The 288,358-nt window shown below is 42.7% G+C and overlaps 1 protein-coding gene across 2 annotated transcripts; it reads right to left on the bottom strand.

The window, feature by feature from the left end:
• Nucleotides 1-157,484: 157,484 nt before the first annotated feature.
• waca (WW domain containing adaptor with coiled-coil a) lies at nt 157,485-285,519 on the bottom strand. 2 transcript variants are annotated; one of them, XM_060825041.1, is made up of 15 exons: nt 285,301-285,519; nt 284,986-285,019; nt 284,073-284,262; nt 280,579-280,685; nt 277,392-277,507; nt 277,194-277,309; nt 275,841-276,149; nt 226,498-226,743; nt 201,600-201,722; nt 194,971-195,119; nt 188,558-188,673; nt 177,643-177,820; nt 172,952-173,035; nt 159,241-159,368; nt 157,485-158,457 (listed from the first exon to the last, which is right to left on the bottom strand). In XM_060825041.1, exons 1-15 carry the CDS (start codon nt 285,339-285,341, stop codon nt 158,388-158,390), a joined length of 2,007 nt encoding a protein of 668 aa, XP_060681024.1. In that variant the 5' UTR covers nt 285,342-285,519; the 3' UTR covers nt 157,485-158,387. The 2 variants fall into 2 exon arrangements, with proteins under 2 accessions (XP_060681024.1, XP_060681026.1); XM_060825043.1 differs by lacking the exon at nt 172,952-173,035.
• Between the last annotated feature and the right edge of the window lie 2,839 nt (nt 285,520-288,358).

Here is a 288,358-nt window from a genome sequence, read left to right as displayed (position 1 = left end):
GCCAGGTGAATTGGCTATGCTAAATTGCCCGTAGTGTTAGGTAAGGGGTAAATGTAGGGGTATGGGTGGGTTGCGCTTCGGCGGGTCGGTGTGGACTTGTTGGGCCGAAGGGCCTGTTTCCACACTGTAAGTAATCTAAAAAAAATCAATGCCCACCACAATGCAGCTGGGAGTGACTTCCTTGACGGACGCTGAGATGCTGCAATGTGCTGGCTCCTGACATCTGTGAGAACTTTGCCATACCAGCCATTTATACCACGTGATGAAACCACTGGGGAAACATCCTGTGCAAATGGTAGCCTTGGGCATGGCGGTGTAAATGGCATGTGCCTAATGGTATTACCACTGGACTGCTAATTCAAAGGCCCAGGGGACCTGGATTCAAATCCCACTGCAGCAGATGGTGCAATTTGAATGCAATAAATATCTAGAAGTAAAAGTTTAATGATTACTATGAATCCATGCTCCAGATCAGGAAAAACACATTGATTTATCAATGCCCTTTAGGGAAGGAAACTGCTAGCCTTACCTAGTCTGGCTTGCATGTGACTCCAGACCCACAGCAATGTGGTTGACTCTTAATCGGTGGCACAGTGGTTAGCACTGCTGCCTCACAGCGCCTGTAGACCCGGGTTCAATTCCCGACTCAGGCGACTGACTGTGTGGAGTTTGCACGTTCTCCCCGTGTCTGCGTGGGTTTCCTCCGGGTGCTCCGGTTTCCTCCCACAGTCACAAGATGTGCGGGTCAGGTGAATTGGCTAAGCTAAATTGCCCGTAGTGTTAGGTAAGGGGTAAATGTAGGGGTATGGGTGGGTTGCGCTTCGGCGGGTCGGTGTGGACTTGTTGGGCCGAAGGGCCTGTTTCCACACTGTAAGTCTAATCTAATCTAATCTAATCTAATGAGGAATGGTCAGTAAATGCTGTGAATGAATGAAAAAGAATTTGGTGATTAGATGGAAGCAATATTATGTGCTTCTATCATTTGATGGTGCTGTCTGTAGGATGTTTCTGTCAAACTGGAGACACAGCAGTGCCCAGGAGCACCTATCTTCACCCAGCAGTGGGAATAGGCCTGTAAATTAAACACTGTCAGTGTACTGCTAGCATGTTCCTGTATAAAAATACCCGTTACATTTGACCCCAGGTAGATCCAAACAATAAATCTTGTGGGACTGAAGTTAAAGTGGCTGCATCTCTTAGGATCCTGTTTATACACCACCACGTTTGTAATGCTTTCAACTCAGTCCTGAATTTGCTGGATCTGATGACAGGGACCAATTTGCTATTTAATCATGAGGCCCATGGTTGCTGAAAAACACCGCTCAGGACATATTAATGATTGTGGCAGGTTTTTTGTTGTTCACATGGTGTTGACAAATCATGAAAATTTACCATTAAAATAATTGGCACATTGTTTAGGGGAGACATTCATCATTACCTCTTTTGCAGGAAATTCCACACCGTCATTATTTCTGAATTTGACGACAAGTGTTAACAGGAGGTCTGACACCACAAATCTAATTAACAAAACGTAAACCAGCGAGAATGCTAGTTTAGCAGGAGAGGGAGAAGGGACTGAGCAAGTTGCTACAGTCAGTTACACAGCTTGCAGCTGCCTCGGAGACATTCCCCTTCCAGCAATGAGACATCAAGCTGAAGAGGAAGAACAGGGATAAAAAAAACTATTTTGAAAAGTAAAATCAGGAATAATAATTCAAGCCCAAAACCAGAAATTGCTGGAAAAACCTAGCAGGTCAGCAGTTTGCGGCTTGCTGCACTTTTCCAGGGATTTCTGTTTTTGCTTCTGATTTCCAGCATCTGCTGTTCTTTCAGTTTTTATATATTAACCCAACCCCTTGAATGTTCTGTACATTCTCAGTCACTCATGATCATCTATCACAGAACCATCTTCTCATGCTATTCCAAGAATTCCTGGAGCAGATTCTCCACTTCCCAGGCAGTCACAGCTCGGAGTTGTGCACGGGGACCCATGGAATCCCCGTGACAGCACTCTGCGAAGGAACTAACCAGGAAATGGATTTTTTCACTGGGCCATTCCTGAACACATGGAACTGCAGAATGTTTCCATAAAGGTTGGGGGTGACTTCACAGGGTTCCAATCAATTGAGTAAAATAGTTACCCAGGAGAAGCTAGATTGTTAAACAAATCGCCTCCTACTTGAGTAATGATTAAACAGACTCCACGTTGACTGCATTCTCAAACTTGACCCGACCTGCTCCCACCCAGATCCCAGAGACTCTCTGACCAGACGCCTCACCCATCCTGACACTCAACACGTTGCCCGTGCGAACAGCCAACACTTCGCCCATGCTAACACCCAACACTTCGCCCATGTGTACACCCAACACCTTGCCCATGCTTACACCCAACACCTCACCCATGCTAACAGCCAACACCTCACCCATGCTAACAGCCAACACTTCGCCCATGCTAACACAAAACACCTCACCCATGCTAACACCCAACACTTCGCCCATGCTAACACCCAACACTTCGCCCATGTGTACACCCAACACCTTGCCCATGCTAACACCCAACACCTTGCCCATGCTAACACCCACTACCTCGCCCATGCTAACACCCAACACCTCGCCCATGCTAACACCCTACACCTCGCCCATGCTAACACCCACTACCTCGCCCATGCTAACACCCAACACCTCGCCCATGCTAACACCCAACACCTCGCCCATGCTAACACCCAACACCTCGCCCATGCTAACAGCCATTACCTCGCCCATGCTAACACAAAACACCTCACCCATGCTAACACCCAACACTTCGCCCATGCTAACACCCAACACTTCGCCCATGTGTACACCCAACACCTTGCCCATGCTAACAGCCAACACTTCGCCCATGCTAACAGCCAACACCTTGCCCATGCTAACACCCAACACCTTGCCCATGCTAACACCCACTACCTCGCCCATGCTAACACCCAACACCTCGCCCATGCTAACACCCTACACCTCGCCCATGCTAACACCCACTACCTCGCCCATGCTAACACCCAACACCTCGCCCATGCTAACACCCAACACCTCGCCCATGCTAACACCCAACACCTCGCCCATGCTAACAGCCATTACCTCGCCCATGCTAACACAAAACACCTCACCCATGCTAACACCCAACACTTCGCCCATGCTAACACCCAACACTTCGCCCATGTGTACACCCAACACCTTGCCCATGCTAACAGCCAACACTTCGCCCATGCTAACAGCCAACACCTTGCCCATGCTAACACCCAACACCTTGCCCATGCTAACACCCACTACCTCGCCCATGCTAACACCCAACACCTCGCCCATGCTAACAGCCAACACCTCGCCCATGCTAACACCCACTACCTCGCCCATGCTAACACCCAACACCTCGCCCATGCTAACACCCAACACCTCGCCCATGCTAACAGCCATTACCTCGCCCATGCGAACACCCACTACCTCGCCCATGCGAACACCCAACACCTCGCCCATGCTAACACCCAACACTTCGCCCATGCTAACACCCAACACTTCGCCCATGTGTACACCCAACACCTTGCCCATGCTAACAGCCAACACTTCGCCCATGCTAACAGCCAACACCTTGCCCATACTAACACCCAACACCTTGCCCATGCTAACACCCACTACCTCGCCCATGCTAACACCCAACACCTCGCCCATGCTAACACCCAACACCTCGCCCATGCTAACACCCACTACCTCGCCCATGCTAACACCCAACACCTCGCCCATGCTAACACCCTACACCTCGCCCATGCTAACACCCACTACCTCGCCCATGCTAACAGCCAACACCTCGCCCATGCTAACACCCAACACCTCGCCCATGCTAACAGCCATTACTTCGCCCATGCGAACACCCACTACCTCGCCCATGCGAACACCCAACACCTCGCCCATGCTAACACCCAACACCTCGCCCATGCGAACACCCATCACTTCGCCCATGCTAACTGCCAACACCTCGCCCATGCTAACAGCCAACACCTCGCCCATGCTAACACCCAACACCTCGCCCATGCTAACAGCCAACACCTCACCCATGCTAACACCCAACACCTCACCACTGCTAACAGCCAACACCTCGCCCATGCTAACACCCAACACCTCACCCATGCTAACAGCCAACACCTCACCACTGCTAACAGCCAACACCTCGCCCATGCTAACACCCAACACCTCGCCCATGCTAAAACCCAACACCTCGCCCATGCTAACAGCCAACACTTTGCCCGTGCAAACACCCGTTACCTCACCCATGCTAACACCCAACACCTCACCCATGCTAACAGCCAACACTTCGCCCATGCTAACAGCCAACACCTCGCCCATGCTAACGCTCAACACCACGCCCATGCTAACACCCTACACCTCGCCCATGCTAACACCCACTACCTCGCCCATGCTAACACCCACTACCTCGCCCATGCTAACACCCACTACCTCGCCCATGCTAACACCCAACACCTCGCCCATGCTAACACCCACTACCTCGCCCATGCTAACACCCAACACCTCGCCCATGCGAACACCCACTACCTCGCCCATGCTAACACCCAACACCTCGCCCATGCTAACAGCCATTACCTCGCCCATGCTAACACAAAACACCTCACCCATGCTAACACCCAACACTTCGCCCATGCTAACAACCAACACTTCGCCCATGTGTACACCCAACACCTTGCCCATGCTAACAGCCAACACTTCGCCCATGCTAACAGCCAACACCTTGCCCATGCTAACACCCAACACCTTGCCCATGCTAACACCCACTACCTCGCCCATGCTAACACCCAACACCTCGCCCATGCTAACACCCTACACCTCGCCCATGCTAACACCCACTACCTCGCCCATGCGAACACCCAACACCTCGCCCATGCTAACACCCAACACCTCGCCCATGCGAACACCCATCACTTCGCCCATGCTAACTGCCAACACCTCGCCCATGCTAACAGCCAACACCTCGCCCATGCTAACACCCATCACCTCGCCCATGCTAACAGCCAACACCTCACCCATGCTAACACCCAACACCTCACCACTGCTAACAGCCAACACCTCGCCCATGCTAACACCCAACACCTCACCCATGCTAACAGCCAACACCTCACCACTGCTAACAGCCAACACCTCGCCCATGCTAACACCCAACACCTCGCCCATGCTAAAACCCAACACCTCGCCCATGCTAACAGCCAACACTTTGCCCGTGCAAACACCCGTTACCTCACCCATGCTAACACCCAACACCTCACCCATGCTAACAGCCAACACTTCGCCCATGCTAACAGCCAACACCTCGCCCATGCTAACGCTCAACACCTCGCCCATGCTAACACCCTACACCTCGCCCATGCGAACACCCATCACTTCGCCCATGCTAACTGCCAACACCTCGCCCATGCTAACAGCCAACACCTCGCCCATGCTAACACCCATCACCTCGCCCATGCTAACAGCCAACACCTCACCCATGCTAACACCCAACACCTCACCACTGCTAACAGCCAACACCTCGCCCATGCTAACACCCAACACCTCACCCATGCTAACAGCCAACACCTCACCACTGCTAACAGCCAACACCTCGCCCATGCTAACACCCAACACCTCGCCCATGCTAAAACCCAACACCTCGCCCATGCTAACAGCCAACACTTTGCCCGTGCAAACACCCGTTACCTCACCCATGCTAACACCCAACACCTCACCCATGCTAACAGCCAACACTTCGCCCATGCTAACAGCCAACACCTCGCCCATGCTAACGCTCAACACCTCGCCCATGCTAACACCCTACACCTCGCCCATGCTAACACCCACTACCTCGCCCATGCTAACACCCACTACCTCGCCCATGCTAACACCCACTACCTCGCCCATGCTAACACCCAACACCTCGCCCATGCGAACACCCACTACCTCGCCCATGCTAACACCCAACACCTCGCCCATGCTAACACCCAACACCTCGCCCATGCGAACACCCATCACTTCGCCCATGCTAACTGCCAACACCTCGCCCATGCTAACAGCCAACACCTCGCCCATGCTAACACCCAACACCTCGCCCATGCTAACAGCCAACACCTCACCCATGCTAACACCCAACACCTCACCACTGCTAACAGCCAACACCTTGCCCATCCTGACACCCAACACCTTGCCCATGCTAATACCCAACACCTTGCCCATGCTAACACCCAACACCTTGCCCATGCTAACACCCAACACTTCGCCCATGCTAACTGCCAACATTTCGCCCATGCTAACAGCCAACACCTCGCCCATCCTGACACCCAACACTTCTCCCCATGCTAACAGCCAACACCTCGCCTATCCTGACACCCAACACCTCGCCCATGCTAACAGCCAACACCTCGCCCATGCTAACACCCAACATTCTTCGCCCATGCTAACAGCCAACACCTCAACCATCCTGACTTCCAAAACCTCGCCCATCCTGACACCAGACACTTTGCTCATGCTAACACCCGACACTTCCCCCATGCTAACATCCAACACTTCGCCCAGCCAAAACAATACCCCACCCACCCCTCAGGAGTGGAAACTCCAGCCTGATCCACACTTGCCTCCCATTAGCTGGGATTCCCCCATCCCACCAGCCCATAACCCCACTCCTCCTCGCCAATCCCACCACTGGAACTGACCTCCTATCCTTCTCTGACCACTGAACCAGTGACTCTTCCCCCACTGATGCTGGGCATCCCCCACCACCTCAACCCTACTCCGAGTCTCCCTTGAGCTCAATGTCTCCAGTTCATATTGACCTACCTAGAACATTTATCTGCCTCTTTGTCACCTTTCAACCCTGTGATCTAACCCTTGCCCAGCTGGCACCCACTAACTCCCCAGTTGGCATGCATGTTCCTTGGAGCCGTACACACCTGGCTTCCTGCCAACTGGTATCCTACCTCTTCCAAGCTGGCATCCTATTCTGCCAATCCTAACCTTGTTCCCTAACCCATCAGGCACCCAACTCACGGCACTCTCACACCAGACTTACTTTATATACTTAGCCTTCGACAGAAGCTGTCAAAGTGGCTGTGAAAACAGGCTCGGTTTGGCTTTCTTCTGACAGTTCCACACGATGAGAGACTTACTGGAATGGAAGGTCAGATCAGTATTCACAAGGGAGACCTGAGTGGAACCTCCACTCAAAAAATGCCAAACTCCTTTCTGTTCTAAACAAATAGAACCAGACTGGCAATCCTTTTGAGATTGGTACTGCCTGGAAAATCTCATCTTTGATGTCATTGGTACCTAATAGTATACCCAAATAACTCATAATATATATTAGCTCAGGTGCCAATGAGGAGCATCCTTCAGTGACAGTAAGATCATTAGACATTGGAGGAGGCCATTCAGCCCATTGAATCTCTTCCATCTTTCAATGAGATCATGGCTAATCTGATAACCCTCAACTTCAGTTTCTTGTCTTTTCCACATAACCCTTCAGTCACTTACTGACTACAAATCTGTCTGTATCACCTTTAATATACTTAATAAACCAACCTCAACTGTCCTCTGTGTTAAAGGATTCAGCAGATTCACTACCCTCTTAGAAAAGAAATTCCTTCTCATCTCTGTTTTAAATGTGCAGTCCCTTATTCTGAGTTTATGCCCTCTGGTCCTAGACCCTCTTGTAAAAGAAACCAATCAATCATTCTATCTCTACTTGATAAGCCCCCTAAGAATTCTGTCTGTTTCAATAATGTTGCTCCTCATCCTTCATTATTCCAATGAGTACACACCCAAATTACTCGGCTTCTATTCATAAGATAGTCCTGCCATGCCTGATATCAGCCTAGTGAACCTTTATTGAAATCCACCTGTGACAACATTCCTTAGACAAGAAAGCAAAAGACACTCCATTCCAGCTGTGGTCTGGTATAGCTTTTGCAAAACTGCCCTCCATTTAAACTCCATTCCTTTTGAAATAAAGACAAACATTCCAGTTGCCTTCCTGATTACTGCCAAGATGCTCAAATCTTGAGAGTCATTGACAAGGATCCCTGTGCTTCCTTCAGCGTTTCTACATTTCAATAATATTCAGCTTCTCACTTCTCCCTGACAATATGCAGAACCTCACATTATATCCCAGGTGCCCAGTTTTTGTCTCCTTGGTTAACCTATCTTTATCCCTCTGCAGAGTTTCATCTTATCTTCATCATCTACTTTCTCATCTATTTTTGTGTCATCCACAAACTTATCTTTAGTGCATTCACTTTTCTTGTCCAAGAAAAGGGCGGCACAGTGGCACAGTGGTTAGCACTGCTGCCTCACAGCGCCAGGGACCTGGGTTCAATTCCCGACTCAGGCGACTGACTGTGTGGAGTTTGCACGTTCTCCCCGTGTCTGCGTGGGTTTTCTCCGGGTGCTCCGGTTTCCTCCCACAGTCCAAAGATGTGCGGGTCAGGTGAATTGGCCATGCTAAATTGCCCATAGTGTTAGGTAAGGGGTATTTGTAGGGGTATGGGTGGGTTGTCGCTTCGGCGGGTCGGTGTGGACTTGTTGGGCCGAAGGGCCTGTTTCCACACTGTAAGTAATCTAATCTAAATATATTTTGTAAATAATTTCGTCCCAGAACAGATCCCAATGAATTCCACTAGTTACAGGTTGCCATTGAAAAAATATCCGCCTTATTCCAAGGAATGGTGGGCTTTGTTGGGTCCCATGCATGGAGGGAGGTGATGTCAGGTGCAGTAACAGGAGGTATTAGGTACTGCGAATGGAGGGGCTGTAAGGTTAGGGGTCTGGAGGGTATATTGGATCTGTTGGAGGCATAGTTGGGGATGCGTGAGGTAATTTGTTGGGGGTGTGCAGTATTTAATAATGAGACTAAGTATTTAATTGTCTAACTTTTACAGAGTAACAGCTTATTTATTTTCAGTGCAACACTCCAAATTCTCTGATGTAAATGGACTGTTCCAGGTGAATCCTCAATTTCCCTGGCAATTCCTTCAGACGCTGCTACAATAAGGATTCCGCAGGGTCCCCATGTAAACCCCATTGGAAAAATGACTGGCTATCCAAAAATCCGGGCATTGTTTTCCTTTTCTGATGTTAAATTTCAGTTTTTTATAATTCCCACGCCAACAAATCTGAACTGGAAATTTCTCCCTTCACTCATTGTTCCACCCTCATTTCCTGAATGTACTGGGAGGTTTCTGGTAATTCATTCCATTTGTCGTGTACAAGCCATTGTGCGAGTGTAACTGGACTACTTGAAATATTATAATTAGCCTGTTCAGACATGCTGTAAGTGGGACTTGAACCCAGAGCTTGTTCAGAGATAGAGACATTACCACTGCACCACAACAGCTCTGTATGGTTGGGCTACTGGAGAAGATATTTCAAGTCAACCTGTTCAGTGATGCTATGACACACCTCTGGAGCAGATGGACACGAACCCAGGCCTTCTTGTGCAAAATTGGGACACTACCACTGCACCACAAGATCTCCATCTGGACCACTAGACTTTTATTGAATTCAAATTAGCCAGTTGTGCAGATATTATTTGTCATGGCACTACCATCACACTTCCTAAATGCAGGAAACTTGGAAAAATTCAGTTTTAACAATAGAGCCACCTTAATTGTAGCGCTTAGTTTATCAGCTGAGCCATATGAAGGTTCGCACAGGACATCCCAAACCATTTTACAGCTGCCACTTTTAGTAGTGTCACTGTTGAAGTGTACAAAGCAGTCCATTTGCACAAACATTAATACAATAATGACCAGTTACTCCATTTCCATGATACAATTGAGGGATATATATTAATCAGGCCACCAGTGATAATTCCTCTACCTTTCTTTGGAACATTGCCATGAGATCTTTTTCAACTATGTTAGATGGAAGAGACATTTCATCAAAAGGTTGGCAGCTTCAATAGCTCAGAGCATCAGCTTTAACTTTTGTATGGAAATCCTGGAACAGGACCTGAACCTACAAATGACTGACTGAGCCAGGAAGTGTACTACTGTCTGACCTCAGGCTGATGATTCTCTTTCCTGATAACAACCAAGTCTCCAAGGTATCTCTCATATGGCATAGGGTGTACATTTCTTTGGTGAGTAATGATGCATGCAATACAACTCATGTTACAGACTCTAATATAGGTATTCAAACAAAAAAAAATTTATATACACACACACGCGCAATCACATATTTACACATGCTGAGTGCTCTGAAAGTTATAGAAACTGGTGTCTCAGCGTATGTGAAGTGTTTGCTTACTTTTCAAATTGTTTTGGAACACATAGCCTTCTGCTGAAGACAAATATCTCTGCCATCAACTTCCAGGAATTTCATAAACTGCTACTTCTTCCTCCTTCTCTTGTGCTATCCATCATCACATTCCTCCTAGCTTGCAGATCCTGTTACATGATTGATCTGAATGAGTTATGGCTTAGTTGAGTACTTTTTATGATGGTCTGGTGGGTATTGAGCCCAACGTAAGTTGGACAAAATGCCAACAGCTGGAATTTATCATTGAAATTCAGCTGTCACTGTTTGTTTTTCCTGCCCTTCCACCCTTTAATTGGGAGATTAATTGGCTCTTAATGATTCTGGAAGAAACCATTACAGGTCATTAATGCTGAGCAGAGTCTCTTAACTAGCAGAAAATCTGACAGAAAAGAAATATGGTTCCCAACTGTATTAAATCTATTTAAGCATCAGACAACAACAAAATGCTTTAACATTTCAGTTTTTTAGATAGCCCCTGCCCCAAGTAATTTTTTTAGGACTATTGATTATAACAATAAAGGCATATATAACTGGAGATTTAAAAGTCGTGACATTACAAATAGGATGTTTTCTGAGCATCTCCCCGCGTTTCAAATCATCTTTCTCACTCCATCACAGTAAGTTTGAAGATCTTGTTAGTTATTACCTAGATTGATATTTTCTGTGTTGGAGCACACTGCGTGTACAGTAGAAAATCAACATACGAAAAGCCCAGGTAACATCTCACCTCAATCTGATCTTGCAGCAGTGTGTGCATTGCCTCCATTTTTCAAACAAGTTGCAGATAGTTCTACAACGCCAGAGCAGGGCAAGGGTGGCACTGCTAATGACCGTGAACATGGCCGTGGACATTATTCTTTAGCTTCAGATCCTTTCAGGCAGGAGCAGCTCTCATTTCTCAGTTCCCAAGGAAGGTGAATTGTGATCTTCGTGTCAGGAGAGGAGAACAGTGCGCTATTTGATCAGGGAGAAGCAGGTGGAGTTGTGAACAGTTTTCTAAATGGATGAGCTTGCCAAAAATGGAGGATGCTATCAATTGCACATACATGGGTTTGCAGACACCACGTCTGAATGCCAAGATTTATGCAACTCCTTGAGTGTCCAGTTGGTGTGTGAATATGCAAAGTAAATCATTCAAATGAATGTCTTCCATCTTTGCAGGAACCACAATGTAGTTATTTGCACCAGTTCATTGATCACTCAATACTTGAACTGCCACATAGATCTTAGAAATCCTTTGCAAAATATGCATATTGAAAGCCATTCTGCCACACCATGCACCACAGAACAAACTATTGGCAATCTGAAGCATCAGTTCTACCATCTGGATAAATTTGGAGGAGCTCTTAGGCATTTGTTAAATAACATGGGCTAATTGATTGTGGTCTTCCCTGCACAACCTTGCCATTGTGACTGCGCAGCCCCTGTCAGACAGATGGTGAGCATTTGAGGGGAAAAGGAGAAGGATTAGGAGGGATACGAGCACAGGGAAGAAACATATCCCTTTTCCTATTTACTTGTATATCCCCTTTCTTGCTGGTTATCCTTGTACATCTCAACTGATTGTGGTTTCCATGTCTGTGGAATTCTCTTCCCCTGCAAACACTGCTAGCAGGGTAGTTGAATGTATTCAAGACAAAGTTGATAAACAACAGAGTGGAGGTTTATCAGGGGAGGTAGAGGGGAAGGGAGACAGAAAAGTGAAGCTGAGAGCACAACCAGATAGACCACAGTTTTATTGAATCCTGGAGCAGACTTGAAGAGTTGATATGGTCTCCACTACACTGGGGAGACAGGACACCTACTTGTGGAATGCTTCAGAGAACATCTCCAGGACACACACACACGAACCAATTCCACCACCCTGTGGCCAAACACTGTAACTCCCCCTCTCACACTCCCAAAGACAAGCAGGTCCTGGAACTCCTCCATCACCAAACCCTTACCACCTGAGGCCTGGAGGAAGAACACCTCATCTTCCGCCTTGGGATTCTCCAATCACACAGCATCAATGTGGATTTCACCAGTTTCCTCATTTCCCTCCCCCACCTTATCCCAGATCCAACCTTCCAACTTGGCACTGCCTTCTTGACCTGTCCTATCTGTCCATCTTCATTCCTGCCTATCTGGTCCACCCTCCTCTCTGACCTATCACCTTCACCCCCACCTCCATCAACCTATTGCATTCTCAGCTACCTTTCCCCCAGCCCCACCCAGCTCTGATTTATCTCTCAGCCCCCTTGGCCCACAAGCCTCATTCCTTATGCTCGAAATGTCAATTCTCCTGCTCCTTGGTTGCTGCCTGACTGGCTGTGCTTTGCCAGCACCACACTCTCGACTTTGAAGAGCGGGTGATCTACTCCTGCCTTGAAGTCCAAATTTCCCATGAACACAAATCCAGTCCCTCACTTTATATCAAGTCCATCCCTCACCATTCCTTCTCTCACTAACCAAATCTCACCATTCTTTTATCCACAATCCTAAAAAAACCATAACTAAATATTCCAAACCAGACAAATCGTTCAATATTCCATATAAAAACCAACCTATTACCTTTTTGCAGGCTGTACGTTCTTGCCTTGTGGGTAACTTTGCCTGGACTCGTGCTCCTACGCAGTATTACCTCAGTTACTGCAGAATGTCTGCTAGATGGCTACTGACTTTCAGTGTGAAGGATTACGGATGATCTTGGAAGACCTGGCATATCTCTTGGGGTTAGTTTTGCGACCTGTTTTCCATATCTTTAACTCAACCCTTTGCTCCTCCCTTGATGTATGCCAGCTGATCAACAGGCCTCTCTATACTTTAGAAGGGGGTCAGAAGAAACATCGGAAATGGAAGCAGGAGTAGGCCATTCAGCCTTTCGAGCCTGCTGCACCATTCATTATTATCATGGCTGCTCATCCAACACAATAGCACATTCTTACTTTTCCCTCATATCCTCTGATCTTTTTAACCTGAAATGCTATACCAAACTCCTCCTTGAAATCATACAATGTTCTCCTTTACTTCAGTCCAGGCTTATGGCTTTCTTTTAAACAAGATTTATTAACGGTGTGTATGTGATGATAAAGTGCAGAATTCCCTGCTCTGAGCTGCATTAGTTCCAGCAACATGTGGCTACAAGGTCACGATTGTATCACAACGAACTTCAGGGGCACATCTGCATCTTCATTAAACCCTATGTTGACATTACCTTTCCCTCAGATCTCCAGACTTGGTCTTTAATTTCCATTCCCTACACACCCAACCTGTACAGTGGCAGCAAGCCCTTTATCATCAAGCCACAACTTGGTCTCTCAATATTCGACTCACACCATTGCCTTCAAGTACTTCACTATGATCCAACTTCCTTATCTCTCTTTTACAAATTTTGTTAGTCAGCTAACGCAGTATTTGCCAGACTTAACATGTGTGCACACACATAAACAGACACACATAGACACACATACGCACACAAACACACACACGTGCACAAACACATACACACACATTCACTCACTCTCTCTCTCACACACACACACCCACACATACACATGCATATGAACACAAACACACATGCACACATAAAATATGTGTGTGTGTGTATGCTAAGGAAATAAGGGAAACAAATGGGGATGCTTTAGACCACACACATATTACCAGAGAGGAGGTGTTTGCAGGTTAAAGCGCATTAAGGAGGATAAATCCCCTGGGCCTTGTCAAGTCCATCCTCGGACATTGTGGGAGGTGAGGGAAGAAACTGCAGAGACCCTTGCAGAGATTTTTGCTTCATGTTTAGCCATTGGAGAAGTTTTGGATGCCTAGCGGGTAGCTAATGTTGTTCCATTGTTTAAGAAAGGCAGCAAAGACGAAGCAGGGAACTACAGGCCAGTCAGCCTGACATCAGTGGTAGGCAAGTTGTTGGAGAGGATACAGAGGAACAGCATCAATCCAACATTTGGATAGTCAAGGTCTGATTAGGGACAGTCAGCATAGATTTATGCGCGGGAAGTCATGTCTGACAAATCTTTTAGAGTTGTTCAAAAATTTAACAAAGAGGATAGATGAGATTAGCAGTGGATGTTGTCTATGTGGACTTTAGTAAGGCCTTTGACAAGATCCCGTATGACAAGCTAGTCACGAAGGTTAGGATCAGATCCAGGGAGAGCTAGCTGACCGGATTCAAAATTGGTTCAATGGTGGAAGCAGAGGGTAATGGCTGAAAGTTGTTTCTTGGACTGGAGGCCTGTAACCCATGGTGGGCCGCAGGGGTCAGGGCTGAGACCTTTGTTATTTGTTATTTACATAAATCATCTGGATGTGAATGTACAAGACATGATTAGTAGATTGCAGATGATACAAAATTAGAAAGTTTCATTCATAGAGAGGAAGCTTATCAAAAATTACAGAGAGATCTTGATCAGATGGGGAAGTGGGCTGAGGATTGGCAAATGCAATTCAATACAGATAAGTGTGAGGTGTTGCACTTTGGAAAGTCAAACCAAGGTAGGACTTATACAGTAAATGGCAAGGTCCTGAGGAATGCTCTGGAACAGATGGACCTAGGAGTACAAGTACATAGTTCCTTGAAAGCAACATCGCAGGTAGACAGGGTGGTGAAGAAGGCATTTCATCGGTCAAAACATTGAGTGTAGGAGTTGGGACATTAAGTTGCAGCTATATAAGTCATTGGTGAGGCAACACAAAGTGTTTTGTACAAGTTTGGTCACCCTGTTATAGGAAGCCATGTTGTGGAAGTGCCAGTGTTGGACTGGGGTTTGTCAAGTAGATGATGAAGAAGCAGAACTCCGAAAACTAGTACTTTCACAAAACCTGGTGTTGCATGATTTTTAATTTTGTTATAGGAAAGATATAGTTAAACTGGAAAGATTTATGAGGATATTGCCAGCGCTAGTAAGGCCTGAGTTATAGGGAGAGGTTGGCCAGGATAGGACTTTGTTCCTTGGAATGTAGAAGAATGAAGAGTGACCTTTTTGAGATGTAAAAAATCTTGAGGGGCTTAGATATGATGAATGCATATAGACTTTTTTCACAGAGTGGTGAACTGAAAACTAGAGGGCATAGGTTTAAGGTGAGAGGGAGAAGATTCAAGAAGGACCTGAGGGGCCACTTCTTTGCACAGAGAGTGGTGCCTTTATGGAATAGGCTGCCAGAGAAAGTGGTTGAAGCAGATAAAATAGCAACATTTAAAAAACATTCGGATAGGTGCATGAAGGGGGTGGGTTTAGAGGGATATGGAGCAGGGCCAAATGTGGGCAATTGGAACTAGCTGAGTGGGCACCATGGTCAGCACGGACCAGTTTGGGCCAAAATGCCTGTTTCCATGACTCTATATACACACACATTATGTAGGCTGGAAATTTGCAAAACATAAAGCATTTGTTACAAAAATGTAGAGGCTTCTTCAGAACGACTGCAGCTATTTCATGTGAAGCATAGAAAGAGTTAGAGTCACAGTCATACAGCACAGAAACAGGCCCTTTGGCCCAAATCAAACATGCTGAGCAGGTTTCCTAAACTGAACTAGTCCATTTGTCTGCATTTGTCCCGTATCCCTCTAAACCTTCTCCACCTGTGTACCTGTCCAAATATCTGTTAAATGTTGTAGTTACACTCACTTCTATCACTTCCTCCAGCATACATGCACTACTCTCCGTGTGAAAAAGTTGGGCCTCAGGTTCCTTTTGAATCTTTCCCCTCTCACCATAAACCTATGCCCTCTAGTTTTGGACTCCCCTACACTGGGGAAAACACCTTGCTATTCATCTTATCCACATCTCTCATTATTTTATAAACCTCTATAAGGTCACCCCTCAGCCCCCTGCACCCCAGGGAAAAATATCACGGTCTATCCAGACTCTCCTTATAATTCAAACCCTCCAATCCCAGTTACATCCTGGTAAATGCACGGTGGCACAGTGGTTAGCACTGCTGCCTCACAGCACTTGAGACCCAGGTTCAATTCCCACCTCAGGCGACTGACTGTGTGGAGTTTGCACGTTCTCCCCATGTCTGCGTGGGTTTCCTCCGGGTGCTCTGGTTTACTCCCACCAGTCCAAAGATGTGCGGGTCAGGTGAATTGGCCATGTCAAATTGTCCGTAGTGTTAGTTGAAGGGATAAATGTGGGGGAATGGATCTGGGTGGGTTGGTGTGGACTTGTTGGGCCGAAGGGCCTGTTTCCACACTGTAGGTAATCTAATCTAAAAAAAAATCTTTTCTGCACCCTTTCCAGTTTAATAATTTATTTTCTATAACAGGATGACTAAAATTGTAATTAGTTCTCGTGGAAATTTAACTGCATAATCCATCTCTTTTAACTCAGCGTTATTTTAAGACGCCTCATATTCCACCTTAGGACCCTGCAACTACTTGGGTACAATGTTGATTTTGCCAGTTTCTTCATTTCCCCTCCCCCCACATTATCCCAGTCCCAAGCCTCCAAATCAGCACAGTCCTCCTGACCTGTCCATCACCTTTCCCATCTATCCACTCCACCCTCCTCTCTGATCTATCACCTTCCCCCCTCACCTTCATCTACCTATCATATTCTCAGCTACATTCCCCCTCCAACCACACCCCCCTCCCATTTACCTCTCAGCCCCCCGGCCCACAAGCCTCAGTCCTGATGAAGGGCTTTTGCCCAAAACATCAATTCTCCTGCTCTTCGGATACTGCCTGACCTGCTGTGCTTTTCCAGCAACACACTCTCAACTCTGATCTCCAGCATCTGCAGTCCTCACTTTCACCTAGCATCATTTTATGCACCAACTAAGTTAAATTATTCATTTTAAAAAATAGGCCAGTGAGAATTTGGTGCTCAGAAAGATTTATTTTGAATTATTTAATCATTTGAATTTCTTAAAAAGATGCATAAAATATTCAAAGAATAAATTGAAAATTCAACAATTTACCATCATGTGTCACTGTAAATGAAAACTGAATGCATTGCTCCAGATTGGATTTGACAAGACATTGTGCAACACAAACATATGATTTTTTTCACATTTCTCTTCCAACCCCTTTGAGATAAAGATCAATATTCCATTAGGCTTTTTGATTACTTTTGTACATCTTCACTGGCCTTCATTGATTTGTGTACCTGGACACCTCAATCACTTTCTTCCACAGTTTTTAGACTCTCCCCATTAAGCCTGTATTATGATTTATCTTGCTTGGAGACATTCTAGATGACCTCACACTTCCCATCATTGAACTTCATAATTTTGTTCACTTATTTAATCTGCCCATGTCCCTTTGAAACATTCTCTTCCATTTACAAAACATGCCATATGGTATAATGGAATCTCAAGATTGTAACTTACCAAATTTGCTTTTCTGCATATGTAACAGGATTGTTACAATAACATTTCTTTTAATTAACCTTTACTGTAAGGTATTTAATTCACTCAAATGTTGTTAAAACCTCCTACTTTACATCAAACAATAAACATGGCATTAACAACATGCAGTTTTTACTGGTAAGGGCCATCGCAAACACCCATCTTTCTTTGAACAGTAATGGATCACCGCTCCAACCAATCAATTAAACAAAAATTGCAGCATTGCAACTGCAGCTTGACAATAAGTCATTATTTTGTCTGTGAATTTGTGTTCAGTAAACTAATAATTATAGGTTTTAAAAGGGCTTTTGTTTCAGAAGTATCTACTTTCAAAGCCTAAAATTACAAGCCAAACGTCTCTGTGTGCAAACAGTAACCAGTTTACAACAAATGTCAGCCACACTGATAACAATACAAATCCTACGATGAAAACCTTTTATGATAATTTAAATAAGTCCCAAAATGAAATCTCTGGAAAAGTTTTAGCTCAGAAAAGCATATATAGCTACTCAGAAAGCCAATTATTCTAAAAATGCAATTAAGACGTAACTGGCCATTGTGCTCACTTAATAAACAGTTGGATGCTGCAATGGGAATCCAAAATGGTTGATAGTTCTGCAACAATAAGACCAAGATAGCGTGTTCCTATTTGTATGACTTCATTTCATAGTTTTGTGGATAAATAGCTAATTTGGGAGGGAGCCATATCAGCTTAGTTCCTGATCTGCACTGTGTAGTGCTGCTTTTGTATTGTCCTTAGTTGGCCATTCATGTCAGATGTTGCCCATGAACAAGCCTTGCTCACCCAGCAGCAGCAACCTCTCTGTAAAGCAGTGGCAGGGTGGTGATGGGGCCTCATGCCTATGTCCCAGGCCCATGGCACATGGCACATGGTGGAATATTTAACAAAAAGGAATGTAAAGTTGGACACTTACTTTATTTCTTCATTTTTCTGCCTTTCTCTGGCTTATTTCTCTGTGTTTTGAGATATACAAGATTTTCACTGTATTTTGTAACATCATACATGTGACATTAAATAAATCAAATCAAACTGACTCTGCTAAAGTTGGTGCTGGCGGTAAATCCCATTCCTTTCTCAGCTGACAGAACGCATGTTTGAAACATGTTCCATGTTCCAAAGCCAGGGAGAGAAAAATCAACCAGGGTTTCTCCTTCCAACGTGCAGGAAAATGTTTGTCCAACAATGCTGGATGCCAAGTGGGTTGGCTGAGGAATGATGGGCATTTGGTGAGGTGATTGTTCTTCCCCTCACGACCCCTCAACTGACTGTACCACACAGAGTCTGCCAGCCTTGAAAGACAGTTCACTCCAGACCTCACTCCCAGTCTGCTGACTCCAACCTCAACCCACCTTCTCCAATTATCCCAGCTGCCACTCCATCCAGTTGCTACCCTACCACCTAACCATTTAGTTAGGTGGTAGATAAGGACAAGGGGAACCCTATTGCTGTTACAGGAGGGAAGAAAGGGGTGAGGGCTGAAATGCAGGGGATGGGTTAGACCCAGTGAGGGCCCTATCAACAATGGTGCTGGAGAATCCTCAGTTGATGAAGAGGGTGGACATTTTGAAGACTCCCTTGAAGAAGTTGGCCTCATCAGAATATATGCAATGGAGATGGAGGACATTCTCCCAGTTCCTTTAAACAATGTCCTTTGGGGAAAGAAATCTGCCATGTTTACCTGGTCTGGCCTACATGTGTCTCCAGACATATAGCAACATGATTGACTTTTAACTGCTGTCTGAAATGGCCAAGCAAGCCATTCAGTTGTACCAAATTGCTAAAGGTTTTCGAAGGAATGAAACCAAATGGACCATCTGGCATTGATCTAAGTACTGGAGACAACTCAAGCAAACTCTATCTCTGGCAAGACTGAAAAGTCCTCCTTGCTAATATCTGGGGATTACTGCCATAGGTAGCAATTTACATATCACTCCCAGTACCAAGAAAACTCATCCAACTGAGCTGACCGGCAATGGTGGGTGAGTGTCTTGGTAAATCACAAGTCTTGATACTGGCAGGGAGTCCAGGACCAGTGGTCACAATCTAAGAATATGAGGTAGGCCATTTAGGACTGAGATGAGGAGAACTTTCATCATCCAGACAGTGGTGGGCCTGTGGAATTCACTACCACAGAAAGCAGTTGAGGCCAAAACATTGTGTGATTTTAACAAGAAGTCAGATATAGCACCTGAGGCTAAAGGGATCAAAGGATATGGGCAAAAAGTGGGAACAGACTTTTGAGTTGGATGATCAGCCATGATCATAATGAATGGTGGGGCAAGTTCGAAGGGCTGAATGGCCAATTGCTGCACCTATCTTCACCGTTTTTAATTTTTTTTATATTCTTGTCACAGAATGAGCGTTTCTGGAGGGTTAAGATCAGGGAGTCGAGGCAAGCAGAGGCCTCTCACAAGCTAGCAGGAAGGTTATTATGAGAGGTTTCCCAGTTGGAGAACTAGCCACCTTTCCCACTGCCTGGGGCGGGAAGTGGGGAGGCGGGGGACAGTGGTGGTGGGGGTTGGGGGATGGGGGTGATCAGTAAGCTGGTAAATTAAGACCCTTAAATAGTCATGAACTGACCACTACAGGGTTTTAACTGGAGGTAGAGTAGTGTAGCCATGTACCTTCTCAAACAAAGCTAAATTAGTGAAGTAACAAGATGTAAGTGAATTCTCTCCAAGGCCAACTCACTGAATTCTCTCCCCTACTTACCATTCCAGTTTGGAAAGAGTCACTGTTAGCATTTTCCTGTTTATAATAAATACCTTGAGTTGATTTTTTAAATTCCACTGTACAGCCAGAATTGTGTTCTCCTGCTCCCTGCGAAAAGGCATGAAAATTGTATAAAGACACCTGTATTCATTATAGAATTCCTACAGTATGGAAACAGGCCCTTCAGCCCAACAAGTACACACCGACCATCCAAATAGTAACCTACCCAGATCCATTCCCCCACCCTATATATAATTGCTCCTGACAAATGCACCTAACTTACACATCCCTGAACACTATGGGCAATTTAGCACAGCCGATTCCTCTAATCCGCACATCTTTGGACTGCGAGAGGAAACCAGGGCACTCCGAGGAGACCTGAACAGACATGAGGAGAATGTGCAAACTCCACACAGTCGCCTGGGGTGGGAATCAAATCCAGATTGCTGGTGCTGTGAGGCAGCAGTGCCAACCACTGACCCCGTGTGCCAACCTCTGTCCTCTGTCTTTGTTTCTGTCTTTAATGGTCCCTTTGCTGCCCTCATGCTCATACATTTATAAAATGTCTTGCTATCAGCTTTGATATCCCTCACAAATTTTTCATTCATATCCCTTATTTACCTTACTTTATTATTTTGTGCTTTAATCATTCCCCTTGTGTCCCTCTGTTCCGCTGAATACCTCTTCCTCTCTGGAGTTTCCACTTCTCTTTACATTTGTATGAGGTTTTTCTTTTGATTGAATATTGTCTCTGAGCTCATTAGCTGGCTGTGATTCCTTGGTCCACAACTGGCCTCTCCGATCAGACAAATCGGTCAAAATCTTGGCAGAAATTTGAAAGCAGCAAACTGTTAAAATGAATAATGAGGTTAAGTGAGAGACAAATTCCTACCTCCAGCAAATAAGAAGGCAGCCTTAATGTGGGAACCCTGTTAGGGATTAACCCATTCAAATCATGCCTTCCTTTGTTGGTCAGCGTATTGAGTACAGGAATTGAGAGGTCACGTTGTGGCTGTACAGGACATTGGTTAGGCCACTTTTGGAATGTTGCGTGCTTATCGGAAGGACACTGTGAAACTTGAAAGGATTCAGAAAAGATTTACAAGGCTGTTTCCACGGTTGGAGGATTTGAGCGATAGGGGGAGGTTAAATAGGCTGGGGCTGTTTTCCCTGGAGCATCAGAGGCTGAGGGGTGACATTATAAAGGTTTATATAATCATGAGGGGCATTAATAGGGTAAATAGACAAGGTATTTTCCCTAGGGTGGGGTCAGCACTGGAGGACATAGGTTTAGGGTGAGAGGGGAAAGATATGAGAGACCTAAGGGACAACTTTTTCATGCAGAGGGTGGTACGTGTATGGAATGAAATGCCAGAGGATGTGGTGGAGACTGGTACAATTGCAACATTTAAGAGTCATTTGGATGGGTATATGAATAGGAAGGGTTTGGAGGGATATGGGCCGGGTGCTGGCAGGTGGGATGAGATTGGGTTGGGATATTTGGTCGGCATGGATGAGTTCCATCAAAGGGTCTGTTTCCATACTGTACATCTCTATGACTCTATGACTTGAGTTTGGGTTGGTCATTCTGCAGCTCGGCTGGGATGGAAACACCTGAATTTGAGGTAAGATTGGGTGAGGTGTCATGTGGATGTTGCAATTGTTTGTCTTCTTGCCAAATTTTGCCAGACTCTCTGGAAGCCTCCCAGGAAGCTCTGAAATGGTGAGTCCTCCTGATGAAATATCTGGTAGCCCATTGAGGACAACCAGGCCTTTCCACAAGGAGACCCCCACTTCTGGCGTCACCATTGATCCCCCTGCTGACCCCAATCCCAATTTAATGTACTCCAGGCCTGCTCTCATCTAAGTTTGCAGATGACACCAAAATTAGGGGTATAGGGGACACTGAAGAAGTCTATCTGGGAATACAGCGAGATCACGATCAACTGGGCCAGTGGGCTGAGGAATAGCAGATGGAGCTTAATTTAGATAAATGTAAGGTGTTGCCTTTTAGTGGAGGAAAAAGTGAGGACTGCAGATGCTGGAGATCAGAGTCGAAGAGCGTGGTGCTGGAAAGGCACAGCAGGTCAGGCAGCATCTGAGGAGCTGGAGAGTCAACATTTTGGGCAAAAGCTCTTCATCAGCCATGAGGCTTGTGGGTCGGGGCTGAGGGATAAATGGGAGGAGGGTGGGGCTGGAAGGAAGGTAGCGGGGGATGCGACAGGTAGATGAAGGTGAGAGAGAAGGTGATAGATTGCAGAGGAGGGTGGAACGGATAGGTGGGAAGGAGGATGGACAGGTAGGACAATTCAAGATGACGGTACTGCGTTGGAAGGTTGGATCTGTGATAAGGTGGGGGAAGGGGAAAATGAGGAAACTGGTGAAATCCACACTGATCCCAATTGGATGGTTAGAGTTTTGCAATGGAGGAGGCCCAGGACTTGCATTTCCTTGGCGGAGGGGGAGGGGGTGTTGAAGTGCTCGGTCACAGAGCCGAGGGGTTGTTTAGTGCGTGGCCTCCAGAGGTGTTCTCTGAAATGTTTCACAAGTAGGCATCCTGAATCCCCAATGTAGAGGAGACCACACTGAGAGCAATGGAGACAGTAAATGACGTGGGTGGAGATACAAGCAAATCTCTGACAGATGTGGAAGGATCCTTTTGAGCCTTGGATGGTGGTGAGGAAGGAGGTGTGGGCGCAGGTTTTGTACTCCTTGCGGTGGCAAGGGAAGGTGCAGGGAGTGGTGGGTGGGCTGCTGGGGGGCATGGACCTAACGAGGGAGTCGTAGAGGGAATGGCTTCTATGGAACACAGACGGAGTGGAGAGGGAAATATATCCCTAGTGGTGTGGTCAGTTTGTAAGTGGCGGAAATGGTGGAGTATGATGCAATGGATATAGAGGTTGGTGGGGTGGAAGGTGAGGACCGGGGGAGAATGTCCTTGTTGCTGTTGGAGGGGTGGGATTCAAGAGTGGAGGTGTGAGAAGGGGAGGAGATGCATTGAATGGCATCGTTGACCAGATGGAAGGTGAAATTGCAGTCTTTGTAGAAGGAAGCCATCTGGGATGTTTTGTAGGGGAATTGGTCATCCTGGGAACAGATGCGGTGGAGGCGGAGGGATTGGGAATTGACATTTTTACAGGAGATAGAGTGGGAGAAGGTGTAACTGTGGCAGTCGATGGGCTTCTAGTAGATGTCTGTGTTGAGTTGGTCGCTGGAAATGAAGGTGGAGAGGTCCAGAAAAGGGAGGGACATGTCCGAGATGGCCCAAGTGAACTTGAGGTCGGGGTGGAAGGTATTCATGAAGTTGATGAACTGTTCAACCTCCTCTTGGGAGCATGAAGTAGCGCCGATACAGTCATCAATGTAGCAGAAGGAAAGGTGGGGAATGGTGCTCGTGTAACTGTGGAAGATGGACTGTTCCACGTAACCGACAAAGAGGCAGGCATAACTGGGGCCCATGTGGGTGCCCATGGCTACCCCTTTGATCTGTAGGAAGTAGGAGGCTTCAAAGGAGACATTGTTGAGGGTGAGGACCAGTTCAGCCAATTGAATGAGTGTGTCACTGGGTGGGTCAGCAGGAGGGGAAGAAATGGAGCGCTTGGAGGCCTACATCATGACAGAGGCCTTTTGGTGGGTCAAACCAGGATAGGACTTACACAGTCAATGTAGGGCTTTGGGGAGTGTTAGAGATCAAAGAGATCTAGTGGTACAGGTTCATAGCTCCTCAAAAATGGAGTTACAGGTAGACAGGGTAGTGAAGAAAGCTTTCAACATGCTTGCTTTCATCAGTCAGAGCACAGAATATACAAGTTGGAGCATCTCATTGCAGCTGAACAAGACATTGGTGAGGCCACATTTGGAGTACTGCATGCTGTTCTGGTCACCCTACTGTAGAAAGGATATTATTAAATTGGAAAGAGAGCAGAAAAGATTTCCTAGGATGCCACCTGGATTGGAAGGTTTGAGTTGTAAGTCGAACCTGGCTAGGCTGCTACTTCTTTTCCCTGCAGCACAGATACTGAGGGTTGACTTAACAGAAGTCTGTAAAATCATGACAGGCATGGATAAGGTAGATAGCCAACACTGTTTCCCTGTGGGAGGGGAGTCTAAAACTAGAAGGCATAGGTTTAAGGTGAAAGAGGAGAAATACAAAAGGGTCCAGAGAGTGGGGAGGGTCTGGAACGGGTTACTGGAGGAAGCAATGGGGGCGAATATAATTTTGTCTTTTAAGAAACATTTGGACAGATACATAGATGGGATCGGTATGGAGGGATATGGACCAAACACAAGCAGTAGAGTCACAGAGTCTTGGAGATGTACAGCATGGAAACAGACCCCTCAGTCCAACATGTCCACACCGACCAGATATCCTAAATTAATCTAGTCCCATTTGCCACCACTTGTCCCATATCCCTCTTCACCCTTCCAATTCATATACCTATCCAGATGGCATTTAAATGTTGCAATTGTACTAGCCTCCACCACTTCCTCTGGCAGCTCATTCCATACACACACCACCCTCTGTGTGAAAAAGTTGCTTCTTAGGTATCTTTTATGTGTTTCCCCTCTCAACCGAAACCTATGCCCTCCAGTTCTGGACTTCCGCACCCCACTGAAAAGACTATGTCTATTTATTCTATCCATGTCCCTTATAATTTTATAAATCTCTATAAGGTCACCCCTCAGCCTTCGACGCTCCAGGAAATACAATCCCATCCTATTCAGCCTCTCCCTATAGCTCAAACCGTCCAACCCTGGCAACATCCTTGCACATCTTATCTTGAAACCTTTTAAGATTTACAGCATCCTTCCGATAGATCAGAATTGCACACAATATTCCAACAGTGACCTAGCCAATGTCCTGTACAGCTGCAACATGACCTTCCAACTCCTATACTCAACACTCTGTCCAGTAAAGGAAAGCATGCCAAACACCTTCTTCACTATCCTGTTTACCTGAGACTAGTTTAATTGTGAAAACAGGGTGGCATGGACACGTTAGGCCAAAGGGCTTGTTTCCACACTGTAAACCTCTATTGACTGTATGACTGCTGCTAATCCCAGCACTGGCTGCTGTTCCCAGCTGAATGATCTGCAGCTCTTGCCTGTGAGGGGTGGGAGCCAGGACAACAGGCCAAGTAAATTCCTGGACAATGTAAAATCAGCTCATAGCTTCCAGAGCTAGCAGAGGCCACCTCTCCTTGACTTACCGACTGCCTCTATGGGAAATGCCAACCTTTGTCTTCTTGGACAGAGAACTTTAATACACATTTGAATCAGAATTTCTTTTATTGTCATGTGCACTCAAATACAGGTCATTCTGATATAATTCATGTTTTGTTAATACAAATTCACTGTAACATGATTGATGAATAAGGGACACTATTTCTAAAGCATAAACTTTTAAAACGTGTGTTGGCCGTAACACATTTACATCACCAACACTTCAAGCACTGCTTCAAAAGCGCAATTTTTCTGTAACAAGAATGCAACCATTGTGTTATGTAGGAATGACCGGTACAGGAGTACAGTGAGAAGTTTACAATGTCGCCCGACATGGTACAAATTTAGATACAAAGTAGAGAAAAAAAGGTGACATTACCTCACAATCATTCACAGTAGAAGTTAGAAAAATAAGAAATGAAATTAAAAAGATAAACATTTACAGCTTTTCTATAAAGGGTCTGCAGAGAATTAGCGCCGGGGGCTTCCACACATGGTCTAACTGGGCTTGCAGGTTGCTGACTGCAAAACACTGCACCCCAGTCCAACAACCATCCCCGTTCTGGGTACACTGACCATCCCCACTCCCCGTGAGCCTCCAACCTACTGACCGTCCCCACTCCTCATGAGCCTCCAGCCCATGACCATCCCCACTCCCCATGAGCCTCCAGCTGACTGACCAACCCACTCCCCCTGAGCCTCCAGCCCACTTACCGTACCCACTCCCCATGATCCTCCAGCCCACTGACCATCCCCATTCCCAACGAGACTTCAGCCCGTTCTACATCTTGCCCCAAGGTAAGTTTTTCAAACACTAAAAGAGAGTGGAAGAACAAGGAAAGAAAAAAGAAAAACCTAATGGAATGAGCGAGACGCAGACTGAGGAGAGGAGTCACTGACTAATCCGTCGCCCCTGTTTGTTTCCAACCACACTGCCACATTTACCGAACAGTAGAGAACTAAAAATAAATCAGATGAAACCCCAACTTTAATTGACCAGGAAGTCATAGCTACCTTCGTGAGTTCCTGTAAAATAGTGAACATCAGTGAAATTATAAACCAGCATGGCATCGCCTTCTGAAAAGGACAATAATCAAGAGAAAACTCACAAAAACTCAAACATACTCTTATTTCCTCCACTGTTTCATTTAAAAGTTAAAATTTAGCTCACAAGCCAGGAATTCCTGATTACAATAGTGTCCCTTTAAAAAATAAATGACATTCCTGAACTGTTTGAAACGTTTGGACTGATTGTGGTCATAAACGTGCCTGACCCATAACCAGCAGAAGCACTTAATCATTTTAGCCAGAAGGAAGGCAGGGTGTGATTTTGTTTACTCAAAGTCCCATTGATCAAGCTAAGCCTTCTTCATTGTCTCCAAGAAAGACTGACATGAAGCCATTCCTAATTTTTTTCATCATTGCCCCCACCATTGGCTCTCACACTCTCTGCTGTTCAGCATCATGTATTCTTTCTTTGATGTGCTTCTGTGAAGTGCATCCATTAGCTCGTGGGCAATGTCCCATCAGGTTTTGTGAGTCTTGGTCCCAGTTTTTACACTTTACTTTTCCTTTCAGTGAAATTCTCTTTTAGATGTTGAGCAGAAACAACATTGCTAAACCACAGCTAGAAATAAAGATCGTGGAATTGAATTTGTGGGCAGTTTTGATCTCTTGTTTTGGAGGAAAGATGTTCTTGCTATGGGGGAGTGCAATGAAGATTTTGAGATTAGATCAGATTCCCTACAGTCTGGAAACAGGCTCTTCAGCCCAACCAGTCCATATCGACCCTCGTAAGAGTAATTCACCCAGACCCAATTTGCTCTGACTAATGCACCTAACACTATGGGCAATTTAGCATGGCCAATTCACCTGACCGACACATCTTTGGACTGTGGGAGGAAACCAGAGCACCCAGAGGGAACCCACGCAAACATGAGGAGAATGTGCAAACTCCACCCAAACAGTCGCCTGAGGCTGGAATCAAACCTGGGACCCTAGTGCTGTGCGGCTGCAGTGCTAACCACTGAACCACCGTGCCTTTTACTGAACTGAATTCCAGGTATGACCTGACTGGTGTATGTAGAGGGATTGGATCACTTCGGAGTATGCTTACTGGATTTACCACATAGAAATCGAGAAAGTTTTCATGGGATTAGGCAGGGTAGATGCAGGACAGATGGTCCCAATGGCTGACGACTCCAAACCAGGAACTGCAGTCTAAAGATATCTAAAGCTACAGAGTACATCATTTAGGTCTGAGATGAGGAGTAACTTCTCCACACACAGTGTGATGAGCCTGTGGAATTCTCTGCCACAGAAAGCAGCTGAGGGCAAAACATTCAATGTTTTTAGAAAGGAGTCAGAAATAGTTGTTAGGGCAAAAGGATCAAAGGGGAGAAAGCTAAACAGGATACTGAGTTGGATGATTAGCCATGATCTGAAAATGTGTTGCTGGAAAAGCGCAGCAGGTCAGGCAGCATCCAAGGAGCAGGAGAATCGACGTTTCGGGCATGAGCCCTTCTTCAGGAATTCACGATTAGCCATGATCCCATTGAATGGCAGACCAGATCTGCAGGGTCAAATGGCCTACTCCTGTTCTGATTATCTATGTTTCTAAGTTCATGGCTTTAGAAGGAATTATTGACTTGTTAAACAGATTAGTTAGGTTAGAAGATAGTATACACATGAATTGGAAGGAAACAATTACTGGTGCCTCACAAGGATTTGTGCTGGATCTGTCTTGCTAGAGGATGAAAACAGTATAAGACCAGTAAAACTGGGAAATGAACACTGGGAAAATGGGGGTTCTATTTTCAAGTATAATGGGCAATTTGGACCTGTACACATCATTTCAAAGTTTTATGTTCCTTCCATTTTAAAGTATTGAAAGACAAGACTAGTAGAGGCTCAAAAAATTTAGAAGTCTATGTATACGGATTACTGAAATGTGGTAGTCTGGCACAAGAATTTAATCAAAAAGATTAATGGGTACGTTAATATTTATAACTGAAGTCTTAGATAATAAAGGCGAACAAGTATTGCCACAAAGAACTAGTTAAACCCGAAATGGAGCAGCATTTTTGTGTGTATTTTTGGGAAGCACTTTGGAAATCATTTATTGACTTAGAAGGAGAACTGCCTTCCCAGGAATTTACGATTGCAACATCAAAGCTCAGGAACTCCCACTCTAAGAACACTATGGATGTACTTACACCACATGCATTGTAGCTGTTCAAGAAGCTGACTCATGGGGGCCCTCTTGTGGTGCAGTTGTAGTGTCCCTACCCCTAGGCCAGGAGGCCTGAGTTCAAGTCCCACCTGCTGAAGAGGTGTGTAATAACATTTCTAAACAGGTTAATTTTTTAAAAAAGGATTACTTAATTCGGTATTGATCATTGATCGAATTTGGAGATTGATTTTCATCTCCTCTCCAGTGTACAGAATTAAAATACATTTTAATCTATGTGTTTTCAGTATAGAAAGCAGCTGCCATGCTATTGGACGTCTCAGTACCTGTGCCTAGGTATCCTGGCCAGAAGGTGCTTATGTGTAGGTATTAGTTGGATTCAGCTAAATTGCTCCCTATGTCTAGTACCCAGTTAAGGCTCACTACCTAACTCTTACATGTTGGAAATTTCATTAAGCTTACCATTGGAGAGTAAAAGAGGAAGAGGATGAAGAAGAATAAGTAATAAAACAATGCCTAAAGAATATCTTTGTTGCTTCAGGGTCACATGGTATATCTGTGTATGTGTTCTCAAGGCTACTTATTTCATTCAGTTTGAAGTTAGAGATTAAAAGTACAATTAATCCAAAATGTTTTCACTACTGAAAGTCTCAAACAGTAAGAACAGTAACTCTACACACATATAATGCAGATATTACAAGAAGTCGTTTTTTGCTAAGACGGCAAGTATTGAGATATGATGGTGTTATGACCAGTCCCTGGCTGAAGTTCCCTTATGGGATACCCCAAACTGCCAAGCTTCTGGGTGAGGAAGGATTAACTGGTTCCCCTTCTTTATTCACCCACCAGCTTTAGTTGGTCACAATAAAGTCAATTTAAACAGATTCCTTTCCTTGTAGACGTTTTTCCTCCCAGGCCCAAATGAATTCCTTTATTTTTATTAAACACAAGAAGAAAAAAAAGCACAACATATACATACACAGGTTAGAAATAAAAGATGAGTCCAAAAGATGACAAAACTTGAAAGACATACTGATCAGTTTCTGGACTGTTCGTGATGAATAGACAATACAACATTGTGGCCATTACATTGAATGGCACTGGTAGCAGTAATGTTGGTGTGTGAGTGGTTGATTTTGAGATGCTTAGCTTCGGAAGCTTTGTAAAGCTTTTGTCCAGTTTTATTTGGGTTGCAGTTTCACTTCAGTTCTGGCTTCAGCAAGGAGCAAAAGCCTTTCTTTCCTTTATTACCTGCACTGAAGAGGTGTTTAATGACTGTCCGCAAATAGTGACCTTTACAGCACACTAGTTCACTAACACATAGCAAGCAGAGTTGAAAATGGCTTTTGACACTTTTTTTGTGTACTCTCAAAACATAAATGTGTCTGCATCTTATTGATGTCAGGGTCATTCATCAGTTACATAAACATGATGTTCATGAACCTCATTATACAACGGTTATTGGTTTGGAGGGGCAGAGCAGATTAGTCATCTTTAACAGGCCCCTGAACACGGAAGTAAAGAGCTTTTGACAAGTAGCTGAGTGAGATACTCACTAAGCAGCAGCAAGTTGCTAATTTAGGGATATTATTACTCGTTAAGCAACTTGTTGCTGGCTCACTCACCTCATTAATACATAGCCTCCTATCTTAACAAACTTATCAGACTAGCTAGATGTCGAAAACTCTTCAACATGGGAATCAGAGCAGATACCTAGTGATTTCTGCTCACTATTTGCTCAGAAGGACATGTTGGACATTGGGCATAAAAACTTCTCTAATTTCAAATTCAATGTTGATCTTGCCTTTGAGCACCTCCGGTGCAACTGTAACTTTGTATGCCTCACTCTGTCTAAGCATCCTTTGATCTTTATGTCCTTTATATCATGATTTGTCTGTATTGCACATAAAATAGAATTTTTCACTGTACTTAGGTACCTGTGACTCCAATAAATCAAATCAAAAACATCTGAGGACATAGACAATGGGCACCAACCACACGTACCCCATGTCAGCTGACATTGGCATCTGATTTGCACCAGTCTTAAAAAACCTTCAGTTCACATCTCCAATCCATTTGCAAGATGATTTGCACTTCAATGCTGCACCAGCAACTCTCATTGTAATGCTGCAGTAAGAACACTGTGTGCTCAGGAACACACCCTAAGCACATGGACCAGGCCAGGCTGCATCTCTGGGCTCTTCACTCACTGTCGAGCCCTCACTCCCTCTGAGCACGCTCACACCATCCCTGTAATGTTTAGCCCTACCTTGCCTGTTTTCACTTTGCCCCCTTGCTCAGAGCATTGAGGCTCACATTGCTTCAGTCTTGCCTTGCCATTAAGGACAGACACAAAGGCCAGTAACCTCTCCTGGTTAACAGCAAGGCTCTATCAAGTCAAGGGGAATAGCCTTTGGTCAGGGGATCCCTTACAGTAAGTCAAGGGCAGCCTCTGATACCAGACCAGTGGCTTGGATAAGGTTAGTCAGCCACTCAAGGTGACAGAGTCAGGATGTACTTCACATAAGGGGTAAGGAGTCACTTATTGGACAGCCACCTCCCAGCTTGTGACTTTCTGCTTTATAATGGATTATTTTCTTAATGGGTGGTCCAGCTGTTTTTTTGTTGTAGATGGTAGATGTCCTGAGCAAGTGAATAGGTCACGTGGCAGATAGATAGCGATTGTGGGGTCAGAGTATGGGTGGCAATGGTGAATGGAGAAGGTGTTGCAGCCAATAGTGAGAATGGTACACGATGAGTCTTGCTGGATACAGTCGCAGAGATAGAGCGGGTGTGAGATATCAGAGGTCTCAGACTTATGCCATTTACGCTGGCAGAGTAGAAAAGAATATTGACCTTCTTCCTACATTGCTGGGCATTCCTCCAGATGGCTGAGACTGTTCTCACCCAGGTGGCAACATCGGACCAGACTTGCATCGTCAGGTTTCATAGCCTGCACTGCTGGGTCGGGGGAAGAATAAGTCCTGTGTTTGCACCACCACACCCCATCCAGCAGAACCTCCAAGTCCCTCTCTCCAAAACAGGACCCAAACTTGCCCTGCCTGCCACCTCTGGAACTGTGCAGGGCAGCTCCGGGCTGACCGTGCTGTGTCCACGAGTACAACAGGCTTTTAAAGATGGCAATGGTGCCAGGGATGCTGGTGAATTCTGGGATTTCTTGCCAGTAATGAGTCTTTCCAGGAATGAGCCTGACATTGGAAATATGGGACACACTTGGGGGGAGGTGATGTGGATAATGAGGTGAGTTTTGTTAGAAACAATTGGAGAACTCACTCGGCTTCACAGTGAAAACAGAGTCACAGAGTCATAGAGATGTACAGCACGGGAACAGACCCTTTGGTCCAATTCGTCCATAGAGTCATAGAGTCATAGAAACAGACCCTTCAGTCCAACTCGTGCATGCCGACCAGATGAGATTTATTCCTTTATTGAGCACAGCCTACTCTGCATACCAATATCCCCATGATGGTCTTGCATTTTGTTACTACATTAAATAGCTTTCGTGAATCAGTTTGTTCTATCACTGCTCCCTAACTGACCCGACAGTGCTACTTATAAATTTACAAAAAAGATGGAAAACCAGAAAAGGCAGCTAACAATAAAGGACAGACCTCTCAGGTGATTCCCTACATGACAGTAAGATGCTGCTCATAGGCAGCAAACCCTGTATCCTCACCCCCTCACTTACTACCATTGCCATGGTGATAATCAGCTTGTTCACCCCACACGCCACAAATCGAGAATTGCACTCCCCCATTATGCAGGTTTGAATACCAGACCAGTTCAATCTTCTATCATTGACTCATTAGAAAGACCTTCCTAAAAATTAACAGAAAAGGCTAAGTGGTAGAGCTTAACACACCTAAATCATAGCTGGGAATTTTGTTTTTTCATTCATTAATGGGATGTGGGCATCTCTGGCTAAGCCAGCAACTATTTCCCATCCCTAACTGTTAACAATCAACCACATTGCTGTGGGTCTGGAGTCCCATGTTGGCCACACCACGTAAGGGTTGCAGTTTCCTTCCCTAATGGACATTAGTGAACCAGATTTTTTTTTCCCAACATTAATTTCATGCTCATTAATAGACTCTGAATTGCAATTTTCTTTTCAAATTGGATTAAAATTCCACCATCTGCCAAAGCACATTTGATCCCCGTTCCCCAGGGAATAATAGTCTAGCAACAATACCTCCCCTCACCCTTTGAGGACATGGTTCATTGGCTACACTGTGCTTCCTGCTAAGGTCAATCAGTTTGCCATGTCTTTCATCCCTATGTGCATCCCCAGTTCATGAAGCTGTGTCTTTTATTCCTTTATAATTATAATCAGCAGTGGCTAGATCAGCATTTATCCCCAATTGCCCTTGAATAGGTGGCAGGGAGCTTCTTTCTTGAACTGCCATGATTCTTTGAACACAGGGACACCTAGTGCAGTTAGGAAGTGATTTCCAGGATTTTGGCGTAGTGACTGTTCAGGATGGTGAGTGACTCAGAGGGGCAATTATAGGTGGGAGTATTCCCAAGTATCTGCTGCTCTTGTCTTTCTAAGTGGCAGAGATTATAGGTTTGGATAAGCATCAGTGAATTTTTGCTGTATATCTTGTGGATATTGCACAATGCTACTATTGTGCATCAGTGATGAAGGGACTAAACATTCAATGTGGTGGTTGGCTGTCAATCAAACAGGCTGCTTTGTCCTGAACAGTGTTGAGCTCTTTGAGTGTTGCTGAGGCGACTCTCATCCATGCCAGTAGGGAACATTCCATCACACTCCTGACTTGTGCCTTATAGATGGTGTTCAGGCACTGGGAAGATTTGAGCTGCTACTTCTAACAAGTTAGTGGATGTCTATAATTCTCTACACCAGAAGGTTGTGGAGGCTAGATCACTGAAATTATTTAACAGGAGGTCAATAGATTTTTGAAATTTCAGGTGTGCAAGGTCTATGAGGCGTTGACATGAAAGAGGAGTTGAGGCCTGGGGCAGTTAGCCATGATGTTGTTGAATGACAACGCAAGCGTTAGAGATCTAGTGGCCTACTCCTGTTCCAATTTCTTATGTTCTTATGAACTCCCAGCCTCCGACCTGCTCTTGTAGCTTCAGAATTTATATGACTAGTCCAGTTGAGTTTCTTTTCAATGGTAACCCCCAAGATGTTGACAGTGTGGGATTTAGTGATGGTAACACCATTGAATGTCGATGGTCAATACCTGACATATGTGTGACATGAATGTTACTTCACACCTGTCAGTCTATTGTCCAGGTCTGGCTTCATTTGCAATTAGACCGCTTCTGTTTCTGAGGAGTCATGAACGGTGCTGAACATTTTGCAGACATCAACAAATATCTCATCTTCTGATCTTATGATGCAGGAAAGGTCATTGGTGAAGTTGCTGAAGATGATTGGACCAAGAGGACTACCCTGAAAAACTCCTCCAGAGATGTCCTGGTGCTGAGATGTCTGACCTCTTCCTGATGAACGGCTTTTGCCCGAAATGTCGATTTTCCTGCTCCTCGAATGCTGCCTGACCTGCTGTGCTTTTCCAGCACCACTCTAATCTACTCTCCAACAACCACAACCAACTTTCTTTTTGACTCCAACCAGCAGCATTCTCCCTTACCACTCACATCCTCCACCCCAATTCCCCCTGATTCCCCCCCTCCCCCTGATTCCCATTGATTCCAGTTTTCTCTGGCTCCTTGATGCCATACTCAGTCAAATATTGCCTTGATGTCAAAGGCAATCACTCTCACCTAATTTTATTAAATGTAACTGCTAAAATATTTTCCACAAAAAGTAAAGGACAGAATAAAGTTGAAAGAAATGCAGTCATTAGCCCAAGTATGCACTATCACACCGACATTATGTCAATGATGCTGTTGTCCAACATTTGGCATGCTTATATCAAACTCCTTTGTCTGATATTATAACAGTTCCTTTTACTCACTAAATAGAGTGGAAATCCAATATGTGTTCAATATTCACATGATAACATCATTTTAACTTCCCAAAGAGAGTTTATGAATAAATACAACAAAACCATTGAAAAAGTATGAGATATTTGCTCATCAACCTGTTCACAGATGTTATTACACATCTCTGGAACAGGTGGGAATTGAACCAGGCCTCCTGATTAAAAAGATTAAACTGTGTGAAATTTCTCCTTGACTCTTTCCCCTTCCCATCCCCCGTTTCTCAATGCTCCCATTCCCCCCTGTTTTCAATATTCCTGCGACACTGCAGGGTGGCAAATTATTAAAATCAACATTGCTCAGAGCTGGCAAGTTGCATTCCAGTCGTGACAATTCCATGGTTGCAGCAACGCAGGAACGCTGTTGTTCTAAGAGGTCTTCGATCATCTCTGTCTAAAATGATCCTTAAAACTTTCAGCCCTTTTGTTAATCAGATATTCATACCACTGCCATTTGAAAGAGTTAAGCTGCAAAGCAGTAACTTCTGTCGACATTTGACTCCACGTATCTACCATTACGGGAAAGAAGCCGTTTAATCTCTCTGGAGGCTTGTTCATTCTAATTCATAGTTCTGAGCTTCACACTCATAATTCAGGTTCAGTAGTTTGTATACACCATCATTGTCAGATCTCACTTGTGTCTTTAACTTAATATTCTTTGGTCAAAACTCACATGACACCAGGTGTGTGTGTGTGTGTGTGTGTGTGTGTGTGTGTGTGTGTGTGTGTGTGTGTGTGTGTGTGTGTGTGTGTGTGTGTGTGTGTGTGTGTGTGTGTGTGTGAATGAGGGGGAGAGAGAAAGAGAGAATGTGTGTGTGTGAGAGAGTGAGTGTGTGTGTGTGTTTGAGAGAATGTGTGTGCATGAGGGAGTCTGTGCATCTGAGAGAGTGCATATGTGAGTATGTATCTGAGAGAGAGTATGTGAATAAAAGAAGGTCTATGTGAGTGCGTTTTTGAGAGAGTGTATGTCTTTTTGTGTGAGAGAGAGTGTATAGTATGGTGGGGTCACCTGTTGTGCGACATGAACCCAGGATCTTGGTTGAGGCTGTCCTCATGGGTACCAGACTGAGCTATCAGCCTCTGTTCAGTGAGTCCACATTGTTAAGTATCCCAAAGTCTACCTTGGAGGACGGTCACCTGAAGATCCAAAGCCAAATGTCCTTGAGCACCGAAGTGTTCCTCTCACTGGGATGGAACATTCCCATTTGGCGATTGTTGTGCAGTGTCTATTCATCTGTTGTTGGAACATGAATGGACACCTCATAACAGTCACCAGATGAGAATGTTCTCTCCAGTGGGGGGCCACTTCAACGGTCAAGGACACACACACGCACACTTTCTCAGATGCATATACTCCCTCACACTTGCACACACTCCCTCTCAAAACGCAAACATACACACGCACACGCATGCACACATACACGCACCACATGCATGCACACACACATGCATACTTTTTCACACGCACACACTGTCTCACACACACATGCACATACACACATGCAAGCGCACACACGGACACTTTTTCACACGCATGCGTGCACACACACACATATAAATCTGTGGGGTGAATGTGCATTTGCAGAAATGTATTTGCAGATACATTCTACTTTGTTCAAAAGGCACACAATTTGTAGGCAGTCAGTCAATATGGCATTTTATAAATTCCTACTTTGGAAATAAAAGACACAGACTGACTCCAAACAAGACCTCACGACTAAAATAGATTGTCTCACCAGAGGGGTCACATCCTTTATATTGATGACACCTTAAGGTATCTCATGGCATAGACATGAAAGAAATTCTGGGACTTACACATTAATCAATCAAAACCTGTATCTCCATTCTAACCGATTAAAGATTTAAGAGTCATTTTAGGTGTATTCAATTCATTTGCATGAGTTGTATGACCCTTTGATCTTTTCCTTATAAATTCTGTGTTTAATGTCCTTCTCTCTCACTACACCTGCTGAAGGAGCAGCGCTCCGAAAGTTTGTGTTTTCAAATAAACTTGTTGGAATATAACCTGGTGTCATGTGATTTTTGGCCTTGTCCAACCAAGTCCAACACTGGCACCCCAACATCATTAATATTCTTTATTCCTGTGAAAATAAGCTCAATATTATCAACAATTTATCATGTCGTAAACTTTTGTATTGCTAGAATCATCCTTGGTATTGACATCTCTCCAACATGGCAAGATATTTTGTTAAACAGTTCCTCAAAACTGTCAACTTCCAAATATTTAGAGTTAAGTTTTGAAGTATTAATAATTTTCAAATGGACAAACATATGAAATAAGAGCAGTAGACCATTCAATTCTTGGCTGATGTGTTTGTGCTTCAAATCCATATTTCCATCTGTACCTGTCAACCCTTCCTTCCCCTGCCTAACCAGAATTTATCTCCCTCTGCCTTTAAAATGATTAATGACCCCTGACATCGCCACTTTCTGAAGCAGACTTCCAAAGTTGCGCAACCTTCTGAGAGAAAATTATTTTCCTTATCTATGGCATAAGAGGGTGACCCCTAACTTTAAAGCAGTGACAAGATTAGAGTGGTGCTGGAAAAGCACAGCAGGTCAGGCAGCATCTGAGAAGCAGGAAAATAGATGTTTCAGGCAGGAGCCCTTCATCAGTAATCTCTCAGATGGATCAAAGGGTCATCAGATACCTGATGAAAGGCTCCTGCCTGAAAAGTCGATTTTCCTGTTCCTTGGATGCTGCCTGACCTGCTGTGCTGTTCCAGCAGCACACTAACCTTGACTCTGATCTCCAGCATCTGCAGCGCTCAATTTCACCTTTAAAGTAGTGGCCTCCAGTCCTGGATTCACCTAGAGGGCGAAATGTCTTTTCCACATCCATCTTGCCAAGACCATCCCGAATCTTCCACACTTGAGTCACGTCATCCCTCACTCTTTGAAACTCAAATGGAAACAAGCCCAGTGTGTCAAACCTTTCCTCATAGGACAACACATTCATTTCAGGTATGAATCCAGTAAACGTCATTCCATTCACATCCTTCCTTAAATACGGAAAACTAAACTACACACAGTATCAAGGTGTGATCTCACCAATGTATCACTGATGCATAATATCATTATTTTGAAATTCAAATCCCACTATGATAAAGAATAGAGGGGAGATAGTAGTGTGGTGGCAGTTTAATTCAGAACCCCTGTTTAGATTAGATTACTTACAGTGTGGAAACAGGCCCTTCGGCCCAACTTTTTATGTCCACACCGACCAGCCGAAGCACAACCCACCCAGACCCATTCCCCTATATTTACCTCTTCACCTAACACTCCATGGCCAATTCACCTAATATGCATATTTTTAGATCATGGGAGGAAAGCAGAGCATCCAGAGGAAACCCATACAGACATGGGGAGAACGTGCAAACTCCACACAGAGAGTCACCTGAGGCGGGAACTGAACCCGGGTCCCTGGAGCTGTGAGGCAGCAGTGCTAACCACTGTGCCACCGTGCCACTCACGAATTTAATTTGGTGAGGACACATCAGAGGGTGAATTGTGAGTTCAATCGTAAATCTGGAATAAAAAACTAGCTTAATTACAAACATGTAACTATTGCCAATTGTTGAAAATCTCATTTGGTTCACTAATGTCCAGTCAGAAAGGATGTAGTGATTGTAACGGGCTCAGCCGGGTGGACCTCATAGAATATGAGTTCCCTGCTTGTGGCTGTTAATCGGGTCCAATCAGGGAGCCCTGGCCAACACACACAAACATCAATGTCAGAGGTTCTATTCATTCTGAGAGCTGGCTCGAAGGAAGTCGGACCAATGTCAAGTATTATGCACATGTAAATAACGAGTGACTTGGTGATGGGATACTGGCCTCTGTGGAGCTATTTCTGTGGGATTAATGAATGTAACCATGCAAAAGCACCTACTAGCTGAAGCCTAACAGGACAACTACAACTGACGAGAGTGGGATTAATGAATGTAACCATGCAAAAGCACCTACTAGCTGAAGCCTAACAGGACAACTACAACTGACTTTGTCATTAGAAAATGCAGCAAGTGGAGCATATGAATTACAGGGTGTCCTGACAGAAGTGGACAACCTCGCCAGGCCAACTGAACTTGGGAAACACCATTTGAGTGAAGGCAATTACATAGCCTCACTCAGGACAAATCCTGAACCGAGGGACTCTAGATCAGCCCATAGCAAAACCCCAACACAAAGCTAAGCCTTGACCAAATGGTTAACATTTTATTCAGGATCATGGCCAACAAACTATTGTTGCTGCTGATGTGAGAACTAGCAACAGTAAAAGAGTCCCACTCAACCTAAACTGAGTAAGAGAACTCATAGGCTCATATCCAGGAGAGTGCACACCCTGGAAAGTCCATCTACGTCTAGGTTGGAACAGTTAAAGTACTTAGCAACATCCAAATCTGAACTAATCAAAATAAACGTCTGGTTAAATGGTCACCCATTTCTAATGGAGGCTGATACTGTGTAGCCTTTCAGGGATCACACAACCAGTCTTTAGCAAAAATCACTCTGGACTCCATTGCTTAAGTTTCAGTAAGGCCTCGACTAGATGGAGAACCTATAGCAGGGAACCTTTACTGATTAAGGTTCAACTTCAGTTCTAGCCTCTTACAAGAAGTAGTTGAAAATGTGTTGCTGGTTAAAGCACAGCAGGTTAGGCAGCATCCAAGGAATAGGAAATTCGACTTTTCGGGCATAAGCCCTTCATCAGGAATGAGGAGAGGGTGCCAGGCAGGCTAAGATAAAAGGTAGGGAGGAGGGACTTGGGAGAGGGGTGATGGAGATGTGATAGGTGGAAGGAGGTCAAGGTGAGGGTGATAGGCCAGAGTGGGGTGGGGGCGGAGAGGTTAGGAAGAAGATTGCAGGTTAGGAGGGCGGTGCTGAGTTGAGGGAACCGACTGAGACAAGGTGGGGGGAGGGAAAATGAGGAAACTGGAGAAATCTGAGTTCATCCCTTGTGGTTGGAGGGTTCCCAGGCGGAAGATGAGGTGGTCTTCCTCCAAACGTCGTGTTGCTATGTTTTGCCGGTGGAGGAGTCCAAGGACCTGCATGTCCTTGGTGGAGTGGGAGGGAGAGTTAAAGTGTTGAGCCACGGGGTGGTTGGGTTGGTTGGTCCGGGCGTCCCTGAGGTGTTCTCTGAAGCATTCCGCAAGTAAGCGGCCCGTCTCCCCAATATAGAGGAGGCCACATCAGGTGCAGCGGATGCAATAGATGATGTGTGTGGAGGTGCAGGTGAACTTGTGGCGGATATGGAAGGATCCCTTGGGGCCTTGGAGGGAAGTGAGGGAGGAGGTGTGGGCGCAAGTTTTACATTTCCTGCGGTTGCAGGGGAAGGTGCCGGGAGTGGAAGTTGGGTTGGTGGGGGGTGTGGACCTGACGAGGGAGTCACGAAGGGAATGGTCTTTGCGGAACGCTGATAGGGGAGGGGAGGGAAATATATCCCTGGTGGTGGGGTCCGTTTGGAGGTGGCGGAAATGACGGCGGATGATACGTTGTATACAGAGGTTGGTGGGGTGGTAGGTGAGAACCAGTGGGGTTCGTCTTGGTGGCGGTTGGAGGAGCGGGGCTCAAGGGCGGAGGAGCGGGAAGTGGAGGAGATGCGGTGGAGGGCATCGTCGATCACGTTTGGGGGGAATCTGCGGTCCTTGAAGAAGGAGGCCATCTGGGCTGTGCGGTGTTGGAACTGGTCCTCCTGGGACCAGATGCGGCGGAGATGAAGGAATTGGAAATATGGGATGGAGTTTTTACAGGGGGCACGCCCACACCTCCTCCCTCACTTCCCTCCAAGGCCCCAAGGGATCCTTCCATATCCGCCACAAGTTCACCTGTACCTCCACACACATCATCTATTGCATCCGCTGCACCCGATGTGGCCTCCTCTATATTGGGGAGACGGGCCGCTTACTTGCGGAACGCTTCAGAGAACACCTCAGGGACGCCCGGATCAACCAACCCAACCACCCCGTGGCTCAACACTTTAACTCTCCCTCCCACTCCACCAAGGACATGCAGGTCCTTGGACTCCTCCACCGGCAAAACATAGCAACACGACAGTTGGAGGAAGAACACCTCATCTTACGCCTGGGAACCCACCAACCACAAGGGATGAACTCAGATTTCTCCAGTTTCCTCATTTCCCCTCCCCCCACCTTGTCTCAGTCGGTTCCCTCAACTCAGCACCGCCCTCCTAACCTGCAATCTTCTTCCTAACCTCTCCGCCCCCACCCCACTCTGGCCTATCACCCTCACCTTGACCTCCTTCCACCTATCACATCTCCATCACCCCTCTCCCAAGTCCCTCCTCCCTACCTTTTATCTTAGCCTGCCTGGCACCTTCTCCTCATTCCTGATGAAGGGCTTATGCCCGAAAAGTCGAATTTCCTGTTCCTTGGATGCTGCCTAACCTGCTGTGCTTTAACCAGCAACACATTTTCAACTGTGATCTCCAGCATCTGCAGACCTCATTTTTTACTCTTACAAGAAGTAGCTGGTTCAGTTACCAATTGTAGTCAATGGCTCGGGCTCAAGCCTGATGGGGCGAAATTGGTTGAGAAAGATTCACCTTGATTGGCTCCACATTTTTTGATTAAAAAATGGCTGCCTGAATAAAGTCCTAATAAGATTTTTAGGAAGGTCTAGGGACAATGAAAGGAGTCGAGGCCACCTTACATGCTGACCAGAAAGCAATTCCATGATTCTGCAAGGCACGTCCAGTGCCATTTGCCTTATGGGCAAAAATAGGGGTAGAAATTAGAAATCTGGAAAATGAAGGAATTATCAAACCAGTCCCATTACAGAATAGGCAGCACCAGTCACACTGATCTGATTGTGAAGCCTGATGGGTCAGTTCAACTTTGTGGGTATTTTAAACAAATGTTGAACTGCTTTTCATAGTTGGATAAATACCCAATCCCTCATACAGAGGATTTATACAAAGTTGGGTGGGTGGGGACATTGTCCTTCACAAATCTGGACATGAGGTAAAAACAATGACTGCGGATGCTGGAAACCAGATTCTGGATCAGTGGTGCTGGAAGAGCACAGCAGTCAGGCAGCATCCAAAGTGCAGCGAAATTGACATTTCGGGCAAAAGCCCTTCATCATTCCTGAAACGTCCGAAACATCAATTTCGCTGCACTTTGGATGCTGCCTGAACTGCTGTGCTCTTCCAGCACCACTGATCCAAAACCTGGACATGAGTCATGCCAACCTGCAATTACACTTAGATGAGGATTCCCAGATGTAGACTACAATTAATGCCCATAAGGATTTGTACCAGTGTATAAGATTGTCATATGGAGTATCATCAAGTCTGTGCCATTTCTCAGTAGATAATGGAGAACATTTTACATGGTTTACCTGAGGTCGCCATTTATCTGGATGACGTGCTAATAAACAAGAAGACCAATAAAGAGCACTTGGAGAACTTGAACATAGTACATACACATTTCTCCAAGGCGGGGGTATGCCTTAGAAGGGAAAATAGGTGTGTTCCAGTCACCCTAATTTATCTACTTGGGTTACAAAATCGACAAGACCGGGATACACCCATTAGAAGATAAAAGGGCAATCATAGGTGCCCAACCTTCCACATCTGTACCGGAGCTTAGGTATTTCCTTGGACTTGTGAATTATTACGGAAAGTTCATATGTCACCTACCTTCATCCTGGCACCCTTACATCTGCCATTGAATAAGGGACTGCCTTGGAAATGGTCTCGTAGCCAAGACATGGCCTTTAGGAAAGTGAAGAAGCAGCTCTCATTGTCTGAGGTGCTGGCACCTGATCCCAAGTGAGATTTGTGCTGACATAACGATGCCTCCCTGTATGGTATCAGTACCACTGGCTCACAGATGTCCCAATGAAGAGGAACGCCCAGTAGCATACGCTTCCCAGAATTTGGCTGCTGGAGAGTGCAAATACAGCCAGATAGAGAAGGAAGATTTGGCAATCATGTTTGCTGTGATAAAGTTCCGCTAATACCTTTACAGATTTACATTTATCACAGTAATGGACCACAAGCCCCTACTAGGGCCACTGAAAGACAACAAGGCCATGCTGCCCATAGTTTCAGGTCAAATTCAGAAGTGGGCTCTCATGCTAAGTGCATACAACTACAAATTGGAATACCGTCAAGGCCAGGTAGCAAATGTGAATGTATTAAGCCATCTTCCGCTAGCAGGTACATCACTGGTGGTACTGCCACTGGAGGAATCCATTCAGGTTTTAAATTTTCTGGACACCTTTCCAGTCACCACTGACAGTATCAGACTGTGGGTGCAAAAATATCCTGTCCTGAGATAAAAAATGTTTCGGGTATAATCCTGAAGAGAAGAACGGTTAAACCCAAAATGTTGACTTCTCCATCTCCTGATATGGCCTGGATTGCTGTGCTCTTCCAGTCTTCTGCTTGTCTACCACAAAAAATCCGGTCCTGGCAAAACTAAAACAGCTGGTGGTGATGAGGGATACCAAAGGGCCATCCCAACCAGAATGGAAAACATTCATACTCCTGTAGCTGAGAGAGACAGTTTACTTCAGGGGATACATTTTGGTATGGCCCTGTATGAGTAAGAGACATTGTTGATGCGCAGTCAGGTCCCATGACTTACAAAGGTCAGGAAGGTGAGGTGGTACTGAACAAGTATGTGGACCACATGATGGCTGCAACTTTGTAAACAGGGCAGGTGCAAAATATATCCTGCTCCTCAGAACATTCAGAAAGGCTGTCAGAACTCATGGATTAATCCTTTCCTTCTAGCATCAAACAAATCTCAGAGTCCGAGATCAGTATGGCAGATGTCACAGCCTTGATGTCTTTAATGCCTGAAAAAGAGAATGAATTTATTCTGAGATGCTCTGGGCACAAGAGGTGGGCTATAGTCCAGTTCACGCTGCCTGTATCTGAGGCGGCATTGGAGAAAACAAGACCTGGTGCAAAATCACCCCAGGAGAGGCTACAAGAAAAAACACAGGCCCATGTTCCCATACTTAGGGAGGAAGGTTGTAGCAATTATATTGAGGTCAGCCAGGTGGACCTCATAGAATATGAGTTCCCTGATTGGGGCTGTTAATCTGGTCCAATCAGGGAGCCCTGGCTGACAGATTTAACAGGAGTGTCAGACGTTCTGCTCACTCTGAGAGCTGACTCTGAGGAAGTCAGACCAGTGTCAGGTACTATGCATGTGTAAATAAAAGGTGACCTGGTGCTGGGATATCAGCCTCTGTGGAGGTATTTCAAAAGAAATCTGCTATCTTTACCTGGTCTGGCCGAAATGTCACTCTAGTGGCAAAGCAATTTGGTTTACTTTTTAACCATCCTCAGGACACTTAGGGATGGGTGATAAATGCTGGCCTAGCCAGTGATGCTCATTACTCAAGAACAAATTTAGAAAAGATTTCTTCGTTAAATACTGTGCCTACGTACTAACTTTTTCTGATTCATGCATATAATCACCTAAATGTCTCTAAGCTCAAATTCTGCATCATTCTCCATTTCAATGATACTTTTTTTTGTTCCTCTTGCCAATCCGAACACCTACACATTTCTAATATTAGACTTCACGTGATGTATTGGTTAGTTAGGTTAGATCACACGGGATCCCGGGAAGCTAGCCAATTTGGCTTGAAAGTAGGAGGCAGAGGCTAATGATAGAGGGTTGTTTTTCAGACTGGAAGCCTGTGACCAATGGTGTGCCGTATGGATCAGTGCTGAGTCCATTGCCTTTTCTCATTTGTACAAAGGATTAAATGTGAATAAAGCAGATATGGTTAATACATTTGCAGATGACGCCAAAATTGTTCTTATAGTGGACAATGAGACAGGTGAAAGTGAGGACTGCAGATGCTGGAGATCAGAGTCGAGAGTGTGGTGCTGAAAAGCACAGCAGGTCAGGCAGCACCCGAGGAGCAGGAGAATCGATGTTTCGGGCATAAGCCCTTCATCAGGAATGAGGGGGATGAGAGATAAATGGGACGGGGGTGAGGCTGGGGAAGGTAGCTGGAAATGCGATAGGGAGATGAAGGTGGGGGAGAAGGTGATAGGTCGGACAGGAGGGTGGAGCGGATAAGGGGAAAGGTGATGGAGAGGTCAGGAGATTGGTGCTGAGATGGAGGCTTGGGACTGGGATAAGGTGGGGGGAGGGGAAATGAGGAAATGGTGAGGTCCACGTTTACCCCATGTGGTTGCAGGGTCTCAAGGCGGAAGATGAGGCGTTCCTCCTTCAGGCGTCAGGTGGCGGTGGAGGAGGCCTAGGACCTGCATGTCCTTGACGGAATGGGAGGGGGAGTTGAAGTATTCATCCATGGGGCAGTGGGTGCGGGTGTTCCAGAAATGTTCTCTGAAACGATTCACAAGTTGGTGTTCTGTCTCCCCAATGTAGAGGAAACCACACTGGGTGCAACGGATACCGTAGATGACATTGGTGGAGTACAGGTAAATTTATTTTGATGTGCCAGGATCCTTTGGGGCCTTGGATGGAGGTGAGGGGAGTGGTGTTACGGAGGTTGGTGGGGTGGAAGGTGAGGACCGGGGGCTTCTGTCCTTGTTGCTTTGGAAGGGGTAGGGTTCAAGGGCAGAGGTACAGGAAGTGGAGGAGATTTGCTGGAGGGCATTGTCGACTCAGAGGACAATGGGATCTTAGTCAGATGGTTCAATGGGCCAAGGAATAGCAGTTGGAGTTTGATTTAGATAAATGTGAGTTGTTACATTTTGATTAGACAAACCAGGGCAGGACTTATACAGTTAATGATAGAGCCCCGGTGAGTTTTGCCAAACAAAGACTACTAGGGGTGCAGGTGCATCATTCCTTGAAAGTGGAGTTGCAAGTAGACAAGGTAGTGAAGAAGGCATTTGGCCTAGTTGTCTTCATTGGTCAGTGCATTGAGTGTAGGAGTTCTGCAGTCATGTTGAGGCTGTACAGGACATTGGTGAGGCCTCTTTTGGAATGTGTTCAATTTTGGTCTTCCTGCTATAGGAAACATGTTATTAAACTTGAAAGGGTTCAGAAAAGATTTACCAGGTTGTTGCCAGGATTGGAGGGTTTGAGCTACAGGGAGAGGCTGTTTTCCCTGGAGCATCTGAGGCTGACCGTACAGAGGTTCATAAAGTCATGAGAGACATGGATAGGTGATTAGCCAAGGTCTTTTTCCTAGTTTGGGGGAGTTTAGAACTAGAGGGCATAGGTTGAGGGTGAGAGGGGAAAGATTTAAAAAGGACCTAAGGGGCAGCTTTTTAACACAGAAGGTGGCACATATATGAAACAAGCTGTCAGGGGAAGTGGTGGAGGTGGGTACAATTTCAATATATAAAAGAGATCTGCATGGGTACATGAAGAGAAAGCATTTAGAGGAATGCTGGCAAAAGAGACTAGATCAGTTTACGATTGCTGGTCAGCATAGATGTGTTGTACTGAAGGGTCTATATAACTCTATGTCTCTATGACTCTATGAGAGCATGTTGCTCATTATCTGGGGGATCTACTCTACTAATATCCAACAATAATGGCAATTCTAAAATGCAACATCAATGTGATGGGTAATGTGGTTTCAGTATTGTGCTTCCAGACATCTTCTGTCTTCAGGTTAAGGTGTTTGTAGCTGGAGGAAAGCCATTGCCTTAGACCTCACGGCGGGAACTAGCTATGTCTGTGGCAGCTGAAGAAGTTGCAGCATGTTTTTAACATATAACTATCTGTCCTTACATTCAAATGAAGGAATATAGGAAACAGGTGAGCAGAGAAAGAAAATCTCGCATGTCCCATTCAGCTGTAGTGTGTGTCAATTACTGGGTGTCTAGGAAAGACAAACAGATTTTATATATGAAAATCCTAGCCAATATAATTCTGGTAAATTTCTCTGTACCTCCAAGTGATAACAACAACTGTCTGAGCTAATTCCCCAAATACCCACTCTACACCTACATGGACCTCTTTCAAACTCAGCCAGTATGCTTTTTTATTCAAAATTTGGAAAGAGCAGGCTGATTTAATAGTCAACTGACCTGCGCCTAACACCTATTCCACACTTTAGTGTCACCAGATAGCAATGAGGTTCCTATCCAGCACAATTGCTATAATATGTGGTGAATCCTTTTGATTTACAAATAATGTCATGTGTATTCACAGGTCTCATCTTCTACAGAGGAAAAACCTACATCGAGACTGCAGGAGAGTTAGTAAGACTACCCCTCAGCTCATTTCCTATCCCCACCTGACTCTACGACAAACACAAATCATGGACGCCTTGTCTTAAAATCCACTGGATGGCCTCATTCACCAGTTTAGTTAAGGAATTCCAGTAAGTTTGTGAGGCGTGACTTGTTACTGACCGCTCCTTATAAGTCCTTGCAAACTTTAGATCAACATTCAGAGCATCCTGTTACCAACTCTCAAAGCAATGTCTCCACCAATCCTACATTTCCTTCGAACTTTTATGTTAAAACATCAAGATAACGTTCACCTTTCCTGACCTTAGGTACTGTTAATATATTTATGGAAATTCCACTTTTTTAACCATGACTTTGCTGATTATTGCTATATTTTGCTGTTTATTATAAAAAGAATTACAAAAATATTTTATCTGTCCCTTTTCTATATTTGAACTTCTTTGGTGATTTGGTAATATCACGCAAGGGATGATTGTCCTCCTCAGGGCAAAGAACGTTTGGTTATTCTGTGATTATGAGAGCAGTTAATAGGGACATTCAAAATTATATCGCTTTTTATTTATTCATGGGATTCAGGTTTTCTCTGGCTGGGCCATCATTTTTGCCCATTTTTGCTTCTACATCTGAGTAGTCAGGAAAATTGCAATTATCAGTGACTAGCCACACTTCTAATTTAATAATGGAGGGAAGATCATTGATGAAGCAACATAGGAAAGATGTTGTGAAACCTGAAAGGGTTCAATAAAGATTTGCAAGGATGTTGCCAGCGTTAAAGGATTTGAGCTATAGGGAGAGGCTGAACAGGCTGGGGCTGTTTTCCCTGGAGCGTCGGAGGCTGAGGGGCGACTTTATAGAGGTTTATAAAATCATGAAGGGCATGGATAGGGTTGGCATGGACATGTTGGACTGAAGGGTCTGTTTCCCTGCTGTACAGCTCCAAGACTCTGACTATGTTTAGGTCTAGGAGAAAGTGAGGACTGCAGATGCTGGAGATCAGAGCTGAAAATGTGTTGCTGGAAAAGCGCAGCAGGTCAGGCAGCATCCAAGGAACAGGAGAATCGACGTTTCGGGCATGAGCCCTTCTTCAGGAATGAGGAGAGTGTGCCAAGCAGGCTAAGATAAAAGATAGGGAGGAGGGACTTGGGGGAGGGGCGTTGGGAATGCGATAGGTGGAAGGAGGTCAAGGTGAGGGTGATAGGCAGGAGAGGGGGTGGGGGCAGAGAGGTCAGGAAGAAGATTGCAGGTTAGGAGGGCGGTGCTGAGTCCGAGGGTTGGGACTGAGACAAGGTGGGGGGAGGGAAAATGAGAAAGCTGGAGAAATCTGAGTTCATCCCTTGTGGTTGGAGAGATCCTAGGCGGAAGATGAGGCGCTCTTCCTCCAGGCGTTGTGTTGTCATGGTCTGGCGATGGAGAAGGCCAAGGACCTGCATGTCCTTAGTGGAATGGGAGAGGGAGTTAAAGTGTTCAGCCACGGGGCGTGTGGGTTGGTTGGTGTGGGTGTCCCACAGGTATTCTCTAAAATGTTCTGCAAGTAGGCGGCCTGTCTCCCCAATATAGAGGAGGCCACATCGGGTGCAGCGGATGCAGTAAACGAAGTGTGTGGAGGTGCCGGTGAATTTGTGACGGATATGGAAGGATCCCTTGGAGACCTTGGAGGGAAGTGAGGGGGGAGGTGTAGGTGCAAGTTTTGCATTTCTTACGGTTGCAGGGGAAGGTGCCGGTAGTGGAGGTTGGGTTGGTGGGGGCTGTGGACCTGACGAGGGAATCGCGGAGGGAGTGGTCTTTCATAACGCTGATAGGGGATGGTAGGGAAATATATCCTTGGTGGTGCGGTCTGTTTGGAGGTGTCGGAAATGACGAAGGATGATACATGGATCTGAAGGTTGGTGGGGTGGTAGGTAAGGACCAGTGAGGTTCTGTCCTGGTGGCGATTGGAGGGGCAGGGTTTTCTCAGAGTAAATTTGTATACAGACAGCACATGGAGTCCTCGTCCTTCACTTCCTGTTTGATTTGTTACAATATGCCATCATTGATGACATACATTCCTGAAAAGGACCATCTCATGAATGATTTGCAGCTTTTCGTTGGATGTGCTGTGCATCTCCAGCTGTTTCTTCAGGATCTGTTATTTTCTCCAGTATCGCCCTGAGGTCAAGCTAATGTTCCTATAGCTGCTCCTGTTCAGCTACTCTGTTTTACATGTTCGTTGCTCCAATTCTTCCTTGAAACTAGTGATCTTTTCATTAGGTTAATGGAATAGAGTGCCTGCATCCTTTCTTTTCTTTTCAGTTCCTAATTCATCCTTGTGAGCTGAGCACAGTTGTACACTAAGACTCAGCAAGATGTTGTGAAACTTGAAAGGGTTCAGAAAAGATTTACAAGGATGTTGCCAGGGTCGGAGGATTTGAGCTACAGGGAGAGGCTGAACATGCTGGGGCTGTTTTCCTTGGAGCGTCAGAGGCTGAGGGGTGACCTTATAGAGGTTTACAAAATTATGAGGGGCATGGATAGGATAAATAGACAAAGTCCTTTCCCTGGGGTCGGGGAATCCAGAACTAGAGGGCATAGGTTTAGGGTGAGAAGGGTAAGATATAAAAGAGACCTCCGGGGAAACCGTTTCATTCAGAGGGTGGTACACGTGTGAAATGAGCTGCCAGAGGATGTGGTGGAGCTTGGTACAATTGTGACATTTAAAGGGCATTTGGATGGGTATATGAATAGGAAGGGTTTGGAGGGATATGGGCCAAGTGCTGGCTGGTAGGATTAGATTGGGTTGGGATATCTGATCGGCCTGGATGAGTTGGACCAAATGGTCTGTTTCTGTGCTGTACATCTGTATGACTATGACTCTAATAGTATTCTCACATTTGGATTTATCCTAAACTAGCTGTTAAGCCTTTTTCTCTTGAACTTGCAGTTTTCTCTCCAAATCAGAAGGCGTTCAGAGGGAAATAAAGGGCTTCATTCTTCATGTTGATTTTTGTCAGTGTTCTTTAAGTTGCATGCTGCAGTTTATCTTGTGTTCCTTATGTTCAACTGATACAGTGGATTGTGATGAGTGTGAGGTCACAACATTCTATTATATACACAATGGTTGGTCTAGCAGTATCTGTATTGTAGAATATCAACAATGTCTAAATGGTTTCACTGCACTTGTATTGCACTGCGATTGACCTTGCCCATGCTGGACTGCTGATTGCTGAAAGTTTTGCATTTGTAGATATTCTGGACTTCTGACCTCTCAAAACATGTCCACCATTTACAAGGCATAAGTCAAGACTGGGGAAAATTACTCCCATGTTCCTAGACAAACGTAGCTCTGACAACATTCAAGAATCTTGATGCCATCCAGCACAAAGCCACCCACTTGATTGACACCACATCCACATCCACAAACACTCACTCCATCATCATTGACACTCAGTAACAGCAGTGTATGCTACTTACAAGATGCACTGCAGAAATTTGTCAATCTCCTCAGATAGCACCTTCCAAACACACAAACACTTCCATCTAGAAGGACAAGGACCCACTACCTGCTAAGTTCCTGCTCCAAGTCACTCATCATCCTAACTCAGAAATATATCGTTTTTCTTTCACTGCCACTGGGTCAAAATTCTGGAATTCCCTCCCTAAGGATGCTACGGGTCAACCTACAGCATGTGGGCTGCAGCAGTTGAAGAAGCCAACTCAACTCCACCTTCTCAAGAGCAACTAGGGACAGGCAATCAATGCAGACCCACAAGTAACTTTTGAAAAACAGACTACATGTGACACAACTGAATCTACTGAAGTAGAAGAAATTCAAAGGTTGATCCTTGGTCAGAACCAGTGAATTGTTGCAATCTGCAACTGCTGATTTCAGCGACAATAAGAGTTGCAGAAGGTCATTATCCAGGAATGACCTGACATATTAAAGGAGTACCTGAGAGGAATTATTCATTTTGTCCATGCAGAGACAGATTTGGTATATCATGATAAGTCAAAAACATTATGCTAAAATACCATGTCCATTTTACACCAGTTGACATATGGGTAGTGAACGCAAAAGACAGCTAGCGCATGAATCTGTGTACTGGCCAGGAACGGTTCTGGATAATTAATGACTCATGAATGCCAGTGAGACCTGCCAAACGTATTAACCCTAGCAGCAGAGAGAGTCTCCACATTGGCACCATGTTCCATCCACTCTTTGGACATAAGTAACAGCGAGCTATTCAGAGTGCACGGAAAAGATTACATCCTTATGACGGGTACTTCTCCAAAATTTGCATTGTTTGATTACTTAGCAACACAACATGTACCACTGTCATGAATATGATGACAACTGATTTCAGTTTATTCAGTATCCTGGAATGGGTAGTGTCTGACAACAGCTCACAATTTACTGGCAGTCCATTTCACAACAAGTGTACTCAGTGGGGAGTGACCAATATCTCATTATTAGCCAAGTATTCATGCCCAAAACAGTCTAACAGAATGAATGGTATGTTCCATCATATCGATGATCACCCAGTATACAGCAAGAAAACAGGATTTTCGTATTGCATTGCTGCATTTTTTGAGAAATACTAATGGAGAAGGGGTCACTATCCCCAGCAGAGTGAATGCATGGAAGACAAATGTGAATGAACTTGCCAAGCCGCTAATTATCTCACCGCTCAAATAACAACGAGTACCTCAGATGGTGGAAATCTGAACTAAAATAATGAATTGGCTAGTGTGGTGCCATTATTTTTAAAAGGCTTTAAGGAAAGGCCAGGGAAATATAGACCAGTGAGATTTGCATCAGCAGTAGGTACGTTGTTGGAATGGATTCTTCAGGGACAAGATTTACATGTATTTGGAAAGGCAAGGACTGGTTAGGGAGAGTCAACATGGCCTTATGTGTAGGAAATCGGTCTCACTAACTTGATTGAGTTTTTTTTTAAAAGTTACAAAGAAGATTGATGAAAGCAGTGAAGTAGATGTTGTCTATATGGACTGCGGCAAAACATTCAACAAGATTCCACATCGTAGATTGGTTAGTTAGCCTAGATCACATGGGACACAAAATTGGCTTGAAGGTATTAGATGTATACTGGAAGGTTGTTGTTTGGACTGAAGGCCTGAGATCAGCAGTGTACCCTAAAGATCAGTGTTAGGTCCACTGCTTTTTGTCATTTATATGAATGATTTGGACATGAATGTAGGAGAGGTAGTTAAAAAGTTTGCAGATGACAGCAAGATTGAAGGTGTAGTGGACAGTGAAGATTATCTCAGAACATAATCTTGATCAGATGGGCCAATGGGCCGAGGAGTGGCAGATAGAGTTTAAATTAGATAAAAGTGAGGTGTTATATTTTGGAAAGGCAAACCAGGGTAGGACTTACACACTTAATGGTAAGGTCCTGGGGAGTGTTGCTGAACAAAGAGATCTGGGGTGCAGGTTCATAGTTCCTTGAAAGTCAAGTCACAGGTAGACGGGGTGGTGAAGAAGGCATTTGGCACACTTGCCTTCATTGGTTATAGCATTGAGTATAGGAGTTGGAAGGTCATGTTGCAGCTATACAGGACATTGGTACGGCCACATTTGGTGTACTGCATGCAGTTCTGGTCGACCTACTGTAGAAAGGATACTATTAAACTGGAAAGAGAGCAGAAAAGATTTACTAGGATGCCACCTGGATTGGAAGGTTTGAATTGTAAGTAGAACTTGGCTAGGCTGCTCCTTGTTTTCCTTGGAGCACAGACACTGAGGGTCGACTTAACAGAAGTCTATAAAATCATGAGGCATAGATAAGGTAGATAGCCAACCCTGTTTCCCTGTGGGAACGGAGTCTAAAACTAGAAGGCATAGGTTTAAGGTGAGAGGGGAGAGATACAAAAGAGTCCAGAGGGACAAATGTTTTCACCAGTTGCCCCACGTCTTTCTAATATCTACAATTACTCTGCTCATATTTGCTAAATTGCCAAATTCGGCATCATCTGCAAACATTGAAATTGTACTAAAAGCAGAAAATGCTGGAGAAACTAGACAGATCAGACAGCATCTGTGGAAAGAGAACCCGGGTCAACCCTTCCAGTCCAATGTGATTATTAATTTTCCTGCTCCTCAGATGCTGTCTGAACTGCTGTGCTCTTCCAGCATCACGAATCCAGAATCTGGTTTCCAGCATCTGCAGTCATTGTTCTTACCTATTCCCCAGAACGGTTAGCCATGCAGCAGTGTACAATAAACCACACAGCAAAATCAACAAATCTCAGCCAGCCAAGGCTCCATTTGACATATGCACAAGTGGCACTGTGCTGTGGTCTTTAAGGGATGACACCGTGCAACAGGAAAGGTCTGCAAAGCAAAGTGAGAAGGATTTGCTGTAAGGATAGGCAGGCAAGAACTGAAATCTCAATGCAGTAGGCCAGTGCTAATCATTGATAACAGTGCATTGATTGGCATAAGCTAGCAGATAGCCACCTCCTTATTTACATCTATATTGACTTCTGGGATATAGATTCTAAACCAAGACCCAGACAACATTCATATGACTGCGTCTTTACATTCATACATAGACAGAAACTTACTTTGTGAATTTCAGTTCTGAAAAGATGAGTTGTGTGATGGCAGTACACTGTTTACATTACCAATACCACTTTGGATTTCAATGCATACCAGAATCACTCCAGCACTACACTGCAAGTGTAAATAGGGCTTTATTCTCCATGGCATCCTGCTTCTGTCGGAAAGGAAATAGATTATTTTGAGCCAACCGAAGTTGGCAAAGAGTACAAAAGGGCAGACTGAGCCTAGCCAAGAGTATTCAGCAAAGAGCTGCTTTGGACCAGAGCAGAGAAAAATACAAGTCCTTCCCTGTGATTTTACCAAGGCTGAGTGAGAGGAAACCACAGTCTCTACTGTACTGATGTGATGTCACTACATCTAGTGTGGTAAGCACTGCAGGAGGGAGGAACTGTCTCCAATGTGAATGTCTGCCCTTTTGAACTGGGCACTTTAGACAGGCTTAAATGCACAAGAATGATTCTTTGAAGTTGCTGGTATATATAACAAGGCGATTTTTAGAAGAAGGTATATTCTTAAAGGCAATTATTTTCTCGTTTGTTTAAGATGAATGCAGAAATCCAGACAATGCATGAGCTAAAAAAACAAAAGAGCCAAACTCACAAAAATGCTTATATCAAAGTTATTATAAAATATGAAAATTGAAGATGCTGGAATCTCATCAGATCAAGTAGCAGCTGGAATGATAGTATTGGTTAGTGTGCAGAAGGAGGCCATTCAGCCAATCATGTCCATGCCTGCTGTCTGAAAGAGAAAGAAACAGAGTTCGCATTTCTGGTCAATGCCTTCTCATTGAAACAATCAATTTGATGGAAAGATCCCGCGATGAAGTGTAGGGCATTTTGTTCCAGCACTGAGACTCCAACATAAGATGTTCCATCAGGGTCTGGTCTTGTTGAGGCTTTGATGAGTGAACGGCTGAGAGCCCAGAGATATGCTCACCATGCAATTAGTGAGAGTTTCTCCAAGGTGGGACACCAACAGCAGGTTCTCCAACACTGAGAGGGCAGCAGTCTCACTGTCAGAGCTGAATATTGGTGATGTAGGAGACAGAAGTGCCTCAAGAGGGACAAGACTTTCAGACAGTTTCTGCCATAAATTTTTAAAAGTTCCAACAGGCCACAGTCGCCAAGCTACCAGCCTGAGAGGGCCTTATGGCAGGTAGTCATCAGCTGTGGTACTGTGGGACTGTGGTAGTGTGGTACTGTGAGACTGTGGTACTGTGGTACTGTGGTACTTTGGGACTGTGGCACTGTGGCACTGTGGTACTGTGGGACTGTGGGACTGTGGTACTGTGGGACTGTGGTACTGTGGTACTGTGGTACTGTGGGACTTTGGCACTATGGGACTATCGGACAATGGTACTGTGGCACTCTGGTACTGTGGTCCTGAGGTACTGTGGTACTATGGGTCTGTGGGACTGTGGTACTGTGGCACTGTGGCACTGTGGCACTGTGGGACTGTGGGGCTGTGCGACTGTTGGACTTGGGACCGTGGCATTGTGGCACTGTGGTACAGTGGTACTGTGGCACTGTGGCATTGTGGCACTGTGGTATAGTGGTACTGTGGTACTGTGGTACTGTGGTACTGTGGTACTGTGGGACTTTGGCACTATGGGACTATCGGACAATGGTACTGTGGCACTCTGGTACTGTGGTCCTGAGGTACTGTGGTACTATGGGTCAGTGGGACTGTGGTACTGTGGCACTGTGGCACTGTGGCACTGTGGGACTGTGGGGCTGTGCGACTGTTGGACTTGGGACCGTGGCATTGTGGCACTGTGGTACAGTGGTACTGTGGCACTGTGGCATTGTGGCACTGTGGTATAGTGGTACTGTGGTACTGTGGTACTGTGGGACTGTGGTACTGTGGTACTGTGGGACTGTGGGACTTTGGCACTATGGGACTATCGGACAATGGTACTGTGGCACTCTGGTACTGTGGTCCTGAGGTACTGTGGTACTATGGGTCTGTGGGACTGTGGTACTGTGTCACTGTGGCACTGTGGGACTGTGGGGCTGTGCGACTTTTGGACTTGGGACCGTGGCATTGTGGCACTGTGGTACAGTGGTACTGTGGCACTGTGGCACTGTGGTATAGTGGTACTGTGGCACTGTGGTACTGTGGTACTGTGGGACTGTGGTACGGTGGGACTGTGGTACTGTGGCACAGTGGGAGTGTGGTGCTGCGTCACTGTGCCACTCTGGAACTGTGGTACTGTGCGACTGTGGTACTGCGGCACTGTGATACTATGATACTGTGGCATTGTGGTAATATGGCACTGTGGGACTGTGGGACTGTGGTACTGTGGCACTGTGGTATTGTTGCACTGTGGTACTGTGGCACTGTGTTGCTGTAGTACTGTGGTACTGTGGGACTGTCATAATGTGGCACTGTGGTACTGTGGGATTGTGGTTCTGTGGGACTGTGGGACTGTGATACTGTGGCACTGTGGTACTGTGGTACTGTGGGACTGTGGGACTGTGGGACTGTGGTACTGTGGGACTGTGGTACTGTGGTACTGTGGCACTGTGGCACTTTGGGACTGTGGGACTGTGGTACTGTGGGACTATGGGACTGTGGGACAGTGGCACTGTGGTACTGTGGGACTGTGGCACTGTGGGACTGTGGTACTGTGGGACTGTGGGACAGTGGCACTGTGGTACTGTGGCACCGTGGTAATGTGGGACTGTGGTACTGTGGTCCTGTGATACTGTGGTACTATGGGTCTGTGGGAGTGTTGGACTGTGCGACTGTGCGAATGTGGGGGTGTGGGTCTGTGATACTGTGGGACTGTGGTACTGTGGCACTGTGGGACTGTGGAACCGTGGCACTGTGGTACTGTGGGACTGTGGCACTGTGGCACTGTGGTACTGTGGCACTGTGGCACTGTGGCACTGTGGGACTGTGGCACTGTGGTACAGTGGGACTGTGTGACTGTGGCACTGTGGTACTGTGGTACTATGGGACTGTGGACAGTGGCACTGTGGGACTGTGGCATCGTGGTACTGTGGGACTGCGGTACTGTGGTCCTGTGGTACTATGGGTCTGTGGGACTGTGGGAGCGTGGGACTGTGATACTGTGGGACTGTGGCACTGTGGGACTGTAGTACTGTGGGACTTTGGGACAGTGGCACTGTGGGACTGTGGCACTGTGGGACTGTGGGACTGTGGGACTGTGGTACTGTGGTCCTGTGGTACTGTGGTACTGTGGTACTATGGGTCTGTGGGACTGTGCGACTGTGGGAGTGTTGGACTGTGATGCTGTGGGACTGTGGGACTGTGGCACTGTGGAACCGTGGCACTGTGGTCCTGTGGTACTGTGGTACTATGGGTCTGTGGGACTGTGGGACAGTGCGACTGTGCGACTGTGGGAGTGTGGGACTGTGGGACTGTGGCGCTGTGGTACTGTGGGTCTGTGGGACTGTAGTACTGTGGGACTGTGGCACTGTGGCACTGTGGTACTGTGGGACTGTGGTACTGTGGGACTGTGGGACAGTGACACTGTGGTACTGTGGCACCGTGGTAATGTGGGACTGTGGTACTGTGGTCCTGTGATACTGTGGTACTATGGGTCTGTGGGAGTGTTGGACTGTGCGACTGTGCGAATGTGGGGGTGTGGGTCTGTGATACTGTGGGACTGTGGTACTGTGGCACTGTGGGACTGTGGAACCGTGGCACTGTGGTACTGTGGGACTGTGGCACTGTGGCACTGTGGTACTGTGGCACTGTGGCACTGTGGCACTGTGGGACTGTGGCACTGTGGTACAGTGGGACTGTGTGACTGTGGCACTGTGGTACTGTGGTACTATGGGACTGTGGACAGTGGCACTGTGGGACTGTGGCATCGTGGTACTGTGGGACTGCGGTACTGTGGTCCTGTGGTACTATGGGTCTGTGGGACTGTGGGAGCGTGGGACTGTGATACTGTGGGACTGTGGCACTGTGGGACTGTAGTACTGTGGGACTTTGGGACAGTGGCACTGTGGGACTGTGGCACTGTGGGACTGTGGGACTGTGGGACTGTGGTACTGTGGTCCTGTGGTACTGTGGTACTGTGGTACTATGGGTCTGTGGGACTGTGCGACTGTGGGAGTGTTGGACTGTGATGCTGTGGGACTGTGGGACTGTGGCACTGTGGAACCGTGGCACTGTGGTCCTGTGGTACTGTGGTACTATGGGTCTGTGGGACTGTGGGACAGTGCGACTGTGCGACTGTGGGAGTGTGGGACTGTGGGACTGTGGCGCTGTGGTACTGTGGGTCTGTGGGACTGTAGTACTGTGGGACTGTGGCACTGTGGGACTGTGGCACTGTGGTACTGTGGGACTGTGGGACTGTGTCACTGTGGCACTGTGGGACTGTGGGTCTGTGGGACTGTAGTACTGTGGTACTGTGGCACTGTGGCACTGTGGTACTGTGGTACTGTGGGACTGTGGCACTGTGGGACTGTGGCACTGTGGTACTGTGGCACTGTGGGACTGTGGGACTGTGTCACTGTGGCACTGTGGGACTGTGGGTCTGTGGGACTGTAGTACTGTGGTACTGTGGCACTGTGGTACATTGGTACTGTGGGACTGTGGCACTGTGGTACTGTGGTACTGTGGTACTGTAGCACTGTGGTACTGTGGTACTGTGGCACTGTGGCACTGTGGTACTGTGGGTCTGTGGTACTGTGGGACTGTGGTACTGTGGTCCTGTGGTACTATGGGTCTGTGGGACTGTGAGAGTGTGGGACTGTGATACTGTGGGACTGTGGTACTGTGGTCCTGTGGTACTGTGGTACTATGGGTCTAGTGGGACTGTGGGACAGTGTGACTGTGCAACTGTGGGAATGTGGGACTGTGGTACTGTGGAACTGTGGCACTGTGAGACTGTGGCGCTGTGGTACTGTGGGTCTGTGGGACTGTGGTACTATGGGACTTTGGACCGTGGCACTGTGGGACTGTGGCATCGTGGTACTATGGGACTGCGGTACTGTGGTCCTGTGGTACTATGGGTCTGTGGGACTGTGGGAGTGTGGGACTGTGATACTGTGGGAGTGTGGGACTGTGGTACTGTGGTCCTGTGGTACTGTGAGACTGTGGCGCTGTGGTACTGTGGGTCTGTGGGACTGTAGTACTGTGGGACTGTGGCATTGTGGCACTCTGGTACTGTGGTACTGTGGTACTGTGGGACTGTGGCACTGTGGGACTGTGGCACTGTGGCACTGTGGGTCTGTGGGACTGTAGTACTGTGGTACTGTGGCACTGTGGTACATTGGTACTGTGGGACTGTGGCGCTGTGGTAGTGTGGCACTGTAGGACTGTGGTACTGTGGCACTGCAGTACTGTGACACTGTGATACTGTGATACTGTGGCACTGTGGAAATATGGCCCTGTGGCACTGTTGGACTGTGGGACTGAGGTACTGTGGCACTGTGGCACTGTGGTACTGTGGCACTATGGGATTGTGGGACTGTGGCACTGTGGCACTGTGGGACTGTGGCACTGTGGCACTGTGGGACTGTTGCGCTGTGGTACTGTGGTACTGTGGCACTGTGGTACAGTGGTACTGTTGCACTGTGACACTATGGGATTGTGGGACTGTGACACTGTGGGACTGTGGCACTGTGGTACTGTGGGACTGTGGGACTGTGTCACTGTGGCACTGTGGGACTGTGGGACTGTGGGACTGCGGCACTGTGGTACTGTGGCACTGTGGGACTGTGGGACTGTGTCACTGTGGCACTGTGGGACTGTGGGTCTGTGGGACTGTAGTACTGTGGTACTGTGGCACTGTGGTACATTGGTACTGTGGGACTGTGGCACTGTGGTACTGTGGTACTGTGGTACTGTGGCACTGTGGTACTGTGGCACTGTGGCACTGTGGTACAGTGGTACTGTGGCACTGTGGCACTGTGGGACTGTGGGACTGTAGTACTGTGGGACTGTGGTACTGTGGTCCTGTGGTACTATGGGTCTGTGGGACTGTGGGAGTGTGGGACTGTGATACTGTGGTACTATGGGTCTAGTGGGACTGTGGGACAGTGTGACTGTGCGACTGTGGGAATGTGGGAATGTGGGACTGTGGGACTGTGGAACTGTGGCACTGTGAGACTGTAGTGCTGTGGTACTGTGGGTCTGTGGGACTGTGGTACTATGGGACTGTGGACAGTGGCACTGTGGGACTGTTGCATCATGGTACTATGGGACTGCGGTACTGTGGTCCTGTGGTACTATGGGTCTGTGGGACTGTGGGAGTGTGGGACTGTGATACTGTGGGACTGTGGTACTGTGGGACTGTGGTCCTGTGGTACTGTGAGATTGTGGCGCTGTGGTACTGTGGGTCTGTGGGGCTGTAGTACTGTGGGACTGTGGCACTGTGGCACTCTGGTACTGTGGTACTGTGGTACTGTGGGACTGTAGCACTGTGGGACTGTAGGACTGTGGCACTGTGGCACTATTGCACTGTGGGTCTGTGGGACTGTAGTACTGTGGTACTGTGGCACTGTGGTACATTGGTACTGTGGGACTGTGGTGCTGTGGTAGTGTGGCACTGTAGGACTGTGGTACTGTGGCACTGTAGTACTGTGACACTGTGATACTGTGGCACTGTGGGTCTGTGGGACTGTAGTACTGTGGTACTGTGGCACTGTGGTACCTTGGTACTGTGGGACTGTGGCGCTGTGGTAGTGTGGCACTGTAGGACTGTGGTACTGTGGCACTGTAGTACTGTGACACTGTGATACTGTGATACTGTGGCACTGTGGAAATATGGCCCTGTGGCACTGTTGGACTGTGGGACTGAGGTACTGTGGCACTGTGGCACTGTGGTACTGTGGCACAATGGGATTGTGGGACTGTGGCACTGTGGCACTGTGGGACTGTGGCACTATGGGATTGTGGGACTGTGGCACTGTGGCACTGTGGGACTGTTGCACTGTGGTACTGTGGTACTGTGGCACTGTGGTACAGTGGTACTGTTGCACTGTGGCACTATGGGATTGTGGGACTATGGCACTGTGGGACTGTGGTACTGTGGTACTATGGCTCTGTTGGACTGTGGGACAGTGCGACTGTGCGACTGTGGGAATGTGCGACTGTGGGAATGTGGGACTGTGGTATTGTGGGACGGTGTCACTGTGGCACTGTGGCACCATGGGACTGTGGCGCTGTGGTACTGTGGGTCTGTGGGACTGTAGTACCGTGTGTCTGTGGCACTGTGGTACTGTAGTACTGTGGGACTGTGGCACTGTGGCACTGTGGCACTGTAGTACTGTGGTACTGTGGCACTGTGGTACATTGGAACTGTGGGACTGTGGCACTGTGGTAGTGTGGCACTGTGGGACTGTGGTACTGTGGCACTGTAGTACTGTGACACTGTGATACTGTGATACTGTGGCACTGTGGTGTTGTTGTACTGTGGTACTGTGGTACTCTGGCACTGTGGTAATGTGGTACTGTGGCACTGTGGTGTTGTTGTACTGTTGTACTGTGGGACTGTGGCACTGTGGGACTGTGGGACTGTGGCACTGTGGCACTGTGGGTCTGTGGGACTGTAGTACTGTGGTACTGTGGCACTGTGGTACCTTGGTACTGTGGGACTGTGGCGCTGTGGTAGTGTGGCACTGTAGGACTGTGTTACTGTGGCACTGTAGTACTGTGACACTGTGATACTGTGATACTGTGGCACTGTGGAAATATGGCCCTGTGGCACTGTTGGACTGTGGGACTGAGGTACTGTGGCACTGTGGCACTGTGGTACTGTGGTGCTATGGGATTGTGGGACTGTGGCACTGTGGCACTGTGGGGCTGTGGCACTGTGGTAGTGTGGCACTGTAGGACTGTGTTACTGTGGCACTGTAGTACTGTGACACTGTGATACTGTGATACTGTGGCACTGTGGAAATATGGCCCTGTGGCACTGTTGGACTGTGGGACTGAGGTACTGTGGCACTGTAGCACTGTGGTACTGTGGTGCTATGGGATTGTGGGACTGTGGCACTGTGGCACTGTGGGGCTGTGGCACTGTGGCACTGTGGGACTGTTGCACTGTTGTACTGTGGTACTGTGGCACTGTGGTACAGTGGTACTGTTGCACTGTGGCAGTATGGGATTGTGGGACTGTGGCACTGTGGGACTGTGGCACTGTGGTAATGTGGTACTATGGCTCTGTGGGACTGTGGGACAGTGCGACTGTGGGAATGTGCGACTATGGGAATGTGGGACTGTGGTACTGTGGCACGGTGTCACTGTGGCAGTGTTGCACTGTGGCACCGTGGGACTGTGGCGCTGTGGTACTGTGGGTCTGTGGGACTGTAGTACCGTGTGTCTGTGGCACTGTGGTACTGTGGTACTGTGGGACTGTGACACTGTGGCACTATGGCACTGTAGTACTGTGGTACTGTGGCACTATGGTACATTGGAACTGTGGGACTGTGGCACTGTGGTAGTGTGGCACTGTGGGACTGTGGCACTGTAGTACTGTGACACTGTGATACTGTGGCACTGTGGTGTTGTTGTACTGTGGTACTGTGGTACTGTGGTACTCTGGCACTGTGGTACTGTGGGACTATGGGACTGTGGGACTGTTGGTCTGTGACACTGTGGTACTGTGGTACTGTGTACTGTGGCACTGTGGTACTTTGGCACTGTGGTACTGTGATGCAGTAATACTGTGGTACTGTAGCTCTGTGGTACTGTGATGCAGTAATACTGTGGGACTGTGGCACTGTGATGCTGTAGTACTGTGGCACTTCAGTACTGTGGAACAGTACTGTGATGCTGTAGCACTGTGGGACAGTGGTACTGTGGGACTGTAGTACTGTGACACTGTAGTACCGTCGCACTGTAATGCAGTGGGACTATGATACTGTGACACTGTAGCTTTGTGGTGCTGTGGTACTGTGAAGCTGTAGTACTATGATATTGTGGCATTGTGACACTAGCACTATGGGACTGTGGTACTATGGTACTGTGATGCTGACGTACTGTACTACTGTGAAACTGTGACGCTGTAGTACTGAGGTACTGTGGAACTGTGAAGCTGTAGCAATGTGGTCCTGTGACAATGTAGTACTGTGGGAATGTAGTACAGTAGGACTTTGGTACTGTGATGCTGTAGTAATGTGGGACTGTGGGACTGTGACACTGTAGTAATGTGGTACTGTGATGCTATAGAACAGTGATACTGTTGCACAGTGACACTGTATTACCGCAGGACTTTGGTACTGTGGCACTGTGACGCTGTAGTACTGTGGTACTGTGAAGCTGTAGTACTGTGGCACTGAGGTACTGTGATGCTGTAGTACTGTGGGACTATGGTACTGCGGTACTGTGATGCTGTAATGCTGTGGTGTTGTGGTACTGTGATGCTGTGTTACTGTGGTGCTGTGTCACTGTGGTACTGTGGTGCTGTTGTGCTGCAGCACTGTACTGCTGTGGCACTATGGTACTGTGGAACTGTGGTGCTGCGGCACAATGGCACTGTGGTGTTGTGGCATTGTGGCATGTGGCATTGTGGAGCTGCGGCGTTCTGACACTGGCACTGAGGTAATGTGGCATCGACATACTGTGGCCATGTGGTACTGTGGTACTATGGTGCTGTGGTACTATGGTACTGTGGCACTAATATTAGTGTGGCAATTTGATACTCTGGTGGTGTGGCACTGTGATACTGTGGCACTATGATGCAGTGGCACTGAGGTACTGTGGCACTGTGGTACTGTAGTAGTGTGGCACTGCGGTACTGCGGCACTGAGGTACTGTGGCAATTTGGTACTCTGGTGCTGTGACACTGTGGCACTGTGGTATGGTGGTAATGTGGCACTTTGGTACTCTGGCCATGTGATACAGTGGCACTCTGGCACTATGGCTCTATGGAATTGTGGCATTGTGATGCTGTGGCCTTATGGCACTGTGGCATTTTGGAGCTGTGACATTGTGGTGCTGCGGTGCTCTGGCCCTGTGGTGTTGTCGCTATGGTGGATGCAGGGGATTTCTTCCCAGAGGATGGAGGACAACCTCACCCACCCACCAGGAGACCTCTCGAGACCATACTGCAGCAACTTTGGTCCCACGCAGTATCTGTAAAATTCCAGTCTACGTCTACAAAATAGCCTGAATAGTCCCTTTAATTGGCTTAAAGAGCTATCTGGTGATAGCTGCCACCCCGCAGTCCAACCTGAACAAAAACCAGCCCCCAACTGAGGGTCCTGGCAAGAGGGCAGTGAGCAGTTGTGGACCTGTCTGTCTCTTATCCTGCTTCCTAAAGCAAGCAAAGTTCCTGGGCATTAATTCTATTTCTCTCTCCACAGCAGCTGCCTGCGCTGGTTTTTGGAGCATTTTCTGGTTTTTCTTTGAACTTTCCAGTATTCACTTGCATTTTTTTTTGCTGTGTAAGTGCAGTTTGGCACCTGATTAATTTTAATCATCATTCCCTCGCAGGAATATTTTGTTGAAATACTGGAAACATTTTTCGAAACATCATCGACAAAGTTAGTTTCAGATTTCTGTCCGGAATTTGTGTGTGACTCTGAGAAAGCACTGTTTATGCTCAGTTCATAAAAACAAACCCCTACAGACACATATCCTTCCAATAAGAAATTTTGATTTAATACAATTATGGAGGCAAGTTTTTTTTATCTTTCTGCGATGTTTTCCCAATTTTTTTTCCCTTTAACACTTCAGTTCTGCAGGTATAGGTTCACTCCAGTCAGAAGAATCAGAGAGTTCCTACATTACAGAAGCAGGCTTTTTGGCCCACCATGTCCACATTAACCCTCTGAAGAGCTTCCCACCCAAACCCAACTCCATAAGCCCACATTCACCATAGTCAACCCACACATCTCTGGACACTACAGACAGTTTAGCATGGCCAATCCACCTCACCTGCACATCTTCAGACTGTGGGAGGAAACCCACATAGACACGAGGAGAATGTGTCAACTCAACACGGACAGTTGCCGAGGATGGAATTGAACCAGGTCTATGGTGCTGTGAAGCAGCAGTGCTAACCACCGAGCCACCGTGCCGCCCCAAACTGATTGACTGACATGCAGAGTATCATGTACACAACAGGTTCTCGATATCAGGCAGACCCATGAACCATAGCTGATCTTCAATGCATTTTATGCCCTTAGCCTAAGGATACAGATGTTTTATTTTGATCATGAAGAAGGAGCAATGATCAGAACAAATTATACCCTGATTTACACACACTGATAACTACCATTACTCTGGAATTGTCACCGACAATATGCGACCTTGGCTGACAGTAATTGTGCTGTAATATCTTTTAAGTATTTACATTGTGACATGTAATATGTCACTTAAAACAAGGAGAATCAAAAATTTGTCACCACATGGGGACTTCCCCCGTCCTATTTGGAATAAAGAAAAAGTGCTTGACCACTCATCCCCTTGATCTCATCCGTTATGAGATCATAGTTGATCTGTGTCTTAACTCCATCTACCTGCCTTGCTTCTGTATTCTTTCAAACCCTTGGCTGACAAAAAAATCTAATGATCTCAGAATTAAAATTGACTATTGAGCTGGAAAGTACTGCTTTTGTGGGAGAGGTTTATTTTGATAACTTTGTTGGTTAACTTCAGTCATGAATGACCTGACTTAATTTTAATGTTATGTCTACCTTTAGAATGCCCCACCTACTTGATGAGCCCATAAAACCTCATGCTGGTTCCCCTGTTAGGCAGTGACTAGTCCTTATACCACATTGAGATACTGGTCTCTGAAATCTGAAGGACAGTGATTAATATCCTAACATCAATTCATTCCAATTTGCCTACTGTCACTGGATTCATTTTGCTGATTCTCTGTTGGACCAAGTTAAGGAAACCAGTTATATTTAATTAGTGTTACTCTGTTATAATCCTTTTGATCTCATTTTAATGATCATTTCTGAAAATTACGCATTTAGTTTTTGTCATTTTCAATGGGCGGTTGTGTCCACCTGTGGGATGACAGATCATTTGAATCTTCATCGAAAATTGAAGGAAAAGCTTAATTAACCAGTTGACCCAAACATTCTTTGTGTGGCTTTCCTTCTGTGCTGAAGTTGAGATGAATGTGAAATGTTACATTGTGTGCTATCTATGACTTTAGATTATTGAGAAATTGTTTTACTTGTACTGAGTTTGCTTAAACTTTGGCTGCAGTGGCCTAGGTGAGAGACCTGGTTATCTTTCAAGAATGCACAAGGAGAGAGTTTGTAATCCAGTTCAAACCTGGTCTGGATGTGCTAGTGAACCAAGCTACTCATGTTCACCAGCCTGGGTTAGGGTAGTCAAAAGGTAGGCAAAAGGAAAGAAGGTGAAAGAGTACTGTCAACCAACCGCAGCTGAAATAGAACATAGAACATAGAAAAACACAGCGCAGTACAGGCCCTTCGCCCCTCGATGTTGCGCCGATCCAAGCCCACCTAACCTACACTAGCCCACTATCCTCCATATGCCTATCCAATGCCCGTTTAGATGCCCATAAAGAGGGAGAGTCCACCACTGTTACTGGCAGGGCATTTCATGAACTCACGACTCACTGAGTAAAGAATCTACCCCTAACATCTGTCCTGTACCTACCACCTCTTAATTTAAAGCTATGCCCCCTCGTAATAGCTGACTCCATATGTGGAAAAAGGTTCTCATGGTCAACCCTATCTAAACCCCTAATCATCTTGTACACCTCTATCAAGTCACCCCTAAACCTTCTTTTCTCCAATGAAAACAGCCCCAAGTGCCTCAGTCTTTCCTCATACGATCTTCCTACCATACCAGGCAACATCCTGGTAAACCTCCTCTGCACCCGTTCCAGTGCCTCCACATCCTTCCTATAGTATGGCGACCAAAACTGCACATAATACTCCAGATGCGGCCGCACCAGAGTCTTATACAACTGCAACATGAAAACCGGGATAAAAAATATCTATCAGCCTATAAAGCAAAGAACCGCAAAATGAATTGCTTAACTAACAACATGCCACTATCTTCACTTCATGAATGTCCCAGAGACTGACCAGTGTGTCTCTTAATTGTACTTTTTATATTTGCGTTCACTCATTTCTAACCTGTGTGTATGTGTGCCATATGGGGAACCTCATCAAGCATCTGTCATAACAGATATAATTGGTGGAACTGATGCAGAGTTCTATTCCTGCAAAAACAGCAACAAGAAAGAAATATAGAAATTAGGAACAGGAATAAGTCATTTGAGTCTGCTCAGCCAAAGCTTTCCAAGTGTAATAAACATAGAGATAGTGTTTGGGAGACTGAATGCCAGCAAACATCCATCACTCGTGAGACGTTGCACTGTCAAAGAAAGTCACTGCCTTTTGGGCTGAAGATTTGACTGCACCATTTTCAGACATGGACGATGGGCATGATCCATGATTTGCCTGTGCCCAACACCGACTTGGTGCTGCCACTTCCTGTCCCTGATTGTAGTGGGATGGAATTTATTACGATATAATAGTTTTGAAGCTTGTTTGTTTTTTGTTTCAGACAGCTAGACCCTTTTGGAAAAAGGTCACTGAGAAAATTGGTGCTCTACTTTGGGGATAAGGAGATCCTGCTAGGAAGGGTGGTATATTGATGGGTCATTTGCCAGGGCCACTTCGAGAATATGACACCACACTATGCCAGCCTGATGTAAGATTGCTGCCTGAGTCAGTGCAGCCTCAGCCATGTGAATAAATGCTCACTAATGTAAGAAGAAAGTCAATGTCCTTCTCCACTCTGCCAGTGTGGCTGCCGTCACCTCACCTCTGCTATCTCACACTCATTCTATCTCTGTTCCTGCACCCACATCCCACCAAGGTTCATGCTCTATCACTCTCACTGTTACCTGTAGTATCTTCCCTCACTCAATGTCTCACATTCCACCTCCCGAAATCACCCACCTTGCATACCGTCTGTGCTGCCTATTCACTCACTCACTTGCCCAGGACAGCTGCACCAAATATGTTTCCCATTATTATCTCACATCAAACATTGCACGAGCCCACAACAAGTTAGAAAGAGTCAAGATGGGTGGTGGACTGCCTGACATTTAGCTCCCCAACCCTGATGTGGAGAGAATTCTGATTGTGAATGTCCCAAGTAGCTAATTGTGTCCAAGCTGGTATCAGAAGCTTCCCTTGATATTAGCACCACAAAGGCTATGCTCTTTGACTTGACTGAGGCCTGCTGCCAACCATGACAAGCTCCCTGCCTTTGTATCTGTGCTGAATGCAAAAGGGGGGGCAGGAGTAGTATAAGCCTGATATCTCTGCTTGAGGGGACAAAAAGGCAAGGGATGCTGTGACCATCCAGGTCAACTCAGAATGGGTGAACAATGAGCCTGGAGATGCAGCCTGCTCAGTCCATGAGCTGATACAATTAACACAATGTCCCTGCTGCAGCATTACAGTGATAGTACCTCAAATATGCAGAAGTAGGGTATCAAAGATGGGCTGTGAGGGTTCTTCGAGGCTTACACATTTCAGATACCAATGTCTAGATGTAGGGTGCTTTGTGGCTGATGCCCATGAGGTGTGGCCTGAGATATTGGTGCCTGGTATCCAACATAAAGTGTTTTTAGACCAAATGGAGAGCTGAATTAGGCCATACTTCACCTCATTAATGATCAGTTTCTTATCAAATTCACCAAACAAGCTAGAAATCAAGAATTCTCAACAGAAATCAGTGCAGGTAGCTGACAAATTCTACCTTTCCCTGATTTCTGTTGAGAATTCTTGATGTCTAGCTTGTTTAGTGAATTTGATAAGAGGCTGAATATTAATGAGATGTTATCATGCCAGTCTTTATTGCTTAATCCTATTTTCCCGGAGAATTTGGGGATGGCCTGTCATCATGAACTACTGTTGTATAACCAGTGGAGAGTTCAAAAAGTACAATGCCCTAAGGCTTTTGAAGTATATTTGCATTGCAGTTGAACAAAACTTTATTTTAAATCTGTTTGACTATTTTCTCAATCCATTGGTAATTACTGGCCTATTTTGTCCAAGTGACTATTCTTCAGAATTAGCTCAGAGTAAGATTAGATTCCCTACAGTATGGAAACAGGCCTTTCGGCTCAACAACTGACCCGCCAAAGAGTAACCCACCCAGACCCATTCCCCCACCCTATATTTACCCCTGACTAACACTACAGGTAATTTAGCACAGCCAATTCACCTAACCGGCACATCTTTGGATTGTAGGAGGAAACCCATACAGACACAGGGACAATTTGCAAACTCCGCACAGACAGTCAGTCAAGGCGGGAATCAAACCCAGGACCCTGGCGCTGTGAGGCAGCAGTACTAACCACTGAGCCACCATACCACCCTAGTGAGTTCCACCAAATCAGCTACAGCCAACATCTCAGCCAAACCTGACTCTGCTCTCAGCCCACATATATGTAAGTCATTAGTTAGCAATTCGCATCTGCAGTAATTACTGAATTTATACTCCTTTCTAGTCAAAGGGCACCTAACAAAAGCAGCAAGACAAAGTTTCAATCTGTAAAGTGCTCTTACAGCATAGTGGTAGTGTCCCTGACTTTATTTTATATTAAAAATTAGTTTCCTTGTCAAAAGACAGCAAGGCTAATGAAAGCACTCGCTGGATCAGTGACCACAGAAAAAGAGTGAAATCTGTCGCATGATCTCCTTTCAATAAGGATCAATTCCAAAATGGGTAGTCTCTGTTTGAACCATCAAGGAAATTAGTTTCAGTTTTAAATAAACTTCATTTAGGTTCCACGATATATTCCAATGTTCAATTTCAATTGTGAAGAGTTTAGAAAAGAATTGCACAGTGATTTTTACCCAATTCTTTAATGATTTGAAACAACATCAAAATTTGTTCTGACAGAACTAATGCATTTTTCCAAATTAGATAGTGGGTTAAGGAAACCATCTGAGGTGTACTTTGATTATTTCTTCTCTAAAATAATTCTAATAAGGCTAGGGAGCAGAAAATACATGCTGATGTGTTAATGTACCGTATATACTCGTGTTAAAGTTGAATTTTTAGAATATTTTTTAAGTGTAAATTTATGGGGGTTGACTATTACATGGATATGACCTTTGAGGGCTGAAACTCAGACTACAGTACAAAATACTGTATTATTAGCAGATGCCCAGTTGATAAACAAACAAAGGAAAAACACACAAAAGGAGGTTGTTACCTGATTCTGACCTGATGCATCTTAAACATTCACACCTAGTTCTTCTATTTCCCTCCATTTTCTGTCATCTATTGTTGTGCTATTTTTTCAAACTAGCAAACTAACTAAAAAAAATGATTTTCTCATCGTAACATTTATGTAAAGGAGAATACTTTGACTCACGAATGTTGATCTGTGAAGAACTAGAGTTGACTTTCACATGTGATACATGGAAAGTTCCAGATTTTTTGGCCAAAAATAGGGGTTCAACTTATAAATGAGATCAACTATTACTCAACTACATATGGTAAATGGAAAAAGTTTCTTGTGGCATTATAATGGCCAAATGTTGTTAAAATGACTTAAAGGAATGAGTTTAATAATAAAGTGATTAGATTAATTAGCATTACAGGTTGAGTATAAACCTTTTGGAACTTATATCCTTTCGAATGTATTGAGCCTGCTGGAGAAGTGAATGTGTGATTTAAGAATGAGAAGGATTGTGATAAGCTGAGGAAGGACAGTCTGTTTACTTTGGGGAACTGGAGGTGAAGAATTATCAGGAGAAGTGTGTAGTTTGAGTGGAAAAGTCTATTGCCCTTCCTCTCCCACTGCAACAATTGAGAGACTTCAGTCTCTGACTGATTACAGCTGTTGGTTTGACTGATATTTTCAGCTTTAATCTGTTCATGGCTATATTTTACAAAAGCATCTGCATATGATCAAACATAGAATCTGCTAATGCCTCACAGTGGTGTCTGGACTCCAAATGCCTTGAAAGCACTTTGCCATTGGACCTTGCCTCTTCTGTCAGACTATGCAGGAGTTAGCATGCAACAATCACTGCATCTCGCGCAGACATTGCGCGCTCTTCAAAGACATTTCGGTTCTGGGACACCAGTATCCACATGACCAACCCCCAAAATCCAAATCTAGCCAAATCTACAAGGCCAATGTGTAAGAGTCTGCAGATCACTATGACTTTTGTCATCCCATCAAATAGCGGTGGAAACAAGTCATCTTCGAGTCAGAGGGACAGCCTAAGAAATGTCACAATGTGTCAATGAAAAGAATTGTAGAATCACAGAAGAAGAGGCCTTTCAGCCCATTGAGTCTGTGCTGCCAAAAATCACACTAGCACCATTTTCCTGCTCTAAGAGCCGTACTCCTTTCTATTGAAGTCATGATACAAAATAAAGGAAAATCAGCCATCACCATCCACACCAGCATTTCAGAACAAATGTACTGCGATTCAAGAGCAATACTATACATGCCAAAAGCCAACTGAACACCAAATGCAAATGGATGCTAGATCACTTCAAGATAATTCTAATATCTAGCGCAGAATCTAGTCCTGTTTCAATTCTCCCCCATTAGTTGAGATTCACATTTTCTGATGGGTAAATGAGAGAATAATTCTTTCCCTTACCTATCCTATCCCCACGTCATGGAGCTGTGCCTGGAGGAATTTCTGGGTGACCCTAACCCTGCCACCCATCCTGTTCAAATCAGACCTCAAAGTCATTCGCACCAGCTGGTATTGATTATGCTTCAGATCTTTCGAAAAGGCCCAGACTTTAACCACACTGGATCATTAATCCTTAGGATGGATCAATTTTGCCTAATGGCAGAACAGCTGCCTTTTGAACTGAAGATATTTACAACCTGACCATTGTTAAGCTCTCAAGGATCTTTCATGAAGTAGTTATAAGTCTTGAAGCTACTGGCAGCCCACCATCAGCCTAAAAATAACCTGCAGCTTTGGACTCGGATCAGTCTTCTCTGTGACTGAGATTATAGGGTTCTGAACCAGTGCATTAAATGCCAACAGAGCAGGATCATCAGAATTTCAAGCCCATAAAATCTTCAACTTATTAAAGTAAGAGGAATATTTTCCAAATTAGATTAAGTCCAGATAATCATCTCACTAAAGCTTCATTCTGTTGCGCCTGTGGAACTGGAATTATTTAACTTTCTTCACTCCTGAGCTAATGTTAACATTTCACTTTACACAGTGGGATGCTTTCAATCACTTCCTTATGGGTCAAATATTAATTCATGCAGCCTAGCATGGGGTGCTCACCATACACTTCACTTTCCAATTTAATCAGGACGGGAAGTTTTGTCTGCTTTGTGATGAAATGCTCACTAGCTACATTCTGAGCATTTAGTTACTATTGACAGTATCACACTGTAAAAGCAAGTTATATCCTGTTGTGGAAGGCTTCCATCTATGTTTTATTTTCTTAATAACATGAACCCATCAGAAGTTCATTTTGTCTGTTTTGAAGCTGCCCATTATCGTGCCTGAAACTGCTGCTTCAGCCATTTAATCAACAGTTGGAATTCGAAAGGTCAGAGCCTCCTTGTGAGAAGGTTGTTATGCATGTAATAAAACAAGGAATAAAATGAGGCTTGTTATGCCCTCAGGAACAGACAACAAGATAAGTCATATCTTTGGGAAGAGTCCTCTAGCCAGATGTGTGTGTGTGTGTGTGTGTGTGTGTGTTGTGTATGTGCGTATGTGTGTGCATGTGCATGTGGGGGGGTGTGTGCGCATGTGCGTGTGTGCATGTGTATGTGCATGTGTGTGTGTGTGCGCGCATCTGTGTGTGTTGTGTATGTGCGTATGTGTGCGCATGTGTGTGTGGGGATGTGTGTGTGTGCGCGTGTGTGTGTGTGTGTGTGTGTGCGCATGTGTGTGTGTGTGTGTGTGTGTAAGTTTACTTATGCACCATCACTCAATGCCAGAGTTTGAGGTGGTCTTGGTTCTAGACTGGAGGTGATGGAGGTTGAACAGTTTGCCTCTCATCCTGTTGAGAAGGTCTTCTCGCACAGGAGGCTCCATTGATTTGGGGCGAAGTGTTGTGCCAAGGAAGCTGGAGAAGAGCATTGGCACAATGGCACAGCCTTACACTAACCAGTTTGTAAATGTACTGAATCTGTGGTGGACATCACAGTTTGCATGTTGCCATGAAGCAGGCAGGACACGGTGATGAATTCAGCTATCTCTGAGGAGGACACTCCATCATACCGTCTTGTTGACAGAGGTGAAGGTTCAAGGTTAGTGTAAAGATTTGTAGCTGGGGTGACGCTTGCAGTTGTTGTGGGTATGTTCACCGAGCTGGGAAGTTGGTTTGCAGACATTTCGTCCCTTTTCTGGCTGACATCTTCAGTGCTGTGGAGTCTCCTGTGAAGTGCTTCAGTACTGTGTTGGCTGGAATTTACACGGTTTCATCCTTTTGCTTTTGGTTGCTGGTTCACGCTGTAAATCGGAGTGCTCTCTATATTGGGTGTAAGTCAATGTGTTTATTGATGGAGTCCATCAAGAGTTGAAGGTCTTTGAGAGTTCAAAGAAGGCCATGTGTAAATGATCCTGCTGCCTTCTACATTTCCCATGTTTTTGTCTTGCTGTGAAGATCATGATCACGGAGCCACTTGTTGGACAGGATCTGAATGTGCCTCCAGTAGCAGCTATTCCTAAGGTGGAGAGGTGGCATCTGTGAGATTGTGACCCATCTCAAGCATCTCCAAAAGGTCCAGAGAGAGGCCAAACACAACCAGTGGAAGGTGTGTGTGAAAGCTGACAATGCTATTCACTCACCTAGTCATAGAGTCATAGAGATCCAACATGGAAACAGACCCTTCGTCCAACCCGTCCATGCCAACCAGATATTCCAACCCGATCTAGTCCCACCTGCCAGCACCCGGTCCATATCCCTCCAAACCCTTCCCATTCACATACGCATCCAAGTGACTTCTAAATGTTGCAATTGTACCAGCCTCCACCACTTCCTCTGGCAGCTCATTCCATACACTTACCACCCACTGTGTGAAAACGTTGCCCTGTAGGTCTCTTTTATATATTTCCCCTCTCATCCTAAACCTATGTCCTCTAGTTCAGGACTCCTCTGACCCAGAGAAAAGACTTAGTCTATTTATCCTATCCACGCCCCTCATAATTTTGTAAACCTCTATAAGATCACCCCTCAGCCTCCAATGCTCCAGGGAAAACAATTCCAGCCTGTTCAGCCTCTCCTTATAGCTCAAATCCTCCAACCCTGGCAACATCCTTGTAAGTCTTTTCTGAACCCTTTCAAGTTTCACAACATCTTTCCGATGAGAAGGAGACCAGAATTGCACGCAATATTCCAACAGTGGCCTAATCAATGTCCTGTACAGCCTCAACATGACCTCCCAACTCCTGTACTCAATACTCTGACCAATAAAGAAAAGCAAACCAAACGCCTTTTTCACTATCTTATCAATGTGCGACTCCACTTTCAAGGAGTTATGAACCTGCACTCCAAGGTCTCTCTATTCAGCAACGCTCTCTTGGACTTTACCATTAAGTGTGTAAGACCTGCTAAGATTTGCTTTCCCAAAGTGCAGGGTCTCGCATTTACCTGAATTAAACTCCATCTGCCACTTCTTGGCCCATTGGCCCATCTGATCAAGATTCTATTGCAATCTGTGATAACCCTCTTCGCTGTCCACTATATCTCCAATTTTGGTGTTATCTGCAAATTTACTAACTGTACTCTCTTACGCTTGCATCCAAATCATTTATGTGAATGACAAAAAGTTGTGGACCCAGCACCGATCCTCGTGGCACTCCACTGGTCACAGGCCTCCACTCTGAAAAAAAACCCTCCACCACCACCCTCTGTCTTCTACCTTTGAGCCAGTTCTGTATCCAAATGTATTCCATGTATCCATATCTTCCTGTATTCCATGACATCTAACCTTACTAACCAGTCTCCCATAGGCAATCTTGTTGAACGCCTTACTGAAGTCCATATAGATCACATCTACAGCTCTGCCCTCATCAATCCTCCTTGTTACTTCCTCAAAAAACTCAATTAAGTTTGTGAGACATGATTTTCCATGCACAAAGCCCATGTTGACTATCCCGAATCAGTTCTTGCCTTTCCAAATACATGTACATCCTGTCCCTCAGGATTCCCTCCAACAACTTGCCCACTACCAACGTTGGGCTCACTGGTCTATAGTTCCCTGGCTTGTCCTTATCACCCATCTTAAACAATAGCACCACGTTTGCCAACCTCCAGTCTTCCGGCACCTCGCCTATGACTATTGATGATACAAGTATCTCAGCAAGAGGCCCAGCAATCACTTCTCTAGCTTCCCACAGAGTGTTAGGGTGCATCTGATCAGATCCTTGTGATTTATCCACCATTAACCGTTTCAAGACATCCAGCACTTCCTCCTCTGTATTAAGGACATTTTGCAAGATGTCACCATTTATTTCCCTACAGTCTATATCTTCCATATCCTTTTCCACAGTAAATACTAATGCAAAATATTCATTCAGTATCTCCCCCATTTTCTGTGGCTCCACACAAAGGCCGCCTTGCTGATCTTTGAGGGGCCCTATTCTCTCCCTAGTTACACTTTTGTCCTTAATGTATTTGTAAAAACCCTTTAGATTCTCCTTAATTCTATTTGCCAAAGCTATCTCGTCCTCTTTTTGCCCTCCTGATTTCCCTCTCAGGTATTCTCTTGCTGCCTTTATACTCTTCTAAGGATTCACTCGATCTATCCTGTCTATACCTGACATATGCTTCCTTCTTTTTCTTAACCAAACCCTCAATTTCTTTAGTCATCCAGCATTCCCGGTACTAACCAGCCTTGCCTTTCAGGAATATACTTTCTCTGGATTCTTGTTATCTCATTTCTGAAGGCTTCCCATTTTCCAGCCGTCCCTTTACCTGTGAACATCTGCCTCCAATCAGCTTTCGAAAGTTCTTGCCGAATACCATCAAAATTGGCCTTTCTCCAATTTAGAACTGCAACTTTTACATCTGATCTATCCTTTTCCATCACTATTTTAAATTGAATAAAATTTTGGTCGCTGGCCCCAAAGTGCTCCCCCATTGACACTTCAGTCACCTGCCCTGCCTTATTTCCCAAGAGTAGGTCAAGTTTTGCACCTTCTCTAGTAGGTACATCCACATAGTGAATCAGAAAATTGTCTTGTACGCACTGAACAAATTCCTCTACATCTAAGCCCTTAACACCATGGCAGTCCCAGGCTATGTTTGGAAAGTTAAAATCCCCTAACATAACCACCCTCTTATTCTTACAGATAGCTGAGATCTCCTTACAAGTTTGTTTCTCAATTTCCCAACAATATAATACAATCCCAATAAGGTGATCATCCCTTTCTTATTTCTCAGTTCCACCCAAATAACTTCCCTGGATGTACTTCCAGGAATATCCTCCCTCAGAAACGCCAATCCCCCTCCTCTCTTGCTTCCCTTCCTGTAACATTTATTAGATTAAATTCACTACAGTGTGGAAACAGGCCCTTCAGCCCAACAAGTCCACACTGACCCTCCGAAGAGCAACCACCCAGATCCATTCCCCTCTGACTAATGCGCCTAACACTATGGGCAATTTAGCTTGGCCAATTCATCTGGCCTGCACATCTTTGGACTGTGGGGGGAAAGCGGAGCACCCGGAGGAAACCCATGCAGACACAGGGAGAATGTACAAACTCCACACAGACAGTTGCCCGAGGTGGGAATTGAACCCGGGTCCCTGACGCTGTGAGGCAGCAGTGCTCACCACCGAGCCACCATGCCACCTATTTGCATCCTGAAACATTAGGCTGCCAGTCCTGTCCATCCCTGAGCCATGTTTCTGTAATTGCTATGATATCCCAGTTCCTTGTTCCTAACCATGTCCTGAGTTCACCTGTCTTCCCCTCTTCAGACACCTTCCAGAAAGAGTTCAGATCCACTTTCGACTGTTTTGTCACTTCAGAATCCACAACCCTGGAGTGGAAGGAAGTCATCCTTTGCCCTGAGGAAGTGCCTGAGAAGAAGGAAATATTTGTGCAGCCGCTGCTCTGTTACTGCATCGGTTTCACAACCATACTGCCTCTGTCCTGTTTAGTTCATGACCTCTAACTTTGTTCACATATCTACTGTGACACATTGCCAAATTTGAAAGTCCACGTGTACCAAATCTACACAACTCTCTGTGCTATCTCATGAAAAACTGAGGTATATCCATAACAGTGTTTGGCAGATGCCAGTTTTCCTGGAACAACTAGGGGAGTGGCTAGTCTGAGGCACAATGCCTCAGTATTATTGCCATCCTGTTGTCACAGCCCCAACCTTTCCAATACCCAGTGCCCTCTATATTGTGTGGATTGAGTCAAATTGGCATTTATGATTCCGGGGATCTCATTAGTCACAGTTTAAGGATATAGGAGAGGCCAATTAGATCTGACAAAAGGAGAAATATCTTTACCTAGAGAGTGGTGAGTGTATAGAATTCTCGGCCACAGAAAGTGATTGAAGCCAAACATTGATTGTTTTCAATAAGGAGTCAGATACAGTTCTTAAGGCCAAAGGGAATGGGGAGACCGTGGAACAGGGTACTGGGTTGAATGATCAGCCATGATTGTAATGATTGGTGAAGAAGTCTCAAAAGGCCCACTCCTGTTCCCATGCTTTTATCTGTACAGTTCTCTGAGAGTTCCCTACATTTCAAACCCCTCCAAAATTTTACAGGCCTCACAGACGGGGGCATTAGTACACAGGTCAGCACATACATGATTGAGTTTTTTGAGGAGGTGATGAAAACGATTGACAAGGGAAAGGCAGTGAATGGTATTGACATGGACTTTAGCAAAGCCTTTGAGAATGTCCTTCGTGGTCGGCTGGTCCAGAAGATCAAATCACATGGAATCCATGGTGAGTCTGCCAGCTACAGAGTCATAGAGATGTACAGCATAGAAACAGACCCTTTAGTCTAACTCGTCTATGTCGAGCAGATATCCTAAATTAATTTAGTCCCATTTGCCAGCACTTGGCCCATATCCCTCTAAACCCTTCCTATTCATATACCCATCCAGAAGCCTTTTAAATGTTGTAGTTGTACCACCTTCCTTCACTTCCTCTGGCAGCTCATTCCACACACACACACACACCACCCAGATGCTGCTTGACCTGCTGTGCTTTTCCAGTGCCACACTTTTCCACACTGACTCTCCAGCATCTCCAGTCCTCACTTTCACTGTTAAAAGATGGCAAGTCATGTTGCAGCCGTATAAGACGATAGTTAGGCCACATTCAGCATATTGTGTGCTGTGCTGGTCATTGCACTATAGGAAGGATGTGGAGGTTTTGGAGAAAGTGGAAAAGTGGCTCACAAGGATGTTGTCTGGATTGGAGTGTGTTAGCTATAAAGAGAGATTGGACAAACTTGCCTTGTTTTCAATAGAATGTTGGAGAGTGAGGGCAACCTGATAGAAGTATATAAAATTATGAGAGAGATGGACAGGGTGGATGGTCAGAGTCTCGTTCTCAGGGTGTAAATACCAAATACTAGGGGGCATAGGTTTAAAGTGAGAGGGAAAAAGTTTAAAGGAGATGTGTGTGAAAAGTTCTTTTTTATGCAGAGGGTGGTAGGTGCCTAAACCGTGCTGTCAGGAAGGTGGGAGAAGCAGATACAATAGCAATAGAGGGATATGGCCCATCTGCAGGCAGATGGGATTAGTTTAGAATAGCATGATGGGCTGATGCTTGAATAGTACTTCCTGTGCTGTACTATTCAATGTTCCATACTCCTGTATCCACTCTGTAGTTTACTGCATCTGTTCCTCTATAAGAATAGTCATTCTCTCAAGAGAAGAGATCATTAGCTGAGGAGCCAGGGACTTTTCTGAATTGTCTGCACATGGGAGCAAACTTCCTCTGGGATTTCTGACAGATTTTCATCTATTTTATACTTTTTCTCCAGCACCTGCCATTTTTGATGATAGTTCCCAAAGTTCACCCTCAATGTGAAACTCTCTGCCCCAAATGTTGCTGTGGCCACAGTTGTAACTAGTTCTGTTAGCTGCATGGCTGGGGTGTATAGAATAATGTGGCAATGTCTCCTCCAATAGTTGTTCTTCTGAATTTCAATTGCTTGCTTTGCCCTTGTTGTCTCCCATTTGTTATTTCACCTGTGGGGCGACCATATTAATATGAGACCCCTCCACCTTCAACAGCTCACTCACTGTGCATCACACTATCGCCTTGTTCACCATTGGCCACTGGTATGAAGTGTCATGAACAATTCTATGAAGCAGCTCACACTCCATGACCTCCACACCCACCTTGGCCCCAGCAATCAATCACCTTGCTGAACCCTCCCAGCTCCAATACATCCATCTCCAAGAGCACCAATACTCCCCCCAGTGGCAAAGTCCCCTCCACTCCCTGCAATTGATAGCCCATTTCTCCTGCGAGGTCAGCATCTGAGCTCAATGTCTGTATTTGCAACGGGTGCTGCTAAATACGGCATCTGTGTTTGAACTGCCAGCACTTCCTCTGCACCTCGCACTTGCCTCTCCCTGTCACTGGGAGAAAGTGAGGACTGCCGATGCTGGAGATTAGAGTCAAGAGTGTGGTGCTGGAAAAGCACAGCAGATCAGGCAGCATTGAGGTTTCGATTCCTGATGAAGAACTTATGCTCGAAACGTCAATCCTCCTGCTCCTCGGATGCTGCCTGAGCAGCTGTGCTTTTCCAGCACCACCCTCTCCCAGTTACTGTTTGGTTTTTCTCTGTTTACCAGCTGTTAATTGGACACGACCAACCAAATCCCGTTTCCCACCCAGGGGGACTGGTTTTAACCAAAACGCTGAGACTCCCACCATCCCAGGAACATTCAGTGTACTATCACTGGTGTGTTGGGAATAAAGTACAGAAACAGAACTGTAACAAGAGGAACTTTCTCCAAGGGAAGAGCTACGCTGTAACAGGTGTCAGACAAACAGAATACTGTATCACTTGAACTGGTTACATTTTTACAAAGAGCTTCTTCAATTAATGGTTCATCTCCTCACTGAAACTCTTTGTACAGAATCACACAGTTCCTGCCAAGAAAAAACATTAACTGTAATTGTTAGATTGCATGAGCGATTTGTTTTCAGTTCCAGTTAATTTTCTTTTCCAAATGAATAGGAAGCTTTGTGTCTGTTTTCCATAATTTAGCACATCAGTGTGACTGTCTTTCCACATCTCCTCAAGCTGAAATTTATAACCAAAGCAAATCAAGCAATGGATCTTCACATGTGATTACAATTTGAACCAAATTATTTTATGTCAAGTTTGAGAGAAGCCTGCAATTGTGTCCATTTTGGCTACCTCATCACAGAACGCTATCCAAGTGAACGACCTGAATTTATAGATTTGTTGGTCCAATCTTTGAAATAACAATTGTGTAAAACAGAGTTAAGCAACCGAATTGCATCGACAATCCTTAAAATATTTGTTCTGTAGCCAGCACTTGTCAGCCACAGGCAGATAAAGGAATGGTAGCTTGGATCTTTCACCACTTTTGAATAATTGCACTTCACAATTCTCTACTCGAGGAAGGTCTGAACCCAGTGAGCAGGAACTGAAAATGTGTTGCTGGAAATGCGCAGCAGGGCAGGCAGCATCCAAGGAACAAGAAATTCAACGTTTCGGGCATGAACCCTTCATCAGGAATCAGTGAGCAGGAGGCCAGGGCTGCTGCCAGAGGACATACAGCTTCACTGCTACTGATTTCTTCATCTCGAGGAGACTGACAGCAGTAGGTGTGAAACCATGAGCAAAGCAACTCAGATGCAAAGGATTTGATATTAACAGGCAAACCCACTAACAGATAGTGTGATCAACTGCTACATGCTCAGATATCACATGGACAAATGTCACATTGTCAGACCTCATGTTATGAAACTTTCAGGTATACCTTCAATCAGAACTAGCAACCAAGAACCATCCCAAAAACTGTCTGCATTTCTCAATGCCACAGAAGCTGCATTTTTTTAAGGTTCATTTATATCACATGGGTGTCATGAACTGGGCATTGAGAAGGTGGTGATGAGCTGCCTTTTTGAATTGCTACAGTCCATGTGCTGTAGATTGATCCACAATGCCATTAGGCAAAGATTTCCATGATTTTGACTCAGTGACCCTGAAGGAACAATGCTATATTTCCAAGTCAGGATGGGTGTTCTCATGGATCTGTTATCTTTGTCCTTCTAGATGGAAGTAGTTGTTGGCTTGGAAGGGGCTGTCATAGGCACCTTGGTGAGCTACAGCAGTACATTGTGTAGGTAGCACACACTGCTGCTACTGCTTAGTTGGTGGAGAAGGGAGTGAATGTTTAAGTTGATGTGTGCAGTCCAATCAAGTGTTTGCACATTCCAAGATGATGTTGAAATAAAGTATTATTGGAGCTACACCATAACACAAGCAGAGAGTATTCCTGATTTCTGCCTTGTGGAGGCTAGACAGTTACTTGGGAGAAAGGAGATGAGTTATGCACCACAGAACTATTAGACTCTGGCCTGCTTCTGTATCCATGCCTGTATACCTAGTCCAGTTCAGTTTCTGATCAATGCTTAACCCCCCAGAATGTAGACAGTGAGGGATTCACTGATGGTAATGCCAATGAGTGACAAGGAATAATGGTTAGATTCTCTCCTATTAGAGATGATATAGCATTTGTCTGGTGTGAATATTACTTATCTCTTGTAGCCCAAACCTGGAAGTTGTCCAGTACTTGGTGCGTGTGGACACAAAGTGGATCAGTATCTGAGGAAGCACAAATGGTGCTAATCGTTATGCAATAATTGGCGAGCACCCCCATTTCTGACCTTATGATAGAGGGAAGATCATTGATAATGCAGTTGAAGATGGTTTGGCCTAAGACACTATCCTGAGGAACGCCAAGATGATTGACCCCCAACAATCAACAATCCTTTGGGTTACAAAGTTAAAATTCGCACAACACCAGGTTATAGTCCAACAGGTTTAATTGGAAGCACACTAGCTATCGGAGTGACGTTCCTTCATCAGATGACAGTGGAGGGCTCCTTTGGGTTAGGTATGAATCCAGCGAGCTGGAGAGTTTTCTGCTGATTCCAATTAGCACCAATTTCGCTAAGGCTCTTCAATGCTGTACTTGGTCAAATACTGCAATGTCAAGGGCAGTCACTCTCATCTCTCCTCGAGAGTCCAGTTCTTTTGTCCATGTTTAGACCAAAGCTGCAATGAGGACTGGATCTAAGTGATCCGGGCAGAACTGAAGCTTGACATCACTGAGTAGGTTATTCTTTGGCAAATTTTGTGTGAGAACACACTGTCAACAATCCTTTCTGTTATTTTTGCTGACATTCAAATTGAATTGACAGAGCGGGAACAGGTCAAATTGGATATTTTCTTAAAAACAAAGAACTGCAGATACCGAAAGTCTAAAACAAAAACAAAAATTGCAGGAGATCCTCAGGGTTCCCTTCTTTAAGTAGACAAGACGGCACAAGTATCAAATGGAATGACTGTACACTATATAGCAACTAATCCAATCTCCAGCCAAGAATTAATCAGATCAAGCCAACATGGTAACCATATGTCCATGCTAGATTTAAAAGTTTATTTTGCTAAGTAACATATTTATTTAGCAACTCATGGCTTGTGCTTTTGTGGTTCAAAACCAGAACATAAAACATATGGAAAGTGAGGAACAGCAGTTTTGATTGAAATGACAGTTTCCATTCAGACTACAAGTATCATATAGTTATCTGTAATGCCTATATATTTTATTTTTTTACTTTCTATGAAAAGAATCATGCCTATTCATTCTGGTCTCAGGAGAATCAGAGACACGACATATCTGAAAGTTGCACAAAATTCAAAATAGGTGCAGAAGTAGACCATTCAGCCCCTCAAGCCTGCTTCACCATTCAATGAGATCATGGCTGACCACTTTGTGTTTTGAATTTTCCATTCTCATCTACCCCATGTATACTTTGGGACCCTCCAACCACACAGGATCAATTGTTAATTTCACCAGTTTCCTCATTCCCCCTAGCCCCATCTTATCCAAGATCCAACCCTCCAACTGCCCTCTTGAACTGTCCTACCCATCCATCTTCCTACCCACTTATCCGCTGCAGCCTCCTCTCCAACTTATCACCTTCACCCCCTTCATCAACCTGTCGCTTCCCAACTACCTTACCCCTCTGCCCCACCCCCGTCCCTTGTATCTCTCAGCCCCCTTGGACCACCCTCTTAATCCTGATGAAGAGCTTATGCTCAAAATGTCGACCTTCCTGCTCCTCGGATGTTGCCTGACTGGCTCTGCATTTCCAGCACCACACTTTTCAACACTGATATCTCCAGCTGTTTAGGTTCAGTGGCCCATTACATCTCTGTTGTTCCCAGTTTGCTGGATATTTGGAAATAATTGAGTGAGTTGTGTCAGTAAACACTTCAAACTCTGCAACAACCAGAATGTCCCTGAACCTCTAGGAAATAGCCCACCTCAAAGCTAACAGTTCCCGTTTCAATGTTTAATTAGTTCATGGAATGTGGGTGTCACTGGCTGGGCCAGCATTTGTTACCTGTCCCTAGTTGCCCTGGAGAAGGTGATGGTGAGCTGCCTTCTTGAACATGTTGCAGGTAAACATATAATGTCCTTAGGGAGGGAATTCCAGGATTTTCACCCAGTGACTGAAAGAATGGCGATATATTTCCAAGTCAAAATGGTGCGTGTCTTGGAGGGGAACTTGAATGTAGTGGTGTTCCTGTGTATCTGCTGCCCTTGACTTTCTAGCAGTGGTCTTGGGTTTGGAATTTGTTGCTCAAGGAGACTTGATGAATTTCTGCAATGCATCTTAAATAAAAGTGTTTCCTCAGATAATGGCAAAAGTCTACTGGCAAGGACACGTGCAAGTTCTTTGACACTGGTTGACAGAAGAGAGATGCCTCTGTAATTCCCACAGTCAGCCTTGTCTCCCTTTTTGAATATGGCCATCATCAGAGCATCCCTGAGCTTCTTTGAGCCAAATCTTCAAGAGCAAAGCATGTATGCGATCACGGAGCTGTGGGCCACCCTCCCATAGGATCTCTGCAGGAATCCCATCAGACCCAGCAATCTTGTTGTTTCTTGGGCTCCTTATGATTCTCCTATGTCACCTTGCATGGATCTCTGAAGGATTCGGTCGATGATTTCCAAATTGACATTGGCATTATGGTTGGGGAGTTCTTGAAAATGGTCTCTCTAGCAGGATTGCCTTGCTGTCCTTGAGCAGTTTTTGTCCATCTTTAGAGCACAAGGTATTTAGACCACTGTAGCTTAGACCATACACTGCCTTGGGCAGCGCTGAAGATGCCTCTTGTGTCACGGGCATCTACAAGCTGCTGGATTTCCAAGGCTTTATCAATCAACCATTTGTTTTTGAGCTCCTTTGCCCTCTTCTGGACATCAGCCCTAGCATTTGGCCTGACAGATGATGACATTCTGCCAGTCACAGAAAACTGCCCTCTTCTTGGCAGTAAGCTGTTCACTTTCTGTGTCAATCTCATCGAATCAGTCCTGATGGTTTCTGGACTTGTATCTGAGGGTGTGTTTGCAGGTACTGAGAATGGGTGATTTAAGCAGACTCTAGTGTTCTCCTATGTCCTTTTGGGCATTGCTGAGGTAGGGTTTTAGCTAGTGAGGCCTGTAGGTGTTGCATAATGACTGTGTCATCCTGGCTCTCAATGTTGAATCTTGTCTGGGTCTGCTTTATTTGAACCATTTTCTCTCTGTGTAGTCTGATGGACACTAGGGAATGGATAATGCAGTGATCAGTCCAGCATAATCCAACCATAGTCCAGGTGATATTCACTTCTAGATGGTCCCCGGAGGAAACAATGACATAATCAATGAGATGCCATTATTTCAAGTATGGCTCCCTCCAAGCTCCTTCGAGTTTGTTTTGCTAACAGGAGAATGTGTTTGTGATAGTGAGGGTGTACTGCATTTTGTGAGAATAAGGACTCCATTGGAGTTGATATTACCAACATCTTCCCTTCCTATGGTGCCATTCCAAAGGTTGCAGTCTCGACCAACCCTGGCATTGAAAAAGAAGAAATATTGTGACCTCCTTGGGGATGCTTGACAACAGGGCATCAAGATTGTCCTTTACTTTGACCTCCAAAGTAAAGGACAAAGTGGGGTTTGAGTTATAGGGAGAGCTGGATAGGTGGGGCTTTTTTTGTCAGGAGCATTGGAGGCTGAGGGGTGACCTGATAAAGCTTTATATAAAATCATAAGGGGCATGGATAGGGTGAATAACCGAGATCTTTTTCCGAGGGTAACGGAGTTCAAAACTAGATGGCATAGGTTTACATTGACAAGGGAAAGATTTTAAAAGGGATCTGAGAGGCAATGTTTTCACGCAGGGGGTGGTGCATGTATGGAATGAGCTGCCAGACATGTTGGTAGTGGCTGGTACAATTACGACATTTAAAAGGCATCTGGGTGGGTACATAAATAGGAAGGGTTCAAAGGGATATGGGCCAAATGCATGTGTGAGTTGGACTGAAGGGTCTGTTTCCGTGTTGTATGACTCTGAGGATCCTGGGATTGTATTCATTAGAGTTTAGAAGATTGAGGGGAGATCTAATAGAAACCTACAAGATAATTCATGGCTTAGAAAGGTAATTCATGGATGATTGGAAATTGTTTCTGTCAGGCAGGGACACTAGGACCTGTGGGCACAGCCTTAGAATTAGAGGGGATCAATTTAGAACAGAAATGAGGAGACATTTCTTCAGTCAGAGAGCGGTGGGCCTGTGGAATTCATTGTCACGGAGCGCAGTAGAGGCCGGGATGTTAAATGTCTTCAAGGCAGAGATTAATAAATTCTTAATCTTGCAAGGAATTAAGGGATTCGGGAGATGCAGGTAAGTGGCGTTCAAATGTCCATCAGCCATGATTGAATGGCAGAGTGGACTTGATGGGCTGAATGGCCTTACTTCCACTTCTATTTTTTATGGTCTTATGACCACAGGCATCTGCAGTTTGCTCCCCTCCACTGGAGTATCAGTCAGGTCAGAAAGGACCAGAAACTCCAGGTTATGAAAATGCGACTGAGGGCAGATAGAGCTCAATGTAGGTGTGATAGGGGATATCTGCCCACAGTGATGCAGAGATCTAGAAGATCCTCACAGACATACGTGTTCTTGTGTCAGATGTCTGCCAGACAAGTTTCAATAGATTGACCTCCCTCTGACCTCATAAACCCCTGTTAAAGAGAAGCTCACATTGGGGTACATCCATAACCTGTGCCAAGATGACAGACCTGCCTGTTCACAGCCACACCATATGGCTGTGAGTTCCCAGAAATATTATAATAGAGTCAAGTAAGTGTCGCCTATAGAAAGAAACTGCTTTCCAGCAGCGTGACTGTGCCTTTCTGCAATCTACTGATCTCCGACAAGATTGTGCTGTTGCTGGAGGCCTCAGGAAATTCACCCTTGGAATTTCAAACTACACAGCGAGGCTGAGGACTGGTTTCATGTCCTGTCTCCTTTAATTGTCACGCTTGATTGAGAATCATCTGATAATTACCAGGATGTTCTTAACTAAACCACAAGAAGGCAACACCATACTTCAGCTGCAAGGAGCTCTTCTTTTCAAAGCTGAACAGATAAGACTGCAGACACAAGATAAAAATCACAACAACATTTCTCAGAGATCTTCGGCAAAATTTAGGTGGCACGGCGTTTAAAAAGATAAGAAAGGACATGTTCAGAGATGTTCTAAGTTCCAGATACTGGGACAAAGCTATCTCAGCTCTACGGACAGTGACTCATACAATGCTGAACAAAGATAGAAGCCTGGAAGAGACGGAGTTGCTTCTGTGGTTAAGCGTGCTTTCCCCTGAACTCAGGGAAGGCAGGAAGGGATTAAAAAAAAGCTCTCTGACTTAAAAGGGATAAATGAATGCAGCATGTTGACATGCCAGGCTTTCTAAGAAGTGCAAAAGCAAACTTAAATACTGTGGTGCAAAGGGCCACGGTTGCTCCAGCAGATTCCTAGCAGGAGTTCACCTGGATAACTGGAAGGGAAGCCAGGAACCAGATGCTAATTCCTAGATTTCCAGGAAGGACTTGGAGGAGTCCTCACAAGACCACTGTCATAAAGCAAGCTGTCGCTTGTAACTAAGGACCCAAGGGTAAAGTTCCAACATTGACACTCACTTGTGCCGGGACTACAGAGCAGAAAGCCGCAAGCCTTTACAATAGGATTTTAACACAGCCAGAGCAACACTCCACCTTGAGGATTTCCGGACTAACTAGAATGAAGAAATGTGATGCGAATCTGCACTCACCTATTGAAGCCTCTCAATTTAAATGGAGACCATTTGGGGTGAGAGGCACTCTGATCTTGTGAAACTTTTCAAGTTTCACAAAATCTTTCTGATAGGAGGGAGACCAGAATTGCACACAATATTCCAACTGTGGCCTAACCAATGTCCTGTACAGCCGGAACATGACCTCCCAAATCCAGTGCTCAATACTCTGACCAATAAAGGAAAGCATACCAAATGCCTGAAAACTTGAAAGGGTTCAGGAAAGATTTACAAGGATGTTGCCAGGTTTGGAGGATTTGAGTAATGGGGAGAGGCTGAACAGGCTGGGGCTATTTTCCCTGGAGTGTTGGAAGCTAAGGGGTGACATTATAGAGGTTTACAAAAGTATGAGGGGCATGGATAGGATAAATTGACAAATAGATAAATAGGACAAAAAGACATCAGAGCAGACATTAAGTCATTCAGTCCATTAAGTCTGTTCCACCATTCAAGCGTGGTTGATAAATTTCTTAACCACATCCTCCCACTTTCTCCCCATAACCCCTTAATCCCCTTGATACTCAAGAACCTATCTATCTCAGTCTTATATACACTCAATGACCTGGCCTCCACAGCCTTCTGTGGTGATGAATTCCATAGATTCACCACTCTCTGGCTGAAGCATTTTCTCATTAACTCCATTCTAAAGGGTCTTCTCTTTACTCTAAAGCTGTTCCCTCGGATGCCAGTCTCAATGGGCAACCTTGGGAAGCAATGGCACCCATCACCCATGAGATGCACTTATAGGCGGCAACCTGCTCTATTCCCCTCTTCAGTCCAGCATAATCCAACCATAGTCCAGGTGACATTCACTTCTAGATGGTCCCTGGAGTAAACAATGACATAATCAATGAGATGCCATTATTTCAAGTATGGCTCCATTCCCCCCACTCCACTCCCCCGCTCCATCACCCCTTCCATGTCTCCAGCTCCAACCCCCCACTCCAACCCCCTTCCCCACTCCATACAACCCCGCTCCACTACCACTCCACACACCCTCCCACTCTACCACCCCCAATCCACCACCACTGATCCCGCTCCACCTGCTCCACCCCATCACTCCATCCGTCTGTTCCACACACACCCCCCGCCACCCCTCCATTCCACACACACCCCCGCTTCACAAACCCTCCTCTGCTCAACCTCCTGACTCCAACCTGTGCGCTCCACCATCCCTCCCTTCTCCAGTGCAAGCCCCTTTGCTCCAACCCTCCTGCTCCAACCCCTGCCGCTCCACATACCTCCTTGCTCCATCTCCCCGCTCCACCTCCTCACTCAACCTCCCTGCTCTAACCTGTGTGCTCCCCCCCAGTGCAACCCCCTTGCTCCAACCCTCCTGCTCCAACCCTCCCTGCTGCACGCCCTCACTCCATCCCCCTGCTGTAAACCCCCCCATGCTCAACCTCTCTGCTCCATCCCCACCCCAGTGCAACCTTCATGCTCCTAACACCCTGCTCCTACCCCTCCTGCTCCACACCCCCAGCCCACCCTCTGCCCACTCCACCCCCTCCACTCTGTGTCCCTGCTCCACAGCCCCTTCACTCTCTCTGCACCTTCTGTGTAACAGTGTATTCTGTACTCTGTTCTGCTGCCCTGATGCATGTTGTATTACACAATCTGCCTGTGTAACACACAAAACAACACTTTCCATTGTACCTCAGTACATGTGGCAACATTAAATCAAACTCAAACTCAGGCACAGATTTAAAGTAACAGGCAAAATAAAAGATGGAGCAGGGGAAAATAATTTAGCTTTTACAACATGACCTCAGCTGAATAATGATGTTCAAGTCTGGGCAATGCATTTTAGGAAAGATGTCAAGTATTAGAGAGAATGCAGAAGACATTAACTAGAACGATGTTGGGGAAGTCAGACTTCAGTTGGCTGGATAGAACTAAGTAACTGGAGCATAGTGGCAATGTCACTCAGCTAGTAATCCAAGAGACAATGTTCTAAGGGTGTGGTTTTGGAAACCACTCTGGCTGATAGTGAAATTTGTATTCAATAGAAAGTTAGTCCAATTGATAGTATTTAAAAATCTCAGTCACTAATTACCTTTAAGAAAGGACATCAGGCATCTTTACTTGGTTTAGCTTACATGTGACTCCAGGCCCATAGAAATCTGGTTGACTTAGGCCTGCCCTCTTCACATTTAGGGCTGGGCAATAAATGCTGGCCAATAAATCCCATGAATAAGAACGTAGCTGCCTGTTCTCCTTCAAATAGCGAAGGTAGAGATGAGATTTGGCAGCGCTGTTCAAACTCATGAAAAGTTTTAATTGTGTCAATAAAGATACTGACTCCTTTGGCAAAAGATTCAATAAGCAGAGTTCACTGATTTAAGATACTTGGGGAAAGAACCAGCATAAATATTATTGTATCCAGTAAGTGGTTGTGATCTGAAACTAGTTCCTCAATGAGGTGATAGAAGCAGATTCAACATCAATTTTCAAAAGGAAACTAGATAAATACCTAATTCCAGAGCAGTGGAAAGTTGTTTTACTCTGACTGCTGTGTTAAACAAATGAACTATGGATGGAGGCTGTTCCATTAACCTTGTCCATCCAATCATTGAAATAATATTTTGTAATATGGCAACATTGAAACAGTTCTGGATGGTATGACACAATAGTGTCATTGATGCCATGAACAACCTGGGATAGATTTTCACATACCACCCCCCCCACCCCCCCCCCCCAACACACCCTCAATCTGTGCATGCATGTGGTTAGATAATAAAAGGCCTGCATCTATTCACTGGTGCTAACGGATGACTTATTATTTTTGCTAAACCCGTCAGCTTGTCAGGAAAAGATTAAAGATTGTCCTTTAGAGGAGTCTGCCATGGTGGTGAAGTTCTCCCATGGTATGGCAATACCACATTCAGTTTGGACGCAGATCACTTACCCCCAGGACAGTTCTAATCGAGTTTTAGAAAGACTCTAGTGAGTTGGATGCAGACAAATCATCTGTGGAGACGTGAAGGAATATTTTCATCGATAGACTTTTTGAGTTTCCAAAAACAATAGATTTTTACAATAAAACTGTTTACTTACAAATGAAGTGGAGCAAATTATCTTGGCCACACAATTAATTATGAGGACTGACAAAATACAATCAACACTTATCATCTATAAAATATGGCCTGGTGACATCATTTTTTTTATTTAGGAGTAATTTTAGAAACACTGCATACCAAAGAAACCAATAAAAGTCAAAGCATTTTGTCTTGCATTCACGATATTTCACAAGAAATACCAATGTAAGGAGAAACCAGCATTATTCTTTGCAGACAAAAATGAAACTATGTTACAGTTGTTTCAACTCAACGTAGTAACTGGCAGCCATTCTTGATCCATTTCTCAGGACAAAGCCCTGACCAATCAGAATCAACTTATCTGACTTACAATATAAAGAAAACTTGGCAGTTAACTGTCAGTCATTAGCTAACTTTCTATGGAGACATCTCTACCAATCAGAGCCCACTTGTCAACCAATCAGCACTCTCCTTTCACACTCAATAAATATTGTTTTCCCTTTCTATTAGTAGTTCTTGCAATTTGTCCTGAAGCATGTAAGATGAAAAGCTTCAACAAAATGTGTATATTTTCAATAATATTCAAATGCTGAACTACCAAATAATTATAAATATTGCAATTTCCTCAATTAGAAAGCTGTCTCACCTTGAAGATTGAATAATTTACCAATCAACTTTCTTAACTAGTTTTTTTCAGGGACACGGGAAAGTAATCATTATTGATAATTTATAATTATCCACCATCCAAAATAAAATTTAAGTTAGCAAAGCATGCTTCACTCTTTTCAACGTTTAAGAAACATTTGGAGATTTCACGATTTAACAAGTGCTGGACACTTATAGGTTTCTTACAGGATTTACTACTTTTCTTCAATTGAATGTATGCTTTATTTAATGTTCGACCTAATTAACACAACAAAATGAACTTGAAGAGAGGTTTATGGTGTTAGAAACGAAAATGGACTTGGATGGGAGGATTTTAGATGACTGATATGTTTTGTTAAATTCAATGAGAGTCTCAGAAAGGGGAATAATTACCCTGGTTTGTGCTGGACCTCAAAACCAAACTTTCTTCTGCCCAGCCTCCCACCTTGCACCCCCTGTACATTCAGCTCCTTTAAATTTGAGTTGATCCAAAATTCTGCTGCCCATATTTTGATTCTCAGCAAGTCCTGTTCACATCTTACTCCTGTCCTGACTGAACCACATTGGCCCAGATATTCTGATGGCTAGTTAATTATTCTGACAGTGTAGACTGGAGTTGTGCATCAGGACCAGGTTGGAACCCAGCTGGAACCAACCTGAAGGTCGGTTCCCCAACTGTAGAACCTTCTAAAAATGCCCTGTAATGTCAGAGAATTCAGAGAGCTTTACTCACTCATGCCCATCCCTAGTTATAATACACTTAGGCCTAATACACTTAATCCTAGAGGATTAAAAACCTATTATAAAGCTTGGGTAACTATTAAACCAAAACCTTGACACACCACTGAAGAGGTGCTATGTCACTTTTAAAATAAAAATCCAGTTAATAGCTGAAAGAGTGACAATGTTTATGCTTTAAAATGTTTACTGTAACAAATGCCGAAAAGCCCTATTGACTAAATGCTATTTTCTTTTTGTAGGCAATTTATACTCCAAACTATGAAGAGGAACTCAATAACAATCACTCCACCATTTAATATGCTGGCTCCCTCCATCATGTGAGGCTTTTAGTTGGACATTAATTGCCTTTTGAAGGACTTCAATTAGAGGCGGGACAGGAAAGTAACTGGGATGGAGGTGTGAAGGTGGAGGAACCCATACCTGCTCTGTTAGCCACCCACCTGACTAAGTATTTTCATGCCACTAAACCCACCAGGGGAATAACATTAGATTCATTGAGAATTCACTCACTTGGAAATTTATCACCATTTCTTCACAGGCATTGAATCAAAATCCTGGAATTCCTTCATGAACAGCATTGTAGATCAATCAAAAGCCATGAACTACAGAAGTTCAAGAAGGCAGCTCACCACCACCGAGGCCTATTACATACAGGCAGTAAATGCTGGCCCAGCCAGTGACAACCACATCCTACAAGTGAATATATCTGTTGTTGTAAACAAGGATGGAGACAGATCAAACTCCTTTATTCCCTTCATCTTCTGTCCGAAACACAGTGGTTTACTTTTGAAAAAGCTGTAGTCTGTTTTTTAAACATCTTTATTGTGAAGTCAGGTTAAAGTGTGACAGCACAATCCTTTTGAGTTAAACCAAGAGCTATTCATTCTCACAATCACATCTGGAACAGTCTTGATGATTTCACACATACAAGCACATAAGACACACCCAGGAAAGAAAATTATTTACATCTATGAATATTAAAACCAGAGTGTAACTATAAATTCACATGGATATCAAAGTCCAGTGTTAATTCCTTTACTCAGGAGGCCATGTGCATGTGAGCTGAAAATGTGTTGCTGGAAAAGCGCAGCAGGTCAGGCAGCATCCAAGGCACAGGAGACTCGACGTTTCGGGCATAAGCCCTTCTTCAGGAATGAAGCCCTTCCTGAAGAAGGGCTTATGCCCAAAACGTCAAGTCTCCTGTTCCTTGGATGCTGCCTGACCTGCTGCGCTTTTCCAGCAACACATTTTCAGCTCTGATCTCCAGCATCTGCAGACCTCACTTTCTCCATATGCATGTGAGTCCAGATGACTGAAGACAGGAATTATAAAATGTGTTTGAAGTTGGAGATGACACAGGACAGTGATGTTTGTAGATTGGGAACTAGTTTACTTTTCAGGTGATTGCAGGAGTCTTTCCAGAAATCCAGGTGCAATGAGGATTCAACTTTCGAGAGGCCTCATTCTGAATCTGGAGACTGTTGTTTTCTTAGCTGTTGATTTCAGAGTGATTCAAGAGATCCAGCAAACATTTGCATCTGCTAAGGGATGGTTTGTGTGTGTGTGCTGGCAGGACCTCCCGCAAGAAGCTAATATCCAAATATACTCATACATCGTGACAAGAGGCTGACTGACCCTGAAGAACATCAAAGTTGAATCTGATAGCTCTCTATGCAACATTCTTTCACACATATTAATGATAGCAGTCAAGAGCAGAAACTCTGGCTGATATTCCCAATCCCCCTCCCCATAAGAGATTGAGGTTAACAGTAGAACCTTAACTGCTGTTTGGGTATAACTTGGAGATGGCATTAAGATTTTCTAGTCAGGCTGTATTAATTCCATGCATAAGAAGTTACATTTGAGACTTATTTTCTCTAAATTTTATTTTTCTCAGTCATATTTTCTAACCTCCTCCCCAGTAGGCCTGGATACTGTGAACATGTGACACTCTCCAGTATCCATTGCAAATCCAGTCAAGTTTAAAAGTCAAATCTCACACATTACTGGAAATCTGAGATAAAAGCAGAAAACACTAGAAACTTTCAGCAAGTCAGGCACCACCTGACATTAACATTGTTTCTCTACATACCTGCTGCCTGACCTGCTGAGCATTTCCAGCATTCTTCTGTTAAACCAGGCTGGGACTGTACTCATTGGAATTCAGGAGAATGAGAGGTGATTTCATTGAGACATTTAGTATCCTAAAGGGGCATGACTGGGTAAATACTGAAAGGACATTTCTCTTCATTGGACAGTCTTGGACCAGAAGGCACAGTCTCAGAATAAAGGGATAACAAATTAAGACTGAGATAAGGAGGAATATCTTCCCTCTGAGAGTTAGGAGTCTTTGCCACATAGAGTTTTTGGGCAGTGTTCTTGTGTATAGGCTAAGATAGATAAGTACAGTAAGGGAATCAAGGGTTATAGAGAAATTGCAGGAAGATGGACATGAGGAATGTCAAATCAGCCATTGTCCTATTGAATGGTGAAGCTCGAGGGGTTGAATGGCCTACTCCAATTCCTATTTCTCATGGTCTTACATCTTATTTGCTGTTCCTTTAGAGTCAAATCCAATTTCTTCTTCTTCCATTGGCTATGCACATGCATATTTCATCAGCAAGAGGCAGTGGATTGAGATCGGGAAATGGAACTGAAGCTTATTTTCCACCTTAGATATCCAGAGAAAGGTTCCCTCTAATTATTTTAGTGAGCTCAGAGGCAATTTCTTTAAGTGTTGGCCCATTTAAAGTTCCAGTGTTTTGTGTGTATAATCTGTGCAGAACCTTCTCCTGAACATTGCAGCTCAGTCACTTACAGCAGTTGGACTGCTTCAACTTTGGCCCAGTTTATCTCACTCAAAAGATCACAGTGACCAATCTACCATGGCTCCACACGCTGTCAAGGCAGGAATTGAGACGTCTTTTGGACGTTTATCCTTCTGGAAAGATTGCAACCATAGTATTCAGCTCTGTGGAGGATGTATTTTACAGCTACCTCTGTGGAGGCTGTTAAATTGGGCCCCAGCCGGGTAGGCTTGTCGTTTGTAAGGACATCGTGAAACAGGCTGATATGCTCAAACAGATTGATGTTAAAAAGGAGGATGTGGTGGAAACTTTGAAAAACAGAAGGATAGATAAGTTCCCTGGGCCAGACAGGATATATCCAAGGTTACTACAGGAGGTGAGGGAAGAGATTGCTGCACCTTTGGTAATGATCTTTGTGTCTTCACTGTCCACTGTCATACCAGATGATTGGACAGTAGCAAATCTTATTCCCTTGTTCAAGAAAGGGAATAGGGATAAACCTGGGAATTACAGACCAGTCAGTCTTATGTGTGTAGTGGGCAAATTATTGGAGAGGATTCTGAGAGACAGGATTTATGATTATTTGGAAAAGCATAATTTGATTAGAGATAGTCAGCATGGCTTTGTGAGGGGCAGGTCATGCCTCACAAGCCTTATTGAATTCTTTGAGGATGTGACAAAACACATTGATGAAGGTGTAGCAATGGATGTGGTGTACATGGATTTTAGCAGGTGTTTGATAAGGGTCCCCATGGTAGGCTCATTCAGAGTGTAAGGAGGCATGGGATACAGGGAAATGTGGCTGTCTAAAAACAGAATTGGCTGGTAGAAGATGGAAAGTATTCAGCGTAGAGCTCAGTGACCAGTGATATTCCATAGGGATTGGTTCTGGATCTCTACTCTTCATGATTTTTATAAATGACTTGGATGAGGAAGTGGAAGGGTGGATTAGTAAGTTTGCCGATGACATGAAGGTTGGTGGAGTTGTGGAGAGCTTTTGTGGATTGCAACAAGACATTGACAGGATGTAGAACAGGGTGAGAAGTGGCAGATGGCGTTCAACCTGGAAAAGAGTGAAGTGATTCATTTTGGAAGGTCAAATTTGAATGCAGATTACAGGGTTAAAAGCAGGATTCTTGGCAGTGAGAAGGAACAGAGGGATTTTGGTACCCACATCCATAGATTCCTCAAAGTTGTCACCCAAGTTGAGAGGGTTGCTAAGAAGGTGTATGGTGTGTTGGCTTTCATTAGCAGGGGAATTAAGTTTAAGAGCCGCAAAGTTATGCTGCAGCTTGATAGAGCCCTGGTTAGACCACACTTGGAACCTCAATTACTCGGTGTTGGATTGGGTTGTGGGCAGGCAGGGGACAGTATTGGACAGGGTTGGGGGCAGGGAGGGGATGGGGTTGGACAGGGTTGGGGGCAGGCAGGTGACAGTGTTGAACTGGGTTGGGGGCAGGCAGGGGACAGTGTTGGACAGGGTAGTGGGCAGGCAGGGGATGGTGTTGGATGGGGTTGTAGGCAGGTAGGGGACAGTGTTGGACAGGGTTGTGGGCAGGCGGGGGACGGTGTTGGATGGGGTTGGGGGCAGGCTGGGGACGGTGTTGGACGGGGTTGAGGGCAGGCAGAGGACGGTATTGGACGGGGTTGGGGGCAGGCAGGGACGGTGTTGGACAGGGTTGGGGGCAGGCAGGGGACAGTATTGGACGGAGTTGGGGGCATGCAGGGGACGGGGTTGGACAGGGTTAGGGGCAGGCAGGGGACAGTGTTGAACTGGGTTGGGGGCAGGCAGGGGACAGTGTTGGACGGGGTTGGGGGAAGGCAGGGGACAGTTTTGGATGGATTTTTGGGCAGGCAGGGGACGGTGTTGGATGGGGTTGGGGGCAGGCTGGGGACGGTGTTGGACGGGGTTGAGGGCAGGCAGAGGACGGTATTGGACGGGGTTGGGGGCAGGCAGGGACGGTGTTGGACAGGGTTGGGGCCAGGCAGGGGACAGTATTGGACGGGGTTGGGGGCATGCAGGGGACGGGGTTGGACAGGGTTAGGGGCAGGCAGGGGACAGTGTTGGACGGGATTGGGGGCAGGCAGGGGACAGTGTTGGACGGGATTGGGGGCAGGCAGGGGACAGTGTTGGACAAGATTGGGGGCAGGCAGGAGAAGGTGTTGGACAGGGTTGGGGGCAGGCAGGGGATGGTGTTAGATGGGGTTGGGGGCAAGCTGGGGACGATGTTGGATGGGGTTGAGAGCAGGCAGAGGACGGTGTTGGACCCGGCTGGGGGAGGGAGCTAGGGGTTTTCTCATTGGTGCGAAGAAGGATGAGAGGTGACTTGATAGAGGTGTACAAGATGATGAGAGGCATAGATAGAGTGAATTATCAGAGACTTTTTCCTAGGGTAAAAATGGCTATCACAAGGGGCATTATTTTAAGGTGATTGGAGGAAGGTTTACGGGAGATGTCAGAGGTAGGTTCTTTACCCAGAGAGTGATGGATGTGTGGAATGCACAGCCAGCAATGGCAGTACTGTTAGATACATTAGGAGTATTTAAGCGACTCTTGGATAGGCACATGGATGTTAGTAAAATGAAGGGTATGTAGGTTAGTTTGATCTTAGAGTAGGATTAAAGGTCAGCACAAAGGGCGTGTACTGTAATGTTCTGTGTTCAATGACTTCTCCAAAACTGTCCTTTCTCGGGGCTTCCAAACTGTAGACTTTCTTACCTCCTTCAGAGAGAGAAACCAGGGATAAATCAGGAAGTGTACTCGAGTTCCAGTTTGAAGATTCAAAATGGGTCAGGTCAATGTGTGTTATTCATACACTTTACTGGTTTTCGTTCAGTCTGTCTCCAATATGTAATTGTCTAAGTTTTAAAATATAACTTTAAAAGTCCTGCTCCAAATCCACATCCTCATTGATCTCATTGTCTTCCCTTTCCTCATTATGCCTTTGCCTTAGCCCTTTGCCCAACTTTTCAAACATGTGGTGATCATTTCCAAGATTAAATCCCATGAATGCTTGGTGAGATTGTGACCATTCTGCATCGACCTATCAATACCAATTCTACATTAAGCTTTCAAAGTCTTTGAAGTAAAAGCAAAAAGTATGTTTTTGAAAGACGGGAGTTCCTTCCTGCTGCCTGAAGCAGTAATGTTTTTTTTACCGTTGAAATTCTCTTTCCTGTTGGCTTTGCTGAAGTGTCATAGGACTAAATTAAACAAACTGACTACAGAGGCTTCATTATCTTGTGGCAATATAACAGGAAGCCTGTGTAGATCATGACCCTGAAGAGGAACAGTCTGAACTATATCTTTAACGTGAAAATATCTTGCATTAACAAAGCTTGAATTTCACTTGATGCAAGGATTGATTTTAAAAGCCTACATGAGTTCATTTAGTAGAATACTATAAATACATGCAAAAAAATGGAAGTGTGCTAAATTAATTCACCCCAAATAGGAATGCTTACACAACAGTCTAGGTAGAGTTTCAAATGGATGTGCCATTCACTTAACATACAAATGCTCCTTTACAGCTTCAGTTTCAGTGGATAGTATGTCAGGTCTTGTGGGGAATACACCCCTCCTCCTTTCTCATGCTTATGCAAAGCCAAAGGTTCATAGATGCAACACAGTGGAAATATATTCTTCCCCCAGCAAATGCTCATCTACAGGCTGCAGGAATACATTCTGCTGAAGTGTATTTGCACATCATGATACAGAAAATTAGAACCATGCAAGTGAATAGAAAAACAATGCTGTTAGTGTAAATCAATTTTCTTTGAAAGCTTTAGAATTACAGAAGGGTTACAATGCAGAAGGTGGCCAATCAGCCAGTCCGTGCTAGCTTTTTGAAGGAGCAATTCACTAAGTGCTATTTATGTATCCTTTTCTCATGGCCCCTCAGGACAAAAATGTTGTCTTTTTCAGATAATAATCCAATTCTCTTTTGAAAGCTTTCATTGACCCTGCCTTCACCATGTTCTCAGACAGTGCCTTCCAGATCCTAATCACTAACTGTGGGAAACTCACATTACCATTGTTTCCTTTGTGAACTATCTTATATCTATGGCCTCTGCTTCTCAAGTTATCCATCAGTTTCTCCCTATCTACTCTATCCCGATCCTTCATGATTTTGAATACCTTGATCCAATCTCCTCTCAACCCCCTCTTCCCAATATCCCAAACTGAGAGTCCTCATTGCTGGAAGAATTCTTCTAGCTCATTTCTGCACCATCTCTACTGCCTTCACAACATTCCTAAATTGTAATGCCCAGAACCATTTGATTACAGTTTTTGATTACAGTTCAAATTCTATACGTTCAACTAACTGCTCTCTCTACCTGTCCTACCACCTTCAATAATTTTTGTATATATACCAAGGTCTCCCTGCTCTTGTGTTCCGTTTAGAATTGCACCTGAAATTTTATATCCCCTCCCCGCATTCGTCCAAAATTAATCATTTCACACTTCTCTGCATTAAATTTCATTTACGACTTGCAGCCCCCACCCTTGCCCCACATTCCACCAACCAATCGATCGTCTTTTTTCTATCTTTACTCTGTAAAACAGAAGTCTGGCCCACGATAAAATAGTACCTCTCAGCTTTTGGATATCATTAACTGTGAGATTAATTAATGAAGACACTTGGCAGAGCTTACATTGCAATTTAAATACACTGTATTTAACAAAGCATATCTGAGCCTAACCGTCAGATCGCAGAGATAGATAGGACTACATATCTACAAGACAGAATCTTGCAACTTAAACACCACAGTTCACAAAATGCTGAAAGTCACTCAAAACTCTGGCGTGTCTTTCAAACTCCCTTAGGTTTGAGTAGGTTTCTGCTGATGGGATTTTTCAATCTGAAGAATGCACTCACTTCCATAGATCAGACTCAAAATAAATAATTACCCATTATTTGCTTTACTTGTTATAGCTTTTGCTTAATATTGAACTTGATGTAAATGCATCATTTTGCACCATACATTTGCATGCAATTTGAAATCAATATGCATTCGTTTTTTTAGTGCATGTTCGGGCCTGAGCCTAATGTTTTGCATTAAGGAATATATATAGAATTAAGGAATATATATAAAATAATATATAGAATATATAGAAAGCACAGTGGTGCATTCAGCCCCTCAAGCCTACCCCACTATTCTAGAGCGTGGGTAATTATTTATCTCAACACCATTTTCCTAGACTATCTCCTTATCCTTTATTCTGATGTTGACTCCTGGTTATAGGCCCCATCAGCCAGCAGAACATCCCTTCTGCATCTATCCTGTCTTGTCCTTTAAGAAATTTGCAAATTCCAAGAGATCACCTCTCGCTCATCCAAATTCAAGAGAATACAGGCCCAGTTTGTTCAATTTCTCCTCATAACACCATCCCAGAAAGAAGCCTAGTAGTGACTTGCTGCTATACTCTATACATATACCTAATAAATGTATCTTTCCTCAGGAAGGACACCAACATCCTGGATACAATACTCCAGTTGTGGTCTCATCCATGTTCTAAATACGTAAGTAAGACATTATTACTCTGATACTCAAATCCTCTTCCAAAAAAGGCTAATATACCATTTAACTTTCCAAGTGCTTGCTACACCTGTGTGTTACCAATTGATGACTAATGAACATGCACACTGTTGGGACGGACCCGTAGGGCCTCGTCTCCACGTGTTCTTTGGAAGGAGAGATCACACCGGCTAGAGTTTGGAGCAAAAACACCGTTTATTACAGAATCAAGACTGGCAAGCTATACAACGAATTCAAGAGCATGCAATTCGTTGGAGAAGGCGTTCTGTCTTCCTCTACGGACCTGGAGCAGTTATACTTCGCGCTTCCTCGAGTTCCCGGTCAGGTTCCCCTCGTTCGGTTCTCTCATTGGTCGGTTCACCTGTCTGTGAAGGGATTAGTGTCTCTATTGGCTGCCCCGAGATACCTGTCCAGCTCCTGCTGTGCTGAACAATGGGTAGACATCCTGGGTTCAGCAGTTTCCAATCTTGTAATTTAAAAGTTTATTGTTTGGAAGGGTTTCCTCATTGCTATGCGTCTGGCTGTCTGGGCGTTCACAATAGTTCTCCATAGTTGAATATACAGGTATTATCATTTAACCCAGGACCTGAATGAGTTTGACGTCAGCGGAGGCATTAGCAAGTACTTTATTAATCAAGTGTAGTATCGGTGCGATTTACACTATCCGATAGTTACCGGTTTCCTTTATTAACAATGAGATTGTAACAGGATGATCTGAAACTGACGGACATGTTCTAATCTGCAAATGTGTTGCTGGTCAAAGCACAGCAGGTTAGGCAGCATCTCAGGAATAGAGAATTCGACGTTTCGAGCATAACCTTCAATAATTTTTGTATATATACCAAGGTCTCCCTGCTCTTGTGTTCCGTTTAGAATTGCACCTGAAATTTTATATCCCCTCCCCGCATTCGTCCAAAATTAATCATTTCACACTTCTCTGCATTAAATTTCATTTACGACTTGCAGCCCCCACCCTTGCCCCACATTCCACCAACCAATCGATCGTCTTTTTTCTATCTTTACTCTGTAAAACAGAAGTCTGGCCCACGATAAAATAGTACCTCTCAGCTTTTGGATATCATTAACTGTGAGATTAATTAATGAAGACACTTGGCAGAGCTTACATTGCAATTTAAATACACTGTATTTAACAAAGCATATCTGAGCCTAACCGTCAGATCGCAGAGATAGATAGGACTACATATCTACAAGACAGAATCTTGCAACTTAAACACCACAGTTCACAAAATGCTGAAAGTCACTCAAAACTCTGGCGTGTCTTTCAAACTCCCTTAGGTTTGAGTAGGTTTCTGCTGATGGGATTTTTCAATCTGAAGAATGCACTCACTTCCATAGATCAGACTCAAAATAAATAATTACCCATTATTTGCTTTACTTGTTATAGCTTTTGCTTAATATTGAACTTGATGTAAATGCATCATTTTGCACCATACATTTGCATGCAATTTGAAATCAATATGCATTCGTTTTTTTAGTGCATGTTCGGGCCTGAGCCTAATGTTTTGCATTAAGGAATATATATAGAATTAAGGAATATATATAAAATAATATATAGAATATATAGAAAGCACAGTGGTGCATTCAGCCCCTCAAGCCTACCCCACTATTCTAGAGCGTGGGTAATTATTTATCTCAACACCATTTTCCTAGACTATCTCCTTATCCTTTATTCTGATGTTGACTCCTGGTTATAGGCCCCATCAGCCAGCAGAACATCCCTTCTGCATCTATCCTGTCTTGTCCTTTAAGAAATTTGCAAATTCCAAGAGATCACCTCTCGCTCATCCAAATTCAAGAGAATACAGGCCCAGTTTGTTCAATTTCTCCTCATAACACCATCCCAGAAAGAAGCCTAGTAGTGACTTGCTGCTATACTCTATACATATACCTAATAAATGTATCTTTCCTCAGGAAGGACACCAACATCCTGGATACAATACTCCAGTTGTGGTCTCATCCATGTTCTAAATACGTAAGTAAGACATTATTACTCTGATACTCAAATCCTCTTCCAAAAAAGGCTAATATACCATTTAACTTTCCAAGTGCTTGCTACACCTGTGTGTTACCAATTGATGACTAATGAACATGCACACTGTTGGGACGGACCCGTAGGGCCTCGTCTCCACGTGTTCTTTGGAAGGAGAGATCACACCGGCTAGAGTTTGGAGCAAAAACACCGTTTATTACAGAATCAAGACTGGCAAGCTATACAACGAATTCAAGAGCATGCAATTCGTTGGAGAAGGCGTTCTGTCTTCCTCTACGGACCTGGAGCAGTTATACTTCGCGCTTCCTCGAGTTCCCGGTCAGGTTCCCCTCGTTCGGTTCTCTCATTGGTCGGTTCACCTGTCTGTGAAGGGATTAGTGTCTCTATTGGCTGCCCCGAGATACCTGTCCAGCTCCTGCTGTGCTGAACAATGGGTAGACATCCTGGGTTCAGCAGTTTCCAATCTTGTAATTTAAAAGTTTATTGTTTGGAAGGGTTTCCTCATTGCTATGCGTCTGGCTGTCTGGGCGTTCACAATAGTTCTCCATAGTTGAATATACAGGTATTATCATTTAACCCAGGACCTGAATGAGTTTGACGTCAGCGGAGGCATTAGCAAGTACTTTATTAATCAAGTGTAGTATCGGTGCGATTTACACTATCCGATAGTTACCGGTTTCCTTTATTAACAATGAGATTGTAACAGGATGATCTGAAACTGACGGACATGTTCTAATCTGCAAATGTGTTGCTGGTCAAAGCACAGCAGGTTAGGCAGCATGTTCTAATCCCCAAGGAATGTGGTCTCAGGCAGACAGTCCTGCAGTGGCTGGGTTTATTTTACATGGCTGTGTTTTAGCTGGTACCTGACAGTGTCTGCTTTAATAATGGTGCTCCCCTCCCTAGCCCCAATAGCAGATTATCCCCAACAACACCCAGATCCTTTTGGACTTCAACACTTTCCACTCTTTCATCATTTGTCATTTAAGATATGCTCTGCATCACCATTCTCCTACTGGTGGACATTTTTATCATCATCATACGCTATCTGTTATGTTCATACCCATTCATTCAGCCTGTCTCAAAGTCTTGGAGCATCTTTGCATCCACTTGTAACTCACATTCTTAACCAGTTTTGTGCCATTTGCAAACTTGGAAACATTATATTTGGTGCCCAGATCCAAATCATTATTATGGATTTTGAACAGCCAGGGCACATGCACTGATCCTTATTGGATAAGGAAGTCATTTTTTTTATTTGCCCAAATCTAATTTAGTTTGGTGTTGGTATTAAATACAAGTTTACAGTTTACATTTTATAGTTGTCAATTTTAAGCAGGGTGTTTTCAAGGGTACCAGTTAACGAACAAGTCAAGTTTGAGAATTTGTGGCCCAATGATTGATGTGGGTGAAATGGGCTCCAGTTCATGGGACATTGCCACCAGTGCTGGGAAACTGAGATCTGTACTAATGGGACAGTTTCCACCTGAACAGTGTTCTTGCCAACTGCATAACTGGGGAAGTAGAGAGGATTTTAAACTCAATGTTAGGAACAGGGGATCAAATCTGGTAAGGCACAGTAAATCAAGAAGACATACCCAAAGACAGAGTTATTAACATGAAAAATAAAAACAGACAGGCCAGGAAGGGATGGAGAGGATTAATCCAGGAGTCAACCAACAGATAAGACTTGAATTTACTTGAGGAAAATTAGAAAAAAATAGGCTCTATATCTGAATGCCTAAAATATTCAGAGAAAACAGAAGAGCTGAAAATGCAAATAGAAATGAGTAAGTACAATCTGGCAGCCATTACAGCCTGGTGTGGATTGAGACATGAATGTTGAAGGGTTCATGGTGTTTACAAATGACAAGAGACTTTGGAGTACAGGTTTATAATTCTTGAAAGTAGAGTCTCAGGTAGACAGAATTGTGAAAAAAGGCGTGTAGAATGCTTGAATCGAGTATCGGATTTTGGAGAACATGTTGCAGCTCTACATGAAATTGGTTCGGCCACTTATGGAATATTGTGTGCAATTCTGGTCTCCTTCCTTCAGTAAGGATGTTGTGAAACTTGAAAAGGTTCAGAAAAGATTTGCAAGGATGTTGCCAGGATTGGAGAATTTGAGCTATAGGGACAGGCAAAATAAGCTGGAGCTATTTTCCCAGGAGCATTGGAGGCTGATGGGTGACTTTATAGAGGCTTATAAAATCATGAGGGGCATGGATAGGATAAATAGACAAGGTCTTTTCCCTGCGGTGGAGGAGTCCAGAACTAGAGGGAATAGGTTTAGGGTGAGAGAGGAAAGATATAAAAGAGACATAAAGGGCAACCTTTTCACACAAAGACTGGTATGTATATGCTAGAGGAAGTGGTGGAGGCTGGTAATATTACAACATTTAAGCGGCATTTGGATGGGTATATGAATAGGAAGGGTTGGGAGGGATATGGGCTGGGTGCTGGCAGGTGGGACTAGATTGGATTGGGATATCTGGTCGGCATGGACGAGTTGGACCAAAGGGTCTATTTCAGCGCTGTACATCTCTATGACTCTATGACAAGAAAGTAGGAAAAGGTATAGAGGTGGTTCTGTTAGGTATTATCTTACTAACACAATATTTCAGGAAACTAAGAAGTAGAGATACTTTGGGCAGAAGTGAGAAATAATAAAGGTGAAAAGTCACTTGTTGGAGTGGTGTACAAACCACCTATCAGTAACCAAACAGTAAGTTAGGGTACAAAGGAAGAAAGGCATGATGTGAAAGATAGTCTAAATGAGGGATTTATATCATGTCTTCAGGATAGTATTTACAACAGCATGTTCTGGAATCAACCAGAAAGCAGGCTATAATCAACCTGGCATTGTATAAAGTGATAGATTTAGTTAATGACGTGGACAAAAGTGAAGACTGCAGATGCTGGAGATCAGAGTCTAGATTAGAGTTGTGCTGGAAAAGCACAGCAGGTCAGGCAGCATCCGGAAAGCAGGAAAGTCGACGTGTCAGGCAAAAGCCCTTCATCAGGAATGAGGCAGGGAGCCTCCAGAGTGGAGAGATAAATGGGAGTGGGGGTAGGGCGAGAAGGTAGCTAAGAGTACAATAGGTGGATGAAGTTGCAGATGAAGGTGATAGGTCAGAGAGGAGGGTAGAGCAGATAGGTGGGAAAGAAGATTGGCAGGTAGGACAGGTCATGAGGATGGTGCGAGTGTGTTTCAGGACACGGTTAAAGAGCTTCAGGGCAGAGGAGATGACCTGGAGGTTGCAGTCAGACAGAGACTCACTGAAATTCTTGTAGAGAGAGGAGGAGAATTCCTTCAAGGTAGGCATCCTTGCAAGAGGATTCGCAGTAGGGTTACAATCAACTAGGCGAAAGTGAGTACTGCAGATACAACTGTCACATGGTTGAGTTTGAGAGAGAGAGAGGAGTGGGTGGAGTTCTTATTTTAAAACAAAGAATAAAGTGCAATTCTGAAGGCATGAAAGCAAAACGGGGTCAAATGAATTGGCAAATTATGTTAAATGACTCATTAATAGAGAAGCAGTGGCAGGCATTTACGGTGATACTTGAGAATGCACACAAATAGATACATTGCACTGAGTCAGAAAAATTCCAAAGGACCGACCTACCATCAGTGGTTAACTAGGAATGTTAAAGGAAGTATCAAACTAAAAGTTAAAGCTATAAAAACAGAACGTGCTCGGGAAACTCAAAAGGTCGAGCATCGTCAGCCATGATCATATCGAACAGTGGTGCAGGATTAAAGGGCCAAATGCTCTATTGCACCTACTTTCTATGTTTCTCTGACAGAGGTGTGAGAAACGACTTAATGTTTTGAGTCGAATATGATTTTTCTTCAGAAGACTAGCCATATCGGAATCAAACTTTAACTGTGTTTCTCTCCACAGTTGAAACCAGACGTGCTGAGTTTCTCCAGAACTTTTTTTTTGTTTCAGATTTTCAGCATCTGTAGTGTTCTGCTTTTATAAAAGAAATAGCATATAATTATGCAAAAACAGCTGGCAGTTCAGAAGGTTGGACAGCATATAAAATAGAGCAAAGAATGACCAAAAATTAATAAAGAAAATATAGATTTTAGAGAAAGCTGCCAGAAATATAGAATAGTGAGAGCTTCAATAAATATTTTAAGAGAAAAATTAAAAAGTGCACTTTGCCTCTCTAGAAAGTGAGACTGGAGAATTAATAATACAAATAAAGAAATAGCAGGTGAATTGACCAGGAAATGGAAGGGAGGGAGCAACTCAGAAAAATCAGAGAGTTGTTAAAGCAGTACCCAGATATACACTTGAATCCTGATGGAGCTGGACCCTTAAAAGAAGTAACTTCCAAGGCAGTGGGTGCATTGGTTTTAATTTTCTACATGTCCCTTGATTGAAGGACAGTCCCATTAGATTGGAAGATAGTGATTGTAAGTCTTTTATAAAGAAGCTTTAACTGAATCTCAATTATAATATCCTCCAATGACTCAGCTTGAAGTACCTGGTTTCTCTTGCACTTTTACTAATTCCAAATGCTAAACTAATATTTTGATTATTGCTACCTCTGCTTTGCAGAAAACTACACCTTTAATTTATTTGCCAATTCTATGGTCTTAACCTTCATTAAATCTTAAAAAAAAACAACCAGATTTATTTCTACAGGTTTGCAGGTTTGTTTGTTATTTCTCTTCCACTCATACAGAGAATTACGTTGCTTGCTGTCAGGCTTTTTGGAATCTGAGTCCAATGGCTTTCACACTTCTCATTTCTGTGACAAACTGCTAAATTCAACAAATGTGTAATAGTTCTTCTATAATGCGATGGTTATGTTCTTGTGCAACCCCGCATTATTGAAAAATCGTGCTTCAGAAACAGTGTCCCCAATTCAACAATCTTGTTACAGTGAATCCATGTTAACAAAACATGCATTATAGCAGAATGACCTAGATTAGATGATTAGATTCCCTACAGTGTGGAAACAGGCCCTTCGACCCAACAAGTCCACACTGACCCCAGAACAGCAACCCACCCAGACCCATTCCACTACATTTACCCCTTCATCTAACGGGCAATTTACCATGGCCAATTCACCTAACCTGCACATTTTTGGACTGTGGGAGGAAACCAGAGCACCCGGAGGAAACCCACACACAGACACGGGGAGAATGTGCAATATCCACATGGGTGGGAATTGAACCTGGGTCTCTGCACTGTGAGGAAGCAGTGCTAACCACTATGTCACCATGCCGCCCATCTGTACCATTTGCCATATAGATTTGGTTTCTTCCGATGCCATCTTATTTTACCATATGAGAAACCCGCTATTTGTCTTTTTATTCTTTACCAGATAAATTTATTTAATGGCTAATTCAACGTGGGCAACATGCCCACATTCAAAGATCATGCGCCATGAAGCTACAAACTTTTGTCAAGAAACTGCTGAGAATAGTGCTTTAGAAAGCCAGCCTCACTCATGCATGAGTCATCGAAAAGTGAAGTATGACCAATTTAATCTCCAGGATGGTAAAAGCATGACTGGGACCACCCTTTAAAGATAAAATAAATTCACAACAGTTTCATCAATAAACAAGAATCAAAAACGTATTCATTATAACAAATCTAGCCTCTAACTTGCAGCAAAAACAGATTATTAACTGAAACTTACTGTACTCCATTTCAACCCAAAACACACACACATTCACACATTGGTCTTGCCCACCCTGTCCAACCTATAAATTTTGTAGGAATATTGTGAGTGGAAATTAGAAGTCTGTGGATCAGAATCTTAGCTGCAGAGGAGAAATGGAGGTAATTTTTTTGGTTTTAGCAATGATCATGATATTATCAACAGCAGTAATCCCTGAGCTGCTCGCCGGTTCGTTGGACCTAGGTTTTGGCTTGAATTTGCATGTTTTTTTGCAAAGTTGTCGAATGTTATTTCTCTTCCACTCATACAGAGAATAACGTTGCTTGCTGTCAGGCTTTTTGGAATCTGAGTCCAATGGCTTTCACGTTTCTCATTTCTGTGACAAACTGCTAAATTCAACAAATGTGTAAACTGTTGCTGAGCAGTTACAAGGTTTTTTCAAAAACAGTAACTAATAAAAGGAACAAATTCACTGTATCTTGGAGTTGTGAAAATAAACTTAATAATCCAAACTTTCATTTTCTGGCTTAATTTTTCAATAAAAATTGGTGTAATCCTTACAATAGGGAAAAAATTGTTGCTGTCTATGAGTTTTTCAAGGAAGTGCAATGTCATTGAAGGTTGGGAGACGTTCAATGTGCTCATCACATTTACACTGTCCCTTGGATCATTTCTGTGAGCTGAAAAATACTGCACAAAGTGCTGTTTCTTAGAGGTTAAACACTTTCATAAGAAATGGTGAAGCACTCTAAGGCAACATGTTGGTCTTTGTGCACTCTAAAGCATTGAAAGGACACACTCAGACAGAGCTTCTTCACGAGTCATTACAGTATCATGTCGGTCGATCCCTGAAATGAGCCATTTGCAGAAAAATCAAAGCCAGCCTTGACACCAACTGGGATTGACATCCAGTTGTTGTGAGTGAAAGATCGGAGATGATGGAACGGGACAACCTGAATCTTCTGCAGCATTGTGTTATGACACCGGGTGAACCCTCCTGCTTAATTTAAACCAGTAACCTGTGCAGTAATCTGTGAAAATTTGAGAAGCCAAGAACTATTTAAAGTAAAAATTAACAACTTTACTTCTTAAAGCATATCAGAGAATAATTAACTAACAACTATTTACAATTCCTTCCTCTAACCTATTTTTTACCTTCCCTCCTATAATACTAGTCTGATAAAATCCCCGATTAAGATTTACAAAACTTCTTATCTCAAAATCAGGCAGCTTTCGATTCTTCTCTGCATTGCTGTCTTCCTTCCTTCTTCTTCTTGGGGATTCTGCTTCACAAGTTACTGATTGATAAAGGTATTTTTGAGAGAGCTATTTTTGGACAGTATCTACACGCTGGCAGTTTGGCAGTTCTCCTCACAACTGTTCAATTTTCCCTGGTCTCATACCCGCAAAGCACCAGATTGTGTTATTGGCTTTTAAGATTGTCAATATGCTCAATTCAAACTTGCTCAGAATTTGGTATTTTTGGGGGTTTAATTTAAATTGATTGCCTTAATTCAAATTTGTTTTGTCGTTTCCAGGCAACCCAGCTAATCTAGCTTTTGATCAAGTGTTACATTGTTACCTTATTGAGAACACTGTGCTGTGTCAAGTAGTTCTGCTAGCTTCTAATTCTTCATACCCACATCTTCATAACACCTCTCCCCTTAAGAAAAAAAAGAACCATCATAATGAAAAGATGGCTTTTTTTTCTATTTTTTAAACACATTACACATTTTAAACACATACAGATAACTTTAGTACAAGTTCACCTTAACTCCTTCCCATATACCTATATATATATATATATATAAAACATTCAACAAATATAAATCTCAACTAAACTTTATTAGTTAAATCCCTGATAAAACATCTGCGATTTCACTCTTACGACCCACATGTATGATTTTTAAATTAAAAGGCTGTAACATAAGATTCCCAACAAAATAGTCTCATATTCTTGTCTTTAAAGCGTTCTAAGAATGTAAGCAGATTGTGACCTGTGTACACAATCGTCTCTGACACATTGTTCGTGATATATACATTAAAATGTTGTAAGGCCAGTCCCAAACTCAATAGCTCCTTTTCGATTGTGGAGTATTTCCACTGATGGAACCAACTGGCAGTTCAATCCCATCCTCATCTTCGTGTAGGAGTACAGCTCCAACTCCTATGTCACTAACATTGATGGTGACGTTCAAAGGTTTGGTATAACTAAAACTGGTTTGGTGGTTAATATGGCTTTCAAATGCTCGAATGCCTCCTGGCATGGTTCTGAAACATTATGTTCTTCTTCAACAAAGCGGTTAATGGTGCCACCAAACTGCTTAAGTTTGGAACAAACTCCTGATAGAATCTGCTGAGTCCTCAGAATCAAAGCACCTCTTTCTTTGAGATTGTTCATGGAAATTCCTCGATGGCCTTAGTCTTTGTGTTCCATGGAGTCAACCTTCCATGGCCGATGTTATATCCCAAGAATGTCACTTCTGCTTTTACGAAGACAATTTTATTTAAGTTCATCACTAGTTTTGCTTCTCGTAGTCATTCAAAGAGCTCTGCAAACAGTACCATGTGATCTTTCCAAGACTTGCTAAAGATCACTACATCATTTAAATAGACTGCCCGGTTTGTTAACCTCGCCACAACTCTGTTCATGAGTGTTTAGAACATGGCCGCTGCGTTCTTCATTCCAAAGGGCATCACTTTAAACTGATATAGCCCGTTTGGGGCTATAAATGCAGAAATTTCTTTTGTCCACTCTGAGAAAGGAACCGGCCAGTAACCAAGCATTAAGTCCAGCTTGGTGATGTAACTGGCTTGTCTGACTTTCCCAATACAGTCCTCCAATCTTGGAATTGGATATGAGTCCAATTTTGTAACAGTGTTACCTTCCACGCAGAATCATTGCGTTCCGTCTGATTTGGGAACTAACACGATTGGTGAACTCCACTCGCTCTGCCCTGGTTCAATGATGTCCTCACTGAGCACTGCCTCCACCTCCATATGGACTTTAAAAGAATTAAGCCAATAGGGGTGTTGTTTTATCGGAGCTGTATTCCCTTAATAACCTAGTGTGTGGTGCTGGAAAAACACAGCAGGTCATTCAGCATCCGAGGACAAGGAGAATCGATGTTTCAGGCAAGAGCCCTTTGTCAGGAATGAGGCTTGTGAGCCAAGGGGGTGGTGAGATAACAGGGAAGGTAGCGGAGAGTTGGATAGGTAGATGGAGGTGGGGATAATGGTGATAGGTCAGAGGGTGAAGCAGATAGTTGGAAAGAAGATGGATAGGTGGGGCAGGTCATGAGGGCAGTGTCAAGTTGGAAGGTTGGAACTGGGATAACGTGAGGGGAGGAGAAATGAGGAAAGTGGTGAAGTCCACATTAGTGCCATAGGGTTGGAGGGTCCCGAGGCGGAAGATGAGGTGTTCTTCCTCCAGGTATCGGGTGGTAAGGGTTTGGCGGTGGAGGCGGCCCAGGACCTGCATGTTCTCAGCGAAGTGGCAGGGGGAGTTGAAATGTCTGGCCACGGGGCAGTGGGGTTCATTGGTGTGGGCATCCTGGAGATGTTCCCTGAAATGCTCTGCGAGAAGGCGTCCAGTCTCCCCAATCTAGAGGAGATTGCATTGGGAGCGACGGATACAGTAAATGTCAGGAAGTGCAGGTGATACTTTGATGGATGTGGAAGGCTCCGCTGGGGGCTTGGATGGAGGTGAGGGGGGAGGTGTGGGCACAGGTTTTGCAAAACCAGCGATGGCAGGGGAAGGCTGCCATCAGCAATGCGGCCACTCCGGCCACCGTCACTCCGGCGAACAATAACGTCATTTCTGTCCCCGCCACTCAACAGCCCATAGCCATGGCTAGACACCCCCTCCCTGACCCCGGCCAAACACCCTGACACCCCGGCCAAACACCCCCCCCACCCGACCCCCGGCCAGACACCCCCCTCCCTGACCCTGGCCAAACACCCCCACGCCCTGACCCCGGCCAAACACCCTGACACCCTGGCCAGACACCCCCCCCACCCGACCCCCGGTCAGACGCATGCCCCCTCCCTGACCCCCAGACACCCCTCTCTGAACCCTGGCCAGACACTCCCCCTCCCTAATGGTCAGATGCCCCCCTCCCTGACCCCCAGCCAGACAACTGCCTTGGGGGAAGCAACAAGATCAGCTGCCACTGAACCCGACGTGAGGCTTAACCAGAGCATCATGCCAGCCCCCTGTGTTACTGCCGCCACAGCCACTTCCATCTTCACCAACATCACCTACGTGCACATTTCACCAGTTCTAACCTCGTAGCTGCCACTATTGCAACCATTTTCATCCCCACTGATGCCACTCACCTGAACACCACTGGCAGAATCGCTTCCGACACGCTCCACCCCTGCAGCTCCCACGGTCACCACCTCCACTTCCCCTGATGCCCCGGGTTAGCGTCATTTCCGTAAATGACATCACCCGCGATCTCTCCATTACCACGGCCATTCCAGGTACCGTCTCCACCCCGGCTCCCAGCTCCAGTCCGACACCAGCTCTGAGCCCCCAGCCCTGCCGTATTTTCACCATCCCTCCCAAACCTGCCCCTCACTGAGGACAAATGATCAGTCCTCAGCAAAGGACTTACCTTCATCCCCCTCTGCTCCCAGATCAACAAATTCAATACACGTTGTGACATTGAACACAACATCCACCTCAGAGCTTATATTTTCCATCAAGACTCCTGCCCACCTTCCGAGGACCCCTCCTCCCACCTCCAACACACCCCATCCACAACCTCTTTATTCCCAACTGCTGCTGGGACATTGCCTGCCCAAACCTGTCCACCCCCCCTCCAACTTCTTACCTTCTCAACGCACAGCCTCCACTCCCTCTGCTCCAACCCCAACATTACAATCAAACCAGCAAACAAGTGGGGAGTGGGGGGGGTAGCTGCTGTGGTAGTTTGGCGCACAGACCTCTACACCGCTGAAGCCACCTCCTCCTACCGCTCTCTCAGCCAAGACCTCACCCCCATCACCAAACCATCATTCCCAGACTGTACACAACTTCAATACCTCAGGGATTCTCCCACCCATAGCTTCCAACCTCATAGTCCGGGAACCCCGCACTGCCCGATTCTACCTCCTTCTCAAGATCCACAAGCCTGACTGCCCTGGCCGATCCATTGTCTCAGCCTGCTCCTGCCCCACCGAATTCATCTCCACCTACCTCAATACTGTCCTATCCCCCAGTCTGGGAATTACCCACATACATGCAGGGCACCACCCATGCCCTCCACCACCTCCAAGACGTTTGTTTCCCTGGATCCCAAAGCCACACCTTCACCAATGGATATCCATCCCTATAGACCTCCATCTGCCATGACCAGGGTCTCCAAGCCCTCCATTTCTTCCTCTCCCGATGTCCCCAACAGTAGCTTTCCACTGACACTCTCATTCGTTTGGCTGAACTGGTCCTCACTCTCAATAATGTTTCCTTTGAATTCACCCATTTCCTCCAGATGAAAGTGGTAGCCATGGGCACCAGCATGGGCCCCAGCTATGCCTGTCTCTTTGTTGGTTACATGGAACGATCCATCTTCCGTAGTTACATCAACACCACTCCCCACCTTTTCCTCCGCTACATTGATGACTGCATCGGCACCACCTCGTGCTCCCACGACGAGGTTGAACAATTCATCAACTTCACCAACAGAATCCACCCCGACCTTAAGTTAACCTGGACCATCTCAGACACCTCCCTCCCCTTCCTGGACATCTCCAGTGGGGACCGACTCAACACTGACATCTTCTACAAACCCACTGACTCCCACAGCTACCTGGACTACACCACCTCCCACCCTGCCTCCTGTAAAAATGCTATTCACTTATTCCCAATTCCTCCACCACCTCTACATCTGCTCCTAGGAAGACCAGTTCTACCACAGAACACACGAGATGGCCTCCTTCTTTAAAGACCGCAATGTCCCCTCCCACGTGGTTGAAGATGCCCTCCAATACATCTGATCCACGTCCCGCACCTCTTCCCTTGAACCCCACCCCTCCAACCACAACAAGGACAGAACCCTCCTGGTCCTCACTTTCCACTCCACCAACCTTCGTATATATCACATCATACTCCGACATTTCCGTCACCTACAAATGGACCCCGCCACCAGAAATGTATTTCCTTCCCCACCCATTTTCTGTAAACACCATTCCTTCTGCGACTCCCTCATCAGGTCCACACCCCCCCACCAACTCACCCTCTCCTCCCAGCACCTTCCCTGCCACCGCAGGAATTACAAAATCTGTGTACACACCTCCCCCTCACATTGGACCAAGGCCCCACAAGGAGCCTTCCACATGTCATTTACTGTATCCATTGCACCCGATGCAGTCTACTCTACACTGGGGAGAAAGGACGTCTATTCACAGAGCGCTTCAGAGAACATCTCCGGGATACCCACACCAACCAACCCCTCTGCCCCATGGCCAAACACTTCAACACTGACCTGCTGTGCTTTTCCAGCACCACACTCGATTCGGATCTCCAGCATCTGCAGTTCTCACTTTCTCCTAGCTTACTAACTTATCCCACTCTTTAAGGACATGTTCATTTTTAAATCTATTTTGAGGCACATCAAAATCCACATCACCCTGGATTTGATTCCTCGCTTTGCGGGGCAGTAACTGATACCTGTTTCTCCAGTTCTTTCTCTCTTGTATAACACAGTTTCAACATGTTCACCTGACCTACCCGATACCATTTTTTTTCTATCTGGCATCTTTACTGGATAGTTCACCTGACTCAACTTTTTCTCAATTTGAGAGGAACCACTAAACCTGGCTTTGAAAGGATCTCCTATCACTGGTAACAATACTAACACATCATCCCCTCGGGAAAACGTCTGAGTCTCAGAGCTTTTATCTGCCACCTGCTTCATTCTACACTGTGCCTTCTTTAGGTGCTGTTTAGCTAACTCACCTACTTGATTTAGTCTCTCCCTCACCTCTGATACATAATCTAAGTGTGAGATCTCCAACTTCGGTCCTGTCAATTTTTCTTTAATTAATTTCAAAGGGCCTCTCACTTCATGCCCGAATATTAACTCAAAGGGAGTGAACTGGATAGATTCATTTGGGTCATTTCTAATGGCATACAATACAAATGGGATAAATTTATCCCAATTATTTGGGTGATCCAGACAGTATGCTCTCAACATGGCCACCTTTCTGAAGCTCCCTGGGACTCAAGATGATACATACTGGATTTAAAGTGCTGTATACCTAAGCTATCCATAACCTCCTTAAAATAAGCCTAAACAGTAAAATGTGACCCGTGATCTGACTGAATCTCTCTGGGTAGCCTATACCATGTGAAGAAAGCTACTAACTCCTGTATTACTCATTTCATCTTGTTATTCTGTAATGGAATTGCCTCCGGGAATCTGGTAGACACATCCATTACGGTTAACAAGCACTGGTTCCCACTTGTAGTTCTCAGGAGGGGACCTACCCAATCAATTCTAACCCGTGTGAAAGGTTCTTCAAATGTGGGAATTGGTCACAAAGGTACTGGTGTTATTACCGTCTGTGGCCAACCTCCCATTTGGCATGTATGATACATAAGGCAAAAGTTAACCACATCCTTGTGTATTCCAAGTCAGTAAAAATGTTTTTGTACCCTAGCCTGAGTCTTTCATACCCCTAGGTGACCTCTTACAGGTAGTTCATGTGCTACCTGTAACACCTCCTGTGTGTATGTTACCGGTAACACATTCTGGTGCACTTCGGCCTATTTCTCCTCTGCACTAACCGGCCGTGGTCTCCATTTCTGCCTTAGGATTCTATTTTTCAGCTAATAACCCTCCAGAATATTCTTTGTCTCCTTTTCGGAGTACACATCCACTTTTTGAATATCTTTCATCGTCTTGTCTTGCTGTTGCAAGTCCCTTAGCCTTTCAGGAGTAAACACTTCTGTCTGACCCTCTGCCTGTTCAGGATTTCCCTGCATCATTACGTCAAATAGGGTATCCTCTAACTGAACCTCAACTCCTTCATCTTTCTCTTTACTTTTCGCTTTGTGCTGCGACTTCTGATTGTGGGATCTCGTTATCACACAGTCTGGGAATATACCAGGATATTTCTGTTTTAATTCCTCAGTTTCTTGGTCTTCCTTGGGTTTCTCCACAACAAGGGTGTCACTCCCAACTTGGATCCTGCCAAATCATTCCCAAGAACAAACTGGATTCCTGGAACTGACACTCTGTCAATCACTCCCACTGTAACTTCCCCAGACTAAGTTGGCACTCCAACCTGACCTTACATAGGGGATTGTTACATTTCTGTCCATCTATCCCACAAATTGCCACATCTTGTGTAACAGATCAGAAAGAAGGTGTATTTGCTCATCTCTTACTATCAGTGACTAGTTAGATTTTGTAACGCACAAAATTAAAACTTCTTGTCCTCCTCCTACTGTTCTTTCTGAGTAAACTTAACCCACAGAGGCACTTTATAGAGATCAGGTACTAACTCCATATCCAGTCCCTGACTAGGCTGAGCACTCTCCTGCAGCTCCTCGGCTCTTCTTGTGATCTCCTTTATTACCATCACTAATGCCAGTGGGTTAGCTTTTTTTTAAAACCACATTTTTCCTCACGGTGCCTTTCTTTAATGACCAGCACTGTGACTTTACATGCCCCACTTTCTGGTAGTGAAAACACCTTTTCCCGGAGCCCTTATGAAACCACCAGCACTATAATTTTCTGTGTCCCACTCCATTACAGTAGAAATATCTGAGGCCTTTCACCTCCTTTCCACCCTCTTGGGCTTTTTTTTATCCTGTAGTAAATTCTTACCAATGTTCTCTACTCCTGTTTTTGTAGTGTAGGATCTCCCTTTCTCCCAACTTCTATCCCTCACAGGACAAAATTCTGGCTGGACCAACATGTACTCAACTGCTAACTCTGCAGCCCTTCTCACTTCCTGAACTTTCTGTTCCTCCATGTGAATCTTTACCATCTCTGGAAGTGCCGTTTTAAACTCTTCCAACAGAATAATCTCTCTTAGAGCCTTAAAGGTCCTATCGATTTTCAAAGCACACACCCATTGATCAAAATGACTATGTTTATTTCTTTCGAACTCAACACAAGTCTGACCTGGTTCCTTCTTTGTGATTCTGAACCATTGTCTACATGCTTCTGATACCAATTCATAAACACTTAAAATAGCCTGTTTAACCTCCTCATAATCTCTTGACCCCCTCATCTGACAGTGTGTCAAATACCTCACTAGCTCTGCCTACCAGTTTAGTCTGAACTAGCATTACCCAGAAATCCTTGGACCACTCCATCTGCCGAGCCAATTTTTCAAAAGAAAAAACGAAGGCTTCAACATCTTTCTCATCAAAATGTGGCAGAGTTTTGACATATTTAAATATATCACTACCTTCTCTTTTAATTTAAATCCTGTTAACTTGTCTTTGTTGACTAAGTCACAACATCCCAAATTCAAATTCTCTCTATTTTTGCACAGCCAAGAACCTTCTCTCTCTCTCTCTCTCTGTTTGTTTATCTTCTAACTCCATTTTCCTCAATTGTAATTTAAGTTTTTCTACCCCTACTGCACTTGTCTGTTTCTCTGACACACATAAGTGTTCGAGTAATTCCTTGACAATTTCAGCTTTACTTTTGTCCTTGGTTAAATCCAAGCCTAACTTATTTGCTGATTCTAAAAGTATAGCCTTTTTCTTGCCTTCTAAACCTTCTTAGCAAATTTGACAATCATCTTCAAATCCGAGAACCTCTTTCAGCAATTTTCAGAGCCATTTCTCTCACTTTTATTTTAATCAATCACACGTCACTGAAATTAAACAAATTGCCTCACTTACATTTTATTTAAAGATCTAAGATACTAACCTAGAAGTGTTTAAATCTGCTGGGATTTTTCAAACCCCCAAATCTATTCAAATCTGTCTAAACCAGTTCAAATCCCAAATTCAAGACCACAAACTATTCAAATCGCAGACAAAAGGGTAACTATGGAGAGAATAGGGCCCCTCAAAGATCAGCCACAGAAAATGGGGGAGATACTAAATGAATATTTTGCATCAGTATTTACTGTGGAAAAGGATATGGAAAATATAGACTGTAGGGAAATAGATGGTGACATCTTATAAAATGTCCAGGTTACAGAGGAGGAAGTGCGGGATGTCTTGAAACGGCTAAAGTGGGTAAATCCCCAGAACCTGATCATGCATACCCGAGAACAACAGCTGTGCCTCTTGCTGAGATATTTGTATCATCGATAGTCACAGGTGAGGTGCCAGAAGACTGGAGGTTGGCAAAATTGGTGCCACTGTTTAAGAAGGGCGTTAAAGACAAGCCAGGGTACTATAGACTGGTGAGCCTGACCTCGGTGGTGGGCAAGTTGTTGGAGGGAATCCTGAGGGACAGGATGTACATGTATTTGGAAAGGCAAGGACTGATTCGGGATAGTCAACATGGCTTTGTGTGTGGGAAAACCATGTCTCACAAACTCGATTGAGTTTTTTGAAGAAGTAACAAAGAAGATTGATGAGGGCAGAGCAATAGATGTGATCTATATGGACTTCAGTAAGGCGTTCGACAAGGTTCCCCATGGGGGACTGATTAGCAAGGTTAGATCTCATGGCATACAGGGAGAACTAGCCATTTGGATACAGAACTGGCTCAAAGGTAGAAGACAGAGGGTGGTGGTGGAGGGTTGTTTTTCAGACTGGAGGCCTGTGACTAGTGGAATGCCACAAGAATCGGTGCTGGGCCCTCTACCTTTTGTTATTTACATAAATGATTTGGATGCAAGCATAAGAGGTACAGTTAGTAAGTTTGCAGATGACACCAACATTGGAGATGTAGTGGACAGCGAAGAGGGTTACCTCAGATTACAACAGGATCTGGACCAGATTGGCCAATGGGCTGAGAAGTGGCAGATGGAGTTTAATTCAGATAAATGCGAGACCCTGCATTTTGGGAAAACAAATCTTAGCAGGACTTAATGGTAAGGTCCTAGGGAGTGTTGCTGAACAAAGAGACCTTGGAGTGCAGGTTCATAGCTCCTTGAAAGTGGAGTTGCAGGTAGATAGGCTAGTAAAGAAGGCATTTGGTATGCTTTCCTTTATTGGTCAGAGTATTGAATACAGGAGTTGGGAGGTCATGTTGAGTCTGTACAGGACATTGGTTAGGCTACTTTTGGAATATTGCATGCAATTCTGGTTTCCTTCCTATCGGAAAGATGTTGTGAAACTTGAAACGGTTCAGAAAAGATTTACAAGGATGTTGCCAGGGTTGGAGGATCTAAGCTACAGGGAGAGGCTGAACAGGCTGGGGCTGTTTTCCCTGGAGCATCGGAGGCTGAGGGGTGACCTTATAGAGGTTTACAAAATTATGAGTTGCATAGATAGGGTAAATAGACAAAGTCCTTTCCCTGGGATGGGGTATTTCAGAACTAGAGGGCATATGTTTAGGGTGAGAGGGGAAAGATATAAAAGAGACCTATGCAGCAACTTTTTCACACAGAGGGTGGTACATGTATGGAATGAGCTGCCAGAGGAAGTGGTGGAGGCTGGTACAATTGCGACATTTAAGAGTCATTTGGATGGGTATATAAATAGGAAGGGTTTGGAGGGATATGGGCCAGGTGCTGGCAGGTGGGACTAGATTGGGTTGGGATATCTGGTCGGCATGGATGGGTTGGACCAAAGGGTCTGTTTCCATGCTGTACATCTCTATGACTTCATGACTCTAAAAGCCCCCAAACTGTTATGACACGGGTAAACCCTCCTGCTTAATTTAAACCAGCAACACAGAAAAGATTTATCCCGTGCAGTAATCTGTGAAAATCCAAGAGGCCAAGAACTATTTAAAGAAAAAGTAACAACTTTATTTCTTAAATTATAACAGAGAATAATTAGCTAACAACTATTTACAACTCCTTCCTCTAACCTAACTTTTACCTTCCCTTCCCTAATATTAGTCTGACAAAAAACCCTTATTATGATTTACAAAACCAAACTTTTATCTCAAAACCAGGCAGCTTTCAGTTTTCTCTGTATTCCTGTCTTCTTTTCTTCTTCTTGGGGATTTTGCTTTACAGGTTACTGATCAATAAAGGTAACTTTAAGAGAGGTATTTTTCAGCCAGACTTTTTACATGCTGGTGGCTTGGCAGTTTTCCTCCCAACTGTTCAATTTTCCCCAGTCTTATACCCCCAAAGCATTGCATTATGTCATTGGCTTTTAAAATTGTCAATATACTAAATTCAAACTTGATTGGAATTTGGTATTTTTGGGGTATAACTTTAACTGATTGGCCTAATTTGAATCTGTTTTGTCATTTCCAGGCAACCCAGCTAATCTAGCTTTCGACCAAGTGATACATTGGTACCTAATTGAGAACACTTGGTGCTGTTAGGTTGTTCTGCTAGCTTCTAACTTTCTTTAAGGTACAATACACCCACATCTTCATAACAATGGCTATTCTGACATTTGCGGGTAACAGTACTGAAGTGTTAAATCCTGATCCTCACCATTCCTCTGTACCTCCTTGGTGAACCTTGTCCTATTAATTCTCCCTCAGAGGCTGTGCAACAGCTGCTGTCATTTTTCAGGAAGAGCAAGGTCACACAAACAGCAAGCATGGTTTCTGGCATTCTAGCTCCAATCACAGCTAATCTGTTGGGAAGTCAGAGTGATGACAGGGTGTTATTGAAGGAATGACTGCATTCTCACATCCTTAACAAAAAACTGAATGCTATGTCCTCACATGGTGCAGCAGCAATGAGGCTTCACAAGGAGCTCGTCATCATACCTCGGTAAGGAGTTCTGAGATTTGTGATCTCACCAAATGGATGGTGGAAAACCAATGTTTCGATGCTCCATTGGGAGCATGTTTCTGCTGAGACTCCTACCCACTTTACCGTCCATGTCTTCCTTTTCATACATTTCCTTTTCTTCCAACACTTGCTATAGATTGTCATCACCAATAGAGAACACCGGGTTGAGCTTTTAAATTCCTTCTTCCAATGAGGCTTGGTGAGTTCACTGACAAAGGAGCAATCGGTGGACACATTGTAATACTCATGAATACTTAAGACCACAGTTTGATGCCTGCCATCTGGATGCTATGATTTGAAGACTGATTTGTAGCATTGCTTATTTACAGAAGACATGATTATCGCAATGTTACTTGTTAGGCCTCGAAGTTAATTCTACAACCCTGCCTCCCTAGGAGAAAGCTGTAACATTCCTGTGTCTTTGCTCATGGTCCCAGCTGTTTTGGGAATCAGTCCACAGTTGCCTTTCTATCTAATATGGCAAGCTTCCAACTTTGTGACCCACCGGTGATCCAGGAAGCTCCACCCATTCTTCATCTTTCTTTTTGTGGTGCTGTGGGCTTGATGACTCCCCCCATTTTGGTTCTGCCTTCTATATCTCGAATCATTTGGTCCTTTTACTTGCAGACACATGATTGTGAACGTTCCTGTGTTCTTGCTGGTCACATACAGGACAGAGTGACCATGAACCGTTTGAACCTCACCCATCACGTCAACAGCTCCATGTTCTTTTATTATCTAAGGAGAAAGTGAGGACTACAGATGCTGGAGATCAGAGCTGAAAAATGTGTTGCTGGAAAAGTGCAGCAGGTCAGGCAGCATCCGAGGTCTCATCATGCTCTCTGCATTGCCCCCCAACACTATCACCATTCCCTCAGCAACTCACCACAATAAAGGGTATCCCCAAACTTAATCTGCCTGTTTTCCCCAGAATGCTATGGACTGCCTGCTGACTATTAACAACCAAAGGCCCATGACTGACCCTGGCTAACCATGGGATCCAGACTGATTTGGCAGTGACTGATCTCTCAATAGTATTGCCACTGACCTATGCGCAGTATGAGTATTCCAGAATACTTCTACTGGACCTCAAGGACTGACCATGGCCCAATCCCTAGACTCATGTTGGATTAACCATCACAACATTTAAGAATCATTCCGACGATCACTTGAAGCACCACAGTATTCAAGATTCCAGGTCAAGTGCCAGAAAATGGGTCTGCAGTAAATCGGTGCTAATGGCTGGGGGTACAGACATAATGGACTGAAGGGCCGTCAAACTTTATTACTGTATGAGTTGCTGGAATCCACCTTAGACTTGCTCCTGCCATTCTCATCAAGCAAATGCGGTGTGAGTGCCCTGTCAGGGCATGAGAGAAAGGAGCAGAATTAGATCATGCAGCTCATCGAGTTGTGTGACCACGTCTCATTTGATAATCCTCACTTTCACTTTCCTGCCTTTTCCCTGTAATCCTTGATTCCCTTCCTGATTAAAAACCTGTCTCAGCCTCGAATATACTTAATGAGCCAGACTCGACAGCTCCCTGCGCAGGAATGCCACAGATTCACTCCGAGAGGGAAAAAAATTCTCTTCATCTTGATCTTTAATAGGCAACCATTTATACTGACATTATGGCCTCTGGTCCTAGACTCTCTCATAAGGGAAATAATCTTTCAGCATCTACCCTGTCAAGTCCTCTAAGAATCTTTTATGTTCCAATGAGCTGCAGCTTTCATGTTGACATGGCAATGTGCCATACAGCAGTATGTCCACCCCCTCTCTGACTGATACATTTCCTTTTCAGTTCTCCCCATTGCCACAAGCTGCTTCCCTCAAAAGCAAGTGAAACCACAGAAGTTTCCTGCCTCTAACTCAGTGCTAAATACCTTGTGTACTAAAAAGCAGGCGAAAACACAGAAAGTTCCTGCCTCTATGCCAACACACAAATTCCCTGGATACACAAGATGTCTGGCTGCCCCTCAGTACAAAGTGACCTTCCAGGCGCATGCAAGTCCTGGCTTCCCCTCTTCTCCGAAGAATCATGGCTGTGTTCGGCTGAGATCGAGTGTGTGAATTAGATGCCGAATGGTGTGGATGAAGGGTCGATGAAGGGCATGGCCACTGACCATGGAGAAACCTTGAGGAGATGTGGTCCCACGTGAAGAGAGGCTGGACAGCCTCCAGAGCAGTAACACACTCTGACAACACGGAGTCGCCACGTAGCTGCTTTGTTTTCACTGTCGGGATTTTGCACAATCAACATTCTCATTTGCAGAGAGGAATGTTGGAAGTGCAGTTTTAACACAGCAAGCCGGGATACTCATGTATGGAAATAAGCTTCTCGCCACGAGATGGCGAGGTTCTGAAAACACCATTTGAGGCATGAAGACTTCATCAGGGGAGTTTTCCTTCGATGTTGAAAGATTGAATTTTGGACCCTTGCAGAATTAAGTCATCTCATTAACAGGGGGATAACCACTTTCAGAGGGGGATAACTCTGTCATGTGTCTCCACATCCACAGATAAGCAGATCATCCACAATAACATCCACTGACAATCTCATACAGTCTCCACTGATACTTTCCTGCAGAAGTGGAAAGGACAAACTATCCAAATGCAGCTATCCGTATTTCCAAACTGGCATGATGGCTGCAGTTAGAAACACACAGCTTTCATCCAGCCTCACTTCCCAGGAACCAATCTTTACATGGAGGATAACAAGCATTACCTTGCCAAGTCATGACAATCTTTCTTCAATGGTGTCTGAGGAATGACACTTATCCCTTTATACGCTCATCCTCGAGCTATGAAAGCCATCATTCCATTGTCAAAAAGGCTAATGTCCTGTAATACTTCATTATTTTTTAATGATCTATGTACTGGACCAGCAAATCTCTAAAATGTCCACTATTTTTAGTTTTTCACCATTCAGGAAGTACTATAGACCAGTGAACCTAAAGTTGGTGGTGGGCAAGTTGTTGGAGGGAATCCTGAGGGACAGGATGTACATTTATTTGGAAAGGCAAGGACTGATTAGGGATAGTCAACATAGATTTATGTCTGGGAAATCATGTCTCACAAACTTGGTTGAGTTTTATGAAGAAGTAACAAAGAGGATTGATGAGGGCAGAGTGGTAGATGTGATCTATATGAACTTCAGTAAGGCGTTCAACAAGGTTCCCCATGGTAGATTGATTAGCAAGGTTAGATCTCACGGAATACAGAGAGAACTGAGCCAGTTCTGTATCCAAATGGCAAAATGTAGAAGACAGAGGGTGGTGGTGGAGGGTTGTTTTTCAGACTGGAGGCCTGTGACTAGTGGAGTGCCACAAGGATCGGTGCTGGATCCTCTATTTTTCATCATTTATATAAATGATTTGGATGTGAGCATAAAAGGTACAGTTAGTAAGTTTGCAGATGACATCAAAATTGGAGGTGTAGTGGACAGCGAAGAAGATTACCTCAAATTACAATGGGATCTTGATCAGATGGACCAATGGGCTGAGAAGTGGCAGATGGAGTTTAATTTAGTTAAATGTGATGTGCTGCATTTTGGGAAAGCAAATCTTAGCAGGACTTATACACTTAATGGGAAGGTCCTAGGGAGTGTTGCTGAACAGAGACCTTGGAGTGCAGGTTCATAGCTCCTTGAAAGTGAAGTCACACGTAGATAGGATAGTGAAGAAGGCATTTGGTATGCTTTCCTTTATTGGTCAGAGTACAGGAGTTGGGAGGTCATGTTGCGGCTGTACAGGACATTAGTTAGGCCACTGTTGGAATATTGCGTGCAATTCTGGTCTCCTTCCTATCAGAAAGATGTTGTGAAACTTGAAAGGGTTCAGAAAAGGATGTCGCCAGGGTTGGAGGGTTTGAGCTTTAGGGAGAGGTTGAATAGGCTAGGGCTGTTTTCCCTGGAACGCCGGAGGCTGAGGGGTGACATTATAGAGGTTTATAAAATCATGACGGGCATGGACGGGATAAATAGACAAAGTCGTTTCCCTGGGATGGGGTAGTTCAGAACTAGAGGGCATAGGTTTAGGGTGAGAAGGGAAAGATATAAAAGAGACCTAAGGGGCAACGTTTTCACTCAGAGGGTGGTGCGTATATGGAATGAGCTGCCAGAAGAAGTGGTGGAGGCTGGGACAATTCCAACATTTAAAAGGCATCGGGTGGGTGTATGAATAGGAAGGGTTTGGAGGGATATGGGCGGGGTGCTGGCAGGTGGGACTGGATTAGGTTGGGATATCTGATCGGCATGGACGGGTTGGACCGAAGGGTCTGATTTTGTGCTGTACATCTCTATGACTCCACTGTGTTTTATCCTTTTTAGATTGAAAGTGCCTACATTATAAAGGCATATATAAATATGCCTACATTAACCAAATTTAACAGTTTCTTCTCAATATTGCTTACAATATTTCCTATCAGTGTGTCATTAGCAGAGGGTTTACAGGAATATGGGCCAAATGCTGGCTAATGGGAGTAAATTAATTTAGGATATTTGGTCAGCATGGATGAGTTGGACTGAAGGGTCTGTTTCCATGATGGACAATTCCATAACTATGACTGTAAATGGCTTTCTATCTTCAAATCTTAATTATGTCCTTGGAATCTGTATATAATCTCAGTTCTCCTGTGTTTTGCACTGCTACAATGATGCTAATCAGTCTGAAGGAGTTATCATATTATGGATTATTCCTGTCTTTGAGGTCTTCCAATCGTTTTAGGCTGGACTTAGGGACTTTGAATTCTCTAAGGTAGATACTTAGCTGGTCTCACACTTTCATCTATGACTTGATAATATTCATCAAGGCCACATTCAGTCAGTGAAATAGTGGCTTGCAAAACACTGCAATTTTCTTCTCACACTTGTCGGGTTACCAATCCCAGTCTTAGATTTGCTTCAGCCTCGATGAGTGGAATTTGCTTAATGTCTATTATTTGGAATTCCAGATCTTCATTCTTCCCATTACTTAACTTGTCCGTTTTATTACAAGCACTGTTCATTCATACAGCCTCAATCTTATTCTTGAAGGCTTCATTTTTAGATCACCATCAAGACCCAACTTGTCCAGGTCTGCAAAGCTTTATGATGCTTTATGAAATGTCAGTGTCTAGCCAACATTTCATTTTCACTTGATGCACTCCTCCTGCAGTTACCATTCTAATCGAATGAGAAGAGGATAAAGGGAGCATTTCAAAGACTCTCTCAAGGCTCCCCTCATGAAATACAACATAGTTGCCAATGCATGGGAGACCGTCATTCAGAAGAAACCGACTTGGAGCAAATTCCTGTGTGAGAGACACCCTCCAGCAAGAGGGAGTACAGAATAGGAATATCAACGATCTCAATGCTAAGGACCGATTCTACCTCCTGGAAATGCTCCTGAATGTCTGTTTGCAGATGCAACTCCAGGATTGGGCTCATCAGCCACACCAGAACCCTCAGAACTGTCATGACCAGTGACCCAGAAACCCCCAGGAGGACAATCATACTCGCTAACAAGTGATTGCCATCACCAGTGATAAGTCACAAACCATTTATAATTTAAACCTTGCAATGTTAACCTGTTATATAGTGTAAAGGGATTAATCAGAACAATTGACTGCCGACTCTCCAGCAGCCATCCTTACGGGTTTGTTTGGCTTCTTTCTGATGAAATATTTGCATGCAAAGTGATTCAGCTTTTTAGCTCTTACAGTCAGCACACTGCTTTCCCCATGTCAAACATACTCCCTTGTCTTTTGTCATGTCCTCCATGACATTAACATTCTGCCTCTGACCTTGACCCTTGTTGCTGAATCCATTGCAAACATTTCTTCCTCTTTTCAAACTTCCTTCCTATAATTTGGCCTGAATATCTCCCAGTATACTGTGAAGCCTAAGCTATCCTCCTATTAATATGCTCAAATTAATGATTGACAATCTCAAAGCTTGTGCACAAACCAACAGCTTCCTGAGAGAAACTTGCTTCCCTCCCACTGTTTACTGTGGATCTGTGAAGAGAGAAAAACAGAGTTGACATTGAGGAGGAGAAAGTGAGGACTGCAGATGCTGGAGATCAGAGTCGAGAGTGTGTTGCTGGAAAAATATAGCAGGTCAAGCAGCATCCAAGGAGCAGGAGAGTCGATATTTCGGGCAGAAGCCCTTCATCAGAAAGGAGGCTTGTTGGCTGGGGGGCTGAGAGATTAATGGGAGGAAGATATGGTTGGGGGGGAAGGTAGCTGAGAATGCAATAATTAGATGAAGGTGGGGGAAAAGGTGATAGGTCGGAGAGGAGGGTGGAGCGGAGGGAATAGATAGGAAAGATGATGGACAGGTCAAGAGTGTGATGCCGAGCTGGAGTCTTGGGATTGGGATAACATGGGGGAGGGAAAGTGAGGAAACAGGTGAGATCCATATTAATCAGGGTTAGGTGAATTGGTCATGCTAAATTGCCAGTAGTGTTGGGTAAGGGGTAAATGTAGGGGTATGGGTGGGTTGCGCTTCAGCGGGTCGGTGTGGACTTGTTGGGCCAAAGGGCCTGTTTCCACACCGTAAGTAATCTAATCTAATCTAATATAATCCCCTGTGGTTGCAAGGTCCCAAGGCAGAATATGAGGTGTTCTTCCTCAGGCGATGGAGGAGGCTCAGGACTTGCATGTCCTTGACGGAGTGGGTGGGGGAGCTGAAGCGCTCAGCCATGGGCCGGTGGGGTTGGTTGGTACGGGTGTCCCAGAAATGTTCTCTGAAACGATCCGTAAGTTGGCGTCCTGTCTCCCCGATGTAGAGGAGACCAATCGGGTGCAATGGAGACAGTAGATGACATTTGGTCCAGTAAGACTCTTCTTCAGAACAGAAAGGAAAATGTTATTTTATACACTTTCAGACCGGAGGGGTGAGGAGAGATCTCCACAAATATTACCAGACTTGCTGAGTTTCTCCAATATTTTTTGTGTTTGTTTCAAATCTCCAACATTCACTGGATTTGGCTCTGACGAGATCATATTTCAGCTGGCCAAATTCTTAAGATTCCACAATAAAAACCAAAAAGAACTGCAGATGCTGTAAATCAGAAACAAAAATAGAAAATTGTAAGGGGTAAATGTAGGGGTATGAGTGGGTTGCGCTTCAGCAGGTCGGTGTGGACTTGTTGGGCAGAAGGGCCTGTTTCCACACTGTAAGTAATCTAATCTAATCTAAAAAAATTCTGGAGAAGTTCAGTAGATTTGGCAGCATCTGTGAAGAGAAATCAGAGTTAAAGTTTTGGGTCTAGACCCTTCCTCAGAACTGATGGTAGGTTGGAAAATGTTTGTTTATATGTAGAAGGAAGATTGGGCAGAAGGTGTAAGGAACAGGCAATAGATGGAGATAGATTCCAAAGAGAGAGAAGAACAGTTGGACCAATGATGTGGATAGGAGGGTGAATAGCTATTAATGTGAAAGTGGCTATCAACATTGTGTGTATAGCAAACAAGGCCTGGTGTGTGAGGGTCGGGATAAGGACATGGAAGAGCTCAAGCCTGAAAATTGTTGAACTTGATATTGAGTCCAGAGGGCTGCAGAGTCCCCATGTAGCAAATGAGGTATTGTTGTTCCAGCTTTCACTGAGCTTCACTGGAACACTGCAGCAAGGCTATGACAGAGATGTTCGGTAAAAGTGAGGACTGCAGATGCTGGAAACCAGAGTTTAGATCAGAATGATGCTGGAAAAGCACTGCAGGTCAGACAGCATCTGGGGAGCAGGAAAATCGATGTTTTGGGCAAAAGCCCTGCATCAAGAATGGAGGCAGGGAGCCTCCAGGGTGGAGAGATAAATGCCCCCATACCCTGGAGGCTCCCTGCCACCATTCCTGATGAAGGGCTTTTGCCCAAAACATCGATTTTCCTGCTCCTTGGATGCTGCCTGACCTGCTGTGCTTTTCCAGCATCACTCTGACATAAGACAGAGCTGTTGGCCAGGGAACAGGGTGGCATGTTGAAGTGGCAGGCAACTGGAAGCTCAGGGTCTTTTTTAAGAACAGAATGTAGTTGTTCTGCAAAGGTTTAAGTCTTTGGTAGAAGAGGCACATAAACTATTTCTTGTTATCTATTAGTTTATTACTGCATAACAGTAAGCTAACAGGTTATGTTGCTTAAGATTATGTATATTGACACGAGGTAAGCATCAGAGGTATCTGCAATAGAAAAGTATCAAACAGACTAACAACCAACATCTGATAAGCTCCTTCCAGACACAGTCATTTATATATTCTGAAGTCGGAGTTATCCTTTTCAGGCCAACTGTCTTATATAATAATTGCAGCCCTAACTCCACTTTCCTGTCTGTGATCGCCTCTCCAACCCCTACTCCATCATAACCATCAGATGCCATTCCTGTCAAAAATCTGTCTAACTCAACCTTAAACATATTCAAAATCCAGCCTCTTTCATGTTTTTTTTAATTTTCCATGCATTAAATCACTCTCTCAGTTTCTATGCTACCAAGTCCCTATTTTTCAATTAGAATTACCTCCATTTCTCTAAACTAAGTCAAGGCCCAAGCTACAGTGTAAAACCGCTCTGCAGGGGTCAGTTACTGAAATGCTGTTTACAAGAGCTGTTACAATGTTTCTGATTTCATAAAATTCCAAAGATCATACAGCTGTGAATTGCTTCTAAATGGGCTACTTGAAAAATACATTGAAAGCTGAATCTATAAACAATTTTAAAGAGAAATTTAAAAAGTATTTGAGAATGAGGCCCTTAAAGGGTTGAGGACAAAAAAAAGAGGGTGTGGGTCTAGGGCCGAAGTGCTCTTTCAAAGAATTAGCACAGCCCTGAATAACCAAGCAACCTCCTTCCGTGCTCTAAGTTCCCATAATTTTATGAAAGTTATGCCCGTGTTCACTCGATACAAAGCAGGTGTGAGATTTGGTGAAACTTTGGCCAAGCCCGTGGATTTTACAAGAGTTTATTCATCTGAATTTTAAAAACCAATTTCCAGTCATCTTCCCTTAGTTCCCCGCTGAGTTCATTTTGATTTCATGAACTGCTGGTAATTTACTGACCTCCACAAATAAGGATCATCACAGAAACCTCTGCTGCAATATTAAAACATTCGATTCTATACAGGAACTCAGAGGAATCCAGAAATCCCGCTGATGCAGCCAATTCCGACACTGAATGCCTGAAGAGATATAATCGCAATGCTTTTCAAAGGTTGTGTCTTTATCTATTCACCAACTGAAAATAAAATGAAGAGGCATTCCTTCGACAATATTAAAGGTAATCTGCCATGACTGACTATAAGGATAGACTAAATACCAAGGAACAATGCAAAACATATCTCTCAATTAGCTGAAATGCGACAATCAAATTTGTAACTCAAACAGCAAGCTTAAACATATTGAGCAGCTAGCAATTTATTTTTTACTGATGAGTTTTAGTAAGATCTGCCAATGTTTTGCAACTGCCAGTCAGTCAGTAATGGCATCAAGATGTACCTATAGGGAGAGTCTGTTCATCAATGGGACTAATTCAAAATGTCGGCCACTAGGGCCATCAAAGGAGGAAATGGGTGAGTCACAGCTCCCAGAGCAGCTCTGTGATAGCTTTTCCCAGTGAAGCATGACCGATAAAACAAAGGAGCAGGTCACAGTGCTTGTTGAAATAATTAAGTCACCCCTCTCAATACAACCAGACATACACCAGCAATTAGGGACTAATCATTCTGAAAGTTGCACAGGCAGAAAGGCTGCAACATCTGATCACTGTACACCACCAACCAACCTGCTGTCCCACCACAGCCCACCCTATACTGATTCAGCTACCACTAGGCAAACCAAATGGAATTCCTATGGGATTACCTCATTGCCTGAATTTCCTGACAGGAGGCCAGATACTCAACAGAACTCAAAAAATGCTAAAACAACTTGGTTTGGATGATTTTGGTCCAACATAAGTTGATCCAGGGAATCCACGGAAAGGAAAGGCACAAAGAGGCTACATTTCTGTAACTCCTTTGACAATCTCAGTACATCGGGCTGATCTTATTGAGACATGCTGAATCCTGAGGGCAGTTGTCAGGGTGAGTATGGAAAAGACATTTCTCCTTTTGGGACACACCAGGATGAAACTGCCACACCAGGCAGAGGCCTGCATACCGGGCAGGGACCTCCCAGGCCGCTGGAATACCTGGAAGCTGAAGACAACCTCCACACCAGGAGGAAGAGATTTCCACGCCAGGACAAGACCGGCATACCGTCTCGAGACCACCTTTTGTCCTTTAGGCACCAGTCCCAGCTGCTGACCCAGAGAGTCAGCACAGGACCTTCTCCTCGCTTACCTGGAGACCCTGGGCTGGGTTGGAGTCAAGTCCGGCTCCTTCTGATGTGGCTGCCTCTGCTCCCTCACCCACCACTCTCCAGACCCAAAAGGAAAGAAAACAAAGGAAAATGAAAAACAGCCCAAAAGGAAAGAAGGAAAAAAGATAAAGAAAGCCAATGGGAGCAGATAATCTCCATGATCAGCCCACTGACTCCACCGCCATCTTTAAAAGTTATCGATCGTCGTCAAAGGGTGGAGGGACTAGGCCGGAAAGTGAAGTCAAGGCCACATTCAGATTGGACGTGATCTTATTAACTGGTGGAGCAAGTACAAGGGGCAATATAACCCAGTCCTGCTCCTGGATCATCTGTTCACACTTATTTTCATACACATGGATTCCATAGCATTCTTGTCACTGAAAAAATTGGGTAGTGTTGTTGTTGTTATTATGTAGGAAAAGGAGCCAGTTCATGAGATCATCATCAGTTAATTTGTATCAGTGAATGTCATTCTAACTGGCACACTGGAGCAGACTGGAGGGGGGGGTGTGCAGTGGAGGGGCTGCAACGTTCATTTCCCTCCCAATTCCATTCAATTCAGTCAGCAGATCAAGGAATGACATCCTTTGCAGAGGCCAGTCAAAGACCTGAAATGAGGTAAAAACAATGACTGCAGATTCTGGATCAGTGGTGCTGGAAGAGCACAGCAGTTCAGGCAGCATCCAACGAGCAGCGAAATTGACGTTTCAGGCGAAAGCCCTTCATCAGGAATAAAGGCAGAGTGCCTGAAGCGTGGAGAGATAAGCTAGGGGAGGGTGGGGGTGGGGAGAAAGTAGCATAGAGTACAATATGTGAGTGGGGGAGGGGATGAAGGTGATAGGTCAGGGAGGAGAGGGTGGAGTGGATAGGTGGAGAAGATAGGCATGTCGGACAAGTCCAGACAAGTCATAGGGACAGTGCTGAGCTGGAAGTTTGGAACTAAGGTGAGGTGGGGGAAGGGGAAATGAGGAAACTGTTGAAGTCCACATTGATGCCCTGGGGTTGAAGTGTTCTGAGGCGGAAGATGAAGCGTTCTTCCTCCAGGGTCTGGTGGTGAGCGAGCGGAGGTGAAGGAGGCCCAGGACTTCCATGTCCTCGGCAGAGTGGGAGGGGGAGTTGAAATGTTGAGCCACGGGGCGGATCAATCAACCACACCGCCCCTTGGCCCAACATTTCAACTCCCCCTCCCACTCTGCCGAGGACATGGAGGTCCTGGGCCTCCTTCACCGCTGCTCCCTCACCGCCAGACGCCTGGAGGAAGAACGCCTCATCTTCCGCCTCGGAATACTTCAACCCCGGGGCATCAATGTGGACTGCAACAGTTTCCTCATTTCCCCTTCCCCCACCTCACCCTAGTTCCAAACTTCCAGCTCAGCACTGTCCCCGTGACTTGTCCGGACTTGTCCTACCTGCCTATCTCCTTTTCCACCTACCCACTCCACTCTCTCCTCCCTGACCTATCACCTTCATCCCCTTCCCCACTCACCCACTGTACTCTATGCTACTTTCTCCCCACCCCCACCCTCCCCTAGCCTATCTCTCCACACTTCAAGCTCACTGCCTTTATTCCTGATGAAGGGCTTTTGCCCGAAATGTCGATTTCACTGCTCCTTGGATGCTGCCTGAACTGCTGTGCTCTTCCAGCACCACTAATCCAGAAAGACCTGAAATGACTAAGTTTGTTTCTCTTCATTCATTTACTGGCCATTCCCAATTGCTCAGTAAATAACGGGTTAGCTTCTGAGTTTCTGGAGTCACACGTAGGCCAGACCAAGTCAGGTTGACTGATTGGAAACTTGAACCTGATTACCCATGTGAGTTATAGCATGGATCATGTTTGAAAAAGGGCATTGGCTGATTATGTACAAAAATAGGAGCACCTTCTAATGCTATGAGTCACAGTATTTACACTTCCATAATATTGCCTGACTTGGCTCATCTCAGCATATCTGCTGCTAAAAGCCTCATTCATGTCATTCCAACACACTGATAATTGTTCTTCCACTGTCTCAGTCCCTGCCACCATTGTCTTATCTCGTAGTAAGTATGGATTGTCTATCACCTCTGCAATGACTGACCTACATTGCAATGTCTTGAATAGAAAATTCTTATTCTTGTCTTCAAATCCCTCAATAGCTTTGATTATCCCTAATTCTGAAATCCCCTTCAAAACTAAAACCCATCAAGGTGTCTGTGCTTCATGAGTTCTGGCATCTGTTTACAATGACTTAATAATAACGTAATAACTTCTCTGTGTCTCACCAAAGCCAGTTTACCATCTCAGAGAGAGATGCAGATGATCCTTTGTGAACTATTTACTCTAAGGGTTTTCATTCATCAATTCTGTACTGTCAACATGAAGCCACTGGGAGCAGGAGCTAGCCAATCATGGGGAGACATATATAGCCCTTTTTTTTGGCATACTGTCCCACTGGGATTTCCCAGCTAAGAGCACACTTCCCTTGTTTCATTGAAGCTAAGATTCTTTCTACATGAAGAAAATTTGATACACCTTTGCACCTAATTCCTCAGGCATAATATCATTCTTCAAATTGGTTGTAATTTTACCTGCCTTTAAGAATGTCCACCCACAGCCTCTCTGTCCTCTACAATTACTAGCCCATCTGAACTCTTTCCTTTGTTTCTCAAGTCCTTCAATGTGTCATCATCACTTAAGCCTGCACTCCCTTCTCCTCTCCCTCTGTTCAGAGTCCTTTCAGCTAGCACTTGCCCTGCTCCCTCTGATAAGGCAACCATCTTCATAGACATTTCATCCTCCTGCGTTCCCACTTAACCACTCATTAAGATGGAACCCAACTATACAAAGTCTTGTATTTTTTTTAAATTTTGAACTGAGCTTCAAATCCCACATTTAATGCAACATCAAAACTGACATCTTCCACCTCAATAATTTCAACCACTTATGCCCTACCTCATGAATTTGACCAATGATTTTCTACCAGCCTCCTGTTTATCCAGCAGTAATTCTGCAGTTCTGTGTAATCTGAACTAAACACTTACACTCCTTTATTCATCTCTACTCAGCTTTAACTCCTGTCTTTACCCAGTTCTCCCATCACATGCATTTCAAAATCCTTGCCTTATGTTTGAATACCTCCAAAGCCAACTAAGCTCTGCTGTCTCCTCCAGCCTTGCATAATAACTTGCAGCATCTATTTGTCAATTCTGATCCATCACATCTTCCCTTTCCTTTCCTTCATGATCACAAAGCCTTCAGTATCACCGACTTGCCCTTTGGTGCTTCCTTCCCCAACCTCATTGCTCTTTATCGTCAATGGTCTCTTCAAAACAACTACGGTTGCGACCCAATGTTCAATTATTTCCCCAATTCTTCTCAATTCTGGTTTGCCCGAGCTATCTCTAACAACTGTGAAGGAACTCAAAGTATCACCATGCCAAAGGTGCAATGTGTTGTTGTTTTGTTATCAGCAGACAACAAGGTTAAATCCCACAAAGATTTTCACATTGATTCATTTTATCCCAATTGACAATATTCTGTGGTAAATCTGAGCACAAGTTACTATGTAATTTGTATTGTGTCCACTCAAACTCAAAGGTAGTGGTCAGCTGCAGAGACAATGCTGTCTTGACTGCAATAGAATACAAAGACATGATAATGGTACAGATTTTCACAAAGTTCGATTGACTGAAGATTATTTAAAATACCTGTTAAGATCAGATTCCAAAGAGATTGGGTTGGGATATCTGGTCGACATGGACGGGTTGGACCAAAGGGTCTGTTTCCATGCTGTACATCTCTATGACTCTATGTCACATGGTAGAGCTGTGGATGCGGAGTCTACATACAGTAATCCCACCTTTGTCAGGTCTATTTCAGGATTGAGCAGTTCAAACACCTCCGAATTTTGGGGGAGTCAGTCATTTCTAACACCTCAGAGGAACAGTGAACCACAGAGGTACCCAATCTTAAATTATCAAACTAACGTCACCTGATCAATCAGCTCTTGTTGATACAGTTGTTAGATGACCTCATTACAAATGCTGGGCTAAGGCCATTTGATTGATATGTCTATTACAATGTAAGAATTAGTTTCTTTGAAAAGTTTGTTACTGTATGCTAATGAACAGGAAATGAAGAAGTATGAAATAAAGCAATCCTGATATTAATACAAATGGTTTTTGACATTTTTAAGAAGTTTCAAGCTGTACTTTCTTTTCCAACTATTTTTCAAAGCCTCTGCGTACTTGGTTAGTTTCAGGATTGTTTCAAAGACAAGTCAGACTTGGCGATGGCTCATGGTTCTGGATATCGATGATACCAACAAAGTGAATATGGAATAGACAGGGGAATATGAGGGAGCACCGGGGACAGGTCAGATGTCAGGGTGACTGCCCAAGGGCCTGAAATTCCTCACTATATCTGGGCCGAAGTCGTTGTAAATGAAAACATGTGGCAGACTACAGCATCTTCACTATACGCTCCATTGTCAAAAATTGCACAACACCAGATTACAGTCCAACAGGTTTATTTGGAAGCACTAGCTTTCGGAGCGCTGCTCCTTCATCAGGTGGTTGTGGAGTATGTAGGGGCAGCGCTCTGAAAGCTAGTGATTCCAAATAAACCTGTTGGACTATAATCTGGCATTGTGCAATTTTCAACTTTGTCCACCCCAGTCCAACACCAGCACCTCCAACTTACTCCATTGTCACTATTTGGACATGACCGTTCCACGCCTGCCTTCACAAAATGCAGTGGGGAGCTTTTTAAAGGGGATCTATTTGCTGATTTGGAAAGTTTTCTGACTCAATCTTCCCATCTCTCTCCCAAAATGTCCAACCTGGTCTCTGAGTCCATTGGCCAATCAATGGGACAGTATGATGCACAAAGTCCAAAATCTGGGATGGCACACCAATAACTGATCACACAGTGGCCAGGATGCACCGACTGCCCTCCACTAATCTTAAACTTGTAATATAAGACAACAACCTAGTTTCTGTCCACCACTATATAGCCACACAAACAGAAGTTGCTGGAAAAACTTAGCAGATCTGGCAGCATCTGTGGAGGGAAAGCAGAGTTGATCTTTAGTATCCAGTGAATTTCCATTAGAACATTCAGGGAGAGTGACTATTGACAGGAGGATCACGTGCAACATTGGCAGAAACAGAAACTAGGCTGTCCTGTATTGCAAATATTAGAATTGATTGTAAAATTTACTGAGCTTTAAGTCAGAGACACGTCCCCTGGCCATTTGTCAGCTGCTAAAAACTGATGTTGATATTTCAAATGGTTTACTTCAACTTTGATTTTTTCTAATGGTTATTTAAAATTGCAAGAAGAAATAGTACTTGTAAAACATATGATGAATGTTCCTTCTGGGAAGAAATCATACTTACCCCATGACAGACTCCATGAAGTTTTGAAAAACATTCTTTGGAAGAATGAAAAATAAATGTTGAAATGGGCTGTGAAAATACTGCCCTGCACGTTTTTATGTAGCAGTCTCAAAAAATAAAGACAATTTTACGCTAAGGAATTGCACTTTATTGAAAAAATAAATGCTTTGGTGTTTGTTGTAATTTGCAGCAGTTGCCTGTTAAGGAAACTTAAAAACATTTTTTTCTCTGTGCCTTAGATTTGAGAATGGACTGGAGTCAAACTGTCCTGCAGCGCCATCCAGTGGTTACAATATATCGGCTATGATGAAGCTAATCGCAGAATGAAATACTGTAGATGCAGGCACCGTGTCAAATTCAGCAGATCTACAGCGAGAAACATTTACAATTTCACAGCCATAGGCCTAATTAACTTATTACAGCCATTTTTAATTTTAAATAGTAAACCATTGTTTGTCAAAATGCTTATTTATTGCTGTTTTGAAAATCACTTTGCCCCATCCATTAAACTTTTGAAGAAAATTGAAAGTGTTTGGCAAGAGTGTAAATCAGTTTCTATTATAAAAGCAGTGCAGGTGAATTGGGATATGGCTCTGGTTATGTTCTGTAACGTGAGGTAGGCCTTTGCAGAATGCACCTCGTTAGGGAGCCACCTTTCTGCAAAGAGCATTAGAAACACACATTTATTGTTTGAGTAGTTAGCCACATATCACATATGAGCACCTCAAACACACCCACAACACAGGATCTAACACCTGCCTTACCGCCCAAGTCAGTAACAGGTTGCAATTTTATTGGGGGAAGCTGGCATCGGAACTAAACGTAAAGAGAAAAAAAACGGAGGTTGCCTCTAAGAAAAAAAGTTTAGAAATAAACTTTGCTCAATGTTTCCTCCTGTATGCCTTCCAGAGACCCGTGACACTGAGGACTTGGCAAACGTTTAGAGCAGTGACCTGTGGTCACTGTCCCCCAGTGAGGCCTATCTGGTACCATTCTGTGACAGTGTTTATGAAGCACCCACAGAGAAGGCAATACACACAGACTACATCCTGATTTCTAGGAAGGCTCATCTAATCAGCATGGAGTACCACTGAATGGAAAACTGAGAGAAGCTGATGTTTCCTTGCTTGATGACAGAGGTCTTGCCCACTACCTGGGATACGTACGCACACCCTGTCAGATTAAGTGACTCTCCATTAAACAGTGGTAGGATCAAGGAGCCCCAGGAAGACACAAGATGCATGGCAGCAGTAGCACATGCCAGGAGTGACTGCTGCTCCAACACTTAACCCAGGGACCTGACCTCAGAGACGGATCTCAGGCCACAGATGAGTAACAGCAGGGGCCTCAGAGAGGGGTTGAGGGTTGCACAGAGAGTGCCAACAATACAGGCAGCAGGTGTGACCCTCAGTGTGTGTGTCCCCCAATGCCCACGCTTTCTTGGGCACCTCGGTAGACACTGACCCCATTTTAGTGAGCCCCTCCACCTCCTCCCACTGCAAAGCAACTTGCTTTGTCAGGCATTTTGCACAGCAAACCAATGCCAACACCTCCCACTGGGTTAATTGCCCACTTAATTAGCAGTGGAGGAGATGGCATGTGCATAGGCCAGGAATGAAGCTGAGACAAAAAGATGGCCGTGTCCTCACCTGCCAACCTCCTTCTTAGATTTCCTACAGTGTGGAAACACCCTTCAGCCCAACAAGTTCACACCTACCCTCTAAAGAGTAACCCACCCAGTCCCATTTCCCTCTGACACTTTGGACAATTTAGCATGGCCAATTCACCTGACCTGCACATCTTTGGACTGTGGGAGGAAACCAGAGCACCCGGAGGAAACCTACGCAGACACAAGGTGCAAACTCCACACTGATAGTCATCCGAGGCTGGAATCGAACCTGGGACCTTGGTGCTGTGAGGAAGCAGTGCTAACCACTGAGCCACCGTGCTGCCCCTGTTTGACTAAACACCACCAAACCTCAGCAGCGTGAAGTAGGACATATCATTCTATCTCCTTGCCTTTGTCAGAGGGTGGAGTTTGGGACGGTTTCTGAAAAGGCCAGGCTGCAGTTTGTTCTATTCAGGCAGTCCTGTCCCTGAGCAGTTTCAGTTGACAGGGCAGGTCCAGTTGTGTTTTATTGTAATGGTGACCCGAAGTTTAACGATGGAAGTTTCAGTGTTAGTATTTCTGATGAATGTCAAGGGCAGTTGGTTAGACCTGCAAGATGGAGAAGATCATTGCCTGGCACCTTGGTTGCCATAATCAGCCAACCTTCTGTTTGAACCTGCATGGATCAGTTATATATTTTTCAAAGTTGTCCACCATTTGTGACCTTGATGTGTCAATGTTCTTAATTCCAAGTACCTCTGTCACAGAAATGAGCTATGAAGAGAGACTAGATAGACTGGAGCTATTATTCTTAGAGTAGGGAAGGGTAAGGGGAATCTGATGGAGGTGGATGAAGTTTGAGAAACAGGAGTAGAAAGGCAGAAATGTTTCTCCTTTGTAGAGAGAGTCAATATCAGGAGGCATAGTTTTGAGGTAAGGAGCTGAAGGTTTAGAGGGGGTTTGAGGACAATATTTTGACTCAGGGGGCTGAAGGCTTCTGGAACTCACTACCTAAAAGGGCTGTAGAAGGGGAAACCCTAAAGACATTTAAGAGGTATTTATATAAACACTTGAAATGCTATAGTATATAAGGCAATAGGTCAAGTGCTAGAAAATGGGATTAGAATAGATGGATGTTTGATGACAGACACAGACTTGATGGGCCAAAGGATCTTTTCCTGTGCTGTAAACACTGTCTCTACAAAGTCAATCAAGTGCACCTATTAGACTGTCCCAGAACTAAACAACTAGTTTTATTGAGAGACGTTGGGCATTTTCTCTTTTTTTAAAAAAAAAATCAGCTTAGAGTTGATATTCTTTCCAGTTGAAGGGAGTTAACAATGGGCGGCACGGTGGCATTGTGGGCGGCACGGTGGCACAGTGGTTAGCACTGCTGCCTCACAGCGCCTGAAGACCCGGGTTCAATTCCCGACTCAGGCGACTGACTGTGTGGAGTTTGCACGTTCTCCCAGTGTCTGCGTGGGTTTCCTCCGGGTGCTCCGGTTTCCTCCCACAGTCCAAAGATGTGCGGGTCAGGTGAATTGGCCATGCTAAATTGCCCGTAGTGTTAGGTAAGGGGTAATGTAGGGGTATGGGTGGGTTTCGCTTCGGCGGGTCGGTGTGGACTTGTTGGGCCGAAGGGCCTGTTTCCACACTGTAAGTCTAATCTAAACAATGTCACATGTTCCAGCAATCACCCAACTCACCTTGGCATGAACCTGTCAGTGCAAATGATAAAGCATGTTCTCTGGCTAAAATAATGTGAATTTTACATAAAGAGAGAGAAATAAAAAAACAAAACACCGGAGAAAAATCTGAACAGATATTTTGATGCTCAGCAAATTATCTACCAACCTGAGGCATCAAGATAGATGATAATTAGCTGCATGTCTAAGTTTGTTTTTCTAAAGATTAGAAAACAAGGCAAAGCATGTTTAGACAAGTAAGTTAGCTTCAAAGAGTTATTGTGAACAAAAAATGAAGAGAAGCAGAAAGGACAGAGAGGGAACACACAGACAAGTTTTCAGCAAGTTATTGTTAAGGAATGATCCCGAACATGGTATGTAATGTTTCACACCATGCAAGCACAAGGCGGTTGTCACTATTTCACAGAGTCGTTGCCACTTCACATCTGATATGCTTGACCTGAGAGAATTCTGTGCTTCAACCTGTTTTTCTAATCAACCTGTTCAGAGATGCTACTACATACCTCTGGAGCAGGTGGGAGTTTAACCTGAGCCTCCCAGTCTGGGGATAGGGACACTATCGCTGTGCTACAAGAGGGCCTTCATTTCTACAACTTTAATGAAGTGATGGTAGTTGGTGACAGCAGCTTCCGATTAGCTTGGGAGGACCTGTGTACTTGAAGTACAACATTACCTGCTCAGTACAAGTCCTTCCCACTATTTTCTCAAACTGACATGGTTCTAAATCTTCCTCATATTAAGAGGGAAAGATGTGGAGCAGTAGAGATTATACGAGAGTCAGAAATCTGTCAGAAGAAATGAGAGAATTATCAAAAGGGATGAAAGAATAGCCAAAAAGATGACGGACAGGAAAATGTGAATAAGTGACAAGAAGAGAATCGAAGCTAATCAGTTGAAGTCAATACAAACAGGGAGACAGCGAATAAGTAGACACTAAAGAAATAAAGCAAATCAACAACAAGAAAATACATTTAGTAATGTAAGAAATGTACCAATTTCAAAATTTATTAAGAGCATCAATGGCTAATGGACACACACACACACAAAAAAATCAGTCATTTGGTTTAAGGGGAAAACCAACACTTACATTTTATGGAAGGAGTGCGCCAATTGGTTGGCAAGTGGATGCTTATTGATATTACCATGGACCTATGGTTACATTCTTCAGAATGATATTACTTTGGTCAAAACAGCCCTTCAGCATTGACTTGTTAAGATGATAAGGCATAGAAGCAGAACAGTCCATTCAGACCATCAAGTTTTCTCTGCCAATGAGACGATAACTGATTTGACAATCCTCAACTCCACTTTCCTACCTTTTCCCCACTACCCTCAATTCTCTCACTGATTACAAATCTGTCCATCTCAGTCTTTGAATTAATTAATAATGCAGAGGGATGTCAAGGCTGCAAACTCCACAGATTCACTACCCTCAGAGAACACATTCCTCCATACCTCAGTATTAAATGGGAAATCTCTAACTCTAGCCATTTGGTCCTAGACTCCCCCCACAAGAGATAACAACCTTTCTCTATCTATACCTTCAGACCCGAGGAACCCTGTATGTTTCAGTAAGATCACTTCCATTGTGAACAGCTGTTATCTTTGACAGCACTCATATAGGAAGAATGCTCTGCCTGGCTTGTCAAAGATGCTTCTGGGTTTGAAAAAGAAAGATTTCTAACTGAATGTAAAACGACTGCTGCTCTTCCACATCAGAAAAATCCAACATCCACACTCCAGCACACATCACCACCAGAGAAGTTAGGTGGGCTGGAATTTATTGAGGAAGGGGCAAAGGGACAAGGGGCAGGCTCTCAAAGCTCATTCAAGGGGTATAAGAGGTAAATTGAAAGAACAAAAACAGAACACGGTGGCACAGTGGTTAGCACTGCTGCCTCACAGCGCCTGAGACCTGGGTTCAATTCCCGACTCAGGCGACTGTGTGGAGTTTGCACGTTCTCCCAGTGTCTGCGTGGGTTTCCTCCGGGTGCTCCGGTTTCCTCCCACAGTCCAAAGATGTGCGGGTCAGGTGAATTGGCCATGCTAAATTGCCCGTAGTGCTAGGTAAGGGGTAAATATAGGGGTATGGGTGGGTTGCGCTTCGGCGGGTCGGTGTGGACTTGTTGGGCCGAAGGGCCTGTTTCCACACTGTAAGTAATCTAATCTAATCTAACATAGACTGGATTGGCTCCCCACGATTACACACCCTGCTATACTGGATAAAGTACAGTACACAGGAAATTGGGAAAGGGGAAGATCCAGTTTTTATTTGTCTAGAGGGCATGGTACAATCAACCAATTAAAGCAGCATGGTATTGCTCTCACAAGATACCTGCCCGACTCATTTCAATTCTGAAGCCAGTCACCTGAACATTGTGCCAAATTATATCCTAATGGCTCAGATTGTCTCTTGTCTTTACCTTTATAAATGGTCTTTCAGTCCAGGCAGTGTTCACATACATTCTGAAGGGACTTGACTGCTGCCTTCATTTTATTGCTAAATAGATGAAAATGTAAATTTAGCATAAAACAACTTATTTGCTCAAATCTCTCTTCAACCATGTTAGTAAATGTATGGAGATTACCTGATAGACTCACAGCAGTTGCAAATGTGAGGGAAGATTAATAAATAACTGATGGAATAGATTGCTCTGGATAAGCTGAAGGAGCAGAAGATGAAAAGGCTGTGAGGAAAGGTTGGGCAATTTGCATCTGGATCCATTGGAGTTTAGAAAAATGAGAGATGATCTTATTGAAGCATATGGTGTTATTGAGCAGCTTTGATACCATGGATGCTGAAAGGATGATATCCCCCAAGTGAGAAACTAGAACTAAGGCTCAATGTTAAAAAGTACAGGGTCTCCGATTTGGGGGAAGGAGAATTTTTTTCTTTTCAGAGTGTCTCAAATCTGTAAGATTCTTTCCAGAGTGCAGTCATTGAATTCTGATAATAAGGCAGAGCTAGATTGACATTTGACTTGTAGTGATACGTTATTGGGGTAGGTGGGAGAATAGAGTTGAAGCTATCACAACAGCCACCAACCTAATAAATGGCAGAACAGGTTAACAGGTTTTAGGGATCAAATGGTTATATGCTCCATTTTATCCATATGTTTATCAGAGCCACCATATTTTACCCACTCTAATAGGTATCAGCCTGTTTACTAAATATTTTGTGCCATTTGCCATCTGTTTCTTCTTTGGAATATTACGTCTGTCCTCAACGAATCAAGGTCCTTCAGCAATCAACATCTTCATTTATTTCATAGACCTGACAACTGGACAGTTTTCCACTGCCAGATCCCAGGAGATATACACCTACCTCAACAAAGGTGAAACATTGAATGCTCACCTAGTTCTTTTATTGAATAGCAGTTAGTTACAATTAAATTGGGTGGGATGTGCTGGTGGTTTCTGGATTATGGAACAGGTAAGAAGCCACTACTCAGCATCAAACAAGAGACATTTATGTCAGTTAAATTAAACAAAGAATTACAGATGCTGGAGATCTGAAACACACAAAAACAGAAATTGCTAGAGAAGCTCAGCAGGTCAGGCAACATCTGCGGATCGAGAAACAGAGTTAAGGTCTCAAGCCTTGTGACCCATCAGAAGAGGAGTTACTGGACATGAAAATGTTAATTCTGCTTTCTGTCTACAGATGCTGCCAGACCGGATGGTCATGCCAGGTCCACATTGGCAAAAGGACATCAGGGGAACGGTCATCCCTCTTAACTCTCAGTTCAACCTACAGCAGGTTCATTTACTTTTTGAACAAATGGCAACTGAGTTGATATCATACCTATAATAACCAATCTGGTCACTATAGGAATATAGGAACAGAGGAGATAGAGCATTCTGAAGATTAACCACCCATGAACGAAGAAATTCCTCATCTCCATCTCAAGTGTTACCCCTTCTCCTGAAATGATGTTCATTGTCTTTATGATCACCAGCCAGAGGAAATATCCTATTTGCATCCCTCCTTTTAAGCCCTAGAAGGGATTTAACAGGTTTCACTAAGATCACTTATTATGCTTTAAAACTCGAAAGAATATAGCTCCGGTTTCCACATTCGCTCCTCATGAGACAAATCCATTTTCCCAGAGATAAATCTGATGAACCTCTGTTGAATTCTATGACAAGTATATATGTCCTTAGATAAAAGGAGAACAAAAAACAGTAGTTAATACTGCAGGTACTGTAGACAATTATAGCAAAAACCTTTTAGTTCTGTACTCAAATCCCTTGGTCATTAAGGTCAGTATACTGTTTGCCTTCTTAATTGCTTGCTGTAGCTGCATACACAATGTCATGACACATCAACAAAGGTACTAGATTCCTTTGCAAACTCTCATTTCCCGACTTAACACCATTTAAGAATGCCATTTATTTTAGCCAAATTGAATAACTTTACAATTATTCACATTTTATTCTATCTGCTAATTCCTAGATTATTTTCTGAATTGTCCCCAGCCCCTCTGACACCTCCTTGAAAATGAAACATTTATTCCTGTCTGCTAACCAGTGTGTAATAAGTTTAGTTAGTTAAAATTCAAATATAATCACATCTCACTAGCTCTCCTTTATCTATGCTAAAAGTGCCATCCTCACAAATTCCACATTTGTCAAACATTATTTACACAATCGTAGCCAATAAAATGGATCTATGTTCTGTGCTGATGTAGAGTCATAGAGATGTACAGCATGGAAACAGACCCTTTGGTCCAACCAGTCCATGCCGACCAGATATCCCAACCCAATCGAGTCCCACCTGCCAGCACCCGGCCCATATCCCTCCAAACCCTTCCTATTCATATACCCATCCAAGTGCCACTTAAATGTTGCAATTGTACCAGCCTCCATCACTTCCTCTGGCAGCTCATTCCATATACGTACCACCGCGTGTGTGAAAAAGTTGCTGCGTAGGTCTCTTTTATATCTTTTCCCTCTCACCCTAAACCTATGCCCTCTAGTTCTGGACTCCCCGAACCCAGAGAAAAGACTTAATCTATTTATCCTCTCCATGCCCCTCATAATTTGTAAACCTCTAGAAGGTCATCTCTCAGCCTCTGACACTCCAGGGAAAACAGCCCCAGCCTGTTCAGCCTCTCCCTGTAGCTCAAATCCTCCAACCCTGGCAACATTTTTGTAGATCTTTTCTGAACCGTTTCAAGTTTCACAACATCTTTCCGATAGGAAGGAGACCAGAATTGCACGCAATATTCCAACAGTGGCCTAACCAATGGCCTGTACAGCCTCAACGTGACCTCCCAACTCCTGTACTCAACAATCTGACCAAATAAAGGAAAGCATACCAAATGCCTTCTTCACTGTCCTATCTACCTGCGACTCCACTTTCAAGGAGCTATGAACCTGCACTCCAAGGTCTCTTTGTTCATCAACACTGCCTAGGACCTTACCATTAAGTGTATAAGTCCTGCTAAGATTTGCTTTCCCAAAATGTAGCACCTCGCATGTATCTGAATTAAGCTCCATCTGCCACTTCTCAGCCCATTGGCCCATCTGGTCAAGATCCCGTTGTAATCTAAGGTAACCTTCTTTGCTGTCCACTACACCTCCAATTTTCGTGTTACCTGCAAACTTACTAACTGTACCTTTTATGCTCGCAGCCAAATCATTTATGTAAATGACAAAAAGTAGAGGACCCAGCACTGATCCTTGTGGCACTCCACTGGTCACAAGCCTCCAGTCTGAAAAACAACCCTCCACCACCACCCTCTGTCTTCCACCTTTGCGCCAGTTCTGTATCCAATTGGCTAATTCTCATTGTATTCCATGAGATCTAACCTTGCTAACCAGTCTCCCATGGGGAACCGTGTCGAGCGCCTTACGGAATTCCATATAGATCACATCTCCCGCACTACCCTCATCAATCTTCTTTGTTGCTTCTTCAAAAAACTCAATCAAGTTTGTGACGATTTCCTACACACAAAGCCATGTTGACCAACCCTAATCAGTCCTTGACTTTCCAAATAAGTGTACGTCCTGTTCCTCAGGATTCCCTCCAACAACTTGCCCACCACTGACGTCAAGCTCACTGGTCTATCATTCCGTCTTGTCCTTACCCCCTTCTTAAAACAGTAGCACTACATTAGCCAACCTCCAGTCTTCTGGTACCTCACCTGCAACTATCAATGATACAAATATCTCAGCAAGAGGCCCAATCACTTCTCTAGCTTCCCACAGAGTTCTAATGTGCACCTGATCAGGGCCTGGGGATTTATCTGCCTTTACCAGTTTCAAGACATCCAGCACTTCCTCCTCTGTAATCTGGACATTTTGCAAGGTGTCACCCATCTATTTCCCTACAGTCTATATCTTCATTTCCTTTTCCACAGTAAATACTGACGCAAAATACTCATTTAGTATCTTCCCCCATTTTCTTCAGCACCACACAAAAGCCACCTTGCTGATCTTTGAGGGGCCGTATTCTCTCCCTAATTACCCTTTTGTCCTTAATGTGTTAGTAAAAACTCTTTGGATTCTCCTTAATTCTATTTGCCAAAACTATCTCATGTCCCCTTTTTGCCCTCCTGATTTCCCTCTTCAGTATACTCCTACTGCCTTTATGCTTTTCTAAGGATTCACTTGATCTATCCTGTCTGTGCCTGACATATGCTTCCTTCTTTTTCTTAACCAAACCCTCAATTTCTTTAGTCATCCAGCATTCGCTATACCTACCAGCCTTCCCTTTCACCCTGACAGGAGTATACTTTCTCTGGATTCTTGTTATCTCACTTCTGAAAACTTCCCATCTGCGAACATCTGCCTCCAATCAGCTTTCGAAAATTCTTGCCTAATACCATTGGCCTTTCTCCAATTTAGAACTTCAACTTTTAGACCTGGTCTATCCTTTTCCATCACTATATTAAATCTAATAGAATTATGGTTGCTGGTCCCAAAGTGCTCCCCCACTGACACCTCAGTCACCTGCCCTGCCTTATTTCCCAATGGTCAGGTTTTGCACCTTCTCTAGTAGGTAAATCCATATACTGAATCAGAAAATTGCCTTCTGTGTGGAATTTGCACATTTTCCCTGTGTGCAGGGTTTCCTCCGGGTGCTCCGGTTTCCTCCCACAGTCCCAAAAACGTGCAGGTTAGGTGAATTGGCTATGCTAAATTGCCCGTAGTGTTAGGTAAAAGGGTAAATGTAGGGGAATGGGTCTGGGTGTGTTGCTCTTCGTATGGTCGGTGTGGATTCATTGTGTCAAAGGGCCTGTTGCCACACTAAATAATCTAACCCCTTTACATTATGGCAGTTCGTCGATGTTTGGAAAGTTAAAATCCCCTACCATAACCACCCTATTATTCTTACAGATAGCTGAGATCTCCATACAAGTTTGTTTCTCAATTTCCCTCTGACTATTAGGGGGTCTATAATACAATCCTAATAAGGTGATCTTTCTTATTTCTCAGTTCTACCCAAATAACTTCCCTGGATGTATTTCCGGGAATATCATCCCTCAGCACAGCTGTAATGCTATCCCTTATCAAAAATGCCACTACCCCATCTCTCTTGCTTCCCTTTCTATCCTTTCTGTAGCATTTGTATCCTGAAACATTAAGCTGCCACTCCTGCCCATCCCCGAGCCATGTTTCTGTAATTGCTATGATATCCCAGTCCCATGTTCCTAACCATGCCCTGAGTTCATCTGCCTTCCCTGTTAGGCCCTTTGCATTGAATACAGTTTAATTTATTAGTCCTACCTTGTCCCTGCCTGCGCTGTTTGACTTGCTTGTATTCTCAATTGTACCAGTCTCCGATTGATCTCTTTCCTCACTATCTCCCTGGGTCCCACCATTTGTGGACTTGAGTTATAAGACTATACCTGAATGAGGAAGATTCTGCAGCATTCCTTCTGCCATTCCTATTTGCTACAAATGACTAAGCTACGCTTTCCTCTGCAAATTTTTCAGCCGTTGGTGTGACCAAATCAAACTACTGCATTAAAACAAGGCTGATATTTGAGGTTCTGAGTTGGTTGGAGCTTTGCACAGATTACTTGTTACTGGCACAGGCAGCTAAGCACCTCAAGTTGGGAATGGTGGTATAATAAAGTTTATGACAGTGAGCTGTCCATCTAATACATCTAGTTAAGAATAACACGCTCAACAAGTAATGATCTTTTCCCTAGCTAATATTGTGACAATATGATTTCAGTTAACACTTACGCATTTTTGAGCGCAACTCTCATTGTCTAATTTCCTTCATTAGTGATTCCTCCTACTCCTTTGCATGATAACCATTGCTTGGCTCAAGAAATTTTGTTCTGGGAAGTACAATTAACTGTACTTATAACTATAATTAGCCCAAAGCTTAATTGCTGCAGCTACACAAAATGGTTTCACAATTCCTTTCTTCTCACGTATGGGTATCACAGATCATGCTTACTCCTTTAAATATTTACAGCTGTTTTCTTCCCTTTGAAATCCTACAACTGAAATTGCAGACTACATTCCCCCTGAGCCATGCAACTAACAATAAAAAGCTGTCTTACATTAAGAAAACATTGCCTACACTTAAGTCTATGATACCCATAAAGATCACACAAAACCTAAGCCTCCCAGCACTCCATTAAACAATGCAAGTTAACACCAGAGACCAAAAATTATTCAGATTAATATAACAACAGAGAAAGAAATAAATTTTGTTTTGCTCACATCCTCAGCATGTGCCAAAGTGCTTTGCGATCATTTGTCAGCACTGATTTTTAAGGCAAATAAATGCAGGCAACTTGTGTGAAGCATGACATCTACAAACATCAAAAACAATCAACTGATCTGCTTTGATAGTATTGAAGGCGGCAAACCATGAAGTCAGGTACAGTCAGGTTATGTCTCACAGCAGACATGCAATATACTTTTAAGTGCAACTCAGGATATCACTGTATCAGACCCCAGAGGTTCCCGGCCTTTTCAGTAACATGGCATGCTTGAACGAAACGAAATTCCACAGAACACCCATTTGTTAGAGCTGAACTGATTGCTCATAAACATCAAATTTACATGCTAGCAAGGGACATAGTGCACAGAACAATTTATCTATTTTCTTCTTAGACAAAAAGCTCAATTAAAAAAGGAACAAACAAACAAAAACCCATGCTACCATGGAAACATCTCCAGCCAAGCAAACCAGCCGAAAAAATATACACCTCTTCACTGAATATGTACTGTTTCTTCGCATCCTCAATCATTGCACGCGGTTAGGCCAAATGTTTGGACCTGTGCAGGGGCAAACGGATTTCTGATCTTCCACACATGCACAAGAATGAAGCGCTATGTATTGGGAATCTGAGAGAAGCAGTGCTGCTTCCAAAGAATTTTGCAGCATGTTTTTCACCTTGCTGCAGCACACCTGTCAAAGCGTGTTACCTTATGATCTAAATCTGTCTCCATCTCACCTGGGTTTCGTCTTCATGCTGTATCACACTCAGTAGGAAGCATGCTACAGTACAATTGAATTGCTTAGGTTGAACCCTACACAGATGTTCCTGTGTTTTTAAACTCCAAATGCAGATGTTGAGTGCTGCAGTAAGAGATTATAGGATTCTTCAGTGGTACGTGACCCACATCTCATATTTGTGTTACAGAAGCTAACAAATGTCTCAACATGCTAGTTACATTACATCGTAGAGTAGTGATGGTAGCATGATAGTAAGCACCAATAATTGCTTAGAAAAGAAACTCTAAAAATTAGATCATAAAATACTTGAATGACCAACTACATTGAAATACTTGTGGTGTCTCACCCTACCGCCATGCAGCTCATTCTGGAGACCCCCAAGGATCCATCTCTCATGATTTCTATTTCTTATCTCTATGTTGCCCGATAGCATCATCATCCAAAGGCACAGCATCATGTTTTCAAATGTACACTGAAAACCAAACCCCACCAGCATTTTCTCTCAACTGCTTCACTGTAAGTACATAACCAATTTGCTGTTTTGACATGCAAATTTGGATGAGAAATTGCTTCCAACTTTGCAAAAATTGAAATGATGCTTTCTTTCTCCACTTGAAATAACTACTCTGCAATCAACATAGTCTTTCTCCTAATGTAGACCTTCAGACAAAACAGACTGTTTACAACATTAGTGTTAATTTTGACCCCAAGATGTTCAATCACATATTATTCTATTTCATCTCCACATCACTGATCAACTTCATCAGTTGCAACTCAACTGCTGTTGAAAATGTCATTCATGAATGCCTTCATTACATCCTGTCTCAACTTTACCACCACCCCTCAATGTACATACTGGTACAAACTGAAGAAATAATAATAGAGAACCAGTGAATGGTAGAGAGTTAAATAAATACTTGGCATCAGTCTTCACAGGACTACATTGATCAGTAGCGTTCCAAAATATACTCAATGTCAATGATGATAGAGTCCACAGGGAGTACAGACACATTACAGAGAGTAAGCAAATACTTGGCAGGTGGAATATAATGTGGGAAAACGTTAGGTTGTAAACTCTGGCAGGGAGAAGAGTCAAAAGTGTGGTGCTGGAAAAGCACAGGATAGGCATATCCAAGCAAGAGAATCGACGTTTCGGGCATAAGTCCTTCATCAGGAATAATGCCCGAATAGTCAACTCTCCTGCTCCTCAGATGCTGCCTGACCCGATGCGCCTTTCCAGCACCACACTCTCAACTCTGATCTCCAGCATCTGCAGTCCTCACTTTCTCCCAGGGAGAATAGAAGAGTTGAATATTATTTAAATGGCAAAATAAGTTTTTCCTTAGTGAAGGGGATTAAAACTGCTCACTGTGTTCCAAGTATGCTCCAACCACTGCCTCCTATGGTTTCAGCTTGATCGCATGTTTTTACCTCATTCCCTTGGAAAGGAGCAACAATTTGCTTTCCCTATTTATCCACCAGGCACGGATACTAAATTTTTTGTGATTCATGTACGAGGACCTTGCAGTGTTTCTTCATTTATGTAATACTTTTAAATTACTCTTCCATATGCCATGCCAAAGTTCATAAACCCACATTTCCCCACATGAAAACTTCCTTAATAGATGGTTTTAAAAAGGATGCATTGTCGAACTTTGCATTTTAGCTTTAACAGTTTCCCACTATTTACCACCATACCTTTTGGTCAATTTATCAATCAACGTAGCCAGTTATCTCCTCATCGCTGTGCAACTAGGTTTGTTTAATTAGAAGATTTTTGCTTGTGATCAAAAACTTCAAAACTTAATCAGTAGTATCACACTTTCACAGTAGATCTTTCACTATAAACATGCTAATCAATCATGCCTTGATACAGAACGGAAGATATGAAATAGCTTTTCTTAAGAGTGTGGTCAATCCAAATGCTTTAGGAAACTGCAACAACATTCTACAAACACATTTTATGGACAATACTTGCTAAATTATAGTTTTAGAGTCATATAGCACAGAAACAGACCCTTCCGTCCAACCAGCCTAGGTTGACAATAATATCGAATGAAACTGGTTTGGCCTACATCCCACTAAATCTTTCTTATTCATATACTTGTAAAAATGTCTTTTAAATGTTGTAATTATACCCACATCCACCACTTCCTCTGGACTTCCATTCCTCGGATGTTCATTCCGCACACTAACCACTCTGTAAAAAAGTTGCCCTTCTATCCTTTTCACATTTTTCTCCTCAGCTTATAAATATGTTGTCTTGAAATTCCCCACCCTCAGAAAAAGACGCCTGCCATTCATCTTATTCATCTCCTTTACAACCTTAAGGTCACTCCTCAACCTCCTAAGCTCTAGTGAAAAAAAAGTCCCAGCCAATTCAGCCTCTCCTTATAACTCAAACCCTCCATTCCTGGCAACATCTTGGTAAATCTCTTCGGAACCCTCTCCAGCTTAATAACATCCTTCCAATAACAGGACAACTGGAATGGACACAGTACTCCAGAAGAGGCTTCATCAATATCCTGTTCAATCTCAACAATAATGTCGCAACTCAAACTCAAAACGTCTGAGCAACGAAAGCAAGTGTGCTAAAAACTTTAACTACACTACCGATGTGTGACACAAATGTCAAAGAACTATGTACCTGAACCCTGGGTCTCTGTTCTACGCTACCTAAAAGGTCCTACTTTTAATTGTATAAGCCCTCTCTTTGTTTTACCAAAATGTAATACCTCATTTATCCAAATGAAACTTCATCTGCCATTCTTCAGCCCGTTAACCAACCTGTTCAAGATCCCTTTGTAATTCAAAGTTTGGGAGAAGATTTGCAGCTCGGGTGCTCGATGTTGTGGTTCGATTCACCGAGCTGGAAATTTCTGTTGCAGATGTTTCGTCCCCTGTCTAGGTGACATCCCCAGAGCTTCGGAGCCTCCTGTGAAGCGCTTCTGTGATCTTTCCTCCAGCATTTGTAGTGGTTTGAATCTGCTGCTTCTGGTAGTCAGTTCCAGTTGTCCACTGCAGTGGTCAGTACATTGGATCCAGATCGATGTGCTTACTGATTGAATCTATGGATCAGTGCCATGCCTCTAGGAATTCCATGGCTGTTCTCTGTTTGGCTTGTCCTATAATAGTCGTGTTGTCCCAAAGGACTAGCCACACTACCATACATCAGGAACATTTCCGAACTGACAGCCAGACTACTGCGACCACTAGGACTCATAACAGCACACACACCAACAGCCACTCTCAGACAACTCACCAGGACGAAGGACCCGATACCCAGCATGAGCAAAACCAACGTAGTGTACAAAATCCCATGCGAGGACTGCACAAAACACTACATAGAACAAACAGGAAGACAGCTAACGATCCGCATCCATAAACACCAACTAACCACGAAACGACACGACCAGTTATCCTTAGTAGTCACACGCAGATGACAAGCGACATGAATTCGACTGGGACAACACGACTATTATAGGACAAGCCAAACAGAGAACAGACAGGGAATTCTGAGAGGCATGGCACTCACCCACAGATTCAATCAATAAGCACATCGACCTGGACCCAAAATACCGACCACTACAGCGGACAGCTGAAACTGACAACTAGAAGCAGCAGATTCAAACCACTACAAATGCAGGAGGAAAGATTACAGAAGCGCTTCACAGGAGGCTCCCAAGCACTGAGGATGTCACCTAGACAGGGGACGAAACGTCTGCAACACAAATTCCCAGCTCGGCCAACAGAACCACAACATCCATTTGTAATCTTAGATAACCTTATTCACTGTCCACTATACCACCAAGTTAGGGTGCAAAGTTATAACCATGCTTCCTATATTCTCATCCAAATCAGTTGTATAAATGACAAGCAAGAGTGGAACATCACTGGTCATGGGCCTCCAGTCCAAAAAACCACCCTCTGTCTCCTGTCATTAAGCCAATTTTATATTCAATTGACAAGCTGACCCTGAATCACATGTGATATAACTTCACACATTAGTCTATCATTCAGAATCTTATCAAGGGCTTTACTAATATCCAAGTAAACAATGTCTACCACTCTCAATCCTCTCAGTTTCTTCCTCAGTCCCAGTCTGTTTACATTCTTCACACCTATTACATTTTCTCTTCTCCAATTTTCAATAATAGTGCATGAAATAGTCATTCCAATGGTATAACATCTCTTGGGGAGCTTATTAATTACTCCCACAAACTTTTTCTGACTTTTGCTATTCCAAAATCACCACCCATTTTAATTTTATTTTGTGATCTTTGAGCCCAGATCGTTCCTAATGTCCTGGCACTCTTCTCGATTCTCAGATCTATGTTTACTCCTATTATGCTGTTTTTTAAAAAATAATGTGCACCTCAGAATATTTATTTCCCAACTTCGTTCCTTAGCTTGGTGACAAAGATAACAACTCACGGGCTAATGTGCGACAAATTCACAATTATACATTATGTATAGTGCACTCACAATGCAACAGCCAAGTGAGTGTCCTTCCTCTATGAGGTTTGCCAGCGTGTCTCATTTGTGGAGTACCGAAGACTCTCTCCCAAGTTGCAACACGAACTATAACAAATTAAACATTCCAACCCAAGAAAGTGATAAATCAGCATGCAAATACATCTAAGCATGTAGGCAAATGATCTAACAACTGCTGTAACAAAACACTTGACACAAATAATGACAATGCAATGCCAGAAAGGTGCTGCAATTTATGCATATTGAATTTGAAATCTAGTCGACACAAAAGCATCCTGATTAGGATTCTAAGAATACCAGAGCATATAATTGATGTGCAAAGTCAAACTCAGCAAGTGAAATTCATTTAATATATTGTAAGGCACTCAAAATGTACAAATTGCAGATAGAATCAGAGAGATGCACAGCATGGAGACTCTGGCCCATGCCGACCAGATATCCTAAATAAATCTAGAACCATTTACCAGCATTGGCTCATATCCCTCTGTATCCTTTCTCTTCATATACCCATCCAAATACCTTTTAAATGTTATAATTGTACCAGTCTCCACCACTTCGTTTAGCAGCTCATTTCATACATCCACCACCCTCAGCATGAAAACGTTACATCTCAGGTCCTTTTTAAATGCTCCCCTCTCTGAACTTCAACCTATGCCCTAGAGCTTTGGACTCCCACATGCCAAGGAAAAGACCTTAGCTATTTATCCTATCCACATTCCTCATAATTGTATAAACCTCCAAGGTCACTCCTCAGTTTCTGACACTCAAGGGAAAATAGCCCCAAGTCTATTCAGCTTCGCCAGATAGTTCAAACCCTCAAACCATCCTTTTCTGAACCCTTTCAAGTTTCAGAACATTTTTCCAATAAGGAGATCAGAATTGCACACAATATTCCAAAAGTGGCCAAAGCAATGTTCTGTACAGCTGCAACATCATCTCCCAACTCCTGTACTCAATCCTCTGACCAATAAAGAAAGCATACCAAACACCTTCTTCAATAACTGGTCTACCTGAGACTCCACTTTCAAGGTTCTATGAACCTGCAGTCCAAGGTCTCTTTGTTCAGCAAAACTCACCAGGACTTTACCACTAAGTGTACAAGTCCTGCCTAATTGGCCTTTCCAAAACACCTCACTTAACTAAACTCCATCTGCCACTCCTTGGCCCATCTGATCAAGATCCTGTTGTAGTCTGAGGTAATCTTCCTCACTGTCCACTTCACCTCCAAGTTTGGTGTCACCTACACAATTACCAATCCTCTCCACGTTCACACCCAAATCATTAAAAAAAATGACAAATCGCAGACCCAGCACCAATCACAGGCTTCCAGTTTGAAAGCAATCTTTAACCCCCATCAGGGATTGATCAACTTAGGTGTTTTACAACTCCAGCAACTCCTCCACCAAAACATGGATTTTTTTCAAGATGTCACCATTTATTTCCCCACGTTATCTATCTTCCATATCCTTCTCCACAGTAAACTCATTTAGTATGTCCCGTATCTCTTGCAGTTCCACACATAGACAGCCTTGCTGATCTTTAAGGGGCCTTAGTCTCTCCCCTGCTACTCTTTAGTCTTTAATGTATTTGTAAAATCCCTTTGAATTCTCCTTAACCCTAAATGCCAAAGCTATTTCATGTCCTTTTTTTGCTCTCCTGATTTCCCTCTTAAATATACTTCTACTGCCTTCATATTCTTCAAAGTATTCACTCGATCCCTGGTGTCTATACCAGACATATGCTTCCTTCTTAATCTTTACCAAAACCTCAATTCCTCTTGGCATCCAGCACTCCCTACACTTATCAGCCTTGCCTTTTACCCTCAGTTATATGCTTTCTAGTTACCACATTTTTGAAGGCTTCCATTTTCTAGCCGTCCCTTTACCTGCAAAGATCCACCCCCAATTAACTTTTGAAAGTTATTGTTGACAGTGTGGTGCAGGAAAGACACAGCAGGTCAGACAGCATCGAGGAGCAAGAGAATCAATCTTTCAGGAATAAGATAAGTTTTTGCCGAAAACGTTCAAAATTAGCCTTCCGCCAATTTCGAACTTCAACTTTTAGAGCCGGTCTATCCTTTCTAATCACTACAGAAGAACCTCAATTATCTGAATTTCGGATTATCCAGCAAATCGCAATGTTCCAGTGCTTGGCTAAACAGTGTTATGCAGTCCTTCGATTACCTGAACAAAATACTCCCTTCACGAGGCATTTGGATAATCAAGGTTCCTCCATTTTAAAAATAATATAATGATAGTCGTTGGCCCCAAAGTGCTTCCCCCCCCCACCCCCAAACCCGCCACCCACCATATCTCAGTCACGTGCCCTGCTTTATTGCCCAAAAGTAGATCAAGTATTACACCTTCTCAAGTAGGTACATCCACATACTGAATCAGAAAATGTTCCTGTACACACTTAAATGTCTCTCCATCCAAGCCCTTAACACTATGGCAGTCCCAGTCTATGTTTGGAAAGTTAAAATTCCCTACCATAACCACCCTATTATTCTTACAGATAACAGAGATCTCCTTACAAATTTATTTCTCAATTTCCCTCAGACTATTAGGGGGTCTATTATACAATCCCAATAAGGTGATCAATCCCTTTCTTATTTCTTAGTTCCACCCTAATAACTTCCATGGATATATTCCTAGGAATATCCTCCAAAGTACAGCTGCAATGTTGTCCCTAATCAAAAAGGCCATTTCCCCTCCTCTTTGCCCACCTTTCTATAGCATCTATATTATGGAACATGAAGCTATCAGGCCTGCTCATTTGTGAGCCATCTTTCTGCAATCACTATGATGCCCCAGTCCCATGCTCCTAATTATCTCCTGAGTTCAGTTACCTGACCCGCTCAGGGAAATCTCATATGGAAGGGAGGACTGCATTGGTGCTGTAGTGAAATTAAGTCAGAGTAGGTGTGATGACCTCTCAATTGTAGAGCTCAACAATGAAGAATGTTTTGTTCTCATATCTCTATCTGTCCACAACTGAAAAAAGGTGTTACGGTCAAAACCTTGCACTCTTTGCTAACCCAAATTAACATGAGCATTTTTATTTTTAAAATCTACAAAGCAAAAGAATCAGGCAACAAAAGCATTTTAATAACTAAAAGAATCATATTAATATACTTCCAGTTATATCATTTTCAGAAGCCAAAACTCAAAGAGAATACTTTGTAAAATTGGTGACAACTGATGTAACTTGCTCAAAAAAGGCAGTGCACCAATATTTCAAAGCTCATTTTCAAAAAAATGAAATGACTAAACTCCTATTTGAATATACTCAACATAGGTAAACTATTAGTACATAAACCTTTCTGCACAGTGGTGTTCAAAACACATGATAATGAGAAAATAAAATAAAAACTTTTGAACTGGCAGGTTGAAAGACGTAACTGATGACTTTCAGTAATGTCTAACCAAACAAAATACCATGACAGGTCCAGGCAAAACAATAAGAAGACCCAAATGCCTACTGAACAGAAGCAATTTATTAAAATTAGATCAACTGAGTAACAATAGATCAATTGAAGTAGTAAGAATCTAATTATTACTCATGCCTTTGTTGAATGTGAATGAACAATAAAGCCTATTAACTAAAATGACAGTCATGTCAGACTCAGTGGGCACATATATACTTTGATACAAAGTATCATTTGCAAATAAGCTAATACTTAGAACAAGTTAACTACAAATTAATAATCCTTCATAAAAAAAATTTCAAATGTTAAATTTCTTCTAACATACCAAAACTCCTGTTCAAGACATAAATAAAATTAAGTGCCAGTATGAGAAATGCTGGAAAGCGAATAAATGTCCAAGGCATTATTAGTTGAAACCAAACAAAAAAGATTTGCTTAATAAACCGTGGCAAATTCCAAGTATACCTACATAGAAAAAAACAGCATAACCAGTGGTAGCATAGTTTTATTTTTCATATACTTTAGGAAACAATATACAAAGCTGAGCTTCACCACCATTTTCCTATAATGGTCGTGTGCTCAAGTTACACAGTTCTTGCGTATTGTGATGGCAAAAGAACAGCAGTCAGCACCTTACTTGCACAGTTAGCTACAACACAAATAACCTTCAAATTAAATGTGTAATTATAGCAATACAGGTAAACCGAAACTTTGCACAAGCCATTACAGGCAAAGAACCCAAAATCCTTGCTGAAATTCTTGTTTTAGTCACTAAATTACTTATGAAAAAAAATTCTTTCATCCATATTTGCACAAATTACTGCTTCTTGAAAGCTAGAGTTCTATACAAAGAAAAACAAGCTTCCAACAAGGATTACTCCCAATCAGGTTTGCTAGAGCAGTTCAGCTTCCTATATGCAGCAGCTGAATAAAAAGAAGGGTACCCAGTGCTTTAAACAACAAAAGTTTATTATATTTACATACATCTTTGCATGACTGACCGGCTTTCTTGCATCGTCAACAATGTTAGCAAATAACATTGGGCTTCTGTCACTATTTTTTGAGTGGCTTCTGCCGCTTAATAAATACACACATGCCCTGTATCAATCTTTCCCCACTGCCATTTTTTGTTTTAAAACAGGGCACAAATGCAAATACATAGCAATTAGGTAGGCATACAAGAAATCAATTTGTACTTTACCTACTGCAACAATCTGTTTTTTTTCCATACAACAGTACTTCACTTATAAACTGCTGTACAGAGGAATGAAAAGTTGGTGAACCCAAATGCCTCGATCACAATGTCTTAAGAAAAAAAAACTGAAATTGCCTTGCAATGAAGAAAGCTGTCTGCAGAGCTGCTCCTGACTGGGTCTGTGGAATCTGAAGGTGCTCCATGCTAATTGGTGTACTGACCAAACTGTTCCAGTTGTTGCAGCCTGTGATTCACACTGGCTGGTGCCAGGATTCTAGGAAATGCGTATCACTGAATGATGAAAATTACCAAAGCTAGTTTGCAGACAAGTTAACATGTAAAAGGCTAGGTATTTAGCCACCTCAGCATTGATTAGTTCAGATGTCAAAGCTCTGATACACATGGCTTCCCATGGCTTCACTCTACAAAACATATTTACAACGTGAAGGATACATCTACAAGAAATCTACATTTCAAGGGTTTACAAATCAACCACTTATCTCCCCTGAATCAGAACCCTTCTTTATTCCCCTCCCAATCCACCCCTTTGCCCAGCCCACGGTCCAAAGCCTTCTCAAACGCAGCTCAAATTTTGTTTAAGACTGGGCAAACGTTTACAGTCCCTGGCTTTAAACCATGTGCAATTTCTTCACAAGTCCTCACACCATAAAGGAATTTTGATTCTTCAGTTTTTCAAGTTCTTTAATTTGTTGTCTCAAAAACAGTATCCTGGAAAAAGGGGGAGAAAACAGTCACGACATTGACATGTTCTAACACCAAAACTTAAACTCCAGTCAAAATGAAAGAAACTGTAGATATTGTGTAATATCTTTCTTGCATGCTTTCATTGAAATTTAATCCTATGATCTCATTTAAATACCTGAAACTGAGAGTTTTTGGAACAAATTATTTATGGAGTTTCACGAATGTCTTAATTCCACCACAGAAACAAAGTCATCTTGGCAGCATTAAATGTTTCAGTTAATACTCCAACACTTATTTTGAAGAAAGATTCACTTTCAACCAACTCTACTCTTTAACAGAAATCAACATTTTTCTTCTAAAATTCACATATTCAACAGACATATAGAATCAAATGCTGCATAAACAGAAATCAATAACTCTTCCCTCTTTGTTCTGCTTTGCTAGGCAAAGAGGAGCCTATACAAGGTAGACCTGCTGAAAAGGAAATCTAGGCTTCAAAGTTAAGTGGGTAGGGTTTTCCTTGCCCAACTTTCACCCCCGCCCTACAAGGTTAAAGCTGAACTGGCAATTTACAAGTTACACTGCACTGATCAAAGCCATTGCCTTAGATGTGCATTCACATTTTAGTTTTAACAAAATTAATTAATTACCATCTGTAATCCTATTTTCTTACTATTGCATTGGCCCAAGTACATTTAGGACAAAATTAGAATTATTGACAGCTACGCTAAATCTGGCAACATCCAACGGAGTTGAAATTTGCAGCATTCTGGGACTCAATTAATCCTGCACTGAAGAGTTTCTTACCTTTGCTCACGCAAAGTTGCTTGAATTTCACATACCCGAACCAATGACCTTAAATTTTTAAGCTCAGTACAAATTTCAGATATGTGAATACTTCCCATGTTGTGTGCTTCTTCTCTCAGTCGAGATGCCTAAACATAAAATTAAAAAGCAAATAAATAGGTATCGAAGATCTGAAATAACAGGAACAAGAACAAATAGTCCAACTTTCTAAACATTAACATATGCTCAACTCAAAAATAGTAAATTGTGTTGAGCTAACCTATTATTCATTATCCCTCCACCCCTCAATGAAACACAGTATTTTGTATGAGGTCGTAAACATTTGTGAGAAATTTCTAGACATACACACAGATGCATGCACACGTGCACACATACACACTGCAAGATCTTGTGAAGTTGCAGAGCAGGAGGTTTATAAAACGAATCCAGGAATGAAGGACTTGTGTTTGTGGAGAGATTGTGGATGGGCTCCTAACAGCAAAAATGCTCATGGGAAGATGCCTAAGAGGTACAAAAATTACAATATCTTTCTATAATGATAACGAGGATAAACAAACAACAATCAAATGGCAAAATAGTGAAAGATAAAGCTTTTTTTAATGCAATATATCATCTGGAATGCACTGTCTGAAAGAGTTGTGGAAACAGAATAAATAGGGATGTTCAAAGGTCAACTGATAATAGTTCTGCAAATTTTCAGTTTATTTATCAGAAAGGAAAGCAAGTGACATAAAGAACCAATATGGAAGAGATGAGCTTAATGGCATACTTCGGTACTGTATGATCCCACGCAAGATTTATTCCAAATCTTGTCTCTCATTAATAATTAATTTAACTCCATAGCTGGTATATTTTTCATTCCAATTCAGCAGCATACTGTTTTGATGTTGGAAATAAAAAGGAGTTTCCTGGTTTACTGAAGAATTGCAGATGCTAGAAATTTGAATAAAAACAGAAATTGCTGGAGAAACTCAACAGTTCTGGCGTCATCTGTGTAGTGAAAAGCAGAGTTTTTTTCTTGAGCTCAATGACCCTTCTTCAATCCCTGCAAGCTAGTCAATCCCCTATCCTTGTTAGCATGTTATGTCACGTCATTTTCTGCAATAACTTTTAATTTGGAATCTTATCAAATATCTTCAGAAAACCCAAGTACAGAACAATCTAACCTTTAACCTAATTGCCAGTTCATGTTGGATGATTCCATGCTCTTATAAGTGCCCTTATACAAGTTAATTACTCGACTTAGACCTATGCTCATCTCCTGCTGATTGAACGCATATTGTGATATTTGCTACCTTGGGATGCTTTCACCACAATCATGTTAATTAATCCTGTCTTGTTTCACACTAACACCCCTAGCACAGACTGCTTCCTGGATTGTTCCAGTACATACTGTTGTGAGAAACGATCACTAAAACATTCCGTGATCTCCTCATACAGGCTCCCTTTGTTCACCTGATCCTTCCAGTACACGCATAATAAAATCCTTCATTACAATCGCTGAAAATTTCTAAAAAGTTTCCAATTGGTGAGATTATTACTCGGGGACCTGCAACTGAATCACTCAAGTGATCTCTGGTCTTTACTAGTTCTCATCTCTACCTAATTTACTTCAGTTCCAACCTTGTCATTTCCATTTTTCACCGCCAGTTTAAGTGCTTTGTCCACATCTTTATCTGCCATCTGGAATCCCACCTTCTTGTCATGAATTTGGATCTCCAGTCGCTTAAATTTTCCCTCATGTTTGGTCACGCTTCAACTGTAACTACATATTAACTTATCCCTTGGAGTAAGCGATTTCTCCTCTATTTCCACCAAGCCAAAATGCTGCATTAGTTCTTCAAGTATCTGTTGTCTTAGTTTTCACTAATTCCACAAATACTGCTTTTGTCACATTTTGTGAAATCATTTCAACTAATTCTATGAAATACAAGGCAGTTATAAATGCTTCTAATGACACCCTATTATTAAATGTAAACCAGGCATTTGCCCTTTTATCTCTGATCACTTAAACTTACATTATCCATGATATTTGGAACAAGGACAAACTCTCAAACTTAGCCACAAAATGTAAACATTCAATTAATATACCAAAACACCCAACTGTCTGATGCAAGGGGGGGAATAGACACACCAGGGGAAGAGAGGGGAAGGGAGTGGGAGAGAAACTAGGTCAGAGCAAGGGGGGGGGGGTGGAACTAGGACAGAGCAAGGGGGGTGCAATCTAGGAGAAAGCGAGGGGGTGGAATCCGGGAAGGGAGGGGAATCTAGGACAGACCGGGGGTGTGGGGAGAGAACTGGGACGGGGGGGATCTAGGACAGAGCTGGGGAGGCATCTGGGACAGAGTAAAGGGGGAAGGGGGAGGAATCCGGGACAGAGCGAAGGGGGAGGAATCCGGGACAGAGCGAAGGGGGAGGAATCCGGGACAGAGCGAAGGGGGAGGAATCCGGGACAGAGCGAAGGGGGAGGAATCCGGGACAGAGCGAAGGGGGAGGAATCCGGGACAGAGCGAAGGGGGAGGAATCCGGGACAGAGCGAAGGGGGAGGAATCCGGGACAGAGCGAAGGGGGAGGAATCCGGGACAGAGCGAAGGGGGAGGAATCCGGGACAGAGCGAAGGGGGAGGAATCCGGGACAGAGCGAAGGGGGAGGAATCCGGGACAGAGCGAAGGGGGAGGAATCCGGGACAGAGCGAAGGGGGAGGAATCCAGGACAGAGCGAAGGAGGAGGAATCTAGGACAGAGCGAAGGGGGAGGAATCTAGGACAGAGCGAAGGGGGAGGAATCTAGGACAGAGCGAAGGGGGGGGATCTAGGACAGAGCGAAGGGGAGAGGAATCTAGAACAGAGCGAAGGGGAGAGGAATCTAGGACAGAGTGAGGGGGGGAATCTAGGACAGAGTGGGGGGGGAATCTGGGAAGGGAGGGGAATTTAGGACAGAGCGAGGGTGGGGGTGGGGAGAGAACTGGGACAGAGAGGAGGGGGTCTAGGACAGAGGAGAAAGTGAGGTCTACAATTGCTAGAGATCAGAGCTGAAAATGTGTTGCTGGAAAAGCACAGGTCAGGCAGCATCCAAGGAACAGGAAATTCGACGTTTCGGGCATAAGCCCTTCATCAGGAATGAGGAAAGTGTGCCCAGCAGGCTAAGATAAAAGGTAGGGAGGAGGGACTTGGGGGAGGGGCGATGGAGATGTGGTAGGTGGAAGGAGGACAGAGCTTGGGAGGGGGTGGATCTAGGACACCTCAGGAAAGACATACTGGCACTGGAGCATGTCCAACGGAGATTCACATGGATGATCCCTGGAATGGTAGGTCTAACATATGAGGAACGGCTGAGGATCCTGGGATTGTATTCATTGGAGTTTAGAAGATTAAGGGGAGATCTAATAGAAACTTACAAGTAAATATATGGCTTGGAAAGGGTTGACGCTAGGAAATTGTTTCCGTTAGGAGAGGAGAGTAGGACCCGTGGACACAACCTTAGAAATGCGGATACATTTCTTCAGCCAGAGAGTGATGGGCCTGTGGAATTCATTGCCGTGGAATGCAGTGGAGGCCGGGACGCTAAATGTCTTCAAAACAGAGATTGATAAATTCTTGATGTCACAAGGAATTAAGGGCTATGGGGAGAATGCGGGTAAGTGGAGTTGAAATGCCCATCAGCCATGATTGAATGGTGGAGTGGACTCGATGGGCTGAATGGCCTGACTTCCACTCCTATGTCTTATGGACAGACTGAGGGGAGGGTGGGGGAACTAGGACAGAGCGAGGGGCAGTTAGGGAGAGTACAAGGACAGAATGGGGGGGGGGAAAACTTAGACAGAGCGGGGGGGGAGGAATCTAGGACAGGAGCTGGGGGACATCTGGGACAGACCGAGTGGGGGGAATGCAGGACAAAGCGAGGGAGGGGGCAGATCTAGGACAGAGCGAGGGGGGGGGAACTAGGACAGAGCAAGGGGGGATAACAAGGACAGGTTGGGGGGTGGGGGGGAGAAAGCGAGGACAGAGCGAGGGAGGGGAAGTGAGGACAGAGCGGGGGGGTAGGTAGGGAGAGTACTAGGACTGAGTTGGGGGGGCATCTGGGACAAAGCGAGTGGGGGGGAAAGAGGAAAATCGAGGACTGAGCGAGGCGGGGGGATCTAGGACAGAGCGGGGGGGGGGGGGAATCCAGGACAGAGCAAGGGGGGGGGGGGGGGGGGGGGGGGGGGGGAGAATCCAGGACAGAGCGAGGGGGGGATAACAAGGAAAAGCGAGAGGGGGGATACCAAGGACAGAGCGATGGGGGGAGGAATAACAAGGACAGAGCGAGGGGTAGGTGGGGGGCATCTGGGACAAAGCGAGGGGTGGGGAGGAAACAGAGGACTGAGCGAGGGGGGGAGAAGTCGAGTACAGAGCAAGGGGGGGGAAATCGAGGACAGAGCAAGGCGCGGGGGGAATCGATGACAGATCGGTGGGGGGATCGAGGACAGATCAGCAGCGGGGGGGGGGGAACTCGGACAGAGCAGGGGGTAGGTAGGGAGATTACTAGGACAGAACGGAGCGGACATAAGACAGAGTGGGGGGCATCTGGGAAAAACCAGGGAGGGAAATCGAGGACAGAGCGAGGTGGGGGTGGAAACTAGGACAGAGCAAGGGGTACGTAGGGAGAGTATGAGGACAGAACGGGTAGGGGGGGGGGAACTAGGACAGTGATGGGGGGCATCTGGGACAAAGCAACAGGGTGGGGGAATATCGAGGACAGAGTGAAGAGGGGGAAAATCGAGGACAGAACAGGGGGAGAAATCGAGGACAGAGCGGGGGGGGGGAAGAAATCGAGGACAGAGCGAGTGGGGGGGGAAATCGAGGACAGAGCGAGTGGGGGGGAATCGAGGACAGAGCGAGTGGGGGGGAAGCGAGGACAGTGCGAAGGGACGGATATCTAGGACAGAGCAAGGGGGTGGAAACTGGGACAGAGCGAGGGGGGTAAACTAGGATAGAGAGCGGTTCAAAATCTATGACAGATCGGTGGGGGGATCGAGGACAGATCAGCAGCGGGGAGGGGGAACTCGGACAGAGCAGGGGGTAGGTAGGGAGATTACTAGGACAGAACGGAGCGGACATAAGACAGAGTGGGGGGCATCTGGGAAAAACCAGGGAGGGAAATCGAGGACAGAGCAAGGGGGGAAAACGAGGACAGAGCGAGGTGGGGGTGGAAACTAGGACAGAGCAGGGGGTACGTAGGGAGAGTATGAGGACAGAACGGGTAGGGGGGGAACTAGGACAGTGATGGGGGGCATCTGGGACAAAGCAACAGGGTGGGGGAATATCGAGGACAGAGTGAAGAGGGGGAAAATCGAGGACAGAACAGGGGGAGAAATCGAGGACAGAGCGAGGGGGGGGGGGAAAGAAATCGAGGACAGAGCGAAGGGGGGGAAATTGGACAGAGCGGATGGGGGGGGAACTTGGACAGAGCGGGGATGGTAGGGAGAGTACGAGGACAGAACGGCGGGGGGAACTAGAACAGAGATGGGGGCATCTGGGACAAAGCGGGGGGGGGAATATCGAGGAGGGGGCGGGGAAATAGAGGACAGAGCGAGGGGGGAAATCTAGGACAGAGCTGGGGGTAGGTAGGGAGAGTACTAGGACTGAGCTGGGGGGGGAGCACCTGCGACAAAGCGGGGGGGGGGAAATTGAGGACAGAACAGGGGCATGTAGGACAGAGTGGGGGGGGGATTCTTGGACAGAGCGAGGGGGACATCGGGGACAGCGAGTGTGGGGGGAATCTAGGACAGAGCGGGGGGGGGAAACTAGGACAGAGTGAGGGGGGAAATCTAGAACAGAGCAAGGGTGTGGAAACTGGGACAAAGCGGGGGGGGGAAGAAAACTAGGATGGGGGGAATCTCGGACAGAGCTGGGGGGCATCTGGGACAGAGCGAGTGGGGGAATCTAGGACAGAGCGGGGGGGCATCGGGGACAGAGTGGGGGGTGGTGGAATCTAGGATAGAGTGAGGGGGTGAACTAGGACAGAGCTGGGGGGGTAACCTAAGAGCGAGAGTGGGGGAAATCAAGGACAGAGCAAGGGGGGGGGGGGAAATCTAGACAGAGCGAGGGGGGGGATCTAGGACAGAGCGAGGGGGGTTCTAGGATAGAGCAAGGGGGTGGAACTAGGACAGAGTGAGGGGGATCAGAGTGGGGGGGGGGGAGAACTCGGACAGAGCGGGGGGGTAGGTAGGGAGAGTACTAAGACAGAGCGAGGGGGCAATCTGGGACAAAGCGAGGGGGGGTAATCTAGGACAGAGTTGGGGTAGGTGGGGGGCGAATTCTAGGGCAGAGCAAGGGGGCGAAATCTAGGACAGAGCGAGGGGGCGAAATCTAGGACAGAGCGAGGGGGTGGGGGAATCTACGATAGAGCGAGGGGGCGGAACTAGGAAAGAGTGAAGGTGGGGATCTTGGACAGACCGGGGAAGGGGGCGAGAACTTTGACAGTGCGGGGCGGGGAGGGAACTCGGACAGAGCGAGGCCAGTGGCGGCGGGACGAGACAAAGCAAGGGAATAGAAGTCACAGTGGGGATGGGAGAACCACAGAGGGAGACTGAGATAAGCAACCAGCTTCTGGGTGTTTATTGCTGCAAATGTGTTGCTGGTCAAAGCACAGCAGGTTAGGCAGCATCTCAGGAATAGAGAATTCGACGTTTCGAGCATAAGCCCTTCATCAGGAATAAGAGAGAGAGCCAAGCAGGCTGAGGTAAAAGGTAGGGAGGAGGGACTAGGGGGAGGGGCGATGGAGGTGGGATAGGTGGAAGGAGGTCAAGGTGAGGGTGATCAGTGAGAGAGGGACTCACTCAAATCCTTGTAGAGGGAGGAAGAGAGCTTCTTCAAGGAAGGCATCCTTGTAAGAGGATTCGCAGTAGGTTAAAATCTTTACTCTGGGTGTTTATTACTGTTTTGTATTTCCCTCATACGTTGTTAGGTGCATGAGAAGTTGCAGCCAGAGAGAAAGAAAATCACTAAGTTGTTATTCTGCTGAGCTCTTCTGAATCCACAACAGATGGCGCCAATTTTTCAGCAAAATCTAACATGTTCACACATGCAGTTAGCTTCACTTACGTTTTCACAACTCATTGCATATTCACCCTTCCAAAAGCAGTGCCAATTTTCCTCATTTTAGTCCAATCCAAAAAGAAAAAGACGTGGTCTTTTGATAACAATAAACACAGCAACTAATTACAAGCACAGTAACCCAGTAACCTTGCAGCAATATGATCACAACCATGTCCTTTGAGGGAGAACCATTGGCCAAGACAACAGAAGTATCTCCCTGGCCCTTATTCAAAATAATGCCAAATAATATTTTATGCCCAAAGGGTCAAATACGGCTCGTCAGGAAAATGACACTTCAGACAGTATTGCATCTGCTCTGCTCTGTATTGGAGTGTCAGCATTGATCTTTGTATGCAGATCTCTTTTTTCCCCCAAAGAGGTCAACCCCACCCCCCTCCCCCAACATTTGCATTCAGAGGTTATAGTACCTCCTGCAATTGTCCAACATACTTGACATTCTTGCACATTGATTGAGAGCAGGGACTGCAGTGTGGATGAATAAAATGACTAATACACTGTGGTGCAGGGAACCATTTCGTGGGGGGGGGGGGGAAAGAGACGAAAATGAAATGTACTTCTACAAGGAATCCGTACAGTTAAGCTGACTCTTTGCAGTCTAGAAGTGAGTCCAAAGACTATATTGGTTGGTCAGTGTGAGGGTATCCAGTTGTTGTTTTGCACATGTATCACCTACATTGTTGCTTCCAAAGAGAGAGAGAGATTCTATGGGAATTAAATAACTGAGTAAATTAATAAATAGAACCACAAAGTAATAATTCAAATGATACCAGAGCCTCCAATAAATTGAAAAGAGGCATAGAAAATCAGATTTGGAAGTATATCTCAAATTGGTTTGATAGAAATGGATTTCAGTTCATAGTACCAGTGCTGGGGAAAATGGGAGTTGCATTATTGAGACTGTCTTCACATGGACAGTCTCCAAGTGAATCATAAATAATGAAAGAGAGAGGGCTTTAAACTAAAATAGTGCTGAAGGTGGGTCATATGACAGGAGATTTTCAAAGTTAAAGACAAAAGACAAGGCAAAAATGCAGGATAATACTTTACATATTGGTGACCAGAGTATGAAAGGGTCAGAGCTACAAAACATTAATGCACACCAAATATGGCCAGAGCATGGAAAAATAGTTTTCGAACCAAGGGGCAAAGGAGGTTTGGGTAAAGGAAGATTTTGAAATCCGAGGAGAAAAGTTGAGAATATTAAGGCAGATGAAAACAAGTTCAGTGAGAACAAAAATGGACAAAGAGTTTAACAGTAACAGTGAAGAGAGAAAAGTCCATACATAGACCAGTAGTGGAAAAAACAAACTGAAATCACTTTATATGAACCTAAAGCATTCACAATAGTAGACATGAACAAGTGCACTTCTCAAAATCGTAGGTTGCGACCCCCAGTCAGGAGGCCAACCAATGTTTTGGACCATAGGCTGCTGTATTACTCCAACCATGAGTTAACAAAAGGCCCCTTTAAATTTTAAAAAAACAGTGTAACTTGCTGATCTTTTTGTTCGGAAAACACCCAGTGAGGAACTAAGTGCTATTTACTTGAAAACCCAGGTGGATTAAATATCATTTTCCCTGCCACTCTCAGGACTCCATTTTTTCTTTTTCTTCCTCTACCTCTTCCCCAACTCTGCCACTCATCCCAACCACCACACCCATTCACCAACACTTGACAAAAATATTCACCAACTTGAACAAGGCTCCTAAGACAATATATTCCAAACCCATGACCCAAAGTACCAAGGAAGACAAAAACATCAGATTTACTGTTGGCAAGTCCCTCCCCAAGCCATACCAACCTTAATCGGAAAGTGTCACTCCTTCATGGTCACAAGGACTAATTCCAAAAACCACCTTTCCAACAGCATCATAGGTATAACTATTATTTAAGGTTTTAGCTGTTCAAAAAGTTCACCATAGAAATTCTCGGAACTTGTAACAAAGGCAATGCAATAGTTGTGTGGCACTTATCTTAATATTGACTGGGCTAACCAAATGAGAAAAATTGGTCCAGAAGACAATTTTGTAGAAAGTGTTCATGTTTTTCTGAACCACAAATGTTATGGAATAAACCAAGATGAAGATATTTTAGGCCAAATTTGTTCAATGAGACAGGGTGAATTAGCAATATTAAGAGTAAAAATCTACTGGGAAACAGTGATATAAAACAACTGAATTCCACAATGTTAAAAGTTGCTTTTTGAATTGCAAGCAGGAACCTTAAACTTGAAGAATGCCAGCAGCATGGGTAAACAGATAATAAGATATGGCAGTAAACAAACCATAGCAGAAATATTTAAAGAAATCATTTGAAATACTCAAAGAAAATAGATTCCAATGAAAAACAGAGACAAAGCAAAAAGATCCACCTGCGACTTGATACTATTTAAAGATTTTATAAAAATGAAAAATGTTTAGAAAAGTGAAGAATAATAGCAAGTCTAAGGATTGGGAGCATATTAAAAACCAAACGGCCATCAAAAAGTTGACAGATAGGGAAACAAAACAACAGGAAATTTCACAAGGAACATTAAACAGATTTTTTAAAAAATAGCTAGAGTTAACATAAATCTCTTAGAAGTAGAGACAAGAAAAATTATCAACGGTAGAGGAGACACATGAAACAATGTCCACCTTTGCGGCAGAAGACGAAGATTACATACCAGAAATAGAAAATGACCAGTGACTAATGAAAAAAAAGGTAGCTACGAGGAGAGAAAAAGTACTGGATAAATTTCAGGAATTAAAATCCCAAAAGATGCTAAGAATCTGACAGCCTAAGTCTTAAGGTCCGAAAGGATTGGCCGGCTATGACTTTACAAGATTCCCTAGACTCTGGAAAAGTCTCAGCAGATTGCAAAATGGCAAAGTTACTGTGCTATTCAATTAACAAGACACAGGAATCTGCAGGCCTGTCAGCAAGACAGCGGTCATGTGGAAAGTGAAATCAGGCAGTCTTCAGAATGCACTTAAAAAAGCATAGTATGATTATAAGTCAACATGGTTTTACAAAAAGAAAACCATTTGATAAATTCTCTCAGAAATTTGTCAATGTGATGAGTGGAGTGGATAAAAAGGGACTGGTGATTGCAATATAATTGTATTCCAAGAGGTGATAAAGTGACACACCAGGATGGTTAACACAGAAGGTAAGTGTATGGAATAAAAACACTTACAAAAAGACAGACCATAAGACAAAGGAAATAACAAAAGTAATAGGAGAGCCTATGCCATAACTCAAGAGGATCATGGCTGGTCTGATGACATTCTAAGTATATACTTTCCTGTCCTTTGTCCAAAACCTTCAATTCCATGATTGATGAAGAAATTATTTACCTCAGCCAGAAATATACACAAGGACTCTGACCTGACAACTGTCTGTGGCAAGCAGTTTGAAAGGCTCAATCCCCAGAGAGAAGAAATTTCTCCTCATCTCAGTCTTAAAATGGCACCCCCTAATTCTGAGACAGTACCCTCTGGTAACAGACTATAAGTTAAGGAGAAGCATTCTCTCAGTATCTACTCTGTCATACTATTTAAGAATCCTCTATGTTTCAATAAGATCACCTCTCATTCTTCTAAGTTCCAATAGTTAGGATCCCAGCCATCTTAGTCTTTGCTCATAAGACAATTCCTCCATATTGGTTTACAAACTTAAAAATCACACAACACCAGGTTATAGTCCAACAGATTTAATTGGAAGCACACTAGCTTTTGGAGTGCCGCTCCTTCATCAGGTGGTTGTAGAGCAGCGCTCCAAAAACTAGCGTGTTTCCAATTAAACCTGTTGGACTATAACCTGGAGTTGCGTGACTTTTAACTTTGTACACCTCAGTCCAACACCGGCATCTCTAAATCAGGCCTCCATATTGGGAAGATCCAAGTGAACCTTCACTGAACTGCCTCCGATAAAATAATATCTTGCCTTAATTAAGAGGACCAAAATGCTCTCAGTACTCCAGATGTGGTTTCACTACTGTACAGTTGCAGTATGACTGTCCAAACTTCAAATTCTATCAGCTACGGTGGGATTTGAACCTGGCTCCCAGAACATTTGCTGATTTTCTGAATTAATAGTCCAGTGATGATACCAAAAGGCTATCACCTCCCCATCACCTTTTTTCTCCATTGAGGTGGTCCGCCCAGCTGAGTTTCTCCATCATTCAGAAAATCTGATTTTCTTGAAATAAGGGCCAACATGTGAACAGCGCCAGGGATCTAGGTTCAATTCCACCATTGGAGCAACTGTCTGTGTTGAGTTTACACATTCTCCCTCTATCTGCGTGGGTTTCCTCCGGATGCTCCAGTTTCCTCCCACTGTCTAAAGATGTAGAAGCAAGGTGAATTAGCCCCAAGAAATGCAGGTTTACATGGTAAGGGTGTGCGTTTGGGTGGGATGCTCTTTGGAAGGTCGGTGTGGACCCAATGGGCCGAATGGCTGCTTCCACACTGAGGATTTTACAAACATTCTATTCGCCTACCTGATCACATGCTGCACCTGGATTTTAGCTTTGTGTTTCGTGTATAAGCACCTCCAACCAAATCCCTTTGCAGCTTTCAGTAGCTTTTCTCCATTTAAATATTCTGTGCTTTTGTTGTCCCTTCCAAAACAAGCAACTTGTCATTTTCCCACACGACATTCCATTTGCCAACTTTTTGCCCACGAACTTAATCAACATCTCTCTGTAAAACGTTTGCATTCCTGTCACAACCTAGCTTTTCAGCTATTTTTGTGTCATTTCAATTCTGCCTACAGTACATTTGCTTCCTTTAAGTCATTAATATATAGTGTAAACAGTTGCAGTCCCAGCACTGATCCCTGTGGAACCCCACTGGTTTGCAAGTTGCCAAACTGAATAAAAGCATCTCATCACAACAAGCTGTTTCCTGCCCATCAGCCAATTCTCTATATCAATGTATCACCTCCAACACCACAAGCTTTTATTTTATGACTTAGCTTTTGAAAGGTACTTTATCGAATATAACATATTTACTGGTTCCCCTCTATCCACTCTGAGTTCTTTGAAAAAGTCTCAACCAATCAGATGAGAGTTCCCCCCTTTCATGTATTCATGCCGATTTCCCAAATTTGCCACTATTACTGGTTTCATAATTGATTCCAATATTTGTTCAACAATAGATGGTAACTGATCTACTCTTGTCTTTTGCATCCATTCCTTTTTGAAAGAGTGTGACACATTGGCAATTTTCCAATCCGCCAGTGCTGCTCCGGAGTCCAAGGACTTTTAGAAAATTAGAACCAATTCATTCACTATTTCTGTAGCTACTTATTTTAGGATCCTAGGATGCAAACTAACAGAGGAGGGGATTTGTGTCAGTAACCTCTTTACTTTGCCTAATACTACTTCTCTAGTGATAATATTTAATACCTCCTCCTGTAATCTTTAATATTAATGGGATGTACAAACTATCTATCTTTCACCGTAAAGACTGATGCAAAATATCTGTTTAACTTCTCCTTACCATTTCCTTATTCACCACAATTACCTCATCAAATTGATTTTCTAAATGATGGAGAAATTCAGCTGGTCTGGCAGTCTCAATGGAGAGAAAAGGCAATGGGGAGGTGATAGTCTAGTGATAATACCAATAGGCTATCAATCCAGAATGTCAGCGAATGTTCTGGGAACCAGGTTCAAATCCCACCACAGCTGATGGAATTTGAATTCAATAAAGAAAATCTGAAATTAAGAATCTACTCATGACCATGAAACTGCTGTCAATATTTGGAAACCTGCCATTTGATTCGCTAATGACCTTCAGGGAAGGAAATCTACCATCCTCTCCTGGCTTGGCTTACATGACTGGACCCACAGCAATTTTGTCTACACTCAACTGCCCTCTGAAATGGCCCAGCAAGCCACTCAGTTCATGGGCAGCTTGGGACAGACAACAAATGTGGCTAGCCAGCTGTGTCCACGTTTCACGAAGGAATGAAAACAAGAAAAGGTTAATGGTGGAGTCCAATGTCATTGTTCTTCAAAATTGTCCATGGCATTGGGATAATATATTAGCACAGACAGAGAATTCATGAACAGAGAGAAAGCAGAGAATTAGGAGAAATGGAGGAAGGAAGATAGCAGTTTGTAACTGTGAAGTAAAGCAGGGATTTGCACAGGAACTTGAGTGATATTCATGAACTAGATAAGTAACAGTAATGTATCCAAGCTTGCTCACAACACAAAGCTAAGTGGGAATGCAAATTGAGAGAAGGGCACAAACAAATTACACAGGTACAGACAGTTTTTGTGGTTGGGCAACAATGTGACAGATGGAGAGTAATGTGAGGACATGAGATCATTCACTTTGGTCCTAAGAATACAAAAGCAGAATTTAAAAATAAAAGGTGCAGAACTTGTAAATGCTTCTGATCAGAGAACTGGATGCACTCAAACTGGAACAAAAAAAAGTTAGCATGCAGATACAGCATACAATTAGAAAGGCAACTGGCATTCTAGCTTTAATTGTAAGCAGATTAGAGTACAAGTATAAAGAAGTCTTGCTACAACTGTAGAGAGTTTCTGTCGAGAACACACATGGACTAATGCCTGCAATTACGATCCCATATTTAAGGAAGTATACACTTACACTGGAAGCAGTACAGCACAGATTCACCAGATTGGTCCATGGGATGACAGGGATGTCCCAATGATGACGGGCTGAATAAACTGGCTTCGTTTAGAAGAGGATTATCATTTGGGACCAAAATGAGAAAAGTGTGTCATCACTTAAAAGATCATGAACCTTTGGAATTCTCTATGTTGAATGGCTGTGGATATACTATAATTGAATATATTCAAGGCTGAAATATATAGTATTTTGGTCTCTCAATCAAAGGATATGCTGAGCCTGGAGCTACATGGACTTTAAGCCCAAGATCAGTCAAGATTATATCAAACTGCAGAGCAAGCTGATGGGCTATTTAGGCTGCCCTGATCCTATTTACGTTACAGTGCACAACCTCCCACTGATGCTTCCTGAAACTTCGACCCGAGTGCTGGATTTCACAGCTGATTTTACTCAATTGATATTTAAATACAGTATTATATAGCTGTAAAAATAAAATGGTACATTGCCAGGACATTTCCCATCCATACAAATAGCATGACAAAGCTCACCCAAGTAACTAATGCTCCAGGAGTATTCATACAATCTGTAAAATGAGTCTGCAACAATGGCATTAAGCAGCATCTGTCAACTAACAACCTGTTCATTAACACCCAGCTTGGGTTCCAGCAGATCTTACAGCTTTCAGAGAATCATTGAGGTCTACAGTACAGAAAAAAGGCCCAATGGTCCATTAAGTTTGCACCAATCAAAAATGTTGATACCTTCATTATTTCATTTTTCTTGATTTTTTACTTGAAACAGAGTTGAAGTCAAAATTTGACCTCAGAGCAGCAGCTTGATTTTAGGAGGGAAGAGGCAACAAACAATGTTTGCTTATGGGAATTGGCCTGGAAAGGATAACTGAAGGTTCATTATGGCCTTAAGAACATAACGCATAATTCAATACCAAGATGTTCTAGGCTCACAACAGGCAGCTGGCTGGATGCAGAATGGATCAACCTTGGGCAGAGTAGTGCTAGCTAGCCAATCTCACAGAACATTGAAAAGGAAACCACAAGTTGAACTGGTATCTTCTGTGTTTTGGGCAGAAGGCAGCGTGGCTGTGAAAGCTGCTGAACAAGGTTTTGGTTGCTCTCCAGTTATCAAATTACTGGAAGTTCTGAGCAAAGAACCCAAGAGGAAAAATCTGTGAAAGCTGCACTGACCGGCGACTTTGAAATTCAGGTAAGATATACAGTCCTATGTGCCTGTGAACAACATTATCTCAGGAGGGCAAGAATATTTAGCAACCATTCGAAAATGCTTAAGTGAACTGACCAGTTACAGCTTTTACCTTCTTTTACTCCTTATCTGTATTTGTCTGAGAACATGTGCGAGGGCCATGATCAAAGATGATTAGGTTGAAATCATATACATTAATTACCTTGCTGCTTAACTTTGCTCTACAAAAGTTACAGTAATGTTATTAATTTCTGTTTAAGCTACAAACTTGGTGTCTGATGTCTGTTATTCATAAAGTCTGGTTTGGAACAACAGAAATTTTGAAGAACGCTATTTTAATTTTACTGTGTTTTGCAATCCAGTGTTTGCAAGTCTTATTTGGTCTGGCTTGCTGTCCCTGTCATATAAAACAACCACCTAACCATTCTAACCCCATTCTAATTCTACACTTGTCCCATACCCTTGTATACCTTCGCATTGCAATCATGATTTGAAGATGCTGGCGTTGGACTGGGGCGTACAAAGTTAAAAATCACACAGCAGCAGGTTATAGTCCAACAGGTTTATGTGGAAACATAGCTTTCGAAACACAGCTCCTTCATCGGGCAATTTTGGAGAATAAGAATATAAGACACAGAATTTTAAGCTAAAGTTTACAGTGTGATATAACTGAAATTATATATTGAAAAAGACCTGGACTGTTTGTTTAATCTCTCATCTTTTAGAATGACCACGTTGGTTTCAGTTCTTTCATATGTAAATAGCAAAAAGTTGCTTTCTCAAGTGCACTTTAACAATTGGTGTCGTCGGCCAAGATAATGTATTGAAGGTGTTAGCTTTCTGTGTGAGACCGTCTGTGTCACAATGGTCAGACTGATTTTAATCTAAAAAACGGATTTAGAGAATCTTACATGGATTCATGCAGTTTTTGAGCAGAGTAAAACGTAATTCTGCAAGTATGAACTCACCCCACAAACTCATGTGTATGTGTGCACCTGTGGAGGGGCGGGAACACTTCAGCAGTCCAGGACATTCAACTTCGGACCTTAGGGACATTGTCCTCCAAGGCAGACTTTGGGACAGGCGACAACAAAAAGTGGCTGCGCAGAGGGTGATAGACAAGTTCGGTACCCAGGAGGATGGACACACATATATACACACACACACACACACACACACCCTTCTCTCTCACTCCCACACAGTTAAACCCCTTTACACTCTCACTCTCCACATCCCTCTCACAGACACTCAAACCCCCCATTGCTCTCACACAAACATAAAAGTTTGTGGAGTGAAGTTGTATTTGCAGAATAACATGTTACTTTGCTCAAATACTACATGAATTCATGTCAGATTCTGCAAATCCATTTGTTTTAAGATTAGAATCAGTCTAAGCATTATGGCACAGACAGCCTCACAAAGGGAGCAAACTCCTTCAACACATTATCTGGGCTGACATGACACCAATTGTTAAAGTTCACTTGAGAATGTCACTTTTAAAGTTAGTTTAGCGATTTACACACTGAAGAACTGAAACCAATGGCCCCATTCTAAAAAATGAGAGACTGAACAATCTAGATCTTTTGGTGCGGCACGGTGGCTCAGTAGTTAGCACTGCAGCAGGGTCCCAGGTTCAATTCCAGCTTCGGGCGACTGTCAGTGTGGGTTTCCTTGGGTGCTCCAGTTTCCTTCCACAGTCCAAAGATGTGCAGGTTAGGTGAATTGGGCATGCCAAATTGCCCATAGTATTAGGTGCATTAGTCAGAGGGAAGTGGGTCTGGGTGGATTACTCTTCGGAGGGTCGGTGTGGACTGGTTGGGCTGAAGAGCCTGTTTCCACACTGTAGGTAATCTAATCTAATTTTTTCAATATATCATTTCAGCTAATCACACTGTAAACATTTGCTACAAATTCTGTGTCTTGCAATCATATACTCCACAACCACCTGATGAAGGTGCAGCACTCAGAAAGCTATGCTTCCAAATAAACCTGTTGAACTATGACCTGATGTTGTGTGATTTTTAACTTTGTCATTGCAAGTGCATATCTGAATACTTTTTAAATGTTATGAGGTTTTCTGCCTCTCCTCTCCTAATAGGTAGTTAGTTCTAGATTCCCAAGTGGGTGAACAAAAATCTTCCTTGCACCCTCTCTAAACCTACCTGAAATTTATGCCCTGGTCTGTGATACCTCCACCAAGGAGAAAGGTTTCTTCCTATACACCCTGTCCATGCCCCCGAATTTTATATAGCTCAAATACGTCCCAAGTTAATGGTCCTCTGCTCCAAGAAAATCAACCTCAGTCTATCTATTCTTTCTTCATAAATAAACTCTCCAGCCAACACAACATTCTGGTTAATCTCTGCACTCTCTCCAGTGCAATCACATCCTTCCTGCACTGTGCACACAACCTAGTTGTACCTAACTAACTTATTATACAATTCTACCATCAGCTTCCTGCTCCTAAACTCTATGCCTCAGCTAATAAAGACAAGTAACCCATATTACTTCTTAACCACGTTTATTTACCTGTCCCATTACCTTAAGGTACCACTGACCGATGGTGCTTCCTAGGGTCCTACCATTCATCATATATTCCATTGCCTTGTTTACCCTGCTCAAGTGCGCCACCTCACATTTAATGTTCTGATTCAGACTTGCAAGAAAGAGTTAAATAGCTGGAATTTGATGACAAAAGACATTTAGCAAAACTGGTGATCCAAAGAGGAAAAAAAAATAATTTAACCCTCAACAAACTCATCCCTGATTTGTAGGACAACTCCATTGTTTTGCCTTGGCTCCACATTCCTTGAATTTCAAGGGATCACAAAAAACAGTTGTTTCAGCTTTAAACTTATTCAGCATATTTATAAATATTTTTTAATGGAAACTTCAGATGGATAATTTGTTCAATGGTGGAAGACTTTAAAGTTCCCTAAGTTTCAAGTGCAGAAGACACCTTTAAAACTTCACTGCATTACTAGCATCACATTTGCCCCATGCTCACTGTCTGAATTTGACAGAGTTGAATGGCTGTTAAGAATACTGTACTGAAACATCATAATACCACTTCCTCCAGTTCAGCAACGACAAAATAAGAAAACGTTGAATTTGCACAGCCACCAAATGTATTGTACTTAGCACAACCGAGCTATAATGTTGCTAAAACCAAACCCATTGCAATTAAAAATTATGCTTCAGTACCAAGGTAAAACATCAGCATATTGTGACAAGACATTGGAAAATCTAGTTACCAGCTGAGGTGGTTAATCCAACTCAAAGCAATTTATACATTCATTTTAGTCTACAACTTGGTTACATAAGTTAAATTATCCTCAGAAAATACCTGCCAGTAGAAAAAATGATTAAAGGAACAGAATAAATAGAAATCAAAGAAATCTCAAAACTCCAAAATGTCAACATCCTTAAATCAGCTCCTAATAATGCAATATAAATATAATTCAAAACAAACACAGCTATGGACTTACTTGCTTTTCCGCATGATCAGCGGGCCAACCTTGAACATGTTTTATAAGAGTTTCATTGAAGTGCGCTGCTAGTGTCGGCGTCAATGAACACGACGAACGTGCAGATGTTGTTGACGGTACTGAAGATGCGCTGTTACTTGCAATGTGATTTGGACTTGGTGATGGACTTCTCTGGTTGCTGCAAAAGTTTTAATAATTATGGTCCACAAATTTTATAAAACTTTCAAATATTACTTAATATCATTTAAATTGAGAACACATTATCAAATTCTAGCTTCCAAATTTAGTCACATTAAAGGTTGCGGATGATATCCTTTAAAAGTATCCTTTTCCTTTAAAAAGTATATCATAACAATATAGATGATTGTCTGTCAGAGGGTAAATCCAATGTTTGCACTTTCAGTCTTGAAAGAGAACACAAAGAAAATGTTAATGCCAGGGCTCAAATGGTAGCCCACATACCCCAGAAAAATGCTTAACTCCCTCTTTCAAGGCTAGAGTCTTAAAGAAGTCATCTAAGCCGATTATTACTTCTCACTTCTCATTCTGGTTATTTCGTCCACATGTGAACCAAGGCTTCAATGAGCGTATGGGCCAAGTGACCGAAGAGAACCCGAACTGGGTATCATGTGAAGCAATTACTGCTTGATAACACTGTTGATAGCACTTTCAATCACTTTACTGATGGTCAAAACTAAACTTTGCAATAGTTATGGAAAATTATATGTTTTACAAAGAAGTTCAAGTTCTTAAATGGAGCAAAGTAAATTTTAAGGATACGAAACAAGAATTTTCAAAAGTTCACTGCAGTAGACTGATTGCGGGTAAAGGGACGACTGACAAATGGGAAGCCTTCCAAACTGTGATAATGAGAGTTCAGAGGCATGTTGTTTCTGCTGGAGTGAAAGGAAAGGATGGTAGGATTTGGAAACAATGGATGAAGAAAGATGTTGAGGTTCCAATCAAAAATGAAAAAGAATCATGTATTAGATACATATAATTGAGATCAACTGAATTTCCTCAAAGGTATAAAGAGTGTAGCAGCATTCTTAAAGAGGAAATCAGGAACACAGAGGGGATACAAGATAGCCTTGGCAGATAAGGTTAAAAGATAATGCAAAACATCAACCACAACAGTGCAGCTGGAGAGAGTAGGACGCCTTAAAGATCAATGAAGTAGTTTTCGTGCTGAACCTCAGGAGATGGAAGAGATACTAAATTAACATTTCACATCAGTTTTTACTGTTGAGAAAGAAATGGGAGGCTAGAAAACACAGGGAATTAATATCAATGTTTTGAAAATAGTTCACATTTCAGAAAAGGAAGTGCTGGAAATCTTAAAAAGCACAAAAGGATCTGACCAAGTGCATCCCAGAACATGGTGGAAAGTCAGGGAGGAAATTGCAGGATCCCGAGCAGAAATATTTCTACCAGAATACTAGAGAACTGGAGGGTGGGTAACAATGTGGCATTGTTTAAGAAAGGCTGTAAGAGGATGCCTGGAAACTAAGACCCGTGAGCCTAATATCAGTGTTAGACAAGTTATTGGAGGGGATACTGAAAGACAGGATTTACATGCATTTGAAGAAGCAAGGACTGATTGGAGACAGTCAGCATAGTTTTGTGTGAGGGAAATCATGCCTCACAAACTCGATTGAGCTTTTTAATGGAGTAACCAAAACATTTGATATGGACAAGACATTGTTTACTTGGACTTTAGCAAAGCCTTTCACAAGGTTCGAAATAACAGGCTGATGAGTAAAGTTAGATCATATGGGATTCAGAGTGAACTCACCAGCTGGATACAGAATTGGCTTAATAGGAGGAGACAGAGTGTGGTGGTGGTGGTGGGTTGTACTTTAGACTGGAGGCCTGTGACCAGTGGTCTTCCACATAGGATCGGTGCTGGGCCAACATTTGCTTGTCATTTTTATATAAATGATTTGGATGAGAATATCAGAGGCATGGTTAATAAATTTGCAGATAATACCAAAATTGGTGATACAGTGGACAGTGAAGAAGTTTTTCTAAGAGTACAAATAGATCCTGATCAATTGGTTCAATGGGCTGTGATGTAACGATAGAGCTTAATTTGGATAAATACGACATATTGCATTGTGGGAAAACAAACAAAGGTGGGATTTACACAATTAAGAGCAGGGCCCTGGCTAGTGTTGTAAAACATAGACTCGGGGGCTTCAAGTAGATAATTCTTTGAAATTTGCACCACAGGTAGACAGGGTGGTTAAACTATTTAGCATGTTTGCCTTCATTTCTCAGGCCTTTGGGTACAAGAGTGTGGATAATATTTTGAGGTTATACAGCAGTTCTGGTCGCCCTGTTATTGGAAGGATATTATTAAAAGAGTAAAAAATGAGGTCTGCAGATGCTGGAGATCACAGCTGCAAATGTGTTGCTGGTCAAAGCACAGCAGGTTAGGCAGCATCTCAGGAATAGAGAATTCGACGTTTCGAGCATAAGCCCTTCATCAGGAATAAGAGAGAGAGAGCCAAGCAGGCTGAGATAAAAGGTAGGGAGGAGGGACTAGGGGGAGGGGCGATGGAGGTGGGATAGGTGGAAGGAGGTCAAGGTGAGGGTGATAGGCCGGAGTGGGGTGGGGGCGGAGAGGTCAGGAAGAGGATTGCAGGTTAGGAGGGCGGTGCTGAGTTGAGGGAACCGACTGAGACAAGGTGGGGGGAGGGGAAATGAGGAAGCTGGAGAAATCTGAATTCATACCTTGTGGTTGGAGGGTTCCCAGGCGGAAGATGAGGCGCTCCTCCTCCAGCCGTCGTGTAGTTGTGTTCTGCCGGTGGAGGAGTCCAAGGACCTGCATGTCCTCGGTGGAGTGGGAGGGGGAGTTAAAGTGTTGAGCCACGGGGTGATTGGGTTGGTTGGTTCGGGCGGCCCAGAGGTGTTCTCTGAAGCGTTCCGCAAGTAAGCGGCCTGTCTCACCAATATAGAGGAGGCCACATCGGGTGCAGCGGATGCAATAGATGATGTGTGTGGAGGTACAGGTGAACTTGTGGCGGATATGGAAGGATCCCTTGGGGCCTTGGAGGGAAGTGAGTGTGGAGGTGTGGGCGCAAGTTTTACATTTCCTGCGGTTGCAGGGGAAGGTGCCGGGGGTGGAGGTTGGGTTGGTGGGGGGTGTGGATCTGACAAGGGAGTCACGAAGGGAGTGGTCCTTGCGGAACGCTGATAGGGGAGGGGAGGGAAATATACGCTGATAGGGGAGGGGAGGGAAATATACGCTGATAGGGGAGGGGAGGGAAATATAGACACCACCCACGCCCTCCACCTCCTCCAGGATTTTCGCTTCCCCGGTCCCCAACGCCTTATTTTCACTATGGACATCCAGTCCCTGTACACCTCCATCCCCCATCACGAAGGACTCAAAGCCCTCCGCTTCTTCCTTTCCCGCCGCACTAACCAGTACCCTTCCACTGACACCCTCCTTCGACTGACTGAACTGGTCCTCACCCTGAATAACTTCTCTTTTCAATCCTCCCACTTCCTCCAAACTAAAGGAGTTGCCATGGGCACCCGCATGGGCCCCAGCTATGCCTGCCTCTTTGTAGGATATGTGGAACAGTCCATCTTCCGCAACTACACTGGCACCACCCCCCACCTTTTCCTCCGCTACATCGATGACTGTATCGGCGCTGCCTCGTGCTCCCACGAGGAGGTTGAACAGTTCATCAACTTTACTAACACCTTCCATCCCGACCTGAAATTCACCTGGACTGTCTCAGACTCCTCCCTCCCCTTCCTAGACCTTTCCATTTCTATCTCGGGCGACCGACTCAACACAGACATCTATTATAAACCGACTGACTCCCACAGCTACCTGGACTACACCTCCTCCCACCCTGCCCCCTGTAAAAACGCCATCCCATATTCCCAATTCCTTCGTCTCCGCCGCATCTGCTCCCAGGAGGACCAATTCCAACACCGCACAACCCAGATGGCCTCCTTCTTCAAGGACCGCAGATTCCCCCCAGACGTGATCGACGATGCCCTCCACCGCATCTCCTCCACTTCCCGCTCCTCCGCCCTTGAGCCCCGCTCCTCCAACCGCCACCAAGACAGAACCCCACTGGTTCTCACCTACCACCCCACCAACCTGCGCATACAACGTATTATCCGCCGCCATTTCCGCCACCTCCAAACGGACCCCACCACCAAGGATATATTTCCCTCCCCTCCCCTATCAGCGTTCCGCAAGGACCACTCCCTTCGTGACTCCCTTGTCAGATCCACACCCCCCACCAACCCAACCTCCACCCCCGGCACCTTCCCCTGCAACCGCAGGAAATGTAAAACTTGCGCCCACACCTCCACACTCACTTCCCTCCAAGGCCCCAAGGGATCCTTCCATATCCGCCACAAGTTCACCTGTACCTCCACACACATCATCTATTGCATCCGCTGCACCCGATGTGGCCTCCTCTATATTGGTGAGACAGGCCGCTTACTTGCGGAACGCTTCAGAGAACACCTCTGGGCCGCCCGAACCAACCAACCCAATCACCCCGTGGCTCAACACTTTAACTCCCCCTCCCACTCCACCGAGGACATGCAGGTCCTTGGACTCCTCCACCGGCAGAACACAACTACACGACGGCTGGAGGAGGAGCGCCTCATCTTCCGCCTGGGAACCCTCCAACCACAAGGTATGAATTCAGATTTCTCCAGCTTCCTCATTTCCCCTCCCCCCACCTGGTCTCAGTCGGTTCCCTCAACTCAGCACCGCCCTCCTAACCTGCAATCCTCTTCCTGACCTCTCCGCCCCCACCCCACTCCGGCCTATCACCCTCACCTTGACCTCCTTCCACCTATCCCACCTCCATCGCCCCTCCCCCTAGTCCCTCCTCCCTACCTTTTATCTCAGCCTGCTTGGCTCTCTCTCTCTTATTCCTGATGAAGGGCTTATGCTCGAAACGTCGAATTCTCTATTCCTGAGATGCTGCCTAACCTGCTGTGCTTTGACCAGCAACACATTTGCAGAAGGATATTATTAAGCTGGATAGGGTTCAGAAAAGATTTAACAAGATGCTGCCAGGAATGAAGTATTTGAGAAATAAAAATAGACTGGAAAGGCTAGATATTGTCAGTGAAAAAGTTGCTCCTAGGTACCTTTGTACCCAAGATGGTGCTGTAAATAGTGACATAAACTTTTCGCTGTACTCATTTAAGTATATGAGGCAACAAAGCTAGTTCAATTCAATTCACATTACAGCTACTCTGTGACCTAACTTCATATCCAGAAACAGAAATTGGTGGAAAATCTCAGCAGGTCTGGTACCATCTGTGGAGAGAATCAGAATTAACATTTCAGGTCCAGTGATCCTTCTTCAGGAATTTTCTTTTAGTGCCTAATGTCATATGTCTGCCTTGGGCCCATATCCTTTGATACTCTGTTGACAATGTTGCCCAATTTTATATTACCAGCAAATTCGGATATTTTAATTTTTAAGCAATTATTCAAATTGTTAATGGATATCGTGAATAATTAAGATCCCACACAAATCCCTACAGGACACCAGCACCGATCACATCCTGCCAACTTCAGTGCTTACCCATTGTTCACTTCTGTGCTTCCTGTGACAACCAATTTCCTATCCATGTCCCTTAATTTGCCTTCAACCCCATGGGCTTCCACTTTAGCTATTGATCCAACCCATCCATGCCAACCAGATATCCCAACCCAATCTAGTCCCACCTGCCAGCACCCGGCCCATATTTCTCCAATTACTTCCTATTCATACATCCACCCAAATGCCTCTTAAATGTTGCAGTTGTACCAGCCTCCACCACATCCGGATTAACTGAAAGTCTGAGGTGATCAGTTACTCTATCCTTGATTATAGCAGCCAACGTTTTTCCATCACACATCTTCGGTTATCTGGTCTGTAATTGTGATTTCCTTCTGTCACCCTTCTTAGATGGGCAGAGTAATATGAGCAAATTTTTCAATCCAGAGGGAGAACTCCTGAATCCAAGGAACTTTGAATGATGATAGTTAGGATGTCAGCACTGTGCTCTCCTACCTCCTTTAACACCTATGGATGGAAACCATCAGGTTCTGGGAACTTGTCACTCTTCCGTTCCATTCATTTCCACATTATTGAAGATTTACTTCAAATGAATTTTATTAAGATTCGATCCCCAATCCTCTGTTCACTTTTTATGTATTCTGACAAGTTACCTTCCTTTTCTGCTGTGAATACTGAAGCAAGATAATCACTCAGCATGCCTGCCATTTCCCAAGTTATTGACAACATCCCCACTCTCTGGCTTCAGTACACCAATAGTGCTCTTAACTAACCACTTTGTTTACAGAACTCAAAAATCTCTTCTAGCCTTTTATGACCATTGCAAGTTTCCTTTCAGAATCCTTTTCAGTAGCTCTTATAAGCTGCTTTGTGGACCTTTGTTGTTGTTTGTATTTGTCTCATTCTGTGGGATCTATACAATCCATGATGTTTTTATCAACTTTTCTTTTCATTTTATGCTGTCCCTTACCTCCTGAGACATCCATGGCTGATCCGAAGTAGAAATTTTCCTTCTCATGGGTACATACTGCTTCTGAATGACATTAACTGTTTCTTTGATCACCCTCCAATGTTCCACAGTTGTTTTACTGATTAGCAGAAGTTCCCAGTTTACCCTGAACAATTTTTGCCGAATACCAAAATTCTAATATCTCATCTTTCCTTACCTCATAAAAACAATACATGAAACTCGATAACGTTATGATCACTGTTTCACAAATACTCATGAACCACTTCACTATTGAAATCAAAGTAATTGCTCATTACTAGATTCAAAATTGTTCGCCCCCCGTTGCATCAAAAACATATTGCCACATCGCAGACACAATCTTCCAGGTAGGTGTTTATCTGTCTCTCCCAGTCTATGTTAAGAATAGAAAGATCCATTAGTACTACTCTGCCTTTGCTACATAGTTGCCTAATTTCAACATTCATACAATCTAGTACTCCAGAGTTGCTATGAACTGGACTATATAAGACACCTATGGGAGTTTAATTCCTTTACCATTTCTCAGTTCTACCTACAAGCTCTCTATGTGCTTTCCCCTTATTACGTCTTCCCTCACCGGTGTTTCCAATCAGTAATGCTACTCCACCCCCTCTGCTGTTTTCACTATCCCTCCTATAAACCTTATAACCTGGTATGATTAGTTCCCAGTCCTGATCATCCTGCAGCTGTGTCTCTGTAATGGCTACTATAATGTGTCATAGAGTGCAGAAAAAGGGCTTCAGTCAACCAAGTCTGCATCAACATAACTACAACTAGTGGCGCATCAATCCAAATGTCCTGCACCTGTCCCATATTCTGGAATCTTGTGGCTCTGTTCGCCGAGCAGGGAGTTTTTGTTGCAAACGTTTCATCCCCTTTCTAGGTGACATCTTCAGTGCTTGGGAGCCTCCTGTGAAGCGCTTCTGTGCTGATTCCTCTGGCATTTATACTGGTTTGAATCTACCGCTTCCGGTTGTCAGTTGCTGTCCGCTGCAGTGGTCGGTATATAGGGTCTAGTTCAATGTGTCTGTTGATAGAATTTGTGGATGAGTGCCATGCCTCGAGGAATTCCCTGGCTGCTCTCTGTTTGGCCTGCCCTATAATAGTAGGGATAGCTGGTCACACCAACTAGCCACGAAACGACACGACCAGCTATCCCTAGTAGCCATAAACTCAGATGCCAAACAACACGAATTCGATTGGGACAACATCACTATTATAAGGCAGGCCAAACAGAGAACAGCCAGGGAATTCCTAGAGGCATGGCACTCATCCACAAAGTCTATCAACAGACACATCGACCTAGACCCTATATACCAGCCACTGCAGCGGACAGCAACTGGCAACCGGAAGCAGCAGATTCAAACCAGTATAAATGCCGGAGGAATCAGCACAGAAGCGCTTCACAGGAGGCTCCCAAGCACTGAAGATGTCACCTAGAAAGGGGACGAAACGTTTGCAACAAAAACTCCCAGCCCGGCGAACAGAACCACAACAACGAGCACCCGAGCTACAAATCTTCTCACAAACTTTGAATATTCTGGAATGCCATGATATTTCAAGTGCTCATCCAAATATTTTTTAGAAGGTTGTAAGATTTCCGGCCTCCACTACCTTCTCGGGCAATAAATTCTAGATTTGCACCACCAGTTGAGTGAAAATGTTTTGTCTCAAATCCCATCTAAATCTCCATCCCCTTAACCTAAAACTATGTACGCTCATGACTGACCCCTGACCCAAGGCATAGCTTCCAATTTGAATTGTACCTTACAGTCTGTTCATTTGTATGAACAATTCTAATTTTGGCTGCGTACTCTAACCTTACAATTTCTCCTTCCTGTCTTACTCAGTACACTTTTATAGCCAGATTCTGTTGTCTAAACTACCCCTGCTTATTCATCAAGTTCTACCTCGTCTCATATGTTGACCTGCTGCCTGCCATACTAGTTTAAACCCTCTCACAAGTGGTACTAACAAACCTCCCCACAAAGATATTATTGCCCCCTTCAGTTTAGGTCCTTTTTATACCAGGTTCCACCTGCCCTGGAAGAGGTCCAAATGATCCAGACAGATTTACTGAGGAACAGGATGGATTTGATCTGACCTATTATCACTCCAGTCAGCTCTCTATCAGATGTAATTGAAGCCATCTTCAGTAATGGCAACAAAGAACACACAGGGTTTAATATAGATAAATGCGAGTACTACATTTTGGGAAGGGAAATCAGGACAAGACTTAAACACTTCGTAGTGAAGTCCTAGGGAGGTTGCTGAACAAAGAGATCTTGGAATGCCGGTTCAAAGCTCCTTCAAAGTGGAGTTGCAGATAGATAAGATAGTGAAGGCAGGATTTGGCATGTTTTCTTTTATTGGTCAGTGCATTGAGTATGGGAGTTGGGAGGTCATGTTGCAGCTGGACAGGATATAGGTTAGGCCACTTTTGGAACACTGCATACAATTCTGGTCTCCTTGCTACAGAATGGATGTTGTGAAACTTGAAAGCGTTCGGAAAAGATTTACAAAGATGTTGCCAGAGTTGGATGGTTTGAGCTGTAGAGAGGTTGAATAGGCTGGGGCTATTTTCCCTGAACCGGCGAAGGTGGAGAGGGTGACCTTATGGAGGTTTATAAAGTCATGAGGACCACAGATAGGGTAAATAGACAAGGTGTTTTCGGAGTTGGAGCCATCCAAAACTAGTGGGTATAAGTTTAAGGTAAGAGGGGAAGATTTAAGATGGGGCATCTTTTTCATGAGGGTGGTGCATATGTGGAATGAGCTGCCAGAGGAAATGGTGGAGATTGGTACAATCATAACATTTAAAAGACATCTGGATGGGTATTTGGATAGGAAATGTTTAGATGGGCATGGATTAAATTCTGTCAAATGGGACTAGGTTTATTGAAGATATCTGGTCAACATGGAGAAGTTCAACCGAAGGGTCTGTTTTCACACTTGACAGCTCTATGACTATATGAGCAATGACTTGCGCACCAATATTTATTTTGGGTTTCAAAAGGTCCAACTGGCTCTAGCTACCATCAGGGCTTGGTTCAGATCAAAAGGAGCTAACGTAGTTAAATTCCAAAAGCAAAGTAAGACCAAATGCCTGGAACATCAGGGTAGTATTTGACTGAAAGACTGGAGTCAATATGAAAGTGTGATAAATCTCCACTGGTCGGAATCATACACAACATAAAGTAAAATAATTGTGGCTACTGGAGGCCAATCATCTCAGTCTAAATACATTACTGCAAGAAGTTCTTGGATTTGACCTTGGCCCAACCCCACACAGCTGTTTCGTTCATAAGCATTCTTCCAAATTGAGATCAGAAGTCCTTGCTGATGATTGCACAACATTTATTGCTAATCACATAATGAAGCAGCCTGCATCCCTGTTCAATGAAATCAGAATATAATTCAAGTTTGAGCAACAAAGTACCAAGTAACATCTTCACCACACAAGTGCATATCAATCAAAAGAACTGTCTAATCACATTCCATTGACATTCAATGGCATGAACAATGTTGAATGCACCAATCAACAACATCCTAAGGATTACCACCATCAAGAAATTAGTATTCATTAGGCTGGATCAGTCTAAGTTTTGAAGAGCATGTTAGAGGCTGAGGATTCTGCAGTAACTAACTCATTGGACACACCGAAGCCTGTCTATCATCTATCTACAAATACACAAGTTAAGTGTGTGATCAAACATTGTCCAATTACTGGGATACACGCATCTCCAACAATATTCACAGTTACAGGAGATCCATTACAAAGCAGCTAGATTCAGAGGCAACCTGTTGCTCCACCTTAAATATTCACTCCCTCCCAACACAAGGACATGTTGGCTGCAGCACACGCTATCCTTGAGGTGCACTGCAGCAATTCAAGGTTTCTTTAACAACACTTTCCAAACCACAGCATAAATTTCCTATACAGGCAAACATAATCACCTGCGTATTCAAACTAAGGGTGAAAATCCTGGAACTCCTAAAGTAAACTCTCACTGGAGCACATACTTTATGTATCACACAGTCTTCTGTAATCCAAAGTGGTGGGTCACCATCATCTTCTCAAGTGCAATAACTGCTGCTCTAGCTAGCAACACCCATGTACTGTGAACAAATTACAAAATTCCTTTGGCCAAAAGTTATTCCCATAGACAATTCTGTTCAATTTGTACCACAATAGATTTAAGCATTCAGCCAATGTGGTTCAATTATATTTGGAGGCTACTTGAAAAGGAACATGATGCAGTTCAAGAGAAAAAGCAAGAGAATGACACAAAGTGGATTGCTTATTTGAAGCAACAACAAAACTAAATTCATAACACAACACTGACCCACAACTACAGCAAGATATCCTTACCTTGAACGTTGAACGTTACGAGGGGATTCTGGCTCATGCCCGTGTTTGTCAGCAGTTGCAGATTGCTGTGATACTTGCTGCTGTGCTGGTCCTTGTTTCACAACTGAAATACTGGACTACAGAGAGAAAAGCAAAGACAAACTCTCACCTCTGACTCAAGTACATAGCTTTTAACTGACACCATTTTCAGTTGTTTAACACTGATTTTCAGAGACCCCCAAAGCACTGTCTGCAAACCAATGCTATTTCAGTACATACCTAAAACAGGTCAAAACGCATAAAGCATGACTATTGTGATTTCTAATAAATACAAGTCTATGATGACTTAAGTAAATATTGCAGATGTGCAATGTAAATCATTTTTTCCAAAGTCATAGCTTAAACGGGAGCTGAAATTCATGGGCATGGACTTGTTTAACACAACCAATCTAAACAGACCAGGTGCCTTCCCACCATGACCTGTCCTCAAATGGCCTAGGATTAGTTTCTTATTCCAGGCATTGGTATTACTGCACACAGGCAGTCCCCTGGGTTGCAAATGGGTTCCATTCAGGAGTCTGTTCACAATTCAATTTGTACTTAAGTCAGAACACAATGTAGGACAAGGTAAAACAGGTCATTCCTATGTCAACTACACCTTGTATGAGATCGCATTCATTTGTACAAACATTCCGAAGTCAGACATTTGTAACTGGAAACCTCCCCGTAACATGTTTCCCAGGACACATCAATGCAACTCAGTTCATAGGACATGTGATTTTGCTTTACCAAATGGAAGACACCAATAACATAGCAGATTTTCATGATAGTCAGGGGCCGAGGTGACTATAGTGGCCATCACTAAGGAGAAGGGGCTGAAGGAGCTTAAAGGTGGATAAAACACTCATACTGGATGAATGACACACGAAAGTTTTAAAGGGGATTGTGGAAGCACTGGTGCTGATCATTCAGGAATCACTGGATCAAAGAGGGCCCCAAAGGACTGGAAAATGGCTCATGGAATATGGCTGTTTGGAGAGAGGGTGGCAGGCAGAAGGTAGTAAACTATAGGCTGCTTAGGCTGACCTCAGTCTTTAGTAAGGTTTTAGAGTCCATTATTAAGGATGAGATTGCAAAGCACTTGGAAGGGGATAATAAAATAAGGCTTCTTCAAGGGGAATGAGCAAATTAGACAAAGGAGAGCATCAAATTAGACAAAGGAGGTGTCACAAGAGACTGCTGAATAAGATGAGAGTCCATGGTGCGAGGGCGAAGCTACTGACCTGGATGCAAGATTGGCTGACTGGCCCCTGCTTTGAAAAGGATGTTATAACATTATAAATCTTTTCTGCACCCTTTACAAGGATGTTACTGAGAATAGAGGGTTTCCACTAGAAGGAGAGGCTGGATTGGCTGGGACAATTTTCCCTGCACCGCAGGTAATTGAGAGTTGACCTTACAGTGGCCTATAAAATCATGAGGGGCACAGATAAGCTGTAGGGGGAGTCCAAAACTAGAGGGCACAGATTTAAGATGAGAGGGGAAAGATTTAAAAAGGGACCCAAGGGGCAACTTTTTCCACACAGACAGCCGTGAGTATATGAAATGAACGGTCATGAGAAGTGGTAGAGGTGGGTACAGCTACAACATTTAAGACATTTGGACAGGTCTACGAATAGGAAAAGGATTAGAGGGATATCGGCCAAACCCAGGCCTATGGGACTAGTCTGGTTTTGGAAATCTGATCAGCATGGCTAAGTTGGACTGAAGGGCTTGTTTCCTTGCTCAATGATGCTATGACTCCATGGCAGAAGGGATAACAAGGTCTTTTTCAGGATGGCAGTCAGTGACTTGTGGAGACTCGCAGAGGTCAGTGTTGGGACCACAATTATTGATGTTGTACATGAACAATCTAGAGGGTATTGTTGCTTAGTTTGTATGTGATACAAAGACAGATGAAGGGACAGGCAGTGTTAAGAGAACATGCAGACTGCAGAAGGACTTGAATAGACAAGCAAAGTGTGAGGTTACACACTTTGACAGGAAGAAGAGAGGTATAAACTATTGTCTAAATGGTGAAAGGCTTCGGAAGTCTGAATCACAAAGAAACTTAGGAATGCTAGTTCAGGATTCTCTTAAGGTTAACATGCAGTTTCAGTTGGCAGGACAAATGCAACATTCTCACTCATTTTGAGGTGGTGACCTGAGACCCATATCGAAGGAAGGATATGCTGGCCTTGGAGGGGACCCAGAGGAGGTTCACAAAAACGATTCCAGGAATGAAGGGCTTGTCACGTGAGCAGCAGTTCAGGACAATGAGTCTATACTGAATGGAGCTTTGAAGAAAAAAGGGTTCTTATTGATACTTAGAATATATGGAGAGGCTGAGATAGACTGGATACTGAGAAGACAGTTTCACTCGTAGGAGATTAGGACCTGGGGGCACAGCCTCAGATTAAATGGATAACCTTTTAGAAATGAGGTGCAATTTCTTCAGCCAGAAGGTAGTAAATGTGTGAAAATAGTTGCTGCAGAAGGCTATGGAGGGCAAGTCATGGAGACAGATAGGTAGGTTCTTGATGAGTACGGGGAACAAGCAGAACAGGGAGACAGAAGAATGATTTTCAGAAACATATTAACCATGATCAAATGATAGAGCATACTTGACAGGCTCAATTCTACTCCACCGGTCTAATAACAATCAAATGAATTAGGCCCCCGCTTAACATTAACTCATTTAACATTGTTTCACAAACAATTTCAATACATCCATTTAAATCTGTCAGTTGCACTTTGACATTGTTAGTCAAAGGTTCTGTGGCTGGCCTGCCAGCACACATGACCTCACCTTTAGGCCTCTACTCTCTTGCTACCTCCGAGCCTCATTCTCTATTGACCCTCATGGCCTAGCCTCACCTCCTATACTGTTTTGAGACTCCAGTACAGTTCTTCTCTTCATAGCTGGCCCCATTCCTGAACTTATGCTGAAGCCTGGCTCCATCTAGTGGTTGAAGTTGGTCAATGTGAATAGTTTGGGATTTTAACTGGACGAGATGGAATCTGGTCAATCGAACAGTGACAGTGATGGCAGTAATTTTTCAAATTAATATTGCAGTGTATATTGGATTTCTGCTGTTTTGAGTGATGCATTTTGTTTCATAAAATAATTCAGCTAGGAAAGCATGGTACTGCTCAGGAATGATAAAGTATTTGAACTTCCGTGTTTCCCAGATGAGAACTGTCTGAAGGAATCCAACTCTGGATTCCTGTGGGAACTTATGATGCGCTTCAAGTCATTTCACTGAACACTGAAATCAGCAACACAACAACTTGAAGTGAGAACTTCCCACAGTTTTCAACAGCAATTGATGGGACAGCACGTTGGCTCAGTGGTTAGCACTGCAGCCTCACAGCACCAAGTTTGATTCCAGTTTTGGTGACTGTCATTATACAGTTTGCACATTCTCCCAATGTGTGTATGAGCTTCCTCCCACAGTCCAAACACATGCAGGTTAAGTGGACTGGCCGTGGTAGATTATCCATAGTGCCCAGAGATGTCCAGGCTGGGTAGATTAGCCATGGCAAATGTAGGGTTACAGGGATAGGCGAAGGGTCTGGGTGGGATGCTCTTCTGAAGGTTGGTGAAGATTTGATGGGTCAAATAGACTTCCGGCAGTGTGGGAAGAGGCCATGATTTTAGTAATATACTCATGCTAACTGAAGTGGAGTGGCACATGGTTACATTTGAACTGATACAGTCATACAGTACAGAAACCTTCAGTTCAACTCATGCATGCTAAGTTTCTCAAGCTAGTCCCGCTTGCCTGATTTTGCCAATATCCCTCGAAACCTCTCATTCACATACCTGTCCAAATGTATTTTACCTGTAATTGTTTCTATATCAACCACTTCCTCTGGCAGTTCATTCCACATATGAACCACCTTATGTGAAACAGTTAACCCTCAGGTCCCTTCTAAAACCTTTCTCCTTTCACTTTAAAAATATGTCCTCTCGTTTTGGAAAGGATCTTTGCTATTCATCATATCTATGCCCCTCAGGATCTTATAAACCTCCTATGCTCCAGTGAACAAGTCCCAGCCTATCCACATAACTCAAACCCTCCAAACCAGACATCATCCTGGTAAATCCTTTTCTGAACCTTTCCAATTTTATCATATCCTTCCAAGAGTAGGAAAGTCAATCATGTTGCCATAGAGTCTAATCATATATCTGGAACTAAAGTTTAGTATTCTGTTCAGTATAGAACCCAGGAATTTGAAAATGTAAAGTATATCTAGGCCTGATAAATAAGTACAATAACACCATAAGACACACGAGAAGAGGACCATTGCATCCATTGAGTCTGTTCTGCCATTCAATGAGACAATGACTGATTAGATAATCTTCAACATCACCTTCCTGCTCCATTCTTGCTTTAGCCTCATTAGCGAAGAAGAATCTCTCACGGCATTGTATATTGCCCCAACCCAATCTCTTCGGTGCTCTGCAGTCATAAATACCACAGACTCCCTCAGAATAGGAATTTTCCTTAGCTCGGTCTTAAATGGCCAGCTACTTAATCTGACATTACGTCCTCTGTGCGAGATTCTCCCACAAGTGGAAATAACCTCTCCACATAACCCAGTGAAGTCTCATAAGAATCTCACGTGCTTCAGTAAGGTTTTGCCTCATTCTTCCAAACGTCAATAATACAAGCATTATCTACGCAACCTTTCCTCATATGCAGGATCAACCTCATGTACCTTTTCTGGTCTGTCTCCAACGCTAGTACATCTTTCCTTGGATGAGGGGACCACAATTAGATACAGTCTTGCATATTTTGAGCAACACTTCTGTTTTTATAATCCATTCCCTTTGAAATAAAGGCCAACATTCCATAATACCTATTGATCTTGTGTATCAGCTTTGTGATTCATGCACTTGACACCCAAATCGCTCAGTGCTGCAGCTTTCCTATCTTTCCCTGTTTAAATAACATTTAGCTATTCTGTTCTTATGCCAAAGTGCATGATCTCACATTTTCCCACATGATATTCTATTTTCCACTCTCATAACCTTGCTATATTCCTCTGCAGACTCTTGGCATCATGTCCATCACTTATGTTCTCACCTAGTTTTGTCATCTTCAAACCTGCCCATAATATTAATGATTCCAGCACTGATTTCTATGGCACATCACCTTCCTGCTCCATTCTTGCTTTAGCCTCATTAGCGAAGAAGAATCTCTCACGGCATTGTATATTGTATATTGCCCCAACCCAATCTCTTCGGTCCTCTGCCATCCTGAAAATTATCCCTCTATCCATAAGTCTATTAGCCAGCCAATCTTCTATGCATGCTAATTTGCTGCCATCATACCAGAGTTCCTTACCTTATCAAACATCTTTTGCAAATTCAAATATTTTGCATCCACTAGTCCCCCCTTTATCTATCCTGCTTACTACATCTTCAAAGAGCTGTAAGCCTAGCCAATTCTGCTTCATTATGTATTTCTAAATGTTCCACTATTACATCTTTATAATAGATTCTAACATCACTAAACGTGTGAAGCTAACTAGCCGAGAGTTACCATTTTCTTTTGTTCAAAAAGGGAGGGCAACAAGCAGTTTACAAACCCTCTGGGACATGTGCCAAATCCAAGGGATCCTGGAAGATTACTATCAGCTACTGAAGTAAATTACTGAAGAACTTCGCTCAAATCACCTATGATGCAATCCATCTGAGACTTAATGGCCTTTTGTCCTATTAGTTTCACTCGTATGTTTTCTCGAATGATAGTTATTTTATTCATTTTATCATGTTATTGTCATTGCTTCATGAGATCTTTTACTCAAGTAATTTATTAAACCTGCCTCAGTATACATTACCAGACACAAAATGGCCTGATCCCTAGTTGGAACCACAACATATTGTTCTAGGAAACTATTCCGAATACTCATTATGAACTCTGTGGTGGGTACCTTCACCAATTCCATGCCAAAATCTATGATTTAAGTTATTCATGATCCATGCACTACCTTTTGTTGCTGCCCTCATTATTACCTGACTTATTGCCTTTTACCCAGTTATTTCTGACCTTACCCATTTGGTTTCTATCCTGATCCAAGATCATGTTTTGCTATCACAGATATTATATCTCATACTCTATTCAAATACTATTGCATCCATCTGCTATATTTTTTCAAAATATATTAACTAGTGTTGATAATAATGCAGCATATTCAGGCATTTAAAATATTGCAATTTTGCTTAAATTGCAACTCAAGCTAGCCAGTGCAAATTATGACCACCCTGAAACTACCCATGTGAAATTTAAAAGCATACATTGTGTCATAATAGTGTCCCTCCAAAATTGTATTTTCATAGTAAGTATCCATCATTTAAATTAGACATGAACTAGTTTTGGTTTTACCTTTGGTTGAGACGACACTGGAGGCGTACTCATCAGTGGTTTAAGAGGAACAGTGTTAGTCTGTGGCGTACTTATCCTTGGAGACACATATGACCTTGGGGATGATGCATCTGATGCCAATGACATTGGTGACTGATTAGACTGCTGGGCTGTTTTAAAAAAAAGTGTCAATTTGAAATAATCTTATCCAACAGGGAAAATTTTATTTTTTCACCATAAGATTCTACTGACATTTTGGGTCAGGGGAAGAACAACTATTATTCAGATACATTAAAGTAAAGCTGTTCAAGGTCTCTAGTTTCTGAAAGAACATTTTCTCATGTGAAAGAAGCCCTGAGAAATGTTACAAACCAAATATTTTATTGTAGCTATAACCACTAAAAATATAATTAAATGTATTAGAACCCATAGATAAAACTTGGTAGGCAAACTTAAATACACTTAGCATTCTAATACCCAAATAAATTACTCTCTTGCTCTCTAATTGAATTCTTTCAAAATTAACAAAAAAGTTTATGTCAACATCTTTGTGTCTCAAAACTGCAAGCTCCAACATGATTACATTTTGATTATGTTCAATCTATAACGTAATGCAACCAAAATAGAAACTGTATCCCAGCAGCTGATTATGATGTTTGCATTTTTAAAACAAATACACGTAGAATAAGCAGGTGTTGCAAATTTAACTTAAATATGTGCCCAAATGTCACAAGATGCAAGAGACCTTCTCGAAAGAGAATGAGGTTTCACTGGCTGTCTACCTAGCAGCCAATAACCCTGTTGTCTAAACAAGGTTATCCCAAGATACCCATCTTCTGATCTCAATTGATATGCAGTTAGTTACTTAATTTCCATGTTCTTTACAGTTTGGATACTCCCTCTATATCGAAGCATGCAATAGTGCAACCCTGTTTATTGCAATCCTTAATCAATTCATTTTACAACAGCTTTGAGCTCAGCTCAGGAATTACTATGTACACGGTGAAACACAAAGAAATTCAGCAGAAAATTACCATAAGGTGGCACATATTAGAAGCAACAAATTCAATTTCAGAATCTCCACTCAGGCAGCTCTGGGCTTGGTGTTGGACATTGAGTGGAATGTGCTATTTTGATACGACAATGACAAAAGGTCTCACAAATGGTCTGAATACAAGTTCTGATTCCTAAATGTGAAATAAACCTAAAATAATGACCACGAAACCCCAGATTGGTGTGAAAGGAAGGAAATCTAAATTACAGCAGCACATTCTGGAGCCAGAGAGCAAGCTATTGTGCAATGAGATGGAATTGAAGACCACAGGCTCTCCTAAACTGGAGCAACCATAACATGACTGAATTTTACATTCAGTTCAACGGAGAGACAAGTGGATCTGAGACAAGTAGTTTAAACTTATGGAAGGGGAATTATGAGGGCATGAAAGCCAATGTGTGGGTTCCTCCGGGTGCTCCGGTTTTCTCCCACAATCTAAAAGTTGTGCAGAACAGGTGAACTGGCCATGCTAAAATTGCCCATAGTGTTAGGTGCATAAGTTAGGGGTAAATATAGGGTAGGGGAATGGGTCTGGGTGGGTTACTCTTCGGAGGGTCGTGTGGACTTGTTGGGCCGAAGGTCCTGTTTCCATACTGTACTGGATCTATAATAGTCCTCATCTTTAATTTATAATTAACAAAAATGATCTGACAAATTAAGTGAAGGTACACATTTATGTGGATACTTTCAGACAAATCAGCTACATTCCAACAAGGGGAGTTAATCTGCAGTTAAAAAAGTCAAAAGATAGCATGTAGTTGCACAAATCTTTGCTGATTTAAGAGGGAAGAGAGAGAGAAAACGAGCTAGAAATATAAAACATATAGAAAGAATTTCTATAGTTATTTAAAAGGTTTTTAAAGTTACAAAAGTGAACACTGGTCCTATAAAAATTAATCTGGGAATTAATAATGTAAAATGAGATGCAAATGAACAAGTATTTTGCATCGTCTTCATGGAAGAAGATGCATGTGGTGTTTTACAAATAGCTGTATAATCAGGAAAGGGAATTCAAGAACATGACAATCACCAGAGAAAAGGTACTTAGCAAATTGTTAGCACTGTAGGCTGACAAGTTCCCATAAACTTGATGCACTTCACCACTGGTTCTGTAAAGAAGTGGCACAGGGAACAGATGAGTCATTGGTTTTAAATTTTTCTAATTCCACAGGATTTGGGAAAGATTCTAATAGATTCCAAGATAGAAAACTACTTCTTCGCTCAAGAGGAGGGAGAAAAAAAAACAGTAAACCACAGTCAAATTAGCTTAACATTGGTCATTGACAAAATGTAAGAAGCAACTAAAGATATCACATCAGGGCACTTCAAAAAATTAAAGGTCATCAAACAGCAAGGTTTGAAAAGGAACTCATTTAACCAATTACTGAAATTCTGTGAATTAATAGTGGTGTGGATAAAAGGGAACTTGCATGTTTTATTGTTAGATATTTAATGGCATTTAATAAAAGGCTGCAATAAAAGATTATTGTAGAAAATAGAAGCTCATGGTTCGGGGCTTGATGAGCAATGATAGAAGACTGGCTACCTCACAGGAAATAAATGAGCATACATGGATCATTTCCAGGTTGGCAAGATTACGTGTGCAGTGTGCCACAGGGATTAGTGCTGGAACCTGAAATTATACAATTTATCTAGACGTCTTAGATGAGGGAAAAAGAGGAGTGAGTAGGCATACATCTGGTAAATTGAATGCCATGTGGGAAAATCAGAGACAAGCCATTTGGCAGAAAGAATTTTTTAAAATTATCTAAATGGTGAGAGATTGCAGAGGTGAGATGCAGAGGAATCTGAGTGTCCCAGTGCATGAACTTCAAAAGGCCAAACTGCTGTGCCAAAAATTCAGAATGCTTATGTTTATCATTTATTCAAAGAGAGACAAACAAATGTACACAGTATATGCTTCAGGCAAAAAAAAAGACTCTCGTGAGACCACATCTGGAGCACCACATACTGTATGGATCTCGTTTTTTTTTTAAACAAAAAAAGTGCACTGCAACCTTTACTAGACTAGTAGCTACAATGGGAGGGGATATGTTATGTTATCAGGAAAGGTTGGGCAGGTTAAACTAAAATCTGCTGGAGTTAAGAAAGAGGTGACAGCTTAAACATATAAAATCCTGACCGGTCTTGACAGGGTAAACATGGAAAGAATATTTCCTGGTGGGGAAAACATAGAACAACGGGTTATTAAGTCGTTCTGGACTGATTTAACAATCTGATCAGCCATGGTCTCACGAAACAAATAGCAGGTTTGAGGGGTAAAATGATGTCCTAGCATGCATATTTATACACTTTATACAAACATGCAACTCCACAGCAATTTGGTTGCCTCTTCTTCGCCTCCCAGAAAGCCATTTCATTCAGTCGTACGAAAACTGCAGAAAAGCTGAAGCCAAATAAAATTGGACAGAAAAATGGGCATCAGCCTGAGCATCAGAAATGACAAATCCTGCCCAATTTACCCTCATTAATATGCGATGATATGTGCCAAATCGGGCCAGCTGTCTCACACGCGGCAAGCAAAAAACTGACACAAATATGATTCCATGGATAGAATTGTTATGAAATTGTTACATGTGAAATATTATTTTATACTACTAACAGCTGGATGTATACTTATCACAAACATTCTGAAAAGGACACTTCTTTAACCAAGGACATTGGCTAAAGCAGCAAAATCATTGCATTTGCTGGTCATGCACCTCTAACATGCTCTTAAGTAGTCCCGTACCATCCATGACAAAGCAGTTCATTTGACAGGACCACTGTAAGAAATAGCATCTACCATTTACAAGTGTATTCTAACAATTCACCAGCACTTTCCATGAGCACTATCCTCTAGAAGGACAAGGATTGTAAGGCACCAGGGTACACTGCCTTCGATGTTCCCCTCCAGACACTGTGACTTACAATTATTTCATCATTCCTTCACTGTCACTGGGTCAAATACCAGGAGCTCCTTCGCTACCTGGGCTGCACAACTTCAAGGAAACCAACGATCAGAACCCTGACAAGGGCAGCTAGGATTAGGGAAATAGTGGGCTTTCCTCCCAAGAACAAATAAAAATATCAGCAAAAGAACTTGTTTGAACAGTATCCCCCAATTATGTCATGACTTTCAACTGAGGAGAGAAAAGGAAAAAGGTAAAAATCTAATCAGTTGCCATTCACCAAGACTACAATTAAATTTCTAAGTGTAGAATCAAGTGCTAGTCTTGGCTTCTGACATCTGCAAGGAAATTATAGTGACTTGACAAACTATAAGCAACATAACTCAGAACTTCAAGTGCTCCAGGGGCACTTGATGGTGGATGAATGGAAAGAACAAATTTACAAAATGCATGTGTACAGCTGCTGTTCCACCAGGAGAACTCAAAATCAGAATAAGAAGCACAAGAGATAAATGGAAATTTTGAACCAAATTATGTTCAGCTTACAATGACTTTGTAACCTTCCAGAAAATATCACATGACAAACCAGGTGCATCCACAAATCTGATCACACAAAACCTCCAGAAGGCCAATCAGGTCATATCTCCCAAATAACTAAAGTAGCAAATTTCCCCCAATTGAACTCATTTTACAGCCTTGAAGTGGTGTACCAATATTATACCAGTTATTTCAGGTAGTGGTGCATAATCAAGCATGTTTAAAGGCTTCTAATCACTTAAGACAATATACTATTGCAATTTAACCATCAGTTCCAAATATTTTCAGTAACTTCTAAATCAGGTTAGTTAAGAATGATACTGATATGTGATTAAAGATTCTTACTTTGGAGTTATGTTGAAGAAGTGAACTGAACAATTCGATTCTCAAATATAAGAAGATTCGCTTTTAAATGTTTTTTAAACATTTTAAGGCACTGCCTCACTAACTGACATAAGCTGAGTTCAAACAAGAATATGGAGACAAAATACTTCTTCAACAAGCATCATTTGTACTCAAATTGTCCACTGTGCAAAAAGCAGAAACTCTAATCAAGCTACAAAGGATAGGATTAGAACACTGACAAAGTTAACTCAGGTTGGTACACGTGACATCTCACCTCACAACAAAGAAGCCAAGAACCTTTGCACACGTGTTAACACACAGTCTTAAAAATTAGACATGCTTGCACTGGTTTATGAATGAATTATGCATTTACTTCAATCGTATCTAAGTTAATCAATTGGAAAACAATACAATTGCATTTAATGGTGGTGGCTAATAGGTAAAAATTGCCACAGGTGATTTGGTGGTGGGATAAGCCGTTCAGATAGTACTTCCAGAAAGAAGCTGGGAAAACGTACATTTACTTCAGTGAGTATCTGCAAATCAAATAGTAATGTACTCCAACAGTATTTTAAAATACATATTCTTAAATATTAAAATTCTAGCTCCAGAGATAAAACTGGTGTCTACTTAGCTTTAGTTTTCTAGTCAGTGATAATCTCAAATGCCATTCAGAAACACAAACTTTGACAAAAATAACACGTCAGACGAGACCAACTCGGAAAACAGTCATGTGATATGATGACTGCAATTAATGATGTCAAAAAAGATTTTTGAAGTGAGATTTAAATTTGAAGCACATTGGTCACCCATAATTCAATCTGAGATGAAGAGCAATGCAGCAAATAACTAACTCAGCAACTGAACAAAAGTAGAGAGCAAAGATGACAGGACAGTGTTAGTCAAAGACAAGGAAAGCACAAATCCCAGTTTTAATGCTTATGAAGACTTTTCATGCCAACATAAAAGTTGGAGACAATAGAAGTCTGCTGTTGCTGATCAAAATGAACTTTGACCTTTAGAGAGCTGAATGAAATCTGTTGGGCAACTGTCAGGGCATTGGAAGAAAGCAATATTTTTGACATGCTTTAGAATGGAATTGCACAAAGTAACTTTGTCTGCACTGCTAAGCAGGTCTGAACTTAAGTGAAGATTCCTACTCTATCAGCTTTGCTGATTACTTGTTATTTTAAGTGCTTGGTTATCGAATCAAAGAAAGGAGTATTACTGATCCAAGTTGATGTCAATTTTCAAGAATAAATTCAAGCTTTCAGATTCGGTCTTTTTCCAAAACAATTTATGAAGTACCAGTTTCAAATGGTCCCTGCATTTAATTACTGATTATCTTTCAGAACGGTCAAGTGAATGATTGCAAAGGATAATGTAAACAGCAAAAGGACTCAGTCACACATACAATCAAGACAGAATTTCAGGACAACTTTTTAAAAATGTAAACAATCATGAATTAAATACTGGGAATGGTAATGTACAAGGAACACAAGGTTTAAACAAGCGTTCAACAAACTTCTCACCAAAATATTTGTACAGCAAACATTGAACTGCCAAAAGTATAGGTATGTTCCTCATCTAGCTGGTAAATGCTGCACTTTCATTATTGGCATGAGGAGAAAATGATCACCTCCAAATCCTAACAGCCCTCAACTGGATAGGCACAAAGAAAGTGAGCACAACAATGCATTCCATAATATGCAACATTCTGAACCAAAGGGTTTGGACACGGAGGCATTGCAATCTTTAAATACTAACAGAAAAGCAAAAGTACATACTTATTTTAACCTTACCCTGAGAAGACAACTGTGCAGCTTGGGAAAGCAGAGTAGTGATGCTTAAAGCTGATGGTCCAGCCGTGAGGAGCTTATGAAGCATAGACTGTAAGGAAGCTTGCGTGACAGCAGCTGTAAGGACTGCAAGACAAAAGGAAAGTGCTTCCTTAAACTTGTGCTATGCAATGGTAACATGTAAACTGTTCACAATAGATCAAGTAAAATTAGAAGATCTCTTGTATTAAATTCTGAATCAACAGACTGCAACCCAATAATTCTAGCAGGTGATTAATGTTCTCAACTTGGAGTCTGTATTCCAACTTATGCATTAGTTCTTTTGAAATGAAAATCCTGTTTTCATTCTTGACTAAGCCATTAAAAATCATGTTAAAAATGCATCACCAAAATAGAGGTCTCAATCCTTGCATCTAAAGCACAACCATCTGACAAAATAGCAAGGTTGAAAAGAGAATAAGAATGTAAAACGAAGACCTAGATTACAGTCCTTTCCAAAAGCTTATGCAGGATGTAGTCAGCTCTCTGTCGATTGCATCCAAGAAATAAGTCATTCTTTGCAACTTAGCCAATGTACTTTCAAAAGCCATGCAAAAAATCTAGTACAAGGCAGATAATGTAATGCTAAGCATGAAAGTACCATCAAGAGCAATGTGTTGCACAGCATAAATGAGTGTTTAACCATCATGCACTATGCAGCAGTTATAACTTTACACACAAGTCACACCTCAAGGCCTCGAACAGTTCTTTTAAGGGTCTAAATATTTGCAGGATCAACTGACGCATTTTTAAAAGGCATTTCCTAAGATGCAAAATCGAAGCCAGTGCAAGGCTCATTGAATCACTGGCTTGATTCAGGTCAGAAAATGGTATGGCAATTGAAGGCAATAGTTAACAGAAAGGGCTTATCTATTAAGAGAAGTCTAATGGAACATGGAAACATCTCTACTAAAATGCAAACTTCGCAGATTAGAGAAAACAGCATGAAATGGAAGCTTAACCATTGTTATAGATTCACACCAGTCATTTAGATTAATTTGATAATATTACATGCGTGAGGCAACACAAAGAAGAACAGGCAATAGCAAACATGTGAAAATTGAGACAGGTTCCTACGGTAAGAACTGCCAAAGAGGCAAGGCAAAGCACAATTCTAAGGCGCATCAACAAGCAGTGACATAACCTAATATTTGAATGAGGCACTGAGTCAGCTCAAATCTCTCTCTCTCTCTATTTACCTTTTAAAATTAGCAATGCCACTTCGGTTTCAGGTAAAGGATGATTTTGAAATGCTACTAATCCAAAACAAAGTAAACTCAATTAATCTTGTCGAATTAGACTTGAACTGAAAAGGCAGAATGAGCACAGGTTCCTCTGAAAAGCATGAAACTAGTCAACACAAGCTACCTGCAAAGTCCAATTCCTAGGCATGACACAAATTTGTTCATTTCATCTCAAGAAGCAAAGTCCTTTGAAAATACTCAGAAAATAAGTGACGTTTTGGCACTTTGAAAGTAGGCAATTAAGCAAAACAGAAAGACTTGGTCAATGTAGGAACAAATTACTGCAGATGCTGGAATCTTTAATGAAGACAACACATGCTGAAGATCACAGTGGGTCAGATTATTCCATAGAGAGAGAGCTGGTGTAAAGCGTGGAAATGAACCAAGTCAAGGGGTGGAAAATTGAATAGCTTTCAAGGTCCTGCTGGGAGCATGAATTTCCACGAGCTCCAATTCCACCCCTCTATAAATTGCACTTTGTCCATTGCCAACATGGTGGCACAGTAATTAGCACTGCTGTCTCACAGCGCCAGGGACCCAGCTTTGATTCCAACCTCAGGCAATCGTCTGTGTGGAGTTTGCAAAATTGCCCCGTGTCTGCATGGGTTTCCTCCCACAACCCAAAAATGTGCAGATTAGGTGAACTGGCCATGCCAAATTGCCCACAGTGTTCAGGGATTTAGTTTGGGTGCACTAGTCAGAGATAAATACAAGATAAAGAGGTTGGGGAAATGGGCCTGAGTGGGTTACTCTTCGGCTGATCAGTGTGGACTTGTTGGACCGAAGGGCCTGTTTTAGACACTAGGGATTCTATGATTCTGTCTCCATTTCAGCAAATAAACTGTCCATTGCCATCCACTGACTCCTATAGTCCCTTCACTACAGCTCATTATGCCCCACGTCCTGCAAGGACTCCACCCCGTTCTCCCAGCCCCTTCACCTATGTTGCATCTGTTCGGATGATGCCACCTTCCAAAAGGATAGCTGCTGTCTGACCCACTATGATCTCCAGTATATTTTCTCGAAAGAAAGGCACAGCATGAAATATATTTACTCAAAATCAGAACCTATTCCCGAATGTCTTCCTTGCTTTGAAAGGTGAATCAAACTAACAAAACCTTCAAGATTCATTGCTGCTTTCTCCTGCTCCACCAGCCTTGTGGACTTATATAAAGTTTCTCAGAGAAAGTGAGGACTGCAGATGCAGATCAGAGTCAAGTGTTTGGTGCTGGAAAAGCACAGCAAGTCAGGCAGCATCTGAGGACAGGAGAAACTACTTTTCGGACACAAGCCCTTCATCAGGAAAGAAAGGGTTTATGTCCGAAAGTCGATTCTCCTGCTCCTTGGATGCTGCCTAAGCTGCTGTGCGTTTCCAGTACCACACTCTCAAACTTGTACAAAGTTCCACCAGGATAAAGAAATGAAATAAATTGAAGTTGCAACATTTGTATATATTTCAAATCAAAACTAGCACTGAACCTTTGGTCAAATTAACCTTATAGTTCTGCTGTTTCAACCAATATGATTGCTACACACCTAGTATTTTAAAATAGTCATGGAGGTGTACAGCATGGAAACAGACCCTTCGGTCCTCATTGTCAAAACTGACCAGATATCCTTAATAAGTCAAGTCCCCTTTGCGTGCACTTGGTCCACAGCTGTCCAAACCCTTCCTTTTCATATACCCATCCAAATGCCTATTAAAACACGTCGTAATTGTACCAGCCTCCACACGTTCCTCTGGCAGCAGATTCCACACGTGCACCACGTTAAACGTTGCCCCTTATGTCCGTTTTAAATCTTTCCCCTCTCACCTTAAACATATGCCCTCTAGTTCTGGACCCTCCCCACCCTGGAGAAAAGACCTTGGCTATTTACCCCATCCATGCCCCTCATGATTATATGTCATAACATGTTTGAACAGGTTAATTAAAATATTTTAAAATCTAAATTCACCGAATATCAACGTTTAATTAAAACATATGAATTGATTACCCTGTATCCATATATGAATAATTAAACTTGCAATGAAATATTCTGTAGATTGATAGGACAAGGGACAATTCAAACTGGTTTACAGAATATTATAACATGAGCAAGTAAGTTAAAATGTCCAACAATATCACAAGGTGACACGAATTCATAAATAATTGAGGTAGTGACAAAATTTTCTATTCTCTGTCACTTATCAACTTTAAACTTTGAAGTCTAAATTCCAGAACAGCAAATTCATGCTGCTCAGTAACAGATGACGGGTGGGGGGGGGGGGGGGGTTAAAATTTTGGGCTTCATCTGATATTAACCACATTTGTTCACTCTCCTTGGTGTTGTGCTTCATTAGGGCAGCACATTGGAAATCTAGCTCTTCCATTCCTTAAATAAAGTTGTCACAGAAGATAAAGATTATAAATTAGAATTCCCAATTTAAATTTCTACTGGACCAAGGTTGACAGAATGCAGAGACCAGATTTCTGTACTTAACAAGAATTATTATTTATTACAGATAAATCATCTCCAATGACAAACAATTACGAAGAACTAACATGTAACTAAATCAGTCAAAACTCGAACCAAGTTTCTCAAACTCATGACCAGAAACATACACGGAGACAGAAAAAAAGGACATTATGGATGGAGGGAAAGACTGGGAAGGCAATTCAGTTGTTCCCACCTCCTGGTTTTGCTCATTAGAACATTGCTTCACAACCTGCTTTTGTCAGATCCTGCCATTTCTTTGCAAGAATTTTACAGTGAATGAAGCCTGGTTCAATTTAGCAAATTATGAAGAAGATAGAAAGTTGGGTCCAACGTTTTGGTTTAACAAATCCTGAGAAACTGCTTCAGAAGACTTGAATCAATACCTTGAAGCCCATGCTCATGGAGGTGTCCACACCTTCATCACAGATGCCACTCTGTATTTACTCATGAGATGCAAAATGTTGTGCCTTTGCACAAGAAGGGCAGTAGAGATGACCCAAGTGATTGTAGACCAGTGAGCCTTACATTTGTTGTAGGAAATGTTTCAGAAAGGATTATAAGATCTAGGATTTCTAATTATCTAGCAACCAACGATTTGATTGCAGATTCTCAACATGGTTTCTTCAAGGGCAGGTCATATCTCACAAACCTCATTGAGTTTTTTTGAGAAGGTGACCAAGCGTGTGGATGAGGGGAGGGCAATTGACATGGTATACACAGACTTCAATAAAGCCTTTGATAAGGTTGCAATGGTGTGCTGTTGGAGAAAATGCAGAGGCATGGGATCGAGTGTGATTCAGCAGTTTGGATTAGAAACTGACTCTCTCTAAGGCGGCAGCGAATAGTGATTGATGGAAAATATTCAGCTTGGGGTCCGGTTACTATTGTTGTGCCGCAAGGATCTATTTTGGGGCCACTGTCATTGTCATAAATGACTTGGATGCAGGCATAGGTGGATGTGTTACTAAGTTTGCAGATGACACTAAAGTCAAATGGAGTAGTGGACAGTGTGGAAGAATACTGCTGGTTGCAGGGGGTCTTGGATAAACTGCAGAATTGGGCAGAGAGGTGGCAACTGGAGTTCAATGGAGATAAATGGGAGGTGATTCACTTAGGGAAGGATAACAGAAAGACAGAATACTGGGTCTATACAAAGATTCTTGGTATTATGGATGTGCAGAGGGATCTTGGAATCCATTCACATCGATCTCTGAAGTTGCCACCCAGGTTGATAGGGCTGTTAAGGCGGCATATGGTGTGTTCGGTTTTATTGATAGAGGGGTTGAGATCTGGAGCCATACTGTCATGCTGCAACTATACAAAACACTGGTGCAGCCACACTTGAAATATAGTGTGCAGTTCTGGTCGCCCTAGTACAGAAAAGTTGTGAGAGCATTGGAAAAGGTGCAGAGGAGATTACCAGGATATTGCCTAGTCTGGAGGGAAGGTCTTATAAGCAAAGACTGAAACTCTTGGCTCTGTTCTTAATGGAAGTAAGAAAATGAAGAAGGGATTAGATAGAGACATACACAATGATCAGAGGATTAGATAGAGTAGACAGTCAGAGTCTTTTTCCTAGGATGACGAAGTCAGCTTGTATTAGGCGGCAGAGTTACAAATTGAGGAGTCGGAGATTTAAGACAGATGTCAGAGGCAGGTGCTTTACTCAGAGTGGTAAGCGCGTGGTATGCCCTGCCTACCAATGTAGTTAACTTAGCCACATTAGGGAGATTTAAACAATCCTTGGGTAAGCCCATGGATGACGACGGACAGTGTAGGGGGATGGGCTTAGATTCGTTCACAGGATGGCACAACATTGAGGGCAGAAGGGCCTGTTCTGCACTGTACTGTTCTACGTTTTATAACTAAAGAGTTAATTTGCTCTACTGATCTGTAAGAAATTGAATGCCCCGGGGTAAGGAGGTGTGTCTTAGTCTTAGAGGTGGAATATGGGAGGTTTACATGGCTATTTCCTTGCCATTTAAGGATGATTTACATTTTCATCCAGAAATCAGTTAGAACATTAGAGTTGAAATTTGGCCACTTCCCTATAGCTACAAAAAAAAACAATTTGCAACCAATTTGACCATTAAGGGATAATTTGCATTACACTGTTTTTGGAGATGGGGTGGTCACTGCATTATATCTTGTGTGGCATGTGACTATGAGGGGATGGCTGGGGGCTGTTTATTGATATTACTAAGTTTAATGTAAAGATTTTGTATAAATGAAAGACCGTTTCCTTTATTCAGAGACAGCTTTTTCCACAACCCTGTGAGGCGTATTGAAGTTTCCTCCAAAGCTTGTACTGTCCTGTGCTTAATAAATTTGGATGCTTGTTCACAGAAGTTGGCATTGGCAGTAGCATCTTGTATGTGCAATCTCAAGAAAAAAAAGAACCTAACATATGGTGGTCGTGGTGGGATTCCAACATACAGAGCTTCCAGGTGCGGTGATTAAGTGATCATCTGAGTGCCGGGTGCATGAGACAGATGGGCCCACAAGGTAAGCTTCACCTTGATCTCTCTTCTGAACTTAACACTCAGTTGAACCCTGGTCTCCTGGGACTCGGTGATGACGGAATCTTTTAAGTAACTCGCACAAATACACACAGAGTCGCTTTACACAAAGCTGGATTTTAAAAGGGTTAATGTGGAGTTACAGTCCGCATGAGAAGTAAAGGGAAAAAGGAGCTTAAAGCACTCTTAGTAAAAAGGAGTTGAAGTCCTCTAGTGGTGAGGTTTGAGGCTCAAAAAAAAAGTTAGAAATCAGGAACTTCAAGGAAAAATATCTAAACAAAATGTGGTACATCTTCAAGTGATCGCCTTTATTCTCCACACCTCCCCTTACAAGTACTTTGAGGACAACATGGCGTCACTGGGAAAAGGGGGAGAAAGTGGAGCCAGACTGCTTGGATACTGACAATCAAGTGCATTGACTGCCAGAGAAGCTTTGGCTGTGAGAGTCTCAGTTTTTGGGCTGGAAACTCAATTCTGCGATTCTTTGTTCTGGGGGAAAGGGGATGGCATGGAATGCGCCACCATATGGTTGGCTCTCAGGGTTTTCACTTGTTCACTCTCCTAGAAGCATGGCATTCCATCTGGACTCTATCAACAAACACAGACTTGGATCCGATTTATCACCCCCTGGGAAAAAGAACAGGAAATGACATTACCACCGGAAATGATGTCACCAACCCAAGGAAAGAAACAAATAAAAAGCAAGCCAGACTGCCATTGCTTCATCTGGTGGCTCACTGATGATGTTACTAGTATGGTGACATAATGTCTGAAACTCAACCTTCCAGGTCAACAAGCAAACCTACAACCAGGTATTTTATTTTTATAAGTCTAATTTCATCAAGAGGATGGGAAATAAATGAGCAACACTGAAATTAGGGTTGTACTAATAGCAGGGGTTGCACTATAAATTGTGCTATGCTCAGAGTGTTTGATATTTAAATATCTTGGCTTCTTAGAACACTGGTTCAGAAAATCCTTTTAAGTTACTCTTTTGCCTTAATTGAATCGAGATCTCAATTCAATGCGTTTTCAGGGCTATGTAATAGGGCAGATTTTGTTTTTACATTAAAATTATACACTATTAGGACTTTTATAAAATGATCAAACTTGTCACCATTAGAGCTTTGAGTGACTTGAGCCCGATTTGTTCAAAATTCTACACCTGTTTCAAAGAAAATTGTCAGTGGTCATGATTTAGCCACATGAGGGTATTGTATTAAAATGTCTTTGTTGCTTTGTTCTTAAAACAGAGTTTTCACAAAAAGAGGGCATTTTAATTTTGATGTTTTTGTTAAGATTTTAAGAGGATAATAGAACTTGAGGCTGAGCTGTTACAGGTGTCAATTATTGTTAAGACTTCATTGGCCCCCTTCACATTGTAAATTTAAAGAATGTTGATCACTACCAAAGTTGCCACTGTAATTCCAACTGTTTTACTTGGGAAGTTTCATTTGAAGAATATATTTTCATATGTTCTGTATTTGTTTCCCACGAACATTTGAGATTTAAATCTGAACTGAACCTGCCTCTTGAATTGATGAAGCACAGGAAACATTTTGTTGTTTTCTTTGTGTTCCAGATTTTTGAAATACTTTTCCTGACAGCTTTCACATTAGCCAAGTATTAAATTTGTTAAAGGAAAATAATTTTTGAATAAACTGAAATGGGTCCCCTCAGAGTTTGACTTTAGGACTGTTGATAGTGGTTTATAAATGACAATTGTTTTAGCAGTACAATTTAGAAGTTCATGGATAAAGGTAAATAACATCATAAATAGTGACGGCAGTACCAGACTTCAAGACGATTGAGAATCTTTAAATAGACAGACACGATTTACATTAGTTAAATAGGTGACTGTCTTCATATTGATATCCACCTCGGCAAGGAAGGAATGAGAGGGGAAATGCAAAGATACCTTTAGCAGCTAACATTGTCTCTAGAGTTTCTCGATTCATATGTAAAGTACGCCTTCGGACCATTGCCCAAGCCTCCACAACCTGATCCAACGGATTCGATCAGCTCCCCAGTCACGAGCAGGAAAAGTGAAGAAGCCAACAATGGTTAAGAGGAGGTTGGTACACTTTTTGTCGGTGGCTTTCCTGTGCACATTAAACCATGTGAGCTTTCCCTTGTCTTTCATTCATTTAAGGGATATGATGGTTCACTGATCAAGCTAACATAACCCAGTTGGCTGTGTTACATCAGACAGCAGAGCAGGAGCAGAACTAGCAAAGAATGCTACATTTATCTGGCCTCTTGCTGCTGCTGCAGCAGGGTCCAGTGCACTCATATCCTCCAGCTTAAAGCATCTCAGCAAGGATGGAAGTCTCATCAGTTTTGTTAAGTACTTACCTGCCCTTATCCAAGAAAACAGATTTCTCCATGGAGTGGTGTGCAAGGACAGACTGAATTTTGTTTTCAGAGTGGACTTTACTGAAGGACATTTTGGATGACTGGCTCATTTCCATTCAACCTGGAGGCGGTGAAATAGTCACTAAGTACCGTGGATTGAAGAACTTTATCGATGAACTTTTTTTTCCCACCTGAGAGGATACTATCTAAGGCGTGGACTAGTAATTTTTGATGTTATAATTGCATGTTGTATGTCAATAACTTAACTGGCAGTAAGATTCTTCTGAAGATGGTAGTGCAATCTAAGTGTTTATCATGGAATGATAAAAGGAGGCAATGAGATATTAAAGAGTTAATTTGCTCTCCTGACCTGTACGAAACTGGGGGTAAGGTAGTGCATCTTTGTCATACCAGGTGGAATTGTGGGAGGTTTCCATGGTCATTTCCTTGCCATTCAGGGATTATTTACATTTTCATCCAGAAATCAATAAGAACATTACAGTTGGAATTTGACTACTCCCCCTGTAGTTACAAAAAACTATCATTCGCATCAGATTTGACCATTAAGGAATGATTTGCATTATATCATTTCTGGAGGTGGGGTGGTTACTGCATTATATCTTGAGTGGAATGTGACTATGATGGGATGGCTGGGGCTTGTCTTGTGAGCATTAACTGCCATGCAAAGATTCTGTGTAAAGGAAAGACCGTTTCCATTGTTCAGCGAAAGCTTTTGCCACGATGCCACAAGTCCTGTGAGGTGTGTTAAAGGTTTCTCCAAGGTTTGTACTGGAACAACAAATAAATTTGGTTGCTTGTTCACAGAAGTTGGCATTTACAGTTGCATCAAGTGTGTAAGAATCTCAAGAGGAAAAGAACTTAACACAAACCACTCAAAACAAATTTGGAATTCTAACACAGCAAATGGCACTGTGAATCTAATCTTACAAACATTTCCTCCTCGCATTCAATATATCTTGACTTAGCTGGACAAGGGCTCTGAAACAAATGACCATTTTATCATACAGAACCTCAGCACTGCTGAAAATTCATTTTTTAATTGAATCTTTACATCTTGCACTTAAGATAATTTCCAAACATTAAACCATGAAGGGAAACTTTTTAAAAAAAAACTCAATCGGAGTAGTGTGTATCCACGTTCTTTTAGTCTGCAAAGAATAGCACTCTGCATATTTTTGCAGCTTCCAGTACACACAAATGCATTCTCGAATGGGAGTTTAACTGGCATTGGTTCTGATTTTAGCAGGATTATTTGACAAATCTTCTGCGAGTGTGGAATTAGATTTGATGCTGGACATGAGTTTTTGCAAGCGTGTACTGATTGTGCACACTTGGCAAAAGTTTACACAAAACATGTCTTTTTCAGCAATACTGGCATTGTTATTCTGAACTGCAGACTGATAAGCATAGAGTCTTTACCAGTTTGATTCTAGAAAACTAAAAGTGTATTTTTAAGATGTTGCAGAAATGCAAGTTTAATCTTCATTAAGAAACATGAGCATCACAGGTGATTTCATATTTATAAATGATAAAAATTGATATTTGCATGGAAAATTAATTTAACTTCCATAAAAGGTCAGAGATGGATCATTAAATCAATTAAAATATAAGCAGAATGATGTCATTCAAGACAGTTGCATTTACATATGCTGACTGCTTTAGACGAGATCAAATCCCCTCAAAAGTATATTAAGATAGCTAGACCCTCATTTTGTTTTAATTTTAACTTGTGTTCCACATGCAATTCAATTAGCCAAATTACCAGGCTTGAAACAAAATCTATTTTTTAAAATATTACAGTTAAAATACAGACAAAAAGAATTCACTTAACTGTCAGTCTTTGGAAATGTTCACGAAATACAGAGGAACCTCGATTATCCGAATATCAATTAGCCGAACTTCAGATTATCTGAAGGCGAACTAAAGGTCCCGAGAGCAACGTTACATCAAAGACGCGTTTCCAACACCGATCGTGTCTTTTATTTACTCGGATTAAAAATGAACCTTGTTTACTGAAATGCTGCCGAGTGTAGCCCGGGACATCGATGGGAGCTGAATCTCCTATTGACTGACCTCCCACCTTCTCTTTCTCTCTCTCCCTTCCCACGCTTTCCCTGAAGTTCTACGCAGGGGTATACCCGAAACACCACTTCCCCACATAATCTCTCCAACATTGTCCTGTACAGGGCAAAGGTGGAGTGTGTCAAAACATTGCAGTAAAAAGTTGGTGTGTGTGTCTGTGTCGCGCTTGCACAATTTGGAGACTCACCCCCCCCCCCCCCCCCCCAACAAAGGCAGCAGCAGTGTTACTGTTGGTGTCTGGTCCGACTGTGGGGAGGAGAAATGGTTTTGGGGGGCAGGGGTGAGGGCGATGGGCTCACACACGGTGTGCTGCTGCCTCGTCTCCTGAATGGAGAGCACACTTAACAAAAAACTCCGAGCACCAGAGGAAAGGCATTGAATCAATTAACCAAATAATCAATTATCCGAATGAAATAGTGCCCATCCATCTCCTTCAGATAATGAAGATTCCTCTGTATATGTTAACTGCAACAAATTAACTGTTCCAATGTGGGAACATCCCGTAAACACACCCATGGCAAAGGCAAATTCAGCTAAATAATTCGTCTTCACATGTAATTCTTGTAGCACAAAGAGAATGTCAGCTTTTAGCTCTAATAGAGAGAGAAGTAAGAGCTTCCATATCCTATATCAAGACCCAAGCAACAACTGCTACTGATCACTGAAACAACAAAAAAAAAATCCTGGTTCTGTGGGAGCTTCACCCCACCATTCAGGCTGTTTCTGTTGTTTGAATTTTTAAAGAAAACTCCAAGGCCTCAAAAGCTGTTTACTTTATTGGTTTTGCAGTAGACTGTTCAGCACCTCTGTCACAACCTTTCATTGAAAGACAAATGCACTTCTTAAATACACAGCAGTGTCACAAGACACACAAATTAACAAACAGAAATTGAAATGTGACCTCATAATTGTGGCAAACATCTTTCACAAACATAGAAAATACCAGAGAGCAGATCAGTGGCAGGTGGAATGTAATCCTGATCAGAACTTTGGAAGAAATACCAAGAATGGTACTCAATGAATGGAGCACACTAGGAAGCTCAAAGAAACTGTTTTTGTCCACAATTCCTGGAGGGTGACAGGACAAATAGATAGGGTATTTAAGATGACATATGAGCTATGGGTCACTATCAGCTTTGGCACAGATTACAAGAGCACGAAGATGATGCTGAAGCTGTACAAAGTTTTGGTTGGACCACAGCTGTTGTCGTGCACACAATTCTGGCACCACTCTTGGATGGATATGATTGCACTGAACCAGGTAATGGGGAAATTAACCAGTATGTTTCCTGGAATGGAACAGCTTAGTTCAAGAGAGAGGCTGGATAGACCATGATTGTTTGGAGCAGAGAAGGCTCAGGTGTGCAGGTGATGTACAAGATTGAGGGGCAAAAACAGGACGAATAAAAAAAGTGTCTGCTCTCCTTAGTTGATCAGTCAATAACAAGGCAAATCAATTCAAAGGTCAAAAGCAGGAAGTTTGGACGGGATTTCAAGAAGCATTTTTTCCACCCAAAGGATGGTGAAGGTCTGGGATGCACTGCCTGAGAAAGTAGTTGAAGTGGGTAACCTTGGACTTCAGTGAGCAGTTGAAATGTTGTAACATGTAATGCTGTGGGCCTAGTGTTGATTTTATGTATCTTTGGCCAGACAGGCTTCATGGGCCAAAAGGCCTCTTATGTACTGCATGTGCAGGCGATACAGTTGGTTGGATGAGAGGAGTTAGAAAATCAGATCATTCAGATTATGTAGAAAAGGCAACTGAAATGTGTCAACCTGATAACAGAAGAATCAGACTGAATGTTGGCAAAGGAAAGCGGGGGGGGGGGGGGGGGGGGGGGGGGGGGGAGAGAGGGGGCTAGACCACAGTACACAAATATATCAACAGTTACCAAAGAAAAATAATCCAAAGATCCTTGAATGGGAGAGTAACATGCAAGTGATTTGACGGAGGACAATCTCAATAAACCAAGGGAAAATAACAACTACTTGAGCAAAAATGGTCGAACAAGTGAGAGCCAGCACAAGTATTGAGGGCAAACTGTTTTCAATTAAGTTGACTTGAATTTTTGATTAGCTAACAGAAGTGGCAAATGAGAGAAGTGCAAGAGCTGTGCATACAAATTTTCCAAAGGCATTTGACAAAACACCACATAATTAGGATTTCATTTCACGAACAAGCTGAACAGTTTAGAAATGAAAAAAACTGGCTAAAAGATAAAAAATGTTCTGGCTATTATTCAAACTGGTTGGAAGTGACACAATGATGTTTTTCAGGGTTCAGTACACACACTATCATCGTTGTTGATATCTATTAATGACTTAGATTTAGGAACCCATTTTTGGACATTAGACAGATTTACTGAAATGGTTGCAGTGGTCAGAAATGAGAGTTTCATAAGTCAACTGGAAAAGTTAAGACCATTCTCCATAACAGAGGTTAGTTGGAAATTTTTAAAACCATTATGGTTTAGATGGAGTAAATGAAATAATCAAGTTTCTAGTGGTGAAAGTTGAGAACTGGGAGGCATGGATTTAAAGTGATTAGCACTACCAGAAAATGCAAGACAAAAACAACCATTGCCTGATGAAATGAAAAATACTGTTTAAATGCTAACTTTCAAGGGAACCAAATAAATACTTAAATGAAACATTGCATCGAGTTGGGAAAAGAATGAAAACATTTGGAGTATTCAAATTCCAAGTAGCTGACACTGACGAGAACTGGATAAATGGCTCCTGTTGCATCATACTCATCTACGCATAACTTACACTGCAGAAAGAGAAATAAAAACCTACACAATCCACGAAAGCAAGTATCAAATTTAAGTTGAAGAACATATGAAAATCGGAATTCAGATACACATGAGAGGTTCACAAGGTCCTATATTAAAACAAAAAAAGTTCAATTCTACAAGATTACAATCACAAAGCAAAGTTATCTTCAGCTTAGTGCTCGTCACCACATTACAAAACTGATACGAAAGCATTAGGAGGAATTCAAATAAGCTTTTTTGGAATAGTACAAATTTGCTAAGTTACATTGTTTTAAGAGAAGAAACTTCCCATCCATATCAAAATGGATGACCCTTTATTCTGAGATTGTCTCCTCTGGTCCTCTATTCTCTCACAAGGCAAACAATCTTTGCTAATCTGCCTGGTCAAGTTTCCCAATTATCTTTTACATTTTAATAAGGTTGCATCGCATTCTAAGTTCCCACATATACAAGCTAAATCTACTGAATCTCTCCTCATTAATAATCCTTCCATAAGAGGCTGAGTGAACCATCTCTAAACTGCCTCAAGTTCTATGCTTCAATCGAGAGTAGAAAATGTGTTGCTGGTTAAAGCGCAGCAGGTCAGGCAGCATCCAAGGAACAGGAAATTCGACGTTTTGGGCACAAGCGCTTCATCAGGAATCAATCGAGACCGAAGATCATTCTCAGTTGTCCAGCTGTATTCTCACCCATGACTTGCATAGTTTTAGAAAATGCTCCATATCTTTATTTGCAATTTCCTCTGAAATAAAGGTCAGCACTCCATTTGCCTTCCCGATTACACAGTGAACTGAAATGCTCACTGTTTGTAATTCATGCATCACAACCCCAACTCCCTTTCCAGACTTTATCCATTCAAACAATATTCAGCTCCTCTGTTCTTCTTGCTAAAGTGCATAATATCACATTTTCCTGCATTTATCCCATCTGCCAAGTATTTGCCTACTCACTTAACCTGTGGAGATTGCTTTGTAGATTCTTCATTCCACCCTTACCACTTGCTTTCCCAGCTATCTTTGGATTACCCACAAACTTGGCTGCAGTGAATTCACTTTCCACATTCAAGTTATTGTACATAATTGTGACCTCCAGTACCGATCCCTGTGATACTCCACAAGTTACAGGTTGCCATCTTGAAAATACCCTTTTGAACCTCTGCCTTCTGTTAGTCTGGCAATCCTCGATACATACTAATGTACTAAATCCACTACCAAGGCTGGTACTTAATCAAATGTCTTCTGAAAATGTTAATTCACCACTTGCCCCTTTTTCTAAACCACTTGTTACCTCCTCAAAAGAATGAATATAACTTTATTATTCATGATTTTGTATTCATGAAGTCATGCTGACTCTGCTTGATATCATGAATTTTTACATGCTCCACTTTTCCATCTTATTAATAGACGCAAACATTTTCCCAATAACAGACAGTGGCAGTCCAATCCTCAGACTTTTCCAGAATATAAGGAATCCTGGAGGTTAACGACCAGTGCATCCACTATCTATGCAACCAGTTCCTTTAGTAACCCAGGATGCATCCCATCAGATCTAAGAAACTTCTCCACCTTTAGTCCTGTTAGCTTCCCTAGCAGTTTTTCTCTAGGTGACGATCATTGCATTTATTTCCTCTCCTCCGTTTGGTCCTTGAATATTTAGGAATTTTGGAATGTTATGGAGATTGATGTAATGCAACTATTCTAACTCCTCTGCCAGTTCCTAGTCCCATTATTTTCAAACAGATAGAACATGGAACAGCACAGGAAGGGGCCTTTCAGCCCATCATGTTGTGCTGAACATAATGCCAAATTAAACTAACACATTTCTCCACCCATAACTACACTTGATAAAAATCCTGCTGCAGCCTTTGAAAACCTTCTATACTCTCCAACTCCACCATTCTTTGTATTGTCTACAAACTTACTAACCCAGCCACCTGCATTTTCATCCAAGTCATTAATATATATATACAGAACAACCTCGGTCATCCAAATATCAATTATCTGAACAAGATCTCAAGGTCCCTGTACACGCATCTCAACTGAAGTAGGAAAATTCTATTTCTCATCTATTTAATGCATCATTTTGTAAATCTGAACTGAATACTTCAATAAATAAATATATACTCTAAACATGATGTTAGAGTCAAATCTTACACTTGTTATTAAAAGGATCTCCAATACTTAGGACAAAGGTTTGTGGCTATGAACAACATATGTGCAAGCCCAAGCTACGGCAGCAAGATTACCTCTCAACATTGACTTGCTCCATTTCGCAAACCCAACAATTTTTTTCCTCTGCTCATTCTCCGGAATGTCAAAAAATGAGCTTGTACTTTTCGTTTCTGTTGCGTTTTCCTTCCATTATCCCATGACAACTCTTGTTTTTTTCCTGAGTCATAGAGATGTACAGCATGGAAACCGATCCTTCGGTCCAACCAGTCCATGCTGACCAGTTATCCCAACCCAATCTAGTCCCACCTGCCACCACCCAGCCCATATCCCTCCAAACCCTTTCTATTTGTATACCCATCCAAATGCCTTTTAAATGTTACAATTGTACCAGCCTCCACCACTTCTTCCGGCCGCTCATTCCATTTATGTACCGCCCTCTGTGTGAAAACGTTGCCCCTTAAGTCTCTTTTATATCTTTCACCTCTCACCCTAAACCTATGCCCTCTAGTTCTGGACTCCCTGACCTCAGGGAAAAGACTGTCTATTTACCCTATCCATGCCCCTCATAATTTTGTAAACCTCTGTAAGATCACCCCTCAGCCTCCGACGCTCCAGGAAAAACAGCCCGAGCCTGTTCGGCCTCTCCCAATAGCTCAAATCTTCCAACCCTGGCAACAGCCTTGTAAATCTTTTTTGAACCCTTTCAAGTTTCACAACATTTTTCTGACCGGAAGGAGACCAGAATTGCATGCAATATTCCAACAGTGGCCTAACCAATGTCCTGTACAGCTGCAACATGACCTCCCAACTCCTGTATGCAATACTCTGATCAATAAAAGAAAACATACCAAACGCCTTCTTCACTAGCCTATCTACCCATGACTCCACTTTCAAGGAGCTATGAACTTGCACTCCAAGGTCTCTCTGTTCAGCAACACTCCCTAGGACCTTACCATTAAGTGTATAAGTCCTGCTAAGATTTGTTTTCCCAAAATGCAGCACCTCGCATTTATCTGAATTAAACTCCATCTGCCAGTTCTCAGCCCATTGTCCCATTTGGTCCAGATCCTGTTGTAATCTGAGGTAACCTTCTTCGCTGTCCACTACACTTCCAAATTTGATGTCATCTACAAACTTACTAACTGTTCCTTTTATGCTCACATCCAAATCATTTATGTGAAAAAGTAGTTCAACATCTTTCAGCTGACAAGAAAATTTCACGTAACTTTTTTTTGAAGGGAGGAGAGCAAATCATAGTGAGTTAGCACATGTAAAAATAAAACAGGAGGAAAACTTGACCAGAGGAAACAGGAGGAAAACATGACACTCTCCATTTAAAAAAAAATTGATGAGAGGACTAAAGTCCACAAAAAAAAATCTCCTCTCATGTTCCCACTGCATTTTGCGCCACCCTCTCTCTCTAAGAGCTCGACAGTCGCACAGGAGGGCAGGACAATCTTGGTTAGTCTGGATGACGGCACGACATCAAACACAAAGATGCCGGCTCCTGTTGTGGACCAGGATCAAATCAAGGAATCATTTCACAGACTATTCAAAAAGTGATTTTATTTGTAAAATATCATTAAGTTTTAAGCTATGCCCAGCCTTTGTCCATATCGATTTAATGAAATAAAAACTCTGGAAACATGCTTTTTTATGTAATTATGTTCAGAAAGACTGAGTTTGTTTACGATCGGATCAGTTCAGTTATCAGAACAAAATACTTGTTGTATGTCTCGTTTGGATAATTGGGGTTGTTCTGCGTACCACAAACAGCAGAGGTCCCAGTATGGATCGCTGTGAAACAGCACTGGTCACGGATCTCCAGGCACCCTTCCACCACTATTCTCTGCCTTCTATGGGCAGGCCACTTCTGAACCCAAATCTAAATCCATTTCCTCAGCCTCATTCTCTATGTTCACTGACTTCTCACTTCCCTTTTACGTATCTAAAGCAGCTTAGATTTTCAGTCTTGATGTTACTTGCATATTTCCTCTTGAAGTTTATTGTCCCTCTTATTTTTGGGGTATCTTTTGTTGATTTCTAAACCCTGACCAACCTTCTGGTGTATCTCTAATCTTTTCAACACTACGTTTGTTTCTTTCAGTTTGACAATATTCTCAACTTTCTGAGAATCCTCTTACTCAACCGTGGGGCAGCACGGTGGTTCAGTGGTTAGCAATGCTGCCTCACAGAACCAGGGTTCCAGGTTTAATTCCAGCCTCGGGCGACTGTCTGTTTGGTGTTTGCACATTGTCTCGGTGTCTGCGTGGGTTTCCTCCGGGTGCTCCGGTTTCCTCCCACAGTCTTAAGATGTGCAGATCAGGTGAACTGGCCATGCTACATTGCCGATAGTGTTAGGTGCATTAGTCAGAATAAATGGGTCTGGGTGGGTTACTCTTCGGAGGGTCAGTGTGGACTGGTTGGGCCGAAGGGCCTGTTTCCAAACTATAGGGAATCTAATCTAATCAACGAAATATGGCTTTGCCGTGAGCAGTGAACTATATCCTGAAAATAAAAATCTGCCACTGTTTCTCATCTTTGCTGATCACTACCAGTCCACTTACAGACATTGTGTCACAGATATATAGCACGTAAACAGTCTTTTTGGTCCAACTGGTCCATGCCGACCAGATATCCAAACCTAATCTAGTCTCATTGTCCAGCACCTGGCCCATATCCCTCTAAACCCTTCCTATTTATATACGCATCAAGATGCCTTTTAAATGTCTTAACTGTACCAGCCTCCACCACTTCCTCTGGCAGCTCATTCCATTTGCGCCCCACCTTCTGTGTGAAAAAGGTGCCCCATAGGTCTCTTTTGTATCTTTCCCCTCTCGCTCTAAACTTTTGCCCTCTCGTTCTGAACTTCCCCACCCCAAGGAAAAGACCTGGTCTATTTACCTTCCCATGCCCCTCGATTTTATAAACCACTGGAAGGTCACCCCTCAGCCTCAAGACTGTCCAGGAAAAACAGCCCCAGCCTTGTCAGCCTCCTCCTGTAACTGAAATCCTCCAACCCCAGCAACTGTCTTGTAAATCTTTTCTGAATCCTTTCAAGTTGTATAACATCTTTCTGATAGGAAGGAGACCAGAATTGCATGAAATATGCCCTGCACAGCCGCAACATGACCTCCCAATTCCTGTACTCAATACTCTGACCAATAAAGGAAAGCAGACAAAGTGCCTCCTTCACTATCTTATCAACCTGCCAGAGATCACAATCATCATCATCCTTGGATATGTTCTGCACAACCAGCCGAGAGCGCAACAGAGGTGGCAGCAAAGTGATATTCAGTCAGGCGGGAGTTGGCCTGGGAGTTCTCAACATTGACTCCAGACTCCATAAAGTGACTTGGCTTCAGGTTAAACATGGGCAAAGAAACCACTGGCTGATGACCACATACTACCCCTGCCTCAGCTGATGAATCGGTACTTCCCCATGTTCAACAATGCTCAGAGGAAGTACTAAGGATGGCAAGGGCACAAAACACACCGTGTGGGGAATTGCCATGTCCATGTCAAAGAGTGGCTTGGCAGCAGTACTACTGACCAAGCTGCTAGACTCTGTGGAAGCTGTCGAGGGAACCAAAAAAAAGATGGAAAATATACCCGACCTCCTCTTTACCAATCTGCCAGCTGCAGATGCATCTGTCCATGACAATATCAGCAAGAGCAATCACCGCACAGTCTTTGCGGAGATAAAGTCCCGGCTTCACTTTGAGAATAACCTCCATCATGTTGTGTGGCGCTATCACCGCAGGTATTCATGAGGGACTATGGGCCATCAACAGCAGCAGAATTGTACTCCAGCACAATCTATAACCTCATTGCCTTGCATATCCTCCACTAAGCCACTGCTACCATCCACAAGGATCAACTCTGGTTCTATTAAGTCTGCAGGAGGGAATGCCAGGAGCAGCACCAGGCATATCTGAACATGAGGAATCAACCTGGTGAAGCCATCAAATAGGACGGCTTGCATGCCAAACAGCATAAACAACAAGTGACACACAGACCTAAGCGATCCCAAAATCAATGGATCAGATCTAAGCTCGGCAGTCCTGCCACATTCAGTCGTGAACGGTGGTGGATGACTAAACAACACAATGGAGGCGGCAGCTCCACAATTATCCTCATCCACAATAATGGAGGTGCCCAGCACATCAGTGCAAAAGATAACGCTGAAGCACACGTAACAAATTGCCAGTTAGGAATGCCTTGTGGATGATCCATTAGTGGCCCTCAGCATTACAAATACCAGTCCTTCAGTCAATTCGATCCAATCCACATGACATTAATATAGTTGAACTCGTTCGAAACCACAAAGGCTATGGGCTCTGACAACATTCTGGTAGTAGTACTGATAGCTTGTGTCCCAAACTTGCCGCTCCCCTAGCTCAGCTCTTCCAGCAACTACTCGACCATGTGGAAAATTGCCCTGTATATAAAAGTAGGACAAATGCAACTCAGCCAAATCATCGCTCCGTCAGTAAAGTGACGGAAGGTGTCATCAACAGCATTGAGCAGGTTATTGCTGTTTGACAATGACACCCAGTTTGGGTTCTACAGAGCCACTCAGCTCCTGACCTCATTTCAGCCTTGACTCAAACATGGACAAAACAGCTGGATTCCAGAGATGAAGTGAGAGTGATAGCCCATGACATCAAGGCTGCATTCGACCGAGTGTAGCAAAGAAGAGCCCCAGCAAAACTGGAATCAGTGGATATCAGGATACCCTTTGGCGGTTATGGTAATGCCTGAAGCATCGGAAGATGGTCGTGATTGTTGGAGGTCAGTTATCTCAGTTCCAGACATCTCTGCACGAGCTCCTCAGGGTAATGCCCTCGGCTCAACCATCTTCAGCTGCTTCATCAATGACTTTCTCTCTATCATAAGATCAGAATTGGGAACATTAGCCAACAATGGGGAATGTGGCTCCTCAGATATCGAAGCAGTCCGTGTTCAAATGCAACAAGATCTGGATAATATTCAGGCTTGGGCTGATGAGTGGCAAGTAACATGCACTTTGCACAAATGTCAGTAATCAACATCATGAGAAACAATCTAACCACCGCCCCCTGACATTCAATTGTGTTACCATCAATGAAACCTTCATTATCAATATCCTTGGGGTTACTGAGATATTAAAGGTTTAATTTGCTCTGCCGATCTGCAGGAGTGGGCGGCACGGTGGCAGAGTGGTTAGCACTGCTGCCTCACAGCGCCAGAGACCCAGGTTCATTTCCCGACTCAGGCGACTGTCTGTGTGGAGTTTGCACATTCTCCCCGTGTCTGCGTGGGTTTCCTCCGGGTGCTCCGGTTTCCTCCCACAGTCACAAAAGATGTGCAGGTTAGGTGAATTGGCTATGCTAAATTGCCCGTAGTGTTAGGTAAAGGGGTGGGTTGCGCTTTGGTGGGTCGGTGTGGACTTGTTGGGCCGAAGTGTCTGTTTCCACACTGTAAGTAATCTAATCTAAAATTGGATGTCCCGGGGGTAGGGTGGTATGCTCTTAGTGTGGTATGTCTTTTGTCTTGTAGGTAGAATGTAAAAAATTTACATAGTCATCTCCTGCCATTCAGAATCAATAAAAACATTGCAGTTGGAATTCTGACCACATCCTATAGTTAAAAAATACAATTTACGACCGATCTGGCAATTAAGCGATGATTTATATTACATTGTTTCTGGAGATGATCAGGTTACTTGCATTGTGTGGAGTATCATGTGACTGCAAGGGAGTGGAATGGGGTTGTCTTATGGGCATCACTGATTGTGATGTGAAGATCCTGTATAAAGGAAGGACTGTTCCTTTGTTCAGAAAGCTTCTCTTGACACACTTCGCAGCCAAAGCTTTTACTTGCTCATTAAAACTTTGGCTGTTCACAGAAGTTGGCATATTGCAGGTGCATCAAGATTCTAAGAATCTCAAGAAAAACAGAACCTAACATTACCACTGACCAGAAACTTAAATGGACTCATAACCTAACCACAGTGGCTACAAGAGCAGGTCAAAGGTGAGGAATATTGCGGCAAGTAACTCAACTCCTAACTCCGCAAAGCTTACCTATCATCGACAAGGACATGTCAGGAATGTGATGGAATATTCCCCACTTGCCTGGATGGATGCAGCTCCAAATGTACAAGCAGCTGGACACCATCCAGGACAAAGCAGCTCTCTTGCGGAGCATTACAACAACATGCATCCACTCTCTCCATCACCAACGCTCAGTAATAGCAGTGGGAGAAAACAAGGACCGTAGATGCCTGATGAAGAGCTCTGCTCAAAACATGACTCTCCTGTTCCTCGGATGCTACCTGACCAGCTGTGCTGTTCAAACACCACACTGACTCAGGAGCAGCAATGTCTATTATCTACAAGATGCAATGCAGTAATTGACCAAAGACCCCCAGACAGCACCTTCCAAGCCCATGACCACTTCCATCTTGAAGGACATGGGCAGCAAATATATGGGAACACTACCACCTTCAAATACTCCTCCAAGTTACTCACTATCCAGACTTGAAAATATACCACTGGTCCTTCACTGTTGCTGGGTCAAAATCCTGGAATTCTTTCCCTCATTGAATTGTGGGTCAACCCACAGCTGATGGGACAACAGCGGTTCAAGAAGGCAGCTCACCATCACCTTTTCGAATAGGAAATTACGCTCAGGCAATAAATACTGACCAGCCAATGATGCCCACATCCCATAAATAATCGTTTTAAAATGCATGATAGCACCTATTCTATGGCAATTTATAGAATCCCTACAGTGTGGAAAGAGGCCAATCAGCCCATCAAATGTGCACCAACTCTCCAAAGGGTATCCTATCCTCTTCCGTTAACCCCAAATTTCCCTTGGCTAACCCACCAATGGACTGCAAGAGGAAACCCACAGAGTCACAGGGAGAATGTACAAACTCCACAGAGTCACCCAAACCTGAAACTGAAAACGGGTCCCTGGCACGGTGAGGCAGCAGTGCCGACCACAAAGCCAATGTGCCACACATGCTTATTTCTGCTTATCTCAACATATAAAATAGTATATATTTTATTGAGACTGAAAAATTTATTTCTAATTATAATTCTTCGGAGGGTCGGTGTGGATTTGTTGGGCAGAATGGCCTGTTTCCACACCGTAGGCAATCTAATCTCGTCAAAAGGGAAATAAATCATTTAAAAAGGTGACCCATGAAGTCCAAATAGAAGAGACAGATTCATAAAATCAGCAGATGGGCTTACTTCGTGCAAGAGCTGCAGCCGTGATGTCTGCTATATTACCACACGTGCAGTCCGAAATGTTTTGCGAGTTTAATCCAAATGATTTTTTCAGTGAAAACGCAAAAAATTGTAAAACCTACTTAGGTCATTTGATGAACAAGGAAATTGTAAATGGGGACTAATTAACCTCAAGGTCACTTTCAGGACAGCCCAGAGCATGATATACGGAGATGGACAGAGACGGAGGATGAAGATTCACTGCTCTGCAGAGATCTGGGTGTTTGTTGGAGAAGTTAGTTGCAACTTGCACCTTGTATGATGTGCTGCTCACAGAGAAGATTGTTAAATAAATGACAGATAGCCAGATCTGCACAGCAAGAAGAACATAATTTCATCACTGAGTGTGAGGGTCAATCTCAGCTGGAATTTTGAAAGGGAACAGACACTGGAAGATTTCATAATTTCAAAGTAGAAAAATCATCTACCAACAGTGGAACTCTACAGCATTTTCTGCCAATGAAAGCAACAAACACAGGGAAAATGGTAACAGAGCCAATGTCACGAGACTAGTGATCCCAGGGTCCACGCTATTGCTTTGGCCTCACATAACTAAATTCATTTCATAAATCTAAAATATAAAGCTGGTTTCACAGTCACCATTACTGATATGGTCACTGATTGTAAAAATTCTAGCTGACTCTCAAATCTCTTTCAGGGAAGGAAAACCATAGTCATGACGAAGTCTGGCCAACATGCAAATCCATGCACTCAGAATTGTGTTGGACTCTGAATTGACTCTAGTAAGCCATTTATTTCAAGGGTAATTAGAATTGGGCAACATGTTATGAAAGAGTAAATAGTAAGTAGTCTCCAAGTATTGAAAGTGAACCAAAATATTCGACTAAGGCATGTGTAACAGGAGATGGCAAAATGGAAGTTTTATATCTCAGAATAGCTTGAGCTAAAGAAATTCACCACAAGATTGTGGTATACTGATGGCTGCCCCTTCATAAAGTAAATAACTAAGATTGCTTCACGAGCAATTCCTTTAGAAGACAATGAGAAAAGCTGAGTGTTTTTTTTGTCCATCAAAGCTGTGGTCTTAACACATTTGTTTCCTTCATTTTGCAGTATACACAGTAAGTTCGGAGTTTGACTAAAATAGAATTGAAATCTTAAGGCATCTTCCTATTGCTTAAACAAAGTATTCAGAATTCTTCAAATTTTAACCGTCCATAACTGGATTGTTACATTCTGCTCAACAACCTTCCATCACCAGGACATTTGAGACATATGCATGTATATTCCGCAGCACAGAGTTCCAAAGAAGAGACAAGGCAATTCACGTTAATATGTAAAATATCAGACCTGCAGCATGTGTCAGCAGCCTACATGGCAAACACTCATCATGGCTGTACTCCGTTATATTGGGCTCAAAACATTAACACTGGTTTTCTCTCAGCAGATGTTGCTCAGTCTGCTCAGTTTCTCCAGCACTCTATTTCTAATCCAGATATATAATTGCTGACTAAAACCTTAATATCCCTCTGAGCAAATAGGGAGAGGCAATAAATGCTGGTTTTGTCTGCAATGCCCACATCCTGAGCAGGGACAAAGTAAGGTTCCTCATGTCTCCGGTTCCTGAGCCAATCACCTTAACCTTTTGTTTAAGGGACCTTTCTATACTGTCATAACCAGAACTCAACAGAAAACACCACTTTCTTCCAAGACCAAACCAATATTTTGAAGACTTAGCTAATTGAATGAAATGGGAGCATGAAGTCTGCCACACAGTTGAGGGTGAAGATCCAATGTAAAAATGTTTACACCTAATCAGCAAATTATGACTGAAAACGTTGGAGTGCAAGTATCACAGTGTGAGAACAAATGTGTCAATCTCATCTTGTTAAAAGATAAATGTTTAAATGTTTAAAATAGGTCAGGGAAAGATTTTAAGAACACATTATAACACAGAAAACTATCACGTACCTTCATTTATTTTTGACATATCCACATTAGCATTGTTAAGCTGCAAGGTGGCTTGCAAAGCAGGAAGTAATTGCCTCAAGAGGTTTGGATCCTGTAGTAGAGGAGGAATAGGTGACTGAGGAATAGGTGAAACAGGGACAGTAGACGTGGTGGCTGATGGGGTCTGAGAAGCAGGAGTCATTCCCGAGGATGACGACGAAGGGGTAGCACAAGACTGAGTAGCTGACTTGTCCACTGAAGCAGTTTCTGGGAAAGAAGTGGGAGGGAAGAAAGTTAAAATATAGCATACTGTGAAAAAAACCAGGAAATATAGAGTTTACAATAACAACTTCCCCCCTCAGTTCCAGAATAATAAGCAAGCAATACTCCCAGGACCTCCCTTGGATACTAGTTTAAAAGACATTATGGATTGGAATGGCGAAGTAACAACACTATTTCCTTGTGGCATTGCAAGCTGAATTGTTGGAACTTTTAGCATTATTCAATGAAAAACAAGATCTCTCAGAAGATCTTCCTGGCCAGTATTGCCCCTTCATTGCACTGTAATTCTGCAATATCCAGTAGTAGTAAAAATAATACATTCAAAACACTGCTTCATTTAACAGACAAGCTTCAAGGTACAATCACAGTGAGAAAGTGTATCAGGTATAAGCAGGCAGGGAAAAAGTTCTTAGTTTTGTGAAACAAGATGATCAGCTGAGCATGACTCAGATCTGATAAAACTTGCAGTTAACAATGGGGTACTGGAGGCAAGGGTAATGGGTTAACAAGGTGGAAAAGCATTCATTATATAGAGCCAACTAATAAAATTGGAATCATTCAGTATGTAAGATCAGTTTAACAAGGTGAAAAGTATTCATTACCTGAAACCAGTCAAGGTTCAGAACATTGATTGTTTAACATCAGATGGCTTAATCTTAGCTCCTGACACTCACTGACTGTAACAGTCACCCAATCAATATGTATATTGCCTTATCTGAATACTCCTTCCTGTAAAATGACTATAAAATTGAATTCAGTAAGAAACTGCTCTTCCAGAGAAGACCATGAACTCATGGCTTTGTGCACGTGAGTGAATAGAGTTTTGCTTGGACTGGGGGGGGGGCACTTAAATTGCTCCAGAAATCACCAAAACATCCGTTATTCACCACAGAACTGACGACCATCTCACTTTTATCTTTGATGCATAATTCAACAGTTCTGAACATTTCATATCAAACATGGGTAAGCCGTTCAGAACTGCGATGAGGAAGAATTTCTTCACCCAAGTGTTGCGGACCTGTGGAATTCTCTCCCACAAGAAGTTGTTGTAGCCACTTCATTAGATATATTCAAAAGAGAGTAGTCAGACTCTTGCGGCTAAAGGGTATGGGTGGGAATGGGATACTGAGATTGTATCATCAGCCATGATTGTATTCAATGGTGGTGCAGCTCCAAAAGAGCCAAATGGCCGACTACTGCACTTATTTTCTATATTTCAAGTCAGTTAGGGATAAATCAGTAAGAGCAGCCTTGTTAGCATTTCAATAATAAATTGTTTCATGCAATTAAAAACAACTTTAAATACTTTAGTCTTCACTGTAACATAGGTGATAGGAAAGACCAAGATGCATAACTTTACTCTACTTAGTAGAAGTTCAGTATTATTTGACAATTGTTTCACTCAATAGAAGTGGGGTGAAATAGCTATGAATTGAAGATTACATTCAAATAGTAAATGGGGTTTTCCCAAAGTCAAATAAAGGAGCCAGTGGTCTATAATCTTAACACCTCAACAGCTAAGCTGTGAAACAACAGCACATTGGGTAACCATGAAGGAACTGCTCCAACAATTTAGTCCAAGGATTGTTGTTTTTTTGGGAGCCTGCAAGACCATTTACAAAGTGATTAGTACTTTAAAATGAGAGTAATCTCTGCTGCATTTTTTGAAGTGTTCTGTCTTAGTTGGCCCGCACAAGGGTCAAAAAGCTCAACAAGTTATGAAACTGACTGATTCACAACAGAAGATTCATGAACTTGTCAACTTGATTGCTTTTACCTTAACAGCAGCATTTTAGTTGCAGAAAACCTCAAACATGCTTCAGAGCTGAAAGTAGATTACCATTTGTCTTCACTCGCCCAATGTCATACTGAGTCAGGCTTGTGCATCATAATAACAAAGAATTCAAAACACTTGCAATGCGATGTACATTATATAAGCGTATGCTATTGCAGTATACGTTGAGTCATGCATTATGGAACATTATTCTGATGAGATTGCCAAGTATTGCTTTTAATGTGTAAGGGTTCAAACCTGCTACAAACTTGCAGACAACCTTGCCCCATTTGGCAGCACAATCTTATTGCTTTATGTTCTGTCACACTTCAAGAAGAATTACTGCATGAGCGCATTTTACTCGTTTCAGGAGGTTAACAGATATATGAATTAAGGCATTTAAAATAATTTCCTCAGGAAAATTGATACAAGTATGGTGTGACCTGAAGTATGGCCTCCATGGAGAGCATAAAAAGGTATCCAAATATTAATATTTTGAAGAGAATTTTTTACTGCTGTGATCAACTCATCACTTTTATTATATAACAATTTATAAATAAATGGGATATGACATAATAAACAGCAGTACAGCTCCTCAAGCACACTCCTGCATTGACCAAGATCACTGTTGATCACAGAATCCCTACAGTGCGGGAGCAGGTCTTTCGGCCCATGCCAACTCTCCAAATAGCATCCCACTCAGAACACGCAACACCCCCAACCCTACAGTTAATCCACCTAGCCTGCACATCCCTGGACAATATGGGTGATTTACCATGGCCAAACCACCTAACCTCCACATCTGTGGACAATGTAAAGAAACCTGGAGAAACCCGACACATAGGAAGAACATGCAAACTCCATACAGACCATCACCCAAGACTGGAATTGTACCCTGTCCCAGCTGCTATGAGGCAGCAATGCTAACCTCCAAGCCACCACGTCTCAACTCCATTTTCCTGTCCATTCTCCTCCTCCTCAAATTGCTTGAAATATCAAAAATATATCCAGAGATCCATCATTTTTCTATAAAAAGCTTCACATTTCTCATGTCCCAGAAAATTAACAGTACATGACAATAAGAAATGCAAAATTTGACATGCAAATAGAGCCAAAGAACAAAACAGCATTTTGTTGTGCAGTCAGTATGCAAAACATCTGTCGGTGAGGATAATTACTTGATGTTGTGTTTTGAGTAAAATTATCTTGTAATCTTAGTGAAGCCCAGCCTGTTAGATATGTTTATGATTAGCTCCTTGAAACTTCAACCAAAAATCCCAAACAAAGTACAAGTAAGGTTTCTGCAACTGCTGCTAGACCTTCCATCTGAAGCAAAATACTGCAGATTTGTGAGATTGGAAATAATAACCAAAGTCTGGAGAAACTTTGCGTGACTGAGAAAACCTGTGGAGGAAAAAAAAGTTAACATCGAGTCTGAATGATTCTTCCGAGAATCACAGAATCCTTACAGTGCGAAAGCAGGTCATTCAGTCCAGCAAGTCCACACCAACCCTCTGAAAAGCATCCCACCAAGACCCATTCTGCCACTCTATCCCTCTATCTGTGCATTTCCCCAGCTATTCCAACAAGCCTGCACATCCGTGGACACTACGGCCATGTACATTGCACAGTTTGCACACCTTTGGACTGTGGGAGGAAGCCTCCAGCACTGATTTTAGACCTTAAGTATTTAACTGAATTCAAAAACCCCCAAACTTTAAATGGGTATACATTTGCATACAATATTCAAACGGATTGATTTTTTTTGATGACAGCTAAATATTCATAAACAAAATGCATAAACACTTATTCTAACAGGGATAGAATTCAAGTATTGCTCAAAAGTGACAATTTATCAAAGCTCTGCATTTTGCACTCAACACATCATTGACAAGAATTCAAATAAGGGGGCAAGCCAACGTATGCAGTGAGAAAAGAGCCCTGCATCCAAGTGTAATAGACAAGCTAAAACAACCTGCAGCTTTAAGCGCTGAATGGATGATATAGCTTGGCCGCTACTTCAGGGCCAATCTATTGTCTGTTCTGTACCATTAAAAACATGTGCTCAAGAATTTGTCACAATTCCTGCAAAACTATAATGGCATTTCCTCAAATAAAAAAGGAAACCCACCTGTCTATAAAAGGCAAAGCAAATCTAATTGACTGATGACTGTCCTCGAGATCTCCACTCAAATTATCGACATGATAATATATTGAGCAAAGCTTGGCAATAACCTGCTCAACAGAATTGATCAAGTTTCTGCTGAGATACTCTGTACTAAATGTCATTACGACATGGACAAAAGAACAAAATTCCAGAGATAAAGTACAATTTGGCATCAAAGAGCCCCAGCAAGTTTCAAGTGGATTAACATCAGTTAATATAAAAGAGGATGGTTGTGATTGCTGGAAGTAGCTTTGCTGAGTCTCTTAGCTGCAACTAAGCACTTGTATAGTTGCTACTTTAATAGCCTTTCCTTCATAATAAGCTAAAGCGTCTGATGCTTGGTGAAGATGGCAGCACTCAGAAACCCTCAGGTAATAAAGTGGCCTGTGCTGCCACATAGAAAGACAACATGCAGACGTCCATGCTCAGTGGCATAAACTTCACTCATCACCAAAAATGACAGAATACCACTGTCCTTTGACATTCAACAAAGCTCAGATTGCATCATCTACCAACAACATTCTGGAAGGTCATAAATCACAAAGTGAAACGGATCAGTTATACACATACAGAAGCAGATCTCAAGGTGGGCATTAATGTAGCAAGAGATTTAACTCCTAATTTCCGAAAGCCTTTGCAACATCTACACAACAGTTAGAAATGCTCCTCAGTCACTTGAATGATGCAGCTTCAACTTTCATAAGGTTCAACAACATCTCAGAAAAAGCAGCCTGCTTCACTGGCACCACCTTAAAAATTCACTCTTTCCATCCATGGTAAACCAGCATGCACTGTGTGCACGATACGCTTCGGCAATTTAAGATGCTCCTTTAATAGATTATGCTATACCCACAAACTCTAACACCAAAACGAGTAAGCAAAAAGTGCATGCTCATTCACTACTTGCAAGTTCTCTTCCAAGTCAGACACAATCACTTGCCACTTCATCATCAGTGGCTCAAAATTCTTGAACTGCTCATAGCATTCCAAGAACACTTGCACCACACAAAATCCAGAACTTCAAGATGAAAGCCCTCCACTACATTGTCATGGACAATCTACAATGGATAATGCATTGCCACTGATGTGGACAAGCCATGAACAAAATGTAATGCGAGTTCCTTTGATGCAGTTTGAGCATAAATCAATAATGAATTCACTACGCAAATTCAAGTTGCTGTTAGTAAATCCAAAGCAAATAGAATAAACAGTGCCAGATAAATCGCAAGAAATCAGAATTAAAAAAGGTTTAAAAGATTAGCATTTTAATGAAGCCAAATTTCAAGTCAGTGGAGTGCTCATGTATCATAAGACACACAAATAGGTAATGAACCAATTCATAAGCAAATTCCCAAGATAAAGACCATAAAATAGCAGTGATTTTTTTTCTGTAGAATTCCACTAACCTGATCCAATGTCATGACAAAATTAACAAAAAGGAACAAGTCATTTGAAAATGCTAACTAAACATGGTAAACCAAAATTCAACCAGACTTTCACCATGGACACCCAAGAATCTCATGTAAGTGTACAGAAAAGAAGATTTTAATTCTCATGTGACTGTGGAAAAGAAACATGATTTTAATTTCCAGAGCAAAGTCAGGTAAAAAAATAACATTGAACATAACAGTCACTACTCTGGAATCCATGATTTTGGAAATGCCGTCCAACATTGGAAGTGATATTTCACAAGTAGCATTGACACCACGTAACATGTCAGGTAACTATGATCTCCAATAAGAAATGATCTACCAACTACCCCATGAGATTAAAGGCCATTAGCATGACTGAATCTCCCTCAATGAACATTTTGAGGGTTATCAATGACTTGCCGTATAAATACAACTTCTGTAAGAGCAAGTCAGAGGCTAGGAATCCAGTAGCAAGTAATTCAGCTTGTGACTCCCTAAAACCTGTCCACTATTCTTTAGGACTGAAATAACCTGTTGGACTATAATCTGGTGTTGTGAGATTTCTCACTTTCTCCACTGCAATTCAACACTGGCTCCTCCACATCATGTCCATATGCAGCCATTTAAGAGGCACAAGTCAGAAATGTGATGAAATACTTCCCCAGTGTCTAGGTAAATGTAGCTTCAACATTACTCAAGAAGCTTGACACCACCCCAGACAAAGCAGCCTGCTTGATTGGTACCAAATCCGCCCCCTTGAAAATTCATTCCCATCACCACTGAGGGTCAGTAGCAGCAGTGTGTATCATCTACAAGATGAACTGCAGATATTCACCAAACATCCTTACACAGCAACATCCAAACCCACAATCACTTCCATTTGGACAGCAGATACGCAGGAACATCACCATCTGTTCATCCCCTCCAAGCCACTCTTCGCTGGGTTGAAATCCTGCAATTTCCTCCCTAAATGGCATTGTGGATCAACTGACAGCACAGCAACTGCAGCAGTTCAAGAAGGCAACTCAGAACCACCTTCTCAGGAGGAATGAGGGACAGGCAAAATAAAACCGGCCAGCCAGTGACAACCACATTCCTTGAGTAAACAGAAAACAATAATTTGGAGGATTATTTTCCACCTGCTGTGAAAATGGATTTTTATTCTTTATGCATCTCAAAACTAGAAAATATTATAACTGCACCTATTTTGCTACAACAGCTTAGAATAATCTAAGACAATCCAAGTAGTAACTAAACTAAATAACTGAACCAAATTACAGGAGTTAAATGAAGGCACCTAGGTGGCATCAAACTCTGCAAGTCATTCAATTCATAAAATCCTTTTGGAACCTTAATTAACTTATCTCCAATCTTTATTTATAAATCTATTCACTGTTCTCATCATGGCAACGAATAGGTGAAGCAAACTTCAAACAGTATATGGAAGAACGTTAACTTGAAACAATACAAAAGCAATTTTGAACCTATGTTAAATACATATTTTACAACCATGGATCAAACTATTCCACATTAGGATTGTCATAAATTGCAGCCATTGAAAAGGAACATGTTCTAATTCAGAATGAAAAATTCATACCCAACCGAGGGGAAAAACATCATAGACCTGCAAGATTAAGAGGAGCAAAGAAACACTAGCCACAAGTCTTAGAGGATTTTCTTCCCCATTTCCATTCAGAAAATCCAAACTTCTCCATCTCATACCTTGTCACAGAAGACCATCTCAAAATTATTCATACTTAAACATAATTCTCATTAAACTCTATCTCGTGCTACGAGCTAGTGAGGGCAGGAATAGGAGGATAGAGCAGATGAATGCATGGCTGAGGAGCTGGTGTATGGGAGAAGGATTCACATTTTTAGGTCAGTGGAATCTCTTGTGGTGTAGAAGTGACCTGTACAAGAAGGACAGATTACACCTAAATTGGAAGAGGACTAATATATGGCAGGGAAATTTGCTCAAACTGCTTGGGAGGATTTAAATTGTAAGGTGAGGGAGTGGGACCCAGGGAGATAGTGAGGAAAGAGATCGATCTGAGGCGGGTACAGCTGAGAACAGAAATGAGTCAAAACAAAAACAAACAAACAAACAAACAGGGCAGGGAGGGACAAGGTAGGATTAATAAATTAAACTGCATTTATTTCAATGCAAGGGGCCTAACAGGGAAGGCAGATGAACTCAGGGCATGGTTAGGAACATGGGATTGGGATATCATAGCAATTACAGAAATATGGCTCAGGGATGAACGTTGCAGGATACAAATGCTACAGGCAGGATAGAAAAGGAGGCAAAAGAGGAGGGGGAGTAGCATTTTTGATAAGGGATAGCATTACAGCTGTGCTAAGGGAGGATATTCCCAGAAATACATCCAGGGAAGTTATTTGGGTTGAACTGAGAAATAAGAAAGGGATTGGGATTGTATTATAGACCTTCCGCACCCCCCCCCACCCCATAGTCAGAGGAATATTGAGAAACACAATCTTGTAAGGAGATCTCAGCTATCTGCAAGAATAATAGGGTGATTATGGTAGGGGATTTTAACTTTCCAAACATCGACTGAGACTGCCATAGTGCTAAAGGTTTAGATGGAGAGGAATTTCTTCAGTGTGTACAAGACAATTTCCTGATTCAATATGTGGATGTACCTACTAGAGAAGGTGCAAAACTTGACCTACTCTTGGGAAATAAGGCAGGGCAGGTGACTGAGGTGTCAGTGGGGGAGCATTTGGGGCCGGCAATCATAATTCTATTTGTTTTAAAATAGTGATGGAAAAGGAAAGACCAGATCTAAAAGTTGAACTTCTAAATTGGAGAAAGGCCAATTTTGACAGTATTAGGCAAGAACTTTCAAAAGCTGATTAGAGGCAGATGTTCGCAGTAAAGGGACAGCTGGAAAATGGGAAGCCTTTAGAAATGAGATAACAAGCATCCAGAGGAAGTATATTCCTGTCAGGGTGAAAGGGAAGGCTGGTAGCTATTGGAAATGCTGGATGACTAAAAAAATTGAGGGTTTGCTTAAGAAAAAGGAGGAAGCAAATGTCAGGTACAGACAGGATAGATCAAGTGAATCCTTAGAAGAGTATACTTAAGAGGGAAATCAGGAGGGCAAAACGTGGACATGAGATAGCTTTGGCAAACAAAATTAAGGAGAATCCAAAGGGGTTTTACAAATATATTAAGGACAAAAGGTAACTCGGGAGAGAATAGGGCCCCTCAAAGATCAGCAAGGCAGCCTTTGTGTGGAGACACAGAAAATGGGGAAGATACTAAATTAATATTTTGCATCAGTATTTACTGTGGAAAAGGATATGGAAGACATAGACTGTAGTGAAATAGATGGTGACAGTTTGCAAAATGTCCAGATTATAGAGGAGGAAATGCTGGATGTCTTGAAACAGTTAGAGGCAGATAAATCCCCAGGACCTGATCAGGTGTACCCGAGAAATCTGTGGGAAGCTAGAGAAGTGATTGCTGGGTCTTTTGCTGAGATATTTGTATCATCAATTGTCACAGGTGAGGTGCCGGAAGACTGGAGGTTGGCAAACGTGGTGCCACTGTTTAAGAAGTGCGGTAAAGACAAGCCAGGGAACTATAGACCGGTAAGCCTGACCTCGGTGGTGGGCAAGTTGTTGGAGGAAATCCTGAAGGACAGGATGTACATGTATTTGGAAAGGCAAGGACTGATTAGGGATAGTCAGGATGGCTTTGTGTGTGGGAAATCATGTCTAACAAACTTGATTGAGTTTTTTGAAGTAACAAAGAAGATTGATGAGGGCAGAGCAGTAAATGTGATCTATATGGACTTCAGTAAGGCGTTCAACAAGGTTCCCCATGGGAGACTGATTAGCAAGGTTACATCTCATGGCATACAGGGAGAACTAGCCATTTGGATACAGAACTGGCTGAAAGGTAGAAGACAGAGGGTGGTGGTGGAGGGTTGTTTTCAGACTGGAGGCCTATGACCTGTGGAATGCCACAAGGATCGGTGCTGGGCCCTCTACATTTTGTCATTTACATAAATGATTTGGATGCGAGCATAAGAGGTATAGTTAATAAGTTTGCAGATGACACCAAAATTGGGGATGTAGTGGACAGCGAAGAGGGTTACCTCAGATTACAACATGATCTAGACCAGATGGGTCAATAGGCTGAGAAGTGACAGATGGAGTTTAATTCAGATAAATGCGAGGTGCTGCATTTTGGGAAAGCAAATCTTAGCGGGACTTATACACTTAATGGTAAGGTCCTAGGGAGTGTTGCTGAACAAAGAGACCTTGGAGTGCATTTTCATAACTCCTTGAAAGTGGAGTCGCAGGTAGACAGGATAGCGAAAGCGGCGTTTGGTATGCTTTCCTTTACTGGTCAGAGTATTGAGTACAGGAGTTGGAAGGTCATGTTGTGACTGTACAGGGCATTCGTTAGGGCACTGTTGGAATATTGCATGCAATTCTGATCTCCTTCCTATCGGAAAGATGTTGTGAAACTTGAAAGGGTTCAGAAAAGATTTACAAGCATGTTGCCAGGGTTGGAGGATTTCAGCTACAGTGAGAGGCTGAACAGGCTGGGGCTGTTTTCCCTGGAGCGTCGGAGGCTGAGGGGTGACCTTTTCGAGGTTTACAAAATTATGAGGGGCATGGATAGGATAAATAGACAAAGTCTTTTCCCTGGTGTTGGGGAGTCCAGAACTAGAGGGCATAGGCTGAGGGTGAGAGGGGAAAGATATAAGAGAGACCTAAGGGGCAATCCTTTCACACAGAGGGTGGTATGTGTATGGAATGAGCTGCCAGAGGACGTGGTGGAGGCTGGTACAATTGCAACATTTTGAAAGGCATTTGGATGGGTATATGAATAGGAAGGGTTTGGAGGGATATGGACCAGGTGGTGGCAGGTGGGACTAGATTGGGTTGGGATATCTGGTCGGCATGGACGGGTTGGACCGAAAGGTCGGTTTCCATGCTGTACATCTCAATGACTCTAATTCATAAACGACATCAGTCGCAGCATTAAATTCTTTTTTGCTGAGACTCATACACACTTGATGCAACAGCAACATGCCAATTTCTATGAACAACCAAAATTTTATTAAACACAGTACAGTACCACCTTTCTGGAAGAATCTTTAACACACTTCACAGGGCTTGCAGAGTCATGTCAAAGATCTCCCTGAACAAAGGAAACAGTCCTTCCTTTGTGCAAAATCTTTACATCACAGTCATTAATGTCCACAACACAAGACATTGAGTGATCAGCGACATAATGTGAATAATCCCTTAAAGGACAAATCTGTTGCACAACATTTTTTTTTAACTACAGGGAGTAATCAAATTTCTAACTGTAATGTTCTTATTGATTTCTGTGCAAGGGATGAAAAGGTAAATAGTACAAGATGACAATGTAGATTGGCTTTCATGAATGCCAAGTGATGGAAATGTAAATTCCTTATAAACTACCTGAAGAATAGAGACATCCCACCCTAGCCTCGGGACATAAAATTTCCTTCAGGCCAGCAGAGCAAATTAGCTCTTGAATATCGCAGCAGTGTTATTTCAATACTGATATTACCACACTTGGTGATACCATCGCCTCAGCTCTACAGACCTTAGCACCAAAATGTATGGTGCAGCAGGGAAAGGAACAAAAATATTCTCAACATCAACGGTGTATCAACCCCCCAAGAATCGTGATGTCTTTTGAGTCCTATTTTCAACTTAGTTGTCTTGCATTTTGCAAATCTTGCAAGTATTTTACACACTAGTACTTCAAATCAAATTCACCACGCAAATAGAAACAGATGATAATTCAGCATGATTTTCACATGCCAAAACACAGAGTACATAAGAACCTAAACAAATCAAGTTAAAACACTGAAATGGAAGCTTACGTGCAGTTTTTGCTTTGAACACTCAGCATTTAACACTGCAATTTCAACACACAAGTTAGTCAACATCAAATCTAGGTAATGGTCACCTCAATTTGTCGTATTTCCTTCAAAAGAGTTGAGGGGAGATTTCCAAAATTTCACTAGGATTCAAGGACTTTGACGATATGGGGATTAAGGAAACTGGGAGTGAAGAATATAGTAACAAGGAGATTGAAGAAATATCTTGAAAAATACTTGAGGGAATTGTTTTCACTGATTGGAGAATCGATAAGTAGAAGACATAATTTAACATGAATATGTTTTTCAAATACATTTAGAGTTTGATGATTCAGAATTCCTTGCTCAGAAATATTGCAATTATGTTAATGACTAAATATCAAAAGTGATTTAAAAAAAAATTCGCAAGTGGGGGTAAACATGGCAGTTGGACCAATAGATAGCTCTTTCTCAGAACTGGCACTGACATATTAGGTTGACCTCTCTCTTACTGTCAGGAATGATTCTTCAATTTTCAATGAGACTTGTGATATTTTTCACACATAACAGCCTCAAATCAGAAGTCTGGTGCTCCAGTTTTAACTTCGAAAGCACAATGCATATTTCAAAGATGACAAGCAGTGAAACCAATCTTTATTTACATCTTAAGCATCTTCTAGAACCTACACAGCCTCCAAGGTGGTGTAAGCTTTATAAAAACTGAACTTCATTAATCATAAACCACATTAAAACTCCACCTTACAAATCTTAACATTACTTCTTAACAAAAGCCAAAGATAGCCAAGTCCAACAACTCAAGATTAATCAGTTGGATGAATTTAAAATCTACAAATTTCAAAGTTCTCACAGCATTTCAAATTCTAAGGGAAAGCGTTTCATGTACTGAATGTAGAACCATGTTCATTGGAGTTCAACAAGGCAAGATTAAATATGGCATTCTCTTAAATAAGTAGCATTTATGAACACTGAAAATTGAAATCATTCTCAGCTTTTGTGAGCATTACCATGAATGATGCTCAGGTTCCAGACTACATCTTGAACCCAGGATCTCAGCCCAACAATAATGCTGCACTCTTGGAAATGTCATCTTTTCTCTGAAATACTGGACCAAGATTCTACCCTTGCTCTGGTCTATAAAAAAAACTTCACAATATTGTTCAACGAGTGGGATTTATACCCTGCAGTTTCGTCAACTCTCAACCAATACCACAAAGTTTATTTTCTCCAATTTGTTGGCTACTGCATTTCAAAACATGTCAGCCTTATTTCCAAAATACTTAATTATTTGTGAACCACTTTACAATACCTGGATAGGAAATGTAAACTTGCATTTCTAATTGTGTCTTGCTTTTGTTCAGTTAATTTGCATTTTTAAAGCTTTTTTGCTATGCCTCATGTCAAGTCAAGAAACAAGGAACATTTCTCCAACCATCTCCAGAGTTTCATGGAAAATCTGACTATTTACATAATACTGGCACAGCTGTTAAAACTTGGCAATCATTTTCTCCAGGGGTCAGAAACATCAAGATAAATGAATCCTCTCACCACAACAGCTACACAGGTCTTTGTATAAGGGAAATGTTTAATGTCTCTCCTGCCGTTCGGTCCTTGTGTGTCAAACAAATTTAGTTATTTTCTGTGTGTAACAATGTCTAAGCTGGTGGCAAACAAAAACATCAGGTTTAATGACACCACCTTTTATGTGCTGGTTAATAACCATTTTTAAAAAAGGGAAACAACCTCAATGCTGAGAGGCAACAATAATCTGTACATAAAGATATGCAATATCTTTCATCATCCAGAACAATCACCTTCCTGACGAAAACAAGGTGTATTATTCACTCATCCCAAATGTTCTTCAGCTTATTTCATGGATACATCATGACCACTAAACTGGTAATAATATCCTGCAAATGAATAAACATTAAGCTCAATTAATTAAACAAATGATTGCTATGACTGGTAAAACAATGACAATATTAGATCTGCCTACAGAATAGTTATTGCCCAAACCTTCTTAACTAAGTAATAGATGTTTAAGATCATTCAATACACAAATGTACTGCAAGAGCTAACAAGTGTTTTGTATCATCTACACCCCAATTAGAAGCCTTCCTGTGAATTATTTGCTTTTACTGGACAGCTATTTCTAAAGCTTCTGATGAATGGAACTTGACATAATGAGAACGAAGTTGGTAGCTCTTGTACAATGTCCCTGTATTGCAGTGTCCCAACCATTTTTAGTTGGCTTCGTACTTTTGGAGAAAATTAATTATCATATTTGGGAAGGCATCTCATTCGCAGAGGAAACTATCAAAAACTGTGCGCAGAATGAGGCTAGACATTGATCAGACTTTACCTCAGCCCATGCAAGATAATTATCAAGAATCTTTTGAATCCAGCTGCAGGAACAAGTGATACCTGAAAACCTGGGTACCAGGTTAAAAATACCCAAATTTATACATTGCTCAATCATTTGATAAGGGTCACTGACTAAGTGCAATACTTTTGGCTTTTGACTCTAGATAATTTGTGAACCATGGATTCAAGGAACATTTGGAAGCAGATCTTAACTCTAACTGGGAACATTAATGGATCCCTCCATCTAATGATTGAAGAGAGAACCATCATAGAATTTCAATTCATTGACACAAGTTCTCAAACTTAGCAGACAGAAGTATCCCACGGAAAGAGAGACTCAGCCAGTAAGCCACCAAATTTTTTGAACGTACCATAGAATACTCACCACTGTGATTATAATTCTAGAGACTTATCATAATCTATAGATTCAATGCAAAATCATGAAAACAAAAACTGAACCATTGCATAAAGCTTGTCAAATGAGAGCAGAATGTCTTAACAGGCCAGTAATGGCAAAAGATCTTTCAGATGAGTAGCTGTCACACTCAGCTCTATGTACTTGCAAAATCAGAGGTTAGATTAAATTGAGACTTTACTCGCTCAACAGCCTATGTGCTTCCACCGGTGGTGATGTGCGAGTCACTATGAATTCTATTGCTACATTATTCAAAAATCTCTGTTGAAAACAAAGAATATTATGGAGGACAAATTACCGCCCAGGTTCCCACATCTTCTAACCCAAGATTGAAAGGCTACATGAAGCGTCAACAAATACAAATTTAATTACATAATGGAAGATATCAAGGAAGGCTGGGACTTGAACTTGGGATCATCTCGATCTGTTTCAAGAAAGCCTATCCAATGGTCTACTCCACGAGGTGATAGGTCAACATCAGCACTTAAAGTGAACGAAAAAAAAACTAGCTGCTCCAGAAACATATCCAGTCCACCACCAGAGGTAAATTTCATGGTGAACTTTTGTTCATCATTGATTCCATGTATTTTAAGAAAAAGATCATGGCCTTAAGTGAAATGGTAATTATCCTCTTCAGTTCGCTCTTCTGCAGTTTATAATTAAGTTGATTTGTTCATGTATTTACAAAGAAAGTGATAATCTTACTTAATATATTTGACGGACGGCCAGATGATACTGTGAATCATCAAGTTCACAGCCAGCTATTTGGAAATCTGCTTTAGGTGCAACCGAAGTGCAGGATAATGCAAGATAACAGATCGATCATAAGATAATGAAGCCAAAACAGTCCTGTCATTGTCTGCTGTACACAACCCAGTACACACACTGAAAACTACAATTGGACAGTACCCAGGCTGTCTGTGATCGCGACATTAAATAATGGGCACTTAAAGAAGAACTTCAGAGAATCAGAGCAGTTTTGTGGTGAGAGGCCATTCAGCCCATGTGCCTGCACTAACGTGTTCAATGAACATGACACTGCACCAATCTCCTCAGTACCCATGCACTTGCACATTATTTTTAACCAAATAATCATCCAAAGCTCTTCAGAATATGTCAATGAAGCCTCACCTCCACACTTCCAGGCAGTGCATGCCATACTCAAACAACTCCCTGAGCGAAAGCTTTGTACTCTCTTCACCTTGGCTTCTTCTGCAGATCGCTTCAAATCCATGTCCTAGGGTTTTTGTTCCTTTTTAGCCCACTCTCAATTTTGAAAGTTCTAACAGACTGGAGAAAACACTGGAGCACTGCTGGCACCCTTAAATTTTTAAAAATCTTAGCACAAGTGTCAATCGTTTTTTTTAAGTTAGATTCCCTCAAGTGTGGAAACAGGCCCTTCGGCCCAACCAGTCCACACCGACCCTCCGAAGAGTAACCCACCCAGACCCATTTCCCGCTGACTGATGCACCTTCCACTATGGGCAATTTAGTATGGCCAAGTCACCTGACCTGCACATCTTTGGACTGTGGGAGGAAACTGGAACACCCAGAGGAAACACACGCAGACACTGGGAGAATGTGCAAGCTCCACACAGACAGTCACTTGAGGTTTCATTGACGTATTCTGAAGAGCTTTGGATGATTATTTGGTTCAAGATAATATGACATTGAAGGAAGAATAAATTAATGCTGCAGTCGATCCAAAGATATAAACCACAAACATAAATCAACCAAGTTCCACTGGTGCTCCTTTCCCTTCCACTAAAGCCTAAAGGAACCCAGTATTTGCAGTACATACTGCAAATGAACCTCAACTATCCAGCATTCGATTATCCAGCAAGATTGCAAGGTCCGTAAACTTGGCTAAACTATTTTGTTATCTGGCATTTAATTACCCAGAATTCGATTTACCAAATGAAATGCCCTCTGCCTGGTGCCCTTTGGTTCATTGAGGTTGCTCTGTATGTGCATTTGGCTGCTGCTTTTCTATTCATGGATATTTTTAACAGTTTGCCAAGACTTAAAATTCCAACGAAACAGTGATAATTACATCTGAATGCAAATGGCTGCAACCGAAACAAGGGAACATAAGTCCAGAATGACATTTCTACTTGAACTGGAATGGTCTTGAAATTTTATATTTGTGCACCGGTGATTTTGCAACCAATTCAAGAAAAACAAGAACAGTTTTCTTTTTGGTATAGTTTGCAAAGATTGCTACTTGGCTAGTTCTCAGAACACATTCCAATAGATCTTGTCTTGCATAAAAGAAGGGAGAAAATTTCAAATACGCTGAATTTATATTAAGGCTTAACTCAACTCAATTAACTTTAGTCATTAGAACCCACCCACATTAATTGCCCCAAACTCAGGCATTGGAAGCAAGCGTTAGCCAATTATCAAGGTTAGTTATTATTCTTCATATTGTATAGACTTTCCTACCAGTGAAAGTGAAGTTTTGATTTTAGTTAAACACCATGAACACTGTTACCTGGAATGATAACTTAAATGTGAAATCCTTTCAAATGTCTTTGAAGATTGAGTATCTCACATTCCATGTCCAATGCGTAGCTTGCAATTTGTACTAGTCATTCCAATGACTGCTAAGTTGTTAACTCCACCCCCCCCCAGACCTTTTATTGGTTAACTAAAATTCTTAATGAAGCAACAAGCTTTGTTCTATTTATGAAGCTGTGAAGCCATAACAGCAACAGAATCAGACTCAGCAGTTCACAACCACAGTACATGAAAAAATTTCATATTTCAGCATAGTGAACCAGAAAAGGGCAGTGCATCATCTCTTTTCTATGTTAACTGCACACCTAGGACCGCAAATGTCAGTGGTTTGCTGTACATTTGGGAAAAACTAGAATTCAAAATCACAAACTTGTTATAACGCAGAGGGAGCCCATTTTGGTCTACAGTGTCTGTACTAGCACTGATTGACTAAGTCCAAATGCTCAAGCTCCTGCTTTTTACCCATAACCCTGCATGTGTTTCTATTTGAATAATTATTCAATGTCCTCTGCAATACCTAATTGAACCTACTTGCACTAGCATAAGGCACTGCATTCCAGACTCTACTTGACAGTTTCTCTCACTTCACATTTACTTCTTTGGGAAACATTTGAAATTTGTCTCTTCTGTTCTTGGCCCATTTATGAGCATGAACAGTTTCTCCCTGTGTAATCTGTCCAGACCCATCATCATTTTAACAACGTAGTATCAAATCTCTACTCAGCCTTCTCCTCAAGCAAAACCGTCAATGCAATCCTCAGAATTGGAGTCTCTCAATATCTGGAACCATTCTCTTAGAAATATTCTGTATTGTCTCCAAAAAACAGTCACAGCCTTCCTGAAATGTCGTGCCTCAAATTGTGCAGAGTAGTCAGCTGAGATCTGACCACTGTGCTGTACAAATTCCTATACACTCTGTCCCAATTACTGAAACCTTAAATATGGTTTTGCTTTACTGATTATTTTTCTCTCTCTCATTCTTCACCTTGAATTAGTCTCTCTCACCTATTGGCCCTTCAGAGTTGTTACAATCCTGCAGGACAAGTCCGATTCTCAACTAAAATAAAAGCTCGATTGATCATGTTTATTTGCAGGGGATGTGGTGGTCAGTCACTGAAACATAACCACATAATGTTGCAAATTTGTATTTAACAACAAAGCAAAAGTTGATTTCACAAAATAAATTAAGATGAATAGGATAAACCAAGCTTTTTTTGCATGTAAACACTTTGACAGATTTGAAGTACAGAACAAAATCCCATTTATCCCAACACGAACACTTCACAGCACTCAAACATCAGCACATTCTAACAAAAGCAAAGTACTGCAGATGCTGGAATCTGAAACCAAAAGAGAAACCAAAACCAGGTTTGACAAAGGGTCAGTTAGACTCGAACGTCAGCTCTTTTCTCTCCTTACAGATGCTGCCAGACCTGAGATTTTCCAGCATTTTCTCTTTTGGTACCAGCACATTCTGTTTTGTACCAAGTCTACAGGTTTAATTTATGGTGTCAGCTGATGTTATTACCAGATAACTTAAATTCCAGACAAACCTGTATCATATTTTGATTTGCATTGCTTCTAACAAAGCAGTCTGAAACAAGCACACAATGCACATATCTTATTTAACATTAAAAAATGTTGAAGAAAACAAATGAAAATAAATGAGAGTAAATCCAACCATCTATTTCTTATACAAAAACAAAGATTTTTACAAACAACAGTAAAAGGTTATAATGGCAAAACATTTCCTTAGAAATGAAGAAACAAAAGTCTTTGTATCGTATCCAAAGCACAACTCTGGTTCAGTACCCAAAACACTACTCATATAATACTCACACTAAAGTCCCTATATCTTTCATTTCATCAATATGTTCAAGTCACTTTTGGCTTCAACACCGAGATTAGTACGCTGGCTAGCTTCTTCCTGAAGTTATGGATCACCTGCTCAAGTGTACTCAACTTTACATTACCTCTTCAGAGTTTCATCCCAACATTACTCGTCTGGAACCAACATTAACTCTTCACTTTAAAGTGGCTTAATTTATGATAGGGAAGAACATATCAGGAACACTTGTCTCTATGGTCATCCTTCACAGGACAGCTCAAAACTCAGAAGTTAAAACACAAATGTAAAATGTACTACTCTGACACACTAAGCTACCTGGTAAGTTACCCTGCCAAAGTTCTGGGTGTTTCATTTTAGCCTAAATAAAGTTCCAGAAGTCTCAGATAAATGCATTATTTAACTTGCTTTGTTGCACAACAAAAAGTGTATTACTGGTGCACACAAACCCATTCATTCTAAAGCCAAGCTTCTCAAGTTGCAAGAAAATAAATCACAGTGGTTACGGAAATACTTAGATTAACAATTTCAGTCACAGAAGCCCCCCCCCCCCCCACCCAACCCTGTGATGAACTTTTAAAAAACTCAAATTCACAATAAATATCAAAATTTACATCACACTGAGCTGTTTTGTTCCAATTCTCACACTTGAGAACTTGATTTCCTTTCCCTTGATTATTATCACAACTGAGCTGAACCTTCATGAGTTTCAAATAACCCTTTAGGGTTCGAACCCATTTTCAAACTAAAATCCTTACACCGAGATAACCTATTTCTTAACTGTTCCGCATTATTGTCTTTTTCCAGGAGAGACTGTTCTTCTATCTGAAGTGGAAAAAAAATCAAGGGAGATATAAAAGGCAGGTAAGAAAGGCATTATTACAAGAATTACAGGGGAATTTAATATAAAGGTGGACTTGGTAATGTCTCTAATGAAAAATAATTGGCTGAATGTCAACAATTTTTTGTTGAAGCAGCTTGTGGTACAGCCCATTAGGGAACAGACAATTGTGGATGAGCTAATGTGTATTAAGGCAGACTTAGAGTTAGAGTCAGAGATGTACAGCATGAAACAGACCCTTTGGACCAACCCGTCCATGCCGGCCAGATATCCCAACTTAATCTAGTCCCACCTACCAGCACCCGATCCATATCCTGCCAAACTCATCCTATTCACATACCCGTCCAAATGCCTCTTACATGTTGCAATTGGACCAGCCTCCACCATATCATCTGGCAGCTCATTCCATACACGTACCACCCTCTGTGCGAAAAAATTGCCCCTTAGGTCTCTTTTATAGCTTTCCCCTCTCACTCTAAACCTATGCCCTCTAGTTCTGGACTCCCCAACACCAGGGAAAAGACTTCGTTTATTTAACCAATCCATGTCCCTCAATTTTGGAAACCTCCATAAGGTCACCCCTCAGCCTCCGACGCACCAGGGAAAACAGCCCCAGCCTGTTCAGCCTCTCCCTGTAGCTCAGATCCTCCAACCCTGGCAACCCCTTTGTAAATCTATTCTGAACCCTTTCAAGTTTCACAACATCTTTCCAATAGGAAGGAGACCAGAACTGCACGCAATATTCCAACAGTGGCCTAACCAATGTCCTGTACAGTCGCAACATGACCTCCCAATTCCTGTACTCAATACTCTGACCAATAAAGGAAAGCATACCAAGCGCCTTCTTCACTAGCCTATCTACCCATGACTCCACTTTCAAGGAGCTATGAACTTGCACTCCAAGGTCTCTCTGTTCAGCAACACTCCCTAGGACATTACCATTAAGTGTATAAGTCCTGCTAAGATTTGCTTTCCCAAAATGTAGCACCTCGCATGTATCTGAATTAAACTCCATCTGTCATTCCTCAGCCCATTGGCCCATCTGGTCCAGATCCTGTTGTAATCTGAGGTAACCCTCTTCGCTGTCCACTACACCTCCAATTTTGGTGTCATCTGCAAACTTACTAACTATACCTCTTATGCTTGCATCCAAATCACTTATGTAAATGACAAAAAGTAGAGGGCCCAGCACCGATCCTTGTGGCATTCCACAGGTCATAGGCCTCCAGTCTGAAAAACAACCCTCCACCACCACCCTCTGTCTTCTACCTTTGAGCCAGTTCTGTATCCAAATGGCTAGTTCTCCCTATATGCCAGGAGAATCTAACCTTGCTAATCAGTCTCCCATGGGGAACCTTGTCGAACGCCTTACTGAAGTCCATATAGATCACATCTACTGCTCTGCCCTCATCAATCTTCTTTGTTACTTCATCTAAAAATTCTATGAAGTTTGTTAGACATGATTTCCCAACGCACAAAGCCATGCTGACTGTCCCAAATCAGTCCTTGCCTTTCCAAATACATGTTGGAGGATTCCCTCCAACAACTTGCCCATCACCGAGGTCAGGCTCACCGGTCTATAGTTCCCTGACTTGTCTTTACCGCCCTTCTTGAACAGTGGCACCATGTTTGCCAACCTCCAGTCTTCCGGCACCTCACCTGTGACAATTGATGATACAAATATCTCAGCACGAGGCCCAGCAATCACTTCTCTAGCTTCACAGAGTTCTCTGATACACCTGATCAGGTCCTGGGGATTTATCCGCCTTTAACCATTTCAAGACATCCAGCACTTCCTCCTGTGCAATCTGGACATTTTGTAAGATGTCACCACCTATTTCCCTACAGTCTGTATCTTCCATATCCTTTTCCACAGTAAATACTGATGCAAAATATTCATTTAGTATCTCCCCCATTTTCTGTGGGTCCACACAAAGGCCGCCTTGCTGATCTTTGATAGGCCCTAATCTCTCCCTGGTTACCCTTTTGTTCTTCATATATTTGTAAAAACCCTTTGGATTCTCCTTAATTCTATCTACCAAAGCTATGTTCCCGTTTTGCCCTTTAGATTTCCCTCTTAAGTATGTATACTCCTACTTTCTTTATACTCTAAGGATTCACTTGATCTATCCTGTCTATACCTCACATATGTTGATTAGGAAACTTATGATAAAGGAACCCCGAGAGAGCAGAGACCATAATACTATAGCATTCACCCAGTAGTTTGAGAGGAGAAGCTAGGATCAGATGGAACAGTATTACAATGGAGTAAATTTGGCTGTGAAGACATGGATGAGGAGCTAGCCACAATTCATTCAAAGGGGAGCCCAGCAATGAAGACAGTAGAGCAGTAAGTCAACCAAGAAAGAAGAAACATACCAAGGGGAGGGCAAGGCAACTAAAGCTAACAACAGAAGTTAGGAAGAGCATAAAAGCAAAGGAATAAAAAACAGACAGAATGTGGGAAGACTTGAAAAACCAGCAATGGCTAACTAAAAACCTGCCATATACAGGAAGAGGATGACATATGAGTGTTATCTAGCTATTTTTATAAAATAAAATTGCAAATTTTTTTTAGCTATCTAAAAAGGAAGAGGGGGGCAACAGAGGACATTAGACCACTAGAAAAGGAGGCTGGAGAAGTAGTGAGGGGAATTAAAAAAATGGCAGAGAAACTGAATTGGTACTTTGCATCAGTCTAGACAGCAGAATACACCAGCAGCAGATTTGAACTTGGAGAGAGTTAGGGAGCAGAGCTGAACGCAGCAGCTATCTAAAGAGAAGGCGCTGGGAAAGCTGAAGAGGTCTGAAGGTGGATTAATCACCCAGACGAGATGGACTACACTCCAGCTGACGAGATTGTAGGGGCATTGGTGGTGATTTTTCTGGAATCACTCCAGTCAGGGAGGGTGTCGAAGGATTTGAAAATGGCTAATGGAGCACCCCTGTACACAAAGACAAAGATAGAAGATAGGAAACCATTAGCTGGTTAGCCTACCTCAATCTTTGATAAGATTTTAAACTTCATAATTAAGATTGAGATTGTGGAACACTTGTCAGCATAAGGCAAAATAGGGCAGACATAGCACAACTTCATCAAGGGGAGTCAAAAGTGTGGTGCTGGAAAAGCACAGGTCAGGCAGCATCCAGGGAACAGGAAAATCAAGCCCTTCATCAGGAATGAGGCTGGGAGCCTTGGGGGCAGAGAGATAAATAAGGTGGGTGTGGGTAGCTGAAAGTGCATTTGGTGGATAGAGGTGGGGGTAAAGGTGAAAGGTCAGAGGGGAGGATGGTGCAGATAGGTGGGAAGGAAGATAGTAACATTTGAGGAATTGGGAAGCTGCAGAATGATTTGAACAAGCTCGGAGAGTGGGTAAAGAAGTGGCAAATGGAATACAATATCGGAAAGTGTGAGGATATCCACTTCAGGAGGAAGAATAGAAGCAAAGACTATTTTTTAAATGGGAAAGACTTTGGAAATTTGAAGCACAAATGAACTTTAGACTCTTGAGTTCAGTATTCTCTCAAGGTTAACATGCAGGTTCTGTTGGCAATTAGTAGCATTCATTTCAAGAGGGCTAGAATACAACAGCAGAAATGTACTGCTGAGGTTATAAAAGGCTCTGGTCAGATCACATTTGGAATATTGTGAGCAGCTTTGGGCCCAGTGTCAAAGGATGGACGTGCTGACTCTAGAAGATTTCCAGAAGAGATTGGGCTATAATGAATCATTGCCAAGTCTACAAGTTTCCCAATCAATTAGTATTTCCTGGCAAAAAACAATGCTTGATTGCTGTAAACCACAATCAAGCTGATGCCCTTCAGGTTTGCCCTCTCTGATCATGAAACACTCAATACATAGAAATTCTGAGAAATTCTGAGCACACAAACCCACCAACAAAAACTAACAAACTTAAGACCCAGTACCTCCCATGGACAAAACCAACATCATCTACAAAATTCCATGCAAGGACTGCCACAAACACTACGTAGGACAAACAGGAAGAAAGTTAGCCACCAGGATACACGAACACCAGCTAGCCACAAAAAGACACGACCCTCTCTCCATCGTAGTCCTACACACTGATGAAAAAAAACACCATTTCGACTGGGCAACACATCTATCCTGGGACAGGCTAAGCAAAGACATGTCAGAGAATTCTTAGAGGCCTGGCACTCCAATCACAATGCCAGAAACAAACACACAGATCTAGATACCATCTATCAACCCCTCAGAAAACAAACAAGAAATGACATCACCACAAACCCCAGGAATCCCATTCAGGACAAACATAAATAGAAAGCAGGAGACAACAGCTTTGCTTGATTTGGAGGTCGCCACTGACTATGTTACCTCGCCAGGTAATGAAACGTTTGGATATCGAACCTACAGCTCAGCGAGCAAACCTACACCCTCAACCTGAGCTACAAACCTTCACAAACCTTGCAAAAATTCTCAGTATTACTTGAAAACAGCCTGCAGTTAGCTGAACTCTGACATATACTGGTTTAATACTGGACTATTTCCACTAAGTATCAGAAATCTCCCTATCAGAGATGAAAGTGGCAAAAAAGAATTGAAAGTTGATGGAAATTAGCTTTAGTAAGACCATATTGAACAAATTAATGGAGCTGATAGCTGTTAAACCCCCAGTTCCCGTTGATCTGCATCCAAGAGCACTAAAAGAAGTGGATAGAGAGTGTCAAAGCATCCAGAATGATTGCTGCAGATTTTAAGCCACAAATGTCATCTTAAGGAGGGAGCAAGAGAGAAAATTGGGAACTACAGACACTCGAGCCACATCGTATTTGGCAAAATTCTAGCACTGATGTTAAGTACTAATAAAATCGACACCTGCTTGATAATGATTTGACTAGACTGAGTGGTTGAAGTCTTCAACAGCCATGACAAGATGCAATGTTGGGCAGACTCAGACTGAATGGCCTATTTCAATTTGTATAACAACTTACGTTACTAAACCAGCCACACACACACACACTTACTACTCTCACACAGCCAAAAGTCCCCATGCCACAAGTTTGACACCAAGTTTGAACATAAATATGATATTCAAACAGATTTAAAAACTCACCTCAGAGCAATACAGTATCCTTCATTTTATACCATCTCTCCATATTCTTCGTACCAACTACTGGACCTCATTTCTCTGCATTGAACCTCATTTGCCACTTATTCTCGGACTCCACCGTTGCTCACGTCCTGTTGAAGGTCTACACTGTCCTTCTCACAGTTTACACACATCCCAAGTTTTGCATCATGCACTAGCACTGAAATCATCCCCTGCACACCAAGATCTGGGCAGCACAGTGGTTAGCACCGTTGCCTCATAGCGCCAGAGACCCAGGTTCAATTCCAGCCTCAGGTGACTGACTGTGTGGAGTTTGCACATTCTCCCAGTGTCTGCATGAGTTTCCTCGGAGTTCAAAAATGTGCAGGTTAGGTGAATTGGCCATGCTAAATTGACCGTAGTGTTAGGTGAAGGGGTAAAATGTAGGGGTTGCACTTCAGCGGGTTGGTGTGGACTTGTTGGGCCGAAGGGCCTGTTTCCACACTAAGTAATCTAATCTAATCTCAATCATTTAAAATGGAGAAGCAACATGGATCCTCACCTGACCCCAGGAACTCCAGTGCTAACTTACTACCATACATAAAAAAAACCATGAATCGCAACACACTTTCCCACCAATTTTGTGTCCTTGCTCCTTTTATTTCAAGAGCCATAGCTTTCCTCAAATCTATTGTGTGACATTGTATCAAACATTTTCTGGAAGTCCACATATAGCACATCAACGGCCTTCTTGTCAATCCACTTGTTATCTCTTCAATAACTCCAGTAGACATGAAACTAATGTTCCAAAGGACAAAGAAAATTTACAGCCCAGGATCAGGCCCTTCGGCCATCGAAGCCTGAGCTGATCCAAATCTACTGTCTAAACCCGTCACCCAATTTCTAAGCATCTGTATCCCTCTGCTCCCTTCCTACTCATGCATCTGTCCAGACACATTTTAATTACTCTACCATGCCTGCCTCTACCACCTCTGCTGGCAACTCGTTCCAGACACCTACCACCCTCGGTATAAAGTACTGGCCACGTGTATCCCCCGTAAACCTTTCACCTCTCACCTTGAAAGTGTGACCTCTCGTTATTGAAGGCGAGAGTTCGTTCACTGAACCATCAATGCAACACACCCTAAGACCACACTAGCACCTTAAAATGAACCGATAAATTTTAGTTTTTTGCTTCTATCCTGAATAATTGTTTCTGCAAGCTTCCCCATCACCAAAGTCAAGTGGAACGGTCTGTAATTGCCTGACTTGTCTTTACAATTTTGAACGATGGCATCATGTTTGCACAAAGTTAAAAATTACACAACATCAGGTTATAGTCCAACAGGTTTATTTGAAAACACTAGCTTTCACAGAGCTGCTCCTTCATCAGGCGGTCGTGCAGCATAAAATTGCAAGACACACAATTTGTAGCAAAAAGTTTACCGTGTGATGTAGCTGAAATTATGTATTGACAAAGAGCTGGATTGTTTGTGGAGTCTCTCATCGTTGAAAATGACCACGTTGGTTTCAGTTCTTTCATACTGAATCACAAAACCTTTTTTCACAAGTTACAACTTCAAGTGAACTTGAACAATTGGCGTCACGTCGGTCCAGATAATGTATCGAAGGTGCTAGCTCCCTCTGTGAGCCTATCTGCGCCACAATGCTCAGACAGATTCTAAATCTAAAAAATGGATTTACAGAATCTGACATGGATTCATGCAGTTTTTGATCAAAGTAAAATGGAGTTCTGCAAGTACAAATTCACCCCACAGACTTACGCTTGTGCATGTGTGTGGCAGGGAACTGAACATCTGAGAGAGAATATGTATGTGTGAGAGCGAGAGTGTAATGTCTGTGAGAGGGTGTCTGGGAGCATATGTGAGGGTGTACGAGAGATGGTATGAGCGTGTGCGCATGCATGTCCACCTGTGTGCGTGTATAGTGAAATGGGGTCACCTGTAGTGTGATATGAACCCAAGGTCCCAGTTCAGACCATCCCATGGGTACCAAACTTGGCTGTCAGCCTCTGCTCGGTCACTTTTCGTTGGTGCCGGTCCCAAATTCTGAAGTTATACAAAAATGCCAGATTCATCAGCCGTACCTAAAAGGTAGAGCACAACATCACCCGATCACAGCGCAACGCCAGCCACGCTCTCAAAATCAATCACAACAACAACATTGTCATCAAACCAACAGATAAAGGAGGATCCATCGTCATTCACAACAAGTGTACTGAACAAACAGGAACACACAGGCAACTATCGACCGATCTGACCAAACAGCACACCTGTGACCTAAACACATTAATCAGGATTTTGGACCCAGTTCTTGAGAGTTCCCTACACTCACTCATCCCATGTACTTCTCACAAAGGCCACTTTTACTGCCTTCCGAAGATACACAAAAGCCAATACACCGGGACATCCCATCATATCAAGCAATGGGACCCTGAAAACCTCTCTGGCTATGTCGAAGGCATCTTGAAACCCATTGTATAGGGAATCCCCAGACGTCTTAAAAAGAAATTCAGCACCCATGGACTACTCGAACTGGGAACACTCCTCATCTCAATGGATGTTTCAGCACTCTACAATGACGGCATCTCAGTAACAGCCTCAGTACTCAACACCAACAATTGCCAGTCTCCAAACACTGTCCTACAACTCATCCGCTTTATTCTCGATCACAACGCCTTCACCTTTGACAACCAGTTCTTCATCCAGACACATGGAACAGCCATGGGGACCAAATTTGCACTCCAATATGCCAACATTTTCATGCACAGGTTTGAACAAAACTTCTTCTCTATGTAGGACCTCCAACCAACACTATACACGCAGTACACTGATGACATTTTCTTCTTCTGGTTCCATGGAGAAGAATCAACAAGTTTCATCACACTATCATACTCACCATGGACTACTCTCGATCGGTCTCATTTTTGGACACATTCATCTCCAAGAATGGGCACCTCAGCACCTCGCTCTACGCAAACCCAGGGATAACTTCACAATGCTACACTTTCCCAGCTTCCACCTGAAACATATTAGAACAGCCATCCCCTACGGACAAGCCCTATGCATATACAGAAGAACCATAATGACCTCAGGAGAGGGACACGAGCTGTAACTAACCGAGTTCCTTCATTGTCCAGTACTTCCTAGGAGCTGAAAAACTACACCATAATGTGTTGCAGGCTGCAAAGAACATCAATGAAGATGAGCACCTCTCCAAGATCTTCCCTACACCTCCACTGCACCCCACACACACACACACACACAAAAGCACACACATTCCTACACACACCCTCTCACAGACTTAAACCCCTTTAAACTCACACACATGCACACCCTCTCAAACACTCATAACCCACCTCAACACAAATGCACACGTACAAGGTTGGGGGGTGAATTTGTACTTGCAGAATTACATTTTACTTTGCTCAAAACAGCATGAATCCATGCAAGATTCTGTAAATCTGTTTTGTAGATTAGAATCAGTCTGACCATTGTGACAGACAGCCTCACAGGGAGCTAATACCTTCAATACATTATCTGGACTGACATGACACCAATTGTTAAAGTTCACTTGAGAATGTCATTTCCTATAAAAAGTTTTGTGATTTACATAAGAACGAACGGAAACCAACATGGTCATTCTAAACAATGAGACTTAACAAACAATCCAGGCTTTCTAAACATAAGTTTACAGTGCAATGGAGCTGAAGTTATGCTACAAATTCCGTCTTACCAACTTATTCTCCACAACCACCTGAAGAAGCAGCGCTCTAAAAGCTAGTGCTTCCAAATAAACCTGTTGGATTATAATCTGGTGTTGTATAATTTTTAAACTTCGTACACCCCAGTCTAACACTGGCATCTCCAACTCATGTTGCATTCTCCAAACCTCTGACACAACTCCTAGAATCCAGAGAAGACTGAAAAATCTTCATTGTCCCAGCAATTTCCACTCTCACCTCCTTCAAATTCTCTCATGTGATCCCGGTGTCGTATCAATTTCAAATAATCACAGCTATCCTCTTGGCTACCAATTTTAAACACTTCCAGTGATCTTTCCTTGCCAGTCACCAGGCCTTGCGTAGCACCTATCTCATCGGTAAACAAAATAGATGCAAAATATTCATTGAATATCTCAGTTATGCCTCTTCCCTCCATATACAAAATCCCCTTGGTACCTTTTTTTTGATAAAAGATACAAGAAACTGTTTTCCTTTTATGTCAGCTGCCAGTCCTTTGCTCAGCTGTTTGTGCCTTGTGTGTTTTCATCTCCCTCCCGAATTCAACTTGATTCTTAACTATATTACGATGCAACAACGATCAAAAACATGCACTTCGGTTTGCTACTTAATTTGTTTTTCTTCCATGGAGTTCTATACTTGTTGACATACCTTTCCCTTTTGAAGAAATATATCTTGACTGTGTCCTATCCATCTCCTGTTTGAAGGTTAAGCCGATTGTTCTGCCATCCTTTGATTCCAGCCCATCAGGCCCAGGTCAATTGTTAACTCATTCAAGTCAGTTCTCTTCCAGTTGACCACTCTTACTCTAGATTGTTCATTGTTATTTTCCACCATCATTCTAAACTTTATGATGTAATGACCATTGTCCTCTCAATGTTGCCCTGTTGACAGTTCATCTAACTGCACTCCTCATTGTCAAGAACCAGGTCAACCAGTTCCTCCCTTCTCATGAGACTGGATGCATATTACTAACTCTCGCCCTATCACAGTAGGAAATTTTCCTGGATACAATTGAAGAACATTTGTCTCCTTGCGACCCTTCCCACTATAAACAATCTCAGTCTAAATTCAGAGAAGTGAAGTCCCCATTACAACGACTGTTTGCAGATTTGTTTCTGCACGTCCTTCTCATAAATGATGTAAGAGACTTAAAGCACAAAGGACTAAGAGCAACATATTGCTCTAGATAGAAACCTGTTTGACAGACAGAAAACAAAAGGAGGAGGAATAAATGGGTCTTATTCCAAATAGCAGCCAGTGACTGGTGGAATACCACAGGAAATCAGTGATGGGACCCCAACTACGCACTACATATTAATAATTTAGATCAATAAACTAAATGTAACATCTTCAGGTTGGCAGATGGAACAAAGTGTGCTGGGAGGGTGTACTGTGAGAAGGATGGAGCGATGCTACAACTGCATCGCAGAAGTATAATGTGGATAAATGGGAGGTCATCAACTTTAATTGTAAAAGCAGGAAATCAGATTATCTAAAAAGCTGTCGATTGGGAAAGGGGGAAAAACAACAAGATCTGGGTGTCCTTACGCACCCAGCTCAACACACTCCACACCCAGCTTATGCTCAAAGTAAGGATGTTGGTGCAGGTGGTGATGAAAGTCTTAAATAGTATGTTGGCCTTCATAGCAAAAGAAACCAAGTACAGGAGCAGGGACACCTCGCTGCAACTGACAGGACCTTGGTGAGACCAAACCTCGAAGTGCTGTCTGCAGTTTTGGTGTCCTTATGTAAGAAAGGATGTTCTAACTTTGGAAGGTTTACCAGACTGATTCCAGAGATGGCAGCACGACATAAGAAGAGAACTTTGATTTATAAGATCTATACTTACTGGAGTTGACAAATTTGGGGTAGAGGAGGCTCATAGAAACCTAAACAATTCCAAAAGGAGTTGATACAGTAAACCCAGGAAGGACAGTCCAGGCAAATGGAGAGTCCTCAACCACTGGTCTCAAACTAAGGATATAGGGCAGTTAGCAGTGGGAGGAGAAGAAATTTCTTCACCCAGAGGGCAGTAAGCCTGTACAGTTCTGATAAAAAGAAGGCTGTTGAAGTGAAACACAATGTTTTCAAGGTGAGGTTGTAAGCTTGCTCATTGAGCTGGCAGGTTTATTCTCCAACATTTCGTCACCATACTAGGTGACATTACCAGTGAGCCTCCGATGAATCATTGATGTTCTGTCCCACTTGATATTTAGGTGTCTTTGCCTGTTCTGGTGGGCGATATCATTTCCGACTCTGTTTCTGGGTGATTGGTAAAAGGGATCCAAATCTGTACGTTAGTTAACAAAGTTCCGGTTTGAACGAGGCCTCTAAGAATTCCCATGCGTAACTTGGTTTAGCCTGTTCCAGGATCGATGTATTGTCCCAGTCGAACTGGTGTCCCTTTTCATCTATGTGCATGGATACTAGTGATAGTTGGTCATGTCTTTTGGTGGCTAATTGGTGCTATTCACATCAATAAACATCACCCTATCCAGAGAAACGTTGGCTCGAACTGTCAGATGAACGAAGAACACAGACACCTGACAGCACCAACTCTATCAGCAAGGACTGCATTCAACAAACTGGTAGACCTGTGCCCCACAACCCACTTCACCTTCCACAATGAGATCCACAAACAAATCACGGGACACCCAAGGGATCACCATTATCAGGACTCTTAGCAGAAGCAGAAGTTAGAATGAACAGCCCTTCCCATGATTCAGCCCAAGCTCTGGGTCCACTATTTGGAGAACACCTTTGTCATCACAAAATGCAACAAATTATAAGAAACCCACAAACACAAACAATATCCATACCAGTATAAATTTTACCAATGAGGAAGAGAACAGACTCCCCTCCCTAGATGACACAGTAGAACAAAAAGCCATTGGAGAGCTGCAAACCAGAGTCTACACGAAATCCACACACACTGACCAGATATTCAACTACAGGAGCAATCATCCCGACACCCACAAAAGCAGCTGCATCAGGACATTGTTTAAGCCACAACACACTGCAGCACCCAGGAACTACAAGAAGCTGAGGAAAAACATCAAGACAACGTAGTCAGGAACAACAGGTACCCAATAAGCGCAGTCCTCTGATTCCTGCACAACAGACCTAAACAAAACGACAACACACCCATAGACTCTAGCCACCCTGCCATACATCAAAGACATCTCAGAGATGATGACCAAACTACTCCGGCCCCTAGGCATCAAGGTAGCCAACAAACCTATCACCACACTGAAACAGGTCCTGACGAATTTAAAAGGACCCCATACCAACAACCAGCAGAACAAACATCATTTGCCAAATACCCTGCAAGGACTGAAACAAACCAGCATAAAACTAGCCACAAGGAAACACGAGCACCAACTAGTCACCGAAAGACATGACCAACTATCACTCGCATTCATACATACAGACAACGAGGGACACCAGTTCGACTGGGATAACACACCCATCCTGGGACAGGCTAAACAAAACCATGCACCGGAATTCCTAGAAGCCTGGCATTCAAACCAGAACTCCATCAACAAACATATAGATTTGGATCCCGTTTACCAACCTCTCAAACAGAACTGGAAGTGATACTTCCCACCACAACAAACCAAAACACATAAATCCAAAACTGGCCAGTACATTCATCGAAGGCTTACTGATGATGTTACATAGTATGGTGACAAAATGTCAGAGAACAAATCTACCAGCTCAGTGAGCCAACTTAGAACCTGATCCACAATATGAGCAACCCATCTTCTCAAAAATAGTTTGAGGAGGAAAAGTTAGACAAAATTCTGAGGGTTAAAGGGATAAAAAAGGTATGGGATGAAACCAATAACAAGGTATTGAGTCAGATGATCAACCATGATCAGACAGAACATCACAGCAAGCTCAAACAACCACATGGCTGCTACTTTTCCTATTTTCTAGTAATGTGCCATCTACGGATTACACCAATGTAATTGCATCCGTAAGGTTCTTGCCAAATTAATTTGTTCATCTTCTGGATATATACTTTTCCTCCAGTACAACAGTGATTTCTTAATCAAAAACAATTTTTCCTCATTCCTATTTTCTCAGACCTTGTTATAACCAGGTATATTTAAATATCTAGATGAACTCTTCAAGTGCAGTCTTTGTTATCAACATATCACCACCTACATTTGTCTGTAACTTGTCCATCTTATTCATTAAGATTTGTGCATTCATGTACATGCATCCTAACTGCTTTAAACTTCATTACTTGCTCTTTTACTCAGGCTCAACTTATTACTTCACCTTTGTACTTGAGTGCTGTCTGCCCCTCCCAGCATTATGAGCATTCTGGCATTACTCTCCAATTGTGTCTCCTGGCTCCTACATGCCTGCTGACTTCATTTAGCAATTTCCAAATGCACATGCAAAACTCTTGCAAGGCGTTCAGATTCATTTCTGCATAGCAGCAACTGATCAAGCTTTACAATGACAATCTCCCCTCAGATTGTTTCAGTGTCACAGGAGCCTAATCCCTCCCTCCATTGCACCACATGTTCAGCCACACCTTCACTGGTCTTAGCTGATTAGTTCTCTATGCATTTCCACGTGGCATTGCAAGAAATCCAGAGATGACACCTTTTGAGGTCCTGCTTCTAATTTTGTACCAAGCTGCCTAAAGTCAGACTGACTAACCATAGCATTTGTTTCAACAGTGTATCATGCTGTCTGGCTGTTCAATGTCAATAGAAGTAACTGTTTATTTCATAACTGAAATATCCCCGATCACTACTGCTCTCTGACTCATGTATCTCACCTCTTCATCTGGTGCCACAGCCTTGGTTTTTGCAGCTTTCTTTTAAATAGCCATCATCCTCACCACAATCAGGAACTGGAGCAACGTAACTGGGGAATGTGAACTGGGAGAAGCAGTTTAAGGGTAAATCCACATCTAGCATGTGGCAATGTTTTAAGTGTCAGCCGATTACAATTTAGGACCAGCACCTTGTGAAAAAAGGATAAGGATGGCAAGATTCAGAACGTTGGATGACGAGAAATTGAGCGTTTAATAAAAAAGAAAACTTTGGTATACCTGAGGTTTAGGAAACTGAAGACAGACAGAGCTCTCAAAGAATACAAAAGGTAGCAGCAAATAACTCAAACAAGGGATTAGAAGGGCTGAAAGGAATCATGAAATTTCTTTGGGCAACAGGATTAAGGAAAATCCCAAGGGGTTTTATACACCTAAAGGAGCAAGAGGGTAGTTAGGGAAAGGATAGGTCAAGGACAAAGGAAGAAATGTGTGCACGGAGCCAGAAGAAGTGGCTGAGATCCTCAAGGGATGCTTTGCATCAATGTTCACAAAGACAGATATGGTGAATGGTGAGTATGTTGATAGCCTCGGGCATGTGGAAAAAAAATGGTGGTGGTCATAAACTCATAGTTGAGTGTTTTGAAAAGCATCAAGGTATTCAAGTTCTCAGGACCAGATGGGATCTGTTCCACAATGTTGAAGGAGGCAGGTGAGGAAATTGCTGGGGCTTTGTATGAAATCTTTATATTTGTCTTAGTCACAGGAGAAGTCCCAAAGAACTGGAGAATAGCCATCCTTGTTCCCTTGTTTAAGGTCAACATTTGAAAAAGCATTAATTCATTAAAAAGTAGGCAGAGGAAGGTTGTGTCTCAGAAGTTGAGTTTTTTGTGCAGTAAATAGGAGTCGTACAGCATGCAAACAGATCCTTCAGTCCAACTAGACCACACCAACCATGTTCCGAAACTAAACCAGTCCCACTTGCTTGCATTTGGCCCATATCCCTACAAACCATTCCTCTTCACCAACTTACCCAAAGGTCTTTCACATGGTGTAAATGTACCTGCACCTACTACTTACTCAGGCAATTCATCCCATACACAATCGGAGAAAGAAACTGACGTTTAGACTCAAAACGTCAGCTTTTTTCTCTCCTTACAGATGCTGCCTGCTGAGATTTTCCAGCATTCTCTCTTTTGGTTTCAGATTCCAGCATCCGCAGTAATTTGCTTTCATCTGAGAAAGAAGTTGCTCTTCTTTTTAAATCTTTCTTTCTCAACTTAAAAAACACTCTAGTTTTCAAATCCTTCACTTGAGGGAAAATATTCATCATGCACTTTATCTATGCTTTATCCATGATTTCATAAATCTTTGTAAAAAATCACCTCTTCATTAACCTGCACTTCAGTGAAAAAGGTTCCAGCCCATCCAATCTCTCCTGAAAACTCAAACCCTCTATTTCTAGCAACATCCTTGTAATTATTTCTGGACCCTCAGCAATTTAATGATATCCTTCCTATACCAGGGTTACCTGAACCCTCAGCAATTTAATGATATCCTTCCTATACCAGGGTGACTAGAACTGTACACTGTTCCCCAGAAGAGGCCTCACCAACGTGCAGTAGATCTTCAATATGATTTCCCAACTCTTATCGTTAAAGGCCTGAGCAATGAAAATAAGCATGCTAAACACTTGAACCATCCTGTCTACCTGCAACACTAATTTCAAAGCTTTAACTACTCGAATCCAGAGATCTCTGTTCTCAAAACAACCTAAAAGCCCTACTTTCATTTAGAAAGTCCTGCCCTTGTATGTTGTACCAAAATGCACGACCTTGCATTTATCCAAATTAAACTATGTCTGCACTCTTCAGTTCATTAACCCAATTGATCAAGATCCTTTTGTAATCCTAGTTCACCTTTTTCACAGTCCATGACACTATCAATTTAGGTGTCATCTACAAACTTATCCTGTATTTTCATCAGAATCATTTACATAAATGACAAACAACAGTGCACCCTGTACTTGCCCCAGGGACTGGTCACAGGCTTCCATCTGAAAAACAATACTCCACCACCACTTTGTCTCCGTCAAGAGAATTTTGCATCCAATTGGTAAGCTCACCCTGTATCTCATGTGATCTAACTTCACTCATTAGCCTTCCATCCAGAACCTTGCCACGGGCTTTATTCATGTCCAAGTAAACAATGTCTACCACTCTGCCCTCAATCCTTTTGGTTACATTCTCAAAAAACACAATCAAGTTTGAGAGACACTATTTCCCCAGCACAAAACCATGTTGATGATCCCTAATCAGTCCTTGCCTCTCCAAGCACATACAAAATCTCCTAATTTTTAGAATCACCTCCAACAACTTAGCTACCACTAATATCAGGCTCACAGGTCCATCGTTCCCAGACTTCTCCTTACAACCTTTCTTCAATAAAGACATGAACATTAGCCACACTCCAGTCCTCCAGCATCTGACCTGTGGGTTTACGTTGAAAGAAATATTTCTGAAAGGGCCCCTACAATTTCCTTCCTCAACTCCCACAAAGTCCTAGGATATACGTGATCTGGTCCTGGAGAGTTATCAACCTTGGTATTTTCTAAGACCTCCAACACTTACCCTTATGTGGTGTGAACTGTTTCTAAAACATCAATAACTTATTGCCCTGAATAAATGTTAGAACTTCTAATATCAACAACATAGAGGGATTTAGCTGGACAGGTCACAGTTCTCTGAAAGTGGCAACACAAGTGGATAAGCTGGTTAAGAAAGTATATGGCATGCTGGCCTTCATCAGTTGGGGTATGTTGCAGCTGTACAGAATTTTAGTCAGGCCATGTTTAGAATATTGCATATTGTGTTGTCCCCACAGTACCAGAAGGATGTGGAAGCCTTAGAAAGGGTGCAGAAAATGTTTATCAGGACATTGCCTGGTTTGGAGGATATAAGCAGACATAGGATAAACTTAGCGTGTTCTTATTTCAATGAAGGGTAAGGAACCGCCTGATCAAAATTCACAAAATTCAGAGACGCAGACAGAATCAATTGCTATCCTGGGAAAAAGACTCCAACATCAATTTCTAAGCAACATTGGTTTAAGGTAAAAGGGGGCTAAGTTTAGAAGAGATGATTTAGAAGGTTTCATCTCCCTGCAGGGGGTGGAAAATGCCTGGATTAGCAACTTTTAAGAGGCATCTTGACAGGCATATGAGTAAACAGGCATAAGATGGGTATTAATTACATAGAGGCAAACGGTTTTTAGTTCAGAAAGGCATTGTGTTGGCACAATCTTGGTGGACCAAAGGGTCTGTTCTCGTGCTGTACTGCTATTCCTCAATCTTTCCACAAATCAAATTCCCTACACAAGTCTATAAAGTTCTAATATTACCTATGCTGGTTTAGAAGTTGCTATTTTTCAAAACTGGAGATGGAACAGTCCCCATAACAGCCGTTCAACAACAAACTCATGACTTCCTTGTGCTGTCATTGTGGCTATATTTTGGTACTAAGTCCCATTATGGACGATGTGCTCCTCCCTGCCTTTGTATCCCAAGGCAAACTGCTGTCTCTCCTCTCACCATCTACTCATGAAGATTTAACAAATTTTATCTAAAAATGAACATTTCCTCTTTTCCAATATCAATTTCATTTTGGCATCCTTACAAACGGCCCATGACATCCATAAAAAGACAGGCAACACACAGATCAGCCAATTGGACTGAAGAAATGTCAGGCGAGAAACCTCAATTTTTATATGCAAACTAAAAGAAGGATATAATGAACAAAAGGAAAACATGAATACAAAACTTTTTTTTTGAAAAACCATAAATCTGAGATTTCTTTATCATGTTTTTGAGGAACATCACACAAAAAAAAACTGTTTGCCAAAGCCAAAGAGGTTATCCTAAACTAGCGAACAAAGTAGGTGGTTTACAAGTTCAGTTTTGATTAATGATTGTTATTTTTAAGCCAGAACACTATGAACTGTTCAGTGCATATCAAATCAGTCAGCTTTAATGGTCTCCCTTGTGATACAGATCTCAAGTAGATTATGAAACTATGATGTAGTGCAAGCTCAAAAATTTCAACAGCAGCCGACACATTGCAGGTGACAGTGGCTTGCTGTGAGAGGATTTTGGCAATTAATTTGTCATGACGGAGTCTGAACTGAGGAGACCTCTCAACAGAATTAAAGGAGGCAAAATTGAAAATGAAAACATAGTATGAGGCAGTAAATGTGCGAATTTGGAGCAGGAGTCGGCCATTTGTCCCTTTTAGCCTGCTCGGTCATTCAACAGCATCAGGACTGCTTGGATTGTGGCCTCAACTCTATATTTATACCCCAAAAATGTTTCACTTCACAACCAAGAAGCTGTCTACCCTTGCTCTAAAAAGATTAAAATCACTGCTTCCACCATTTGCTAGAGAAGACAGGCCCCCTCAATCTCCCAATCCTTAAAACAAAAACTTCCTCAGCTCAGGCTGAAATGCGAGATCACTCATTTTTCAACTCAGCCCTGGTTCTAATTTCTCGTACAAGAAGAAACATGTTTCCATATCCAAACTATCAGTTTCAGTAAGATCACTCCTCATTCTTTTCAACTCTAATGGATGCAGGCCCAGTCTGTCCCATCTTTTCTCATAAGGTAATCACTGAACTCATGTCACTTTCATTCAATGAAAGCTGTACCAAGATTACACTGTGGCATCAGGAACACTCAAATGCAAGTAATCCTTATAGTTAGTGTGGAGTTTGCACGTTGTCTCTGTGTCTGCGTGGGTTTCCTCCGGGTGCTCCGGTTTCCTCCCACAGTCAAAGATGTGCGGGTCAAGTGAATTGGCCATGCTAAATTGCCTGTAGTGTTAGGTAAGAGGTAAATGTCAGGGTATGGTTGGGTTGCGCTTCTGAGGGTCAGTGTAAGTAATCTAATCTAATCTAATAAAAGACAACATAGAATCTAACTTGCGAATCACTTGTTACATCCACAAAACTAACTTTGTGATTCATGTTCCATGATACACAGATCATTTTACAATCTCTCGTTCCATTTAAATAAAATGCTGTACATTTCTGTATTTTCCCATATTACCTTTCATCTGCCAAATCATTTAATCGAAGATCAATCACACCTAGATTAATGCACAGCCAAAGTGTGTCTGTGGGATTTTGGAGCAACATAGCAATTTAGCATAGGGGAAAGAGAAGCTTTTTGCTTTTCATTGGAGTTCATAGTTTAAAATACTTTTTAAAAACAGGATAAATTCAAGCACAAGATCAGGGAACCAGCCCAGAACTGAGTGAAATCACAGTAAAGTTATAGTTCAGTGGTTGGCAATAGCTACTAACTTGATGATTATAAATTACTTTCACACTGAAGATGAAAAGAACAAAGTATTTTCTACATTAACAAGTAGCAGTTAAACAGGTTGGGTTTCGATTCACTAGAGTTTAGAACAATGAGACTTGATCTCATTGAAGCATAGGATTCGAGGGGTTTGACAGGGTAAATACTGAAAGGATATTTCCTCTCATGGGAGAGTCGAGGAGCAGAGTGCATAGTCTCAGAATTAAGAGATACCAATTCAAAACTGAGATAATGAAAAATTTCTTCTTTCAGAGGGTTCTCGCTCTTTGGAACTCCTTGTCACTGAAAGCCACGAGGGCAATGTCCTTGCATATAGTTAGGCTGAGATATCAACCATTATCCTACTGAATAGTAGAGCAAGCTTGAGGAACTAACCAACCTCCTGAAATGGCAGAGAAACTGAAGAGATACTTTGCATCAGTTTTCACGGTGGAAGATACCAGCAGCGTTCCATAACTTCAAGAGAGTCAAGGAGCAGAGGGAAGTACAGTGACTATCGTGAAGGAGAAGATGCTGAGGAAGCTGAAAGATCTGCAAGTGGATTAATCACCTGGACCATATGGTCTGCACCCCAAAGTTCTGAAGTAGATTGCAAAGGAAGCAATGGTGATCTTTCAGGAATTGCTCGGGATCAGGAGAGTTCCAAGAAACTGGGAAACAGCTAACATAACACTCCTGCTCAAACATGAGGGAGTGAGAAGACAAAAAGCTTTCGGCTAGTTAGCCTACCTCAGGTGGTTTACATTTGAGATTTCATTATTAAGGTTGAAATTGCCGAGTATTTGGAAGCACATGGCAAAATAAGGCAAAAACAGTAGTGCTTCATCAAGGGGAGGACATGCCCGACAAATCCATTCAGATTTGTTTGAGGAGTTAACAAATAAGTTGGACATAGAATAACCAATGGATGTGATCTATTTGGAATTCCAAAAGGCCTTTGTGGTGATGCCACACAGGAGGCTGCTAAATGGCATGAATAGAGGACTGGCTGACTGGCAGAAGACAGAGTTGGGAGAAAAAGATTCTTTTTCATGGTAGCCAGTGACTAGTGGGGTTCCACAAAGGTCTGTATTGGGACTGCTACGCTTCACATGATATATTAACAAACTAGACAGAAGAACTAAAAGTTTGCATATGACACACAGGTGGAGGAACAGGCAGTGTTAAGGAGAAGGACAGTTGAAGGACTTGGACATGCAAGTCAAATGAGCAAAGACGTGAAAGATTGAATACAATGTGGCAAAATGTGAGGTTATGTACTTCAGTAGTGAGAACAAAGGCATAGACTATTTTCTTTATAGAGTAAGGCTTTGGAAATCTCAAGCACAAAATCAACTTGCCAGTCCTATTCAGGATTTTCTTCAGATTAACATGGAGGTTCAGTTGGCAATTAGGAGGGCAAATGCAAAATTTTAAGAGGGCTAGAATACAAGTGCAGAGATTTACGGCTGAAGCTGTATAAGGGCTCTGATCAGAAGGTATTTCAAATTTTGAGAGCAGTTTTGAGAGCAAGGAATGATGTGTTGGCATTGCAGGGGTCCACAGGTGGTTTACAAGACTGATCCAGAGGATAAAGAGCTTATCACAGAGTCATACAGCATGGAAGCAGACTCTTCAGTTCAACTCGTCCATGCTGACCAAGCTTCCCAAACTCAACTTCTCATTTGAATGTATTTGGCCCACATCCTTCTAAACCTTGCTTATTCATGTACCTTTCCAAAAGTCTTTTAAATGTTGCAATTGTACCTGCACCAACTGCTTCCTCCGACCGGTTTTTCAAAAGATTAACTACTGTGTGAAACATTTGCCAGTCAGGTGTCTTTTAAATCATTCTCGCCTCACCTTAAAAAAAAAATGCCCTCCAGTTCCCAACTCCCTCACCCTAGGGAAACGAGCTTTGCTATCCACCTAATGTGTGTCCCGCAAGATTTTATGAACTTACAAGGTCATCTTCAACCTCCTATGCACCAGTGAAAAATGTCTCAACCTATCCAGTATATTTTTACAGCTCAAACCCTCCAGTCCTAGTAACATTATTGTAAATCTTTTCTCAATCCGCTCCAATTTAATAATATCCTTCCGATAGCAGGGCGACCAGAACAATACACAGAATTCAAAAACCAGCCTCACCAACTTCCCTTGCAACCTCAACATGACATCCCAACTTATATCTTCAGTGCTCTAAGCAATGAAGGCATGCCTGCAAAACATCTTAACTACCAAGATGGCACAACTTTCCTAAAACTATGTAGGGACCAAACCCTCTAGCGTTTCTTTTCAACAACACAACCCAGGGCCCGACCATCAATTGTACAAGTCCTGCACTTATTTGTTTTACCAAAATGCAACACTTCACATTTATTCACATATTAAACTCCATCTGCTATACCTCAGCCGGTTGGCTCAATTATCAAGATCCTTTTGTAATTTTAGATAACCTTCTTCATTGTCGATTAAACTGCCAATCTTGGTGTCATGTGCAAACATATTACCATGGCTCCTAAAATTTTCTTCCCAATCATTTGTATAAATGACCAACAGCAATAGATCCAGTACCAATTCCTGTGGAATTTTACTGGTCAATTTCACAAGTTTCCAATTTGAAAAACAAACCTCCACTGTCACCCTCTGTCTGCTACAATCAAGTTAATTTTGTATCCAGTTGGTCAGCGCTCCTCAAATCCCACGTGATCGAATTTTACTAATCAGTTTGTGGAATCTTGTCAATGTAGATAACATCCAATCTTAGCCCTCAATCGTTTTGGTCACATCCTCACAAAACTCAACAAAGTTTGTGAGGCATGATTTCTCAAACAATAAAGCCACTTGGACGATCCAAAATTGGTTCTTGCCTTTCCAAATTCTTATAAATCCGCTCTCTCAGACAACTTACCTGCCACATGTCAGACTCAGTGGTCTATAGTTCCCAGGGTTCTCCTTACAGCTTTTCTTAACTTAAGAAACATTAGCCACCTTCCAGTACCTCACCCATGGCTGTAGGTGATGCAAACATTGCTGCCAGGGGCTCTGCAATTTATTCCCTAATTTCCCGCAAAGTCCTGGGAAACATAATCAGGTCCCAGAGATTTATCCACCTTAGTTTTTTTTTCAGCACATCCTCTTCAAAAAAGTGTACTGCATTCAAGACATGAATATTTATTTCTCCTAAGTTGCTTCGCCTCCATGTCTTCCTACACAGTAAAACCTGATGTATAATTTGTTTAGTATTGCTCCCATCTCCTGTGGTTCCACACACAAATGACCTTTTTTTTCTTCAAGGGGCTCTATTCTCTCCCTAGTTTCTCTTCTACCCTTAATGCACTTTTAGAATATCTTTGGATTGTCGCTAACCTTATCTGCTGAGCTCTCTCAAATTTTTGCCCTCCTGATTCATTTCATCTCTTCTGTCTCTACTTTCATATGCATCCTTCTTATTCTTGAACAGAATATCTTTATTCATCCATTATGCCCTGCTCTTAATAGCCTTACTATTAACTGTAACAGGTACACAATGCTTCTGAACTCCCATTATCTCACTTTTGAAGTTCAAATTTTCTCCAGCAGTTTGGTAGAAATGAAATAAGGCAGGTAAAACTAAGAGCAAACTCAACTGTTGTGGGTCTGCAATCACATGCAAAAATCAAACCAGGGTGAGAGAACAGACTAAAATTTCTTAAAGTACGTGAACCAGAAGAGTTTCTTCTAAAAATAAAAGAAAAAAAAACAAATCTCAGTTCAATATTAACCAAGACAGGAAGTGGCCAATGAGAGATTTATTAATTTATTGAATTCAAATTCCATATGTTGCCACGGTAGTGTACGGATTTGTGCCTCCCAAGAACATCGGAACAAGGCTGTGGATCTCCAGTTAGTAATAATCACACAAGACTAACATTTGCTCTTGAAACCAAAGCATCAATGCCAAAATTGCAACACCACATTTTCTGCATTTACTGTGTATGTATGCAGTAGGAAGCAGGTTATGACAACATAGTGCTAAATGGGTAAGTGTTGGACAGGGTGTTGTGCACTAACAACGTTTTCCATCCGTACAAGAGGAATATTACATTGCTAATATCAGATTAGAACCATACAGGATACAAGACTGGTATACTCAGGGGCAACTAACATATAAAAAAGTTGGCATTAAGATGAGAGAAGTTTTCAAACTTCATATTTCAAGAAGCAAAGAGTGAGACAATTTCTACCTGCTATTAAGCAAGATCCCCAGAACACAAATTTAATCTGAAAAGATTTTTTGGAACAGGAAATGCTATTGCCAATAATAGGAGACAACAAAATTATTTGAATTACGAAAACATATCAAAAATGTCTGTGGGGGAAAAAGATTAGTGTAGATAGCTCCAGCTGAGAAAAGGCACAAAAGTTTTCTGGGCCAGGTCCTAAAATTCATTCCATTGCCCTATTCATAATCATATGTGCCTTGATCTTCAGTTCTGTATAATGTATGAACATACCTCCATTTTCTACAACCCATTTCAAGGGCCATTCAAACGAGGAGTGGTTGAGGACTCCGAGTTGGTACTCAGAGTTCAGAAGCATTTGGGACAGGGTATTCTGAAAATTTCAGACCCCAAGAGGCCAGGAGAAGTGAACGTGGAGAAGATGTTTCCACTAGTAGGAGAGATTAGGAGCTGAGGGGCTAGCCTCAGAGTGAAGGAATGACCCTTCAGAACTAAGATGAGGCGAGATTTTGTCAGCCAGTGGGTGTTTAATCTGTGGAACTCGTTGCCGCAAAAGCTATGGAGGCCAAGTCATTGAGAGAATTTGAGAGAGAGAGAGAGAGAGAGAGAGAGAGAGAGAGATTGGTTATTGATTAGAATGGAGATCAAGGGTTATGGGAAGAAGGCAGGAGAATCAATTTGAGAAACCTATCAGCCATGACCAAATGGTGGAGCAGACTTAAGATGGGCTAAATGGCATTACGGTCACAGCTGTTAGTCATTTGGACCATAGCAGCTTCATTTCACCACTCTCATATTCCCATTTGATTTCATCAAATGGTGGGTCACAAAAATACTGGGATCTTTCCACAAACTTTGACTCCATTTAGTTTAGTTGAGTATGATAATCTGCCAGGAATGTAACTCAATATGCATTTCTATATGTTACCTTTCAGTAAATCCTCTGGGTGTTTTGTTTTGGTCTTCTTCTGGTAAATTTGCTCTGAGTGACTTGGAAGGAGATACACTTGGGAAGCCTGGTATCTGAAATACCAATTTTATCATAAAGCCAACAAAGCTGTTGGTGGATGATCATAGCTTCCATATTTGAGACAGGATGCAGATGATGGTCATCTTCCCACCTGAGAGATAGGATCTTCTGCAAGCAGCATCGAAAAAAGGAAGCAAATGTTTTGAGGTACTTCCTGTTTCAGCATCACAATCTCATGACGACAGAATATGTCAGACCTGCTGAGTTACTCCAGCATTCTGTTCGTTTATGTAGATCATGAGTTTGGCTTCAGTCTTCATTCGGCATCTTGATCTTGGTGAGCACCATTTGGTTTGGTTGAGTGTGATAATCTGCCAGAAATGTAACACAGCTGCCTCACACTGCCATGGACCCAGATTTGGCTCTCGCACTGAGTGACAGTCTGCGTGTAGTCTGCACATTCTCCCAATGTCTGCATGGGTTTTTGCTGGTCACTCCGATTTTATCCCACAGTCCAAAGGTGTATACAGTAGTAGATTTGCCATGGTTAATGTCAGTTTATGGTGTCACGGTGGGCGAAGTGGGTTTGTGCAGGATATTCTTCAGAGGGTCAGTGCAGACTCAATGGACTGAATGGCCTCCTACTGTTGGGATTCTATGGATTCATCTTTTAACACTTGCTTCAAATGTAGATTGTTAAAAATACAAACCAACGCGGAACAAATCATTTCAATGAGGTGCATCATCCTCAAAACAGAAGTTCGAGTAGTTCAAATTACCAAATGCTTTCTTTTTCAAGCTCAAATGTGATCGTCTCATCCATGCACAAGACACAGACTTACATAACTAATGAGAACTGGGCCAACTGCCACTTACACCCTTCAAACTGAAAAACTGGATTCTGGTCAATCTAAAATTATCATGGGGTTAATGGCAATGTGAAATCTGAAACAAATGCATTAGCCATGATCTTATTGAATGGTGGAGTAGGCTTGGGGAGATGAACGGTCTTGTTTTGTTCCTGTTCTACGTTATGGGAAGTAATTCTTTGTATATCTCAACTTGAAAACTTTCAAATTTCACTTCTCGGAAGAAACAAATGAAAATGTGTATACATAGTTCACAGTTAAGTATGCTAAAAAGCAAGTTTGCCAATTAAATGACAACTGCAAAAGATACTGCTTGAGCCGATTCGATTTCATACACTGGTGACACAAGACATAGTTCTGCAAAACTAATGTACATATTTGACGAAATGCAAAAGCTATCAAACAAGTTCTACCCCAACAATAAGCTCCAGTCAGGATTTTGTGAAGGGAAGGAAAATTTGTTAAAGATTTACTATGTGGAAATGCGATCTAAAAAGGGCTTTTAGTAATGAAATGACTAAAATGAAACCACTTTTTCAAATAATCCTAAATGTATCAACATAAAACTCAACAGATTTCTTTCAAAGCAATTAGTCACAATGCTCTAAAATCAAATTAACAAGCCCAACTGGGACAACACATTGGCTCAGTGGTTAGCACTGCTACCTTACATCGCCAGGGACCCATATTCAATTCCAACCTTGGGTGACTGTGTGGAGTTTGCACATTCTCCCCGTGTCTGCATGGGTTTTCTCCGGGTACTCCGGTTTCCTCCAAAGATGTGTAGATCAGGTGAATTGGCCATGTGAAAATGCCCATAATGGTAGGTGTATTAGTCAGGGGTGAATGTAGGGAAATAGGTTGCTCTTTGGAGGGTCAGTCTGGACTTGTTGGGCAGAAGGGCCTGTTTCCACACTGTAGGAAATCTAATCTAACCCCACAAACAACTCTACCCAGAATGCCACCTCGTGTCAACCAGATCAAGTTCCTCAGAGTTTGGGCAGGAAAATAATTTCCAAAAATTGTCTAGCGAACACTTGATGCAGCAATGTAAAGATAAAATCAAAGAACTTGAGATATTCAGCTCACCGAAACAAATTTTTGAAAGTCAATAAAATTCACTTTAAAATTACTAAACTGGCAACTTTTTAAATTGATTGAGATAACAAGGGACCAATACATTTTATCCACAATAAGAGCTTCTAAGTTTAAACTTTCATCTACAGTTTTTTTTAAACTCTTTCAGTTGATGCATATATCATTGTCGATGGCAACATTTGTGACCCATCTTTTAATTGCCTTAAAACCAAGGTGTGCTGTCTTCGACGACTGCTGTTCAGAAGGGAGCTCGGATTTTAGTAGTGTAGTAGTACGAGTCGGCGCACGAGTACTATTAGTAGTCATGATTATTAGCACATTTGCCCAAGAAGACGCTGACAAAAACAACAGCTGCCCATTAACTGCTCAACGGTTCTCAAAAAATTGCCACATTTGTCCTGAAAATACATTTTACAAATATCCAGAGTTCTAGCCATCTATGTACACAATGTACACTCCTCCTGTAGGTAAAGTATTCTCAAGAGGTTGTTAAGTTTTCAAATTGTCTTCGCTTTTTTTTGTATTTAATGTTACTGACATACACTATTTCCTTCTCAGTCAATTTGCTTTTGTCCATGCTTAGAAATACATTGGTTTGTGAAAGAGACTCTTCCACGCATCTTTTCGAACCCCACTGATCTCATCTCACCATGATCACATCAAGCCAGCAGTACATGCCATGACATGCTTCACTCCAACTCATTCTGGACCATTATACTCGTTAAAATACTGCATATCGAACAGATCCATCAATTTTCAGCACATCATGAACACATACTCTCTATGTTCATAATTCTGTGAAGTCAATAGAATTCCACTTCCTTGTACTATTACTTCACAGTTTTATTCCAAATAATAATATGACTATTCCAGTCTGGATCACAATTAAAAGCATAACCATTAGCAAATGGAGTAAACATCTACCAATCACACAGGGAATCAAATCAGCTCAATTTTCTGCCTGACCATGAGCGTGTAATCTATTAGTTGCACTACGCCTTCTGGATCAGCTGGTTAGAGTTGTGAGAATAATCAGAGATACTTTCCCTATGTCGATAGAATATTTAGATTTATCACAAAAGTTTCAAAATAATCAAACAGACATTAATCAAATAATTTGCGTGATTGTCCCCAAACATTTATTAGTACTTGCTCACAAATCTTAAGACAGTATTATTTCTAATTACAGGTCATGGGTTATACAAATATTTTGAGCATCAAATCAGCTCTAAAAATGTGCCCTTAAAAAGGAGATTTGGCCTTAAAAATAATATCTCTAATTAAGGTAACCATTCCTAGATATATACCGCTTTCATTGCTAAGTGTGCTCCTTGCTTAAAACAGAAGGGAGGACAGGTGACCTGTGGGGCTGCTATTCCTCCCTTTTGACTGGGACATTTTAAACCAAGAAGCTATTGTAAATGTACCACCATAGACTCCATCCTAATTTAGTATTAGTTGCCAGGTTTTTAAGTTGTCAAGCAGTGAAAAAGCAGGGACATCTTTTAAAGCTCACCTTTACCACAGTCAGAAAATTGGTGCTGCATAGTGACTTCTCTTTTAGAAAAGTACAAACTTGTCAGGAGGTGGGACCAAAGATGCTTGAATTTTCCTGTTTGATCTAGTTCCAAATCACATACACAAGCGAGGACAGAATCATATCAAAAGGGCTGAATAGGCTGGGGCTTTTTTCCTCCCAGAGCATAGGAGACTGAGGGGTGACTTTAGAGGATTACGAAATTGAGGGGCATGAATAGTGTGACTAGCCAAGGTCTTTGCCCCAGGTTAGGGGAACCCAAAACTAGACGGCATAGGTTTACGTTGAGGGGGGCAAGATTTAAAAGGGATCTGGCAACAATTTTTTCATGCAGAGGGATGTGGGTGCATGGAACAGCCTGCCAGAAGGGGTGATGGAGGCAGGTACAATTAGAACATTTAAAAGGCATCTGGATGGGTACATGAACAGGAAGGGTTCAGAGGGACATGAGCCAAATGCTTGCAAATAGGACGAGAATCACAGAGTCAAAGAGATGTACAGCACGGAAACAGACCTTTCGGTCCAGCTCGTCCACGCCAACCAGATATCCCAACCCAATCTAGTCCCACCTGCCAGCACCCGGCTCATATCCCTCCAAACCCTTCCTATTCATATACCCATCCAAATGCCTTTTAAATGTTGCAATGTACCAGCCTCCACCACTTCCTCTGGCAGCTCATTCCATACACGTACCACCATCTGCCTGAAAAAACTGCCCCTTGTGTCTCTTTTATATCTTTCCCCTCTAGTTCTGGACTCCCCGACCCCAAGGGAAAAGACCTTGTCTATTTACCCTATCCATGCCCCTCACGATTTTATCAACCTCTAAAAGATCACCCCTCAGCCTTCGACGCTCCAGGGAAAACAGCCCCAGCCTATTCAACCTCTCCCTCGAGCTCAAATGCTCCAATCCTGGCAACATTCTTGTAAATCTTTTCTGAACACTTACAAGTGTCACAACATCTTTCCGATAAGGAGGAGACCAGAATTGCATGCAATATTCCAACATGGCCTAACCAATGTCTTGTACAGCTGCAACATGACCTCCCAACTCCTATACTCAATACTCTGACCGATAAAAGAAAGCATACCAAACGCCTTCTTCTCTATCCTGTCTATCTGTGACTCCACTTTCAAGGAGCTATGAACCTGTACTCCAAGGTCTCTTTGTTCAACAACACCCCCGAGGACCCTTCCATTAAGTGTATAAGTTCTGCTAATATTTGCTTTCCCAAAATGCAGCACCTCACATTCATCTAAATTAAACTCCATCTGTCTCTTCTGAACCCATTGGCCCATCTGACAAAGATTCCATTGGAATCTCAGGTAATCTTCTTCACTGTCCACTACACCTCCAATTTTGGCATCATTTAGATCAGTTTAGGCTATCTGCTCAGCTCACATGAGTCGGATGGAAGGTTCTGTTTCAGTGCCGCAGAACACTAATCTTTTTTCACAGATCTAACACGGAAAAGGTAGCACATGTGCGTTGCCCGAATCCCAGCCTTGATAAGTAAAGTTCATTCAAATGTAAAGGTACTTTATAACCTCTTTAAAATATACAAAAGGTCAATAACATACAAGTCTGAAAATAAAACTGTTCAATCAATTCAATGATAGCTCATTCAATCTCCTTCACAGCTCTTTCAGGTGTTTAAAACATTTACTAGTAAAGAAAATGCATAAACTGCTGTTTAACAAAAGTTTTCCCAATGCTATCCATTATCTTCCAACAAAACAATATTAAAACAACGCTCGAAAAATGTTTCGATGGCTATAAAGCGGTTTCAGATCTTGTTTTCCAATGTGCTACAGAAGGCTGAACACAATTTCTTTAACACAGCATAGCATCAGAAGAGAAGCCTTCAATCAGGCACATGCACTTTCCCTAAAAACCTTGTACCTTGATAAATTAGTCCAATTTTGCAATCTGATTAACAGAAACCAAGTTAATGTTTTAATGATTTATTGCAGTACTGGTTCAATTCTTGCAATGAGATCCAACATTAGTTTAGATACTTAGACATGTGATTACTTTCAGTTGTCTCTCAGTTCAGTGTTTTCAAACCAGTACATTAGCACTGTTTTATAATGAGCTTCAGTCTCACTTGTGAACTAAAAACGTGCATGAACTCAAACAAATCAAATATACCCCAGCATACGTACCTTTCTTCTCTGTCTTCTGAATGGGGACGGAAGGTGTGGGTGTAGGCACTTTCGGTACAGTAGCTGCTCCATTAGCATCAAAGGATTTCTTTGGCTGATGCTCAGGCTGTAGACTAAAAGGACTAGAAGGAACAGTGCTTGGGTTTGAAGTTGGGAGAACCACTGGTTTGACGGGGTGCTGCACTGGGGCAGCTCCACCAGGAGTCTCTGTTCTGGGCAGTCGGTAGTCTCTGTCATTGTGTCTGTTTGTCTGGGACAAAATATTCTGGGAGAGCATACTACTGGCACCGCTGGAATGCTTGTCTTCCACTTTTCATGATTCACAAAGGTAATGTGGCAAAAAAAAATAAAAGGGGGAAATGTTGAAATTAGAATGATTATTAGAGCACTATTGGCTAATTTATTAACAGTACCCTCAATTCTTCATAATTAATGTTTTAAAATGCAAGAGTTGTTAGAATCAAAACATCTACTCAGGATGCATTAGACCTTGTACCTTGTGGTGTCACTGCTATGACATAATCCATTTAATTTCACTTAAGTGATCTTTGGTTGCAGCCATTTTAGCTCTGGAACATCATTTATATCAGGCTGACATGAATAGATGTTATTAAACTCCACGTTTTTCCAGCACATTAAACCAACTAGTACAAATATTAGAAATAAACCTTTCGTGTTCAACATACATCCTGGTTTAGACAGTTGTGTGGCAATAGGAGGAAAATCAAATTATGAATGTATTTCAGTCTTACATAATTAACTGGACACCCAGAAATTAGACTGGTTTACTCCTGGGCATTTATTTAAATGCCAAAATTATTTAGCATAATAATGCACAAGTTCAATTTTATTTTAAACAGGTGATAAATGATTCAGGGTCATCAGTTCCCGAGGAGATGCTCTGCGGCAAACTGGCAACTCTTGCAGGTTACTTTTACCCTAAGGCCACAAATGACTTGTTACAGGGAAGATTAAATGATATCAGTAGCCAGAGGGAGTTAAAAAAAAATGAATATGAGTGTTATCTTTCAATAATTCACTCAGTTACATTTACTTTTATGAAACTACAATGAGGAAAATTGCCTTATTTCAGTATGTGTACAACTTCAGCCCATTTAGAATCTTTAAGACTGTCAGAATTTATGTACCAGAATCATAATGCAGCATCAGCAAATTACTTGCTTCATATTCTACGACAAATAAACTATTTGTTTGACATTGCTCATCAGTTTGATAACACTAAATTGTATTCCAATTCTACAAAGTTCAGCTAAGTCTGCACATTATGTGAACCCTGAGAGAGAAATCTGGCAACATTAATTGTTTATTACTTGACTAAATGCTGTTACTTACTTCCACTTGTAAACCCACTGCCAGCAGTTGCTTGCAAGGTTTCCCTTCTGTAATCTCGATCTCTTGGGAAGCTGTTAACAACCCCAACTTTACTTGCTTCTTTTTGCCTCTGCTCCCTGCACAAACAAAAGAACCATTGTTTGTGACCTATTTAGGATACCTGTTTATCACATAATATTTGATAAACTGAACATGTACCTTTCAATCCACTCTTTGGGTTTCTCCCACTGAGAAACTTCTGTCCTGCAGTTGTAGTAGTATTTTTTGCCTGATGAGCTGATGTGCTCTGACCAGTCATCAGTTGGTTCAAAAGGCTACATTAAAGACAGAAAGAATTAAATCAAAAAGTTAAATTATCTTCACTTTTGTGTTTCTTTCAGTGCTTCAGACTGGATTTAGTGCTCAACAACTCAAAAGCTTGGAAACAATTATTCCACTTACTGTACGCAGGCAGTCCACTACTCAATTTAATGCTGATAAACATCTAGCATACTGAAATTACGTGATTTAGAGATGCCAGTGTTGGACTGGGGTATACAATGTTAAAAGTCACCTAACACCAGGTTATAGCCCAACAGGATTATTTAGAAGCACTAGCTTTCAAAACGCTGCTCCTTCAACATGTGGTTGTGGACTCTACAACCACCTGATGAAGGAGCAGTGCTCCGAAAGCTAGTGCTTCCAAATAAATCTACTGGGACTACAACCTGGTGTTGTGAGATTTTTGAAATTACTGGAGTCATTATTTGTTCAGTTCAGGAACTGTAGATTGCCTAATATCTTGACCAATTATAGGATAACCATACCCACAATCACAGCACATCTATCCACATTTCTAGTTAGAACTGAAATTATATCTTTAATCGGCTAAACAGTTTTAGGTTTGAAGCAGCTACTGGTATTACTGACTATTGATATACAGAAACCCAACAACAGTAGCACCAAGTGTAAAGCACATATCACAGACAGAAGTTACACTTGCTTGCCTTAGTTGGTGGCACTCAACTGTTATAATTTGAGATCTCAGAACTAGAACCTTGAGGAAGATTGATACTTTGTGGAGCACGCAGAGATTGCTGCATGTTGAAGAGCCTTCAGATGAAATTTATATTTGTGCAGTAGTGTAAGATGTCATTTGCACACTCAAAGAACCTCTCAACATTGCATTATGTCTCAAAACAGCTTAACTAGTCATTCCATTTAACTTTGTGAGATCTTGTTGTGCACTGGAAGATTAATTCGGATTACCATGTGGGTGATGGGTCCACAATCGTGGACTACAGCTATGTGAGCACTTGGATAAATTTCCAGTGGCAAGATCACAATTCCCACAAACATGGCTCACAATACATGTACGTAATATGTGACTTATTGTATCATTTACATTTTTGCCAATATATCGCAGCCATATCTAAAGGCAATGTTGTGGGTCTGTGTAATTTTGGAAGGAGAGTCGTGTAAAAGAAGTGAAGAAAATAACCCCCATTATACGCAGTATCAGAAAATTAAAATCATATTTAACAAGCATTTTAAGAAACAGACATTTCCACATCATTTTTGTTTACAAATACCCAAAAGAAAGTTAGAACTTTTATATACATTTTTTTTCTCCCCCTCTCTTGTAACCATACAATTCTCTGAATTGAAGTGTGGGCAAACCACCTATACAAAATACGACCTTGAAAATATGCTTTTCCTGTTTTGGTCTGAAAGCAACTGGACTTGTCTGCTCCATGCACAACAGTCTACATTAACAAACAGCACATCACTGACACAATGGCAAACAAGCACCTTCCATCACATATTTTTTACAAAGAAACTGGCTCTGCAGACACTACTTGAAATAACATGCATATGTTTCAATGAGTTTACAATGCATGTATTGAGGCACTTTGCTACAATTATTACCTAAGAGAACATATTGCTAACAAGCTAATTGCCAATTCCATATTTGAATGGAGAGTATGTGGCATGGTGGTCAAGTCATCCAGAAACACGGTAATGCTGTGGGGCATGTATTCAAATCCTACCATGGTAACTTGCGGAATCAAATGTGGAATTGAAAGCAAGCCTCAGTAGTGGCAACTGTCAAACTATTTATAAAAGTCCACCTCGTCACAAATGCCATTCAGGGAAGGAAATCTGACATCCTTACCGCTCTGACTTCCACATGATTGAAGATTCATGTGGCTAAATCTTAACTGCCCTCTGAAATTGCCAAGTAAACCACACAGTTCAAGAACAAGCAACCAATTCTGGCTCTGCCAGAGATACCCACATCCCAGATGATCAATTAAAAAAACCCAATCATTTGATCATCCATGTTATGACACACAATGCTAAGTTTTTCAAAACAAAACAAAATCATGGAGCTTGGAAGGCAAAAAATAATTTTGACAATTTTGGCATACTACTTGAAAACAGAGCTCCTTTGTAATTTACACTCAAACTTCCACATTTTTGCACATGTTAAAAAAAGACAGATGTTCAATATTTAAAAGACAGCTGTCCTTCCCTTACCCCAAGAGGATTTAGTTTGCTTTATTCCGCCTGTGAAATTAGATCAGACAGATAATTTTCAAATTAAAAATGGAGTGTACATTTATGGAACACTCCATGTCCATTAGCTGTCCAGCAGCAGAAACATATGCATTGTTATGCTGCAGTTCTTGGGACATAAGAATGTATCAACTATGTTCATCTGGAAACTTATTAGTTTTGCAGATTGAAAGGCAATCAATTTCCATTTGCCCTAAATTTTTTTTTGATGATCCACACCTGGTTACTTCTGATTCTATTTCTCCACAAAACGTAAGTTCAATGTGTTGCACCATGTAAATGTAAAACAAACAAATTCTTTGGGTTTAATCATCAAGTAAGGTCATTACAAATAAGTCATCCTGTGTGGATTTCTCAGACCCTACATGCATTAAAGATTGAACCTCACAAATTTCAAGGCAAAGTTTATTATATCAGCCAATATATCATTTTACATGGTTTCAGATGAAGATATAATAAAATTATGTTGCCCTGTACTAAGGTTTCTTTCAAAATAAGAATTGCTCTGTATTTTCAGACACTTACTGCTCTATATTAAGTTACAAATACGTTGATGATTAATTTGACTGGAAAAATATTAGCTGCAAAATTCTTCCTTATTTTGTTTCTGTTTAAACAGTTGCATTCTAGTTGAAATTCAGAACATTCAAAATTGGTGACTCAAGACATGAACTAGATCACTCTGCAAAGAACTAAAAGTAAGGAAGTAAATTTCCAGTTGCCAAGCGGTTTAATTAAGAGTTTGAGAAAACCAAAATATAGAAGTCCTATGACCTTAAATGAAATATGCGACATTTTATGAAGGAATTACAAAAGAAATACTTACTGCGTCTGAAGTTTTACTTGGATTGTTACTAGGATTAGAAGAATGTGAATTTGAGCTATGGTGGGTACTGTTATTATGTGAATTCTCCTGTGGAGAATAGCTGGTCCCTGAAACAAATACAGTAGATTTATTACATAGGTTAATTTACTATGTTTGTGCCTGAGCTAACTGTTTCACACAAGGTTACCAGTCTATACACATTTTTCTAAAAATAGTTTAAGTGCCTTCTTTCACCAATTTTCTCACCTCCCAACCCACTCAAAAATTCACCATTTCCTTTCTGAAGTATACTTGCAAGGACATTAAGTATCCTCTTGTTAAATTTCCAAATGCCAAGGATAGATTGAAAAATCTAATAATGGCAGATTCCTTCAGCCAATCTCCACACATACACATTTCTAACTCGCTTCATTGGATAGAAATCAAAACACAAGCTTTCCCTAAACTAATACCTTTGTGCCCAGCTGGAATTGCCATACTAATGTTCCTTACCCACTAGTTCAAAGCAGCTTCCAGTTATTTTTTTGTTTCTAAATATAGCCATTTAGGATTGGCAATTAGGAGAACCTCATCCTTTTGCTGAGAATCTCCAAATAAGTCAAAAACATAAGTTAACATGAAAGGGAATATCATAAATGACATTTTTATCAACTCAATTGAGTTTCATATTTGAACAGTGAAAGATAGTGGCATTGTGGTAATTTAGAAAGTTTAGGATAAATTAAATAAATAAAATGAAACAGGAGAAGTTTGAAGTTATTGACCACAGAATGAAATTTGTAACACATAAAATTAGTGCTCATCTGCTGGCAACGCCAAACAGCCATCAAGAGCTCAGAAAGACTGCTATGAGAGCCGAAATTGACATTTCCAAAAAGGTCTGCTGCATGTCCACAGCACACAAGATTTATTTTCAGATACCTGCACCACACTAAGGGGCAGCCAATGAGATAGAGAAATGGAGTGATTTTGACAATATTCTTATTTCTCAAACTTGGAAAAATTGACAGAGTGGAATGTGTTCACTAATAAAAGCAAACTGGTGTAACAGTTCTGAACAAAAGTGTGCCACGGTATTGCTCAGTTATTAATCTAACTTGTCTATTTGTTTTTGTAGCACAAATCAAAAGATTTGAACTCACTAATTGTCTGCACTCTAACGTAGTAGTGTTTTTCAGAGGCTATTCTGAACCATGTCTCACCTGCCTGTTTCAATGTTTTCATGTACATGAATAAGCTTCATGAAAAGCAGGGCTCTCGCTGTATGTTCACATCAGCAAAACTAATTATTTCACAGTTAATTCAGTTTTTTCCCCAACATGTGGACATTAGCCATTAAGAAAAATTGCCACATTTGTCCAAACCACTGCACTTCAAAACACTATTCATTCTGAACTATTGCAGCCTGTCAACATAAGACTATTTAACACAAGTTTTCTTTTGGCTGAGAATGGCAACACTTAGGAATTGACATCATACCACATTTAGAAAAAGGATACAATCAAGATTGGTCATTAAAAGGATAACAACTTCAGAGAACATACTTAGCTCCAGATGCAAGTTAACTGGCTTTCTTCTGTCAACCAGCATCATTTCAATACTGGAGCCACTTGTTGTTTGCCTTTGCAAAAAAACTATTTATTTTGAATAGAATACAAATAGGATCCTTAAAACCACCATGGTATTTTCTTCCAACACGGTAAACATTTCTGCAGGAGGAAAGGTCTACTAGAAACTATTTGCTTCCATTGGGATAGTAACAGCACCGAAACACATGGTAGCACAGTTATTAGCACTGCTGTCTTACAGCACCAGAGACCTGGGTTCAATTCCAGCCTTGCGTGATCTCGGAGAGGTTTCCTCCCACAGTCCAAATGTGTCTAAGTCAGGTGGATTGGCTATGCCAAATTGTCCCATCGTGTGCAGGCTGGGTCGGTTAACAGTGGTAAATATGTGGTTATGGGGTGAGAATGGGATGCTCTTCAAAGGGTTAGTGCAAACTTGATGGGCCAAATGGCTGTACCTGCACTGCAGGGACTTTATGATTCAAATCTTGCACTAATTGTTTGTGCTACAACATCTGCAAAGCTAGCGCAATTACAGGATCAGGGTCTCTGTTTTTCTCATGAGTGAAACAGAGAAGAATAAAGGCCAACACCTTTCACCAAACATTTCAGTCTGTTGGAAAATTCAGGTTGTGACCATTGAAATGGATTAATTGTTAATTTAGTTCACTGTCAAAGCTATGGATTGATCCTATTCATTGCACATGAACGATTAGAAATCTGACCTGTTGATTGAACACATAATATACACTGTACTACAGAATTAAAAGCTCAATAAATACAACTTTTGACTTTAAAAAAGCTGCAAATTTTTGGGACTAGCAATAATTGTTCAAACAAACATTCCATTCAATGACTTTGTATAATATCCAAACCTTTGCATTTGGACTTGTTAATACTACTGTACTAATAAAATGTTGATACTGTTTCAACAGTAAAACAGTGGCTAAGATTTACCTTTGGTAAAGGTGCACTAATGTTCTTAATGCTCTCATTCTGCAGCTGTCCATTCCAGTTAGAAGACTTTTCAATGCAATTTGACACCACTATTTTGACTCATTTTTAAAAATATACAAAATAATGTAATATAACATCTACCATACACAAACAGGTTCGTGCTCCACTGAAGTCTCCTCTTTCCCTAAACTTTGTCATCATAATCTTCTATTCCCTACTGTCTCACATGCTAATCACATCGCCTTCCAATATGCATTTATGTTATTTGCCTGAACCCACTTGAATAACAAGTTCCAAATTCTCACCACACTGGAGGTGAAGTTGTTTCGCATTCCTCATTCATTAGTTACCATCCCACATTAACAGTTTCTGGTTTCATTCTTTACACAAAAGAGAAACATTCCCTCCACATCTGTGCGATCAAAACCTTTCAATAATTTTAAAACTCTGTTCTATTACCCCTTGGCATGGTCCTGTCAAAAGAAATGGGACTCGGCCTGCTCAGTACTTTTATATATTACTATTACAGTGCTGATAACAACCTTGTAAGTTTGTTTTTGCATCATCTCCATTGTCTCTATACTCTTTATTTAAAGAAAAGGCAACACAGTACAAGTGTGCCCCAGTCAAGACCCAATACAAGTTTAGCAAAACCTCTCAACATTTCACTTGTCTCACTATAATTCATCCAGTTTTTCATTTGCAGTTACAATCCCATGGGCCCACACCACAAGTTTCAGTCATTTGTTATATTCAAACAAAAATGGCGTAGCTACTGCACACAAAACTAAAGCAGCTACTAATTTGGGTTTCGCATTTAAGATGCCAAGTTTAGCATCTGATCTAAAAATGTTATTTGTAATTTTACTTGATCATTGGTCAATGCTTTTGACAGAATGTATTTTCCAAAAGACAGCCCGCAAAATACAACGAAACTGAGACTTTCTGCATGCTAACTACACAATAACATACCGTCTCGCTCTCTGGCTCGATGTGAGTGCACAGTTTTACTCTTATGTCCTGTACTATCACTATGTTTATTTTCAGGGCTGTTAGAACGTCGTAGCATTTTACAGGGTGGTGATGGATCTCCTGATTCTCTGGTTTTGTCATGACGATGATCACTGCTGCTCGTGTGACTCTTGGATGGATATTTAAGAGTCTGAAATAGAATAATCATAAAACAGTTAATTAGATGAAACATGAACTAGAAGCAAATGACATGCAACTGTAGGCAAATGTGCAGCTTTCAAAGATTTCATGTTCTCCCTAGCTTGATTCTTCATTTAAAGTCAATCTAAGTACACCTTAACCTCAGTTCAGAGAAGATTTCTATACAGTTGTTATTTTTCACTAACCTATCAGTTTAACACTGTTTGAAGCAAATAATTACAAATGTCCAACAATCTTGAAAAAAATGACATTGGCCTTCATCATTTAATGAATTTAAAACTAAGCTTAGAAACACTAACATACTATTTTACTAACTTTAGTAAATTATTTGTAGAAACAACAGGGTTCATATATTGATCTGTATATTAGCTTATCTTTACAGCAGAAATATGCCTTAAAAATGTGTTCCAAAACCTAGAAACAAAAAAGTAGGGACACGGAAACCTAGGCCCACCTACAGTTCAAAATTTATTTACATCCGTTTTTATGCATTAATATTCAAAAATAGGGAACAGCTCCCCAAACCAACTGAATCTAAAAGTCATTAAAATACGCCCAAACATAACTAAATGACATTTCGCACAACATTTTAAAATGAAATTTTATTTTATTTCCCGGTCTCCTTAAGATCCAGCTGTGAAGTGGTGAGGCCTGTTTCAGACGCACAAGCCTTCATTAAAGTAAACGGCATTCGATTCACTCAGAAATATACCTGATAGGGTTGGGATTCCCTCCTGTCGTGACACCTGCAAAGAAACAAAATTCAGAAAACGAACATATCAGTGGTGGTCTAAAACGTCTTTTTCTTAAAAACTTTGAAATAAAAACTCGGCAGAAAATGTATATATTTTTAAGAAGATCTTTCAGAGTAAAATGGTCACAAAGCGGGGGGATTCATTTCCTTAAGTTTTTTTTACTTATTTTGGTTTACAGTAAAAATGGCGGATTGTCAAAAGATAAGAGGAATTCGATAAAGGGGAAAAAGGAAATTTAAAGAATAACAAGAAAAAAAACCTGAACATTTTACCCATCATTGAGTCTCGGTTGTTTCCTTGCATACATTACCATCAATGCTGTTGTATGTGGAGTGGATCAAAAGGTAAATTATAATTTTTTTCCTAAAGGGGAGGGAAAAAATTCACAAAAACTGGCCCTTTTCGTTTTTTTAAACAGGTAAAGATACTACCAACTCTCGGGATCCATCTCACACACACAAACCAACACTGAAGAGGACGAGGCCCATACTACATACGGGTAACGCGTCAGCGATCGGGAACGCCGACCCTCCCGCCAATGATCGGCTTTTTCCGGAAACCCTTCGGCTCTTTCCGCCCAACAGCCGCCCGCACGCGAACAAAACAAAAAGGCAAACAAATGTCAACAGAGATGGCTGCATAAAACAACACAACATTTAATCATATTGCGAAGGCCGCCTCCGAATTTGCTAAGCATCTGATTTTTCTCTTCCGTTAATTTTTAAACGGCATGCTGGGAGTTGGGTCACGTGGTGTGTTGCGCTCCGACTTTTTTTAAAAAACGAGGTTGAGGTGAGCAGTGGCTTTAGGAACTATTGTATTTTTTTGAAGAAAATGATTTATCGTCAAATTAAGCTCGTCGATGCAAAAAAGAAAAACAAAACTCACAAGCAAGTGAAAGGGTAAATACAGAGATTTAGTGAGACACTGATGGATGGATTGCGCCAGGGCAAGTCATGGCCGCGCGGGCCTGCGGAGTGGTCAATGTACAGTAAATGGCTGCCAGTCACTGACTTATATTGGGGCTTTACATATGCATGCGAATTTCTGATTTAATTGATCTACTGTTTAGCCACTAGTTGTTGGGCTATGATTCAAAATATATTATCTGTGTGTCTCTTTATATTTTCATTCGAGGACTCATGAGAGTGAATAAAACACAACCGGATGGCTCGGTAATGTTGTATTGAAGAAAAGTAATGTAAAATTCTTGATTTGCTTATTGGTATTTAATAAACTTTGCGACGTCGTTACCTTATTGTTTCAACATTTTCAGTATCGCTGAAAAGCAGTCGCGGATGTATTTAAGTTTAACGTTTTATATACGATTTGGTAATTTTGCCACTCGAAGTAAACTAGCAAGAGTGAAGTTAAAATTATGAAATACTCAATGAAGTTTATCATAATTTAGATCGGTTATTTCGTGGCTAGAGAAATTCAGCTGAAAATCAATTCTCAAGTTTGTAAACCTGTACACTGCTTTACCCATTGATAAAACATTTTTAAAATTCTTTTGTGGGCTATGACTGTAACCCACAAATCATTATTTGCTGTTCATCCTCTATTGCCCTTGATTCAATTCAAACTGTGCAATTAGAAATTAAAACTCTTATCAAAAAGCCAAAGTAAAACATACCCAGCTTGTAAAATGTGAGATATACACGGTAACTAATTGGTAAACTTTTTATGCTTTGTTTTTAAAATGGAGTTTTCTTGGAGAAAATGTGTTGCAACAGACTCACTTCATTGATTTTAAAGTGAGAAAAATATTTTGGAAAGGATAATTTGTTTTACATAAATAATAAAAGACTAAGATGTCAAAAAAACAATTATGAGAAGAGTGATATGTGTTTCATAAACTGCATTTAGATGTGTACTTAGGGTAACCTTTCCATTCAAAATTTTCTGTACTCTTTTCGTCCAAAAGTCTAAATTGGTGCTCACAGTTGTTTTTGGTTACATCTGTGGTTGTGGTTGAAATTCCAAAGTCTTTTCATCAATGCCCTTCAATATTGATATACTCAACATATATGACATCATTTTCTTAACTCACATGTATTAATTGTCTGTCCCTATTCACACATTGCTTCCTCAAAAACAAAATTGACATTTAAATCTTTAGTGTCACTTCAGTCCCAAGGCATGTGATCAGAGTTTGAAGCTGGAAGTGGCTGACAAAGGAGGTGATTGAAGGCAGGGTTTTAAAATATTTTGACCTTGAGATTTGCACTTAGCTGGCATTTGATACAATTGAATACCTTGCTCAGCTGAGCATCCAGTGTTTGTCCCTAAACAAAATTAGTGCACCTGTTAGATTTTGCACCTACCTGATGGCTTCATTATCTCTTTTTTAGAACTACCAGTGTTATTTCTTGCAACTAATCTTAGTTATCAAGCTGTTATGAGATTTAAATTTGTGAGTTCTGTTTAACTCATCCAACAGTTAAACCACATTATGTGAGATGTTCATTATTAAAAGCATTTAAAGATGACAGTGCTGAATCTAAGTTATCAAAAATGGAGTCGGGAGAGCTTCTTCAATTATTGTGCTCCAGATTCAGAGAGGATTTCAGCAACCCGCACCAATGAAATGGAGTCTGAAAGATGGAGACAATGGCTATTTTATAAATGGGGAAAGACTTTGAAAATCTTAAACAAGAAGAGACTTAATCTTAAAAGAATCCTGAAATAAAACGATTATGCAGGTTCAGTTGGCAGTTAGGAAGTCAAATGCATTCCAGAGAGCTAGAATAAAAGAGCAGGGATGTACTGGTGAAACTGTATTTGGAATGTTGAGAGAAGTTTTGGACCTCGTTTCTAACAAGGGTGTGCTGATATTGGAGAAGGTCCAGAGCAGGCTCTCAAGAATGAAGGGCTTGTTAAAGAATGAATGGTTGAGGACCCTGGGTCTGTACTCAATGGAGTTTCCAAGGAGACTTGGGATTTCATTGAAACTAACAGAATGCTGAAAAGCCTGGACAAAGTGGATGTGCAGAAGCTGTTTCCATTCATAGGAGAGGCTAGGACCTGAGGGCACAGGCTAATCGTGAAGAGAAACCTGCTCGAACTGAGATGAGGAATTTCTTCAGCCAGAAGATAGTGAATTTATGGAATTCATTGTTACAGAAGGCTATGGAAGCCAAGTCATTGAGTACATTTAAGACAGGGATAAGCAAATTCTTGATTAGTAAGGGGGTCAAGGGTTACTGGGAAAAGGCAGGAGAATGGTGTTGAGAACGGTAACATGATCAAATGGTGGCACACACCTGATGAACCAAATTGCCTAATTCTATATCTTGTGGTCTTTCAGGACAAGAGACTATTGCACTA

The sequence above is a fragment of the Hemiscyllium ocellatum genome, chromosome 5 (assembly GCF_020745735.1).
Source record: "Hemiscyllium ocellatum isolate sHemOce1 chromosome 5, sHemOce1.pat.X.cur, whole genome shotgun sequence".
Taxonomy (NCBI): domain Eukaryota; kingdom Metazoa; phylum Chordata; class Chondrichthyes; order Orectolobiformes; family Hemiscylliidae; genus Hemiscyllium; species Hemiscyllium ocellatum.
The sequence above is the reverse complement of the archived record's forward strand: the minus strand, read 5'-3'. Positions and strand labels throughout refer to the sequence as shown.

What these genes read in the sequence shown, in the direction of transcription:
- waca (XM_060825041.1), bottom strand. Translation starts at nt 285,341, where the DNA reads ATGGTAATGTATGCAAGGAAACAACCGAGACTCAATGATGG. An exon ending in CAACCGAGACTCAATGATGG is followed by an intron (nt 285,020 to 285,300) that starts GTAAAATGTTCA and finishes GTTTCTTTGCAG; the next exon opens with GTGTCACGACAGGAGGGAAT. An exon ending in TCGAGCCAGAGAGCGAGACG is followed by an intron (nt 280,686 to 284,072) that starts GTATGTTATTGT and finishes TATTTGTTTCAG; the next exon opens with GGACCAGCTATTCTCCACAG.